Source organism: Trichomycterus rosablanca, chromosome 11 (genome assembly GCF_030014385.1).
Source record: "Trichomycterus rosablanca isolate fTriRos1 chromosome 11, fTriRos1.hap1, whole genome shotgun sequence".
Classification (NCBI taxonomy): domain Eukaryota; kingdom Metazoa; phylum Chordata; class Actinopteri; order Siluriformes; family Trichomycteridae; genus Trichomycterus; species Trichomycterus rosablanca.
Genome location: NC_085998.1, coordinates 21,349,440 through 21,601,984, shown reverse-complemented (window position 1 = coordinate 21,601,984; position 252,545 = coordinate 21,349,440). Strand labels below are relative to the sequence as shown.

Here is a 252,545-nt window from a genome sequence, read left to right as displayed (position 1 = left end):
ATTTTATGATGGTTGGCTATACACATGGATCAGCTTTCTCCAAAGCCCTATGTCTTGTGTCACCTGTAGCTTACCCCTGACAAAGCAATCTACATTGTGATGTTGTCAATCCAGCTTATTCTTGGTCTTTCTCATCTCCTGAGTCCTTCCCCAAGTCTTGCCATCACACTGCCCTCAATGTTGTCATGTGGGTGCCTCATCACATGCCCAATGTACCTTAGTAACATGGGATTTTAAGCGGTTTTCTGATGCCTGAACATGTCTACCTTCCTCTTACTTTTTTTGCTTGTCAGTTTGACCAACACCTCCATGCCCATTGTCATTTTGACTTAAGTTCACCAGCACATTCTGCAGTATTTGATACTCTACTTCCCAAATATAAGAAGTCCACTTATTCCTATTTTCTAAACCAGAAACTTGACATGCCACGTATATAGCTGTAATCGTGCTGACGTGGCAATAAATCCCAGTTATCATCATCATCATCATCCTATCTTCTATCCTCCACCATAATCTTTAATAGTTCTTTAGTGTTTGTCATCACTTCTGTCAATTGCCTTTGTGAAATCAATGAAACACATTTAAGGCATTTAGCAGATGTCTTTCTCCAAAACGACACAGTTATAACCTAACACCAGCCCTGCTTAGGGGCCCAACTGTGGCATCTTGGCATTAAGGGGATTAAACCAGCATACCTCTTCTTGGCCTAAATCCATCCTGTTCCTGGCAAATCTCATCCTAAAGGAGCTTGGTTCACATTAATTTCAGGATTACGAAAAACAGATCTTGCTACCAACTATAGTTGCTGCATTGGAGCAAATCACGGTGTAACGAAAACCGAAACCGAACAGTTCAACCGCTACGTCATCTGGACCAGGTTCCTTTCTGTAAGCCAGTTCTAGCATGACACACTTGATCTGTTTCTTAAGTGGTGGTAATTTCTTTTCTTGAACATCTACTTCATCACTGCAACATTCTTCACAGTAGTCTTTTCATCTTTGACACAACTTCTTTGGTTCAACAAATTTCTCTTCATTTTAATTCTTAATGTTTAAATCTGAAATTGTTTGGAGAGCTGCTCTACCATCTGGAACACAAGTCTGCTGTTGCTTTCCAGCTCACTACATAATGAATCCAACTCGGCTTGTTTATCTCCTCTGAGCATCTTCTGCACTTCACATCGAAGGTTTCTGTATTCATCAGGGGACTTTTTTTTAAGTCATACTTCTTTCTTATCTACTCAAAAGTATCACTGGAAATCCAGTTCTTGCATTTGTTGCAGTGATTCTGTGATCCTTAGCAGCTTTCAACATGACATCCATCATTTGCTGCCAAACTCCATCTGGTTTGTGTGGTTCCTCAAGAGTCTCTAGGTCTTCAAATCTGTTAGCAACTTTCACTTGGTATTATTGCTTAAAATGGTTATTTTTGATTTTTTTCTATGTTCAAACGCAACGACTTCCGATTTGCTTCATTTTGAATCTGTGATTCATTGTTAACATTACAATATTGAGATAAGATTCACAATCTGCACAATCTGCACTGAGGCATGTGTGTGCATTATTACCCGACTGCTTTACTGCTGAATGATCACTATGTAGAAAAATCTGTGCCTGTTTGTGTAGGCAGAACAATGTGTTGGAACTGGTGGATTTCTGTGCTGAACATATCATTTCTTGCACCATGAACATATTTCCTAAAGACTTTCTTCTGCATCTTCTTGTACTTGCAGCGACTCCCAAGCAGGGAGTGATCACCAGAGTCTACGTTCAATATCTTTGTGAATTATTCACTCTCTTCATCTTGTTTATCAGCAGTTGGTGCCTTACACTGGATAAAAGTCATACCTCTTGGCTTTGTGGCCAATGTGGCTGCTACTGACTGGGTTGTAGGGCATTAGGCAAGTATCAACGTTTCTGTGAACCCAGACAGCAACTCTGTGTTTGCAATTCAATGCCTAAGAACTGCATTTGTCCACCTAATGTCTTCAAGTGTCCAGTGCCTGACCACTTAGTTTCAGACAATCTACAAATGCTTCTCTCTCTGCTGCAAAAATAAGCCAGTATTACACTTTTCAATGCCCACCCTGTCTCTCCCAGTGGGTACCACGGACCTTTTTATCCTGGGCGACATCCACACCAGTATATCATTGTTTCTTGGACTACTCATTTGTGCTCTGTGGGATTAACTAGACTGACTGAGCATCCGAATTGCTTGTCAGCCCTACAGTGTTGTGCTAGGTTGACCCGGCATGCACCTTGTTGTCAGGAGTTTTTAAGAACTGTGATGCAACTCACAGTTCTAGTTCCTCTTGGGTGGGGTTGTGATTGATCTTTGTCTAGCACCTATTTTTTTGACATTTGACCTGACCCTGCCAGGAGCAGAGCTCTAGGCATTATTGCGCTCAGGTTCATAGGTGCACTCAAGCTTCTCCACCACAGCAAGGTAGCAATCCCAGGATAATAATAATAATAATAATAATTAATAATAATAATAATTAATAAAAATAAAAATAAAAATAAAAATAATAATAATAATAATAATAATAATAATAATAATAATAATAGATCAAGAACAATCATCAGAAGGAGGGGGCCCTCTTTACTGAAGTCATATTCTACATCACCATTCCTACCATCACCATTCAAACCCAGTGTTTTCTATGATGGTCTACAGTGTAAACTACAGTGTACATATTTAAATTCTGCTAGTTCCTCATTTTTAAAACTACCTTTTCCGACTAGGAAATGTGATGATATCAGTAACGGGAACTGCAGCTTACTGCTGTGTGATAACTGTGTGATAACAAAATGACTGCAAAATCAACAATAAAAGCATTTATATATTAGCATTTATAGTAACAGACACACTATTTATCAAGGTTGTTGGCCCAGATCCTATCACCCAGTGTATGATGCCCAAAGAAACACGGGCATCACAAACCCATTCACACATCACTCACACCTAGGAGCAATCAAAAAGAGCCAATCCAGCTTTTTACATAGAGACAACCAGCGTAAATAATCCAAGTCATGGGAAACAAAATGACAAGGACTCTACAAGCAAAGCACTCTTTGATTTTAGTAAAGCATTTTACACTATACACCTTTTAGGCTTGCTAGACCTCATTAAAATGTTGATGTACCACCATCAAAACCATTCATTAAGGTAACAACAATCATTAAGTTAGTCTTGCATTGCTTGCTCTGTCCCAAACCAGCATATTTTTCAGAACCGCACAGATCACACAGATCTTCCTCATACGTCACAAGAATGATCTAAAGTGCACGTGCACAACCAAAAGGTATGAATGAGTGACATTATTTTACATGTACTAAAACAAAAAAAAACTTTTTCTATCTTCTCACATTTAAACCAAAGAAATTAAAGATAGAAATGTAAGAAATTTAAGTAAAGAATTACCTTAAGCAAAGAGTACCTGGAGGTAAGGATCAAACCTACTTAGTGGCCTACTGCCCCACCCTGCCACACATGTGAAACACTAAAAACAATGTCAAGGCATTTTGTTTTTAAGTATTCATGGTATCTGACCACGTGTTTCAAGTTACACTAAAATTTCAAAGGGAAGAATTGTAACACAAATTTATATAATCAAGCTTTGTGTGTAGATTTTGTCATATTGTTAGAAAACTTGAAAACTTAAAAAAAAATGTGGATGTGATTCATTTAGCTATTTAGATGTTTGTCTGTCTTATTTAAGCTGTCTTTTATCAATTTCTTGGTTCCTGGATGAGTTTCCAATGCACACTTAAACTATACACTATTTTGTCAGAAAAAGTTTTAATAAACTGACTGCATCCATATTGATCACAATTAGCATGTTTAGTTAGCGCTTGTTATGAACTGTTCACTACTAGCTACTGCTTAAAATCTACATTCATAATGCTAAACTAGTTTTGCTCACTTGCTGACATGAAACCTATACATAAAACCTATGCTATAAGTTTGTCAGTTATAGGTTAACTGTCGATTGATAATGGTGGGTTATCGGGTTATTATAGATGCTTTAGGTTACACTTTAGAGAAATTACACTCATATACAGTCAAAATGTTAACACAAATTTAACAACCTATAGAGAAAAAATAGTTAGTGGTGTTTGTGATCTTAACAACACATGATTTAGGTGTAAAATGCAGTGTTTGCAGTAATATGTGCTATGCATTTTACATTTCTGAACATACAAGCTACTTGGTTTTCCTCTGTGGTGAAACTGTATTGTTAGAGCTAAGATATGCTGTGGCAGGCTAAGCTAAACATTCTATACACACATAAATAGTTTATTTTGTAATTCAGTTCCACTGTATAAAACTTGTATTGAAGTGTTACAAATACAAAAATGTTGTTACTGTTTAATGAATATGTTGGGCCATTGAGCAAGGCACTTAACTCTCTTGGCTTCAGGGACGCTATACAATGGCTGACCCTGTAATCTTTAAATAAAAAGGTCTTTTACACCAGGGCTGTGTAAGACATGCTTGAGCATTACATACACACGTTGTATGAGATTAATTCATTGGAAGTTTGCTAATATATTAGACCAATTTTCACATTACATCGTTCCATTTAAAACACCAAAGATCACAAAATCTGACAGGTACATTTTGCAACAGCAAACGGGATACCCAAGATGTGGTATTGAAAATATAATAAAAAAATTTAAGAATCAGAGAAAAAACTGAAAGGCCAGGAAACAAAACCTGATAAGAATGTTATGAATTTCTTCTTTGAGAAATGGAAAGAAGTCCATCAAGAACCTGGCTCAGCATGTGGCAGCAGCATTAGGATGCCAAGTTGACCCTTCTACAGTCCAAAAATGCTTAATTAGAAAAGGTCTTTTTGGAGGGGTAGCAGCCAAGAAACCACTTACAGAATTAGAACAGAATGAAAATTGTAAAATATGCTAAAGCTCACAAAGACTGAAGTGCAGATTATTGGAAAGCGTATTTTGGAGTGGCAAATCCAAATTTGATTTTTTTTTGGTCCAATTGTCGACAACATGTAATAACAAGAACTGGAGCGAGATAGAAGGATGATTTTTTGCAGCCTTCAGTGAAACATAGTGGAGGGTCTGTCCTGGTTTGGGGCTGCATTTCTGCCAGTGGTGGTGATGATATTGTCTGAATTGATGGGATCATGAGTACAGTACAGTACAGTACATCATGACATTCCTTTTGGAAAATGCCTGATTAAGAATGGTTTTATTTTTTAGAATGATAATGATCTCAAGCATGTACTGCTAACGCAGTGAAATCATGTTTGGAAAGAAAAACAGCAGATAAAACATTGATAGTCATGGACTGGCCTCCAGGGTGTCCAGACCTGAATATTATAGAGGCAGTATGGGATCACCTGAACAAAGAAAGCGATAAAGGAAGTGCTTAAAGGAGTCTAATACAATATACCAGAAGATTACTCCAGAAAACTTCAGAACAGTCTCCCCAAAGAATTTCAAGATGTGCTTCATGCCAAGCGAGGTCACACTAAATACTGTCTTTTGCCTATAGAAGCCACTTTGTTCTGAAAATTGAGTGTGTTTTTATTTACATATTTACTGTATTTTCAGTGTGTATCTTAATAAAAAGACCAACAATAAATATAGATTGTCAACAAAACTTTGCTAAAACAACAAAGCTAGTAACAGAAAGGTGGTAAAAGAGGTGGAACACCGCAATAAACCTTCAAAAGAAGTCATCATATGCACTACATCATTAGCTGGTAAACCTTTCTTTAACCCCTCACTTTAGATTTTTGGTTAGCTGTGGTGAGCTAAAGTGAGGTTACAAAGCCACTGCTAAGGCTCTGGGACTACAATGAACCACAGTAACCGCCAATATCCACAAAGAATAAACCTGGAATAGTGCTGACCATCCCAGCAGTGGCAAGCTCACCAAACTTTCACCAAGAATGCATTGATGACTTATCCAGGAGGTCACAAAAGAACTCATACACATATCTAAAGAACTACAGGACACACTTGCCTCAATTAAGGTCAATGTATACAATTCCACAACCCAGCCGTGTGACTGGAAACTGCTGCACGCCGGTCCCAAGCCCGGATAAATGGGGAGGGGTGGAGAAAGCAATGGCAAACTGCTCCACTATTTTTGCCGAAATACTTCATGGACCACAACGAAACGCTTTCACATATGATGCCCGATGGCAGGACCCCTGGGCCAGAAGGTACTCACCAAGCTACCAGGGAAGAGCAACGATGTTGTTCGAGTAGCTCAGGCACTTATGACGCGGGCAGGACAAATCCATCTGGACTCCAGCCTGCTGATGCAGTCTCAAGCGAAAGGACCCGTCTGCGCTTATCAAGAACTCATAATATTGGGACATGGAATGTTCGTGGTATGAGCACGGGCAAACTGGAAATTGTAAAAAACGAAATGCAACGGCTCAACGTCGACTTGTTAGGCATCAGTGAACTTCACTGGACAGGAAACGGCTATTTCAACAGCGACAACTATACCGTTTTCTATTCCGGCAATGATAAAATCAGGCGAAATGGAGTAGCATTCATCGCAAACAAGGCAGTCACCAAAGCCGTCCGGGGTTTCAATGCAGTCAACGACAGGATCATATCCATACGCATCGATGGGAAACCTTGCTCGACTACAATTTTGCAAGCTTATGCGCCCACAACTGACGCGGTGGAAAAGGACGTTGAAAACTTCTTCACTGATCTCCAACAAGCAATCGATCAGATCCCCGCTAAGGACGTCATTTTCATAACTGGTGACTTTAATGCAAAAGTCGGCTCCAGAGAAGATCTACCAGTCGTTGGCAAATTCGGCTTGGGAAAGCGGAATGATGCAGGCGACCGTCTGGTCCAATGCTGCACGGAAAACCGCTTATCGATCATGAACACATGGTTTGAACAACCGAAGCGTCGTTTATACACATGGACGGCACCAAACGGTGTGAATAGAAATCAAATCGACTACTTTCTGTGTCAACAGCGATGGAAAAGCTCAATATTGGCCATAAAAACATCTCCTGGAGCAGATTGCGGCTCCGATCACCAACTCCTGGTCGCAAAAATTAAACTCCGTTTCAGCAACATCAAAAGGCCTGCAGCAACACGTCGCCTTGATACAGATAACATTCCTCCACGTTATGCCGTTGAAGTTAAGAACAGATTCGAAGTGCTCAGCACTATTGGAAAAGACTCTGGGAGGAAATCAAAGCCATCACTCGAGATACAGCGGAACAAATCATCCCTTTTAAAAAAACAGGGAAAAGACCCCAATGGTTATCAGATGAATCCATCAGAATCGCCAACAAGCGCTGAGAAGCCAAAGCTGCTGGTAACAACATCGAATTCAGACGGCTAAATGCGAAATTTCAAAGGGAAACTAGACGAGATAAGGAAAACTACTGGAACGATCAGTGCGCTAAGCTAGAAGAAGCAAATAAGCAAGGTCATACTCGAGCTCTTTTTAGCTATGTGAAGCAGACCAGGGTACCGTTTGCACCACGCAAGGCAATGGCCATCAAAGACCAGGATGGAAAGTTATTACAAGAAGAAGAACAAATCAGGCGAAGATGGCGAGAATATACGGAAGAGCTGTACTCCGGTGATCGAACAGGCAAACCATTGGAACAAGATAATCAGGCCGAACAAGAACCGTGCATTCTTGAGGAAGAAGTCGTATGGGCACTGGAACAATTACCAAACAGGAAAGCTTCGGGCATCGACCATCTACCAGCCGAACTATTAAAACCAGTGCCAACCAAGATCCTAACCGAGCTTTGTCAAAAGATCTGGTCCACTAAATCATGGCCCAAAGACTGGACGAGATCAGTTTTCGTCACTATTCCTAAAAGAGGCGATATGCAAGAATGTTCTAACTATCGTATTATTGCCCTTATATCTCACGCGAGTAAAATCCTTCTGAAGTGTATTCAGAAACGTATCGCGCAGATTGTCGAACGGGAACTGCCGGACGTCCAAGCCGGTTTTCGCAAGGGTCGCGGCACTAGAGATCAAATCGCGAACCTGCGCTGGATCATGGAGAAGACACGGGAATACCAAAAGGACATGTACATGTGTTTCATTGACTACAGTAAAGCTTTTGACTGCGTTGAGCATGAAAAGCTATGGATGTGCCTGAAACAAATGGGCGTCCCTGAACACATCGAGCAACTCATAAGATCACTTTACAACAATCAAGAAGCAACGGTCAGGACAACCTGTGGGAACACGGAGTGGTTTGAAATTGGGAAAGGAGTTCGACAAGGATGCATTCTATCACCAGCCCTGTTCAACCTGTACGCAGAAATGATCATGAGGCAATGCAATTTGAACGAATCTGAAATTGGAGTCAAAATTGGTGGCAGAAACATCAACAACCTTCGATACGCGGACGATACAACCCTGTTAGCGGAGAGTGAGAAGGACCTCGACTACCTTGTCCGTAGAGTGCAAGAGGAAAGCGAGCGAGTGGGACTGTACTTGAACATCAAAAAAACAAAAGTTATGACCACGGCAGGCAATGGCACAGTGAAGATAAAAATCAACAACAAGGTAATCGAGCCTGTTCAAGAATTCATTTTCCTTGGAGCTAAAATCGACCGCAGCGGGGAATCGACACCCGAGATCAAGAGACGAATCACGCTTGGCAGGATCGCAATGCAGGGAATGGAAAAAATCTGGAAGAGCAGGGATATTAGCATTGAAACAAAAGGCAGACTGGTAAACGCAATCGTCTTCCCTATAATGATGTACGGTTGCGAAAGCTGGACGCTCAGGAAAGCTGAGAGGAGAAAAGTTGATGCTTTCGAATTATGGTGCTGGAGAAGAATGCTAAGAGTACCTTGGACTGCCATGATGACGAACAAGGCAGTTCTGGACCGAGTCAAACCGAAAACGTCATTAGAGGGCAAAATTACCAAACAACAACTCTCATATTTTGGCCATGTGATGCGCGCTAACTCCTTAGAAACGTCAGTGATGCTCGGAAAAGTCAGTGGAAAAAGGAGAAGAGGCCGCCAAAGAATGGCTTGACAAGATTACGACAACAATGAATATGCCAATTGCAGAATTGAAAGAAGCGGTGAAAGACAGAAAGGCGTGGAGTACAATGATCCATAAAGTGACCGAGAGTCGGATGCGACTGAACGGATGAAATGAATACAATTCCACAAGAAAGACAAGGCTAATCTTGTATTTGCCAAAAACCTCCAGATAACCGTCAAATTCTTAGGGATTATATTCTGTGGACTGATGAGTCAAAGGTGGAACCTTTAGGAAGACATGGGTCATGTTAAACCTAACACCACAGTCCACCATAAGAACCATCATACAAACAGTCAAACAAGGTGGTGGTACAGCAATAGTCTAAGCCTGTTTTGCTTCCATAGAACCTAAACAACGTATAACTGAAGTTATAATAAACAAAACCACAAATTCTGCTCTCTATCCAAAAACCATCAGTTAGAAACGTAAAGCTTAAGAGCAGTTGGGTTATGCTTTGTTTGTTTGTTTATTAGGATTTTAATGTCATGTTTTACACTTTGGTTACATTCATGACAGGAACGGTAGTTACTCATTACACAAGATTCATCAGTTCACAGGGATATAACGAACACAGTCTTGGACAATTTAGTGTCTCCAATTCGCCTCACTTGCATGTCTTTGGACAGTGGGAGGAAACCAGAGCACCCGGAGGAAACAGGGAGAACATGCAAACTCCACACAGGACCCGGACCGCCCCACCTGGGGATCGAACCCAGGACCTTCTTGCTGTGAGGCGACAGTGCTACCCAGGGTTATGCAGCAGTACAAGACTGTTATCACAAACATGTGATTCTAAAGGTGATATAAAGTTATTTGGCCTTGCAGACAGGGAAATTACTTTTACACATGGGTGCTCATTAATAAATGGAATAATCATTTAAAAGGGGCAAATACAAAAGCATGGTGTATATACACACACACATTCACACACATACACACGCAGTGTGTGTGTATGTGTGTGTGTGTGTGTGACAACATTTTTGTACATCCCAGTATTATTCTATGGGTGTATGCTCGCATGCTCACACCTGACTTTATGACTTAAAAGTTAATTATCGTCTTACAGTTTCTGTTTTTTTTGATAGTATAAAAAACAATAAAAGAAGAATGCAAACTATGTTTCAAAAGAACAAGCTGCACTTTCTTATTTTTTGTTTAAAGCATTTACATGTAAAGCTGACAGCTGTGCACAGGTACATAAATGCTCCACAACTCACTAAAGCTTAGAAACAGAACAATTACAGTAATAATGCATACATACATACATATATACATACATACATACATACATACATACATACATATAAACATAAGCAGATCTCACCAGTTTAGATTAGCAGTTAAAAACTGAAGGTAATTTCCGCATGAAAGTCATGACTGTAGTATATTATCACACTAGCTCTGAACACTGAACTGGGATCAAGTGAAGTATGAAGTTGACAGACTCATATAACCGGTTAGTTTGGGGCGTGTGGGCGGGGCTCTGCGACGCTATTTGCAGGGTTTCGGTTTGAAGTACATGATGAGTTACTGAAGTCAATTATATATAAAGTTCTTCTGTATCATCGGTTAACACCCTGGTTATAGTGGCTGGATCCTTTATGCTTTTAACAATAGAGTTTAAGGTTTGGTGTCACTTGGGAAGATGTAGTAGTAGTAGCATCAAGACATTATTATTATTATTATTATTATTATTATTATTATTATTATTATTATTATTAAATATACTGGATCCTTTATGCATTTAACAATATAGTTTAAGGTTTGGTGTCACTTGGGAAGATGTAGTAGCATCAAGACTATAATTATGATTATTATTATGATTATTATTATTATTATTATTATTATTATTATTAATAAACTGGATCCTTTATGCATTTAACAATATAGTTTAAGGTTTGGTGTCACTTGGGAAGATGTAGTAGTAGCATAAAGACTATAATAATAATAATAATAATAATAATTATTATTATTATTATTATTGTTATTATTATTATTATTATTAATATTATCATTATTAATATACTGGATCCTTTATGCATTTAACAATATAGTTTAAGGTTTGGTGTCACTTGGGAAGATGTTGTAGTAGTAGCATTAAGACCTTATTTTTATTATTATTATTATTATTATTATTAATAATAATAATAATAATAATAATAATAATAATATACTGGATCCTTTATGCATTTAACAATATAGTTTAAGGTTTGGTGTCACTTGGGAAGATGTAGTAGCAACAAGTTGTTCTTCTTATAATTATAAGTAATAATAATAATAATAATAATAATAAGCGATCTTGCACCCTTGTGTTAGAATCCTATTGTTTATATATATATATATATATATATATATATATATATATATATATATATATATATATATATATTAGGGCTGTCACACGACAAAATTTTTTAATCGAGATTAATCGCGATTAAAGAACAAAATTAATCGTGATTAATCGCGATTAAAATTTTTAATCGTGTGACAGCCCTAAATATATATGTATTCATCTCAATTAATCGCAAACTAATAATTAAGCTAAATTTGAACAGTTATGCACATTGTTATTGCAAGAACGTGTTTACCAATAAAACATTCATAAAATATGATAAAATTATTAAATCTAAATTCATTGTAGAAAGCCCATTATCTGACAAAAGTGAGGATCTTTTCCTGTTCATGACCCTGACACTGAAAACAGGTGCACCAACCATAATGTTTTGATCTAATATAAGGCATCAATAAAGCATCAAAACACAGATATGATTATTTCATAGATCTATTAAGAAAACCCTTTAATACTGTGTTTGTGCAGAAATAATACTGGGAAATACTGTTCTAAATTACCATTTAAACACCTATAAATACCTGAAACAGTCAAGTTAGCAGACATTATCTATAAGTAATTGACTGTAGCTATATAAAAAAAGTGTTAATTAAAACAGTCCATGTAAACGCTTAGTCCATATAAATATCAGATACGAATGTGTTTTTAGAAAACTACAAACATCACAAATATAAATCATGTTTATAACCATGTGATAGAATAAGCTGAATAAACTGTTGAGATGAAACATCACACAGAGTTTCACTTCTTACCGGAGGGGAAGGAGGCGGAGATATGCGGTTTTGATGGACAGCTCTAGCAGCCAATGGAAATACTCGTTACAGAGATCGCGTGGTTTTATTCATCTTTTCATCAACACGTAAAAAAAGTGAAAACCGCTAAAAGTAGTTTATCATCGGACAGTTCATGCGCTTTACATCCTAATTCATCTGAAATACAGTTAATTACCAGCGAGACACACATGTATATGCCAAATAAAAATAGTTAGATTAAAAATGTTAATCTTGATAAATTTTTTTAATCAAGCCCTAATATATATATATATATATATATATATATATATATCACAGAGCGCAATGCAAAGCGTCAGATGCTAGATGTGTTCTCTGGAGTGACGAATCACGCTTCTCCATCTGGCAATCCATTGGATGAGTCTGGGTTTGGCGGTTGCCAGGAGAACGGTACTTGTCTGACTGCATTGTGCCGAGTGTAGTGTGTCCTTGTTTTTACACTCACTGTCTTTTATCAGCTCCACTTACCACTTTGAAGTTCTACAATTACTGACTGTAGTCCATCTGTTTCTCTACATACCTTTTTAGACTGCTTTCACTCTGTTCTTCAGGACCCCCACAGAGCAGGTATTATTTAGGTGCTGGATGATACTCAGCACTGCAGTGACACTGACATGGTGGTGTGTTAGTGTGTGTTGTACTTCTGTGGGTGGATCAGACACAGCAGCGCTGCTGAAGTTTTTAAATACTGTGTCCACTTACTGTCCACTCTATTACACACTCCTACCTAGTTGGTCCACCTTGTAAATGTAATATTAGAGACGATCGCTCATCTATTGCTGCTGTTTGAGTTGGTCATCTTAATAATGTTGGTCATCATCATATATATACAGTGTATCACAAAAGTGAGTACACCCCTCACATTTCTGCAAATATTTCATTATATCTTTTCATGGGACAACACTATAGACATGAAACTTGGATATAACTTAGAGTAGTCAGTGTACAGCTTGTATAGCAGTGTAGATTTACTGTCTTCTGAAAATAACTCAACACACAGCCATTAATGTCTAAATAGCTGGCAACATAAGTGAGTACACCCCACAGTGAACATGTCCAAATTGTGCCCAAATGTGTCGTTGTCCCTCCCTGGTGTCATGTGTCAAGGTCCCAGGTGTAAATGGGGAGCAGGGCTGTTAAATTTGGTGTTTTGGGTACAATTCTCTCATACTGGCCACTGGATATTCAACATGGCACCTCATGGCAAAGAACTCTCTGAGGATGTGAGAAATAGAATTGTTGCTCTCCACAAAGATGGCCTGGGCTATAAGAAGATTGCTAACACCCTGAAACTGAGCTACAGCATGGTGGCCAAGGTCATACAGCGGTTTTCCAGGACAGGTTCCACTCGGAACAGGCTTCACCAGGGTCGACCAAAGAAGTTGAGTCCACGTGTTCGGCGTCATATCCAGAGGTTGGCTTTAAAAAATAGACACATGAGTGCTGCCAGCATTGCTGCAGAGGTTGAAGACGTGGGAGGTCAGCCTGTCAGTGCTCAGACCATACGCCGCACACTGCATCAACTCAGTCTGCATGGTCGTCATCCCAGAAGGAAGCTGACGCACAAGAAAGCCCGCAAACAGTTTGCTGAAGACAAGCAGTCCAAGAACATGGATTACTGGAATGCCCTGTGGTCTGACGAGACCAAGATAAACTTGTTTGGCTCAGATGGTGTCCAGCATGTGTGGCAGCGCCCTGGTGAGAAGTACCAAGACAACTATATCTTGCCTACAGTCAAGCATGGTGGTGGTAGCATCATGGTCTTGGGCTGCATGAGTGTTGCTGGCACTGGGGAGCTGCAGTTCATTGAGGGAAACATGAATTCCAACATGTACTGTGACATTCTGAAACAGAGCATGATTCCCTCCCTTCGAAAACTGGGCCTCATGGCAGTTTTCCAACAGGATAACGACCCCAAACACAACCTCCAAGATGACAACTGGCTTGCTGAGGAAGCTGAAGGTAAAGGTGATGGACTAAACCCAATTGAGCACCTGTGGCGCATCCTCAAGTGGAAGGTGGAGGAGTTCAAGGTGTCTAACATCCACCAGCTCCGTGATGTCATCATGGAGGGGTGGAAGAGGATTCCAGTAGCAACCTGTGCAGCTCTGGTGAATTCCATGCCCAGGAGGGTTAAGGCAGTGCTGGATAATAATGGTGGTCACACAAAATATTGACACTTTGGGCACAATTTGGACATGTTCACTGTGGGGTGTACTCACTTATGTTGCCAGCCATTTAGACATTAATGGCTGTGTGTTGAGTTATTTTCAGAAGACAGTAAATCTACACTGCTATACAAGCTGTACACTGACTACTCTAAGTTATATCCAAGTTTCATTTCTATAGTGTTGTCCCATGAAAAGATATAATAAAATATTTGCAGAAATGTGAGGGGTGTACTCACTTTTGTGATACACTGTATATATATATATATATATATATATATATATATATATATATATATATACTGTATATATATATAGTTATTTTGTATCATTGGTTAACTCCCTGGCTATAGTGGCAATCCACGTGCGTGCCTATTTTTAAGTTACTGGATCTTTTATGGTTCTAACAAAATAGTTTAATGTTTGGTGTCATTTGGGAAGATGTTGTAGTTCTTCTTCTTCTTCTACTTCTTCTTATTATTATTATTATTAATAATAATTACAATAATATGGTATCTTGCATCCCTGTGTTAAAACCCTTTTTTTTTGTTTTTTTTGTTTGTTTGTTTTTTTTCTTCTTTTTGACTCCCTCCTGCCACTCAGGCGCTCGGGCTCAGCCTGATTGGCCTGATGGTGGCGCTATAGCATAGCATCAAACTTTGAGGTCCATATCTTCAACCCCGTATGACTTAGAGACATTTTTTCCCTTGATTACTTATCTCATGCCCTACAAAAAAGCCTTAAGAACCATACAGCCCACCCACTTAGATTTTGAGTTAATTTACATAATATGCTATATCACACAAAATTTTGAGTCCAAACGTGATGTCAAAATAACCCTAAGCATGTGAACTTAAATAATTATCAAAAAATGTTGGGATTTCTATACAGTGTCAGTGCCAGATGCCAATCAAAAATATGGGTTCAGCAAGCCAAGTATAAGGCACACAGATACTGCTCTAACTCAGAAAGCATTGCACTAATTGTCCAAAACAAAGACAAAGTCAAATAGCATAGGAGGTTTGTAGGCCATGGCAAAAAAAAATGGTGTAACAGTGTAAGTGTTGCACGGTGGGGATGAGATATTATTATTTTTTTTTATTTTTTTTTATTTTTTTTTATCTATTATGCTAATTCACTTCAAACCCGGATCTCAGCAGTGCAATTTGCAGGTCAAGCGTCTACACAGACATAATTGGCTATGTCAGAGAGGGGCCACTGATGTGTCACTGATGTTAGATGAGTGCTAATTTTCAGTGTCGATGAGGTGAGTGTGATACAACACAATGCATCAAGCCCTTGTATGTGTATGAGTTTGTGTAGTTGCAGACCAGTCAAAGTGCCCATGCTGACTCATGTCCCCCATCAAATGCACCTACAATTTTTCTCTAATCTATGCAACAAATGTTGACACAATGTTTTTAAGTGCAGCCCTTCTTCATTAGGGTAACAGATTTATGTTTATATAATGCTTAATGAGACTAGAGAACACAAAACAGAGATCTGAGGCCTATGCTTGTGGACTCCCCTATTTAGCTCATCTCAAAGGTTTTCTATTGGACTTAGATCAGAGGACTGAAATGGGCATGAAAAAACCTTGATTCAGTTGACAAATACCATTTTTTTTATGTTAAATGTGCTTCTTCATCATTTGGTTTGATTCTGATTGAGGCTTTGTTTGGGCGACTTACGTACATTGGGTGGCAAAAATAATCGGTGTACAGGTAAACAGTTTAATATTTGAGTCAAACATTTTTTGGGGTGTCACTGTATTTTTGGGCACAGTAGATAGTGTGGTTGGTTTACCTGGGTTCAAGTCTTCAGTCAATGTCTTGGAAGACATGCAGAAGGTGAATTGGCTACTGTAATGTACCTTTGTAAGTGGGTGCGTGTTGGCTATGATTAGCTGGGCCACAATGGGCCGCTATTGCAGACTGCACACTTGTATAGGATAAAATATACAAATAACACAACTATAGAATTGAAGTGAGGCCAATTAAGAAGTTGAGAACAATTGCTTTATTAGAAACCCATTAAAAAACTAGAACTATTTTACTGAACACTTAAATCTGGGTCCACGTTAGTGTTGTTGTTTGAAGAAGATTGTTAGGAATGTTAGAAAATGTCTCCAGCTGCTGGACCCACGGTGCAATAGCAACTTTGCAGAAGCATTAAATGTGTTTTATTGGGTACATTTTAACATATATTTTTTAAAGTATATATAAGTCTGAATCAGTTACATGGAAAAAAAACACTATTGATACAGGGGCATATATGTCACATAATACAGACATTTCCATGTGGGTGCTCTTAATCCTTGTTTGATGTACCGCCACAGGATACTGTCGTTGATATAACAGTTTCATATGCTACCGACTTTATTATAATCCTTTCAATATCATGATTACACAGCATCTGAAATGTTTACTTTTACATTTTAATTCAGTAATGCCTGATGTTTTTATTGATGTTTTATATTTAGTAAAAACAGTCTATTTATTAGACTTGCTAGATACAACAGCAGCTGCCTCAACTGTACAGCTCTTTGTACCACTTTTTACATATAACATAAGCAGAGGTGGGAATAGTACTAAAATATTGTACTCAAGTAAAAGTACTATTACTTTAATTAATTTTTACTTAAGTACGAGTAAAGTTACTAGTCTAAAAATCTACTCAAGTAAAAAGTAACTCATTTAAAATGTACTCAGAGTAAACGTTAGTTACTTTTTTTAACAGGAGAGGGTGACAAGTGGATATAAATCTCACAATAGTTGTTTTTTATTCAAATATAATAGAAAAAACATGTTGATACAACATTTAAAACATTTAGGGATGTTTAATGTGTCATTTTAGTACAGAGCATTCCATAAAACTTTTTCAAACTGTATAACCACTAGTGATGGGTCGTTCGTGAACGACTCGATTCTATTGAACGGCTCTTTAAAATGAACGAAAGGAACCTAGTCGTTCCCTTTGGGAGTCGTTGTCTCGCTGCCTGAACAAAAGAATGAAGAGCCATTTTTTTGAACGGCTCTTTAAAAGGAACCGAGCGATTTTTTTTTTAGCGTTTATTTTACTCAGTAACGGATGTTATTTAAAATGTAGCGAATTACAATTCTTAATACAAAACATACTTAAGTAAAAGTAAAATTACTGGTTGTAAAATAAAGCAATAAGCCACGAGAGGCCGTACGTTACTGTGATTTTAGCACGGGGATGACGACTTAAAACTTCTTTCCCCGTGCTAAAATCGTAACAGTAACGTACGGTCTCGAGTGGCTTATTGCTTTTATAAAACGGCAGTCAACATAAAATATAATAAATACAACAATGTTTAATCATAAATGTATTTATTGTGTATAAACTTACAATAAAGCATTCTTCCGCGCCGCAAGGTAATCCGATTAACAGTGTTGCTAGGCAACGTGAGGGCGAAAATAACATTCTTTATGTTATGTGAAATAACTTTCTCTAGTCAGTGGCGTATTAATATGGAATGATGTGAGGTGGTCCTAGGTGTGCGTTTATCGGGGATTTTACAACGGCTTCGAACGCGGCTCAGCCAATCAGATTTTAGGACCGGAACTATCTGTTTTATAATTTTTTTTTTTTAATTTACTTTATAAAACGGATAGTTCTGGTCCTAAAATCTGATTGGCTGAGCCGCGTTCAAAGCCGTTGTAAAATCCCCGATAAACGCACACCTATGACCACCTCACATCATTCCATATTAATACGCCACTGAAAAAAAAAAAAAGTGAATGTTATGTATTGTTCGTCCTCATGTTGCCTAGCAACCCTGTTAAGGGTCGCGGAAGAATGCTTTTTGTAAGTTTTTGTAAATAAAAACATTTATAAATTGAACATTGTTGTATTTTATTATATTTTATGTTGACCGCCGTTTTATAAAAGCAATGAGCCACTCGAGACCATGCGTTACTGCTATGATTTTATCACGGGGAAAGACGTTTTAGGCACTCCGCTTCACGGAGTGATAAAATAGAGTGATAAAATCGCAGTAACGCACGGTCTCTTGTGGCTTATTGCTTTATTAAAAAGTACAAGTACACCAAAAAACTACTCAATTACAGTGACGCGAGTAAATGTAATTCGTTACTTTCCACCTCTGATCATAATGTATTCCTGTAACTTATATGAGGTTTTGTTCTTTACCATTTAAAATATGCTAGTCTTCTGCCCAGCAAATATTTTTCCATTTGTCCCAGTACAGGCTAATTATTGGCAGTGTGGACTGCCATAGTGGAATTGGGAATAATTATGGAGAAATATGTGTAAAATTTCATTTATTTCATTTTCATCAAACTCTTTGCTTGGTCAAAATCATGTTGGGCTGGAATCACAGGGCACAAGGCAGGAACACCCTGGACCAGTGGCGGCTGCTGGTCTTTCAAAGAGGGGAAGCTCATTGTCGGCTTACATCATAAAATTTGTCAATTTATTTACACATAAATTCTGCCCTCTGTTCCTTTTACAAGAAAATGGCCTGAAATGGGTTGCAGTTTGTCTTTCGACTTCACTCGCAAAATCCGCGATGGGACTGAAGCTCCTAGTGATTAAGTGACTAATGAAGTGTATTGCTTTGGCAATACGAATGTCCCTATTTGTCATGCCAATAAAGCTTCTTTTGAGTTTGAGTTTGAGAAGTGACGGTGTAGATCTCAAACTAGCTGTCAATCAAAACGGGATTCAGCCTTTCCACTGATCCTCCAATCATCTTGCAGAAGCTCCGTGTCCAGACCCGCCCACAGCCCCATTCACCCCCAGAGACGCTCAGCGTCCGGGGGCGGGACAAAATCGAGGCATTTATCCAATGACCAGTGAGTGTAGGAGCATTAAAAAAAAAAACCTCAACGCAGTCCCATAGAAGTGAAGAGACGCTCAGCTTCTGCGGGCAAATGCATTGACGCTACGGGAATGTATGAGTTAAGTTAAGAAAATCGAGTCGATTTGTGATAATTAGCTGATTCTGAACGAACTCGTCTTAGAGATGAACGTGTTCTAACGCATTTATAGTCAATGAAATGTTAACACAACTGTACATATTTGACCATTTAATTTTGGACATTTTAGGGGAAGCTGAGCTTCCCTTGCAGTCTTAGAGAAATCGCCACTGCCCTGGACATGGTGCCAATCCATTTCGGGGAGTCAGCCACCCCCTTCCATCAGACCTACTTAATCATATCTATGTTTACCCCAACAGCACAGCTGAAATTTCTCAGCAAAGGTGGGCTAGCGTAATAGACAGCTGAGCCACCTGAGCACACATGGGGAAAATTTTTAATAAATAAACAAACCAATTAAACCCATCAGAGACTGACTGTGGGCGAACACATCTAAAGCTCATAAGGGTTTAGTAGGGGCAGCCTGCAAAATGTTTGAGTGTCTTGTGGGTTATCACCAGTCTGCCCAAAGTCAGTTAGGGCTAAATGAGTGCTGCCTGTGAAGGCCAAACACTGGGAAGCTAACTGTGCTAGAGAGAAAATTCCCACTGGTCTCTTAGTTTAACCCACTGGTCAAGTGCAGACTCCTAGTCTCCTCAAAATTGGCAGCAATTATATTTTTTAAGGTCCATGAGAAGAATATTGTGTGTGATCAAAAATATAGATACGTACCCATTACTTTCAGATGTGGAATTTAGTAATCAGCTTTAGTTAAAAAAAAGCTTTTAGCATTAGCATTATTTTAGCATTTATTTTATTTATGTCAGATTAAATTTAAAATGCTTTGATGGTTTGCCCAATCCCACAACCCAGATTAAACCATATTTAATTTCGAATTCCAATTCAAATTATTAATATACTGTCTGTTTTGGGCCTTCTTGCTGTCAGGCGACAACACTACCCACTGTGCCACTGTGCCGCCCATTCCAATTGATATCAAAGCCATTCATTGGGGTTAGGGCTCTGTGCAGGCCACTGGAATTTCTTCACACTAAACTCCATGTCATTATTGTGTACAGCAGGACAGTTATTTTGGAACAGTTTCCTGAACTGTTCTTACAAACTTAAAAGCATATCATTTATTTTCATGATCATGGTGTTTTTGGTTACCACAGTACTGAACCCCTTTATATAGTTTGGTAATTTTTACACAGCTGTTAAAGATAATCATGTGTTCTACTAGAGTTTTACATTTTCTTACTGATTTTCTCAAACCAAGCTTTCAGACTGTCTAACACAACATTTCAGCTTTCTCATTTAGGTTTTAAAACCATCTCAATTTATAAAAGAAAGATGTGTATTGCATAGAAACTGTAACTATTTAAATATAGGACCAATATTTATCAAGTATTTGTTTACGTTTAATATGAGTATTTACTTGCTGGAGTGCTGGTACAGCATTTGGGCTTTCTAAGGGATTTTTTAATGTCTTGGGCACACTGTCTTGGATTATTTATTTATTTATTTTTCTTCTGGAAAAAGGTTTAGAAATGATAAAGAAGCAAAACAGATCATGTGTATGCTGAATATCTTCATTATCCGGAGAAACTGTTGTTGCTTTTGGGAGCTGTCAAGTGGCATAATATGCTCTTGTCTGTGTGGTTTTCCCTTAGGTACACCATTATGACAATTTAAGGATTGGTAAATTTTCTAAGCGGTGATCTCCGGCCGCTAGGGGTCAACAGCGAGCCGGCAATCAGGCCTAAAGCACAACACCTGTGCACAGGTCTATAAAGAGGGGAGAGAAGCAGGCAGTACTTGCTGGGTCTTTGTCTCATGTTGAGCAAACACAAACAGCCGGTATTCTGGTATTCAGCTTTCACTCTCACCCTCATTTCTCTCTTGTTTTTAGTTCCTCTCTCTTGCAAAATAAAAAATATGTATATAACTAGTTTCTTCATTCTCTCTGTTAATCTATTGTAGTTTTACTCTTCTATTGGGAAAGCCTTTTAATATAATTATATTATTGTTATAATTTCTTATTTTCCTTGTGTATCTTGAGGTGGACAGTGTTTCCCCTGGCTGTCTTTTGTTCTCAGTTTTCCCGCTCAAACATTTCCCCAAAATGGGTGGTTTTTGTATTTTCTTTTTGTACCCCTTTGAGTTTATTGGGTTTTAACACATCCGAGTTGAGATATCTTCTATTGAGCCTACTTGGCTGAGTGGTAGAGTGTTTGGTCAGTAATGCAGCAGCCTGGATTTGAGTCTCAGTCAGCAAGTCTTTGTTTTTTTAATTTAATTATCTGTTCCACAATCAGACTACTGGGCATTTGGGTCCTATTCTTAACTAGTGTGGTAGCTCACCCGATAAAGGCACTCGTGTGGTACGCAGGGGTTGTGTGTTCGAATCCACCACTGGTGAGCACCGTTACAAATTTACCATTAAGTGTGAGAGTAAGTAAATGAGTAAGTGTGTAATGCCCTGTGAAAGAATGATCAGCATGAATTCCTGTCCAGTTGCTTCCAGGATTGACTCTGCACTCTGTATGATCCTGACCAGGATGATGAGCTTGATAAATCTCCAGACCCTTGGATCTCAGACCCACCACAGTTTGCATGGCTACGGATGAATGTCCATGATGTAAAGCTAAGGACAACGCTCAGTAATTTGGCTATTAAATCTGGAACACACACATGGTCATCACAGAGAAATAGTGGATGTTATGGGCAATAAACTTGCAGTGGTGTCACTTCTAGGTGTGTGATAATATATCTACAGATTGTAAACCTCTTAAAGAGTTTCTCACTGTAATAATATTAATGCGCATAGAGTTAATGCATGTGGGTACATTGAGGCTTTTAATAAAGTGGACATTTTCTGGACGTTCTCGACTTCACAGATGGACAAAGTCTAGTCAGATTTAAAGAACTGTTCACTTTTGTTTGTACAGAAGAAGCAAGAGAACCTAGGTTTACACAGTAAAAGCCAATATCTTTACTTAAGTGAATGCAGAATACAAATTTGTACAACAATCCCTAGCATAATATCTTACTTATTCAATAAAAAGTTTACTAGAATATTTATTGTAGAATAAAGGTAAAACAACACATTCAAGGGAAATATAATGCAGATTAGCTTAAAATTTCTTTCAATTCTCTTTCTCTTTTTTTTTTAATCTAAAACATTTCATTTTATTCATGGCAACAAAGTCCAGCTTGTGCCGCCAAACGGTTTGAAACTCCAAACCGAAAACAGCTCCTTGATGTGAACTAGTAACTACAACATTTACCAAATACATAGTTCTGTTTTTTAAAAAACGCCAGAAAGCAAAGCAGTGTACTCTTGCACAGCAAAGTGAAGTAAATTCTCTTCAAAGAGTAAATTATCCTCCCAAAACCCTTCATTTCACATTCAGTTCATTTTGTGATGTCAGCAACACTCAGACCAGAATGAGTCACTTCCTCTCTTTACATTTGCTTTGTATTTTTGTGTGGTTGTTGGACAGGCAGGACTTTGTTTGAATTTAATGATTTTTTTTTATGTTGATATGAAATATCATGGTTGATTTGGCAAGTCTTTGGAATAAGGCTCTAAGTGTTTACAAGAAAACTCCCTGATTCCTAATCTAGTGTTTGTGTGTGTGTGTGTGTGTGTGTGTGTGTGTGTGTGTGTGTGTGTGTGTGTGTAGGTCAATGACATTCATTTTTAGCATCTACTTTTATCAAGTTACATCTTTTTTACATCTGTCGCAATTACATTACATCATGACTTATTCTTCTGGCTTCTCTCGTATTTAGGGGTCCCAACAGTGAATCTGATTGCTTTCCTGACTAGTGGCGTCGTAACTAGGAGCTTATGGGCCCCAGTGCAAAAAAAAATTTGGGCCCCCTCAACAAATTTCATATATATGAAAGCAATGGGTGGGGGGTTAAGTTAATGTCGTAGAGTGCATCCCCCCCCCCCCCCCCCCTCGCCATGGGCCCCAGTACACCTGCCCCCCCCAGTAGTTATGCCGCTGTTCCTGACACAATCCTTCCTATTTTTATTCGGGCATGGGAGCAGCACTGAGACCACACTGACAAGTGCACCTCCCAATGGCTAGGCAGATCCCCAAGCAGCCGATAGCACTGCTGAGATTCGAATCCTGGATCCCAGCTCTCAGCAGTAATGAGTGCTGGGACTATATTTTATTTCCCTTATTCCCCTTTAATATCTGGCGATCACAATAAAACAGAATTGTCAAATACAAATAAGTGCATGCAATAGTCACATTTTTAAGATAAGGGAAAAGCTGAACATTGTGGACAGTTAAAACCCAAACATTGTTTTTTAATTATTATTTTTTATACATATAATACAGATGCATAGGTTTAAATATTCCCATACTTCCAACATTTACCTGCTTGAACTTTGTCATTGACCCATGAGTATTTGTATATATGTGTGTATTGCAAGTGCCCTGCATATCATTAACCCTACAGTGCACTGCATGGCACTGCAATGGCATTATGGCATTATTGCTTAGCTACTCTGAAAGGCATTACTATTTAATAGACATCATCAGAAGTGATTAATAATAAGTCTTAAACTCAATCCCACTTTTAAGATTCAGTATCAAAATGGCTTTGTGTCATATGTATAATGTAGTCAGTAAAACATTGTGCCTACTTAGCACTTAAGGGCTTAAGGTTAACAGTCATTTTCTCAACTGTGCACTTACACACCATGTTCATAATGTTTTAATGGCCAGATGGATTAAAATTTTCTTAATCATTTATAATGAGAGGATGAGCCTTAATGATGGCTCTGTGTGCTGGGCTCTGTGTTAGGAGACTGCATAGGTTAACATCAGCTTATTGCCAGCTTCTATGATGCCTGTTACAGCAAAGAGGTATCTAAAAAATTACACAAGAGCACACAAAGCTTGAGAAATAGGTAGCAAATGTAAAGAGAGGAAGACTTTTTTTTTTTTTTTTTTTTTTTTTTTTTTTTTGCTGAACCCGACTGTCCAAAGATGTGCAATCCAGCAGAGAGATTTTGCATTGTATTGTCTAGCATTTGCATTTTGCTGCTGAATCAAATCCTGACGCTTCTTCCACCTGAAGGAGGGGCAGTGAGGTGCGAACCAGGCGAAAGAAGCGCCAACGAAAAAAAGCTTGGTGTGGAGATTTGTATGTTAAAACAAAGCCACATTTACACACAACAACAACAGAGCGTCTGGCGCTTCGATTGGCCTCGCTCTGGATGAAGAGGAGCAATATCTAGTGAGCCAATTTACCAAATGAAAATAGGTGAATTCTGTACATAGTATGTATGTCGTAGGATATAGTATTTACAATATGTAGATTTTAAAATGAAGTGGCTTTAATGAAGAGTTCCATCAAAGATTTTTGGATAATTTCAATCAAAGAAAAAAAAAAAATGATATTATGATCCAAGATCGACTCGGAGACAGCTTCATAAGAGACAAGGTACTGACAGTATAGCATATAACCCAATAGCTTAACCAATGCAAAGCATCCAATTTTACCCACACTCCTGGTCAAGGTTGTGGGGAGGGTCTGGATGTTAATCCAGAATTCAGTGAGTGCAGGGAGAGATACACCCTGGACAGGGCGCCAGTCCATCGCAGGGTTACACAACTGCACCGTACATCATAAATTAATGTATTTAATGGAAATGAACTGTAACAGTTGCTATATCTCCCTATATAACCAAGCCGCAGTTGCACCAGTTATGAGGACCTATGATCCGACTTTTTACCCCTAACCCTATGAACAACAGCCAATCGTTGTTCATGCAGCCGCCCAGCCCAGTCGGAAGGCAGAGCTGAGATTCGATACGATGTATTCGAAACCCCAACTCTGGTGTGCTAGCGTACTTTACCGCTGCGCCACCTGAGCAGCTGATTGTACATTTTTTTTAAATACGTCTTATTCAGGAATTACAATGCTGGTGTTTATGACGGAACTGTCGGAAGGTTTTGCACCAATGGCTTTTGAGTAACCTGTCTCCTCATTGGTTGTCTCAGATTGAAAAATAAAATAAAATCGGGAGTGTTAATAGAAGGAAGCTAAAAATGATTAAAATAATCAATAAGGCAGAAAAATAAAGTTAAGTAAGCCGAATTAGGGAAACATATGTTTCGAAAAGATGTGTGCTTGATTAGCATTCAAATGCAAAATGCCTTATAGACTGAAATGATTTTAAAAGTAGGCAGTGTGTTCAGTAGCCGTTGGCCAACCCCTCCCACAACGTGTACTGTGTACTGTAAGAGAGAAAAAAAGGCTTTTTTAACATAACATTTGTCCTCTTACAAACACGAGAAGAGAGAAAGAGACAGCGGAGTTGCATTTTCTCCATTTACAAGCACTGTTACAGTTGTAAGGACAAACATTTAGCATTATTATTGGGAAGCGACCCTTTTCAAATAAAAACACTTTGAGTATAAGTCTGATTCGAAGAAAGTACAGTATAGTTAACAAAATAGTAAATATTACCAGTGAATACTCTACTTAAAAGGATCTCGCCTTGTAAACCTGGCAGTAATCCACAAAAATATACTTTTTTGTTTCTTCTTCAATCTGGTGAAGGTACAATACATACGTACTTACACCCAATGTGATATATATTAAAGTTGCTATGTACAAAACGAAAGGAAAATAAAGTTTGGCTCAAATCATTCATTTACAAACAGAACAACAAGTGTTCATGGCTTTAGATATTGTTTCAAGATCTGCTTTGCATGTTGTTTTCATCGATTGTTAAGAAAAATATGGCAGAATTACAATGAAATGAATAGTAAAGGAAACGAAGCTTTCCAAGTCTACAGCAAAACGTTTTAACATACATGCTTTGGCTTTTTGTATCTATTGTTTCGAGCTGCATCAAATAGAGGACTCACGTCTCATCTCTGGTTCAACCGGGCGAACCCTGCACTTATTTTTCCATTATTTAAAGCTGCAGTACGGTAACTTTTTCAAGTACTTTTTTATAATAATGAGCATTATTTAGTCCGAAGATAAAACTTGGAATTTTTTACCCTGCTTTAAGTCAACTTAGAAAGCCTAAGATATTACCTCAGATGTCAAAAGTCAGAGGTGTCTGATCAGATTTGGGGACATTTTTTTTTCTCAAAGGTCACATACTGTACATCATCAGAGATTGATGCCTTTACTATAGGTAGTATTTAATTCTTAACTTCTTAACTTCCTTCTTGATCATTCTGAAAAGCTTGCCTTCAGTTACATAATTCATCCAAACAGGTCTCCAGATATCAATTATGCCAAAAGTTACTTATTGCTGTATTTAAAAAAGAAATTTTTATGAACTAATCATGACACCCGTTACATTCAGGCATTCAAAGTTTCTTGTATCATGAGCATTGTGTCCAGATAAGATTAGATTTATTTATTTCTTATCTTTTCTTCCTTTTTCTCCCGCCTTCTCTGACACGTGAGCAGTAGCCGACCTGCCCAAGGCAAGTTCATATGCAATCAGCCTTGTCCACGGAGAGACACACCCTGATCATCGCATTATTCCTCAACCATGTGCAGACACCATTAATCAGCCAGCAGAGGTCGTAATTGCGTCAGTTATGAGGTCCCTATCTGGCTCCCTCCTTGGATAAACAACAGCTGAACATTGTTCATATAGCCGTTCAGCCCAGCCGGATGGCAGGGCTGAGATTCGATACAATGTATTTGAAATCCCTGCTCTGGTGTGCTAGCGTATTTTACCGCTGCGCCACCAGATGAGATTATAAACACATGCATTTACACTTAACATACGTGTTCAGCTGCAAAAATGCAAATCAGCTCATAAAACCTAAATACAAAATTTAGTGCCGCATAAAAAAATAAAATAAATAAGTGACACATGGGTGGGTTTGACCTCACTATCACTGATGGACGGATAAAATGACTCCTGGCGCCTAAATGTGTCTCTCACCTTCGAACTTTTGTGTATAAGTTTCAATAAATCTGTGAACTGACCTCTTTTTTTTTTTTCTTTTTATGCATTTTCCCCTTCTCTGCATTTTAACATATATAATATTTATCCAGATACAATCCTCTGCTAGGGACCCCAATAGCATCCAAGGAGGGTGTATATTCGCCTGACACACACTTCGTCCGACGTGTGCACAGTCTACCAATCCCTTCTTATTCACCCATACTTCTATGGATTTGCGTGTGAGGTTGACTTCGCGTACGGAGAGCCACGCCCCGATCTCTGCGCCCCTCCACTTCATGTACAGGCATCCTGCGTTGATAACCCCACGCCAAGACGATTGGTAGCAGAGCCGAGATTTAAACCCGGGGGCTCAGAATCTCGGTGCTGGTGTGCTAGCGGATTATCCCGCTGCGCCACCTTGACGCCTGATCTGCATTTTAACGTATATAATATAATCTTTATCCAGATACAATCCTCTGCTACATATTCATGTAATGACCAAGAATAAACTCTTGAATTAATGTGGTCATAAGTGATCATGTATACCAAAGACATTTTCAGTATGGTCTTGATTCATGTTTTTAAGTGTATCTATACACATTGTATAGGATTATTAATGAAGGCAGCTTTCAGAGAGCCTAAACATGCTCTGATCGAGCTGGGAAAATGATTGTGACTGTCAGCACAAATTACCTACATTTTTTTTTTGTTTACTCTTTACGTACTGCTGCTTTAAAATGTTGACTCTAGTTGACCCTGCATACAAACTGCCCAAGTACCTGATAACACCTGTTCTAGTAAGTGAACCAGTCCAAAATCGGTTTTTCTCTCCGCTTTTTTGCACCACTTTCATTTTGATATGTCAGGACAGCGTAAATTTCCTTCTGCGCACCCACCTTTCAAAATGAAAATAAAGTTAAATAATAATAACAATAATAATAATAAAATAAAATTATGACCCAACTTTAATTCTGATATGTCAGGCTGTTGTAAATTTTCTTGTGTCAGGCCCACCTCCTTTCCAGACAAAAACAAAGTTAAATAAGAATAATATAATAATAGCAATTATGACACCCCACCCCGATCCCACCCCCCCGCCTCTGGCCTGTCGACATCTTTCACCCCCTGTGGCCTGCTCGGCCCTCCTGGAGCATTTTATGTGACCCAGGAGTCCATGCGCATGCGTTTGACGGACGGGCTGTGACGGTCGTCAGCTCCGGGTGCGAGCGCACGGCTTAGGCCTAGGATAGGGGAGTGGAATTCGGCTCGATGATCTTCGCGGTCGCTGCCGTCGTACGAAGAACATGAGGAGCTCAGGCTGTCGACGGGAGAGCGACCCATGTCGGGGCGGCTGGAGGACGGAGGCAGCTGCTGCTGCTGTTGGTGGGAGAATCCAGACGGGGTGATGCGTTCACGTGGTGGTGAAATGGGCTCTGATTTGATGTTGAGGTTCTGGTTGGTGTTGATAGACAGGTTGGAGCCCTGAGGTAAGTGACCGCTGCCCCTAAGGATAGAAAGAAGGGAAACGTTAATAAATACATGACAGTTACATTCATGACAGGACAGGTAGTTACTGGTTACACAAGATTCATCAGTTCCAGTCTTTAATATCAAACACAGTCATGGACAATTTTGTATCTCCAATTCACCTCACTTGCACGTCTTTGGACTGTGGGAGGAAACCGGAGAACAAACATGTTCAAACATGTTTCTTGTCATGTTCATTGCACAGCCAATGATGGACTATGCATCATTTTCTCCCCTAATCTAGTTATATCCAATTATCCTTATTGCGTCACGCTTCACCTCCACCGATACAACCCTCCACTGCTGACTAAGGAGCATCACAACTGACACACGCCCCCTCCGACACGTCATCAGTACCAACTGCATCTTTTCACCTGCACAAAGCAAGTTCATATGCGAACCAGCCTTGTGCATGGAGGGCCACACCCTGATCAGCATTATTTTCCAACTCTGTGCAGGCGCCATCAATCAGCCAGCAGAGGTCGTAACTGCACCAGTTATGAGGAACCCTGGCCCGACTTACCCACCCTGTGAACAACAGCCAATCGTTGTTCATGTGGCCGCCCAGCCCAGTCGGATGGCAGAGCTGAGATTCGATACGATGTATTCCAAATCCCAGCTCTGGTGTTTTAGCGTATTTTACCGCTGTGCCACCTGAGCGGCCATTTATTAGGATTTGAACGTCATGTTTTACACACTTTGGTTACATTCATGACAGAACAGGTAGTTACTGGTTACACAAGATTCATCAGTTCAAGTTTTTCAAAACTGTGTCAAACAGAGTCATGGACAATTTAGTATCTCCAATTCACCTCACTTGCATGTCTTTGGACTGTGGGAGGAAACCGGAGCTTTAGGAGGAAACCCACGCAGACACGGGGAGAACAAGCAAACTCCACACAGAAAAGACCCGGATCGCTTCACCTGGGAATCGAACCCGGGACCTTCTTGCTGTGAGGTGACAGTGCTACCCACCGAGCCACCGTGCCGCCCCATTAATAAATAATGTATGTAAAAGAATGCATCTAAACAAAAGCGAATGGTGTGAATAAATATTGTTGTGTGTGTGTGTGTGTGTGTGTGTTGTGAGCTTTTTCAGAGTTACTCACACCAGCGAGCTGAGAGCTGCCTGGCCCAGTTGATGCTGTTGCCATGCCGACATGGAGCCCAGTGAGAGCCCCGGAGAACCGAAACCTTGCAGTGAGGAGAGCTCTGCGCTGCTTAGGGAATATTCTGCAACAACACAGCATGGGTCACGTATGAGAACAACACACACCTCTGCATCCCAAAAGAACATGCATCACACATGGGCCTGCACTTCGGAGAAGCACACCTCGTACCCCTTCACACCTCACAGTACATGTGGGGTGTGCGGGGGTGTATGAGTGTGCACTACACTACACTTACTTTGTTTTATTATTACTGTATTTGACATTTGCATATGTAGCATGTGTGTATAAATATTTGTTGGACACAGAAGAGTTGAATTATGGTTAAAATTTACCCTACGTTGAACTGAGGTGTCAGGTTATGATGTTAATGTTGGGCCTCATGATGGAACTGCCCTGGTAGAGCAGATTGCCCCTGAGGCAGCATGACAGCCCTTTTCCGGAGAGGAGCCTACCCGTAAATTCATGTTATGTGCAGGGTGTGCCAGTTGGTAGGGTGGGGATGTCATTCCCTATCTTACCTTTTTCTAAGGACTTAGTTAATGCAGATGGCCGGAGTAGCCTGTCGTATTGTGACCACCAGTTATCAGTTCTGTGCTATCCCTATTCTATCCACTTTTTCCATTGAGGGCTGCAGATGTGTGTGTCTTTCATTTGTTACTTTGTTTCTATTAATGTGGCCACCTTTTTTATTTATGATTGTCCCATTTATGATTGTCCCAGTGGCTTTTACTCAAAATACTATACTACCTGGGTTAAAACATGTGCACTTGGGTTCTATTTTCATTCTTGCAGACATGTGGATACACCTTACGTTTCAGTAGCCAATTGTTACAGGTAAAGGTATGCGTGTTTGTGCGTGTACTCACCACTGTTGTAGGCGGTTGGCATGCCGGAGTAGACGAGGCCTTGTGGTGGTAGACTTGGAGTGGTGACAGACACCACGGGTGTGGCAAGAAGCTGGTTCCCTTGGGAGCTGCTTATTCTCTGGGTGTTCTGCATACACAACACCAAAATCAAGTACTTGTACTGAGTAAAGTATACAGTACGAGCAGAAACACTGCAGTTTTGGTGAAGAACAATATTACCAACAATTCAACGGTAAAAACACTGTGTCAACCTGCTGTCACTATTTTTTTTTTTGTTTAATGCATTTTCTTCCCCTTTTTCTCCCCCTTTAGCGCATCCAATTGCCCAATTGCATCATGCTTCCTCTGCGCCTATGCCGATCCCTGCTCTGACCGAGGAGATCGAAGCTAACCCACGCCCCCTCCGACACGTGGGCAGCAAGCCGAATGCATCTTATCACCCACACAATGACGAGTGTTGTGCCACCTAGCGTTGTGTACGGAGAGACACACCCTAAAAGCACTCTTTCCTCATCTCTGTGTAGGCACCTCTAATCAGCCAGCAGAGGTTGTTATTGCACCATTCTGACGGAGAGAGAGACCCATATCCGGCTTAGTCCCGCCCATCTGAACAACTGGTTGCAGCGTGTGTTTTTACCACTGTGCCACCTGAGCGGCTATTTAGTTTGTTTTAATTGAATATTCAAAGCTGACATGTGCACCATATACAGCTGAACAGTGATTGTTTACTTTTCTGTGGGCTACAGAAGCAAAGTCCTTATTAGCTTTTTAAAACTTTAAAATATTGAACTAAACCAACCAGCTTTTCAAAAATAAAATAAATATGATTTATAGTTTTTATAATTGATTAAAAACATGAAGTTAAAGACGCGCTACACCTCCAGATTACAATCACAAACTGTATTTTTAACACACTTTTGAAAATCTTGTATGATATTTTTTTCACCACGGTGAGGCGCTGTAGCTTTATCACAAATAATGAATACCGCGCTTTCGTGAACAACATGGTTTACCATCTGGTTTGCTTTAAAAAGACAAGAAGACGTCGAATTGGTGCAAATTAGAAGTTTGATTCCAGCTGGGTTATGTCATATTGTATAATGTACTTTTATTACAACACAAGCCTGTTTAATTGGTATGTACTATGTTTGGTACACACTACAAATTCACCACAGTCTGCAAATATGCTAGAGTGTAATTTCTACCTGCTCCAGTCATGCATTATTGTATATGTTTTGCACTTTCATCCACTAAATCATTGTTTCATCCATTAAATCAATCAGTTTTTTTATTTACATTCACGTAAAGGCTTTTTTTCTATGATTTTTTTTGTCTTTGTTCTGTTAAATTTCGCTGCAGGATGTTATTCAATTACAAAAAATGATTGGAACAGGCTGTCTTTTTCACTACGCACAATATTCTAAATATTATATTGCTAATAAAGATTTTCATCCTGTCCTGTTTGCGTGGTGACACAGGAGCAGCTAGATACAGTTTTGTTCAAGGACATACAGTAGTATTTAGTACAAGTGCTACCTGAAGTTCTGTGAGTTAGTGTCATTTTTAAAACTTGGCATATGAAGTGGACACACACACACACACTATATGGCCAGAAGTATGTAGATACCCCTTTTAATTATTATTGATTTCTGGTGTTTCAGCCACACTTCTTGCTAACTGGTGTATAAAAATCATTGACAATGTCTTTTATGCTTTAAACCTTGTGGCAATAGTTTGAAAAAGGCCCATTCCTGCTCCAGTTTGATCTAGCTGCTGTGCATAAAGCAAGGTCAATAGACATGTGTTGATGAGTTTGTAATGATAGAACTTTGGTGGCTTGCATTAAGCCCTGACCACAACCCTACTGAACACTTTAAGAAGAAATCAGAACAATTTTTTCAAATGCCTGACCTTAAGATGCTTCTACTTCATGGGCTCTTTAAAATGTTGTGGAAGGCCTTCTCAGAACAGGGTAGGCTGTGACATCCACAAAGTGGTGGCCAACACTATATTTATGTCCATGGTTTTAGATTGGTATGATCAACTAACTCATGGTTATGTGTTGAGGAGAGTAACTTTTTTTTTTTTTTTTACCTTAAATGTGACCTATGATCTGTACAACTGAAAAACAAACTAAAATGTCTGGGGATAAATTAAGATTCTATCTGCAGTCTATCAGCATGGCATATGTTGACTTGGCAATCTTTGCCCTCTCTTCCTTGCAAAGAGCGCTCCAAATCTTTAAGATTGTGAGGGCACCACCTGTGCACACTTCTGTTCAGGTCACCCCACCGATTTCCAACTGGATTCAGGTCTGGACTGAGCCATTTCAAAACTCTAATCCTCTTCTGATAAAGCCACTCTTTTAGTGGATTTGGAGGTATGCTTCGGGTTGTTGTTGTTGTGCTGAAAGATGACAATCCTTTTCATCTTCAGCTTTTTAGCAGATGCCTGAAGGTTATGTGCCAGAATTGACTTATATTTGGAACTGTTCATAGTTCCATCTACCTTGACAAACGCTTTAGTTTCAGTTGAGGAAACACAGCATTAAAGCAGTGAAACATGCTGCCACCACCATGCTTCACTGTGGATATAGTGTTCATTTGGTGATGTGCATTTTTTTTTTTTTTTTTTGGTAATTTATGGCTTAAAAAGACTTGTCACTGTTGGGTTATTTTTTATCCAATTCCTGATGACTGTCTTCACTGTGTTCCATGATGTATGAAATGCCTTGGAAGTTTTTTTTGCACCAATATACTGACTGATACCTTTCAACAATGAGATCTCTTTCATACTGTTTAAGCTCTTTGTGGATCATGAATTTTTCTGTAAAATGCAACTAAGTAAATGTCAGGAACATCCTACTAATACAGCTGAACTTTATATGGTGTTAATCAGAGTCACATTAATTGATCGCAGGTTTTACTGATTGGTTAATTTGGAAGATAGCAACATACCTAACTATAGACAGTGTGCACACTTCTGAAACCACATTGTTTTAGTTTAATTTTTTTCCCCTAAATGATTTTACCCATAAAAACCCCTATTTTTTTTCAACTGAATTGCAGAAATTATTATCTTAAATGATTTATCTTGGTCAGATTATTACTCTTTTTTTTATTTATAAAGAAATTTGACAATTTACCATTGGTGTGTAGACTAAAGCTTATTAGTGGGAAATTTAAACAGAATTAAGTAATATTTCAATTGATTCTGGCATCAGTTTTGGTTACAAACTAAGGATAAAGAAAGTGCATAAAATCCAACCTGACAGATCTTGTAAAATTGTTTACACTTCTTAATGTGATTCAAAGCAGTGGAAGCAATTAAATATTAACTACTATAACATTCAACAACAATAAAGTTACATGCATTTTGTTCCATTAATCCACCACAATTGCAACTCCATTCAGATCATAATATCATAATAAAGATGTGTTAATGTTTCTGAAAGTGGTACAATAGTGAAGAATCCAATCCTAAGAATGTTAGTCCTGGCCCAACATCTACTGTATATCATACAGTCTATGCAATAGCACATCTACAAACTTAATCTTATTCTATGATAAAGCATTTTTCTGAGAGAAACTTTACATTGAAAGTAAAAACTGAGTTGATTCATTTAAAACCAACCCTTTATTACTCTAAAATACCCTCAGGTACTTCTTACAGTGTCAAAACAAAACAAGGTCCAGAGAGTGTTTAAGGTAATGCAGTGACTTGTTGTGAATACATTATAGTGTGGTGACAAGCATGCAATGCAAGCATTCCATCACTTCCAGCAAGTGTTCGTGCAGTGTGCACCATAAACACACACGCACACACATACACACACACACACACACACAGCTACCTTCACTTTACAACATACGTTCAGTTTATGCTTTCTGCATTTTGTATTTTAGGATTAATTAAAGTTGTGGTCCATATGACCAAAAAGCTATGGTGTCAAAGAAAAAGGGACCGGTTGATTTGATTTTCCCCACCATTATTTCCATACTGGGTCTGCTGAATCTATTCTAAGGAATATTTCGACTCCACTTGCACTTCTCTCATCGCATGGCACTGCAACAATCTCTTTGCTAGCAGCTAGACCACCAATTTTAGAGACGATGCACTGAAATACAAATTCAGTACATCAAAACATTGAACCTGCCAACTTTATAATTTTCTTATTTTTATTTTATTGTATTATATTCTATTTACTGTACTTACACTGTACTGGAGCTGCTGTAACACTCGAATTTCCCCCATGAAGATCAATAAAGGAATCTTATCTTATGTGTACTACATTAATTCTTAACCCTTAATGAAAAAAACCTGAACAATCATATTCTAACACATTAGATTTACCTTATTTATGAGACTTTATCTGTAATGAAAAACAGTGTGCAGCGTGTGTTTTTACCGCTGCGCCACCTGAGCAGCTTCAGCAAAGTTTCCATGTCTTTAGATTTATTCTTATGTATTATTCTTTTTATTTTTACTTAGATTTTTCTTTACTTTTATTGGACAGCGCCCTTGGGTGTTACAATTTCATTTGATAATCACTTTTTATCATATTATTATTATCATAAATAAGCACATAGTCAGTAGCCAAAATCTACAAACTACAGTTTTATTTGTTGTACTGATAAAATTCCCAACTATTTACATTTTCTATGTTGTTGTTATTATTATGATAATTATTATATTTGATTGTTTCTACATAAAATAAACCTTTGCAATTTATAATGGACAACTTTTTTCTTTTTTTGTTTATGCATTTTATCCCTTTTTCTCCAGCCTTTGAGTGAACTTTTTTTGCTAGGAGGATAATATAGGTTTTAGATTTAAACTGTGGTAAAATACCATTAATACAAACATTTCAAACATATTCCTATTAAACTTTTTAATGAAGAACACACATCCATACAAGAATTATGATAAAACTTTTTATGCCTGTGAAAAATCTAGAGGCATCTCAAGCAGAACTAGTGACATTAGTTAATAATGTTCTCTTATTTAATCTTGGGGGAAAACCACAGCCTAACCATTTAGTTTCTCACCGTGGTCGGCTTCAAACTTGAGTTATACAGCATGACATCATTCTGGCTTTGAGTCTATCTCAGTGTGACATAATCTCAAATAATGTAACCAGACTTCACCCGCTACAAAAGGAGGAAAAGTCTACAGAGAACAAAAGCTGGCCGATTCATGTAAATACTAACATTATTATTAATGAAGGTGTTTTATTAGATTTATTTGAGTGATGAGAGATTTGAGTGTGTGACCGCACCAACACCAACCCACACACACACACACACACACACAAGCAAAAAACAACCATGTGCACACTTTATAGGAACTGAGACAGGCAGTGGTACTTTCAGGCAGTGGCCTGACCACCTTAAAAAAAAAACACATGCATGGTGAGTGGAAGAAACCACGCTCAAACCGGACTTCCTGTACACAGCACACTCTGTGTAAACTTGTGAACACATCCAAAGCTTAGCTCAGCCAGCCTCTGCTAGCATCCGGCTCAAGCATGTGAACTCATGTTAGTTAGTCATGTAAAGCTGTGCTTATTAAAACCTTCCTATCATCCAGACAAAACGATCCAACTCACCAACTCCATCTCCTCCTCCTCCGACTGTTCCCGACACAAAAAGAACAGAGCGTTAGATCAGTGTGGTACAGGGCACCACGTATAATACACATGTGGTCCAGCTGTTGTAAACCCCCACCATGATTTAAATCCAGTGTACACCTTTTGGCTAGACTTATTCAAATTTGGGAACTGGTGGCCAAACCAAATGCTGCTCGGGTTACCTGCGAAGGCGTCGACCAGTCAAATTAATCTGTGCTTCCCAGTCAAATGCTATTACCACAACTTTTGACACACCTCAGTGTCAACTGAAAGATGGCAAGAAAAGTGATTGCCCTCTTTTCAATAGTCATTGGTATTGCATTTGTCCTAGTAAATTATTTAACTCAGTAAACAAAACAAAAGGACAAAGACGCTTAAGTGAAAGCATATTTTGTAAGTAATTATTCAGTTAATTATAAGAGTTATCCAGCAACCATATCCCTTATGAAAATACCCATTCCACTCCTGGGTACTCAATCAACTAGCTTACAAAATTTAACTGGTAAGCCAATTCAAATTACAAAACACGGCACACATTCTTGGTACAAGGCAAGGCAGCCCTGTAAAATACATGTTCGGACATGAATGACTTCCATGCTGGCCAATTTGGACTGCAGACTAGCCCTCAGCCCTTTCTGATGTGAAGCTATTGGGGTCTTCTTTTTACCAGCCAGTGGCAGATTCCTACATAGAGCTGTAAAACACATGATGAAACACACTAGACTAAAGTATTTTTTCCAACACTTACACTATATGACCAAAAGTATTTGGACACATGACCCTGAACTTGTTGTATATACTATTTTAAAACCAAATGGTACCTCTATGTGATGTTTTCAGCTATAATGACAGGACTTCTCACAAGACTTTAAAATATATGGGCACACATTTCTACAGACATACTTCAAACAAGCTTGTGTATGGCTGATGTTCATTGAGAAAGCCTCAATTGATGTTCCAGTTTATGGGGCTGTGTTCAGAGTTCTGTGCAGGCCACAGGACAGACCTTGCTTTGTGAACAGGGGCAAAGTCATGCTGGAACATGAAAGGGCTTTCTCTAAACTGTTGCTGCACACTTGGATGCATATATTTTACTTTATACACCGATCAGGTATAACATTATGACCACCAACAGGTGAAGTGAACAACACTGATTATCTCTTCATCACAACCTGTTAGTAGGTGGGATATATTAGGCAGCAAGTGAACATTTTATCCTCAAAGTTGTTGTGTTAGAAGCAGGAAAAATGGGCAAGTGTAAGGATTTGAGCGAGTTTGACAAGGGCTAAATTGTGATGGCTAGACGACTGGGTCAGAGCATCTCCAAAACTGCAGCTCTTGCAGTGGTCAGTATCTATCAAATGTGGTCAAAGCAAGGAACAGTGGTAAACCGGCGACAGGGTCATGGGCGGCCAAGGCTCATTGATGCACGAGGGGAGTGAAGGCTGGCCGGGGTGGTCCGAACCAACAGACGAGCTACTGTAGCTCAAATAGCTGAAGAAGTTAATGCTGGTTCTGATAGAAAGTGTATCAGACAGTGTATCGCAGTTTGTTGCGTATGGGGCTGCAAAAGGGGGACCAACACAATATTAATGTTATGCCTCATCGGTGTATAACTAATTTATTACACCTGTTACCAACTGTTGTGGCTGAAACACATGAATTCAATAATCAGAGGGATGGTTCCCAATACTTTTGTCCATATAATGTATATGAAAAAGATACCCTATCTGGCCTTTTGCCCTCAGATATGACCAATATTTCTGTAGAGTGCCTCCCCCAGGCCTGCAGTAAGCTAGTGTAATAGACTTCTGCACGTGAGCATCTCTAGCTCATCTCATCAAAGGCACAGGTAGTTGAGGTACACACGTAAGATGTTAAGATGTGGTCAGTATATGTGCTGGAAAGTCTAAGAAATATGCTTTTATTTGTCATATATACATGTACAGTACAATGAAATTCTTTTTCCACATATATCAGCTTGCTTGGAAGCTAGGGTAAGGGCTCTGCTCAGGGGATCCTCAAGCCAGGATTCAAACCCACAATCTTCTGATTGATAGTCCAAAGCTCTACTCACTAGACTACCACTGCCTACTCTCGATGTGACTATATTGTGCCTTGCCCAATATCAGTAATTGTCAACACTTGTTTTTGTCTGTTTGCGCTACAATGTGTGGAGATGCTTCCAGTGTACCAGATCACATTTATTTGTATGACAAGTACTGCCAAATAATACTAATAATACTAATACTGCACTACCCTCACTCGGCGTTCTTTTTTTACTTGATGCTTGGTTGTATGATGTGATGTTTTAAGGCAGCTAGTTGGCCTCTGTTGTGCCCGGGCCGCAACCATCTTAACACTCGATCAATAAAATTAGGGAGAAGCGACAAGGGCGACAAGATATTATCTGGCTCACACTCTGGGCTTCTGATTAAGCCTTCATCCTCACTCTGTCACACCAGGGATGTGATTAATGTAATACCATTCTATCCTAATGGCAGGCTGTCTGCAGGGCTCTCTGCCTGCACCTTCCTTAGCAGGTCTCTCTGAAGCCCTCTGAAGTAGGAAGTCCTCAATCCAAACACACACACACACACACACACACACACATACACACGCTTCCACATCCATACCCTAACCTCTTAATCCACAAGGCTGCTCATATCACAGATCTGGAATATGAAATTTATTTTAACTCCTATATAAAACTCCACCACTTCCAGACGCTGCTGAGCGAAACCACACATTCACACATTTTTTTTAAAGAGAACAGCCAGAGTCGAGAAGCCTGGCTCACTTTGGCAATATTTTCCAAACAACTCTGTAAGAACTCCGTGCTGAGCGGCACGCAAGGCTGGAACAAGCTCATCACAGGCCAACTTTTTTTTTAGCTTTTTTTTTTTTTTTACCTTGCAGTGATTTATGGAGGTGACAGACTGGCGTTGCCTCAGGTGCCAAATGTGGTCTGAACTCTCAGGGTCTTAATTATAATCATTAGAGAGGCCCTCTAATTTCTATATGAATAATTAAGAGAATGTGATAGCAACTGGGCCTTGAAGATATTTCTTTCTGCTGCCTTTTTGTGCCTGGTCCATCATCTATCCAGTTTTCTCCTTATTGTGGATAATATAATATAACGTGAAATAAAAGAAATGTAGAGATTTTTGTATTAGTATCTCAATTTTCATAATCATATTTTCAGCAGCTTATTTAATTATAGTATGTAATATACTGGCACATGGGTGGCACAGTGATAAATGACACTAGCCCTTTTTCTCTGAAGTCCAGAGTTCAAATCCCCATGGTGCAACCAACCGGTTGAGCATCTGTATACAGGCTATGTCCAAAGGTAGCGAAATGGCCAAAGCCTATGACGGATAGGCCTTGTGCATTGTTCCCAGTGATTCTGTAGATGCAACCATGACCAAAAAAAGTGGTGGTAAAACATGAAAAAAAAATACTATAGTATAATACTAAGCAGACACACTTGCACAATTTAACTGTGTGACTGGGTCTGTTTGAAAACCTAGTGAGCTACCTTGCTGTCTACTGCCTACATCGGCAGCCGCCTAAGTAAAGGCGATTCCAATAAGTCATCGACTTATATGTCAGGTTATTCAGACGCGCTCCTCAACAGCGATTACGGTGATTACATCAGTTTTCACTTACTAAGCTAACACAGCCTCAGGCCATTCAAACCAACGAGATGAGGTGGCACAACCCGCTATAGCATGTCAACTAACATCTTCCTCCGTGTACCAAAAACGGGAAACTGTCGCTGACAAGCCGAATTTGCAAATATATGACACTTGTACATGTTTATATTAATTAAAAATCAATGATCATTTATTTACATTTAAAAATAACTTGTATTTGTAACATATTTGTAATTATTTTGTGAAAAAAGTTGTGCCGCACTGAATGCTGGGATTGCCTTCACCGCCAAGGAAGCATCGGATGCTCCTTCGTTAACTGTAAAATACCCTTCCAAATTAAGGTACCTCACTAGGCAGCATTTTAAAGCATTGGGAGCATGCATATGATAGCATAAAATGCTGTCTATGTAGAGAGCTCACTAGGTTTTCGAACACACCCACTATGTCCCAAACTACACACAATGACCACAGTATGTGAGATTACCAACAGTGTTTAGTACATTACCATTACATTACCAAATAGATTTTCTTAATCTGAAACTTTTGTAGTAAACAGCATGTAATTTAACCCATGCAAGCACTAGCACAATAGCATCCCAACTAGCTTACTCAGTCACAATTAATCCAATTAAAATCATTACTGTCAAAACCTTGAGAATAATGGATTACAACAGTAAAATATCACTACAGTGGACACAGATTCAACAAAACTACACAGCAGAAGATTTGAAAAACATCGACCAGTCTGGTGTGTTGAAGTTTGGTTTCTGCTGTGATAAGTAGATAGCAGGGTTGGAACTTGGCATTACAGTATGAATACATGGACTTAATGTGCCGTGTGTCAACATTTTGGCAGGAGGGGTTGGGGTAATGGTGTGTGTCATGTTTTCTTTCTATGTGAAGGCCCAATTCTACCAACCAATCATAGTTGGTAGTGCATGTACATGTGGACTGTGCTCATAAACTGTTTCCATGTACATGACAATGAGTTAAGTGTACTTTAGTCGGGTTCCTAGTTAACAGATCCAAATTTAACAGAGCGTTTTTGTGATGGGGTAGAATGAGAGATTACAAGCATGAATGTGTGGCAGCAATTATGTGATCCTATCAATGTCCATGTCAACATAGACCAAATTTTTCCAACATCATGTGGAATCCATGCCATGAATAACTGAGGCTGTTCTGTGGGCAAACTACATATCTACTACATATCTTCAGTAATTTAAGCCATTTAGTTAATAGTAGAAATATAATAATAATTGTATGTAATTAATATTCAGGACATAGGAAACAGGCTGACAACTACCAGCCAGTCTTATATTAGTTACTAGTGGAAATGTATGGACTGCATAGAGTCTTGATCTGCATTGTTGTATTTTGGTAAGGGAACAGTAAATGCCTTGAAATAAATGACCAGATGTTTAGATAAACTCAATTACAGGAGATTTAAATAGAGAAAACAAAATACCCAGAAATACTCAAAGCAGTAACAGTAATTTAATCAGCTGCTCAGGTTACAACCCAAAAGTTTTTAAGAAAAATGGGTAGCAACTACAGAAAATGAGGAGTTGCTATGACACCCATAAGAAAGCTTGAGAAAGAAGACAAGTGAAGGGACGCAAGTGAAAAAAGCGAAAGAGTCGCTACTGTTTTGGCACCCAGGTAGCGCAGCGGGATAATCCGCTAGCACACCAGCACCGAGATTCTGAACACTCTGGTTGAGTCTCAGCTCTGCTACCTGTCGACTGGGCGCCATCTTGTAGTACAATTGGCAGTGCCTGCAGCAGACACAAATTGGTCACCGTGTCTGCTGGGTTAGGGAAATGACCAGACTAAGTGGATGGGGTCTTCAAAAACACTATGCAAGGAGCCTGGTGAGCAGATAGAGGCATCTGTGCAGAGGCATGGGTGTAAAGAAGGGGTCCACTAAGACTGCGCATACATCGGAGGGGGCGTGGAGCAGGTAAATATACCCTCCTCGGATGCAATCAGGGATTCACAGCAGCGGAAGACAAATTGACTACGCTAATTCGGGAGAAAATGCATAAATTAATTTTTTTAAAAGTCGCTACTGTTTATTAACTAAGCCCTTCAAAACAAAAGCTGGCTGAGATACATAGGAAGTACAAAGACTCAAGCTAGAGCTGAGTTTAAGTACTTTTATTAAAATTGTTTCCTCGGGTATAGCAAATAAAGCTAATAAGGCGCAGGGAATGCTTTGAAGTGTCACCCTGCACTCTGCCTTAACACAGTGTGAACACGGCAGGTCAGAAAGGTACTAAGTAAGTAAAACTGTGCATAAAAACATGAAAATATACCATAAGTGTATCAGATAAGCACTTAGTTTCTCTATTAATGATGTGCGTGTTAAATGGGACTGTTTTATTAGACAGTAATGTCTCTCCTGAGGTAACATTACACTTGTTTGCATGCTGTGTCACTCGTACTTACCAGAGGTGGCATCATTCCCTTACTGGAAGGAGGTATGACCACTCTCAAGTCTGGTTTTCGGTTCCCCATGCTCATGCTTCCTCCTGGGGGCGGCGGTGATTTCGTAGGCATGATTTTCCCCAGCCCATTTCCACTAGGTGTACCCAGAAGCCCTGGTGAGCCCCTGGTGTTCACAAAGCCATTTCCTGTGGAGACACAGAGACACAGAGCATCACAAGACCATGTTCTAATCATCCGATTCTCATCAGCCGCGAGCCAAGTCTACAACACACCATTTCGCAGCTGCAGTCGTGGCACAGAGCGGCACGCAACGTTAAGCGTTCCCAACCCTCTGGGAAAGTAATAATAGACTTTTTAATTATCCCGCACATTTACGAAAATAAAACGAGCGTTTTAAAACTGATGAGCCCTCGGTTCTCACGGTGAGCGAACATATCAAAGCGAATTCCGTGCGTCCATGGATGAGGGAGGCAATTCGGTTTAACAAATGTACTGTGACGTATGATTTTTAAGATGCGAATGGCGAACTCGTTAAAACTCAGCACAACCACTTTCTGCCATAAGAGACTATTAAAGATCCATTTTGGAGAGAAAAACTTTACTAGTGTTAGTAGAATTGAAGTTATCCAAGTAATACCTTTGCTAATTGAATACCTCGTATGCTTCATATATTTTTAACGCTTCTGCTATGCTATTGTACAGTACACGTCACATAAAAGGTTGTGCTGGAGGAGCCAAGTTATCTTGCTGTTTAGCAGAAGATAAACCTATAAGATTTGAAACAAACAAGATCCATTTTTATTTCTGATAAATATTAACACATTAAAAAAGGAAATTAATTTCTGTATCAAATGTTTTTGATAAAAGAATCTTAGACACAAATTATTTCGTTGTCTGGATGATTTTGGTGCAACCTGAAAACACTGGGTGCATGGCAGGGGTATCAGGAGTCTATTTAGCCGATTTTTTTACTAGGTTTTACTTGGACCATCAGACCTAGTTGTAGTAAAATCTGGACTTCCAAGGCATTCAATGTAAGGTGGATCTTACAGTTGATAAACTTTTTACTGTACACCGATCAGACATAACATTATGACCACTTTCATAATATTGTGTTGGTCCCCTTTTGCTGCCAAAACAGCCCTGCAACTGTGATGCACTGTGTATTCTGACCCCTTTCTATCAGAACCAGCATTAACCATCACAATTTGGCCCTTGTCAAACTCGCTCAAATCCTTACGCTTGTCCATTTTTCCTGCTTCTAACACAACAACTTTGAGGATAAAATGTTCACTTGCTGCCTAATATATCCCACCCACTAACAGGTGCCGTGATGAAGAGATAATCAGTGTTATTCACTTCACCTGTCAGTGGTCATAATGTTATGCCTCGTCAGTGTATAATAACCTAGTCAAGAAAATCACATTATAAAGCCACCATATAAAATGATAAAACTACAATTACTTGGTAAAAAATAAATTAATTAAAATACACATAGCAGTACATTGTAGCTACTGTATACTGTATATAACAAACAGTGGCCCTGACTTTCAGCTAACATTCAGAATAGGAAAATGGGAGTAAACGACTTTGTGACTTGGTTCTTGTGAATTTTGTAAATGTAGCTAAAATGTAGCTTTGAATTCTAACTTAAATCAGTTATATAAAAAAAATGATTAGAAACAAAATATTGATTTAATCAAATATTAATAGGTACTAAGGCTTCATTATTTTTAGTTCAGTATTGACCTTGAGTAAACTACTCTGTGTACTTGTTACTTGTGATTTGTGTAGTTTAGGTAAAAAATGTAGCTAAAATCACATCAAGCTAGTTACTTAATTGTATTAGAAGTGGTGAGAAATACTGCTACTACTTATGACACACATTATGTTTAACTTATATATTTTTAGATAACTTTACTATAAATCTATTACCTACTAAAATATAATACTAGTTTACAAACTGCCATACATCACTGCTGTATATAATACACTACACAGCACTGTATCCTGCCAATTCATCAGTCCACTTCCCGTTAAAGAAAAGAGTCCAGTCCATTGTTAGTGTGAATTTCTGCCTGACGTCATGCCCATCCATATATTCATGGCAGAATTTTCCAGCTCCCTGTGTGAACGTTCGATCTTTACAAAGCTGCTTTCTGCCATCTGTTGGCCCACATTGTTGGAGTTTCCTTCACATGACGGCATGACTTATTCAGCAACAATCGCGGGTCATTCGGCCACACGAACATGCTCCTCACACCAGACAAACACAGGAATTACTACTGCTTCTGAAAATAACAGCAGCGAACAAAAATGGCTACTGTATAGAGTAGAAATAGAACATTGTCTTCTAGCTGGAAGCAAGTGCTTTTCACTGTTGTATGTGATTTTAGGGCTTTGCCAGCTTCGACTGAGCAACTAAACAGCATGGCGAGCTTAATAAAAAGAAAAGTTTCATGGTCACTTGCATGGCAATTAGCTATACATAATAATGTGCTATTATTCCTATAGATTTCAACATCATCCCGATCAGGCTTTGATCTTTTTGTGGGAAGATTCGGGGCTTCTTGACTAGTTTGGGTTTTATTGTGAATTAAACTGAGTTTTTAATTTATTTTCTGTACACATACAGTACTTCCTAAGCAACAGTACATGGCAAGATCATCACATATAGAAAATATGTGGGATCTTCAAAAAGTTTCAGCACTTTTGTATTTTCATTGGAAACGGTGAGGGCGGTAGGAGTAGTAATTGGTTGTGTCTGAGAGACTGAGAGAGAGCTTATAGTGCGGATTTATTGCCATCTGATTTCCACCTTTTTGGACCGCTCAAAGAAGCTTTAGGGGGAAGAAGATTTTTATGAGATGATGATGTGAAAGCAGTGTTGCAACAGTGACTATACGCTCAACCAAAAACATTTTTTGCTGATGGCATAACTGTACTAGGTGACTGTTGAAAAGTGATGTAATTTTTTGAAATTCTTAATAAATAGAGTTTAAAAAAGTGCGGAAACTTTTTGAAGAACCCTAGTATATTTTTGAAGACATATTTTAGTGTGGGAGGTTTCATGGCTAAATTGGACCAGTCTGGTGGCCAATCTTCATTAATTGCACATTGCACCAGTAAGAGCAGAGTGTGAAGGTTCAATTAGCAGGATAAGAGCACAGTTTTGCTCAAAATATTGCAATGCACACAACATTATGGGTGACATACCAGAGTTCAAAAGAGGATAAATTGTTGGTGCACGTGTTGCTGGCGCATCTGTGACCAAGACAGCAAGTCTTTGTGATGTATCAAGAGCCACGGTATCCAGGGTAATGTCAGCATACCACCAAGAAGGACAAACCACATCCAACAGGATTAACTGTGGACGCAAGAGGAAGCTGTCTGAAAGGGATGTTCGGGTGCTAACCCGGATTGTATCCAAAAAACATAAAACCACGGCTGCCCAAATCACGGCAGAATTAAATGTGCACCTCAACTCTCCTGTTTCCACCAGAACTGTCCGTCGGGAGCTCCACAGGGTCGATATACACGGCCGGGCTGCTATAGCCAAACCTTTGGTCACTCGTGCCAATGCCAAACGTCGGTTTCAATGGTGCAAGGAGCGCAAATCTTGGGCTGTGGACAATGTGAAACATGTATTGTTCTCTGATGAGTCCACCTTTACTGTTTTCCCCACATCCGGGAGAGTTACGGTGTGGAGAAGCCCCAAAGAAGCGTACCACCCAGACTGTTGCATGCCCAGAGTGAAGCATGGGGGTGGATCAGTGATGGTTTGGGCTGCCATATCATGGCATTCCCTTGGCCCAATACTTGTGCTAGATGGGCGCGTCACTGCCAAGGACTACCGAACCATTCTGGAGGACCATGTGCATCCAATGGCAGTGCCGTGTATCAGGATGACAATGCACCAATACACATAGCAAGACTGGTGAAAGATTGGTTTGATGAACATGAAAGTGAAGTTGAACATCTCCCATGGCCTGCACAGTCACCAGATCTAAATATTATTGAGCCACTTTGGGGTGTTTTGGAGAAGCGAGTCAGGAAACGTTTTCCTCCACCAGCATCACGTAGTGACCTGGCCACTATCCTGCAAGAAGAATGGCTTAAAATCCCTCTGACCACTGTGCAGGACTTGTATATGTCATTTCCAAGACGAATTGACGCTGTATTGGCCGCAAAAGGAGGCCCTACACCATACTAATAAATTATTGTGGTCTAAAACCAGGTGTTTCAGTTATTTTGTCCAACCCCTGTATATATATATATATATATATATATATATATATATATATATACATTTTGTTCATGCATTCTCTCCCCTTTTTATCCCGACTTTTTAGCGCATCCAATTTCCCGATGGCGTCATGCTGCCTCTCCACCAATGCCAACCCCCGCTCTGATTTGAGGAGAATGAAGCTAACCCACGCCCCTCCGACACGTGGGCAGCAGCCGTATGCATTTTGTTACCCACACTAGGCGAGTGCATATATGCCTATCAGCCTCGTGTACGGAGAGACACACCTCTTTCCCCACCTCTGTGGAGGCACCATCAATCAGCCAGCAGAGGTCGTGATGTATCAGTTACGAGGAGTCCCTTTCCGGCCCCCCCCATATGAATAACAGGCCAATCGTTGTTCATGTGGCCGCTTAGCCCAGCCGGATGGTAGAGATATGATTCGATATGATGTGTTCGAAATCCCAGCTCTGGTGCGCTAGCGGGTGTGTTTTACCGCTGCGCCACCTTAGCGACTGTGCTGGGACATTTTTTGACAAAACAGCTTTATAAATATTGTATAAGTAATTTTGAAATTAGTACTTTTTGTAGTAATTGTACTTTCCCTAAAGTTACATTAATAAATATTAGTAACATAAATAAATATTGTTTTAAACATGGTGAATATTTAATATTTGAAAAGTTATGATGTATCTTTCACAAAGGACATTTGACTATTTCACTCTTCAAGTTTACTGCAGGAGGAGCCTGGCACAATTCACACATTCATAATGCCAGTTAAAATTATGCTGCTGAGCTACCTCAGAGTGTTAAAAACTGTGCTGAGCCAGCCACTGCATAAAGAAAGCTGAAAATGTGTCACTGTATGCAACAAAAGAAAAAAAAAATACAAAGGAAATTAGTAATTCTAACCTCATGCCCCGTTTCCCCTTGCACACTAAAACCATGGGCATTAATATGGATTTCCCCTCACTTTTAAGCTATAACAACCTCCAGTTTTCTGGGAGGGCTTTCCACAAGATTACATTTACATTGCTTTTATCCAAAGTGACTTACAGAACTGTGACAGTATATTGTCCAAGCAATTGAGGGTTAAGGGCCTTGCTCATGGGCCCGACAGTGGCAACCTGACATTGGTGAGGCTTAGACCAGTGACCATTTGATTGATAAAGCAAAAAGATTAAAGGGTCCCTGTAGGAATTTGTGCCCATTCCTTTAAAATTTTATGTTGGATGTGTAGGCCTGACCTGCAGCTTGCAAAGGACTGAGGTAACTCTATAATTCTATTACTACTTTTTTTATCTCTCTTTTCATCTGTTACATGACTGTTTGGTTTATGCCAACAGTCGTTTTAGAAGTTAGTTGTCTAAATAATGAATTGAACAAGATTATGAAAATATGTAGAGTTGAGACACGACGCAGCAAATGTTGGACCCAACACAAAACATTTAGCAATAAGATTTAAAATTGAAAAATTGAAAGTGAATGAAATAGTTGGTGTATGTAGCGGCTGAGCAGAAAGGGGTGATGGCTAGAGGAAAAAAAGTATTTTGATACTACCGTAAAAGGAACTACAGCAGCAGTAAGTGTGTTTGATAAAGATCAAAACGGCTGCTTAAGTATCAGAGCGCTAAAACTTGGAGGTGTTGCTGTGCACACAGTAACTGAAACCTAACAGAAGAGCATCTGTTAAACCTACACTTGGGCCAGCTGCAAAATTTTATATACATCTTCTTCCCCTTAAAGCTTCTTTGAGTGGTCCAAACAGGTATAAGCTCTCTCTTAGTCTCTCAGACACGACCAATTACTAGTCCTCCCACACTTACCATTTCCAATGATATAAAATATAAAAGTGAGGAAACTTTTTTACCGACCAGGCGTAAAATTATGACCACTGACAGGTGAAATATCTCTTCATCATGGCACTTGTTAGTGGGTGGGATATATTAGGCAGCAAGTGAACATTATCCTATCCAATATCCTCAAAGTTGACGTGTTAGAAGCGGGAAAAATGGGCAGGTATAAGGATTTGAGTGAGTTTGACAAGGGCCAAATATTGATGGCTAAACGACTGGGTCAGAGCATCTCCAAAACTGCAGCTCAACTGCAGTTCAACTGCAGTTCCCAGTCTGCAGTGGTCAGTATCTATCAAAAGTGGTCCAAGGAAGGAACAGTGGTAAACCGGTGACAGGTTCATGGGCGGCCAAGGCTCACTGATGCACGTGGGGAGCGAAGGCTGGCAACAGACGAGCTACTGTAGCTCAAATTGCTCAAATTTACATCACGTGGATGGCCGGGTGCGTGTGCTTCGCTTACCTGGGGAACACAGGCAAGCCGGCAGAGGCAGTGTGATACTTTGGGCAATGTTCTGCTGGGACATCTTGGGTCCTGCCATCCATGTGAATGTTACTTTGACACGTACCACCTACCTAAGCATTGCTGCAGACCATGTACACCCTTTCATGGAAACGGTATTCCCTGATGGCTGTGGCCTCTTTCAGCAGGATAATGCATCCTGCCACAAAGCAAAAATGGTTCAGGAATGGTTCAAGGAGCACAACAATGAGTTTGAGGTGTTGACTTGGCCTCCAAATTTCCCAGATCTCAATCCAATTGAGCATCTGTGGGATGTGCTGGACAAAGAAGTCCGATCCATGGAGGCCCCACCTCACAACTTAGAGGAGTTAAAGGATCTGCTACTAACATCTTGGTGCCAGATACCACAGCACACCTTCAGGGGTCTAGTGGAGTCCATGCCTCGACATGTCAGGGCTGTTTTGGCAGCAAAAGGGGGACCAACACAATATTAGGAAGGTGGTCATAATGTTATGCTTGATCGGTGTATGTGTATTATGTATTATGTGTTTTGGGAGCAACATACAAGAACTTATGTTCATTTGTCAATGAGGAAAATCTATAATGTCATTTAACTTTGTGTTGGCCTCCTAATTCATCATTAGCAAGTATGACTGACTACAGCTGATGACTTCTCTGTGTACATATAAATATGGCCACACCCAATAACAAAGTACAAACAACAGTGGCCGAATTAAAAGCTCCTGGAACACAGGTGACACTGTTCACATTCAAGTGAGCTCTACAAGGACATGGGCTTTTTTTCTTCACTTAAGTGATCAGTAACAAACCGTCAGGCTGCTTTAGGGTACAGATGTTTGATCAGGGAAATGAAGGTATCAATACATTAACACTGACATGGATTAAACCCAGAGTGCTTAAACTGTGCAGTGATTGGCATTTGTGGAATGGCAAAAATAAGGTAACGGAGGTAAAGACCAATCACTATAATGCCTCATACCAATCTGTTTCTTTCTTCGAATGCCACGGTTTGTGTTGGGTTCACGCTGGGTCCTCCCACGTCCCATCAAATGAACTCAGCACAAAATTGGCCATAAATGAACATGAACACGGAGTAGAAGCGTTATTAGGCTGCACGTAGCCAAACAAAGCCTCTTACATTTCTGAATAATGCATGCTCCTTTGGGAACTCACTTACGTAATGACCTGGCTTTCCAAACAAAAACACTTTGTTTTCTTTTCAAAGTGAAAAAAAAACCCCAAACACAAAACGCCATTTCTGCAGAAAGCACCACAAGGTGCTAGATGAGGCCTGACTGCTACTGAGCTATCATTACCTTAAGCAACACTAACATGTTGGAAGGGGGTAAAGTATGCGTGAGTGAGAAAAGTCTAATGGGTTGCCAAAATTGAAGCTTTGCTTCTAATAGATTAAGTGGAATGGAGACCAAATTCTAATTATAGTTTTAATTAATGAGGCTGAAAAGTACCTCTTTAGAGGGTGCAGCCTTATTGTTTTGGCTCGAGAAAAGGCGCATTCGAACAATGCAAGCCTCAAAAAGAGCTCCAGCAACTCTTGCCAAGAATATTCCGTTCAGTTTATTGTGCTTGGACAGCCTTGTGGTACAGAATGAAACGTTTGTACCTCCGCTATCAGTTTCTGAAAAGGTTTAAATTTGAAGAGCTCTAAGCATGAGGTGGTAAAAGATGCAAAAATACCAAAGCCAGGGTGCATTTTCCAACAAAGGGTTCTACAGTCACACAAACAGGCCTGATAATTGTTCTGCTACAGCCTATAAATCGTCTGTACTGCTGAGGGAAACTGCACTGCTTCTAGGCATGTTCCATAACCGAGCAAATATTTCAAGCTCATGTACATTCCATCAGGCCTTTCATTGTCAATGCCAAAAAGTACATCTGTAGCACGCCACGCTTAAACGCTAAATCTGAAATTGTTTCGTAGATCGTCACATCAGCTCGCTAATTGGTGCTCATCACAACACTCATGACATTTTTGGAACAGTTACAGTGTATCACAAAAGTGAGTACACCCCTCACATTTCTGCAGATATTTAAGTATATCTTTTCATGGGACAACACTGACAAAATGACACTTTGACACAATGAAAAGTAGTCTGTGTGCAGCTTATATAAAAGTGTAAATTTAGTCTTCCCTCAAAATAACTCAATATACAGCCATTAATGTCTAAACCACCGGCAACAAAAGTGAGTACACCCCTAAGAGACTACACCCCTAAATGTCCAAATTGAGCACTGCTTGTCATTTTCCCTCCAAAATGTCATGTGATTTGTTAGTGTTACTAGGTCTCAGGTGTGCATAGGGAGCAGGTGTGTTCAATTTAGTAGTACAGCTCTCACACTCTCTCATACTGGTCACTGAAAGTTCCAACATGGCACCTCATGGCAAAGAACTCTCTGAGGATCTTAAAAGACGAATTGTTGCGCTACATGAAGATGGCCAAGGCTACAAGAAGATTGCCAACACCCTGAAACTGAGCTGCAGCACAGTGGCCAAGATCATCCAGCATTTTAAAAGAGCAGGGTCCACTCAGAACAGACCTCGCGTTGGTCGTCCAAAGAAGCTGAGTGCACGTGCTCAGCGTCACATCCAACTGCTGTCTTTGAAAGATAGGCGCAGGAGTGCTGTCAGCATTGCTGCAGAGATTGAAAAGGTGGGGGGTCAGCCTGTCAGTGCTCAGACCATACGCCGCACACTACATCAAATTGGTCTGCATGGCTGTCACCCCAGAAGGAAGCCTCTTCTGAAGTCTCTACACAAGAAAGCCTGCAAACAGTTTGCTGAAGACATGTCAACAAAGGACATGGATTACTGGAACCATGTCCTATGGTCTGATGAGACCAAGATTAATTTGTTTGGTTCAGATGGTCTCAAGCATGTGTGGCGGCAATCAGGTGAGGAGTACAAAGATAAGTGCGTCATGCCTACAGTCAAGCATGGTGGTGGGAATGCCATGGTCTGGGGCTGCATGAGTGCAGCAGGTGTTGGGGAGTTACATTTCATTGAGGGACACATGAACTCCAATATGTACTGTGAAATACTGAAGCAGAGCATGATCCCCTCCCTCCGGAAACTGGGTCGCAGGGCAGTGTTCCAGCATGATAATGACCCCAAACACACCTCTAAGACGACCACTGCTTTACTGAAGAGGCTGAGGGTAAAGGTGATGGACTGGCCAAGCATGTCTCCAGACCTAAACCCAATAGAACATCTTTGGGGCATCCTCAAGCGGAAGGTGGAGGAGCGCAAAGTCTCGAATATCCGCCAGCTCCGTGATGTCGTCATGGAGGAGTGGAAAAGCATTCCAGTGGCAACCTGTGAAGCTCTGGTAAACTCCATGCCCAGGAGAGTTAAGGCAGTTCTGGGAAATAATGGTGGCCACACAAAATATTGACACTTCAGGAACTTTCACTAAGGGGTGTACTCACTTTTGTTGCCGGTGGTTTAGACATTAATGGCTGTATATTGAGTTATTTTGAGGGAAGAATAAATTTACACTGTTATATAAGCTGCACACAGACTACTTTTCATTGTGTCAAAGTGTCATTTTGTCAGTGTTGTCCCATGAAAAGATATACTTAAATATCTGCAGAAATGTGAGGGGTGTACTCACTTTTGTGATACACTGTACATGCATGGCTGAGTCTCTGTGCACAATCACAATAGGAAGCTGACAACTTGCCTATGTGTGAACGTACAAAAGGGTGAAACATTTAAAAGCGGAAAAAAAAATGACAGAAAGTGTCCTAGACATGTGGCCATCATGAGCCTCCCAGAACCTTAGGCTTAGGCACCTTAGGCTACTCTCACATGATAAGCATTTTGCGCTTTGTTAACTGCGAGGTTGGGTGCATATTGCCGCTTTAGCCTTAAAACGCAGCAAAACCACTTAATGCTGGCCAGGCCATTAAGCACCAAGCTTGATAAACTTGCTATTAAAAATACTGATTGACAGTATTGACAGTTTATTCACTTGCAGTTTTGTATGAAATGTATTTAAGTTTATACAACAAAGCTCTGGTCATCATTCGTGGTCATTTTTCTGTTAATCTAAGAGCAAATTAAATCATATTGAAGAGGTACAAAGCCAAAACAAGTGATTCCAAGATGAATCAAAAACACAAACCAGGTCCCTAAATTTCACAGATCACTAGTCGCCATGCTGTATTTCTCTTACAATGCCTTGGTTCGAATTTAAAGTTGAACTGAACAGTGCAGGATTGTGTGAAACAGAGAATCAGTTTCTCTCCGCCATGTCTGTGCTTCGCATCTGTCTACGTCATATAAACCATTTGACAAATTGGCGGTGCTTTAAAAAAGTCAACTGCAAATGGGGTAATCAGACTGAACTTAGAGCGCAGCAACAAGCATTAAAAAATGAGCGTCAAAGCTGCAAATCTGCACAGTTAGTGACGCTCAGTGTAGCGCAGCAGCCAGCTAATCGACACCGCCTCACTCTATAGGAAACAGCACAGCAGCGCAAAAGTGGTTTTGTCGTGTATCATGTGAAAGTAGTTTAAGTCCCTGGAACTGTATTGTGGTGATAAAACATTAAACAAACCAGTAAAATCAATAAATTGTATTTGCACTGACATTGATGTTTAGGGGCAGCTTAGACTGTGTTAGTAAATGTAGTTAGTAGTGAAAGTCATGTCCATGGATATGTCTGATATAAGGACACTACAGTACCCAAACAATCCTGGCAAACACTGTAACAGAATGTTATGACAACCATGTGGAGAATAAAATAATTTAATTGGTCCTGGTATAAGTCACAGAATGTCTTATTTATAAAACTATCATAAAGTAAACAGTATCAAAACCAGTGCTGATTTAAATCAATTCATAGTTTCGGCATTTAATAGACGCCTTTATCCAAAGCAACTAACAGTAGTATGACAGTATACAGTCTGAGCAATTGAGGGTTAAGGGCCTTGATCAAGGGCTCAACAGCAGCAACCTGGCAGTGGTGGGCTTGAACCAGCGACCTTTTGATTACTAGTCCAGTACCTTAGTAACCGGTAGGCTACAACTGCCATTTGATTCATTCCTTTAGTCGTGCCCTTATCTACACAGTATTTAAATCTAAAAATGTATTCATAATTTACCATTTATAAATGAATGTTGATAACTCATGCTAAGGAGAATTATTTTGGCAGAGTAACGATTAAAAAAGTGCATTTTGATAGCATCACAAGTTGCAGTAAATAAGACACTATTGATAACCACCTTGAGAACAGCTGTCCAAACCGGTTAGATGGTAATGATGTCATGAAGGTGTATAAATGCATTTATATAGATCTTATAGATCATACAGCTTCACAAGTAAATACCTGCAGAGCCTAAAACAGGTCAAAACTGGCACGCTATCCGAGGTGTATAACTATTCTGTCTGTACCTGATGGACTCTAGATAACAAGGTGATCCTAATTGTAACTATTTTTGTTAATGAGAATTGTTTTGGTATTGAAAATGATATACAAATAAATTTATTAATTTAACAGTAAACAAGAGTTTAATAAGATTAATAAATAATGAATCTGTATGTGTACTTCAATTTTACAATCTAATTTGACATTATTTTAATTTATAAGAGCCTTTGTGCTTTGAGAAACAGAGAAATTCACTTTGGGTGCTCCGAATTTTACAAAATAACTTTTTTTTTTATTGTTTATTTATTTGTTATTATTTTTTTAAATTGCAATTTTGGGATTGGCTCAAAATGTATTTATCTACATTAAATTACATAAAGATAAACAAAACCATATTTAAAAAAATCACTGTACTGCACACTTTTACTGCACACTTCAGTCCACTCCAGCAACCGGGACAAACTGTAATGTGGCTAGACGCACCTCACTGTTGAAGAGCGAGGCAAATCAACACACCTGCAACAATGAAAACAAAACCTACGTTGCAAATGTTTAATCAAGGTGGTATAATCCTGTGGCTGAAAAGCTACTGGCAAAATAAAAAAGGTGACCAAAATAATAGAAACAAAGTAACAAATTAAAGACACAAAAACATCCGCGGAGCCCACAAATACCAAATATAAAATACCAAAGTGCATAACATAAAAAATTATTATACTATCATAATGGCATTCATTCATTCAGTGTCTGTTTTACCACTGCTTCATCTTATTCAGGGTCACGGTGGGTCCAAATCACTGGCCAAAAGGTAGGAAACATCCTGGCAGGTCGCTAGTCCATAACAGGGCAAACAAACACACACACACACACACACACACACATTCATACTACAGGGATGTTTAGTATCTCCAATTAACCTGACTGCATGTATTTAGACTGTGGGAGTACAGGGAAACACACATGAACATGCAAACTCCACACAGAAAGGACCTGGACCGCTTCACCTGGGAATCAAAACCAATTACCTTATTAATGTTAGGCGACTGTTAACTAGACTACTAGTTAAGGGTAATGCACTAGTTAACTGCATTAATTGGATGTGCTGAACTAGTTAACTTATCTGAACTAATTAAGGGTGATGCATTAGTTACACATTAATTAAGGGTGCTACACTAGTTAAGTAGGCTGTCAAAATTAAGAGTGCTGAACTAATTAAGGTAACTATACTAATCAAGGGTGCTGCACTAGTTAAGGAAGCTGTCCTAATTAAGGGTGTTGGACTAGTTAAGGTAACTGTACGACTTAAGGGTGCTTCACTAGTTAAGGTAACTGCACTAATTAAGGGTGCTGCACTAGTTGAAAAACATCACTAATGAGGGGTGCTGCATTAGTTAAGGTAACTGCACTAGTTACACCTTAATTAAAGGTGCTACACTAGTTAAGGAAGCTGTCCTAATTAAGGGTGCTGGACTAGTTAAGGTAACTATACTAATCAAGGGTGCTGCACTAGTTAAGGGTGCTGCACTAGTTAAGGGTGCTGCACTAGTTAAAAAGCATCACTAATGAGGGGTGCTGCACTAGTTAAGGTAACTGCACTAATTAAGGGTGCTGCACTAGTTACACATTAATTGAGGGTGCTACACTAGTTAAGGAAGCTGTCCTAATTAAGGGTACTGGACTAGTTAAGGAAGCTGTCCTAATTAAGGGTGCAGCACTCATTACACATTAATAAAGGGTGCTACACTAGTTAAGGAAGCTGTCCTAATCAAGGGTGCTGCACTAGTTAAGGTAACTGCACTAGTTAAGGGTGCTGCACTAGTTAAAAAGCATCACTAATGAGGGGTGTTGCACTAGTTAAGGTAACTGCACTAGTTAAAAAGTATCACTAATGATGGGTGCAGCATTAGTTAAGGTAACCACAGTAACTGCGGGTACTGTACTAGTTAACAAAGCAGCATCAGTTACATTTCTCACACTAATTAAGAGCACTGCACTAATTGAGTCAATAATCGAGAGTCAATAGTTGAGGATATTTTTAGGAAGCACATGTTAGCTCTTTACCATTCCAAACTAAGACATTGAAAGGCATTTTATGAGGAAAAGGGTGTTGTGTGAGGAAAGATTTAAGCGACTGTTAGTGTTGTATTTTCAGGCTACTGAATGCAGGCAGGTTATATGGATTAGCCTGGTGTACTAATGTATTTCTTGTAAAAAAAAACAACAACAGCAATTTATCTGTGGTTAGATTTGGAACAGTTCCAGCATGTGGATTGATTTTACAGTTTTCCGTGCAAATTTGGTTCAGCAAAAAACCCCACAAATTTGTCAGTCAACATCAGAACGTGTTTGAGATGACTGCCACGATGCCATCTGTTCCCTTCCACACATCGAAAACGAAATGCAAATAGAACTAACAGAGGCTGGAGCTTTAGCACTAAGCAGCAGCGGCTGAACTAAGATAAAAAAGTAAGCTGTTTTGTTCCAGAAATATGATGAGTCACTTATGTCCTCCAGCAACTGAGCGCCTGGTTAGGTAATGCACCGAAATTCTAATAAAAAATGCTTAAATGAGAGGGTGATGCTTCACTACTACAAAAACAACAGATTTCCTTCCACTCTGACAGAGCAACATAGAAAAGTTTTCATCTCTTTTAGAGCTGGGATTAGAGGTTGGCTTGTGACTGACTTTGGGCTTTAGAACTGATCCAAAGCATTTTCTTCTCCTGCCAGTATTAGCTGGAGCTGTTTTGAACTGATCTTTTTTCCTCACTTCTCCAGAAGTATGTGTACAATGGCCATTTTACACAAGTGTTTTTCTACAGTGCAGCATGAGACGAGTGTTTCACTAATTCAGAGTGCTGCATTAATGAAGAGTGCTACACTACTTGAGGAAGCTGCACTAAATGGGTAAGGGTGCCCCACTATTTAAGGGTGATGTACTAGTTAAAAAAAGCTGCACTAAATAAGGTGCTGGACTAGTTAAGGTGACTGAACTAATTCAGGGTGCTACACTAACTGAGGGTACGGCACTAGTTAAGGGTTTTACACTAATTAAGTTAGATGCACCGGTTAAGGGTGCTGAAGTAGTCAAGGAAACTCACTAGCCATGGTGCTGCCCTAGATAAGGTAACTGTACTACCTAAGAAAACTGCATTAGTTAAAGGTGCTAGGTAACTGCACTATATAAGGAAGCTTTACTAAATGAGGGTGATGCACAAACGGATGATGTTACACTAGTTAAAAGTGCTGCACTACTTAAAAGAGTGCTACATTAGTTAACAACATTAAATAAGGATGCTGCACTAGTTAACGGAACTAGTTTGAGTGTGCTACATTATTAAAGAAAACTACACTAGTTAGTTATATATGCATTAATTGAGGGTGTGTACTAGCTAAGGAAGTTGTACCAATTGAGGGTGCTTTACTAGTTAAAAAATATATATCTGCACTAATTACGGGTGATGCACTAGTTAACTGCATTAATTGGGGGTGCCGAACTACTTAAAGCAGCTGCACTAATTGAAGACGCTACTCTAGTTATCTGCATTAATTAAGGGTGCTGCACTAGTTAAAAAGGCTGCTCTAGCTAAGAGTGATGCATTAGTTAACTGCATTAATTAAGGCTGCTGCACTAGTTAAAAAGCATCACTAATTATGGATGATGCATTAGTTAAGGCAACCACATTAATTGAGTGTGCTGCACTAACAGTTATAATAATTAAGAGCACTACACTAGTTGAGAGTGCTACACTAGTTGAGGGTTTCACACTAAGTAAGGGTGCTGCACTAATTGAGGGTATTTTTAGGAAGCCCAAGTTAGCCCCTTACTCTTCCAAACTAAAAGATTGGAAGGCATTTTACAAGAAACATTTTTTAGCTTTAATCTTCAGCAGCCACTTTCCAAACAGTGGGCAAAGACGGGAACACAGATGTTCACTCTAAACCTAAGGTTCAACCTAAATTAGCCAAATCACATACTGGTAATTTTTAAGGTTGGAGTAAATCTAAGTATCTGATACCAACTCATGTGGGTATCAGATAACTTAAATTATACAGTAAACTAGCCACCAGTCCATCACTGACTATCCCACAGTTACCCACACACACAGGGGAAAATGCAAAGTAAGAGGTGAAGTAAGTGTTCTTCTACAGTGCTGCATAAGACGAGTGTCTCACTAATTCTACTACTTGAAGAAGCTGCACTAATTGGGTAAGGGGTGCAACACTATTTAAGGGTGCTGTAGTAGTAGTTAAGAAAGCTGCACTAGTTAAGGTAACTGAACTAATTAAGGGTGCAACACTAACTAAGGGTATGGCACTAGTTAAGGGTTTCACACTAATTGAGGGTGTTGCACTAGTTAAAGGTGCTGCAGTAGTAAAGGAAGCTTCACTAGTTAAGGTAACTCTTAACTAGTACTTAAGGGAACTGAATTAATTAAAGGTGCTGCACTAGTTAATGTAGTCTATCACTGGCCATCCCACAGTTACCCACACACAAGGGAAAATGGAAAGTAAAAAGGTGAATAGAACCCAGAGTACACAAGGAAAAGTTGTTTTTAAATGAATGAAAGGAAAACATCTGACAATTTGTAAAATAAAACCTCTAAAATCACACACACACACACACACATATACGTCATGCTGAGCTCCAGTCTGTGGATTTGTGCGTGCGTGTGTGACAATAACAGCACTGTATATTGATGTCACTTTTCATCATCACATGTGGGAGTCTGACCCTAACACACTTCATCTTATCACACATACTCAGAGACGGTTAAAACCCACCTGTCTCTGTCAGTCTTGTACAGCTAGTGCTTATGACAGCCAGTCCGATCATTGTGTACAAGGAAACTAAGAGGGATGTCATGGCACGAGTGCTTGGGCGAATGCTTGGGTTAGGCATGTCACAAGCCATGCTCGACCATATAAGGACAGCAGCAGTACCAGGAAAACAGATGCACCTGTCAGTAGTGAGAAGAAAACTAGAAATGGGAGGGTCCAACAGAAGGGGGTTTAAAATAAGACAGCTAGTTTATTTACCTGCCTGTCTAAATTAACTGTGAAAACATGGCCTATTTCTTGAGCAATTCAGACGTGACAACAAACAAAACGCTGAGCTGCTAGAACTTATAAATGGAACCCTCAGTGAAGGATGGACAGTTTAGTCTAAAACTTATTTTACCAAGTCAAACTGTTTATTTATACTTTTTAATACAACAGTTTTGTCATTACACACTTTACATTTACCAGCCAAAAACACCATCTTCAATAAATAGTTTTACATTTTAGATTCTCTAGCATTTTTGCATATGAACAGGTTTTAATTAAACTAGAGTGACCATATTTTGGTTTTCAAAAAAGAGGACACGAGGGGGGCCTGTGTATAAAGGTTTAAATATTTGACAAACACATCAATAACCATGTAACTATCTTAACAAACAGCTACTTTTTAACAGAACACACTAACAAATGTAGTTTTGTGTTTTGCTAAACTGGCACCTTTATTTCACACTCAGCTTTGCAGGTCATGCATTCTGCTTCCCAAGGATCACGACCTAGCAAAAACACGGCTTTTTTCTGTAATCTGTGAATTTTCATTTGCGTTTGGGCATTTTTTTTTTATATATACTGTATATATCTATTTTGTTTATGCATTTTTTCCCCTTTTCCTCCTGACTTTTAGCGCGTCCAATTGCCCGAATGCGCCATGCTTCCTCTCCACTCTGATTGAGGAGAACGAAGCTAACCCATGCCCCCTCCAACACGTGGGCGGCAGCTGAATGCATTTTGTCACCCATACTAGGCGAGTGCACATACGCAAATCAGCCTTGTGTATGGAGAGACACACCCTGACCCGCAATCTTTTCCCACCAGCAGAGGTCATAGTTGCATGAGTTACGAGGAGTTCCAGCTTAATACACCACCCCTATATGAACAACAGGCCAATCGTTGTTCATGTGGCCGCTCAGCCCAGACGGATGGCAGAGCTGAAATTCCAGCTCTGGTGTGCTAGCATGTGTTTTTACCCACACACAAAAACACACAAAGAATAGCGCATGCAGACTACAAAAGCCGAATCTTGGACATTTTTGGTGATTTAGAAATCCCGGCCGGACACACTGTTTTCGTCCAGAAAAGAGGACGTATGGTCACACTAATTAAACCATGTTTTGATTCTCTGGAATATATCTAAATTAACTTCTCATTTTTACATTTTTATTTCATTTTGACAATACCAGTAGCAGGCTGGCTAGATAAATGTTATCAAAATGCAATAGGACTAGTTGAGCCATGCTGCTAAATAATGGAACCAAACCCAGATGCAAGACGTTTTAACCAAGGTAGAATAATAATGTGGCCAAAAAGCCACTAACAAAAACGGGATAATCATAAATCAAAATAACAAAAACAAAGCAACAATCGAAAAACACAAAAACACCTACAATCCATTAAGGAAAAGTGGATAGAATGAGGATAAAATGATAATGACAACTCATTTCCTAGAAAGCAAAGATATGGAACCTTCAGAACCTGCTGGTTCTGACTCTTAGGGACATAAACTATGTTTATCAAAACTGAAGTGAAATATATGCAAATACAGGGCACTAAACACAGTACTGATAAGATTCTACAGTATATACGTATTTGCTGTAATATTTGTAATGGGTGGATAAACCTGTAATTTTACTATCTAGTACAAATTTATATATTTTTTTCCATACTGTCCCAACTTCTTTGACTAACAATTCTTTAAGCATTGTTTCACAAAGTTTGTCCTTTGCCAAGAGGTACTATATAATAATAATAAAAGCAGCCATGCAGCAGCCCTAACGCTGGCACAAGCAATCCTGGTATTTGTAACTGTCAGCAAAGAACAGTTGGACACATGACCTTGTACATGTCCTTCAACAGAATGTGTACACACAAGCAGCAGGGTAGGGACACTAACAGCTGCCACCACATTCTTTAACTATTCCAATGTTTACCTTCACGCTGCCTAAAACACCACTGGACAAGTGTACACACCTAACTGGCAGGTCTATTATTTAACACCCACTGGCATAATACTTACTGCCTGTTAAAATTCTTGCATAAAGATCAAATAAACGTTAGAAAATCATTTCAGTGAGGTTCAAATTAAAACTACAATTAAACATTACATTTAGGAATAAGAACTTATTTTAATGCTTTATTTAAAATTGTACAAATTTGGCTGGTGCAAAAGTAAAATACGCTAGCCCACTACAGTTAAGATTTTATTTTATTTATATAAACACGCTAGCACACCAGATCTGACATTTCGAACTCGTCGGTTCGAAACCTAGCTCTGCCATCCATCTAGGCTGGGCGGCTACATGAACAACGATTGGCTGCTGTTCACACAGGGTGGAAAGCTGGCTAGGGACCTCATAACTGGTGCAATTGTTACCTCTGCTGGCGGGTTGATGGCACCTCGACAGAGTCGAGGAAAAATGCATTGATCAGGGTGTGGTTCTCCGTACACAAAGCTGATTCGCATATGAACTCGCCTCGTGCAGGTAATAAAATGCAGTCGGCTACTGCACACGTCGGAGGGGGGAGAAGTGGAGATCAGCATCAGTAGAGAGAAAGCGTAATGCAATTGGGTACTTGGATACGACTAAATTGGGAGGAAAATTGGGAAAAAAAACAAGAATCTGTGATTTTTTTTTAACCTTTAACTTTAAAAAAGTTGGGACAGAAGGGTGTTACATCACCTTTTCTACTGGTGACACTATTAGTGTCCTTAGGTCCTGAACCATTAAATTGTTGCCTTTTTAGAATTTTTCTCCATTCTTGCTTGATACAAGACTTTAGCTGTTCAACAGTCTATGGTCACCATTGTTTGATTCTCCTTAGCTCTTTATACTGCACTAGACATTTTCACTAGGTGAGAACATGAACTTAATATCTACAAAGCCAGACTGTTGGAGCATGTGCAGATTAAGGCCTGTACTGTATTTGTCTTGCTGGAGTAACCATGGATTTCCCAGTAAAAGATGTCGCCTTGATGGTAGCATAAGTCTCTCTAAAATTCCAAAATACATCTCTGTGTGAATGGTATCTTCACACATACGCAAGTCATCACTGATGCACCACTATATTATGACAGATGTTGGCTTTTGCACCTTTCGCTGAATACTTCTTTGGCAGAAGAAACTCATTGTCCCTTTTTCCAAAAAAAACAAACTGAAATGTGGACTCATTCGACCACAGCAGTCGTTCGATCCATCTGAGATAAGCTTGGGCCCAGAGAACTTTCGGTTTTCTTAACTTCTACTTTTTGTAATGGAGATTTAGGTAGCATTTTTTATGCAGTGGTGGACTATGTTAAGTAACAATGGTTTTTCCAAGTACTCCCATGTTACTATACTTCTTACAGTAGCATGATCTTATGCTTATTATGCAATACTGTCTAAAGGCTCTCATGGACATAGAACAGAGATTTCCGGCCTTGGCCCACTAGGACTTTTTTAAAATATAATTACTGGTAGATAGTGGAATACTTAAATTATTTCCAATCTTGCATTGAGAAATGTTCTTTTTGACAGTTCTCTAATAAAGTTGGTTCAAAGTGGTGAACCACAACCATATAAGTGTGTTGCATAATAAAGGTTAAATAAAGGTTCAAAAGAATTAATACATCACAGATTCTTGTTTTTATTGCATTTTACAAAATGTCCCAACTCTTTTTGGAAATGGGAGTTTGTATATATTCTGTGCTGAGGTAATAAATAAACTGATTTCTGTCAAACTCTCAAAAACAGGGAAAAGGTAGACTGGCTATTCTAAATTGGCCCTAGGTTTGAATAATCAGCCTAACCTGGTTAGTATAAATGGATTTATAAAATATTGAAAACGAAACAACAGTAAACCACGTCACTGAATGTGACCCATGAATGAAAGCCAGTAGAACCCAGGTAGCCTCATGCAAATGAAATGCCGGTCTCTAGCCTTCATTTCTTGTTAGCCACATAATGGTGAAGTATCCCTTCCGGGTCTGCTTTGACATTAGAAAAAGAAGCATCAAAAACAATTCCACTGTGACCCTCTCCTGTTGTCCTCGTAAAGGACAAAGTCACTCCCATCAATCATAGGCTTGAGACTGTAGAGAGCACACATGACCTAAATTCTCAAATATTCGGGGGAGGACTTAAAATGCTAACACTCCTGTAGTCAATTTATCAAATGTGATGCAGACATGCAAGAAATTCACCTTTTGACTAAAAAATTTTTGTCTGGCTCCATGGTCAGAAAAGATGAAACCCATGGCTTTGACAAAATGATATGCACTACTACAGGGTTCATACATATTTTTACCAATTTTCATGACCATACTTTCTCTAAAAGGTCTAGGTAGACATGAAAAATAAATACATTCCATGTCAGCATTTATCACAATATATCTTAACTAAAATTAATGACAAGCTATGTGATTCAAAAATATATGTATAAAGAACTCCATTGTGCAGATATAATTATTATAAATGACTGGATGACTGGGAGGCAACAGTGTTCGGAAAATAAACAAGTAGATAAAAATATGAGATAAAAAGCCAGTCAAAAAGTTAAGTTAAGCAGTTGTAGCCTAGTGGTTAAGGTACTGAACTAGTTCAAACCTCACCACTGCCAGGTTGCCACTGTTGGGCCCTTGAGCAAGTCCCTTAACCCTCAATAGCTTAGACTGTAAGTCGCTTTGGATAAAAGCGTCTGCTAAATGCTGAAAATGTAAAAAGTGCATTTATATAAGCATTTGCTTGTTGTTCTGCGTGCAGCAGCAGACTGATGTTTCGCAACTTTAGCATGGTAAGCTAGTGCTCTTCCATGTTTGAAATGTCTGCATGTTTTACTACACGGTGCACATTTTGCACGTCCCAGGTTCTGGTCTTTCTCAAGCCTTGAACAAATTTGAACAGGGCGGCTATATGAACAACGATTGGCTCGTTGTTCACACAGGGTGGGAAGCCGGATAGGGAACTCATAACTGATGCAATTACGACCTTTGCTGGCTGGCTGATGGCACCTGCACAGAGTTGAGAAATAATGTGGACAGGGTGTGGCTCTCCATACACAATGCTGATCCGCACATGAACTTGCCTCGTGCAGGCCTTTAGCGCACCCTTTTTTTCCTACGCCAGTGATTCCGCTGCTGAGTTGACTCCGAGTTGAGAGTCGTTTACCCAACTGACTCAGAGTCGATACCATAATCGACTCCCTTGCAATTTTTTTTTTCTCCTTTTCTGTTCAGTTAGAATAGAAAAGAAGCATTGGGGCCACGGCTGTGTGTCGGGAGTCTGGTGGACTGAGTAGGTGGGTGACTGGCCATGGTCGTGGTTCCACCTAGCGCTCTCTTCTGATTACACTCAGTGCATTTTTGTCTACAATGGTGAGAGGTTTGTGGGGTCACCGCTTTATTGTTTTACTTTTGTTCTCACAAGCACTTTCCTTCCACTGCCCCTGCAATTGGGTCCAGCCCCTTACTGGTGAGCTTCTCCCCGATCAGGCGCACCAGTGCACCATTACACCTGTTACTTATATACAACCACTTCCACTTGATAACTTCCACTTATAGAAACCTTGTAAAAATTAAACACAGTTGGCTGAGATTGCCCAACACACTCTGAGTAGTTAAGTATGTGTGTTAATAGTGCTGATCACTGATTCTAGATCAGTGTTGAACAAAGATAAAAAATTAAGTTTAATTTCATCGAGTTACTACATGCAAATGACACCCATTCAGTGGAATGGCCCGTATACATTTTCACATAAAATTGTATTTGTGAAGCAATTTTCCATGAGTGTGAACTGCTTGCAGAGGATTTCCATAATTTGAATATGCTGCACAGAAAATGCCTCTACACAGCAGTAGGAAAAGCACACAGACATGGAGAGAACCTGGTAAACTCCATAAAAACACTGACAGAAAACAAGATTCAAACCCTCACACACTGTTGTGACACGAGGCCACTCACTAGAACACAGTGTTACATTTCTATATTAGCATGGCTTGCCTTGACGACTGTTTTATTTTTGTCTTTTTGTCATTATCTTTTAAGTGTGCAATTATTAATGTGTTATAGAAAAAAAATAGACAACATTATCATAAAGCATTAAACCCAACATACTTTGCCCCCTGTGAAATGTGCTAGAGGGCATGATAATGCATCATATGATTGTTAAAAGACTGTTGTCTGCCAGAACACCAATTGTGAGATGTACTGTAATAAAATCAATTAATAATGCATGTTTTGTATTTCTTTCTGACTCAAATAGCAATGGCAACTAATACGTTTACCCTATTTTAGGAATTAAAAATTTCCACAACCTTACCACAGCCTTACAGCTCACTTTATAATTTAGTTTTCCAATCCAGTACTACAAACTAAGAGCCAAAGGTAATAAATATTTGGCCGTTTAATTTTCATTTAGTTTTTTTGACGTGAGATTTATGTGAACAGAGAAAAAAGCTAAATTTTTAAAGTTCAGATTATTTACTATTTATTTACTCAGCTTTTTGATTTGTCTTTCCAAACCAGTGATGTGTGGCTCCGATCCTGGGCAATCTGGTGCCCTCATGTTTGTCGGATTTTCTAGCCGCTACGTGTTGACTTCTGGCTGTACATGATTTCTGACCCCTAGGATCAAAACTGCCCATCCAGACTGTGGGGTTCTAGGTCATAGAATGATGTTGGGTTGCTGTTGTTCTGCCTCTCCTGTCCAATTACTCAGGTTTGATGATGGTGGGTCCTCATGAGGGTGAAAGCCCTCATGACTGTGTTACCTGCCAGCTCTCTATGTTAGTTATGCTGTCATAATGAGGGGTGCTGGAGTCTCATGCTACCCTCTGCAAAACTGACATTTTACTCTTAATAATTTCACATTTAATTTTTTGTATGTATGATTTGTGTAAGTCTATTCATTCAAATTATTATCCAGTCCACCAAAGGAGAATGGGTTCCTGCTGAGTCTGGTTCCTCTCAAGGTTTCTTCCTGTAATTTACTAATGTAATTTAATAGTTAATAATAACTTAATAATGTTGTCATTTGTAATTGGGACAGTGGTAGCCTAGTGGGTAGGGCTTCGCATTATCAACTGAAAAGTTGAGAGTTTGAATTCCAGCTCTGAAATGCAGCCACTGTTGGGCCCTTGAGCAAGGCCCTTAACCCTCTCTGCTTCAGGGGCGCCATACAATGGCTGACCCTGCGCTTTGACCCCAGCTTCAAAACAAGCAGGGATATGCAAAGAAAGAATTTAGTTGTACTGTACATCTGTATATGTACAGTATATATGACAAATAAAGGCGTTCTTCTTCCTCTTAAGAGAGTTTTTCCTTGCCATTATCACCCTTGGTTTGCTCAACAGGGGTTTTTGGTCTGTTGGTCCTGAATTTTGTAAAGTTGCTTTGAGACAAAGTCTACAAATAAATTGACTTGACTTTACAAGTGCCTAGAACTCTACGTATATTAATGTTTTTTGCTGATCTGCATTACAGGCAGTCCTGAAGTTAAGAACCACTGAAGCAGGTACAACCATGCGAGAAACATATCAGCACTTGACTGAAGCTGTAGTCATTGCTGGTGGTTTGGCTAAAACCACCAGCTCAATATACTTCCTCCCATTCTGCACCTACAATCATGCATTCGACCCGTTCAACAAAATGATTTGCACAATCTCTCCCCTCATTAAAAATGCTTTTAAGTGATTTGTTAAGAATCCTGATAAAATTTTGCACATTTTAAACACACATTTAACGCAATCTTATACACAATATAATACATGCATAATATATTACATGCTCGCTGAGACCTATCTACCCCCCCCCCCCTTCTTTTTTCATTCTATTTAGCAGCTGAGGATCTTCTGCTATCAATCAGCGCAATTATGCACCTGTCACAGATACCACAGTTATGGAGTCGACACTAATATCCATCTGTTACTCAAGTGTCAGCATCAAAAAAGAGCGAAAGGAATGTTTTTATCTTTTATACCTTTTTCCAACTTGTCGGTTTGAAATAGCATTATTGTGTTTTAACAATAATAGCAATAAAAGTCAGTAAAATGGTCCCAGTATTTTTTTTTTTCTAGTAGCAATCTGATAAACAGATATATTGCAAAAAATACAGAGCTCATTTAATAATGGCCACCAAATTATGTTTTGTGTTAGACAGTCTAGAAGTATTATTAATTAATACACACTATAAGTCTAGGGATGTCCAAACTTCTCCTGTTGGGGGTCAGATGGAGTAAATAATTTGCAAACACCTACAATTTGCCACTTTTTTCTAATAAAAACAAATAAAAATCCACGCCTGAAATCTTCTGCATTCGCTTCACCTCGCAACTTACAGGAGTTAAAGGATCTGTTGCTAACATCTTAGTGCCAGATACCACAGCACAAATTCAGGGGTCTAGTGGAGTCCTTGCCTCGATGAGTCAGGGGACCAAAACAATATTTTATATTTTATCATAATTTTATGCCTCATCCGTGTATTTTATTCATATTTACCCCGTACAAAGAATTCAAAGAGCCAGAGAACCAGTTATAAAATCCATTACCACTGACATTGTACAACTAGAAGCATACATTTTAAAGTTTAGGCTCTACAGACCTGCGCTTCCTGTGCTGGGCGGCCTGTGAGGAGCATTGGTGGGCACCACATTTCTTTGGAGTGAGGTCTGAGGAGGGGACAGCATGGCAGCATCACTTAGTGTGGCAGCAGCTGGCAGGCCGTGGCTGCTCAGAGCAAGTCCGGGGTTGTAGGACATGTGGTTGGGGGTCGACACCGGTACCGCCACGTGCATGGAGAAATTCTGCTGTGGCAAACCTGTGGGCTGCAGGGAGGAGACCCAAACATGCAAACACACACACACACACACACACATGTACGAAGGGTGTTAGTAATACTGGATAGGAGAGGTTATCGAGTGTAAAATAAAGAACACGCCTAACCACTACAGAATAACACCCACTAATAAAATTAAGGTAGGTAATTAATGTTTACTCATTATAAATTCTGGTGTAGGTTTGTAATGGCATTCTGTGAGCAGGTACATGTCTCCAGGCCTTTATCAGGAGTGAAAGATGACTCCTGGGCTTTGGTGGTTCCAACAAACAATGGAGTAAATCAGAAGATGGATAGCACAGTGGAAAAGAGGTAATCTCAAGAGAAAGATCTCAGGATCACCTTCAGCTATCCGAAAAAAAGGAGAACAAGCTTTGCCTTGTGTAAGGAATACTGTCAGGATTTTTTTATTTACGTTTTGCAATGTGCAGAGCACGGTAGTTTGTATTAAGGGACAAGACACATGACAAGAAAGAAAACATACAAGACAAGAAAACATTTGTAAACCATTTGGATTTACCTGGATTTCTTCATCCGTCCATTAAAACTGTAGGCTGATTATGCCTGAGCTACTAGTTATTTTAGATCATCCTGGCATTTCAGCACCTTTTTTTCTATTTTATTTATGCATTTTCTCCCAATTTAAGGTAGTCGATCTGTCTTCCGCTGCTAAGGGGATCCCTGATTGCAGTTGAGGTGGGTGTATTGCTGCTCACGCCTCCTCCGACCCGCGTACAGCCCTTTGCGGAAACCTTTTTCACCTATGCACTCTGCACAGATGCCTCTCTACCTGCCAATCAGGGTCCTTACACAGCGTTTGAAGACCACACCCACATAGTCCGGTCATCCCGCCCTAGCAGAACCTGTCTGCTGCCGGCACTGCCAATTATGCCCGCTAGATGGCGCCCAGCTGACCGGTGGCAACACCAAGTTGTGAACCAAGAAGTTCAGAATCTCGGCGCTGGTGTGCTAGCGGAATATCCCGCTGTGCCATCTGGGCGCCAAGGCTTTTTTTTTTTTAAATCCTTGCCTCATCTATGCTCAGCATATTGTCTAAAAATCATCTAGAATTTGTATTATCAGTAATCACATCATTCTGATCCAAGAGCTTACGGGATACACCGTGCACAGGGCAGGAATGCACCCTGGACAGAAAGCCAGTCTTTCTAGGAACTCACAAGGACTCACATACTCATTCAGGAACTGTAGAATTTGCAGGTAATTTAGAATAGGCAATCTACATAATGTCATGTTTTAAGAGGTACTCTAAACAAACCATGTGAGAGAACATAGCAATTGTCCTCCAGAAAATGACATAACATTTGGTTGAGCTTACTTTGAGTCTAAATACTTGGGTTTAAATAAGCTGTATTTAAATAATCCGGTTTGGGCCATATCTACTCCTTGGTTGACGTGTTAAACTAAAAAATATTGGTGGATGGTTTTAAGAAAACAGCCTTTCTAACATGTGCAAGCCGTAGCCTAGTGGTTAAGGCACTGGACTAGAAAGCAGAAGGTCGCTGGTTCAAGCCCCACCACTGCCAGATTGCTGCTGTTGGGCCCTTGAGCAAGGCCTTTAAAAAAGGCTCAATTGCTCAGACTGTATACAGTAACTGTAATGTAAGTCGCTTTGGATAAAGGCGTTTGCTAAATGCCATAAATGTAAATGACTATGTCAAATCATTCTTTAAAAGTTGCATAATTTTGGTAAAGGCTTATTACAAAAATACTGTGTGCACCAGTAGAAAATATTACTTTGTTGTTAGTCCCAAGAAACTCATCAAAGGCATGTTCCTAGAACCCTGGAGCTTTGTGGAACCTGTAAACTACTTACTGTGCCATCAAAACAATAATTTTCTCCACTGTGTCCCTCCATTGGCATTATGTATAGTGGACACATTAACAAAAGCTTTACTGTCCAGATATTAGAATTGTTTTTTGTGTTTTTATTTATTTATTTTATTTTTCTCTTTTTCTGGCAATACAGTCATTCCAATTCCAGATTGCAATTACCCCACCGCATGTGCTACACCCACGCTGGCTATGTTGTGCAGCAGGATAGCACATGCCACCAACCACATCTTTACACCAGCTAACAACAGATTCCTTTAACATATACGGAGCTCTCTGTATTCCTCCGTTGGGTGTGTCGGCATTTAACACTACATAAGTAGTCGCCGTTTCCATCTGGTCTTGGCTCTCTCAGACAAGGTCAGCTGTGTATTGAGCGTCCGGCCAGGCTGAGATTTGAACTTGCGTCCACTGTGTATACCTTTAAATGGATAGGGCACCACTACAACCTTCAACCTTCAATCCTATTTTAATACATGAGACTCATTAGCTAAATTATAAGCCCAAAGGTTTACGTTCTTGTTCCAGTTTGGATTGTTAATAATTAATCAAGGTTTGATAAAGACATACACGGTACCATTCTGTGTTATTAATTTAAAAAGATTGATCCAAACTACAATTTATGTGTAATGCAAAAAATCCAGGCAATTCTAATTGGTTTGATGTTTATTTTGCTTTTATAGTTAGATACAGAGTACACAATCATAAACATGCATATTTCATTTGGACATTTTAAAACTGAGCAGTTTAGCATGGCATAAGTCAGCACTGCACTTAGTCTTGTCCGCTAAAACGAATGCACTGAAAATGTGTGTATGTATGTAATGGTATATACACACACACACACAATACGCAGCTTAAAATCCTTCAAATGATAGTGATCATGTAATTTACTTTACACACCAGATGTTTATGAAACCCAGAACAGTACACATGAGCAGTGCAGTGCTGTTTAACCACACTGTTTATCAGGTGAGTCAGTGTGAGCCGTGAGATCACTGCGTTTGCAGCACGCTACAGTGAGCCGTTAGTGATATTATTAGTGTGTTAATGGCAAAGAGGAAAAGAAGTGGTGCTTTGCTCAAGTGCAGAATGAGGAGTGGGGGTGGGTTGTCTCCTCAGCAATCTCAGGTGCACAACGCTGTGGTCATCATCCTCAATAAGATCACCATTGTACTAGATTAAAATGCTTTAATGATGTTCAATCATAAAATGATTATTTACATACACAGTCGAGTCACATTATTATGACCACCAGCTAATATCCAGAGTAACCGCCGTGTGCAGCATGGACAGGCTGGGAGAGACTCAATAAGATCCTGGTAGGTTCTCACAGGTATCTGGAGAATACAGAGGAATACAAAGAGCTCCGTATATGTTAAAGGAATCTGTTGCCGCTGTCGAAAGTAGGAAGTAGTCATAATAATGTGACTCAACTGTGTATATAATTTACACCAAAAGTTTTCATATAAGGTCGTGGAAATTGAAAGGTCATTAATTACTTAATTTATTTTGCTTTTTGATAAATTAATAATTAAAGTATAATATTTAATCCATAAAACCTTTACTGATTTAAACTCAAGCCAGCCTTATTCATACGGACATGGAGAAGTCACCGGCTGTATTCAATCATAATAACTAATGAGGAACTAGAACGGCTTTGCTTTAAAGTTATAGACTACAGCCTGTACTAATATTAGAATATAGCTTATAGGAAAACCAGATTCTGAGTCTAAGTGTTGCCACCTGCCTGGGCACTTAACAAACACAATTGGCCATGTCTGAGGGAGGAAAGGCCAGTTGAGGAATCACTTCCTTCCTACTGCAACAGCAACTCCCACTGTCTGGTCAAGGTGCTGGCAGAAATACAGAAGGAACAACGTTGTCCTTTAATACTTGTTAGGGTTCTTTGTCAGAATTTGATCCTAGCTGGTATGAGGACGAAGGGGCAACTGTAGCCTAGTGGTTAAGGTACTGGACTAGTAATCAGAAGATTGCTGGTTCAAACCCCACCACTGCCAGGTTGCCACTGTTGGGCCCTTGAGTAAGGCCCTTAACCCTCAATTGCTTGGACTGTACACCAATGAGCCATAACATTAAAACCACCTCCTTGTTTCTACACTCACTGTCCATTTTATCAGCTTCACTTACCATATAGAAGCACTTTGTAGTTCCATCTATTTCTCTGCATGCTTTGTTAGCCCTCTTTCATGCTGTTCTTCAATGGTCAGGACTCTCCCAGGACCACCACAGAGCAGGTATTATTTAGGTGATGGATCATTCTCAGCACTGCAGTGACACTGACATGGTAGCGGTGTGTTAGTGTGTGTTGTGCTGGTATGAGTGGATCAGAAACAGCAGTGCTGATGGAGTTTTTAAACACCTCACTGTCACTGCTGGACTGAGAATAGTCCACCAACCAAAAATATCCAGCCAACAGCGCCCTGTGGGCAGCGTCCTGTGACCACTGATGAAGGTCTAGAAAATGATCAACTCAAACAGCAGCAATAGATGAGCGATCATCTCTGACTTTACATCTACAAGGTGGACCAACTAGGTCGGAGTGTCTAATAGAGTGGACAGTGAGTGGACACGGTATTTAAAAACTCCAGCAGCGCTGCTGTGTCTGACCCACTCATACCAGCACAACACACACTAACAGTGCTGCAGTGCTGAGAATCATCCACCACCTAAATAATACCTGCTCTGTGGTGGTCCTGTGGGGGTCCCGACCATTGAAAAACAGGGTGAAAGCAGGTTAAAAAAAGCATGCAGAGAAACAGATGAACTACAGTCAGTAATTGTAGAACTACAAAGTGCTTCTATATGGTAAGTGGAGCTGATAATATGGACAGTGAGTGTAGAAACAAGGAGGTGGTTTTAATGTTATGGCTGATCAGTGTATACTGTAAGTTGCTTTGGATAAAAGCATCTGCTAAATGCTGAAAATGTACATGTAAGAAGTAGTTGGCAGCTTTACACCTGATACAGGAGGTGTGCAGTAGTCTGATGGCCTTCTTAGGTTGCCATGCAAGTGGCAAGGAATATATGCAATGCAATAAGGAAAAGCTAAAATGATAACGGTTAAATAAAATGAATAAATAGTGCCAATAATAAACATCATTTGTGTTTGATTAAGGCATTATAAAAACTGACTTAATATTTTACTGTTCAACAACTGTTCAAACTTTATATTTACTTTTTAAGATCTGGGTGTAAATGAGGATACTGTACTTGGGGCGATTGATGACTTGGTGGTTTTTAGATGACTAAAATGCCCAGACGAGACAAGAACAATGGGGACTTATGAGAGAATAAAAGGAACAGAGAATATTTTATCTTCTCTCTTACATGACCTAAGCAGAACGTAGCTCTAAAAAAAAAAAAGATATATTAAATTTTCAGATACTATAGTGCTGGGCTCCCAGAAGATAACTCATTAATCACCACAGCCACCAAATCTGTCAATAATCAGGCACCTACACTGAGCTAGAAAATACTTCCTAGGGAAATATATTTTAAAGCAATAAAACTATGTCTCTGGTTTGGTTAAAAAAAGTACAGAAGAAGAAAGAAAAGTTATTATTATTATAGCAGAAAACAGCTAAAATGTTCTGTTTTTAATAATAGTAAAATCAGCTCTGCGGTTGTATTTTTCTGTGGTGACACCTATCTAGTCAATGTGATCTTATTGGGGTGTGTAAAAGCAATAGATTATGAACAGAACATAAAGTGCACATCCAACTAAAAAATAAAATAAATAAGGTTAATATTTGGAAAATGCTGCATAAAATCGTGGGCAAAGGTTCAGGTGAAATATTGGGAGGGAAGTGTGGGGGTGTTAATGTAAACAAAACGCAAAGGGAGCAATCCTTTCTGCCACAAAGCCAAGCAAGAGGGTTGCATTTACTTACGATTTTATGATTTCGCATCATATTATCAAACTCCTCATTAATTTTTTTATATTTTTCTTCTGTGTGGGGGGTGAGGACATATGAGGCATCGGGGTCCGGGCTATCACAGCCTCTGTGCTCTTTCTTGTTTAGTGCCTGTAGTGAATATCAACATAGAAACAGCAATCAACCAAAAACAGCAAGAAAGAGGCAGTACTTACACCAGAGCGCTTGTATAATAAATCACTTTCTTCATTTAGTTTGCCCAAACGCTCGTCCATGAGGGGACTGTGCCCAAAACAGTCATCAGCATCAGGACTGGCACAGTCATTATGGCCTTTGGTTCTTAATTTCTGAAATGAAATTGAACATTTTACATACAACCCAGATATGAGCATACAACCACAGTAAGGCTATACAGAACAGTATGCAGGTTTACTGCTTTGATTTAATTCTAACTCATTTTAATACATTTCATTATGCATCTTTTAGGCTTAGAAGAAAAAAACAAGGTTAAACATGTACACGACAAGGCATAACATTATGACCACTGACAGGTGGAGTGAATAACACTGGTTATCTCTTCATCACGGCACCTGTTAGTGGGTGGGATATATTAGGCAGCAAGTGAACATTTTATCCTCAAAGTTGATGTGTTAGAAGCAGGAAAAATGGGGAAGCGTAAGGATTTGAGTGAGTTTGACAAGAGCCAAATTGTGATGGCTATAGACAACTGGGTCATCGGGACTGGACCACGGCACAATGGAAGAGGGTGGCCTGGTCTGATGAATCACATTTTCTTTTACATTACGTGGATGGCCGGGTGCGTGTGCACCGCTTACCTGGGGAACACATGGCACCAGGTAACACACTAACATCTTGGTGGCAGATACCACGGCACACCTTCAGGGGTCTAGTGAAGTCCATGCCTCGACAGATCAGGGCTGTTTTGGCAGCAAAAGAGGGACCAACACAATATTAGGAAGGCGGTCATAATGTTATGCCTGATCGGTGTAGATTTAACATATATGTACACTATATGTAACAACATTTATATTCCTAAGTGGTTGATTATACACGTTTTTCAGATAGGAACAAGTTCAGATGCATGAAGCAGATAGAATAATGGTTATGATTGCCTGTCCAATTAGTTTCAGTAAATGAAGTCTTGGCTTATGTACAGTGACATTCTAGAGAACTGTGTGATTCCCTTGTTAAATTTAATGCTAACAAGTGCACAGTAAGCCACATAAAGATTTAGAATAAAGTTTTGTAAAGTTTGACATGGAAAATCCTGGCATGTCTGCACTGAGCACTGACCTTAATCCCATTTAAGTCAAGTCAAGTCAAATGTATTTCAAAGCAACTTTACAGAATCCAGGACAGACAGACCAAAAACTCATGTTGAGCATGCTAAGGGCAACAGTGGCAAGAAAAAACTCCCTAAAATTACAGAAAGAAACCCTGAGAGAAACCAGACTCAGCAAGGACCCATCCTCATTGGGTGGCCTGGAGAATAATTTGAATGAATAGGATTTACACAAATCATACACACACAAAATTAAATTAAACTAAGTTATAACTAGCAAATACTACTAATAATAATGAAAGCAATTGGAGTTCTTTATTATTCAGTCTAGTCTGTGATAAAGTCTGTAGTGAGTTCTTGACATTTTTTTGGTGCAAACACGCCAGGTTCCCTTCATGACTGTGAGCAATGTTTCATTATACAACATTAGCGCCTTGCTTCAATTAATAAATGAAAGCAAATCCCAGCACCATTGAACAAAATCTAATAAAAACTTTTTCCCAGTAGAGGTGGGGTCTGTTATCCCAGCAAAGAAGGACTATCTCACTAATGATGCCCATGGTTCATGATGGGAAACAACATTTGGGTGTAAGGTGTCCACAAACATTTAGCCATTTAAGCAATAGAACATGAGAGGGAGTGTGTTATCGTGAATAACATCACAGCCGTGATGTTATTCGCGATAACACATGACCTCGAGTGTTCTATTGCTTTTATACAACAGTTTTTACAAAATAAAGAAAGAAAATAAATCAAAGAAGCCCTGAATTTCATATTAAATATGCTTTAATTTTGACAATACCTTCCGCCAAAAAGTAGTTCCACAACGAATATAAAGTTTAACACTACAAAGCAGACATCCCAAGTTGCAAAAACTCATTTCAGGGAGGTAGGAACAACAAGAAGAAGAAGGCAAGAACCTCCGAAGGGAAAAAAAGAAATAAAAAACTTCTCGCACACACCAAAGGATATGGGTGATAACAGAACTTTTATGAGCTGCTAACTGGGCTATTAAGCTAACTGTTCGCGTTACAAACACATTAATGTTCCCTACATAGTGCACTAGATTGTGTATCAGATCATGGATATGTGTTCCCTACATAGTGCACTAGATAGTGAATTAGACAATTGATTTATGTTCCCTACACAGTGCGCTAGATTGTATATCAGATAACGGATTTAAACTGCGATCGGGAAAAAAGTCTGTGTTGCCTGCGTGCGCGTTTGTGTGCATGAAGCTTGTCGTTAATGGCAAAGCGTCAGCGGAGTAATACAGTTGTGGTGTGAAAAAACCGTGCTGTTATCACAAATATCAGCACGTTTAGAACGCTTCTCAACCAATCAGATTGTAAGGTCGGAACTAACTGTTGTATAAACTAATTTGTTAAATGTGTTCACCACTTATACCAGGGCGCTTGTACCATGTACCATGACTACTGCATTACTGACTGTGGAGGAAATTCAGTTGTCAGTTTGCCGCCGACACCAAAACAAGAGTCCTCCATCCTGCTCTTTAATATATATCTCTCTTTGTCCCAAAAACACACACTTATATTCAAGTTTAGCATGTGTGTGTGTGTGTGTTGATGCATTTTTCATTATCTTTCAGTTAACATAAGCCACCCAGCTGGAAGGCCGTCTCTTATAAGGAGATCCCAGAGCGCAGTCATTTGGAAGCTGTTCTGACTTTTTTTCAGCATACTTCCATTTATGACGAAGTCAAGTGCTAAGAAAATGAATTATAATATCCATCACTGATGCTTATTTTAGCATGAAATGGGCCGATTTTGATTCGTTCAACAGCATGGAGAACATTTGTATTGATCTTGTTATAGAAAGAGCTGGTTGCTTCTTGCCTGTCTAAAATGTGAGAAATGTGTGAGCCTAAAAAATAAGGCCATCAGGATCATTTTGTAACAACATTGTTTCTAAAAAAATGTTTAAACACAATATAAAACTGTTATCATACAGTTTAATTATCATCATTATTTTTTTTTTTCATTTACTAACCGCATCATCTTTGTCAGGTTTGCGGTAGGTCTGGTACCACCTGGAGCCACTTGGTGCTAGACCAACAAAAACTCACACATTTACTCACTGTTTTCTCAAGGTTCACACAATTTGGAGCTGCCAATTTGCCTTTTTCATGTTGTTCCTGTACCTTAAAGAAACTCATCACGGGCAATGATCAAAAGCAAGGATTAAACCCAGGTCCTCAGAACCTCACTCTACCAGCTCTGCCTCAGTGACACTTTAATTCCAACTTTACTTTCAAAGAATCACCAAAGTAAAACCCATTAATGGGAAATATATAATCACAAATTGAGTGGAGCTATAAGGCCACTTTTAATGGCCTTGGTTCAAATTTTATTAATTAAATAGTTAGTTATTATGATTTTAATGTCATGTTTTACACATGACTATGGGAAAGAACCGGAGCTCTCAAAGGAAACCCACACAGACACAGAGAGAACATGCAAACTCCATACAAAAAGGACCTGGATCACTCCATCTGGTAATCAAACTCAATACCTTCTTGCTGTGAGCCCGAGTGCTACCCACCAAAATGCAAAGTCAGGCCCCATAGTTTAAATGCTAACTAAATAAACAGGCAAACCATCAGTATGTTATATATTTAACCTCATAAAATCATCAGTGGCAATGCCTGTAGATTGATTGTTTTACTTTTTTTTATCAAGAATTATGCTGTAGCTGGTTGATATGCTTTTGTGCTTCAAACTCTTTTAAGCACCATCTCTGCTTCTTTGTCTATTAAAGGTTATGCACATTTGGTGCAGCTGTTGTTGTCAGCCTTGCGAGTTATTTCTTTAATACAGTGTCTTCTAGGGAGAGAGGACATAGTAGTGATAGGGTGGAAAATGTCACACTGAAATACCCCCAGTTGTCCCCCTGAATCATACTTCTGTGGTCAGCATTTAACAGTTTACAACATGACTTATATGAAGGTGTAAGAAAAAAAATTCAAACCAGCTTCCTCTATTAGCATATTTAAGACAATGTGGTGTAAATGTTAAGCTTCACAGCCATAATCAAAATATTAAATAAAAGAGCTAAATGGGGGCAGAAATGACCAGCATTTAAACTTTGGTTCATATAAAGGCTAACATAAAAGCTCTAACTTGAGTCCTGAATGATAACGATCAATATTATAACATATTTTTTTAAGAATATTATCAGAATATGGTTTCTTATACATCTCATTAAATATTATGGACTAAAATGGCACTATTCTTGGGAAATGTAGTGTGCAAGTAATGCGGTAAGTGAGATCTAGGCTACTCCACATTTGGGTTATGCCGTATATATGTCACACTTTATCTTTTGGATCTTTTTAGTGCATCTTTTTAAATATCTTTGCACATTACCATGCTTTATTAAAAAAATACAACTGACATAAAAGACTATAACAACAGCTGTGAGCAAAGTTGATCTGCTTGCAGCATGCTATGTAAAACAATAAAATGAAAGTTTGCATTATCCACTGTGCTGCTGCAAATAATGTATTTGTCTACCGCTGTTAACTCAACGTATTATTGTCACACACACATACACACACGCAGCGTATAAAAGAATTTGAAACCACCACCACCATCACTCTGTAATGTCCACTAGCGGTTTGCAGCTAACAACTCTGAGGTGCCTATTCTGCCCCGTACAACTATTTAGGGCGGGTCGGCAAGAGTGGCTTTCGCTTGCTCTTTCCGAGCAACGCCTTTCTGAGTCATTTCCTGTTTATTGAGGCCTCTGAGCACCCAAAGGCCTGTGTTTACTTGAAAAACTATGCACTTTCGCCCCAAGAGTGCCACCATTTCCATTGGAACCTGCAAATTAAAGTCCCAACCTGCTCATTATGTGGGTAGAAGTTTGCCTAGGACCGGAGGACCATAGATGGGATTGGGATTGGGCCACAAACCTTAGTGGCACACCCAGTGTCTATGCTAGACAAAAGCCAAACAATGCAGGTTAAAAGACTCAAAGACACACCCAACAATTGAGGGACTGTTAAGACAGAGTAAATAAGCATTTAGAAATGTACAAAAGGCAAATATCACACAATGGCAAAATAAATCATTTGATAATGGTACAGAATGCCAATTCTAATTAGAGGGAAGAAGGGCTAGTGGTTAGGGGTGCTTCTCAGGACCAAAACAACAAACTTGGTTTAAATTGTTTTAGTATTAACTAAATCAGACTAGATACCATCACTGATTGAACCAAAACCTAAAAAATATCTAGAAATAATTAAGTAATCACGGTAGACCCTTGTGTGCAGTGGGCACTTTTTATTTTAGTGAAGGAAGTAAGCCTGTTTAGGGCCGTGGTCTAAATATGTAACACTAGCAAAGCAGTCTGTGTTAAAATTTACATTAGATGTTGTATGGCCAGCAACTTTTTGATTACTAGTCCACTACCTTAACCACTAGGCTACAGCTGCCTTTAACAGGTATATCAGGTAAATATGGTTAAATTTTTGAAATACTACATATAGTTCTGCTTTAATATATACAGAATATAACTATACATAAGCTATTATAAAAGATTTGACCTCATCACCTATTGCTACAGTAATAAGGACCTGAATTAATGAAATAAAATCAGCCTGTAGCTTCTTATTACAGTATACCAAAGCAAATTGTAGCAAAAGTTTAACTTTTTATATAGAGGTTGCATGTCAAGTTTAATGTCTTTTTGTATACACTTGCACAAGCTCAGTTTTATTCCCTTGTAGTGTAAGTCAGAAAACAGTTTAAAGTCATAATTAAAATAAACTATATTTTTTTTCTATTTTTTTCTATAACATAATGGATAGAAAAACTACATAAAATCAAAATGCATCAGTTATATATATTACCATATATATATATATATATATACAGTGTATCACAAAAGTGAGTACACCCCTCACATTTCTGCAGATATTTAAGTATATCTTTTCATGGGACAACACTGACAAAATGACACTTTGACACAATGAAAAGTAGTCTGTGTGCAGCTTATATAACAGTGTAAATTTATTCTTCCCTCAAAATAACTCAATATACAGCCATTAATGTCTAAACCACCGGCAACAAAAGTGAGTACACCCCTTAGTGAAAGTTCCTGAAGTGTCAATATTTTGTGTGGCCACCATTATTTCCCAGAACTGCCTTAACTCTCCTAGGCATGGAGTTTACCAGAGCTTCACAGGTTGCCACTGGAATGCTTTTCCACTCCTCCATGACGACATCACGGAGCTGGCGGATATTCGAGACTTTGCGCTCCTCCACCTTCCGCTTGAGGATGCCCCAAAGATGTTCTATTGGGTTTAGGTCTGGAGACATGCTTGGCCAGTCCATCACCTTTACCCTCAGTCTCTTCAATAAAGCAGTGGTCGTCTTAGAGGTGTGTTTGGGGTCATTATCATGCTGGAACACTGCCCTGCGACCCAGTTTCCGGAGGGAGGGGATCATGCTCTGCTTCAGTATTTCACAGTACATATTGGAGTTCATGTGTCCCTCAATGAAATTTAACTCCCCAACACCTGCTGCACTCATGCAACCCCAGACCATGGCATTCCCACCACCATGCTTGACTGTAGGCATGACACACTTATCTTTGTACTCCTCACCTGATTGCCGCCACACATGCTTGAGACCATCTGAACCAAACAAATTAATCTTGGTCTCATCAGACCATAGGACATGGTTCCAGTAATCCATGTCCTTTGTTGACATGTCTTCAGCAAACTGTTTGCAGGCTTTCTTGTGTAGAGACTTCAGAAGAGGCTTCCTTCTGGGGTGACAGCCATGCAGACCAATTTGATGTAGTGTGCGGCGTATGGTCTGAGCACTGACAGGCTGACCCCCCACCTTTTCAATCTCTGCAGCAATGCTGACAGCACTCCTGCGCCTATCTTTCAAAGACAGCAGTTGGATGTAACGCTGAGCATGTGCACTCAGCTTCTTTGGACGACCAACGCGAGGTCTGTTCTGAGTGGACCCTGCTCTTTTAAAACGCTGGATGATCTTGGCCACTGTGCTGCAGCTCAGTTTCAGGGTGTTGGCAATCTTCTTGTAGCCTTGGCCATCTTCATGTAGCGCAACAATTCGTCTTTTAAGATCCTCAGAGAGTTCTTTGCCATGAGGTGCCATGTTGGAACTTTCAGTGACCAGTATGAGAGAGTGTGAGAGCTGTACTACTAAATTGAACACACCTGCTCCCTATGCACACCTGAGACCTAGTAACACTAACAAATCACATGACATTTTGGAGGGAAAATGACAAGCAGTGCTCAATTTGGACATTTAGGGGTGTAGTCTCTTAGGGGTGTACTCACTTTTGTTGCCGGTGGTTTAGACATTAATGGCTGTATATTGAGTTATTTTGAGGGAAGAATAAATTTACACTGTTATATAAGCTGCACACAGACTACTTTTCATTGTGTCAAAGTGTCATTTTGTCAGTGTTGTCCCATGAAAAGATATACTTAAATAGCTGCAGAAATGTGAGGGGTGTACTCACTTTTGTGATACACTGTATATATATATATATATATATATATATATATATTAGGGCTGTCAAACGATTAAAAATTTTAATCGCGATTAATCTCAGAATTTCATATAGTTAATCGCGATTAATCGCATTAAATAAAATCTGTGTAAATGTTATAGAAAACAAGGTTTTTTAAGTGAAATGTGAAAAGTGGACGTTTCTACACGAAGTGAGTGTGTTTTGACCCTTTTGGGGCTTCCATAGTTCATGGACTAGCGTGCTTGACTCCGGTATTCAGTGCCGTAACAGATTAAGTTAATAAAGTGTTTTGCTCCCGACAACTTGTGAATATACCGTGTATTTATTTCTTTATTATGCAAGTGCATCCCTACGACGCTCAGTTATATTATTTTAACAAACCGCAAATGAACAACGGTGGCAAGTCCGACATTAAAACGTTGGTTCTACCAGTCAAGTCTCAACATGAACTAGAATCTGCGTTAACGGCACTATTTTTTTTAATCGCGTTAAATTGAGATTGCGTTAATGCGTTATTATCGCGTTAACTTCGACAGCCCTAATATATATATATACTGTATATATATATATATTATATGGTATTACATGCATTATATGTTATTATAATATTATAATATATATATATATATATATATCATTGTATGTTATTATATGCATTGTCTAATAGGTTCAAATGTGGACAGAAGTTTTTTACCTCTACAGTTTAATCAACTGATTTTTAGTAAGAAACTTACACAGGTATAAATAGTTATGTATGTGAGTATTGCATTCAATAAGCCATTTAAATTTTGACTGATCATTAATTGTAAATATTTTGGCTAAAATTGGTCCAATTCCAATCTACAGCTAATCCATTCATTCCACATTGACACCAATGCCCTTAAAGAGGCATATTCTCAAGCGATGACTCGGAGCGTGTTTTAGTCCAAAGTGCAGTACAGTGCATTCGTAAATCCTTCTTAAATGACTTGGCACATTTTGCCTGTCCCGCAGACTCTGCCTGCGGCTTTCAGTAAACGGATCACTAAATCAGCACATGGCCAAACAGGTGGCCCTCTCCCCAACACCTGCCAACCCGCCTTAGCACCAGGACCAGCCAATCAGGAGCATCCGCACGCTAACATCACCATAGAAGGGGATCTGAAGGTCATCAGAAGTAACCCCCGTTAAACCCTCCACAGTATCATTCCGATCCCCACACGTGTTGTCATTTGATGCCTTACTAGATACTCACATGCTAAATTCACTAGATTCCAACAGTCCAAAGTGGTGCCAAGTGTTAAAGCACTTAAAATGGTCACATTGGTCATTCCAAAGTTTTCTTAAACCAAAATATTTACACTGCTTAATACACAATTTTATGTATAGATTACTTTTACTAAGATAGTATGTCATCAGAAAGAAGCAGTATAGGATAGGTCTTATGTAAAAGAGTATGAAGAGTAAAATATATTTTTTGGATACATTATAGTAACAGGACAGCAAAACGGCCACTATTATATGTGTTTGATAAAAATAGATAAAAATACACCCTGTAATAAAGGCTACATTGATAAAGTGCAAAGCAAGAGACACATAATACAATTTGAGGACATGTACGGCTACACAAAACTGTATTAAACAGTAGTGTTCTGGTTTTTGAAAGCAGAGTAGTTTTGTATGATCATTAGATAAAGGTTGTTTAGTAACAGTAACAGTGTAGCAGCTGTACTGCTTGATATAAACACATTATGTCATTTGATTCAGAAGTGTTCTTCCTTAAAGAACACTTCTAATAACTTATACAATAACAAATACATAAAGTTACACAATATAATTTATAGCCATTGCTGGCAGTGTGGCACGCATTTCTTTTCTTTGTGGATGCCAGAGAACACAACCCGTTCAGCTATCGTGTGCCAGTAGTACAAGAAATCATTGCATGCCCATGCCTAAAAGTGCAAATCTGGCAACTGCTTCCAACTGGCTGCTGAAACTGCCCAAATTTTAGTAAATCAAACAAAATTAACACTGAGCAGCACCTTCTATCTCCACCCATTTTTGTTATGGACGTCACAATTCCAGCACAATTTGACACACTGGTTGTGTAAACTGCAAAGCACACAATATATATTTGTGCAGAACACAGCTCAATTGAGAACACATTAAGTCCAGAACACATTTTTTAAGAGATAAAAATAAAATCTGAGTGAGACACTGGAAGAGGCCATTGCCTGTTAATGTCCTGCACTTTAAGTAAAATGGCTGGACTTTGACTTACTCTGCCAGAACTCACCTTGTGACTAGGGCTTTTTAAATTTGACTTATTCATGTACTGTACTTGTATAAAAGTACACTGAGACTAAGGGACTAAAAGCCCTAAAATAAAAGAGAAATAGACCTGGGAAACATAAGTCAAGATCTGTGTGAGAGCAAGCTATATATAATATATGGCCACAAGTATGAAAACACCCACCCCCTTTACTTATTATTGAGTTAACATGTTTAAGATGTGTCCTTCCAGCTTAGGACAGTGGTAGCCTACTGAGTAGAGCTTTGGGTTATCAAGCAACGATTGTGGGTTTGAATTCAAGCTCTGTCATGCAGCCACTGTTGAGCTAGTCCCTTAACCGTACAATGGCTGACCCTGCGGTCTGACCCCAGCTTCCAAACAGGCTGGGATATATGGAAAAAGAGTTCATTGTACTGTACACATGTATACGTCTACATGACAAATAGGGGCTTTCTATTTTTTTAGGGCAACAGTTAGGAGAGGTGCTTCTGTTTCACCATTACTGTGATGCTTTGCATAAAGTGGAGTCTGCGCATAGCCTTAATCTCAAAGCAATCCCAGAAGAAATGAGGCCAATCGTCAGCTAGGCAGAGGAAACCTTTGTATAGATGTCCAATGTTTTTAAATAGGTTGTCCAACATGCTCATACCTTTGGCTACACAGTTTAAAGGTAACTGTCACATTTTGCCACTGCTGACCATAATGTTGTCATAAAAAGCTATTAGACAGTGGCTGTATCCCTGGTGCTTAATTTGGCTGGTCTTCTCCCAAAATACACTGCTGGCTACTGACTTTTCCTTATGTAAAGTGTACATTCTAAATGTTGACCAAGATTCAACAAACTTTCACTTGGTGTTCAGTCTTATGTGTTTATCACAGTGGCCCTTTGAGCATGCAACAGTGCATCGAAAAAAAGTCAGATAGGAAGCCTTTCATCTGCTGAGAAGCATTTCTGCTTCTACATAAGTTCTAAAGAGTCATGACTTTTAGTAAAATCCTGCTTCTGCTTTGTCTACCTATTTCTTTTTAAATTTCTGTCCTATATGTAGATTCACAAGTCCACCTTTGGCTCTCCTGTTTTCTCTGAAAGAGCAAAAAAAATCTAGTCAAGCCTCTGAAAATGCTTGGCAGGCACGACTGCAGAGCAGGAGGTGACTTCATGCTTGTCCTTCCTGCTGAGGCGCTATTGTCCACAATGTGTACTCACAGGAAGCTCAATCGCAGGGGCTCATTTGTGGATGTTTTGTAACTATTATCACTGTGCAGCTCCAAACTGAGATGTACTTTCATATCTCAGCTTTCCACATGTAAACATAACAGATGGATTTATGTGCACTTTGGGGGTCTTACTGATTGATCTCGGAAGACCGTGAGAAAGAGAATGCTTTGATATTGACTTAGCCATATATGGTAGATAATTACAGGCAGTTGACCACTGAGATGACGGTTCTTATGAATATGACAGACCCCTGTTAGCGGCGGAGTCGCACTGCAGGGAGCAACAGTTACCCTGCTAAGAAAGGCAGCTGCCCAGAGACAAAACACCATCAGACTCCACAAAGCTATTAGTTGCTAGAGTGAGAGAGAACAAGGTCTCAGTCAGGGGGGTATTTTGAGACATTAGAGCAGACTGGGAATTCAACTCCGAATTGAGGATGAAGGCATCTCAAAGTCATTCTATGGATAAAGTGGTGCACACAATGTGGCGTCAAAGTCTTACTCCCATCCCAGCTGGCCTCGATATCTTCTTCCCAACTGTATTGCACAATGTAACTGTACTTATTCTACTGGACTGACAACTTAAACCCTTTTGTTTTCTCATTTGTAAGCGTTGTGTTTGACTTTGTTGTCCTTTGTGAAAGCAAGTTCTAGTAATATATATATACAGTATATGCCTTTCTTTAGCACAAGGTTCCCCTGGATAAGGCAGAATATAATTAGCCATTTTTATATACTCACTGCTCTAATTATTTAGTTAATTCAAATGGAAAGTACTGTTGGTTTACTGCTGTTTTTTTTTTCTGATCAGACTTGCAGTATACAGGCACCACCTGAAAGCACCATGCTGATGGTGTAAATACACCCTGAACAGGGCTTTAGTGCTTCCCAAAGCATCACACAATCACCTATTTATTTAAAACTCCCAGCAATTTAGGGTAGCCTGTCCACATGACAAACTCCAGGGGGAGCAATTAGAAGGTAACTCTAGGTCCCTGGAGCTGTTCACCACCCATAACTTCTGCCAATCATTTCATATACTTGAAATTGTAATTCCAAACATGACTATGGGAATAATATAATTATTAATTTAATAAAACTATAATGTAATAATCAGAATCAGAAATACTTTATTGATCCCAGAGGGAAATTGCAGTTCTTAGAGTAGCACCCATTTATGTAGAAGAATAAACACTCTAATAATTTAAAACAAGAAAAAAGAAGAAACATTTGCAAATAGAAGTTAAAAAGTTATTTCACACATAATTAAATAATTAAAAATTAAATTAAAATACTTAAATTATTATTATTGCACATAAAATAAATAAAATAAATATCATCAAATAAAATATTTAGTTTATACCTTTTATTGAATGAATACAAAATACAATTTGTTAATTGTTTGAAATGACTGAAATATATATAAAATGTAATAATTTTTTTAGAGTCATGCCCATAATCCAACCCATTTCCCTAACAAACCAACGGACCCCCAAATTTATTTTTATTTTACAATTATTTTAGTAACAAATGGTAGTATATATACTATTAACAAGCAAAAAGGTGGTAAAGTTGATGCAGCACAGCAATACAGGTCCAACATGGGTTTGATTATCAGCATTGTCACTGTCTGATAAAAGTTTAGCTTTTTTTCATGTAATCACATTAAGTTTCCTTTGGGTACTACAGTTTCCTTTTATCTCCTAAACATGCAGAAGGTAGACTGGCTAATATAAATTGTTCCAGTAAGTAAATGATTAATCGTGTGAGTGTGTCATGCCCTTAAATGTATTGGTGCCTTGTCCATGGTGTATTACAAGCGTTGAGCCAGCATTTCCAGGTCTCTCTAGTCCCACCAAAAATGAGCAGAATTAATCAGTTAGTGGAAATTTGTGAGTTCATTATACTGTATATTATATTGAACAAACCAGACCAGGTTATAAATTTTAGTCAAAAGTGTTATGATATAATGTGATGCCACAGCCATATCAAACAAAATAAATGTGTTTTACATGTTATTAAAAAAGATGGTCTGTTTGACTATGGTGTACTTCTTGTTTAAACTATAGTATAATGTGTAAACTATTAAATAAAATGAATTATTTAAACAAGTTTTACTACAGATTGTACATTTTCTATCAGCACAGTATATCAGGTTTTATTAAAATTAGTGCTAATCTTCCACTACAATGATTAAGAAGCAGCATTTGATCCTGCTAGTCATCTTCATCTTCTAATAAAGACATGTGAGCAGTAACCATCTATGTATTGATGATTTTTATGTCTTTCATTACATTTTGTTACATCTCCTTTTCACTAGTTTCTTTCTATATGGATTTCTGACTGCTATCACGCTCAGCCCACAGATTGGATCATTAGCCATCAAAGCCTTGAAACCACATCTCCCCCCTCATCCTTGTTCCTGCTGGTCACTAAAATATTCATAAGGACAATTAGGAGTTCCGATAAGGCAGGACAGGGTGAGAGAGAAGAGCGGGCAGGACATGGCAGCAGTACTGCAACACTTTATATCCTGTGTGCCACAGAGAAAGTCTCATCAATATGATGAAGGGCTTTACTTTTTACTTTAAATCACACTACATAAATGCTGCATGTCTTGCTTTGTAAAGCCGGAGTGATCAGGCTGAATTTATCCAGTTAAAATAAGTCTGGTCAACCTTACAAAATAACGTAATGCTCTAAAATGACCTTGTTAGACATTATATTTAAAAAACAAATAGTATTAAAATAAAGTGAGCTCTATGTGATCAGCTAAAACAACAGCCACTCTTCTGAAAGTTTTCTTAGAAGACTTATATAGTATGTGGTTATACTATATAGTATAGTATAATAATGTAGTATGTGGGAATTTGTGGCCATTTAGTCAAAAAAGCATTTGTATGGCTGGGCATTGATGTTGGTCAAGAAAGCCTCAATTGATGTTCCAGTGTATTTCTAAGATGTTAAATGGGGCTGAGGTCAGGGCACTGTGCAGGACACTGAAGGTTCTTTCAACCAAGCTTTTCTTCATGTCTTTATGGACCCTTTATTGACCCTTAAACTGGTGCTGCAAAGTTGAAAGCATATAATGTACTTTTTGTAATATATATATATATTATATATATATATATATACAGTATATATATACAGTGTATCACAAAAGTGAGTACACCCCTCACATTTCTGCAAATATTTTATTATATCTTTTCATGGGACAACACTATAGAAATAAAACTTGGATATAACTTAGAGTAGTCAGTGTACAACTTGTATAGCAGTGTAGATTTACTGTCTTCTGAAAATAACTCAACACACAGCCATTAATGTCTAAATGGCTGGCAACATAAGTGAGTACACCCCACAGTGAACATGTCCAAATTGTGCCCAAAGTGTCAATATTTTGTGTGACCACCATTATTATCCAGCACTGCCTTAACCCTCCTGGGCATGGAATTCACCAGAGCTGCACTGGTTGCTACTGGATTCCTCTTCCACTCCTCCATGATGACATCACGGAGCTGGTGGATGTTAGACACCTTGAACTCCTCCACCTTCCACTTGAGGATGCGCCACAGGTGCTCAATTGGGTTTAGTCCATCACCTTTACCTTCAGCTTCCTCTGCAAGGCAGTTGTCATCTTGGAGGTTGTGTTTGGGGTCGTTATCCAGTTGGAAAACTGCCATGAGGCCCAGTTTTCGAAGGGAGGGGATCATGCTCTGTTTCAGAATGTCACAGTACATGTTGGAATTCATGTTTCCCTCAATGAACTGCAGCTCCCCAGTGCCAGCAACACTCATGCAGCCCAAGACCATGATGCTACCACCACCATGCTTGACTGTAGGCAAGATACAGTTGTCTTGGTACTTCTCACCAGGGCGCCGCCACACATGCTGGACACCATCTGAGCCAAACAAGTTTATCTTGGTCTCGTCAGACCACAGGGCATTCCAGTAATCCATGTTCTTGGACTGCTTGTCTTCAGCAAACTGTTTGCTGGCTTTCTTGTGCGTCAGCTTCCTTCTAGGATGACGACCATGCAGACCGAGTTGATGCAGTGTGCGGCGTATGGTCTGAGCACTGACAGGCTGACCTCCCACGTCTTCAACCTCTGCAGCAATGCTGGCAGCATTCATGTGTCTATTTTTTAAAGCCAACCTCTGGATATGACGCCGAACACGTGGACTCAACTTCTTTGGTCGACCCTGGCGAAGCCTGTTCCGAGTGGAACCTGTCCTGGAAAACCGCTGTATGACCTTGGCCACCATGCTGTAGCTCAGTTTCAGGGTGTTAGCAATCTTCTTATAGCCCAGGCCATCTTTGTGGAGAGCAACAATTCTATTTCTCACATCCTCAGAGAGTTCTTTCCCATGAGGTGCCATGTTGAATATCCAGTGGCCAGTATGAGAGAATTGTACCCAAAACACCAAATTTAACAGCCCTGCTCCCCATTTACACCTGGGACATTGACACATGACACCAGGGAGGGACAACGACACATTTGGGCACAATTTGGACATGTTCACTTTGGGGTGTACTCACTTATGTTGCCAGCTATTTAGACATTAATGGCTGTGTGTTGAGTTATTTTCAGAAGACAATAAATCTACACTGCTATACAAGCTGTACACTGACTACTCTAAGTTATATCCAAGTTTCATGTCTATAGTGTTGTCCCATGAAAAGATATAATGAAATATTTGCAGAAATGTGAGGGGTGTACTCACTTTTGTGATACACTGTATATATATATATATATATATATATATATATATATATATATATATATATATATATATATCATTTGATTATTTGTGTTCACAATGTTTTTATACACGGAAGGTTAGCAGTCTTTCTTACCTTCCTTACCTAAAATATCTGTTTGCAAGATAGTATGACCCCACGAAATTCAAAATACAACTATAAAAGACATTTACACCATCTAATCCAGCCTCATGATGGGTTGCTAACCATGTTGCTTAATTTTTATATAATAATTTGTAGTGGTGATGAAAATGTCAGGGTTTGATGAATGTAAAGGCTGCATCTTATTTTTCTGAGACTGCATCTAAAGAAGGTCGAGTCTAAATGAAGGCCAAGTAAAAATGTATTAAATTATTTGTAAGACTGAGTTTTAAATTTAAGTTGTTCTTAAATGCATTACATTTACATTTATTATTGTCGTTTAAAATTATAATTGGTCTCTTTTAAAGAATGTAAAATATCCATTTTTTAAATCTAAATTAGCTGATATGGCTGCACATAACTTATATGCTGTATATACAGTGTATATATATATATAGAGAGAGAGAGAGAGAGAGAGTGTATGTGTGTGTATATGACTTTACATCTACAAGGTGGACCAACTAGGTAAATGTGTCTAATAGAGCGGACAGTGAGTGGACACAGTATTTAAAAACTCCAGCAGCATTGCTGTGTCTGATCCACTCATACCAGCACAACACACACTAACACACCACCACCATGTCATTGTCACTGCAGTGCTGAGAATCATCCACCACCTAAATAATACCTGCTTTGTGGTGGTCCTCTGGGGGTCCTGACTATTAAAGAAAAGGGTAAAAGCAGGCTAAAAATGCATGTAAATAAATAGATGGACTACAGTCAGTAATTGTAAAACTTAAAAGTGCTTCTATATGGTAAGTGGAGCTGATAAAATGGACAGTGAGTGTAGAAACAAGGAGGTGGTTTTAATGTTATGGCTGATCAGTGTATGTATGTATGTATGTATGTATGTACAGTGTATCACAAAAGTGAGTACACCCCTCACATTTCTGCAAATATTTCATTATATCTTTTCATGGGACAACACTATAGAAATAAAACTTGGATATAACTTAGAGTAGTCAGTGTACAACTTGTATAGCAGTGTAGATTTACTGTCTTCTGAAAATAACTCAACACACAGCCATTAATGTCTAAATAGCTGGCAACATAAGTGAGTACACCCCACAGTGAACATGTCCAAATTGTGCCCAAATGTGTCGTTGTCCCTCCCTGGTGTCATGTGTCAAGGTCCCAGGTGTAAATGGGGAGCAGGGCTGTTAAATTTGGTGTTTTGGGTACAATTCTCTCATACTGGACACTGGATATTCAACATGGCACCTCATGGCAAAGAACTCTCTGAGGATGTGAGAAATAGAATTGTTGCTCTCCACAAAGATGGCCTGGGCTATAAGAAGATTGCTAACACCCTGAAACTGAGCTACAGCATGGTGGCCAAGGTCATACAGCGGTTTTCCAGGAGAGGTTCCACTCGGAACAGGCTTCGCCAGGGTCGACCAAAGAAGGTGAGTCCACGTGTTCGGCGTCATATCCAGAGGTTGGCTTTAAAAAATAGACACATGAGTGCTGCCAGCATTGCTGCAGAGGTTGAAGACGTGGGAGGTCAGCCTGTCAGTGCTCAGACCATACGCCGCACACTGCATCAACTCGGTCTGCATGGTCGTCATCCCAGAAGGAAGCTGACGCACAAGAAAGCCCGCAAACAGTTTGCTGAAGACAAGCAGTCCAAGAACATGGATTACGGGAATGCCCTGTGGTCTGACGAGACCAAGATAAACTTGTTTGGCTCAGATGGTGTCCAGCATGTGTGGCGGCGCCCTGGTGAGAAGTACCAAGACAACTGTATCTTGCCTACAGTCAAGCATGGTGGTGGTAGCATCATGGTCTTGGGCTGCATGAGTGTTGCTGGCACTGGGGAGCTGCAGTTCATTGAGGGAAACATGAATTCCAACATGTACTGTGACATTCTGAAACAGAGCATGATCCCCTCCCTTCGAAAACTGGGCCTCATGGCAGTTTTCCAACAGGATAACGACCCCAAACACAACCTCCAAGATGACAACTGCCTTGCTGAGGAAGCTGAAGGTAAAGGTGATGGACTAAACTCAATTGAGCACCTGTGGCGCATCCTCAAGTGGAAGGTGGAGGAGTTCAAGGTGTCTAACATCCACCAGCTCCGTGATGTCATCATGGAGGAGTGAAAGAGGATTCCAGTAGCAACCTGTGCAGCTCTGGTGAATTCCATGCCCAGGAGGGTTAAGGCAGTGCTGGATAATAATGGTGGTCACACAAAATATTGACACTTTGGGCACAATTTGGACATGTTCACTGTGGGGTGTACTCACTTATGTTGCCAGCCATTTAGACATTAATGGCTGTGTGTTGAGTTATTTTCAGAAGACAGTAAATCTACACTGCAATACAAGTTGTACACGGACTACTCTAAGTTATATCCAAGTTTTAGTTCTACAGTGTTGTCCCATGAAAAGATATAATGAAATATTTGCAGAAATGTGAGGGGTGTACTCACTTTTGTGATACACTGTATATATACAGACAGACAGACAGATAGATAGGCAAACATTGCAGAGCCAACATCTGTGTTTAGCCAACATCTAAATGCATCAGTGGCAACACTATGCCAGGTCTCATCCTCAGTCCAGATCTGTTTCTTATTACAAAAATGTATAGTGTACAATGTATATAAGAGACGATACTGACCATGGACTGTTGTACAGTTAAATTCTTGTTTCAAGCAAGAATGGAAAAAAAATTTCACTTGCAAACTGCAACAGTTACTGTCCTCATCTCCCAAAGCATTAAAAATTAATAGGAAAATTAATAGTCTCATTAATAGGAAAGCTAATGGAACAGGGCTAAACACGCCTCTGTCCCAACTTTTTAGGAAGACCAACGATATAGATCAATACCAAGTACAAGCTAAACTATCAAATGTATCGACTATTAACTATAAGTTTAACACAAGCCGAGACACAGTAAAACATTAGGGGAAAAGTACAAATTTACTCCCAAACTGTAAACCTATATAAAATATATGCAGCCTTCTGGCTCTGAGCAATGCTAGTCACAGTAAAAAAAAAATCTTATGACCTTGATAGCCATGGTGTGTATGACTGAGTTTGGGTTTGGGTTATATGTATTTAATTGTTGAGGTGTAGACAGACATAATACCCTTTGCAGCTATTGCACAATGCTCTATAGGATGTTAAATAAGAGCAGTTGTTTGTGAGGGTCACATGTGGCTTGGTGGTTACACTCACCTCAAGCCCACAATGTAAATTTAGGTCACATGCTGCAGGGTTGTGTAAACCACCGGGCATCGCTTTGGTAACCCTCATTCATATCCTCATGTGAACAAAGCTGCCTTGCTGTCATTAGTGATTCCAACCAAATTAGGTCAGCAAATGACATACTTCAAGTTCTGCTACACTAAAGTGCCAAAGTAACCTTGGTTAGTAAGAAAAGGCACACAATGTGGGCTAATAAAACTTTAACGTGGAACTCAGCTTCTCTGTTTTAGTAATGTAAAAACAACCTAACAAAGGTTAGGTTATCAGCATCTGCCAGAATTGCTATTCCTTTTAGGAGGAACAACAAGCGACACCCATAACACCTGTTTAATGTTGTTTAAAACATCTAGGTGATGGACGAAATAATAGAAACACCACATAAAAAGAAACTTGACTTTGAAGCAGCTAAAACACGGTTACAACCACAGCTGCATGGCAGAGCTCTATTAAGTTGTTTAATGACAACATGTATTAGCTATGAATGAGTTATAAGTTCCAATAAGGACAAATATTTGGTGTCCAAATTGAGCACAAAAATAGTAAAAGAGAGGAACACTACACTGGTCAAAATGTAAATGTTGCTGACACAACTATAAAAAACTATAAAAAATAGTTAATAGATGCACCAAAAGTACAGCAACAAACTTTAAAAGTGGAGCTCCGCAATACTGTGGCTAAAAAGCCACTAACAAAAAAATGAGACAATCGCAAATTTATAAGGTCAAAATAACAGAAACAAAGTAACAAATAACAGACACAAAAAAATCCCTAGCCCACAACAGAGAAAGTGGACAGAACAGGGATAGTGCAGAACTGAAAACTGTTTGTCACAAAATGACAGGTTGCTTTGGATGACTGTGACAACTCAGTTTTTGTTAGAAGGAATAATGTGAAACTCTCAGAACCAGACAGAACTGGTAATGCACCAGCGGCACCACAAACATCAACTGGAGCACCCTAAGCAAAACGTGGATTTACGTGCTAGGTTTGCTTTGAAAATGAGACATCAATCCACTCCACAATACACACCCAATCCAGTCTTAAAAATGCAGTGACACTGGGTGAGTTCCCAGAAAGAGATAAGTCTACTGGAATAACACACCGCAGAAAACCGGACCAGACTGAGGGCTTTAGAGAATCAGCAGGTTTGCCAACTAAAGAGCTGGCAAGTGTAAGAGAGAGAAACAGTGATATACAGGAAAAACTTCCACCGGAAGCAAATTAACATTCAAAAGATGAAGGTGACTGTCAATTCAGAGAAACTGACAAATCAATTATCTGCGCCTCTGTGCCCCCTCTGCCGGACAATAGCAACACAGAAGGACATGACTACATTCAGCAGCTAAACTGAAGTTAACATTGTCTTAGCTGCTGGTACTGTACAAGTGGTATAAAAAAATGAACACCTTTATTTGTCATATATACATATACACGTGTACAGTACATTATTTTTCCATATAACCCAGCTTGTTTTGGAAGTTGGGGTCAGAGCGCAGGGTCAGCCATTGTACGGCGCCCCTGGAGCTGAAAGGTTAAGGGTCCAACAGTGGCTGCATGGCAGAGCTTGGATTCAAACCCACAATCATTGTATGATAGCCCAAAGCTCTACCCAGTAGGCTATTGTACGCCTCCCAAGAGCAGACAGGTTTAAGGGCCTTGCTCAAGGAACCAACAGTGGCTGCATAGCAGAAGCTGGATTTGAACCGACAATCTTCCAATTGATAGCCCAAAGCTCTACCCACTAAGTCCTCTACCACTGTCCTAAAATTATATCCTAAAATATGTTACAATATTAGTCTTATAGTCTATCCAATGCAAATCCAATACCTTGTAAAACAGACCAAGTAATAATGAAAGCAACTGAAATGTGGCTAGTTACTATGTCAAACTTTAAAACCATCAGTGGCATTGCTACAAAATATTTAGTTAGTTCTATGTTTTATGTGGTTTGGCACAGCATTAAAATTCCCAAGATGGTAACATTGCCAACATTATTTATTTCCAGTGCTGGCTAAAACACTGGGTGAAAGGTAGGAATACATTCTGGACCTTTCTCTCACATCTAAGAGTTATTTAGAGTGGGCAGACCATCTTCTGCATGTTTTAAGAGAAAAATAAAGTACACAAGTTGCTGCACTACACTCACTCTACAAGCTCTGTCACAGAGATGCCATTTAGCCCATTACTAGTGTGTATAAAATCTAGTCACAAAATAAGAATTAAAGGAATTTGAAAAGAAAACCAGTGATTTAAACAACCTTGATAAGGTAAATGAGGTCAGCCCATACATGATACAATAATATTGTTGGCTACAGTATAACATACTTTTTGTTGAGTTATGAATTGTACTCCTCCAGTAAAAAGTGTCCAAACAACAGTGAGAGGTTAAAAAAACTTTAACTTTCAACTTTAAATGTATACTCACAAAAATCAGCAATTTAGTGGCCATTTAGGGGCTATTTATTGCTAAAATTTGCAAAGAGTATTTCCAAAATTAATCTAAACATATAAGAACAGATTAAACAAAAATACAGAAGGGAAAGACAGATTTATTCTTTATCTTATTGAATTACAATCAATCATATTTGACTGTATTGGTGATGCCTCCCCCCTTCCCACTGAAGTGTAATCAATAGCTCTAGAGTAAGCCTCCATTAGCCTTCCCTCTTACTGTCTGGAGACTGGTTCACAAAAGAGGACACAGAGAAGAGGAAAAAATGAAGAGCATGAGGAAGGTTTGTTAAGTTCAAGAAGGATGTCATAGAAAAGACTGTACTCTACTTTTACCATGTTTGTTTTCATAACACTGCCACACAGCATTAGGGCAGAAAAACACAGCAGCCTGAGCCTCTACTGGAGAAAGTGAAGAACGATGAAAGATCTGGGATATGAAACAAAACTCATTAACAATCACACTCAGCGATTTTAACTAGAAACTGCTGCGTGCTACCACTGCACAACAACAAAACATTACCCAGCCTTTCAGCTCTCTGCCAATTTGGTTGCATGCAAGAGCAAATTACAGCTACAAGTTGCATTTCCTGTAATATCATATTACAGCTCAGTCAGTTCACATTACAGCAAAATTGATAGGGATATTTGCCATCCCTGCAAAGAGCTTTCACAGTTTGTATTGTGATATTTTTGTTGTTTGGTGTAGGCTTGTTGAGGCTTTCTTTAGTCGGAAAGAATATGTAGGATACTATGCATGATCTCTGATAAAAATGCAATAAAAATTTGTCAATAAATGTACACCACTGGGGTATGATATAGTTTACAAAACTATATAAAAAAAATGATCAAGCCAGTTTAAAATGTCTGAAAAAATTATATTCACACACTCATTCATTGCACTAATCCATTATTAAGGGTTGATGTGCTAAACTCCTCACAATGACCGAGGACAAGAATCAAACCCAGGTCCTCAGGAATTATATTGCTATGTGGCACCCACTCTGTACTAGCTGTGCCTCTGTTAGGCCTGTCTTTACTATGTATGTTTTTTTTTTTACCATATACCATGTTAAAGAACACCATTAAGACCAGAGAATGTAATACTCATGTAAAAATAAATATTTTTAATGGATATACACTATTTATGAATTAGTTTATGTAGACATAAGGTTTATGTGTTGTCATGTTACATCGAATTTGATTCTACCAAAGGAAAATTATTTTCAACATATGCAGAACTGAAACTGAGTCAAACAATATATGCAAATTAGTACATTTGAGTGTGTGTGTGTGTGTGTTAATACACTACACACAGTTGTGTTACTATTTAAAAAGTATTTTTTACACTATAACCTTAATAATACTTAAAAAAAAATATACTTAAAATTTATTTTAAACATGTAGTAGTCATGTCACAAGACAACACAAACAATGCCAAGTACACAATTTCAAGCAAACCAGGAATAACTTTATCATCCGCAATAAGAATGCAGCATTTCTAACGTTTCCTTTGACTTTTTTTTCACTGCAGACAGTATGAACCCACGATAATTTATGTTTTGTTTGGTCAACCTAATTTCATTTGTTAACATGCATCCGTTCCTGCATTTTAGGCCTGCAACACATTTCAAAAAAGTTGAAACGGGGGCAAGTTAGGGCTAGTACTGAGGTAAAAAAATATATACATTTTAATGTGATTTTAAATTTATGATGTTAAAGGTTATTGTAAACATTACTGGATTATTGGAGTTTTCGAGAAGCAGAAAATTACTGATTTGCATATTTCTTCTTCTACAGTGCATAATATTATTAAACAACTTCAGGGATCTGGAAGAATTTCAGTGCATGAAGGGCAAGAGTGCAAGCCTAAGCTGAACACTTGTGTGTTCTCCACATCTCCAATTCTTCTAGAATTACCCTGGACCATGGATGAAAAGGGCAACCTCAACTGTTATTCGCAAAAAGCCCAAAAGCCACTCTGTCATGGTATGGGGTTGCACTCCTTAAGACGTGTTTGCAGGAAAAATGGGACAAAATGACACCTTAAACACAAAATCACTTGGTATCCTCGGTGCCAAAACATATTTTAAGTGTGATTAGAAGGAATAGCAACATTACAAAGTGGTAAATGCTTTACAGTCCCAACTTTTTTTTTTATGTGTTGCAGGCCTGCAATTCAGGAATGGACGTACAGTGGGGTCAAAAAGTATTTAGTCAGCCACTGATTGTGCAAGTTCTCCTACTTAGAAAGATGAGAGAGGTCTGTAATTTTCATCATAGGTACACTTCAACTATGAGAGACAAAATGAGAAAAAAAAATCCAGGAAATCACATTGTAGGATTTTTAAAAAATTTATTTGTAAATTATGGTGGAAAATAAGTATTTGGTCAATAACAAACAAGCAAGATTTCTGGCTCTCACAGACCTGTAACTTCTTCTTTAAGAAGCTCTTCTGTCCTCCACTCGTTACCTGTATTAATGGCACCTGTTTGACCTCGTTATCTGTATAAAAGACACCTGTCCACAGCCTCAAACAGTCAGACTCCAAACTCAACCATGGCCAAGACCAAAGAGCTGTCAAAGGACACCAGGAAGAAAACTGTAGACCTGCACCAGGCTGGGAAGAGTGAATCTACAATAGGCAAGCAGGTTGGTGTGAATAAATCAACTGTGGGAACAATTGTAAGAAAATGGAAGACATACAAGTCCATTGATAATCTCCCTTGGGGTCAAGATCTCATCCCGTGGGGTCAAAATGATCATGAGAACGGTGAGCAAAAATCCCAGAACTACACAGAGGGACCTGATGAATGACCTGCAGAGAGCTGGGACCAAAGTAACAAAGGCTACCATCAGTAACACACTACGCCGAGAGGGACTCAAATCCTGCAGTGCCAGGCGTGTCCCCCTGCTTAAGCCAGTACATGTCCAAGCCCGTCTGAAGTTTGTCAGAGAGCATATGGATGATCCAGAAGAGGATTGGGAGAATATCATGTGGTCAGATGAAACCAAAATGGAACTTTTTGGTAAAAACTCAACTCGTCGTGTTTGGAGGAAGAAGAAAAACCCAAGAACACCATACCTACTGTGAAGCATGGGGGTGGAAACATCATGCGTTGGGGCTGTTTTTCTGCAAAGGGGACAGGACGACTGATCCGTGTTAAGGGAAGAATGAACAGGGCCATGTATCGTGAGATTTTAAGCCAAAACCTCCTTCCATCAGTGAGAGCATTGAAGATGGAACGTGGCTGGGTCTTCCAGCATGACAATGATCCCAAACACACCGCTCGGGCAACGAAGGAGTGGCTCCGTAAAAAGCATTTCAAGGTCCTGGAGTGGCCTAGCCAGTCTCCAGACCTCAACCACAGAGAAAATTTGTGGAGTCCGTGTTGCCCAGCGACAGACCCAAAAAATCACTGCTCTAGAGGAGATCTGCCTGGAGGAATGGGCCAAAATACCAGCTACAGTGTGTGCAAACCTGGTGAAGACTTACAGGAAACGTTTGACCTCTGTCATTGCCAACAAAGGTTATGTTACAAAGTATTGAGTTGAACTTTTGTTATTGACCAAATATTTATTTTCCACCATAATTTACAAATAAATTCTTTAAAAATCCTACAATGTGATTTCCTGGATTTTTTTTCTAATTTTGTCTCTCATAGTTGAAGTGTACCAATGATGAAAATTACAGACCTCTCTCATCTTTCTAAGTAGGAGAACCTGCACAATCAGTGGCTGACTAAATACTTTTTGGCCCCACTGTATATTCACAGGTGAAATTTCACCAGACAAAACAAGAACTATCTTGGTTCATACTGCCTGCAATAAAATGAAAGTCAAATAAATTTTTTCAAGCATTTTATATACTGTCCCAACTTTTTTTCCGATTTGGAGTTTGTAGTATATTACATAGCCATGTGGATACCTCTTTACTAATGGTCCCAGCTGTTAAACCCACACATATTGCTAACTAGGGCTGGCTCGAAACCACTTTTTTATGTCCAATAACGATAGTGCAAATTGAGTATCTGCCGATACCGGCACCAATCCGCACCTTGTTACGGCAGTTGCCGAGTGAGCTGTTGAAACGGCACTCTGTTGGAACGTATCTTCGTGTGTTATTTGCTTTATACACAAACAATGACCTTATTTACATTGTGTTATTTACATTAAGCAACAGTATCGGATCGGATTACAGGTTTTTTTCCTTACAATGTCCGATCCAGTGATTTGGGCCGGTGTATCCAGAGTATCGGATTGGTGCCAGCTCTGCTGCTAACATGCATATAATTAGGCATATAGCCCTGAAACGTACACTGATGAACATAAGAGTCAGTGGAATGGGTGGCATTACAAAGTTTAGCGTCTAACCACATCATTTCTTTGAAATACAACTTATCCATCAAATCAGAATGTCAAAGCTGGGAGCTGTTATTATTAAACTGGTTGTTTAAGAGCAACAACTTAGAAATAGCTTAGCCCTAACTCTATGGGCCAACGTAATTTAATAATTATTAAATAATGTCAAATCAACTGTGACAACACATTAATTCCTAAGCAGCCTGTGGAACTGTTTGCTCAAGTTTAGAAAAAATCTTTATAGTCCATCGTACAATGACAAACTAAAAAATATGTGGTAACAGTCTTATAATATGTATAATACACGAACTAAGGTCTTGACTGGCATCACTGTGAGACAGGCTTGAATGAACAATCTTGGCAAAGCAAAGCAAACACAAGCAGCCATGTATCAAAATCCACTTTCTAGAAGATTGTAAACTAATATAAAATTGTACTGTCAGATACTGTATTGTTAGAAAACCCTTTTTTCCTATCACTGTCCCTACCTTTACCAAGATAATGTTTACAACTGCCTGTTCCTTCTTCATGGTATCATAAAAAACCTTCAAGCAAAAATAAGCCACTGTGTTTGTCTCAAATGGTCTAAAATAATACAGCAGAAAACCCATTCTTCCAAATTCACATGTGCTCATGATGCTTCTCTCTCATTTAATTTGCGAAAGAGTGTAAGGGTTATCGGCAACGAGTCAGCAGGACCTGCACTCAAGCACTTCAGATTAGAGGCTGCCTCATTAGCCTTATTCAAGATTAATGCTTAAAGAGGACACGACTCTGTCTGCTTATTTTATCCAGGCCTCTCAGAGAAAGGCTGGTTTTGAAATAAAATAAATATATTAAACATGAAAACAGAGAGATGGAGTGAAAGGAGATGAAAAAACTGGCCAAAAAATGAGAGTCATTGACGTCACTGAGGCATGACACTCCACTCAAGACTCTTTTGGCAGAACAAGACTCTTTTGGCAGTAACCAGGTAACAGGCCTGCACTAAGGAGGGTACGGACACTATGTAAGAGCTGAGTATGTTAGGCTTTTACACATACACCACAAACACACACACATCACTGCATTGCTAGAGGGCTTTATAAACACGCTCTATGAATGATGCGTCATAGTGCTAATGGTCAACAAAACCAAACAACAACAACAAACTAGAAAGAAAAGTGCATGCTTTATCTGTGTGTTTGTTTTGTACTCTTTATGCTCTGTTTTTTGCAATAGCTGGACTTTCTTTTAGGGACAGGAGTCTGTTTTAAGTTTTAGGCTAAATCATGTGTTTTGCATATACAAGAGACAGTAACAGAGACAAGGCAAATACGGCTTTAAACACAAGTAACTCCAAGCAAAAGTACAAAAGGTGTAAGTAAATACAAAATACATAAATTAAACACTAGCATAGAAGAAACAGTATACAGTGTATCACAAAAGTGAGTACACCCCTCACATTTCTGCAAATATTTTATTATATCTTTTCATGGGACGACACTATAGACATGAAACTTGGATATAACTTAGAGTAGTCAGTGTACAACTTGTATAGCAGTGTAGATTTACTGTCTTCTGAAAATAACTCAACACACAGCCATTAATGTCTAAATAGCTGGCAACATAAGTGAGTACACCCCACAGTGAACATGTCCAAATTGTGCCTAAAGTGTCAATATTTTGTGTGACCACCATTATTATCACTGCCTTAACCCTCCTGGGCATGGAATTCACCAGAGCTGCACAGGTTGCTACTGGAATCCTCTTCCACTCCTCCATGATGACATCACGGAGCTGGTGGATGTTAGACACCTTGAACTCCTCCACCTTCCACTTGAGGATGCGCCACAGGTGCTCAGTTGGGTTTAGTCCATCACCTTTACCTTCAGCTTCCTCAGCAAGGCAGTTGTCATCTTGGAGGTTGTGTTTGGGGTCGTTATCCTGTTGGAAAACTGCCATGAGGCCCAGTTTTCGAAGGGAGGGGATCATGCTCTGTTTCAGAATGTCACAGTACATGTTGGAATTCATGTTTCCCTCAATGAACTGCAGCTCCCCAGTGCCAGCAACACTCATGCAGCCCAAGACCATGATGCTACCACCACCATGCTTGACTGTAGGCAAGATACAGTTGTCTTGGTACTTCTCACCAGGGCGCCGCCACACATGCTGGACACCATCTGAGCCAAACAAGTTTATCTTGGTCTCGTCAGACCACAGGGCATTCCAGTAATCCATGTTCTTGGACTGCTTGTTTTCAGCAAACTGTTTGCTGGCTTTCTTGTACGTCAGCTTCCTTCTGGGATGACGACCATGCAGACCGAGTTGATGCAGTGTGCGGTGTATGGTCTGAGCACTGACAGGCTGACCTCCCACGTCTTCAACCTCTGCAGCAATGCTGGCAGCACTCATGTGTCTATTTTTTAAAGCCAACCTCTAGATATGTCGCCGAACACGTGGACTCAACTTCTTTGGTCGACCCTGGCGAAGCCTCTTCCGAGTGGAACCTGTCCTGGAAAACCGCTGTATGACCTTGGCCACCATGCTGTAGCTCAGTTTCAGGGTGTTAGCAATCTTCTTATAGCCCAGGCCATCTTTGTGGAGAGCAACAATTCTATTTCTCACATCCTCAGAGAGTTCTTTGCCATGAGGTGCCATGTTGAATATCCAGTGGCCAGTATGAGAGAATTGTACCCAAAACACCAAATTTAACAGCCCTGCTCCCCATTTACACCTGGGACCTTGACACATGACACCAGGGAGGGACAACGACACATTTGGGCACAATTTGGACATGTTCACTGTGGGGTGTACTCACTTATGTTGCCAGCTATTTAGACATTAATGGCTGTGTGTTGAGTTATTTTCAGAAGACAGTAAATCTACACTGCTATACAAGCTGTACACTGACTACTCTAAGTTATATCCAAGTTTCATGTCTATAGTGTTGTCCCATGAAAAGATATAATGAAATATTTGCAGAAATGTGAGGGGTGTACTCACTTTCGTGATACACTGTAACTGTCTCAGTGTTTGGGTAGGTTAGAGAAAGATTGTAGGCGTGGCCATGCTTAACTCCGGCACAGTTTACAGCCAAAAATCTCTGATAGTGAGGTATTCATATGTGTGGAAAAAATAATGCAATATGTCTTAATGGAAAAATGAGAAATACTGTTAATCTCTGTTGTTTTGGTTTTTGAACCTAAAGTCTCATTCTCAACACAAAAACTGGAGCTATATTGCAAATTGTGTGCATTGATGAGCACAATCATGGATTTAGACATAAACAGAAACAGAAATAGCATTCATTCTCGATAATCACACTGCTGGTACTACATGCATTACCTTAACTCTACTCTATTAAGCCTAAGCACAACTGCATAATAATTAATGCAAACAGCCGAAGGTATAATGACTTATTTAGCTTATTTAATAGGCACAGTGTTCTGCACTTTATTTGCTAGCATTACCAAGTGTGCATGAGTTTTAACACATGCAAGCCCTCAGTGAATCAGGACCTTTAGTGCAAATAAGGGATCTGTTATTCTTGCTGTCTGTTCTCTGTCTGGAAGTAAACAGGCACCAGTGTTTCCACAGCAACCTGCTCACACTTAACACATGAGAGAAAAACATTACCACGACTAAAAATCATGTATTTATCAATCACAGTCCTACATCAAAAAGCTCTTTGATAAAAGCCTGAGGAAAAATTATTTTAAAAAATGATTGTGATTCACAGAGAGAAAGACAAAAATAAGAAGGAAAAATGAGATCTTCAGAACGAGAGCTGGCCTATCCTAGTGAAAACCCAAAGGAAAGGCAGTCCTTGTCCTATAAACGGGGGCACTTTAAAAAGCAGTGGGAGGCTCGGTACAACACCATTAGTGTTCTGGCCCTCAGCATGATATATTAAAGCAGTGCTTTTTAAACCTAACACATGTACTTCACCCCAGCAGAAAAATGAATACTAGTGCTAATTCAGCTATATAGCACAATGCTTTTTCATTTGGCATTTTGAACTGCAATGATCATATGTATGACTGCAAACCAGACATTAAAGCACAAGCAAGCACTTAGAAATAACAGTACTTTTAAAACCCCACACATACTGTACAGGGTGAACTGCATATACTCTGATCTTTATTTAGCTATTTAGACATTACTCTCATTTATGTTGCCTAATCATAAGCATTGTCATCTTGCTATACCAAAATTTTCCATAAAATCTGGGGACAATTTTGTTACCAAGTCACCATCTTCAAATCCAATTCCAAATTCCAGTAAGTAACATGATACAGAGTTACATTTACAAATGCCACTTAAAACTTCACCATGCAAAAAATAAGCCTTGGTCCTTAAACATCTTATTAGAAGTAGTAGCATAGTACCTTGTAACTCAACGTCCCCTAAACTCAAAATCTTTGAAACTCAACGCCCTTCGTCCAGAAATTTGTACCCTTAAACTCAACGTTTCCCTTAAACTCAACGTGTTCAGTTTGTTTTTTGAAAATGTATTTATTTAATTTCAAATTAACAACGAACAGTCGCTTTATTCAGCCCTTGGCTTAAGCAGTGCAGTAGGACGTCATCAAAGTGCGCATATGACACAAAACTGCATTTGTGTGGAATAACCGTCAAATCCACTTTGAAAGCGTCCACATGTATCTGTGTTTGGCTGGATTTTCATCACTGTTTCACTTTTAAACTTGTGTTATAGCTTGGGTGCTGAGAAATTGTAAGAATCAGCTTTTTATTTCAGTGTTTTTATATTATATTTGCGTTATTTTTAGTGTATAAATGTCAAAAACAACCCCATTATTTTACATATGCCTAAAATATATGCAGTTCCACAGGACCATGGAACGCATTAACAGGTTTCCCAAACATCCTTATGGGAAAAAATACCTTGAAACTCAATGTCTTTAAAACTCAATGCCACTCCGAGGACCAATTGACGTTGAGTTTCAAGGTACCACTGTACTACTACTAGCAGTAGCAGTATTACTATTGTAACTATAATTATAATTATTATTATTATCAGTAGTAGTAGCAGTATTATTGTTATTGTTATTATTATTATTATTCATATTAGAATCAGTAGCAGTACTATTGTTATTATTATTATATTAATATAATAATAATATTAGTAGTCATAGTAGTAGAAGTGTAATTGAAATTTTTATTATTATTTTTAGTAGTAGTAGTAGTAGTGGTAGCATTGAACAAGGCCCTTAACCCTCTTGGCTCCAGGGGCACCGTACAATGGCTGACCCTGTACTCTGACCCCAGCTTCCAAAAATCTACATGTGTATTCTACAGTATTCTATTGTACACATGCATATATATATATATATATATATATATATATATATATATATATATATATATATATATATATATATATATATATATATATATATACAGGGTGGGCCATTTATATGGATACACCTAAATAAAATGGGAATGGTTGGTGATATTAACTTCCTGTTTGTGGCACATTAGTATATGGGAGGGGGGAAACTTTTCAAGATGGGTGGTGACCATGGCGGCCATTTTGAAGTCGGCCATTTTGGATCCAACTTTAGTTTTTTCAATGGGAAGAGGGTCATGTGACACATCAAACTTATTGAGAATTTCACAATTGGTTTTAACGTAACTTTATTCTTTCATGAGCTATTTACAAGTTTCTGACCACTTATAAAATGTGTTCAAAGTGCTGCCCATTGTGTTGGATTGTCAATGCAACCCTCTTCTCCCCCTCTTCACACACTGATAGCAACACCGCAGAAGAAATGCTAGCACAGGCTTCCAGTATCCGTAGTTTCAGGTGCTGCACATCTCGTATCTTCACAGCATAGACAATTGCCTTCAGATGACCCCAAAGATAAAAGTCTAAGGGGGTCAGATCGGGAGACCTTGGGGGCCATTCAACTGGCCCACGACGACCAATCCACTTTCCAGGAAACTGTTCATCTAGGAATGCTCGGACCTGACACCCATAATGTGGTGGTGCACCATCTTGCTGGAAAAACTCAGGGAACGTGCCAGCTTCAGTGCATAAAGAGGGAAACACATCATCATGTAGCAATTTCAAATATCCAGTGGCCTTGAGGTTTCCATTGATGAAGAATGGCCCCACTATCTTTGTACCCCATATACCACACCATACCATCAATTTTTGTGTTCCAACAGTCTTGGAGGGATCTATCCAATGTGGGTTAGTGTCAGACCAATAGCGGTGGTTTTGTTTGTTAACTTCACCATTCACATAAAAGTTTGCCTCATCACTGAACAAAATGTTCTGTGTAAACTGAGGGTCCTGTTCCAATTTTTGTTTTGCCCATTCTGCTAATTCAGTGCGCCGATCTGGGTCATCCTCGTTGAGATGCTGCAGCAGCTGGAGTTTGTAAGGGTGCCATTTGTGAGTAGCTAATATCCGCCGAAGGGATGTTCGACTGATGCCACTCTCCAGTGACATGCGGCGAGTGCTACACTGTGGGCTCTTGCTGAATGAAGCTAGGACAGCCACTGATGTTTCTTCATTAGTGACAGTTTTCATGTGTCCACATTTTGGCAAATCCAATGCTGAACCAGTTTCACGAAACTTGGCAAGCAGTTTGCTAACTGTAGCATGGGAGATGGGTGGTCTCGTAGGGTGTTTTGCCTTGAAATCTGCTGCAATGACCCGGGTACTGCGTTCACCAGACATCAACACAATTTCTATCCGCTCCTCACGTGTTAACCTCTGCGACATGTCAATGGCTGTAAACAAAGAGAAGCTTGTAAATAACTCATGAAACAATAAAGTTACGTTAAAACCAAGCACACCATTGTTTTTCTTGTGAAATTCTCAATAAGTTTGATGTGTCACATGACCCTCTTCCCATTGAAAAAACTAAAGTTGGATCAAAAATGGCCGACTTCAAAATGGCCACCATGGTCACCACCCATCTTGAAAAGTTTCCCCCCTCCCATATACTAATGTGCCACAAACAGGAAGTTAATATCACCAACCATTCCCATTTTATTTAGGTGTATCCATATAAATGGCCCACCCTGTATAAGACAAATAAAGGCATTGTACTAGTAGTAATGGTAGTAGGAGTAGTAGTTGTTGTTGTTGTACACTATCAATCTGGAGCATCTATATCTGCACTAACATTTGGCATATTTGAGTTATTTTTAGTTACTACCTGAATCAGCTTGTGCCTTAAAGCACTCTGGATTCCGTGTTTGTTTTGACTGTACAGCATGACAGAACAGGTTAAATGTGCAAGCGAGCTTTTCTTGTGTGACCGAACCACTGCACTGTTCATGAAAAAATGTAGATCCTGTATCTGATTCGGTGCCCTGTGATATAATGTAAGCAGAATGCCAACACCAGCCCGCATGTAAGTCTGACTGAAAGTCGTTTTTACTCGGATAAACATAGAAGGCATTCCCAGACAGTGACAGACTACTGTACGTCTGTAGTGTTGTGATGTGTTAGAGTAACCTGCCACTTCTATTCTGGCCTTCGCTAATTAAACACTAGACACTCCTGATGCATAGCAGAGGCAAATGAAAAGCCGTTTATAATCATGACACATCACAATATCTTCATATAAACATAATGAATGACGATAAATGCATTAATAATCACTGCATGATCTTTCTGGAAGGCATTTTATGATCTCAAAGCTGGTACCCAGTGCACTTTCTTCAGTGTGCATCCCATTAACAAGTATCATGAGACCACAAACATATAATTAATTATAATATTAGTAAATTGACACACAACTGTAACCATCTGTGCTTGGAACATATTATTAAAAATACTTTACTATGCCTGACTGGAAAAAAGAGAGAGAAAACGCTTCTTCTTGTGTCAATACGCCTGACATTTGGTTTGGCTTAATCGCTTCTTTTAATATGGAGACATCTCAATGTGAGAACGAGAAAGGGTATGAAAAGAAGCGCGTGAGGTGAAAGGAGGGGGTTAAAGACTTGTCAGGAGACGACATTAAGAAGTGAGCGCTAGGGAATAGAAGAGAGACGGAGATGAGGATCGTCAAAATGAAGCAAAATGTTACAGATCATGAGGGAAATTAGACAAGCTTTAATAACCGTTACATCAAAAAAATAGTGCCGGAGTGATATCTGAATTGTACTGACAGCTGGTAAAAAGAGGGCTGCTGTGATGGATCAAAATTCTAATGTCAGACTGCAAAAGAACAAAGACGCTTTTGTAAAAGTGGCCTCGTCTAGGAACACTAAAACTTTTAGGGCTACACCCATGCAATCAATCAGAGAGACTGGCGACCAAATGTATTAACCCGAGTGATTCTTGGGTTACACTGAAAAATATATTTTGCTGGTATAGATAGGCAACCCAGATCAGTTTCCTTCTTATGCTAGCCTTAAATAACATGTTACCATAGTGACAGATGCTTTATACACATCACATAATTTATCATACATTTATAAACACAAAACACGTTTTAAAGTTTATTGATCAAGTTGTAATCAACCCACATACAAACACCTATTGCTTATTATACATAATCTATATATTATACATAATCTATATATTATATCTCAGTGGGTCCAGCAGACGCATAATCAGAATCAGAATCACTTTATGTCGCCAGGTATGTTATAACCAGCTGATTTCACTACTGGTATTTTTTTTAAATGCATTTTCTCCCTTTTCTCCATTAAGGAGAGTAAGACTGTCACACGGCACGTGTGCAAAAGCCGACTGCTTCTTTTCACCTGCACGAGGCGAGTTCATATGGATCAGCTTTGTGTACGGAGAGACACACCAGCAGAGGTTGTAATTCACTTAGTTATGAGGTCCCTATCTGGCTTATCGTACCCTATGAACAACAGCCAATCTTTGTTCATGTAGCCGCCCAGCCGATACGATGTATTCAAAATCCCAGCTCTTGTGTGCTAGCGTGTTTTACCGCTGCAAGGCCACCACTGGTAATTTACTGCCGCACCACCCAAGCGCTTCTGCATACAAATATTTTACATGTTACAGCATTTGGGATGCTTCAAGATAAATAATCGACTGTAGCAACTCTGGGGCAATATCAAAATGTGCATTTGCAGACTGTGTCTGTATGAGTTTGCATGCATGTATGCATAACCTTACTGTGCATATTAAAAACTAGTGGTATAGAGATGTTCATTAATTTAAATATTTCATATTGTAAGCACATTCTGGTCTGACTCAGGGTGTGTCTGGAGCAACCGACGGATTGCCTCCCTGTTCGAGGTGTTCCTGCTTTGGGCCCAGAACTTTAGCAGAAACCGGACCCACTGCAACTCTGACCAGGATAAAGAGGTGGTAAACGTGAAAATGAACTAATGAAATGGAATAAAAATGCATCTTAAATTCTGCTTTTCCTATGGCAACCTAAAATGTATTGCGTGCTCAATTGAGTTGTGATTAAAAACTACTAGTCAAAAAGCTCAAACAAATAAACAACAACGACAACAAATTATGTTACTGTGCTAAAAAACTTCTTCAGATCATATAGAGAGGAAACGTAGGTCCCTGTTTCCTTCTGAGCATCACAATAGCTTTAAATAACCCTTAATCATATTTACAACTTCATTTTTTAAAATTAATTTCTGTAATTAATTAATTTCTGCATTTTCCCCTTTTTTCAATCTAGTCATATCCAATTACCCAGTAGTATCTCCACTCAATTGCTGCAGACCCCTACTCTGACCAACAAGGGCCATTCATAACACATGCACACTCCAACATGTGTGCAGTTGCCAACCGCTTCTTTTCACCTGCCAGAGACTGGTTTACACAGGGCAGTATTGTGTATGAAAAGTCAAGCACTGCTCTTTATTATTTCGCCGTCTCTGTGCAGACGGCTTTACCCAGCCAGCAGACACTGCAATTGCAGCGGTAAAGAGGAATTCCTCCAACCCTCAATCAATATCAATAGCCATCAATAGCACGGCTGGGTTTTAAACTTGGATCTCAGCGATGGTGGGCTAGCATGTCTAAAACAAGATTGTGTTTAAAACCCACCAACCAAAGTCCCAAACAACACAAACAAAAGAATTACTGTTATACCACGATCATGTAATTACGATAATGTAATTATCATGATCACGAAAGACTAAAACCATGTCAGCACAATTGGACAAAATTTTTTTTTCACAACAGTCATGGCTGCATTATTCAGTACTGTAGATTTTCCCCAAATCAAGTGCCAAACAGTGTCGCTTACCATGCGGAGCCTTGAGCCATCTTAAATGTCAAACAAGGCTTTGGCAGATCACACAGCGAGCCTGGCCCTTGGCCAGTCACAAAATCGAGCCACTGAGTTAAGCACTTACCAATTAAAATGTAATCCCTCCTCCCTTCATCTGTCGTGCTGTCATCTGTTCATATCAAACGCAAATTAAACCCCTGACCCCTTTTAGATTCGTCTTTACAGACGCAGGGAATAGCTCAAGAGTCAGTGACAGTAAGGAATTGTGTGTGTATGCATGTTCCTATATGAATGTTCCTATAAACCAATAGCAGTGACTTTCATTGTACAACACTTTATAATGCTTCTTCTCCAACCAGTCAATTTTTAAAACTAAAGAGGAAACATTTAGAAGCAATAACAGCTCAATTACAAATCAGTAGGCTGCATCATGTCTGATTACTTTGAATTAATGCCCAGACTCAGTAATGCGCTTGAAGCTGGTCACATTCTAAAACCTAGTGCAAAACCTTGCAGAAAAATAATGGACCAATGTAAACAAATTCATATTATTAACTTTAGTTGTTAAATAACTGGATCTGATGTTCAGGTGTCCACATAAAATTCCTTTACCAGAAAAGTCGATCAATGATTAGAATTTTTATATAACTGATAAAAATTTGAAGTAAATATTTCCAATGTTTTTACTGATCAGCTTCATTCAATTTTGTAAACATTAACACATCTAGAATTTGATGCCTGCAACACATTCAAAAATGTCAGTTACAGTTAGTGCTTTTATCTATTTATTTATGCATTTTCTCCCATTTTTCTCTCAATTTAGCATAGTCAATGTGTTTCACGCTGCTGGGGACCCCTGATTGCATTTAACAAGGTATATTTCCTGCTCACGCCTCCTCTGACCCGTCCGCAGCCCTTAGCGGACCCTTTCTTATTCACCCATGCTTCTGCACAGGCGCCTCTATCTGCTAATCAGGGTCCTTGGACAGCGTTTGAAGACCACATAGTCCGGCCATCCTGCCTTAGCAGACACGGTGGCCAATTAGAGTCTGCTGAAGGCACTGGCAATTATGCCTGCTTGATCGCGCCCAGACGCCGGTGGCAACGCCGAGTTTTAAACCGAGAAGTTCAGAAACTCAGCTGTGCCACCTGGTGAAAAATTCCACTGGTGAAACTGAAACAGTTAGTGTCCTCAGTTCCTGAACCATTAAAAAGTCTTATAAATAGGAATAGTGATGGAACACAGTAGTCATCAACTTTTTGGAGTGTGTTGTAGCTGTAAATTCTAAATGTGTTTATATTTACAAGTTACAATGAAGATGATCAGTGGAAACATTGGAAATCTTGTCTTCCTGCTTTTGTCAGTTAAATAAATATTCAAGAGAATTAACAAATCACAGATTTTTTTACTGCATTTTAAAAAAAATGTCCCAGGGCCTGAAAATGTTTCCTTGGTCACCTTTTATTAGAAATATACCCTGAAAAAATGAATCCCTGTTTATTTAGACTTAGGAGCCTAATGCAATTAGGGAAGGCCTGTGGAATGATGACAGACCTGGATGGTGCCAGCTCCCGCCGTCTGCAAGAGCGACTCTCCATTATTTAGTTACGTCAGGTTACAGATCTTTAGCACTCCAAGCCTGTCAGCGAAAGAGCCCAGAGAGACATCCAGACCCCTAATGTTAGAAAATGAGTTTTGCGGCTAAGACCGAATCAGCTGTGCTGTATAAATAATACCCCTATTAAGATTGCCACCCCTGCCTGCTAAAAGAGAAATGGGTTTGTAATTGCTATGGCATTAACAGCGCATGTTGTGCTTGCAGAGCACCCCAGAGCAGTCTTTGATTTAATAGCTAGAAAAATGAAGACAAATGACAGCATAGGAGACAATTAAACACATAATTATTCACTTTAAAGAACTGTTTTGAGGATTTAATAAGAAAATAAGCAAATTAAACATGTTTTTTTAGTTGATTTGACAGAATTGTTGAAATCTGTTTGTTTATGTGACTGTCAGACAATTAAGAAACTTCATTTATTTATTAGTTTAATGATACTGAGAGATCTGCAATCTGGTGCTGCAATTTACTTCATTATGTAGGATGATTTTCATTATGCTTTTGGAGCAGTTCTTTTTTCTGACCTTTATTTAAAACAAAACTTTATAAAAAAAAATAGATATAAATATGGTATTTTAATATCAACTATCAAAATATATCATATTATCTATTTAAGTACTTCTATATAGTTAGATATTCTCTAGTAGAACTAAATACACCAATCAGCCATAACATTAAAACCACCTCCTTGTTTCTGCACTCACTGTCCATTTTATCAGCTTCACTTACCATATAGAAGCACTTTGTAGTTCTACAATTACTGACTGTAATCCATCTGTTTCTCTGCATGCTTTGTCAGATCCCTTTCATGCTGTTCTTCAATGGTCAGGACCACCACAGGACCACCACAGAGCAGGTATTATTTAGGTGGTGAATCATTCTCAGCACTGCAGTGACACTGACATGGTGGTGGTGTGTTAGTGTGTGTTGTGCTGGTATGAGTGGATAAGACACAGCAATGCTGATGGAGTTTTTAAACACCTCACTGTCACTGCTGGACTGAGAATAGTCCACCAACCAAGAATATCCAGCCAACAGCGCTCCGTGGGCAGCGTCCTGTGACCACTGATGAAGATCTAGAAGATGACCAACTCAAACAGCAGCAATAGATGAGCGATCGTCTCTGACCACATCTACAAGGTGGACCAACTAGGTAGGAGTGTCTTATAGAGTGGACAGTGAGTGGACACGGTATTAAGAATATCCAGCCAACAGCGCTCCGTGGGCAGCGTCCTGTGACCACTGATGAAGATCTAGAAGATGACCAACTCAAACAGCAGCAATAGATGAGCGATCGTCTCTGACCACATCTACAAGGTGGACCAACTAGGTAGGAGTGTCTTATAGAGTGGACAGTGAGTGGACACGGTATTAAAAAAACTCCAGCAGCGCTGCTGTGTCTGATCCACTCATACCAACACAACACACACTAACACACCATGTCAGTGTCACTGCAGTGCTGAGAATCATCCACCACCTAAATAATACCTGCTCTGTGGTGGTCCTGTGGGGGTCCTGACCATTGACCATTGAAGAACAGGGTGAAAGGAGGTTAAAAAGTATGCAGAGAAACAGATGGACTACAGTCAGTAATTGTAGAACTACAAAGTGCTTCTATATGGTAAGTGGAACTGATAAAATGGACAGTGAGTGTAGAAACAAGGAGGCAGTTTTAATGTTATGGCTGATCGTTGTAGTACCGGAAAACTGTTACTAGACTCGATATCATTTAAGGTAAAAACAAAAAAACAAAAAACAAAGGGATATTCTGCTAGCACACCAGCGCCGAGCTTCTCGGTTCGAAACTAGGCCTTGCCACCGGTCGGCTGGGCACCATCTGGCAGTGCATGCAGCAGATACTAATTGGCCACCGTATCTGCTAGGGTGGGACGACCCTATGTGTGGGTAAGAACTATTTTTTAGCTTTATCTGTAGTGCCCCTAAAGCACTGCTAATAAACAACTGTGACATCATTCTACACCTACAGACTAAACAACACTGCATGGAACTTCCTAGCATTTCCTTCCAAGACATCAAAGCTATCTTAGAATCCTAATAAAGTGAATTACAAGACTACATTTCGGCAAAGCATGACCTAAATACGCTAATGAACATCAATTTACCTACATTACATTTTCAAACTGTATTTTTAATAGGTAAACTTCCCTCAGTGATATTTTATTGCTATTTTTCCTCTCTTCTTCAACACCAGGAGGAGGATAATTGATCAATCATGCTAATTGAACAGTCTGGCCAGCTAGCACACAGAAGCAGATGTGCCAATTTGCATTCATTAAGACAAATCACTGTGCCCGCTGTGATTGACAGCGCAAACAATTCTGTTTCCTTTTTTTCTCTCTCTAAACATGAAGCCCACAGCATGGTTTTACATAATTTGCTATCAGTATAATTATGAAAGTATTTAACGTAAATGAGGCAAATCTATTTTAATGCACATGGTTTTGGAGTGGGATGTCCAACATCCTCATGGCTCTTTGGCTACATACTGATGAGCCTAAATATTAGGACCAGCTACCGAATCTGCTGTCAAAACCGCACTGGCTTGCCACATCTGAGGGAGCCCTGTGATAACTGGACTCTGGATATTATGAGCTGGTCCTACAGTGCATCAAGATTTTGAAGAAAACAGGTTGCGTTAGACCAGTCGACCTTCTTATATTGTCCTGATGTCCAAAGCCTACAAGCCCAGTGCAGGAGTGCACAGGCACTGCAAGTACAGAAGGGTTTGTTGCACTTTGTGTTGTGTCACATTCACCTCATCACAAGTTTAACAAGTATCTGCAATTTGAACCACAGTAGTTCTTCTGTTGGTCTGTACCAGACGCCATAGCCTTTATGACCGGTGGGATTAGTGATTCTTGGCCACCCAAGATGTCCAACAACCTCAACAACCTCATGGTGTCCACAAATCTTTGGCTACATACATCCTGAAACATTAGGACCACCTTCCAAAGTCTTGTGGTAGCTACAAGCAGGATATTATGAGCCTGTCACGTTGTGAGGTGGATCATCCAAACATGCATCACTTCTGCAGGTAAACATTTGCCCAGCAATTTAATGTATCAAACTATCTGTAAATTGAACCACAGTAGTTCTTCTGTTGGGTCGTATTAGACGCCGTAGCCTTCGTAACTGGTAGTGATTCTTGGACGCCCAAGATGTCCAACAACCTTAATGGTGTCCACAAATCTTTGGATACATACATAAGTTTTGTGGTAGCTGAAACCAGGATATTATGAGCGGTGGCATTAGTGATTCTTGGTTGCAAAAGATGTGCAAAAACCTCATGGTGTTCACAAATCTTTGGCTACATACAGATGAGCCAAAACATTAGGACCACCATCCAAAGTCTTGTGGTAGCTACAAGCAGGATATCATAAGCCAGTCACATTGTGAGGTGGATCGTCCTACAGTGCATCTCTTCTGCCAGTAAACATTTGCCCAGCTATTTAATGTATTAAACTATCTGTAATTTGAACCACAAAAGTAATTCTGTTGGGCAGTACCAGATGCTATAGCCTTCATGACCAGTGGCATGAATGATTCTTGGCCGCCCAAGTAGACCTTGTCGATGGGTACTCAGCATGGCCGTTTTGGAGTTACTTCAACCCAGTCATCAGTCATCAAACGATTTGGCCTTTATAAAAGGCACTCAAGTCTTCATGCCACATGTGCACTATGAGTAACTACCCTGAGCTCAACATTTAATATAAACCTGACCATGAAATTAACAATGTTAACAAAGTTGCTATGGTATTGCTATGCACATTTTTGGAGAGTGGTCCTAATATTTTGGCTCATCACTGTGTATGCCCATCACCTATGCTGCACAAACTTGATTGTCTATATTTGGTGGAGGTGGCCAAAACCCTACAATGGATTGGCACCCCATTCCAGGGTATTCGTGCCCTCCGCCCAGTGTTTACCATTAAAACAAAGCCCGCCAATGAAACTGCCAATGGCTGTAGTGTAGAAGTCTGTTGCTGTATCTGAGTTACATTTTTGAAGCAAATTGGCACTCTGCAAACTACCTTTTGAAAGCTTGCCCAGCAATCAAGCATGGTTTGCAACTAACGACATGTAATGAGTGCAGAGATGACCTCATGTTTGTGTTATTTCTACAGAAAAAGAAGTAGCAGCCCGGTGCCCACTGCTCAAGCCACTGAAAAAGTCCCTCATAGCAATATGACATCAGCTACACTCCCTCTTCCCCTGAGGTTATGGTAATGAAGGAAAGTCCTTTATCAGAAATATCTCTGAAGCTCAGACACACAACTCAGCCCAGTTTCCTTCCTTTCCTCACCCTCACTCCCAGACACCCGTTCTTCTCTATCCCACAGTAACAGCTTCATCGACCAGTCCTGCTCATTGTCAATAGGACTTTATAATCTCAGAAAGCTATATAATGAATATGTATGCTACAGAAATTCAGTCGAGCTGTTGTTTGGAAGCCTTGTATGCCAGCCTGAATGTTCATCTTCAGACTCGCAGGCAAAAGGACCGTAGGGACTTTTTTGGTCCCATGCTTGATGGAAAGACAATGGTGCAATTCAGGACTGGAAACCAAGAGAAAGGGAAATAAAGAGATGGCTGGCATTTTAAAATGGTCAAGATTTACATTTTATTGTTTGGACGTTTTTAGAATTCATGAAGGGATGTTTGTTGTTCTTTTTAGTAGCTTTAAAATTCCACAACTAACAAATGAAATTAGAAATTCTAAATGATGTGTCCTGGTAAGATGTTGGTGCCAGAAAAGCATCAATCCATATTAACTTTAATACCACAGATTTACTGTACTGAAGATATGAAACACCATTCTTATAAAAGCTGTTCCTTCAGCTGGTGTTGATGATATAGACCATCTCCTATTGGTGTTCAGTTGTTTTGAGATCTGGGTTGAGATTGCACACTACAGGTCCATAGGTATGTGGACAGCTTTTCTGTGTAAGTATTTGTGATTGACACAGACATGATTAGTTACGTCTGGTGGGGAGGGTGTACTTGTTCAACATCAGTGGCTGTTCTCACAAATACAAGCTGTTGTAGCCACCACAGAGGAGTAACTCTAAAGAACGCCTTCCTTTGTCATATATATACCGACCAGGCATAACATTATGACCACTGACAGGTGAAGTGAATAACACTGATAATCTCTTCATTACGGCACCTGTTAGTGGGTGGGATATATTAGGCAGCAAGTGAACATTTAATCCTCAAAGTTGATGTGTTAGAAGCAGGAAAAATGGGCAAGCGTAAGGAATTGAGCAAGTTTGACAAGGGCCCTATTGTGATGGCTAAACGACTGGGTCAGAGCATCTCCAAAACTGCAGCTCTTGTGGTGTGTTCCCGGTCTGCAGTGGTATCTATCAGTATCTACCAAAAGCAGACCAAGGAAGGAACAGTGGTAAACCAGTGACAGGGTCATTGGCGGCCAAGGCTCATTGATGCACATGGGGAGCGAAGGCTGGCCCGTGTGGTCCGATTCAACAAATGAGCTACTGTAGATCAAATTGCTGAAGAAGTTAATGCTGGTTCTGATAGAAAGGTGTCGAATACAAGGCACAGCACAGTTGCAGGGCTGTTTTGGCAGCGAACACAATTTTAGGAAGGTGGTCATAATGGTATGCCTGATCGGTGTACATATACAGGTGTACAGTACAATAACATTCCTTTTCCGCATATCTCAGCTTGTTTGGAAGCTGGGGTCAGAGCGCAGGGTCAGCCATAGTACGGCACCCCTGGAGCAGAGAGAGTTAAGGGCCTTGCTCAAGGGCCCAACAGTGGCTGCATGGCAGAGCTGGGATTTGAACCAACAATCTTCCAATTGATAGCCTACAGTTTTACAAGCTACAACCGTCACATTACCATAGTTTTGATCAAACAGTGGACATTCAAATATTTGTAGTCAGGTTGTAAAAAGACTTTAGATTAGATTCAGTAATTCAATTTAATAAGATTGCCTCTTATTTGTTTAATTACCAGATCACCACTAGCCTACATAAAATAATAAATTAATACAGCCTTTGCTCCAGTGAAATCAAATGTAAAATTGTTGCCAGGTAAGTGCAGTGTGCAATTCAACATAATGTTCAGCTGTTAAACAGACTCCATAGTACTTTGTAATGAAACCATGATAATTCGGACAATGGTGAAGATTTACAAAACAAGGGCGCTGTATCCATGGCATTGTAGCGTGTCACAAAGAAACAAAAGACAAGGAAGGAATGCACAGATGCAAAATATGTGTGATAAGTTAATATCTGAGTTCAAAAAATGTTCTGCACACTGTGGGTCTGTGTTTGCACTGAGAGAGAGTAAGCTCCTACAGCCTCTCTGCGAAGATTTCATTACTTCCAGTCAAAGAGGAAGAAGAGGACGGATGATTGGATTATTTTAATTACCTGCAGCAGCTTTTTCATTTGCAGGGCAAATAAAATTGAATTTGAAAATTACAGGAGCAAAAACAAGAACTGCGGGGGTCTTTCGAGAGCGTGGAAACTGTAGAGTCCAACCTACGAGCTGAGTTGCATATTTATTGCTGGATTTTTTTCTGTACGAAAAATGTATTTTGTTCATTTCACTAATACAAAATGAACAAAATTAATTATAGTAATGTCTTTAAAATGATGTTGGAAACACTGCTGTAGGAATACAGTTAGGTTACATTTGAACAATCTTGTACAGTATAGCAGAAGGCATGGTGGCATTGGGATAGTTTTTACATAGTAATACTAGGCACAAGGCAGGAATGCCCTGTACAGTGTGCAAATACATTGCAAGGCTTCGGCCACCCCTCAGACAACTCCAATCATGTCACCTCTATGATTAAAACCTGGATCATGGTGTTTATGGGATTTCTGGACTTTTTATACATTTTATAATTATATAGAAAGCCTTTGTCATATATACACTGACATGGTGGTGGTGTGTTAGTGTGTGTTGTGCTGGTATGAGTAGATCAGACACAGCAGCGCTACTGTCACTGCTGGACTGAGCATAGTCCACCAACCAAAAATATATCCAGCCAACAGCGCCCCGTGGGCAGCGTCCTGTGACCACTGATGAAGGTCTAGAAGATGACCAACTCAAACAGCAGCAATAGATGAGCGATCGTCTCTGACTTTACATCTACAAGGTGGACCAACTAGGTAGGAGTGTCTAATAGAGTGGACAGTGAGTGGACACGATATTTAAAAACTCCAGCAGCATTGCTGTGTCTGATCCACTCATACCAGCACAACACACACTAACACACCACCACCATGTCAGTGTCACTGCAGTGCTGAGAACCACCTAAATAATACCTGCTCTGTGGTGGTCCTGTGGGGGTCCTGACAATTGAAGAACAGGGTGAAAGCAGGCTAAAAGTATGCAGAGAAACAGATGGACTACAGTCAGTAATGGTAGAACAACAAAGTGCTTCTATATGGTAAGTGGAGCTGATAAAATGGACAGTGAGTGTAGAAACAAGGAGGTGGTTTTAATGTTATGGCTAATCAGTGAATATGTGTCTGCCTGTCTGTCTGTCTGTGCTCGTGTGCATGTGTATAGAGCATGGTTAGGAGCTTTGCTTCATTGTGGTCTAGACTGCTTGCAATTATTGAGTTTGTATTTCATTTTACATGCTAATGTTAGCATAGAGTAGGTTCATCATCATACGTTAAGCCAGTCACTCAAAACACAACTAATTATACAAATATATAATTTGTACATGTTCTGATTATTGTTTTGACCGTATACTGTATTGTCTGTCTATTGTAGAGAGCTACCTGCCTAAAACTTTTAAACAGTACTGTACCCCTTGTAATTTTTGTGTTTTATTAGTAACATATGATTATCTGTTGTATTACAGGACCCATCTCAGGTACAACTGCCTACATTCTCTGTGACAGCCAGAAAGGTGAAAGCAAGGACAGAGTGTACCGGCGGAGACCTGATATGTTAAAGTACCTGTGCTCGTTAAAGACCCCACAAGCTTGCAGAATGGAAGCTGTAACCTCAGAGGAAACGCTCCATCAACCCTGCGCTCCTATTCAGTAAATAAAAGGGCCTGCTTCAGACCGCCAGCCTTTGAAAAGGGAGACACAGATGGGATCGTGGCCACATTTAATCAGACGGAGAAGTGGACAGGATCCACAAAGGGAGATTTCACGCAACGCTTCACCTGTCGCCCAGGGTGTTATTGAAGCTGAAATGCTGCACACTGCCCACACACACGGACACACAAAGACTCACAAACAAGCATACAGCAGAGCAGACATGGAATATTTACCCCTGTACCCCTTTCTCCAGCCCGCCTTTATCAAGATCTGATTCTAGAGCTCTAGACCCAGCAGTGAGCCAGGCCCGAGATGAAGTCGACAGCCATGCACTCTGTTATCAAACTTCGCCCCGGGCAAACATCCATCTGTGGAAAGCATGGCATCTGTTCTAGCAAGCTACAAGGCCAAGTCTTTATCTACAGATGGTGCTGGTAAGGAGGAATGTGACCTTTGATTTGACTTCTCTAGTGGAATGGGAACCATTGATGCCAGCAGTAATGGAAAATGGACAACTGAAGACACATTTTAGGGTGGTGTTTAAGAGTTTAATGTGATTGCTTAATTTAAATCATTAAGTATCTCCATGTGAAGCACAGTTCACATAGAGAGATAGAGGAGTGAGGATAAGAGAAGGTGTAGTGAGGGTTCATCCATTAAATACTCGTTCAGGGCCTTTCATATCCATTAGGATGAGCTGAGAGGATATCCAAAGCTGAGAGACTGGACTCAAAGCTTAAAGAATTGTTAAGCCCTGGAAATCACCTGGATTCCCTTAAAATGTTGTCTAACCTTTATCATAATCCTAAACAAAACACATTCTGCCTGAACTGCTAACACACAAACAATTGTAATTTTCATCATTTAAAGAATTCATATGGGTAGTCCAGCGATAAATTATGCTAGCTCAGTGCTGCTGGGGTTCAGGGTTCGAATTCCCAGCGGTGCTATCAACCAGTTGGGCATAAACATAGAGACATGATTGGCTATGTCTGGGGGAGTGGTGGCTGGTCAATGACCCACAATTGATTTGTTTTTACAGCATTATGCCCAGTGATTTTGGGGATAGATGAATGGATAGATGGCTGAATGGACGTACAGACAGATAGATGGATGGATGGACGGACGGACGGACGGACGGACGGACGGACGGACGGACGGACAGACAGACAGACAGACAGACAGACGATAGATAGATAGATAGATAGATAGATAGATAGATAGATAGATAGATAGATAGATAGATAGATAGATAGATAGATAGATAGATAGACAGATAGATAGATGTTTGGTTTGGTTTTCACAGTTTGGACACTGCTGGATAAATACCATGTTGATTGTTTATTTATGGGCACATTTAATATTGTATGTTAATTTTCTAATATGTTCCATTAAAAAATAGATATTGAGCAATAAGTGTTAATGTTATGTGTGTCTTATGTCGAGAACGTGTAGTTTAAAAATCAACAAAACACAAAATTTGACCAAGGATTTCCAGTCTTAAAAAGACTATATAACCTGCATAAACAGGTCACATCAACTCATGCCACAGCATCTTTTCTATTTTTTCTAAACTATCATGTCAATTTTGAGTATTTAGTGTGTTTTGAGTGACTGGCTTATTGAGGATACAGTTGATGGACCTACTTTATGCTGACACTAGCGTGTAAAACACAATACAAACTCAATAACTGTAAAGCAGTGTAGACCACAATGAAGCAAAGCCCCTAACCATGCTTAATACACACACACACACACACACACACACACACAGACAGACAGACAGATACTACATGGACAAAAGTATTGGGAAATTCATCTACGTTTTCATGTGTTTCCGTTAACAAATCGTATAACAAACCAATTATACAAAGGAAATATGCTTCCAATTTTATGGTAAGCCCTTGCCTGTTCCAACATGACTGTGCCCCTACCAGTCTATAAAGACATGATGAAAGGCTCAGTTTATAAAAACTCCTGACCTGTTTTCTCAGACTTGGAATGAACTGAGTAGCTTTGGAATGAACTGGAAAATCAATTGAAACTTTCTTGACCAACGTCAGTGCCCAGCCATATAAATGGTCCTACAGACATAGTTCTATGTCTTATGAGAAGCTGTCTGAGCAGAGTGGCTGTCATTATAGCTAAAGAGATCACATAGAGGAGTCACTCTATTTTAATATCATTTGTTTTTTCAATAGGTTGTCCATCAAGCTTATGATCATGAATCCTAGCCATAAAGACAACAGGATTAAATGAGATTTGTGTCTGCATCTACATTGAACAAGGATAAGACCCCCTTTGTTGGGCACCTCCATGTGCAGAGCCAGGGTCATGGAAAATACAGCATCTCATCGCCTAGCTTTTGTTCGGCTCTACTCTTTGCCATCATACTGTTCAATCTTAGATCATGGCACTTACAGAACAGAGCTGCCCCTCCAAAAAAATACCCTCCACACTCCAAAGCAGAGGAGCAATTTAATGAATCCAGCATCATGCTTTTTACATCATCTTACTCAAAAGACAGAACAAGAACAGGCATGGCACGGCGGTTATATAAGGGGGGAAAGTGTGCCCATTTATTTTTAACACTGGTGAGGGCACGCACTGTGTAAAAGGTAGGAGTGGGCAAGCATAAAGGTTCTTGATGGAAAATCAAGGCCTTTTGAATGACTGGGCATACTTTTGTGGCTCTGCCAAGCAGGAAATCGACTCGCAATGGCATCGGCATGAATTACAAAACACTACACAGAAGACTCTATTTCACTTTTAAAGCTTACATACAGACTCTTCTGCATTAAGCTATTCAACCATAGATAAAGATGGACTGAAAAGCAAAGTGTGCTTGGGCTGACCTGGGCCAGTGAAATGCACTCCAGCTGGACACAGTTTGAGCTGTTGAAATCCAAACAACAAAGGGTATTTTTTTCCCCTATAAACTCATAGTTATGTACAGCATGCTGTAAATTGTCTCCTATTTTTTTCCTGGACAACATCTGGACTACACTGAATCCATCCAGACAAAATTTCTTAAAGCATATAGTAAAATCATGGGGCTTTTTTCCAAATAACTCCCAAAACCCCCTTTTATGTGCTTTTTAATGGTTGGAGTATAATGTGTATGGGCACAGAGAAGTCACAATCTAAAGTCAATCATAATCACTGACTAGTAATTAATAAGTAATTATTAACTACATTCTCTGTTGTTTTACCCCGAGGGCATTCTGATAGAAACCTGTTTACCCGCCGAGGTTAAGGATTGAAGTCGAGACTGCCGTGACAACGATGCTGCTCCTGCTGGATGTGACGGGTCTGGAGTAATTGCACCAAGAATGACAAGAACTCACTACGGACTTTATTGAAGACTAGACCGAATAACAACTCTATTATTATTATTATTTTAATTTTTTATTTATTTATTGCCCGTTATAACTTTCAGTTCATTTAATTCTGTGTTTGTATGATTTGTGTAAATTCTATTTATTTAAAGTATCCTCCAGACCACCCCAGAAGGATGGGCCCTGCTGAGTCTGGTTCCTCTCAAGGTTTCTTCCTGTAATTTTCAGGGAGTTTTTCCTTGCCACAGTCGCCCTCGGCTTGCTCAACAGGGGTTTTTGTATCTGTTGGTCCTGGATTTTGTAAAGTTGCTTTGAGACAATGTCTATTGTAAAAAGCGCTATATAAATAAAGTTGACTTGACTTGACTTGATACTCAATTTGCAATATCGGTATCGGACATAAAAAAGTAGTATCGAGCCAGCCCTACTTTGGACCAAGAATGACCAAGAGTGAGCATAAAATGCTCCACAGCAAGAGTCATAATCTAATTATACGGTTGGTTACCCATGGACCTAATAAACCAATTGGAAGTCCCTGACATTTACCATTTGCTTACAGAAAGTAAAACATATAACCTGGTCAGTACCGTCCGAAAAGGGACAACCTCCCATGTCTAACAGGACAAACCATGAGCACCATTATGAACTTGCCACGTGCTAGTGTGAACCTAAGATTAACAGAATTAACAGATTTCACAGAGCTGTCATTTCTCTGTTTCCAAACTGTAGCTAGTCTGAATTTATCAGACTCTGCAGACATCCTGCATCCCTATCAGGACAGGGACGAGACGGAAACAGACGGTTACCCATCATCCAGACATCAATCCACCAGTAACAACCCAGTGTGAGTCCCTCATAGATACATGCGGCTTAGTAAGTAAAATATGAGCTGCACTAAATAATTAGACATGACTACATATAAATTAATTGCTGTTTTGGTGCATTATTATTATTTTTGGGTGCAAATAAAAGCAGCTTGGTGTCACTGTGGATCGGTGAACGTAATTATTAATGTGGCATTACCTAAAATACATCTTGTAAATAGCTGGCACAGTTTTTAATTTTTCTGTATCTGAATGTTTCTAAATCAAACGTTTACTCAGCCCGAGTACAGATTAACCACATCCTTAAATGTTTCCATATGTCATTTTCAGAGCTCGTTATTGGCTCAGGTATATCAGCTGATGAGATCCCACTCACCTCGACGATGTCTGAGTTCGTCCTGCTCTCATGGGGCTCGTTGTACTCTGTGTATTTCAGCAGAACTTTGTCCATGTCTGTGCTGGCATACTGAAAGAGTTTGTTGGAGCTGTTGAAGATGATGAGAGCGATCTCGCAGTCACACAGGACACTCAGTTCGTAGGCCTTCTTCATCAAGCCAAACTTCCTCTTTGTGAAGGTGACCTGTGAAGACAGAAGTGAAAATTCAGTGTATTAATATAAATGGAAAGATACTGACAGTTCACACTTTAATGGAGCTTGCATGAGAAATTAATTAGCAACTGAGTGAAAAGGGCACATGGTGAAATTGTGATTAGACCCGTCTTTACTTTACCACTGCTTCAACAGAATGTTTCCCAAAATGCCTTTGTTTTTTTACGATTTGAAGTTTGAACTCTAGACAAGTATTTCAGATTTAATTCTCCAGCCCTATTTCAACAGCTAACAGTAGTTTGTAACTTCAGTGTCACAGTCACAGTGTATTTTCAGTGGATCCCTCAGACAGCACTGCATCAAGAACCGCCACTCAACAATAGCTGATATAACCACATGGGTGAGGGATTACTTTGGCAAACCTTTGACAAGCACTACAATACGAAGTAACATGCACAAATGCCACTTAAAACTGTACTGTGCAAAAAAGAAGCCTCATGTTAACCATGTCCAGAAGCGGCGTTGACTTCTCTGGGCTCGAAGGCATCTAGGATGGACCATCACACAGTGGAAACGTGTATTGTGGTCAGATGAATCAGCACAGCATACCAGGGCTTTTTTTGGAAAGAAATGGACACTGTGTGCTTCGGACCAAAGACGAAAAGGACCATCCAGACTGTTATCAGCAACAAGTCCAAAAGCCAGGGTCTGTCATGGTATAGGGCTGGGTCAGTGCCCTTGGCAAAGGTAATAATGCTGCCCTCAAGTTGCTGCCACGTCATCTTTTCCAGGGACGTCCATGCAATTTTTAACAAGACAATGCAAAACCACATGCTGCACACATTACAAAGGCATGGCTGCAGAAGAAGAGGGTACGGAATTTTGAAACAAAAAATGTGACAACGACGACCCGGAACTGTTGCACATCTGAAGACGTGTTTGCAGGAAGAATGGGACAAAATAAAAGCTGAAACACTAAATCACCTGGTATCCTCGGTGCCAAAACGTCTTTTAAGTGTGATGAAAAGTGGGAAATGCTATTTTTTTTTATGTGTTGCAGGCCTGAAATGCAGGAATGGATGTTTATTAATAAATGAAATGAAGTTGAGCAGACAAAACATGAAATATCTCAGATCAATAAATTGCCTGTCTGCAATCAAATAAAAGTCAAAGTAAATGTAATTAACTCTGTGTTTTTTTATTATTTGCATTTTACATGCTGTCCCAACTTTTTTCAGATTTGGGGTTGTACATTTTTGTATTTAATAATTATTTTTTTATTTATTCTAAATAATAAAAACTCAAAAACATCTCTGTGCTGAGTGTTTATTATTCTTATTATTATTATTAGAAGTAGTAATAGTAGCAGTATTAGTATTATAATTTACATATCAGCATTAGAGTAAACAATGCATTTTAGTTAATAATCCAACATTCATGGTAAAATTAACCCAGCATTGGGTTAAAAAGAACCTTACAGTTGAGTTGTTATAACGACCCAGCAGAAAGGTTAAATTGCATAACCCAACAAGCTGGGTTAAAATAACCCAGTGTGTGTTCTGTCCAATATTTACCCAGCGCTGGGTTGCCAAATAACCCAGGTTGGGTTGTTTTCAGCCCAGCATTTTTTAGAGTGCAAGTGCAGTGTAACAGAATAGACTCTGTAACAGTATTGGGCCCTCCATTAGCTCATGATATGTTGCAAAGCCTCTCCCAGCCTACAGGGGGCAAAGAGGCTACTGCTTCTCCTCTAAGTCTATAAGGAAAATAATTGAAAGGCATGGGGGGGGTTGGGTTGTTTGGTGAGGCCTTCATGAATGTTGGCAATGTTTGGTGTGGAGTTTGGTTCCTAAAAGAACACCCAAGAATTTGGGATTAAAAAGCAGGAGGCCTAGCCTTATAGTCTGCATATACACCCTTTTGAGGAGCTAGTAAGCTCTCATACTCAAAGTAAGTGTATATACTTACACCTTGAATTAAACTGTTATGGTTCACACAGTTTTGTAAATAGACACAAGGGTGTTGGGGTATCTTTCATGTTTATATATCTGGATAGGGTGTTTATGAATTGTTGGAGCTTAATTATTGTTATATTTCCATTTGCAGAGGGTTCTTCATGTGCTCCTGTATGTGTTCTTGATGATTTTGACCATCAGCGTCCGTTCTTTGGACTTGGATTGGGTACACTTTCTAATCGGCTGGCTTCTCATTGCATATGGACTCTTAGTCAAAACGGACTTATGGAATAAGAGGACTTCAATCATAATTCAGGTCGGGAAATACGCCAATATAGATTATGTGTACTGCTATTTATTGTTATTTACACTGAAGGTTATGGGAGACAATGGAGAAAATAAATGATTGTGACTTGATCGGAGAGTCCTGACCCTTGAAGACCTGGTTAACCTGGTTCCTCACAAAAGAAAAGTGGGACTAGTGTTACTATTTTCTTTTTTTCATGCACAGTGAGTTAATCTGCCTCAGGTCCTTTATCAGTGCACACTTTCTGGGCTTTATAAAATACTCCTCCCAACATTTGCATTGAGTTGATTAAAATTCCCAACAACACTGCTGAACCTAATAGGCTTATACTGCACAAGTAAAACACACATTCACTTTTTTTTTTAATTATGCTAGTGCTAAGAATGGTGCACCACCAAACCATTTGGTCAGTGGAGGTCCCTTTTTATTGATAAACAGGGTACAGGGGGTGATAGTGTATAGAGAAACAGAAGGTCTACACCCAGTACTTGTATACTTACAAAGTTTATCTGTACAGTAGGGGTGGCTTATTAACTATATGACACCGATCAGGTATAACATTATGACCACCTTCTTGTTTCTACACTCACTGTCCATTTTATTAGCTCCACTTACCATATAGAAGCACTTTATAGTTCTACAATTACTGACTGTAGTCCATCTGTTTCTCTGCATACTTTTTAGGTTTTACCCTGTTCTCCAATGATCAAGACCACTACAGAGCAGGTATTATTTGGGTGGTGGGTCATTCTCAGCACTGCAGTGACACTGACATGGTGGTGGTGTGTTAGTGTGTGCTGTGCTGGTATGAGTGAAGGAGACACAGCAGCGCTGCTGGAGTTTTAAACACCTCACTGTCACTGCTGGACCAGGAATAGTCCACCAGCCAACAGCGCCCCATGAGCAGCGTCCTGTGACCACTGATGAAGGTCTAGAAGTTGACCCACTCAAACAGCAGCAATAGATGAGCGATCGTCTCTGACTTTACATCTACAAGGTGGACCAACTAGGTAGGTGTGTCTAATAGAGTGGACAGTGAGTGGACGCGTTATTTAAAAACTCCAGCAGCGCTGCTGTGTCTCTCATACCAACACCATGTCATTGTCACTGTAGTGCTGAGAATGATCCACCACCTAAATAATACCTGCTCTGTGGCGGTCCTGTGGGGGTCCTGACCATTGAAGAACAGGGTGAAAGCAGGCTAAAAAGGTATGTAGAGAAACAGATGGACTACAGTCAGTATTTGTAGAACTATAAAATGCTCCTATATGGTAAGTGGAGCTGATAAAATGGACAGTGTGTGTAGAAACCAGAAGGTGGTTTTAATGTTATGGCTGATCGGTGTGCATACAAAGTATAGGTAAAAATAGTATTATAGCTAAAAAGATACAGCAGGTATGATAAGTCAATCATCTATAAAAAGGCACTTTTCAGCTGGTGTTATACTTTGTAGCTAAAATCTATATTGGAAATTGCAAACAAAATAATTTAGTGTAATAAAACCACCACCTAACCAGTCTCAGTCTGCTCTTGGCACTTAATAAGCCCAGTCTTAGTCTCTTTTGGCCACTGGCCTGCAGATCATGCTCATATCACTGTGGGTCAGAAAGGACATCTGCTGGACTGCATCAGTGACTCGTTCCCTAACACATTTAAGGTCATCGCTCTCGCTATGCTCTTGCTCACAGCCCTGTCCTGTATCTGCTGTCTCTGTAACACGAGTCCACTACTGCAGCTCATGGATCAATTCTGGAGTAAACCGAGCCACACTGACATGATCTATTGTCAGACTTCAGGGTCTGTGAGCTGTACAGTGCTTATAAAGGTCGGGCGCTAAAGCTTCTGTGCCATGCTCTAGTTCCGTGTACAATTAGGTAAACAGCAGATTTGCGAACGTTACATGAAAGTGACATGATGCAGAAGCATGGTAATGTGCTCTCACACAGCAGGATGGCAGTGCACATTGCCAAATACACCTAGATGCCAAAGCACTGGCTTAGAAAAGCAATGCTTTGGGCTGAGCTGAGTCGTAGGAAGTGTGTGTGCATACATTTTTTGCCAATTTCACTGACCTACTAAGCAAAGCTGAGAAGATGAGCTTGCTTTGTTCAACTTTAATTGGTCACATCTTCAGGCAACCCTCATTTCCAACTGTATAATGCATTATAAACCAATGAGCTACAGTGTGTCTGTGAAAGCATACAGCCCTAGGGCCAACACCAACCGAGTAGGAGTTATGTCGCATGTTGTGTATATATACAGGTGATTACAGCTCTCAACGCCTCCAAATTGCGTCTGGTAGAACTGATTGTAATTTAAAGAGCTTACCAAACATATACACAGACTCAATGAGGCAGCAATAAAATCATAAACATTTTAAATATTAGTTACCCTTTGCACGGTCTGTTAGTAATCAAGCAATCATTTTCAGTTTGGCTCTGTGCCCAGTAATTTATACCGGGGGTTAAACATCACGGATACGCTATCATCTAAATCTTGCTCATCTAAATCTTGATACTGATACTGCCATCCTCATAGTAACAGTAACAGTGGCGACTAGGCAACAGTGGGGCTTGAAGCAGTGACCTTTCAATGAACAGTTCAGTACCTTACCTGCTGAGCTATCACTGCCAAACATGAATCCAAAAACTTGTGGACACCCAGTACTCAAAACCATAGTTGACCATCAATTACTGTTATAATAGACTGGACCTGGGTTCAATCCTCGCCTTCGGTCACTGTCAGATTGACCGGCTGCTCCAAATTGGCCCTTGGTGTGAGTGATCAAATGTATGAATGTGATGAACTGACTCTGAGAGCAAGCTGAGGGCAAGCTGGAGCCTAGTGGTTAAGGTAAGGGGCTAGTATTTAGAAGGTCGCTGGTTCAAGCCCCAACCACTGACGGGTTGCTGTTGCTGGGCCCTTGAGCAAGGCCCTTAACCCTCAATTGCTCAGACTGTATACTGTAACTGTAATGTAATTCGCTTTGGATAAAGGCGTCTGCTAAATGCCAAAAATGTAAATGACTTCCTCTGCACTGACACCAGACTTGATTCTGGCCTCCACCAATACCCCAGTCATGATGCTAAGGCCAGGGTTGTGTGCAGGTAAGGGCTTTCCAAAACTGAAGCAATTAATTCTCTGTAATGCTGTAAACATATAATGTGTTAATAGTTCCCTGTATTTAAACAAATGGGACCCAGCTTTGACTATTAAAACAGCCCCACACCCTTTACAGTTGCCAATATATTTGCCAACCATTTACATTTTCGGCTTTTAGCAGACACCTTTATCCAAAGTGACTTGCAGTACAGTACTAAGACTGTATATAATCTAAGCAATTGAGGGTTAAAGGCCTTGGTCAAGGGCCCAACAGCAGCAACCTGGTAGTAGTGGGGCTTGAACCAGCAACCTTCTGTTTACTAGTCCAGTACCTTAACTGTTAGGCTACAATGTCCCCAATGTCCCCAACTATAGCAATCTTTGGATGTTGGACTTTGGACAAAGTGAAGCTTGTGCCAAATGTAAAGGCATTGATTCGTAACACTAGATAATACATTTTGAGTTTGATGCCAGTGTGCTTTATACCAATCTTGGCATTGGTTTTCAGGCCTACAGTTTTAATAAATTAGAAAGTCGAGTATGTGCCAGGCTTCTAGTTCAACATCAGTGCTTAAATACTGTATACAAAACTGACTAATTGGGCACATACAATATATAGTTGGACAAGGGCCAAATTGTGATGGCTAGACGACTGGGTCAGAGCATCTCCAAAACTGCAGCTCTTGTGGGGTGATCCCGGTCTGCAGTGGTCAGTATCTATTAAAAGTGATCCAAGGAAAAAACAGTGGTAAACCGGTGACAGGGTCATGGGCGGCCAAGGCTCACTGATGCACGTGGGGAGTGAAGGCTGGCCCATGTTGTCCGATCCAACAGACGAGCTACTGTAGCTCAAATTGCTGAAGAAGTTAATGCTGGTTTTTGATAAAAGGTGTCAGAATACACAGTGCATCGCAGTTTCTTGCGTGTGGGGTTGCATAGCCGCAGACCAGTCAGGGTGCCCATGATAACCCCTGTCTACCACTGAAAGAGGCAACAATGGGCACGTGAGAACTGAGGTCTTAACTTGGCCTCCAAATTCCCCAGATCTCAGTCCAATGGAGCATCTGTGGGATGTGCTGGACAAACAAGTTTAATCCATGGAGGCCTCACCTCACAACCTACAGGAGTTAAAGGATCTGCTGCTAACATTTGGTGCCAGATACCACAGCACACCTTTAGTGGTCTAGTGCAGTCCATGCCTTGATGGGTCAGGGATGTTTTAGCAGCAAAAGGAGGACCAACACAATATTAGGAAGGTGGTCATAATGTAATGCATGATTGGTGTGTGTGTATATATAAATATATATACATATATACATACATGTATATAATGGTTACGGCTGACCCAGTACAGGCATACACCTGAGCAGACCTAGAAGAGCTGTAAGCTTAGAACAGCCAGACAGCAGCTTGCAGTGTTTGTCTCTTTATCCCCAAACCCAGCGAGAGCAGCGCCCTCCCAGCTGTCATTTGTCTTGCTTTCTCTCCCATCTGCTCTAAGCAAAAACACACAGCCATGGCACTGCCAACCTGAACCGCATACCACAGCACAACACCAATTTCCCTGGATCAGATCAGTGGGTGTGGACAGCCTTTATGTTGGGTTGTAAAATGTTAAATACAGTACAAACCCCTTTTCCGGAATAGTTTTGCTGTCTAGTAAAATGCAGTAAATCTGTGATCTCTGATTTGTTAATTCAGTTGGATCTTTATTAAAGTAATAAAAGTATAAAGAAAAGACTTCCACTGTTTTATCAGATCAACTAAATATTACCAAATTCAGAAATGTCTTTACAAGCAATGATGGGTCAGGGCTCATCACACTGTGCCAAAATTCATGAGAGATCTGTCAATCAGTTCAAACAGAACGTTTCTTGCACCCAGGTGGTGCAGCTGGATATTCTGCTAGTACACCAGCTCTGTGAATTCTGTGCACATGGAGATCAATGGAAGACTAATTGGCTACAATAAGTTGGGAGAAAAAGGGAGAAAATCCATAAATAAAATAGTAACAAAATATTTTAGGTCCTTTACCATCTACTGTACATAATGTTGTGATAAGATTTAGAGAATCTGTATAAACTGCATGAGAAACCACTGTAATAAATGTAGCCACATGGGCTCAGTTGTACTTCAGAAATCACTGTCACTTAAAACAGTCCCCCAAAAAAAGCAACCTGAAACTCTATTACACAAAGAGAAAGATGTACATCAGTATTTTGCAAAAACGCTGTAGAGTTCCTTAGGCCTGAGCTCATCTCAGAAAGACCAAAAGACAGTGGAAATGTGTTCTGTGGTCAGATGAGTCTATGTTTCAGGAAAAAAAAAAACTATAGTCAAGTTCTCTGTGACAAAGATAGAAAACTTCCGCCATGGTATGAGGGTGCATCAGTGCCCACGGCATGGGTGACTTGCATATTTGTGAAGCTACCATTGATGTAAACGTCTATATTGGGATTTTAGAGAGACATACAGTGGTGTTCAAAAAAATAGCAGTGATTCTAAAAAAGCGAATAAAGCACAAAATCATTATAATAACTTTTATTTCCATAAATGCAAATGCACTGAAAATACTCCACTTTCAATTCTAAATCAAAACATTAACAAAATTTAGTCAGTTTGTGTCAATCCTTTACAGAAAATTAAGAAAAATGAATATTAGGCTGTTCAAAATAACAGCAGTGCCAGCATTTTTCTTTAAAAACTCAAAAAATTTATCTATAACATGAAAAAATGTTTGAGGTTTCACTTTACTTTAAATTACTGAACTAATATTTAGTGGCAGAACAATTGTTTCCGAGATCTGTGTTGCATGGAGTCAACCAACTTCTGGCACCTCTGAACAGGTATTCCAGTCCAGGATGATTAGACTACATTCCACAATTCTTCTGCAATTTTGGGTTTTGCCTCAAAAAAACCACTCTATTACCTCAATCTTGTTTGTCTGTAACCAAGATGTTTTGGGTCATTGTCATGTTGAAACACCCATTTTAAGGACATTTCTTCTTCAACATAGGGCAACATGATCTGCTCAAGTATTCTGATATATTTAAACTGATCCATGATCCCTCGTATGTGATAAATAGACGTAACACCATGGTATGATAAACATCCCCATATCATCATTTTGTACCACCGTGCTTTACTGTCTTCACAGTGAACTTTGGCTTGAATTCAGTGCTTGGGGGTCGTCTGACATACTGTCTACGGCCACTAGACCCAAATAGAACAATTTTGCTTTCACCAGTCCACAAAATGTTGAGCCATTTCTCTTTGGACCAGTCAATGTGTTGGGTTTGTTTTGTTTTCATTACTCTACTACACTTTCAAGTCAATTTTTTGCTATGTAGAAATAGCATTTCTACTAAAAACAGTGATTTATCAGGTTAATGGTGTTGGACTGCTATTATTTTGAACACTACTGTATGCTTCTATCAAAGTGGACTTCTGCAAAGTCCAAGACAATGCCAGGTCTCATTCTGCACGCACTACAACAGTGTGGCTTCGTAGACACTGGGTGAATGTGCTTGACTGGCCCGCCTGTACATCAGATCTGTCTCCTGTTGAAATCGTATACCACAACATTAACAGTCCTTTTCAACCTTAGTCCGAAGCACAGGGCATCCATTTTCTCCAAAAAAAAAAAAAAAAAAAAAACGATATGGAAAACTGATTTGTCTGACCACAATAGACATTTCTACTGTGTGATGGTCCATCCCAGATGCCTTTGAGTCCAGAGAACTTAATGCCACTTTTGGACATGATTAACATAAGGCTTCTTTTTTGCACAGTAAAGTGATGGAGATGACAGGTTTTCAGCTTAGGCTTGCCTCCTATACGCACTGAAATTCCTCTAGATTGGTAGAATTCCCTTCATATTTTTTACTTTATTACTAGCTTTAAATTGCCACCGCCCCAACTTTTTTAGACTGTGTTGCAGGCCTGAAAAGCAGGAATGGATGTTTGTTAACAAATGAAATGAAGTTGGCCAGACAAAACATGAAATCTTGGGTTCATACTTTCTGCATTTTTTTTTTCTGATTTAAGGTTGTAAATGTGATTATATTTACAAAACACAATTACAACAATCAGTGAAAATGTTGAAAGTCTTCTTTCTACTCTTGATAGTTAAATAAATTAAAAAAATTAAACCCACTTTATGGTAGAGGTTTTAGCTAGAGCTTTAGATTCATGAATACCAGGATGAAGCTGAGAACACCACAGACAGAACAGTAAAAGTGCTGCTGTAATGAACTTGACATTGACACTGGAGTGCCTGAGCATGCACATAGCCTAAGGTTGGAGCTTTATTTCATTTTAGCTTTATTTTAGGTGACTATTGTGCTTAATTTGTACTCTGTGAATAAAGTGTAGCCTATTGGTGTGCTTTAATCAGTAAACACTCAGCTATTTATGCTTTGGTTTAATGTGTACTTGGGGACAAGTGCTTTCAGAACAACCTCTTATTTTTAAATTAATAAAGTTACTATCGCTAACAAACAGGTCGGCTTTGAACATAAAATGGATTTATTAGAATATATCTTGACCTGTCTGGCAGACGCTTATGGGTGGTATTTTCACAGCATTCTGCAAGCTGCTGAGTAGAGTCATTTACTGTTTTTACCACTTTACTGTTTAAGATGCTTTATTAGTTACTGTTTGGGTTTTAAGGAAACATGTGTATGATTGTTTAATAAAGTTTATGAGCAGCAATTGGTGATCATTAGGCCTGAGCCAGAGTGGTGGCGTCTATATTAATAGATGGGCTATATCTCTAAGATGTGTCACTAGAGACATGACACTATTTAGCTTGAAATGATGTGTGGAGAATAGCTTTATGTATTTCGTGGTGATTTTCATCTAGTATGATTTGCACTGTAGATTGGTAGTTACCCTGTTCTGGTTACCAGACCACCATAGTTGTATTATTCCCTTTTAATTCTTTATTTCCCCGAAATTCTCTGATCCTAAGACCTATCCAAATTCCACTGCTGTTTCTATTCTAATACTGTTTCTATTTGTAATAAAGCAATTCTATTTAATGTGATGTATATTATATTATAGAGCGGCACGGTGGCTAAGTGGGTAGCACTGTCGCCTCACAGCAAGAAGGTCCTGGGCTTGATCCCCAGGTGGGGCAGTCCTTTCTGTGTGGAGTTTGCATGTTCTCCCTGTGTCTGCGTGGGTTTCCTCCGGGTGCTCCGGTTTCCTTACATAGTCCAAAGACATGCAAGTGAGTTGAATTGGAAACACTAAATTGTCCAAGACTGTGTCCGATATAACCTTGATGAAACTGATGAACCTTGTGTAATGAGTAACTACCATACCTGTCATGAATGTAACCAAAAGTGTAAAACATGACGTTAAAATCCTAATAAACAAACAAACAATATTATTCTCCTACAATTCACTAGGAGAAATACAAGTTACCAGTCCATCACAGGGCAAACACACACACACATATTCATATCTGGACACTTTTAGTATCTCCTATTAATTTGACTTTAATATCTCCAATTACCCTCCAATTAACCTGATAAATAGCATGTTGTTGGACTGTGGGAGGAAACTGGAGCTCCGAGAGGAAACCTACTCAAACATTTCGGCATTTAGCAGACGCTTTTATCCAAAGCGACATACAGTACTGTGACGGTATATTGTCCAAGCAATTATGGGTTAAGGGCCTTGCTCAAGGGCCCAATAGTGGCAACCTGGGAGTGGTGGGGCTTAAACCAGTGACCTTTTGATTACTAGTCCAGTACCTTAACCGCTAGGCTACACAGACAGAACCCAGACCCAGCTTTACCTTTGATTCAAACTCAGGACCTTCTTGCTGTGAGGCAACAGTGCAACCCAATTACATTTACTTTGACTTTTGTTTGCAGACAGTTTGAACCTGAGATATTTCATGTTTTATCTGCTCAACTTCATTTCATTTATTAATAAACATCCATTCCTGCATTTCAGACCTGCAACACATTCCAAAAAAAGTTGTGATGGGAACAGTTTAGGGCTAGTAATGAGGTGAAAAAACTAAATAATGATGTGATTCCAAACAGGTGATGTCAACAGGTGATTGTAATCATGGTTTGGTACAAAAGCAGCATTCAGGAGAGGCTGAGTTTTTGATGAGCAAAGATGGCCAGAGGATCTTCAGTTTGTCAACAAATGTGAAAGAAAATGATTGAAATGTTTAAAAACAATAAACCTCAAAGAAAGATTGAAAGGAATTTGCATATTTCTCCCTCTACAGTGCAAAATATCATTAAACGATTCAAGGAATCTGGGGGAATTTGTGCGTAAAGGCCAAGACGCAAGCTTATCCTGAACGCCCGTGATCTTCCATCCCTCAGACGGCACTGCATCAAGAACCGCCACTCAACAATAGCTGATATAACCACATGGGTGAGGGATTACTTTGGCAAACCTTTGCCAAGCTCTACAATACAGAGTTACTTGCACAAATTCCACTAAAAACTTTACTGTGCAAAAAAGAAGCCTTATGTTAACCATGTCCAGAAGCAGCGTCGATTTCTCTGGGCTAGAAGGCATCTAGGATGGACCATCACACAGTGGAAATGTGTATTGTAGTCAGATGAATCAGCATTCCAGGTCTTTTTGGGAAAAAATGGATGCTGAAACACTAAATCAATTGGTATCCTCTGTGCCAAAAAGTATTTTAAGTGTGGTGAAAAGGAATGGCAACATTACAAAGTGGTAAATGCTTTACTGTCCCATTTTTTTTAAATATGTTGCAGGCCTGAAATGCAGGAATGGGTGTTTATTAATAAATGAAATGAAGTTGACCAGACAAAACATGAAAAATATCAGGTTCATACTGTCTGCAATCAAATAAAAGTCAAAGTAAATGTAAGATTTTTTTATTATTTGCATTTTCCATGCTGTCCCAACTTTTTCTGATTTGGGGTTGTATTTTATATGCTTTGTGTATGTTATATTGACTTGAGACTTGACTTAGACTGTAGCCTAAAGACTCGTAACTTGACTTGGCCTCTAGTCTAAAGACTTCTGACTTGACTTGGACTTGTATTTCATGAGTTCTAAACATTTCTGACACACACACACTCACTGACACCCTTGTGTGGCAGACCACACACAGGAAGTACATCCTCCCAAAAGAGGAAATAAAATATCACCACAAACACGACAATGAAAAAAACCTAACAGGCCTCCAAACCTACCAAACTCCACACATGTGGTTTAAACTAATCACTTTTTTGATTAGGAGATCTACGTATTGTTTTACACTTACTTCACCATGTCAAAAAATAAATAAATAAATACATTTAGATAAAGATCGCTTAATGACCCGTTAAAACAAACATTTAATAGATAATAAAAGTAGAATAGCTGTAAATGTGCTCCTAGACAACACCCTCACACTCAATAATGCTGAAAATGACAGTGGAAAACCGCAAAGCTTTCTGAAATTACGTGAGATGTTGCTTAGCTTATGTTTTCCACTTGATCACAGACTTACACACAAATCCACCCACCACATGCACACTGGTTGGATGTGGTGGGTGTTTTGGTAAAGGTTATGAATGATTTCAAAATCTGAACAGTCCAATTTAGTACATTTACTCATTTTATCTTCTCAGCCGTAATCAAGCACACATTTGAAGTTAAGAGATCACATACACTTGCAAGTGAGATGTGCACTTCATATGTACAGTACATCAGTCATAACAGTTTCTAACAGTTGTAGTTAATGATATAATGGAAACTATATGTTTCTAACTTTGCAGCAACAGTTTAGGGAGGGTCCTAGGGGACAGAGGTAGCCGAGTGGGTAGAGTGTTGGACTATCAATCAGAAAAATCAGATGACCATTGAACCCCGGCTCTGCCATGTAGCCACTGTTGGGTCATTGCGCAAGACACTTTAACCTCTTGGTTTAAGGGGTGCTGTATAATGGCTTACCCTGCACTGTGATCTCAACTTCCAAACAAGCTGGGATATGCGACAAAAATAATTTAATTGTACTATATACATCTGCATAATTATATATGACAAATAAAGGCATTCTATTCTTTTCTATTCTATTCTATACTATTCTGTACTGTTCCAGCATGATTATAGCTAGGTCTATAAAGAAATAAAGAAAATATTGGTATAAACAACCTCCAGTGGCTGTGTAATAATAACACTATGACACGCAGATACATTACATTAAACATTTTGTAAAAACTTAATTAATCAGATAATGTATGTTTTTATCCTAGATTAGATGTCTTATTTGTATTATTATTATTTTTTTTTAATTATCTATTTTTTCCCACTTTTTCCCCCAATTTTTATCCCTATTCTAGTCATGTCCAATTACCCTGATTGTGTCCTCTATACTGATTCGACCCTTTTTGCCGCTGACTGAGGACGGCAAACCTCCGGCACGCAATCAGTACAGCCTGCATTTTTCACCTGCACGAGCCGAGTTCATACACCGAGAGACACTGCGCACGGAGGGTCACACCCCCCTCAATGTTATTCCTCAGCCCTGTGCAGGCGCCGTCAGTCAACCAGCAGGGGCCGCAGTTGTACCAGTTATGAGGACCTATGCTCCGACTCTACCCCTAAGACCCTGAACAACAGCCAAACGTTGTTCATACTGCCGCCCAACCCAGTCGGAAAGGCAGAGCTGAGTTTCGATACGATGTATCTAGAAACCATTTGCTTAGACAATATGCTGTCACTACTGTCATCTGCTAAATGTAAACACATATGCAATATATATGTATATGTATAGATACATCAATCAGGCATAACATTATGACGACCTTCTTGTTTCTACACTCACTGTTCATCAGCTCCACTTACCATATAGAAGCACTTTGTAGTTCTACAATGACTGACTGTAGTCCATCTGTTTCTCTGCATGCTTTGTTGGCCCCCTTTCATGCTGTTCTTCAATAGACAGGACTCTTCCAGGACCACTACAGAGCAGGTATTATTTGGGTGGTGGGTCATTCTCAGCACTGCAGTGACAATGACATGGTGGTGGTGTGTTAGTGTGTGTTGTGCTGGTATGTGTGGATAAGACACAGCAGCGCTGCTGGAGTTTTTAAACACCTCACTGTCACTGCTGGACTGAGAATAGTCCACCAACCAAAAATATATCCAGCCAGCAGTGCCCCATGGGCAGTGTCCTGTGACCACTGATGAAGATCTAGAAGATGACCAACTCAAACAGCAACAATACATGAGCAATAATCTCTAACTTTACATCTACAAGGTGAACCAACTAGGTAGGAGTGTCTAATAGAGTGGACAGTGAGTGGACACGGTATTTAAAAACTCCAGCAGTGCTGCCACTCATACCAGCACAACTCACACTAACACACCACCACCATGTCATTGTCAGTGCAGTGCTGAGAATCATCCACCACACATCCTGTGGAGGCCCTGACCATTAAAGAACAGGGTGAAAGCAGGTAAAAAAGTATGTAGAGAAACAGATGGACTACAGTCAGTAATTGTAGAACTACAAAGTGTTTCTATATGGAAAGTGGAGCTGATAAAATGGACAGTGAGTGTAGAAACAAGGAGGTGGTTTTAATGTTATGGCTGATCGGTGTATATACATATATAAAATATAAAAGTACTGAAGATCCAAAAGTTTTTGGTCAATACTGACTTACACTGACTCCAAAGCAGAGCAGCATTTTCTGACATATTACAGCTAGTCTGTACCTAAAAGTATAGCTAAAGTTAAAAAACAAAAAAAAACAAAAAAAAAAACACTACACTTGTTTTCTTGTTCTTTTCCTACTTCTTGAAGGCTTTGATAAGGTCACTCTGATGACCTGTAATGCCAGACATGCTGTAATTATATTAGCATTTCTCATCTAATTGTATGCCAGGAATGAAAAAGCTGACCTTTTCAAAACTCCATTTTTTTTCTCAGAGTTTCAAGTGAGCAGCTTTGCATTGCTAACTAAGTTTCAGCTGCAAGTCATTTTATTATCTCCTCTCTTCTCTCTGCTGCCAGACAGCAGGACTAGCTGGAGCAATGGTTCTCAACCTTTTTATTAACTGGGCCAGACCAGAAATTAAGAGCGAGTCTCACAGACTGAATGCACACAAGAGTGTACGGTAATAATCACCACAATATATAAAATGCCAAGTCAGAGTCCATTCATGTCCCAAGTGGGCATGACCAGGCTGTGATGGGAGATTTTAGATCTAAATGGTCCACCACTGCAGCACAGTTAGGAATGTAGACTTGATGCAGCATTTTAGCTTTAGTCATTATAGCTTCACAAGTGCAAATCACCTTCCTGGAATTAATTTCTGGAACCAAATCAGGTCCTGTGTTTATAAAGAACTAATCAGCTAGATGTTTACTCTGGGATTATAATGTTACACTATTAAAATATTGCATTAGAACTGTTTAAATATATTAAATGTGAACGAAGGGAGTGGTTGGCTTAGTCCTCTCTGAATAGCCAAGGTGAAACAAAAACATGCCCGCCAGTTAGCCACTGTCTGCACGATCCAGCATTCGTTCTTGTTAAGTGACCAAGCCAACCTAAATCATTTTACCACTCATTAAGGCATTAGTCTTACTGTTTGACCATTGTTAGGGTCAGTGATTTACATTTATAGGGCTTGGCTTAAAGCTGTGAACCTAAATCTTTGCCCTTAATCATTTTACATTGGTACTTTATTAGAAGTCTGCCTTGCTTGCTAAAATCAACAATAAAAAGCACGAACAAAAAACATTTTCCAGCAATAATCAAATGTTTTAAACAGTTATTGGGTTATACTGTCAAATCTCAACTGTGTCAGTTGTATCACCAGAAAAACAAAACTACTAGGCATATTGCAGACAGGATGAACCTGAAATATTTCATGTTTTGTCTGGTCAACTTCATTTTATTTATTAATAAACATCCATTCCTGCATTTCAGGCCTGGGAGACATTTCAAGGTTGGGACAGTAAAGCATTTACCACTTTGTAACGTTGCCATTCCTTCTCACAACACTTAAAAGATGTTTTTGCACCGAGGAGACCAAGCAATTTAGTGTTTCAGCTTTTATTTCGTCCCATTCTTCCTGCAAACACGTCTTAAGATGTCTAACAGTACGGGGTCGTCGTCACATTTTTCATTTCAAAATTCTCCACACATTCTCTCTTGGGGACAGGTCAGGACTGCAGACAGGCCAGTCCAGTACCCGTACCCTCTTCTTCCACAGCCATGCCTTTGTAATGTGTGCAGCATGTGGTTTTGCATCGTCTTGTTGAAAAATGCATGAACGTCCCTGGAAAAGATGACGTCTTGAAGGCAGCATATGTTGCTCTAAGATCTCAATGTACTTTTCTGCATTAATGCTGCCATCACAGAAGTGTAAATGACCTTTGCCAAGGGCACTGACAGTTCTTGCTGATAAAAGTCTGGATGGACAGTTCATCTTTGGTTTAGAGCATACGGCATCTACTTTTTCCAAAGATCTGGACAAATTCCACTGTGTCATTCTCTATCCCAGATGCCTCAAGCCCAAACTTTACTTTTGCACAGTAAAGTTTTAAGTATAATTTGTGCATGTAACTCTGTATTGTAGTGCTTGAAAAAGGTTTGCCAAAGTAATCCCTCACCCATGTGGTTATATCAGAGACATTTGTTGACAAACTGGAGATCCTCTGCTTATATTTAATGCTCAAAAGCCTTTTGTGCATACTGCTGTTTACCAAATTATGATTACAATCAACTGTTGACATCATCATCATTTTTAATAGAGATGCAGGAATGGATGTATATTAAATTAAGTTGACCACATCTTCATAGGGCGGCACAGTGGCTCAGTGAGTAGCACTGTCACCTCACAGCAAGAAGGTCCTGGGTTTGATTCCCAGGTGGAGCGGTCTGGGTCCTTTCTGCATGGAGTTTGCATGTTCTCCCCGTGTCTGTGTGGGTTTCCTCTAGGAGCTCCGGTTTCCTCCCACAGTCCAAAGACATGCAAGTGAGGTGAATTGGAGATACAAAATTGTCTATGACTGTGTTTGACAATAAAGACTTGAATTGATGAGTAAAATAAAGATATATTCATACTGCTCATACTGTCCGCAATGAAAGTCAAAGTAAAATATCATATATCAGTATTTTCCGTAGTTACATAATGCAAAACTGATAGTGAGGACGTTTTCAACATTTTGTGAAATTTATGTCGTTAGGAAATACAGCTGTTCAAAAAGCATAAGAAGTAGAGGGGAAAGTATTTCACACTTGATAAAATGTATCAGTTTATTCGCTACATGAGTGGATATGTGTGAGCACACATTAATGCTGCACGTCTAGGTTCGTGCTTCACCTCCAAATATGAAAAAAAAAAAACTTGCCTATCAGTCAGTCACTCAATTACAAGATGTTCTTGTGGAAAACATGCCATGCTGCACCCTATGGCACTATAGTTAATCACTGTGTTTAGTATGTAATGTGAAGAGATTCAGCAGGATTTGAAAGGAATTTAACTTATCATGAAAACTACATGTCAGCTTTAGTACTTGTCAGCTTTTCCACATGTTAAAAAATACCTGCTAAAGATCAAAGTATGACCACAGGAGCGGACAGGTCTGAAAGACAATGGCCGGGGTCTCCTCTCTCTGACTGATCACCAAATGTGAACTGAAATGACAATGAAACCTGCACAGAGTTGCTACTTTTTTTTGCATTTGCCAGAGCCGCAACTTCCACCCAACAAAAGTAATTAAATTAAAATCTCGGCTATGAGCAACACCTTCTTGACATCAATGCCCGACCTCAAACAAGTTATTTTGAATAATTGGGCACGAATTTCCAGAAACGCACTTCAAAATCTTAAGAAATACCTTCCCACAGGATAAGAGGCTAGAAAACTTGGGCAGTGTAATATTATTGCCCACAGCAATTAGCTTTATTTTCTAACCTTTTTTAAATGTTATTTAATTTTCATCAACCACTTTATTTAGGTCAGGGTCAGGGCAGGTCCACTTCCACCAGTATACAATGGGTGCAAGGCAGATACACCTTGGACAGGGCACCTATCCATTGCATGGCTTTGGCCACCACCACTTTTTCAGACAGAGCCAATTATCTGGCCAGCCAACAACACAGCTCAGATTCAAACCATAAGCTCAGAGGTAGTGGGCAAGCAAAATAGACCGCTATACCACCTGAGCTATCTGAAAAAAGTCTAATTAGGATTAGCATCTATTATAGAGTGCCAATTCATTCATTTGGTTACATTCATCTTTGGTAACGACTGGTCAGAGTCCTAGTTAGACCAGACCTGAAAGTGAGGAAAAAAAGGCAGTGGGTGGTAACTACAGCACAAATCGCCAACCCTCTCAAATATGGAACGTTCCTGAGGCACTTGTTGTAGCCAGGAATTTTGGGCAGAGTGCCAGTTTATAACAGCGCATCACACATTTACTTATTCGTTCCCACCTACACCTAGAGGCAAATTGAAGCAGCTATAAGAGCATTTTTTGGGGATGTGGGAGGAAACTGGAATACCTGCCTACAGGATAAACGTGTCAAAATGGTGTCCATGGGAAAATATCAAACCTGAAACCTAAAACCTGATGCCCACAAGATACTGACCAAAAATAATTTCTATTTCTATGTCTATTTCTTCTCAAACAGAATCCATATATATAGTGAGTGAACATTCGGACAGCGGACAGTGTTTTTACGGTGTTTTCTTTATATTTTGTAAAATTCTGTATTAAAATGTCCCCAGAGAAGGTGCATTTTTTTGTATATTTACTCCTGCCAGTAGCTGTCACTGTGTATCAAACAGAGGGGACATTGAGTAAGAGAGAAGAAGAAAGTTATTCTTTCGTGAAATTACACCTACAAAATACAACGCTATTGAAATAAAGAAGGAAATAATACAGAAATATGACAGTTATTGTTGTTTCTGGTGGATACAATGTATTATGGTGTATAGTACAGCACACGTACTGTACTGAAATTTGATGTGTGTTTATGTACAGTACAGTACTAATGTGTATTGTTGTTTATTATTGTTTATTACAGGAATGTCTATTCTATAATTTAGGATTTAAGGGAAAATACACTTGTATTTATAACAAGAACAACAAAAAAGAGCATTTAAGACATTAGAAAGGTTAGGTAAGGGGGTGGTTTGGGAGGTCTGGCACGGATGAATTCTGTTTACATGATTTCTTATGAGAAAAAATAGGTTTAACTAATGAACATTTTAACTTAAGAACAGCCCTTCGGAACCAATTAAATTCATAAGTTAAAGGTCCACTGTAGTATATAGTGTTTTAATCTGTGTCTGAAAAAGAAAAACTTCTAAACTGCCGACACAGCTCATTTCTTTGCTGTTTTTGTTTATTTTTTTCACCATATTCAGTAAAAACCTCTCTCATCTGTTAACACTGTTGTGCTAAGGCTAACAGTTAACAAGTGAGCTAATCTGCACAGCACTACTCCATAGCGCTTTTAGTGGCGAACAATATCATATGATTTGCATCCTATTGAAGCTTACAGCTGTTGTATTAACTGTGCTACGGTATGGCAGTATATGAAAAATCCATACCATATGAGAAATCAAAGCTGGTATACCGAATGTACTGTGTATGTTAAAACTCAAACTTTACTATTGTTGATTTTTTAGCACAAAGAGAAGCCTACGATGGCTTAAGTTGTCAGTTTGTTCTTGCTAATGGAAAGGTGAAAGCCACAAGCATGTCGAGGCATGAAATTCATTACCACTCATTGTATGATATAATCATGATATGCAGCACTTAGATGATTTTATTCTGCTATTATAATGAATCATCACGCATCGCACGGACTCGCCGCTGAGAGTAAGCTTTAGGTCATCCCACTGCTGCTGACATCAGCCAGAAATTACACACGCAAAGAAATACACACCTACACTCTTTCCCATCACAAACCTACAAGTGTAAGCTAATGTATTTACACTAAAAACCTGTATTCGCTTCAACTAATCCAGTATCAAAGACCTTCTCGAGCTAGTGTTCTTTAAAGCCTGCCGTTTTCATCATTCTCCAGCAGTGTGCTGTTTTTCTTTTTCTCTTCAACATGTTTTAACCCATTAAAGAATAATAGGGCCAGGTCAAGAGCTTTTAGGAACTCTGAGAAAATAAAAAGGAGATTTGAAGGATGTACTTTGCTGTACATCTGATGGAAAAGAAAGAAAAAAACAAAAAACAAGAAAGTCGTGAGCATGTAAACCAAAGCTAGAGCAGGCAATTCTCCCCCCAGAAGCAAAATCGTCAAACTTTTAATGACTTGGGCAATTACCCCAAGTGAGCCTGCTTAATGGTGTACAAAGGACGTTGTTAGGCATGAGTTTCACATATGTGCACACAAAAAGTAGAGACAAAATAAAAACGAGTGATGGGTACCAAGGTTAATCCCTTGCATTCAGTCTTTTTCACTTAAACACAGTTTATTATTGGCACAACTGTGTCCCCTGAAGCCCTGTGCTTACAACAGGACTCGTAATATTATGGCCTGCCATCCACCAGAAGAGCTGTCGCTACAAAATCTGTCCCGATCAATAGTGTGGGTTCTTTCAGCAGAGGCATCCCTCATTAAACCCTATTGAATCCACTCGAGTAATTAAGGCCCTCGTGATTGCACCGACTAATTTAATAGCACATTTCAGCCCAAATATTCCACACTGTCCGGACGAGACAGGTGCACGTCATACTCAGGGCTAATAATTACAGGCTCGAGAAGTAAATCAGAGCTCAAACTGAGGGGACGAGCAGACAGGCAGGGAAGCTCGTTACAGGAATAATTCTGCCCTCCTGCACTATTATGGCAGGAATCCGCCCCTACACAGCTTTGCAATTAGCTTGTCAGGCTAAGACTTAGCAGTTTCTTTGGCTTCCTTTTTTTCCCTCCTCTCCCCATCTTCCTCCGCTAGGACGCACTTAAGGGGCAGCCAGGGAAACATTTCTGAAGGATAAGGTGGCATGCATGACATCGTCTATGCCTATTTCATTTTTAATACAGTGCGAATACAAAAAGCGGTAGAGCCAAGAAGAAAGGAATCTCTACAACCATCATCAAAAATGTGTGGTAGGGTTCTACCAAGTTTATGGCTCACTTACTCTACTGTAGTTACGGTAGTGGATTTTGATAATCACTTTTAGCAACAATTTCTAATTATTTTGGCTGATTAATTAGGATTGTTGTCTCAATAGCCAATAAGATTTAAATCTATTATAATTAAAATGTCCCAATACTGACATGAAGAAGAGAAAGGATCGGTCAGTACCTTTATACTTCAATGTGTGGATGATGTTCTTGAGATCATAAGTGCAACTCTTTTTTTTCACCAAATATGACAAGTTTAATGATTCCCAAAGTTCTACATTTGTCTTGATTTGTGTTCATTAATGTACCCAAAGTTAATACCTGAAATTATAGGAAGGTAGGAGCTAAAGAGCTTTCTTACCTTCACCCTAATTGGTACTGGTTGAATAGAATATATTCAGTAAACGACATCATCTTTTATAATAGCCAAGGTTTTGAATCTCACTGGTGCTCTTATCTGGCTGGGCGTCTACACAGACGGAATTTGCCATTTGGGAAAGGGGGTGGTTAAACAGCCAAGCCACTGAGAAGTGAATTTGTCAGTGCACTCTCTGTGCCTCCCACAGTCCAAAAACATGCAGTCAGGTTAATTGGAGACACTGAATTGCCCTATAGGTGAATGGATGTGTGTGTGTTTGCGTATGTGAGTCTGCCCTGCAATGGACTGGTGCCCCGACCCGAGGGTGTTACTGTGTGCCTTGAGCCCATTGAAAAGCTGGGATAGGCTCCAGCACCCCCCCCCCCCCCAGCGGTTAAGTCAGTGAATTTGCAGCATTAACAATACAGAACTTGACTATAGTCGTTTTGCAGTATTAACATATAGAACTTAATTTATTTCTATGCAACCTCTATGTATACATTTTAATCATATTATATTAATCAATTTTGTACTCAATTTATTGTAAATATGTACAACCCCAAATCTGAAAAGTTGGCACAGTATGGGAAATGCAGATGGACTGGATATATGCTTTGGAAGTATATAAAATAGTGGCGCTCAGGTGGCGCAGTGAGATATTCCGCTAGCACACAGGGGATTCTGAACTTTCTGTGTTAGATTCTAAGCTCTGCAATCGGTTGGCTGGGCGCCCCCTAGGAGGCACAATTAGCAGTGCTTTTAGCAGGCAAAATGGCCATTAGTCTGCTTTGTGGGAAAAGACCGGACTAAAAGCAGGACTGGGTCTTTGATGCTGTGTAAGCACCCTGTTTAGTTACCCGAGGCACCTGTACAGAAGTGGAGGAATGCAGCACAATGAAAGATCAGTGTGTGACTCTCCATGCGCACACACAAATCCACTGAAGTATGGGTGAATAAAAAGGGGTCGGTGGATTGCGCACATGTTAAAGGGAGCGTGTATCAGGCAAATATACACTTTTCAGATGCGATCAGGGTCCCCAGCAGAGGAAGACTAACTGGCTAGACCAGATTTGGAGGAAACAAGAAAAAGTATATTAAATAACAAGAACATAAGTGACTGAATACTTGTTTTCTCCCACACAATGTCTCCTTCAGGTGTTTGTGAACTTTGGATTCCAGTTGTACAATAAATCTATAAATAAAAGTTTTTTCTTCAATTGTTTAGTCAGAGCAAAACCAGCACAAGCCCTGAGGTTGTGTAATGATTTTTAATCAACAGGATTGTGTTATTTAAATAATAATGCCAATATGTGTGCAAATGAAACTATTAAGATATGCACATGTGTGAAAAAATAATTGCAAAAAGGTGAAAAACTGACAGACAGACCCCACACTGGAATAGAATGTGCTTCAGTGATGAACTGCTGTTTACTGTGTCCATGTCTTAAACTTTAGTTAAACTTTTAACAAAACTTCAGTCATCACACAAACTGCACATCAAGTTAGTACCTGATCTGGCTTTCATTATTTAAAAGATTTTGACACTACAACCCCAAATCAGAAAAAGTTGGGACCGTATGGAAAATGCAAATAAAATGCAGTGTTCCTTACATTTACTTTAATTTCATTGCAGACAGGATAAACCCGAGATAAAATTTTTTGTCTGCTCAACTTCATTTCATTTGTTAATAAACATCCATACCTGCATTTTAGGCCTGCAACACATTCCAAAACAAGTTGAGACGGGGGCAATTTATAGCTAGTAATGAGGTGAAAAAACTAAATAATGATGTGATTTCAAACAGGTGATGTCAACAGGTGATTGTAATCATGGTTTGGTACAAAAGCAGAATCCAGGAAAGCCTGAGTCTTTGATGAACAGAGATGATCAGAGGATCTCCAGTTTGTCAACAAATGTGTGAGAAAATTATTGAAATGTTTAAAAACAATGAACCTCAAAGAAATATTGGAAGGGATTTGCATATTTCTCCCTCTACAGTGCATAATATCATTAAACAATTTAAGGAATCGGGAGGAATTTCAGTGCGTAAAGCCCAAAGGCGCAAGCTTAAGCTGAACGCCCGTGATCTTCGATCCCTCAGACGGCACTGCATCAAGAACTGCCACTCAACAATAGCTGATATAACCACATGGGTGAGGGATTACTTTGGCAAACCTTTGTCAAGCACTACAATACAGAGTTACATGCACAAATACCACTTAAAACTTTACTGTGCAAAAAAGAAACCTTATGTTAACCATGTCCAGAAGCTGCGTCGACTTCTCTGGGTTTGGAGGCATCTAGGATGGACCATCACACAGTGGAAACGTGTATTGTGGTCAGATAAATCAGCATTCCAGGTCTTTTTTGGAAAAAAAGGATGCTGTGTGCTCCAGACCAAACGACCATCCAGACAAGTTCAGCAACAAGTCCAAAAGCCATGTTCTGTCATGGTATAGGCCTGTGTCAGTGCCCTTGGCAAAGGTCATTTACACTTCTGTGATGGCAGCATTAATGCAGAAAAGTACATTGAGATCTTAGAGCAACATATGCTGCCTTCAAGACGTCATCTTTTCCAGATTTTTTTTCAACAAAGTGGTAAATGCTTTACTGTCCCAACTTTTTTTGAAATGTGTTGCAGGCCTGAAATGCAGGAATGGATGTTTTTTAATAAATGAAATGAAGTTGAGCAGAGAGAACATTAAATATCTCAGGTTCATCCTGTCTGCAATTAAATAAAAGCCAAAGTAAATGTAAGAAACTCTGTGTTTTTTTTATTATTTGCATTTTCCATGCTGTCCCAACTTTCTCTGATTTGGGGTTGTATATATTTTGTCTTATGTGCCACAAACCACCTTTTATTGGTGATATAAGTTTGAGAAACTCATGATTATCCAAAGCGTAACAGAGCTAGTATAAAGACCACACTCCTGAAGGGACTTATTCCAATAACAGAACAAAACCAAACCAAAAAAAAAGAAAAGAAAAAAAGCAGACTTAAGCACTCTGTGTCCCAGCTTGCTCTTCAAGAGAATCCATTTGTTTTGATGGATTCCACAATTACAGACCTCAACACCCCTACCAGCCTTCTCCATATAAACCTCGATAGGTCACCAGATTTTACAGAACATTTCCTACAAAGACAAAACATGCAGTCTCCAGCATGAGCAGCTTATTTAATTAGCCTACTTACGGTACTGTCTCGTTTCAGAGCTGTGAACGCAGACTGGTGGCCGCGCAACACACTGATAAAGAATTTAACTCATCTTCACCATGAACGCAGAATGCTAATAACTATCTCCAGAGACAAGGATCATAATGCGTGGAGGACAACACACACACACACTTATACACACACTTGAGTGGCTAATAAGGGATTTAGAAGCATCTCTGTTAGGTCTCCAGTGAGAAGTCGAAACTAACACCACTGATAAGCACTATGCGTGATGCAGATGCTGACATCTGAAACCTGCTGGACACAATAACTATTAATTAAGAGTCAGAAAGCTTTGTGCTCAGCTCTGTGGTTCCAGGTAAAGACTGAAGCTCTGCTTAAATAATATGTTTGTATAACTAACTAAGTGGGGCATTTCAAACCGTCACCCTGTATGTTTAGCTAAATTAACCGACATTAAGTAATACTACAGTAGTGTTCCAAATCAACACTAGGAACAATGACAATTATTTAAAAATACGAGGGTTCTTCAAAAAGTTTCCGCACTTTTAAAAATCTATTTATTAAGAATTAAAAAAATTAATTACATCACTTTTCTACATAGTCACCTTCCCATGCATTTTTCCCAGCATCGTACCAACGTTTTAATGCCACCAGAAAAACATGTTTTTGGTTGAGCGCATAGCCACTGATGCACCGCTGCTTTCTCATAATCATTACATGAAAATCTTCCTCCCCTTAAAGCCCCTTTGAGCAGTCTAAAAAGATGCTAATCAGATTGCGCTAAATCCAGACTATAAACTCTTTCAGTCTCTCAGATACGACCAATAACTACTCTTCCCGCTCTCACCGTTTCCAACCAAAATATAAAAGTGTGGAAAATTTTGAAGATGCCTCATATCAGATATATTAATACATTCCACATGCCATTTCATTTCCAGTGGTGGTGCAGTGGTGGCACTACTGCTTGGATCCAGGGTTTGAATCCCTATCAGTGCTGTCAATCGATTAGGTTCCTACATACAGACAGGAATTGCTTTGTTTGGAAATGTGGCAGAGGCACCCATATTTGATTGGCGTCCTGTCCAGGGTGTGTTACCCTGTTTATTTCACATTGTCCTGGTCATGGTGCCTATTCTGGAAGCTTTATATTTATATATTTATAATAGAATATTTAGACCTGAAAGAAAGCATTTTCTATCCCTAACAAATACACTGATTAATTCAGCACTGAGCTACAAAACTCCTTTATTTTCATTTAGGATGTTTTTTTGCTGATGGTGTAGACCACGGTGCAGAGTGCAGACACTGATGATCCTCGTGGCCGTCTCTGTCTGCCTGCCTCCGTGTTTGGATCCCACCCAGCGCTGGTGTTATGCTGATAATTGGCCTGTCCTGTAAATTTGGAGTTTCTCACTCGGATGAACTGCAAGCTCCACACTTGCTGTTGGAGAGAAGGGGCTGAGCGTTAGATAGCAGGGAGAGCGGGAAAGGGGGGAGGTGGGTGCAACTGGCTGTTATGTTATCACCCTCAGGAGAGCGTGCAAAAACCTCAATTAGCTTTCCGCCAGCGCGGCAAGAAAGTTCTTTCACTGGCAAGACGGTGTGAATGGGGCGCATTCAGGGTTTGATGATGTACTGTTTTACAAACCCTGTTTCCAGAAAAGATGGGACGCTTTCTGAAAATGCAATAAAAACTAAAAACTGTAATTTGTTAAATCGCTTGAACTTTTATTTAACTGATAAAAGTACAAAGAAAAGATTTTAAGTGTTTTCACTTATACTTAGCTATACAAGTAACACTATTCTGACAAGTTCCACAATTAGCACTTTAACTGGCAACCTGTGAGGCCAAACTCTTTTATCATCTACAGTTCATAATATCATGAAAAGATTCAAGGAGTCTTGGTGCCCAAGGGCAGAACGTGCGTACTGTCTGAGAAACCAACATAGCCACATGGGCTCGGAAGTCCGACAAGTCCCAAAGTCTCTGGAGTCAAGTCATCTCAGATGGACCAAATGACAGTGTGAATGTGTTCTGTTGTCAGATGAGTCCACATTTCAGCTTGTTTTTGGGAAAAAAAGGGAACAGATTCTACATGCCAAAGAACAACTGACTGAACAATGACTGTTATCAAATAGAAGTAGAAAAACAGCATCTGTGATGGAGGTGCATGACAGCCCCCATATGTGAAGATACCACTGACGCGAAGGGTTAAATTAGTATTAGTATGCTGTCAATACACCTTTTTCCATGTCTATTTTAGCAGGACAATGCCAGGACTCATTCTACACAAGTTACAACAGCATGGCGGCATAGACATATAGAGTGTGTGTGCTTGCCTGGCCTGACTGCAGTCCAGATTTGTCTCCTATTGAAAATGTATGGTGCATCATAAAGAGGGCGAATAAGACAACGGTGACCACAAACTGCTGAGCAGCCGAAGTCTTGTATGCAGTAAGAAAGGGCAAAAAATTCAATTAAAATATACATTTGAAGAAAAAGGTGATGTGATCCAGTTTGTTTATATTTAAGAATTATCATTAAAAACACAAAAAATCTTCACTTTGCACTCTTCTATGTTGAATAAAGGTTTGGGTGATTAAAAAAATCTACAGATTTTTGTTTTATTGCATTTTTAGAAGGTGTCCCAATTGGAAATGGGGCTTTTTTGCAATTTCCCTTTTTTCAATCTAGTCAAATCTAAGTCCACAATTGTAACATCCTCTGTAACATTGTAAAGCCCACCACCCTGCCTGATGAGAGCCACAGACTGGCAAGTTCCCCCACCAACATACACAGTCACCAACCACTTCTTTTCACCTGTCAGAGAAGACTCACTCACCGCTATCCATGAATCAGCCATGATGGCACCTCAACTAACCAGCAAAGGCCACGATTGTAGCAACAATAAAGATTCACCATTCACAATTCACCATTCTCTCCCTCAAGACACAGCCAATCGTGACTGTCTGGGCACCAGCCCAATCGATAATACTGCTAAGATTCAAACTCGAAGCCTAGAGATATCAGAGGTGGTGAGCTAGTGCATTATTCTAACAGATATTCTATCAGAATCCACAGAGAATCCGAGAGGAATATTAAGATGACAAACAAACTTTGTTAAATCAAGGTTATGCAAAAGTTTAGACGCCTCTGGTAAAATTCCATGTTTTGTAGATTTTTTTCTATTAAGTAAAAGGTTGACCTACAAAAAATAAAGTAAAATAAAATAAAAATGGCATTTCCCAGCACATTATTATGCATTATTGCTGTTTATATGCCACATTTAACATAGTAGAAAAATAAAACACTTAAGATCATCTGAACTTTTGGATGTCACTTTTAAAAATGTCAAATTCAATCAACAGTTAAAATGTGCAGACTGTATATAGACTGTATTAACTTATTATTACTTGGACAATTAAAAAAACATGGACTTTGACCCAAACTATTCAAACACAAGCCTATATATATCAGTGTAGTTTTGTTTTAGAGGCCTGCCAGGACTAATGCATGTTGTGCTGTTTATACACACTTGCTGTTATAAATGAAATAACCACCTTACATTACATTTAATGTTCTGCTTTCTCCTTGAATACATTTATTTTTCACCATTACAGACAGTAGGTGAGTCTCTGGTATCAAAGAATATTTTTAACATACACAGTAACATGATCATATTAATAAAGAGGACATTAGAGGACATTACATCATGTGTGCACCTCCTGCCTAAGCACTGACTGGTTGGTAGGATAACAATAATTATGTGTTTATATTATTTTAACATTATTATTAAGGGTGTAACGAATCACAAATCTCATGGATCAGATCGTTTCATAGATTCTGAGTCACTGATTAGATCAGCATAAAAATACACAAATGTAACTTTGCTTTCTGTTCAATAATAAACTTAACTTTAGGACAACTTAACCTTAAACTTTTGCCCATGGCCTTAAGAGTGTGGCCATGCTCAACTCATGCTTTTCAAGCCACAATGCCTACATACTGTAACGATTCTGTCCACCATCCTTCTTCCACCATCAGTATATGTTACAAGAAAGCCAAAGGCTCCAATACATGTGATTTAAACAATGCGAGAGGCTTTTCAAGTTCTTTCTCTCCTCTAGCAGCTATGCCGTCGCTGCTTAGAACATGCTCCATTCACATGACACACAGCGGCTTTGTCTGTATCTTTCCACTGCATCACTGCTTAAGATTTAAAGAATTAACACTTAACTAAGTAATAATTTCATGCCTTTAACTAAGTATATTTTTAAGTTATTACTAAAACTTTATTCCACACTATTATGGTTAATCCTTGGCAATTGTGGGTGATCCATTCGGATCACGATTATCCATAGTCGTTACACCACTATTATTCACTGTTATTAGGTGTTAAGCTGGGTCTCAGTAGTGATTAGTGAAGTTTAAGACTTAGTTCCTTAGTAAACTTGGCACAATTTATCTCAGTGCACCACCTATTTACTGTGAATCACCCGTTCACTTCCTTCTTTGCACTTGGAATTTAAACCAGGCAGTTGGCTTTGTTTATGTATTTATGTGAAGGAAGAGTACCTGAAAGCCAACTTATAAGGACATAAAAAACAATCAAAATTCCACACAGACAGATTTGCATGTGAGGTTTGAACCCAGTTTCCTGAGAATGTGATATTTTGCAGCAACTACACTACTTGCTAAGCCACCGTGCCATCCTTTTTAATCTCTTTATATGTTAAATACAAAGCAGCCAGACTTTTCTTTTCTTATTCAAGAAGAAATATGAGTTTAGGTGGCACACCGGCACAGCTGGTAGAATTCATGGTGCTGCACATCATCATGGCTCTTATGTTACTGCGTTTGGTCTTCATTTCTATCACTGTTGGTGAAGAGTTTCCCTTGAGATGTTTCTTTAAGCGTTTTGGTTTTCTTTTATCTCCTAAATGCATGCAAAAGATAAATTGGCTACTCTGAAATTCACCCTAATGCCACACAACATCGTGGCTTTTATGGTGCTAGGTTCGATCCTTGTTTTTATCATTGTCTGTAAAGAGTTTTCCAAAACGACTGTGTGTTGATGCACTCCAGGTGGAAGTTCCCCTATATATTGTGGCCTCTCTCTTTCATTCTCGCCAGCTCCTTTCACACTTGCTTTTCTCTAAAGCCATTATACCATGATTTGGTCCGGTTTTCCGTAGACGTGAGATGTCAGCATTTATTTGGTTTCTAGAAACTGCCCCAGCTGTTGCAGGGTTTGGGCCTTGTGATGGAGCTGCACTGGGAGAGCGGATTGCACCAGAGGCTGCATCACATCCCTTTTCCGGGGCACTGAAAACACCAGTTGGTAGGCTAGAAGTTCATATATGGATGAGCCGGCAGGTTCTGATAGTTCCCTGTCTGTTCTGTTTGCAAGGGGTGATTTGTCGCAGATGGTCAGAGCAGCCTGCAATATTGTGAAATAAAGTTCTCCCTTCTGCGCTATACCGGTTCTATCCACTTTGTCCATTGTGGGTTGCTGACGTTTTAATGTCCTTCATTTGTTACTTTGTTACTACTAATTTGGTTGCTTATTTATTTGTCTTTTTGGCCACAGTATTGCTCTACCTTGATGAAATATTTGCAAATGGGTTCTATTTTTATTCTAGCAGGTCTGTGGAATTCGTTCTGCACTTTCTGTAGTGAGGTGTGTTCCAGCCCTGTTACACTAGCTCTGAATTTGACCCTGTGTGTGTTAGTAAATGGACACCACCAATGGATTGACACAATGTCCAGGATGTATTTCTGCCTTGCTTCCAGTTTTTTTGGGTGGCATCAGACCCAAACTAACTGTGATTAGGATTAAAGGGTTAGTTAAGATGAATAAATAAATAAACATTAATTTTTAGCCGTTACTACATGCGTTGGTGTTTGTCCAATTAAAGGTTTGGCACCATATTCAGGGAATGATTGGTGTACACTAGGCTTCCTGAATCACACAGAAACAACTATTGCTGTAGGCTACAATGTTTTACATCAGCTCAACCCAAAAAACTGATGTCTAGCAGATTCTCCTGATAAAAAAAAAAAAAAAAAACAGTGTGGAGTGGATGGCTGAGACGTCTGTGAATGGATGAGGTGTGTGTGGGAGGCAGTGGTGAGGCGGTGCAGACCGAGCTGGCTTCTGCTGTTTATATTTAGAGTGAGCAGACTAGGGTGAATTCCAGCCTGTCGTTGTGGCTGGCCAGAGTTGGCACTTTTTTTTGCAAGGTAGAGAACAGACAGGGAAAGAGACAGCACGAAGGGTGCTGTGTGTCCCGCTGACCCTCCCTGCTAATGAGAGGGTGCTGCGGTGCAGTGGCTGCTCCTAATTACTAGCAAGCAGCTGCAACCGCAGGGAGTGCGGGGCCCCCTCTGGACCTGAGCTGTCCATTGAGGCCCGAGAGAGAATCTCCAGTCAGCCCTTTTCACCTCAGTCACCTTTTGCTAGCCTCTGCTCCCGTACAGGCTGGCTAACACAGGCTTCTGCTGCCTCATCAACTTTCTTAGGACTGAAATTGTAGGGTGCGAGTCGCGTCTGTACATATCTCTGTAAACGTGTCCCATTTTAACAACTGTCTGTCTAGTAGGCTTACGCAGAGGAATGTTGGAACAGACATTTTGGCCAGTGACTTTAACTAGCCAGTAATCAACCTGCCTCTGTAACCAATTTACTTAATCTTCAGTCTATATTTTTAATCTAGTCGTTGCTATATAGAGTCATAATATACATACGTCATAATATAAGCTTAGCATTGGTATGACAGTTATTTTAGGGAGCTAGTGTGGCTGCTGGTGAAGGCAATGTCTTAGTTCCAAGGGTTCGGATCCTGTGCTAGGCTCACAAATACAAATGGTACATAGTGTAATTCAAATCTAGCCATAAATGGGTTCGAATTGGGGACACCATTAGTGCCAATCCCAAGCCTGAATAAATAGGTGGGTTGTCTCAGTAAGGGCATCTATTGTAAAAACTGTGCCAAATCAAATATGCAGACAAATGATCAGCTGTGACGACCCAACAGGAGTATCCAAAATGAATCATTTATTTATCAGTAGGACGGTTATTATGTGACCTTTTAGGAAGAACACAGCCCACCTTAAAATTCATGTAACTAACATGCTAAAAATCAATTTTATTAAAAATTACTATGCTTTCAACAAGGGCAACAGTTTGGGAAAAGCCCATTTCTGTTTACACATGACTGTGTCCTTATGTACAACGCATGGCACAGTAAAATAATTAATAATCATGGTGTAGATAAACTCCAGTGACTTTTTATTGACAATCCTTAAGATGAATCAGAACATGAATTGCCAGCCAGGTCTTCTCGCCCAGCATCACTGCCTGACCTTACATCAGACCATACCTGGGCATTGAACGGCCCCCGGGCCACATCCGAACCTTTAATCAGACGTAAATACGTTTATATCATACATGCAATACAATGGCTTTGTTTTTTATTTTAAACAAACTGCTATTTTTCAATTTATGTAAGTGTGTGAGTGTATCCAGCTTCACCGTAACGTGTTGGTTAACAGAACTCTGAGTGTGACTGATAGAGATGGTAAAGTTTTTAACAAGACATGGACTTTTAAGTATTTATTTACTGAAGTCAGATGTAAAGACGTGTTTAGTTTATGGAGAACAGACCGCTGTTTTTAATGATTACAATTTAAATTGCCATTACGGAACTAAAGCAGTGGTCACATCTAAAGCTTTGATAGCTAAAATGCAAAAGCAACACAGGCTTTTTTATTAAGTTTTATACATCCAGGAGTAGAGCGGTCCAGACCAGCTTTGTGATTTTAAAAAAGAATATAAAAACAAGGGACTGAAAAACAGCAAATGATGAAGTTAAAGAGTAAATAGATTATGCAGCATGCCTACAACCTCAAATACAAACACGTTCACAATGGATGAAGAGAAACTACTCTAATTAAAATCCTCACCTAAAATCACTAAAAACTGTGTCTTATTTAAAGCAGTAAGCTAAAAAACATATCCAGCAGTGTTTAAGATCCTCAAATCTGTCCATCTGTTCATCAGTAATACTGAGGGGGAATTTACTTTTTTACTGGGTTTATAAGTATTGCGTAACTTTGTCATAATAATTGTAATAACAAATTATAGAGATTTGTTTGTGTTTAATAATCTAAAATCATTGCAAACAAGGCTGGAACAAAATAGGATGATTCTTGAACCTGTCAGAATAAGATTTTCTAGACAGATAAATACAAAACTAACCCTTTGACACGACATGGGTCTTATTATTCCTAAAGAAAAGCAAATACAGCACTTCATAGTAAGATTTTTTTTTCAGACGTATTGAACACTTCATAGGATCTGAAGGTGAAGAGTAATTAGATTATGTAGCAGGCCTACAATCGAAAATACAAACACAAGTTCACAACGGCTGAAAAGAAATCGGATTACAATTTTGGAGTCTAATAAAATAAAATCAGGTGTGTCTGATTCAAAGCAGTGAGCTAAAATACCTATACAGAAGTGTTAAAGACCATCAGATCATCTGTCCATTAGTAACATTGAGGGAGGAATTTACTTTTTTATTGGGTTTAGAAGTGGTGAATAACTTTGTCATAATAAATGTAATACTGAATTATAGAGATTTTGTTTAATAATCTAAAATCATTGCAAACAAGCCTGGAACAAAATGGGATGATTCCTAAACCTTATTATTCTTAGAGAAAACCAAATACAGCATTTAATAGTAATATTTTTTTCCAGACGTACTGAACAATTCATTCAGTCTATGATCTGAAGTTAATGAGTAATTCGATTCTGCGGCAGGCCTAAAAAGTTTTTATTTGAAAAATGATTTAAAGTAGTGGGCTAAAATACCTATACAGCAGTGTTTTAGAACATCAGATCTTTCCATCTGTAACACTGTGGGGGAATATAATTTTGTTATAATAAATGTAACAATGAATTATAGAGATTTGTTTGTGTTTAATCATCTAAAATAATTGAGAACAAGCCTGGAACAAAATGGGATGATTCCTAAACCTGTTAGAATAAAATGTTTTTAGACAGATAAATAAAAAACTAACCCTTTGACACGACAGGGGTCTTATTATTCCTAGAGAAAAGCAAATACAGCACTTCATAGTAAAAAATTTTCCAGACGTACTAAACAATTCATCTGTCTATGATCTGAAGTTGAAGAGTAATTCAATTATGCTGCAGGCCTACAATTGAAAATACAAACACAAGTTCACAACGACTGAAGAGAAACTGAATTAAAATTTTAGAGTCTACTGTAGATAAAATTCTCACCTAAAATCACAGATATGATGAGACGTTTGTCTGATTTAAAGCAGCGAGCTAAAATACCTATACAGCAGTGTTTAAGACCATCAGCTCTGTCCATCAGTCCAACTAAAATTTACTGTTTTATTGGGTTTACAAGTATTGGATAACTTTGTCATAATGAATGTAATAATGAATTATAAAGATTTGTTTGGTTTTATACATCCATGTGTCTAATTTTAAGTAGTGGGCTAAAATACCTATACAGCAGCATTTAAGACCATCAGATCTGTCCATCGGTCCAACTAGAATTTACTGTTTTATTGGGTTTACAAGTATTGGATAACTTTGTCATAATGAATGTAATAATGAATTATAAAGATTTGTTTGGTTTTATACATCCATGTGTCTAATTTTAAGTAGTGGGCTAAAATACCTATACAGCAGTGTTTAAGACCATCAGATCTGTCCATCTGTCCATCAGTAACATTTGAGGGGGAATTGAATTTACTTTTTTACTGGGCTTAGAAGTATTGGATAACTTTGTCATAATAAATGTAATAATGAATTATAGAGATTTGTTTGTGTTTAATCATCCAAATTTATTGCAAACAAGCCTGTTACAAAATAGGATGATTCCTAAACCTGTTAGAATAAGATTTTCTTAGACGGATAAATAAAAAACTAACCCTTTGACACAACATGGGTCTTATTATTCCTAGAGAAAACCAAAATACAGCATTTCATAGTAAGATTTTTTTTTTCCAGACGTACTGAACACTTCATCTATGATCTGAAATTAAAAAGTAATTTATTTATGCAGCAGGCCTACAATCGAAAATACAAACACAAGTTCACAACAGCCGAAGAGAAATCTGATTACAATTTTGGAGTCTAATAAAATCCTCATTCAAAATCAATACAGATGTTGTGATGAGATCTAAAAAGTTTTTTATATCTGAAAACTTAGAGATGTGTCTGACTTAAAACAGTGGGCTAAAATACCTATTCAACAGTGATAAAGACCATCAGATCTGTCCATCTGTCCATCTAGAACAGGGGTGTCAAACTCACGGCCCACGGGCCAGATCTGGCCCGCCACATCATTTAATGTGGCCCGCGAGAGCTTAAACGACTGTACGATTGTTGTGATGGTTCGAGTCGTTACAGAGACGCACTTATAATTTAATAGGACACCTGCGCCTTTAAGCCTTTAACTGGTGACGTTGTAGTCATGGCAACTAACTCTGACCTTCGCTGAGAAGCCATGTGACTTTTACAGCAAAAGAACGCGGGTAGTAATGTAAACAATAATAATAAATATAAATAAATATCTTGTAATATATTACCAAAGCATCGTCTGTAAGTAGTGGCGTTTATATTCTCAGTTGTTTGTAAATGTTTAGTGAGTATATCACAGCGTTTTAGTTACAAATTTACCGTAATTAAATACAATTGTTACCGTTACTATAGCAATTAGTATCTTTACACTAAATGCTAACTCCTTACCTCTATTTTACGTTTGGTTAAATCTCATATTGTACCAGATGTAACACTTGACTACAGCTGTGTGTTTGTACTGTATTAAGTTCTTTATTGTTTTTATTGTTTGTATTTTTACTTCATTCTGGTGCACACAGTGTATCACACAGCTGGGAAGCAAATAAAACCGACTGTATTCTGAAGAGAGCTGTCTGTCTGTCTGTCTGTCTAGCTGAGCAAGGGGGATAAACTATTAGTGAGGGCAGAACAATTGTCTTAAAATACACTGTAAAAGCCTACATTAACTGCATCTCTCAAAATGCATGCTGATTTTGTGACCTGCAAAGTGACACATCCTGCCAGTAGATGATGTTAAGAAATATTTACACATAATCCCAAAAAGAAGATAAGTAAGAAAATTAAGGAGAAAATGTAATGAAAATGAAAACAAGTTTGTGCTTCAGGAATAGAAAACGGTGCGTCTCTTGTGTTATGAGGCCGTGTCTGTGGTAAAGGAGGACAATATAAATGCAGAATGTTTTTATTGAGTTTAGAAGTATTGGATAACTTTGTCTTAATAAATATTCTGATCATTTTAGAGTATTAAACAGAAGCAAATCTTTATAAGATTTTCTAGACAGATAAATAAAAAACTAACCCTTTGACATGACATGGGTCTTATTATTCCTAGAGAAAACCAAATACAGAATTTCATAGTACGATTTTTTTCCCAGATGTATTGTACACTTTGTGTCCATGATTTAAATACAAACACAAGTTCACAATGGCTGAAGAGAAATGTGAAGCCTATATAAAATCCTCACTTGAAAATAAATACAGATGTGATGAGACTTGAATAGTTTTAATATCTAAAAACTTAGAGATGTGTCTGATTTAAAGCAGTGGGCTAAAATACCTATACAGCAGTGTTTAAGACCATTAGATCATCTGTCCATTAGTAACATTGAGGAGGCATTTACTTTTAATTTTATTGGGTTTAGAAATATTGAATAACTTTGTCTTAAGTGTAATAATGAATTATAAAATGTTTTGTGAGAGATCTGTTTGTGTAATCTAAAATCATTTAGTGTAACAAATATGCAGTAATTAAGGCAGCCTGCAGAACTGTGTATTATGAGGGTGAAACTGTGTTAAACAACATATAGAAAAAGTTATGTATATTAGCACAAACAGATAGTATTAAAATATATAATATTTAATAAACTTAAACTTAAAATAACTTAATTTCTTACATAACAAGGATGACTTTTGCATGGAATTTAGCTAAATGTCTTAAGTAAGACATTATAGTTCACTGTGATCCCAGTCACATGACACCAGGCTGAAACTAGCAAGTTGAGAAGTGAGACTGACCTGACGATTTCTCTCGTCCATAATCCGTGTGATCTGGATCTTCTTCCGTCCCATCTTCGTGTCCTGGTAGGTCTCTCTGGCAGCCAGAGAAAATCGGGGAAAAAAACACTGGTGATTGTCTTCCTGCGCTCCACTAACACATCGTACACCACCTCTCTCGTTGCTCGTCTTCCTCTCCTTCTATCTTCCTTTTTTCAGTCTTTCTCTCGACGCGTCGGCACCGCTATCTGCGCGCGGAGAGGCAGAGATAGAAAGATGGGGAGAGAGAAAGAATGAGAGGAAGAGAGCAGGGGTTGGAGTTAGTGACATTTCAACTCGTAGGAAGTGCTGCGAGACAGATGAAAGGAGTCGAGCGCTCTGTGCTCTATTGGCTCAATTGGTGGAGAGGATATGAGACTGAGGCCCGTGATATTATCAGTTCTCCACACCTGCACCTCGAACAACAGCTGGAGCTCGATGCAAAGCTTCTGTCTCACAGCACTGACACAGAACACAATACAACAGATCCTGACCGGGTGGTATGGCGGTATGTAGCGTTTGCCGATAAAATACTATTATTTGTTCACCGAAAAGTGCTGCTTGAGTCAAATTGACTAGAGAGCAACTGATTTACATAATTTCCATGTAGGAAGTAAGAAACCATACAATGAAAATAAATTTAACACACATTCCCCTCGTATATTTATATTTCCGGCATTTAGCAGATGCTCTTATACAGATAGACTTACAGAAGTGCTTCCACAGTAACCATTACCTTACTCTAGTTCAAGTAGACAACAGTCCAAGGGTACAAATCTGCTGAAACCCTGTTTTTTAAATGCTATAGAAGATAAATGCATGTTATTCTTTTGTCCAAAGCAACTTACAGTACTGTAGAAGTATACTGTGGGGCTTTAACCAGTGGGGCTTGAACCAGCAACCTTTCCATTACTAGTCCAGTAACTAAACCGCTAGGCTACAACTGCCCCACAACTTTAACTGTATGTTACATTTTATAATTAAAGTTTATAATTATATAATAGTAATAATGTTAACAAACAGATCATTCCAAACACAAACCATGGGCATTGCTATGGAAGGGTTTACAATGTCCAAATTGAGCTTCCCCAAGACAAAAAGACTTGGCTTTAGGCGCCCAGGTGGTGCAGCAGGATATTCCGCTAGCACACCAGCGCCAAGATTCTGAACTCCTCGGTTCGAAACTCGGCGTTGCCACCGATCGGCTGGGCATAATTGCCAGTGCCTGCAGCAGACACGGTTCTACTAGGGCGGGACAACCAAACTATGTGGGTGGAGTCTTAAAAACTGTGTAAGGACCTTGATTGGCAGATAGAGAGGCGCCTGTGCAGGGTGCACAAGTGAAAACGGGTTCCGCAAGGTTGGAGGAGGTGTGAGCAGCAATATACCCACCTCGACTGCAATCAGGGACAAATTGACTATGCTAAATTGGGAGAAAATGCATGAATTAAATAGAAAAAGGAAAAAAAGACTTGGCTCATTTTTCCAAATAATTTCAAAGGTGTTCTGTCAGGCTAAGGTTCTATGCAGGTCACTTGTTTCTCTACAGTTCCTCTACAGTCGTCAAACATGTTTCTGGCACTTGCTTTATGCACAGGGTAACAGTTACTTTGGATCAGAAAAGGACCTTTCCAAAAGCGCTGCCATAGAGTTGGAAGCGTATGATTTTCCTACAGTATATACTTGCTTTCATACACTTGTTAGCAATGGGTGGGGCTAAAACATCCTAACTCCATAATTTAGATAGGCGTTCCATAGGTGTGGAGAGTATGACCATACATATGCAGTATGCTTTTCCTCTGTGTATAATTATTATTTTTAATTATTATTTTTAAATATATGTCTATATACAGCATACTCAACATCAAACTTTGGAATGCGCTACAGCATTGTCCAGCAACAGTGGAGACAAACCTTTATTTATTTATTTATTTATTTATTAGGATTTTACCGTCATGTTTTACACACAGGTAGTTACTGGTTACACAAGATGCATCAGTTCAGGTCTACTTAATATCAAACACAGTCATGGACAATTTTGTATCTTCAATTCACCTCACTTGCATGTATTTGGACTGTGGGAAGAAACCAGAACTCCTGGAGGAAACCCACACAGACACGGGGAGAACATGCAACTCCACCCAGACCACTCTATCTGGGAATCCAACCCAGGACCTTCTTGCTGTGAGGCGACAGTGCCACCCACAAGGTTAACAAGGTGTTTACTACTATACCACTCAACTGTAGTATGAATATAGGTATAAACTGTAATTAATATGTGACGGTTCCTTGTGTTCACAACTTCTTCTTTCAGGTTGAGTTGGCTTTTGCGTGTGATTGCCCATAGCTGACATAACAACGAAAGCCAGACTTCTGGCTACTTGATGGGCTAGCACTTAATCAAGTGGGAAGTGAGACAGTATAATCAATATGACACCAGAAAGCAGATCATATTGTCTGTCTGGTTTCATAATGTGTACAAGCCCAGTCTGGCTTCAGCTTTTATTGTGCTGTCTTTGCTATGTGTGCGTTTTTTTTTTTAGTTGTTTTTTTTCCCTGGTACTCAGTTCCTATCCTCAGTTTCCTGGTCATCTCTGTCAAAAACAAGTACCCGCACATGCCTCTCGAGATGGCCTTATTCTCCCTCTCTTGCTGCCAGCTCTTGCTCTTAAGATGATTAAGAGTGCACCCAGTCTCCGGCAGATATTAACATTAAATCCTTTGGGCCTCGGATGAGGCAATTCGCACTCTGGGCTCATGCTTCAGAGCATGCTTCGCCTTCAGACAGTGCCCCGTCTGCCCCTTCTTTCTCGCCCCCTGCTCCCAGAGCCAACCTGCTCACAAAGAGCCCTGCCACAGAGGCATTCATCATCCCTGTCCAAACAGAAAATGCCTAGGTAAACACATCTCTCATCACAGAGCCAGTGCTGAGAAAGCCGGCAAACTAACTCTCCTCCAGAGATAGAGACACGGCATGAAAAGCAGCCGTACCCTTTGTGGTTGTGGACAAGCGGAATGTGATGACCAGGAGGACTGGGACTGAGCAGAGGCACTGCGGACCAGTAATTAGCAGGTTAGGACACCATTATAGGTGTGTCCGTGATGCACTGTGTAAGCTTTAGCACTGCTAAAAAGTTTTGCAAGAGGTCATGTCCCTGGCACTTCACACTAGGAGAACTCTTACCACACAAGAACCCGATGAGAAATTTCTCTGGTTTCTATCTGAATGGGCGACTGTTGTTTATCAGTGTACCATGCCCAGCACCGCTCATGCAACCATGGTACGGCCTTGGATGCTCTTCTGTCATCTATTCAAGCTAGAAGTAGGTGAACGCTGGAGATGCAGCCAAGATCAACTTAGTTGAGACCAAGACGAATCCAAGGTTGCAAATAGACTTACATGGAGGTCCAAAACACTGAGACTGAGTCAAGTCTTGATAGAATTGAACTGGGTCCCATTAGTGTATTTGCATTTGAAACAATGTTACCATGTGTTGAGCAGTTAGCAAAATACATAACTCATGAAGGAACGCATGTTTCATGAGCTGGCTTGATGGGTATATAAGGTGTGTGATACACTGTCTGCACATATATCCCTCAGTGCTGTCATGGGTAAGAGTACCATGGGTAAAATTGTCTTCCTTGGGGCGGATGGGATCTTCCACCAAGACAATGCGACATGTCACACGGCTAGAAATGACCAAGACTTCCAAGTACTACCCTGGCCCCCTAATTCCCCAGACTTGAACTCAATTGAGCATCTGTGGGACCTCGATCGTCGTGTTTGCTCTGTGGATCCTCCCCCACGTACCCTCCAGCAGCTGTGGGATGCACTGCAGTCAGCATGGCTCCAGATATGTGTGACAACCTACCAGGACCTTACTGAGTCACTCCTAGACTGTCTAGCTGCTGTTTGTGCTGCACACACCAGTTACTCTGGATATTAGCTGGTGCTCATAATAATGTGAGTCGAATGTGTTAAATGTATAAATAGAGGTAAATTGCAATCACATGTAAATTGTGATTCAAACATCGGATCCCAGTGGGAGCGTCTCTCATATGATCACATTCATATTTTTGTTATAATTTATAACCTTTTTGTGAACGGGACAGTGGTAGCCTAGTGGGTAGAGCTTTGGGCTATCAATTGAAAGGTTAAGAGTTAGAATCCCAGCTCTGCCTTGCAGCCACTGTTGGGTCCTTGAGCAAGACCCTTGAGCAAGTCTCTCGGCTCTAGGGGCTCCGTACAATGACTGACTCTGCGCTCTGACCCCAGCTTCCAGATAAATAGTATTGTATTAGATACACACTAAATCGAGGTTACAGGGCAGTTGTAGCCTAATGGTTAAGGCACTGGACTAGCAATCCAAAGGTTGCTGGTTCAAGCCCCACCACTGCCAGGTTACCACTGTTGGGCCCTTGAGCAAGGCCCTTAGCCATCAATTGCTTAGACAATATAATGTCACAGTACTGTTAGTCGCTTTGGATAAAAGCGTCTGCTAAATGGCGAAAATGTAAATGTACACAATTCAGCTCAGTTAAGTTTGTCGTCCAGCTTAATCAAGCTGTTTGCGAATCAGACATCACCACTTTAAATGAGGGAAGCTAGGTCTAATCTAACCTTGAGCACTTTCCTCTTTGTGTCTCTGTGTTTGGATAGTGCAGGTATAGAGCAGGAAGGAGGCTGCCTTGGCCTACGCTCACATTGCCTCCTGCTTATACTCAGGATGTTGCGCTTCTGTACAGAAAATGGATTGTTTGCCAAGTTAAAGCACAGAAGTCTGAAGCGCCACCTCATTAGTGTCTCAGCACATCTAGATCCACTGAAGTTCTACTTTATAAACCAAGTCCCGTAACACATTACAGTCTGGATTGTGAGCAACGACCTGCACCAAAACTGCTGGGTTATTATCAAATAGTCAGGCATCGACCCTAAAGGTGAAACATGCAAACATAATAACCCGCTTAGCCTGATTATTATACGTAGTCTCCCATTCCCGTTCCATCACTGCCAGTAATCCCCTCCTCTTTAATCAGCGTAACTCTTGATACCTTGTGTGCAAGACACACATGCATAGTAAAACTGTTGTTCCTTCAGCACGCCAGTGTTTAGAAAGTTTGACTAATCGCAGTATGTTTGAGTTACCTGCTAAAAACACACAGAGGGAAGTGCTTAGACAATCAGCACCTTGTCAAAGGGAAACAAGGAGCCCATTGTATTTATGTTTATTTATTTGTCAGTGCATCACACCTGCCACAAAGCTAAGCATACATGATAGAAATCAAACCTGAACTTATTTAAAGAACAGCTTTCAGCATTTAGGAAAACAGACAAAATAAAGTTGTTAAACTGACAACTTTTACTATGAAGGTAGCTGGTCATAGCTGGGTTTAGAGAGTATTCATGCTGTTCTAGGGTAAAATTAAAATATTTAGCCACCTTTCAGACAGATCAATGATGCACTAAAATGGTAATGCTGGTTAACCAATTACACAAAGCCTATGGTTATGGTCAAGCAGTATGGTCAAGTTGGTAATGCTGGTCAACCTGTTTGGCTAAACCTTTTAGCCGGGGTGGCCCAGGACTGGGTTGGCGTCCTGTCTGAAGAGTGTAATTCCAGGGAGACCAGACCCAAAGAGAATGTTATTGATATTGTTGTTTTAGTAGTTACAATCATCAACATTTTTATTATTATTATTATTATTACTATTATTATTATTATTATTACCAGTTATTGTTATTGTAATATAATAATAATTATTATTATTATTAATTATTATTATTATTATTATTATTACTTATTACCAGTTATTGTTATTGTAACATAATTATTTTAATTATTATTACTATTATTATTATTATCATTATTATTATTACCAGTATTGTTATATAATTATTGTAATTATTATTACTATTATTATTATTACCAGTTATTGTTATTATAATATAATTATTTTAATTAATATTATTATTATTATTTTACTAGTTATTGTTATTGTAATATTATTATTACTATTATTTTAATTATTATTACTATTAGTTAATATTATTATTACTACTACTTTAATTATTATCATTTATTATTATTTCTATTATTATTATTATTTGTTACTGTTATGTAATATTATTATAATTATTATTAGTAGTAATTGTTATGTAGTATTATTATTACTATTATTAAATTAGATTATTAGTTATTGTAATATTATTATTATTATCATTATTATTATTGTTGTTTTGTTGTATTTATTTTATTGTTATTATTATTATGATTATGATTACTATTAATATTATGATTACTATTATTATTTCTTTTTTATTATTATTATTATTTCATTTATTATGATTATGATTATTATTATGATTGTTATTATTATTATGATTATTATTATTATTATTATGGCTTTTACATCTGTTCTTTTTATGTTTTTTTTTATAGGCTTTACAAACTCTTACTGTTATCTAGAGCTTATTCATAACCATGTTTATAGCTCACTAGGGTTGTAATTATGAGATATGGAGTTATGTTCCTATAAAATAAATTGCTGATTATGCAAAACTTACTTTGGCAGATTGTTATAAGACAGGAGGTCCGATACATAACATCTTTAGGGGGAGTAGTTTCCTAGGTGTGCCCCAGAGGTGCTCAGACCAGACCTGTTTAAGTGTTTTCGGTTTATACCCCTCCAGCAGCTCGGTAAGATGCTTAGCAAAGGTTTGTAGTGGGGCTAATCGATATGCCGGGAACATGCCTCTGTGGGACAGGCTGTCTGTATTTGAGATGAAAATCAATGAAAGAACATGCCGTAAGAAGAGTGTCCATGTTCGTGCACTGAACTGACCTTGACCTGGCTGTGCAAACACAACCAAATATCCAGCTGGTGCCCTCTAACACAAATGTTTTTTTTTGTGTGCGTGTGTGTTTTGCCAAAAAAGTAAGCTAGTAAGTTACCAATTTTTTGGTATGAAAATTTTAGCCATGCCATCCCTGTGGCACTGTTATGGGATGCCACCTTACCAAGTCAGTTAATTAAATAGTTAAACATTTAACTCATATGCTTATTTAATGATATGATAAAGAACTACGGGCGCAATACTTACTCAGCCTTAATTGTTACATTCACTACTATGTTTAAAACATCTGGCAGCAACATCAGAACCTGTTTGTCGAGGTAGCTGCACACAAGCCAAAGATCACCATGTGCAATCCCAAGCATAATCTGGCACACACTACCATGGGTAAATTGCTCTCTAGATTGATTATACCACACTTTACCTGCCTGACAGAAAAATCTTGAGTTTGTCAGATGCAAGAAGAATGCCAGTGTTGATTACCATAGTACCAGCTGCAAAGTTGCAAAGGAGGAATTATGGTTTGGGTATGTTCTTTATGGTTTGGTATGGGCCCCTACAGCAGATTCTACAGCACAAAATACCATACTGGAGAACTATATGGTTCATTGTATGAGACAAAACTTACTTGTTTCATCATAAACTAGACTGAAGAAAGCCCTGACCTCACCCTTTCCATCATCTTTGGGACTCTGCCAAATGTCAGTGCCCAAGTTCACAAATGCAGTCATGGTAATTAGTCGGTCATGATCCTAAATCTAGTGGAACACTGTTGTAGTAGTATGTCTAGTAAATATGTTTTTTGGACGTGATGCTTGGTTGTTATGTGACCAAAAACTCTTGACCATGCAGAATATGTTTTCTTATTCCGATTGGCCTGTGTTATGTGGCTGGAACTCGAGTGTCATGTATGTTTATATAAAGGCAATTGATCAGTAAAGAAAAGAAACCTTTCAGTGCCCCATGCAAGTCAATCCTCTTGTTTCTAACAGTGCTGTTGAATGTTATTGTAACCCTGTGATATAATTATTCCACAACTCAGACATTATTCCACAACTCTTTGTATGTCAAATGGACCATGTAAGAAAAAGAAACATTTCCCTCTATTCTACAGTCATTCCTTATACACTATTTAAAAATCTACAGCATAAAGTGGGTTTTGAAGGTGTATTTGAAGGTAGTGAATAAGTCGCTGATTATGTTATTATTAAAAATAAAGCATATGAATTTGTAAAAAGACACAGCTAGTCTTTGTTAATGAGGTCCTGAAATGAATTGCGTCTAGTAATTCTGGGTAAACTGGATCCACTGTGACAGACAAGAGTGGCTATGTCTTTGGGGGTCGGGGTCGGGGTCGGGGGGTGGGGGTGTATGGTTTATGCACTGTCCAGGGTATTCCTGCCTTGCGTAAAACTGTTTCCGGGCCTGCCGCGATTCCAAAAAAGTAATAATTAGGGCAGCACGGTGGTCGGTGGGCACTGTCGCCTCCCAGCAAAAAGGTCCTGAGTTCGATTCCCAATCGAGGTCGGTCCGGGTCCTTTCTGTGCGGAGTTTGCATGTTCTCCCTGTGTCCGCGTGTGTTTCCTCCGGGAGCTCCGGTTTCCTCCCACAGTCCAAAAACATGCAGGCAGGTTAATTGGAGACACTGAATTGCCCTATAGGTGAATGGGTGTTACTGTGTGCCTTGTGTCCACTGAAAAGCTGGGATAGGCTCCAGCACCCCAACCCCCACCACCATACGACCCTAATTGGATAAGCGGTTAAGAGAGTGAGTGAGTGAGCGAGTGAGTGAGTGAGTATTATCAACCCAACCATAGTCCATGTGTGTACTGTCAGTGTGTGACATATGCGTTGTGATTTTATAACTAAACACTTCTCCGTATGTATTGGTTGTTTTACTCTCTTCCCTCTTTCTTCTGGCCTCTCTGGGATACGGCAGAGTGGGAGGCCTGGAGCAGGGGTCAGGCCTTTCACACTCAATAAAACAGTCTGTGCTACCACCATAATTACCACAACTTACACATCGTGCACATGTACACACACACAGAGCATACAGTCCAAGCCCTCTGCTGACTGCCAAATCCATTATACCCAACCCCAACTTTACAACCCCTCTTCCTTCTGTAGAGGTTGAGCCTTTTCCACTATCAACTCTAGTGGTCTATAATGGGTTGCATGTAAAATTTTAATCTTAAAATCTGACATCAACTGCTTTTTTTAGAATAGGTGATGGTTCAATAGATGTACACCTAATGAAGACATTGAAACTTACTGGTAAAAGTACTTAGCATATCTGCTTTAAAAGCAAAAACAACAACTCTCTCTTAAACTACCTACACTTAGATTTACATGTATGCTATTTACCAGACACTTCTATCAAAAGTGACCATTACCATTGTGACCACATACAATGTAAGCAGTTCAGGGTTAAGGGCCACACTCATAGGCACAACAGTGGCAACCTGGTAATGGTGGAGCAAGAACCAGCAACCCTTTAATCACTATCCCAATTTATTCACTAAGCTACTACCAAAATGTGGCATAACCCTCATACACAGTTCTGGCTGGATGTGGGTTATAAAGTTACCATGCTTTTCCCAAACAGATCTATTCCAAAGCAACTTCAAAGAACCTGTGGTGAGATAAATGAGATTTAAAAGGCTTCAAAAGCAAATATGTTTGTGTCACTACTGTCACTGAGAGTATTTAGGGGTCACCAACAAGGACCTGGTAAGCATACCTGATTTTGGCTCTTTTTTTTAATACCCTTCTTGACGTAGCCTGCCCTTTTTTATCTGGCACTGACAACTGCACCTCCCAATGGCTGGCTGCAGAACATGTCAAGCAAAATTAGATTTTAAAAACCCATCTAGCGGGCACAGTTAGTAGTGCCTGCAGCAGACAAAATTGGCCATCAAGTCTGCTGGGTGGGAAAAGACCAGACTAAGTGGCTGGGATCTTCAAATGCTGTGCAAGGAACCTGGTTATCAAACTGAGGCACCTGTGCAGAAGTGGAGGAGCCTTATGTGCGAATCCACCAAGGCACGGGCAATAAAGAAGGGGTTGAGGGACTGCGCACGTGTTGGAGGGGGCGTGGAGCAGGCAAATCTACCCTACTCGAGCGCAATCGGGGATCCCCAGCGGCAGAACACTAATTGGTTACGCTAAATCGGGAGAAAATGCACAAATAAATAGAACATATGTTCAACAGCCAATTTTAAGAAAAAATACTAATTAAAATGAAGAAGAAACAAAGCAATGGAGCAATGTTTGCAGCGCATATGTCAAGTTGGCAAAATACCAGTTGGATTTTCAACTGGTTAGATACTTGGAGTTTTGGTGACAATGCACAATGCTGGGTCTTAGAGGAAAATTAGTGCACCAACACTAGTATATCTTCCAAATTGTGAAGCATAGTGGAGGGCTAAACAGTGCTCTTAACTCAAGATATCCCAGAACCGTTGCTGAAAGATATTATTAGAAATTAAATGCAGGGGTTAATACAATTGTATAAACCAATTATGACTTTCTCTCAAGAGTAAAAGTGTATAAAAACTGTGGAAACAAGAAAGGCAAATGTGCCCGGCCATCGCTTGCTGCCAACATCTCGGGCACACCCGTGAATTTAGCACTTCCTGTGGAGTTCCACACCACAGGCCATGGGCAGAGCATAGCAAACTCCTACATCCTGCTTCCCCACTTCCTGTTTTTCGGACCACTACATGTGACCACCAACAGGCAGTCATACATCAGAGAAGAGAAAAAAAAAAAAAAACAAAGCGAGAGGGGGAAGAAAAGCAAAAAGGCAGTATGCTTATGGGACAAGCATCCGCTCTGATTCTTCCCCTTGTTATCTTCCTGCCTGTAGAGTCTGAGACTAAACAACAACACCGGTCTATCTCTGGTGAATTCTCTCACCATGATTCCCTGTGTCCGACCAACACTGTTTCGTGGTATTTGTTGCCATGCTTTCACTTGTTTGGTGGAAAATAGACAAGGAAGGACTGTCCCCGTGTCAGCCTTGGCTAATAGGCAACTACAACATGTCCTGGTTTACATAACTCAAAACAGACATTCTAATACAGCCAGAGAAATCAATTGGGGATCGGTCTGGTTAGTCAAGCAACAGTAATTTACCGTTGGAATGCATGTCTGAGTACGATCAAGTAGCAAACTGATTATATCTCAATATTCCAACAGGATAAGTTTCTTTGAACCGCACATTCATAATTAAACAATTAATTGAAAAACCACAACTAGAAATCCACACAGACACAGGGACGACATGCAAATCCCACACAGAAAGGACCTTGACAACTCCACATTAGAATCGAACCCAGGACCTTCTTGCTGTGAGGCAACAGTGCTACCCACTAAGCCAATTTAATGCCCCAATTACTAATCATGTATGTATAATTAAAAATGCAGTCACGCCATTCAAATTGAACATTGCCTACTGTCACTATTACCAAGTATAATTAATAAAAGCTTTGTTCTGGCCAGTAGTCACATATGGATGCTAAGCCTGGAAACTTAAAAGGAAGAAGGACGCATTCAGGCTTTTTAGAACAAGTGCATCAGAAAATCGCCATGAGGAAGATGATCACTACTGAGTAAGTGTACAAGATGGCCAGAACAGAAAAGGAGCTACTGAACCACATAAAGTTCCACAAGTTATGTTACTTTGGGCATGTGGTGAGACACCCACATGACAACATCAAAGGCAGTGTTATGACAAGATATGTGGAAGGAGGATGAGTATGACCAAGACAACATCACAACATGGATTGCCGTATTAGGGGCTAGTCGGCTACAAGCCACAGGAGACAAAGAGCATTGGACAAAGCTGACCCATCTGTGCAGTAATGTAATGACGTAAAGTGACACCAAACCCAGGGTAAATGGCGATATAAAGCTCACTTGATTGTAGACAGTGTCACCTGTGTTCTAGTAGTACTTTGGGTCACTCACTCACTCTTACTCACTACAGCCACTTATCCTAATCAGGGTTGCAGAGGGTGCAGGAACCTATTCCAGCACTCAATGGGCGCAAGGCACACAGAAACACCCTGGAAACACAGTCCATCGCAGCGCAGACATACACACAAACACATTCACACCTTAACGCACACACATCTAAGGCCAATTTTATTATCTCCAATTAACCTGACTGCATGTCTTTGGCCCGTAGGAGGAACCTGATCACTCCACCTAGGAATCAAACCCAGGACCTTCTTGCTTGTGAGGCGACAGTGCTACCCAGCAAGCCACCATGCTGCCCTACTTTAGGTCATTAAACTCAAATCAAAATCAATGAGAGACCAAGATTGTCATGATATTAATGTCAGCAAAAACTGGGCTGTGTCCCATTCATTATCTTATAAGAAGGGACTTTTAAACCAGACGTCACTAGGCAAAATTGATCACAAGAATTAAATCATTTTTAAATTCGAAAAAAAAAATAATGGCAACAATAAGAGCAGATTTTTAGATAAATAGTTAAAAATAGGTAGTTTAAATCAAGTTTTGCTCCTGGTCTATTTCTGACAGCTGTGTACCTTTATACAGAGTGAAGGGGACACATTTACCCTCCCTCCCATGCCCCCTTATGAGTTTGACACTTATCTCGTTTTCCCAGCAGACCTGAAGCAAAGCCTGGGCTGGTGTTAATGTCTACTGATACTAATCTAACACCAGCCTGATCCAACAGGAGCCACTTTCCGCTATAGCAATCTCTCGCCCGCTCTCTCATTCCTCCCCTCATTAACTCCCGCTCGCTCTCCTCCCTTCAGTCCTCATTCCCTCACCTGTTTCCAAGGCAACTAATGAGATATAATTAATAAGATCTAGCGAATGGAGAGCGATGGCTGTGTGCAGAAATGAGTGAGAGCGAGGCTTCAAACTGAGAGTGTGAACTCAGGCAGAACCATGCAAAGTGCTTCGCCTACCCACTGCATACAGTACTGTTCACATGTTAACTCTCCAACCGAGCTGTTTACAGCAGGAATAAACAACAATACAAACACAAAGTATAGGTAAAGTGATTTACTTTAATAATAACTAGGGCTGTCAAACGATGAAAATTTTTTATCGCGATTAATCTCAGAATTTCATATAGTTAATCGCGATTAATCGCATTAAAAAAAACAACGGTGTAAATGTTATAGAAAACAAGGATTTTTAAGTGAAATGTTACAATTAAAATGGTGAACACATTTTATGCTATATGTACTTATGTTAAAAACTGCTGGGACAAGAGAAAACTGTAAGGGAGTTTTATTCACTCACATACTAGGTAGTAAATGTCAGATTGTAGGTTAAAATTTCTCCATCAGCAAACATTGTAGATCAGTGGTGCTTTAGGTGGGATAAGGCGTAGTTATTGTAACAGACTTTTCTGTGGTTGTATTGTGACAATGGTTTGATGGACGTTTCTACACGAAGTGAGTGTGTTTTGACCCTTTTGGGTTTCCATAGTTCATGGACTAACGTGCTTGACTCAGCTTTCCGGTATTTGGTACCGTAACAGAATAAGTTAAAAAAAAAGTGTTCTGCTCCCGACAACTTGTGAATATAGCGTGTATTTATTTCTTTATTAAGCAAGTGCATCCCTACAACGCTCGGTTACATTATGATAACAAACCGCAAATGAAAAACGGTGGCAAGTCCGACATTAAAACGTTTGTTCTACCAGTCAAGTCTCAACATGAACTAGAATTTGCGTTAACGGCACTATTTTTTTAAATCGCGTTAAATTGAAATCGCGTTAATGCGTTATTATCGCGTTAACTTCGACAGCCCTAATAATAACATTATGACCACCTCCTTGTTTCTACACTCACTGTCCATTTTATTAGCTCCACTTACCATATAATAGCACTTTGTAGTTCTACAATTACTGACTGTAGTCCATTTGTTTCTCTACATACTTTGTTAGCCTGCTTTCACCCTGTTTTTCAATGGTCAGCACCACCACAGAGCAGGTATTATTTAGGTGGTGGATGATTCTCAGCACTGCAGTGACAATGACATGGTGGTGGTGTGTTAGTGTGTTGTGCTGGTATGAGTGGATACGACACAGCAGCGCTTTTTAAATACCGTATCCACTCACTGTCCACTCTATTAGACACGCCTACCTAGTTGGTCCACCTTGTGGATGTAAAGTCAGAGACGATCGCTCATCTATTGCTGCTGTTTGAGTTGGTCATCTTCATTAGTGGTCACAGAACGCTGTCCACAGGGCGCTGTTGGCTGGATATTTTTGGTTGGTGGACTATTCTCAGTCCAGCAGTGACAGTAAGGTGTTTAAAAACTCCATCAGCACTGCTGTGTCTGATCCACTCATACCAGCACAACACACACTAACACACCACCACCATGTGAGTGTCAGAGCAGTGCTGAGAATGATCCACCACCCAAATAATACCTACTCTGTAGTGGTCCTGGGAGAGTCCTGACCATTGAAGAACAGCATGAAAGGGGGCTAACAAAGCATGCAGAGAAACAGATGGACTACAGTCAGTAATTGTAGAACTACAAAGTGCTTCTATATGGTAAGTGGAGCTGATAAAATGGACAGTGAGTGTAGAAACAAGGAGGTGGTTTTAATGTTATGGCTGATCAGTGTATTTGTAAAATACTGGAAACGTATTCCACAATCCATCTTAATCCATCACACTAACATCCACTTTTAGGGTCATAGAATGGCCAAAGTGACATGGTCAAAACACTCACTGGTATGTTTCTAGGGGGCAGCGAGAAACCCAGTACCCAAAGAAATCTCACAGATACACAATACATCACCAACACAACCCACGTCACAGTGCATCTAAAGAAGTAAAAATGTTTTTTGATTAATTATTAATTCATCTTGAGTAACCACTTCATCCTGCTCAGGGTCATGATGTGTCCAAAGCCTATATAAAGCCTCTCTGGAAAACACGTGCATTATAGAAAAACACACTGGATAGAAAGCCAGTCTATTGAAGGACACACTCACTCATTTATTTACACACTCACTCTCACTCAGTTAATCTAAAGGCAATTTACCAACTTATTGATAAGCAGGCTGAAATCTAGGGTTATTATATGCACAAATTCTACAGTCAACATAATTTCACATGAAAAGTTGAATATTTTTGAAGAAATATACAAGAATTTCAAAAAAGGTATTTGGTTTGACTTAGGGATGACCTAGAGATGTTAATGGTTTAAGGGTTAACCAGTAAATAAGTCATTTTCAATAAATGCTGTTGGTTAGAATGGTCATTTAAATGCATTTCCAAAAGCAGAGTAGAGCTACACATCACTAAAGCTGTACAGAAAGTTTAGATTGCTGATTTGTAAGTCTCCCTTACCCACCCTCAGTGCTCATGCGCCAGTTTTCTAAACATTTCTATTGTAAGCAAGACCTCTCCTCACAGCAAGAAGGTCCTGTGTTTGAATCACAGGTGGAGCAGTCTCCACCCTTTCTGTGTGGAGTTTCTCCCCAGGTCTGTGTGGGTTTCCTCTGGGAGCTCTGGTTTCCTCCCATAGTCTAAAGACATGCAGTCAGGTTAATTGTAGATACTACAATATGAATGTATGTGTACATGTGTTTGACCTAAGATGGACTGGTGACCAATCCAGGGTATTTCCCACCTTTCACCCAGTGAATCAGACCCACTACAATCATGAATAGGATAAAGCTGTGGTAAAACAGACAACGAATAAAAGAATGAATTATTTACATCATGAACAACACAATGAATACATATCTAAATCACATACAGGGAAGTTGTTTATCTTACGTTTGGAGTCAGACTGCATGTCAAACTCTGCACATGTAGATCTGTGTACTGAAATTATTTTATATCTTGCACATTTTGTCTTAGTATAAAGGTAAAACTCTGCTTACCATGATATGATAGATGAACTAAAGTTTTAATAACGCGTTTAATTGTAATTCACTGTTGACTCTGTACAAAATCTATAATCTGGATGCTGAACTGGTTCTGCTCACGGCGTTTTATGTTCATCTTACTGTACCACATTTCGGCCATGTTTACTATGTTACCCTGTTTTAAAAATTTTCTTCCCTAACCTAGTCGTGTCCAATTACCCTGAATGTGTCCTCTATACTGATTCGACCCTTCACCGATGACTGAGGACATCTCTCAACTGACATGCGCCCCCTCCAGCACGTACAGTCAGTACAGACTGCATTTTTCACCTAAACGAGTCGAGTTCATACACCGACGGGCACTGTGTACGGAGGGCCACACCCCCATCAGCATTATTCCTCAGCCCTGTGCAGGCGCCATCAGTCAGCCAGCAGGGGCCGCAGTTGCACCAGTTATGAGGACCTATGATCCGATTTTTTGCCCCTAACCCTATAAACAACAGCCAATCGTTGTTCATGCAGCCGCCCAGCCCAGTCGGAAGGCAGAGCTAAAATTCGATACGGTGTATTCGAAACCCCAACTTTGGTGTGCTAGCGTACTTTACCGCTGCGCCACCTGAGCGGCCTGTTTTATAATTAAAACATGAAGTTTTTTTATAAGCTTGTCAGTTAACAGTTAACCATTGACTACTGACAATCAGTTATCAGTTAAAAAAAATAGGCAAAGTTTGTCTTTAGTATGTCCATATTTATAACAGGTAAACAACTGCTACAAATGCATTAACTCATCAAGAGTGCATTAAATTCACATGCTCAAAACTTAATGCCTAGTTCACACTACACGATTTCTGCCCTCATTTTAGCTCGCCAAAAGGTTGCCTCTAGATGTGGTAGCTCGAGGGCAACTCTGCATTCGCTCTGGGATCTAAACTCAGCTCTCGATCACTGTGTGAGAATTGTTAAACGACTCGATCCGAGAGGCTCGAAGAGTGCTCACAGACTGAAGAAAAATATCTAACATGTTAAATATCTGAACCAGACAGCAAGTGCTATGTTGAACTACAGCCAATGAGAACGCAAGATACGGGGAGAGGGGAAACCCAGGGGAATAGTTGTAAAAACGTGGGACAGGGGCATAATGTGGTTTCTATCAGAATACATTGGCACACACATAAGCTTTACAGTATTTGTGATCTTATAGTCCACACCAAACCTTAAAAATATTTATTAACCTCCAGCTCACTACAGAACATGCAATCCTTGCTGGTCGCGTTGCCAAATCCACTCGGATTCATTTATTTTTCCTTCTTGCTTTTACTCTGCACATCAGCGAACAAACAACTTTGATTGCTCGCTTCTTGTTGACGTGCATTTTTGGACATGGTATCATTAAACCCTCATCAATTCTCGCGTGTGTTTTCGTGACAAAATGTAATTTGGGAGGCCAGATAGACTCATCTGCGATTCCTCCTGATGGTAGATCGTGTAGTGTGTGACCCCCTATCGCCGATCAGTCGTGTAGTGTGAAAACCACAATGACTTAAAAGACTCCCGATCACAAGAGATCCAGTTGTGTAGTGTGAACTGTACAGTGATCTGAACATCTTGAAAGTCGTGTAGTGTGAACTTGGCATAAGAGATCTAGATTTTTTTGTTCAAAGGAAACGATCCAATCCAAGTCCAATTTCACAAATGTGCTTAGCTGATTTGTAAATGAATGATTCCTTTGAACTGCTTTCATTAGAGGTCACCACAGCAGATCATTTGACCAGCATGTTTGATTTGGCACAGTTTACACACCAGATGCCCTTTCTGGCTTAACACTGTTATTTATCCGGGCTTGGGACCAGCACTAAGGGTGCACTGATGTGCTTCATTCCCTAAACGACTAAGTTCACATAACACCATGAATCTTCTGTACTTGTTAGCCTAGAACAGGATTTAAATCCCCAAAAATGAGGCACTAATTTCACCAATAGCATGACTTACTTGGTTCATCTTTTGCAGGGGTGGGCAATTAAATTTTTCAAGGGGCCACATAAGAAACTGGGACTGTTGTGGAGGGCCGGACCAATAAGGTGAACATAATTCTGCTACAGTATTAATTTGATCTCTTTATAAAAAGCAGTACATTGTACAGTTCTGATAATCTGTTACTGTTTAGATGTTACAATCAGAAGAAGTAGGCAGAGTAAAAACAACATTATTTCACTATTTAATCAACAAATTTTTCAAAAACAAATGTGAACAAAATGTGCAGGTTTTTAAACTTTACATTATTTTGTTTGGAGTCTAATTACCTCATTTGCTGTTTTTCAGTCCTTTGTTATTGTTGGATATTATTCTGGATGTGTTAAACGTACTTAATGCTTTTGCAGTTTAGTTAGTGAAGCTTCAGGTGTGACGCTCCGCATCGTTCATGTTCTTGTATTTCTCTGTTTAGTAGCGTAACAGCGATTTAAAGCCTAAATTGTGATCCTTAAACAGCTTTACACCTGACTTCAGTAAATAAATACTTCAGAAATTCATGTCTTGTTAAAAACTCGACCGTCAATCACACTCAGTTCTGTTCGCCGACACGTTACGGTGAAGCCCGATATACTCGCACACACGTAAATCCAAACTTGCGGAAATTTAAAGACATAGCGGTCCCATCAAAACAGTCCTGTTACATGGCATGTGTGATGTACATTTATTTACGTCTGATTTTTAATTGCCACGGACCTCATGCGGGCCGGTTGGGGATGTCTCCCGGCCCGCGGGCCGTACAATGACCAGGTCTGATCTTTTGCCTAGTTTAAGTTGTACAAAATTGAAGCATGGTCTCAGACTTTTGGCCTCCATCAATGTTCATAAGAATTTTATTTTTGCAGTAGTGTGTGGTACCAACCCTTCAGTGCCACTCAAGTGATATTCATTAAGTTTATTTGGTATGAAGCTTTCTAAGAACCGATTTAATTCTAGTTCCTGAAAAGCATTTCAGGGGAAGATGTGTTTTCATCTGATATTACAATTAAATCCACAATATGATTAAATGTGTTTAACAAAAAGTGTTGTATTATGTAAGATCTATACTAACTTGTGAATTCTCACACAATCTCGCAAATATGTAAAACAGTTCGCTGTCTACCAGGGCCAAGGGGAGCATTCGGAAAAGTCACCAAACAAAGAAGAAAAACTGACGATGACTATATTTGGAAGGTGGAATCCAACAGATTCTGCAAAGACATAGCATGAAGAAACCGCGGTCATTTTTTTTTCTTTCTTGCTGCTGCTGCTGCCTACGCTATTCTTGCTGCTTTTCCATCGATTGTGATTTCATGTGTGCATGAGTGTCGGAGAGGGAAAGGGGAAGGATGAGGTGTGATCCAAAATAGCTCAGTTTCAGTTCTGCAAAATGGATAGAAATAGGCACTGACAGCGTTTCCACAAGCATACGATGTGCCGACTGAGAATGTTTAAGAATTGACTAATGGTTCCATGTGGCAGTGTTTGTGTCCCTAGCTGGAGTTAACAGAGGTGTGTCCGAGTTTTAGTCTTTTTATTGTCAGGAACCCGTATCACCACACTGACAGCTACACCCGGCACACGGCTGCATTCCTAAGAATAATGTTCACACCAGGTTTAGGTCACACAAACATAACCATTATTGAGATGTGGTGAATTATGGTGGTTTGACCATATGTATATTCAGAGTTAAACGGAAGCTGGTTTGTTTTCTACACAAGCCTATCTCTCTTATCATCTCCTATCAGCAACTCTAATCTCTCACGCAGGCCTGCTAACACTGCAAAAATTTGTGTATTTTGTATTGTGGATGGAAGGTGTGCATGTGCATGTTCTGGTCTTTAGATGTAAACCTTCTGAATGTGAGTGTGTGTGAATATACACTGATCAGCCTTAACATTAAAACCACCTCGTTTCTACAATCACTGTCCATTTTATCAGCTCTACTTACCATATAGAAGCACTTTGTAGTTCTACAATTACCGACTGTTTTTTCTACTGATCTATTTTTCTACACCATGTCAGTGTCACTGCAGTGCTAAGAATGATCCACCACCCAAATAATACCTGCTGTGTAGTAGTCCTGGGAGAGTCCTGACCATTGAAGAACAGCATGAAAGGGGGCTAACAAAGCATGCAGAGAAACAGATGGACTACAGTCAGTAATTGTAGAACTACAAAGTGGTGACAGAAGTAGTCATGTTTTCACTGATCACCTTCATAGTTTATAAATAGTAACAAATTTAGAATTTAATGCCTGCAACACTGCAACAGTGGCGTGTTTAGCACTGTATTTCATCAGCTTTCCTATTAATGACACTTTTTTAATGGTTTAGAAACACTAGGACACTAATTGTTGCAGTTTTGCAAGTGGATTTTTTCTCCATTCTTGCTTGATACATCACTTTAGCTGCTCAAAAATCTGTGGTCGCCATCTCCTGAGTCTCCTCTTTATATACATTTTAATTGGAGATAGATCTGGATTGCAGGCGCAGGCCAGTCGAGCACACACAACTTTTTGGGGTTTGTTGGAGACATCAAATTCTAAATGTGTTAATACTTACAGAATACAATAAAGTTGATGAGTGAAAACATTATAAATCAAACTATTGTCAGTTAAATAAAGATTTAAAATAATTAACACTGGCGCTCAGGTGGCGCAGCGGTAAAACACGCTAGTGCATTAGAGCTGACATTTCAAACTCGTCGGTTCAAAACTCAGCTCTGCCATCCGGGTGGGCTGGGTGCCTACATGAACAACAATTGGCTGTTGTTCATACAGGGTGGGAGCCAAATAGGGACCTCATAACTGATGCAGTCATGACCTCTACTGGCCGATTGATGGCACCTGCACAGGGTTGAGGAATAATGCGATGATCAGGGTGTGACTCTCCGTACACAAAGCTGATCTGCACATGAAATCGCTTCATGTAGGTGAAAAGATGCAGTCGGCTACTGCACATGTGTTAGAGGGGGTGTGTGTGTCAGTCTCGCTCTCCTCAATCAGGGCGGGGATCGGCATCAGTAGAAAGGAAGCATAATGCAATTGGATAAGCTAAAAGTCAGGATAAAAAGGGAAGAAAATAAATAAACGAAAAAATCTATATAAAATAATTAACACTGTCGGCACTGCCAATAAACACTGCCTAGATACAAAAGAGCAAGTGGTTAATTGCAATCTTGAAAATATGTAAACCTGATTACAAGTGTCAAATGGGCATGCCAAAATAATAAAACCTAGTAATGGCTATGTTTGCAAAGTGAAGACCCAATTTTTGCATGGCATTGCATTCTAACTCAAGCTGATTGGCAATGACAGTTGTGGAGCCAGCACTGCCGCCTAACACCATCGAAATACCAAGCAGCAAGTGGTTAATCTCTGCCAGCGAGTGCCATCTCTTTGCAGCTCCCTACTGAACGCTATGTTATCCCGGGCCGGATCAATGCCGGTTCTCACAATCGCTTGGTTAGCACATAACCCTGACGAGCTACACGGCAGGGTAGAAAGCCACTTATCACCTCCAGAATGCCATCGCCACATTCAAAACTCCCAAGATGAAGAAGGTCCCACAGCTCTTCAGAGGCCTGATGATCACATGGCACAAACTCAACCCCTGCAGTAGTAAAGGAACGACGTTCAGCTGACAACATGATACAGTTTGGTTGCTTTTTTTTATGAGAAGGCCTATTCAGATTATGGAAGGGACTTGTGTGCAATCAAATGTTTAGATGCATGCTTTATACTTCATATGTCGAAAACTTCTGGGACTCACTCCAGCCTCTTTCTGTAGCATCTTACTAACAGAGCTTCAGCAGATTTGTATCCTTGGACTGTTGTCTACTTATCTAGAGTAGGGAAATGTTTACTGTGGAAGCACTTTTGTAAGTCGCTCTGTATAAGAGCGTCTGCTAAATGCCGAAAAATGTCAATGTAGACAATGCTAAAACAAAAAACATCCAGTAAGTGGCAACTCTGCAGGCAAAAACGTCTTGTTGATCAGAGAGATTGGAAAGGAATTATCATTCTGGTTCAAAATGCCTGGACTGTTGAATTCTGTATTTCTGCTACAAAATACAGATTGACAGATACAGATAGAAGAATTTGGAGTAAACAACATGAATCTATGGACCCACCCTGCTTTGCAGCAATAATTAAGACTGGTGTTGGTAATATTATAGTACAAAGAATGTTGGCACACTGGGCTACCTAATGCAACTGGAATATTGTTTGAATGTCACAAACAATCGTATACACCGATCAGGCATAACATTATGACCCGTCAAGGCATGGACTCCACTAGACCCTTGAAGGTATCTGGCACCAAGATGTTAGCAGCAGATCCTTTAACTCCTGTAAGTTGTGAGGTGGGGCCTCCATGGATCGGACTTGTTTGTCCAGCACATCCCACAGATGTTCGTTTGAATTGAGATCTGGGGAATTTGGAGGCCAAGTCAACACCTCAAACTAGTTGTTGTGCTCCTCAAACCATTCCTGAACCATTTTTGCTTTGTGGCAGGGCGCATTATCCTGCTGAAAGAGGCCACAGCCATCAGGGAATACCGTTTCCATGTAAGGGAGTACATGGTCTGCAACAATGCTTAGGTAGGTGGTACGTGTTCCATCCTTGGACCACTTCTGATAGACACTGACCACTGCAGATCGTGAACACCCCACAAGAGCTGCAGTTTTGGAGATGCTCTGACCCAGTCGTCTAACCATCACAATCTGGCTTTTGTCAAACTCGCTGAAATCCTTACCCTTGCCCATTTTTCCTGCTTCTAACACATCAACTTTGAGGATAAAATGTTCACTTGCTGCCTAATATATCCCACCCACTAACAGGTGCCGTGATGAAGAGATAATCAGTGTTATACCTGTCAGTGGTCATAATGTTATGCCTAGTTGGTCTAGTTGCTTACACGTTGTTGGGCTACTTCCAGCATCATGAGCTTTTATATCCTCTTTAGTTAGCAGATCTGAATCCAATAGCGTATGTTTTGGAACCGGCAAATCAGGAGATTTGCGATTCACGAAAACGTTCCCAAAATCAAGTGGAATTTATGCCACACTTTTCCCAATACCTTGTTCAGGGGTACAAAGCCTTGCTCAGGAGCCCAACTGTGGCAAGGATTGATCTGAAAACTTCTGATTATTAGTCCAATACCTTAACCACTGAGCCACCACTGCTACTGGCCAATGTTCTGGTGTCCTTATTAGTAATTTGGTTCCAAATGCAAAACAGTTCCTAGAAACTATCTGTTGTATGTTTCGTCTGGGCCAAAACTTTAAAAGGTCTTTATTCAAGGACGATAGACATAATCAGGATATTTACGGTCTGAATCGAGTCCTTAATAGAGAGAGAGCACAACTGGGACTGACTTTTCTAAAGCATCTACTGGCATCTTCATCTATAATGCTTGGTAAATGTCACAGCCAAAACTGGGTCTGACCTGCTACAGTCTAGTCCTAGTGTGTGTCTATCTGTACGTGCAGACATTTGCCTCAATGTGCATGGCAATAGGGACATACAATTTAAAAAAATGCAATAGAACAAACGATGTGCCACTGCTCCCCCACCCCATGGTCGTGCGCGGGAGAAGCATTGTAACATAATTACTGCGGGGACGCTCCTATTCCCAGTGATCCATTTGCGTCAGTCAGGTTTGGAAACCGAGCCGATGAATGGATTCTCGTTTTCTCAAGGATACAGCGATGACCCTCAACATACGATTAGGTCCATTTCGTGCAGACAGAGCATTCACCTGGTGCAAGTTTTGCTCAGGCAAAGAGTGATGCATCTGTGATTTTCTCTAGTCTACAATCAAAACGACTAAACAGTTTGCTTGAATCCCTTTAAAGCATACATGCATTAGTTTTAAAAGGAAATAAGATGACACAGTAACAAGTATTACCACAAATAACATCACCCACAAAGTGGGTGCTGCACAGAAACATGAGTCAAGTAAAATAAAAGCATTTTCTGTAATTGTCTGAAGTGATGTCATGTGTCCCTGGGTGTTTTTGCAAGGTTTTCCTTGAGCACAGAGAATGACAGGGAAACAGAGGTGTACCAGTTCTCTGTCATATGCCCCCTCGTGCCCCCAAACAGAGCCTGTGAGTTGTCTGAAGTGGCATAAAAGTCTCTTTGATGTTGCCCAGATCTAAACTAGAAAATGGTAAACAGTGCAGATGATTTGAGATGATCTTTCTGCTCTGGGAACAGAGCACATGAGGATATTAGAGATGCCATGCATTAATAAATTAATGTGCCTCATGTACCACTCGTACACACAGTAGTGGATCAGATACTAAACATCTCTACTAACATCATTCCTTATCTTCTTCTTCAAAAAAAGCACAACTGCATGGAAAAAAAACTTACTCGAGTATACACTATATGGCCAAAAGTATATGGATACCTAAGTATGAGCTTGTTGGACATCCAATTCCAAAACCATTAAAATCACTATCATCTTGCACCCATTCCCTGTGCATCTAGAAGATTTTTCCCCAACCTTTTGTTACATTTTATGGAATTTGTGCCCATTTAGTTAAAACAGCATTTGTTAGGCCGCTCAGGTGGCGCAGCGATAAAAACACACGCTAGAACCACAGCTGGGATCTCGAATACATCGTATCGAATCTCAGCTCTGCCTGCTGGCTAAGGCTGAGTGGCCACATGAACAACGATTGGCCTGTTGTTCAGATATGGCAGGACTAAGCCGGATGGGGTCTCTCTCCCATGACTGGTGCAATTACGTCCTCTGCTGGCTGATTGATGGTGCCTGCACAGCCAATAAGTACATCACCAGCAGTATACTGTGCTGGTGTTTAAGTGAAAGCTCCTGTGTAAAAGACAGCCACTATTTAAAAATGTATAGCCTTTTAGTCTGTACCATTACTGCTTTAGCTCTCCTGGGGCCCTGTAGTTTGGAACGAGTTTGCTGTTTTTCTATTCCTCCAACTGTGTAAGTTTACAATTGTTTGGGCAACTAGGGTAATGATAGAAGCTCAGCCAAGTGCCAAGCAAGGGCAGTTAAGCAGATAAGGGCTCAGAGAGTGAGAAACCCTTGCCAAGTAGGGTTTCCAATAAAGAACAGCTGAGATATCTGTGGCACTCACCCTTCTTCTAGTGTTTCAACTGGATCAGCAGAGCATTCCATGGAGACAGGGATTGAGTACAAAAAATATACAAAAATAAATAAGACCATAATGAAAACTGAATATCCAAAGATGGCTTGATTGCTTGGAATAGAATAATTATTTAGAGAAATCATTAAGCACAGATTAACCATGTTTTAGATACATGGTTTTTACAACCATCTACATGTCCATACTTGTCTATTTTTATGTAGCAGAAAAGCCTTTCCTCATGTAAAACACATCCATCAAGTGCACTTCTCGTTGTCAAAATCCGCTGCGCACTGATTGTGTAATTGGGCTTTTTTTCCCTACAGGGAATGGTATCATGTTTTCCTTGGCTCAGAAGCGCCAGAGCCTGTGAAGCTGATACCTCCTTGTCCTGGCTTTCATTTCTTGTCCTTACATGGACAGAGGTCAACTGCTCGGTATCGGCTGGTGAACCTTCTCATCCACCCGCCTGTATCATTCGACAGCCTCGTGACGAATAGTCATGGCTGACCCCTTCAAGTAATGATCTATGTTCGATGGGAGTTAAGTCAATGCTCGGGTTACAGCACTGAGATACCTAATACGATTGGGTGGGTTTTTAATGAGAGGAAACAAACTGCTTCTTCTCCAAAGCCAGAATCTATAACGAACTTTATACCACAAGCAGTAGGGAAACAAGGTGATTAAGTATTGAGAACTGTGATTTGAAACAGACTGTTGTTTTTGGCAGAACTAGTCAGTCATATTTAAATTACTGAAGCATTTAAATGAATATGGACCCATACAGGTTTGTCAGCAAAGCCAGGATAAAATCCTATTTCGTGTAAAGTAACTACAATCTTACTAGGGCTCCTAGTATCAGGGCTGTGCATGTCACTAGACCTTTTACGGTGATGACAAATCAATGTGGTCATATATTACAGGAATTACATCACTGTGGATTAGGGTCATGATCATTTCTCTGCAGTGTCTGTGATGATCCTGCATCAGCAAGCTTTTGACCTAATGTGGTTAAGGTTGAAGACTGACAACCTTATAGAAAAGACTTAAATTAGCATTTTATCTTATATATATTTAGTAATGCGCAGACAAACTAATAATACAACCCCAAATCAGAAAAAGTTGGGACAGTATGGAAAATGTAAATAAAATTTTTAAAAAAACAAGAGGGTATGGGTACTGGACTGGCCTGCCTGCATTCCTGACCTGTCCCCAATAGAGAATGTGTAGAGAATTTTGAAACGAAAAATGAGACGACGACTGTTGCACATTTTAAGACGTGTTTGCAGGAAGAATGGCAACATTACAAAGTGGTAAATGCTTTACTGTCCCAACTTTTTTTGGAATGTGCAGGCCTGAAATGCAGGCATGGATGTTACTTAATAAACGAAATGAAGTAGGTTCATCCTGTCTGCAATAAAATAAAAGTCAAAGTAAATGTTTTTTTTATTATATAACTTGATAACTCTGATTTGGGGTTGTACTATGTAATATGTAAGAGTTTCCTCAGGAAGTCTAGATAGTATATAAACCACCAAGACTCAATATCCTCAAGTTTTGGATAAGTTAGTAGAGCTTTGGGCAATCAGTCAGAAAATTGTTGGCTCTGTCATGTAACTCTGGCCCTTAACTGATAGGGCTTTTCCACCAAAATAACCATGGTTCTTGAACCGGTTCTGTTCAGGTTTCTTAGAACCTTGGTGTTCTGTAGAGAACAGACGTGCGTTTCCACCGGGTTTTAAGAACCAAGTCTGCGTCATCAACGGTGGGCGTTGCTTAACGAAAGTTAAGAGTAGTAATGTCATGGCGGAGCGTGTAGATTATGTGCGAGCATTTGAGCTGTTGTTACAGATGTTCAATACCACTGATAATACCACTGACAGTCATCTGTGGAATATTTAGTAGTGAGGAAATTTCACACTGGACTTGTTGCACAGGTGGCATCATATAACGGTGCCACGCTGGAATTCACTGAGCTCCTAAGAGTGACCCATGCTTTCACAAATGTTTGTAGAAGCAGTCTGCATGCCTAGGTGCTTGGTTTTATACACCTGTGGCCATGGAAGTGATTGGAACACCTAAATTCAATTATTTGGATGGGTGAGTGAATACTTTTGGCAATATAGTGTATATACAATGAAGCTGATTAAAATTCTAATTGTTTTCGTTAAATTTAAATGAATTAGGTGCATTTTACAAACCGTACCCATTTGTCTGGCAATGGGGTAACAGCTGTATGCAACAAACTATAAAACCCATCTTTTTCTCAGCTAGAGAACATCTTATAAGCTTAATCTTATTGGTCATTTTTTTTTACTATTATCATTTATCATCAAGTAATAGAATAAAGTTTGGGGCACTTTATGTCTAAGTTTACTTTCAATTAAAATGGTGATGAGGGTAATAAAAAGTCCAGGTAAAAGGGTTGGAACACAACAAGAGAACCGTGCCACTAGTCAAATATGATGTCAACAAAAGTGACACACCCAGGAGCATCGCATGGCTTGGCTTGGCCTTTTGTTCACAAAATGACAAACGTGTTTTCAGCTCAGCGTGACGTCAGCCTGCAATTGAGGAATGTCTAAGAGCTCAGTGACGTGGTTAGGGTGAGAAAACTACCAAGTGCAAATAAAATTCACACTTAGTACCACATGATGCCACAGTGCCAACCCAAAGGTGAGCTGTTTTGTTGCCATATCGAAGCTGAACCATTCAGTCCAAATATGTATGCTGTGTTTTAGAATCATGTCAGATATGAAGTGCACACTTGACAATACTGAGTTGAGTTCAGATATTCAGAACATGCAACATGTGATGCGGCGCAAAACACAGCTGCGGTTTGAAGCTACCACTGAGCGGGAGGGGGGTGTGGAGAGGGTGCTGTGGGGTGCAGAACACAGGTGCAAACTGCATCGTGCAGAGCCATCAGCCCCCTGTGTGTGTATGTTAGACTCCTGGGAGCACCTCAGAAGCCCCACTTCCTGCCTCGCACCTATTGTGATTGTATGATATGAGCTCTTTTTACTTTGTGAAATGTTAAGAGAATATATACTTTAGATTTACTAATATGTGATGTTTCATGAACTTAAAAACATAAACTAAAAAATTGCTAAGGATAAACAGTTTCAAATATAGTTCATTATAGTCATACTGCATGTAAAATGTTCTATTTTATTTACACACTTCCGTGGCTTGAGATCTACTATTTCAGTCAACAGGTCATGGCAATCTACTTTTTATGGTTGGCCTCATCATTTTTCAAATAAGCATTGAAGCTTTTTTTAATGCGCTATGTTGCCTATATTGATATTCAGCATTACAGAACAAGCGACTGAAAAACCACACTAACCTTATTCTGATGATTTACACTGAATAGTGTCAGCCAGGTTTGTGTAGTCTGGACAGTAGCTGCTGGTGCCAATTCTTAAGCAGGCTTCCAAGTGTTCATCAGTAAGCGTAAGGGCTGGCTCGATACCACCTTTTTAATGTCCAATACCAATACTGATACTGCAAATTGAGTATCTGCCGATACCGATACCAATCCAATACCGATTTCTCCTCTCAAACAACTAAGCAGTAATAATACGTCTCAATGCACCATGGTTAAAGTAGCTATCTAAATAACGATGCTAAGACTGTGAAACAAATATTGTAAAGGAGTAAATACAGAACCAACAACATCACACTTATGCAAAACTGCTGTTTTTATTTCAACTTTTACACACAAAACATTTAGCAGCATTTTTGGCTTGTTTAACAAAAGTGTCTACAATTGGAAGATGTGGATGTCAATCTTTAATTAATTAGATATTATAATAAGAATATAATGATGCATTTTTGAGCATTACAAAAATGCAATAATTTAGTATTTTAATGTGTATTTAAAGGGTGGCACGGTGGCTAAGTGGGTAACACTGTCGCCTCACAGCAAGAAAGTCCTGGGTTCGATCCTCAGGTGGGGCGGTCCGGGTCCTTTCTGTGTGGAGTTTGCATGTTCTCCCCGTGTCCGCGTGGGTTTCCTTCCACAGTCCAAAGACATGTAAGTGAGGTGAATTGGAGACAGTAAATTGTCCATGACTGTGTTTGATATAAGCTTGTGAACTGATTAATCTTGTGTAATGAGTGACTACCATTCCTGTCATGGATGTAACCAAAGTGTAAAACATGACGTTAAAATCCTAATAAACAAACTGTGTATTTAATGGCTTAACATTACCTGTTTAAGGCCACTTACGGCTTAAGAATAACTGCATTAGCACTGAATTACTCGTTCACAACATTTTTTTCAACAATATGAAAACTTATTGTGTAAGTGATAGCAGTTTTTTTCCCACTCTACCAAAGTCTACTGTAATGAAAGGATAAGGAGATGCTTCTAAAGATGTGGGTGAGTGTTGATCCCCTGAGACCTATAAAAACGTGAGAAGATATGAAACAAACATGGGCACTGCCTTTCAGCTGTGGCTCCAAAAACAACCCAATAAATCCAAATTTGACTGTCGAGGGGGGTATTATTTCCTCATACAGGAGAGACTCACAGTGCAATGAAAAGTTTTTTTGGCTAAAATATTAAACCTGGTTCGTTCTTGGCTTAGTTGGGGCAGTTCATTTAGGCCAACTCGAAAAATCCAGCTGTTGTTATTCATTAAAACAAAGCGACATGTTATCAGTTAGTCATAAGGTGAAATTTATTCATTTATTTATTTGTTGTCTGATTTACCACCACTTTATCCTATTTATAGTCACGGTGGGTACAATTTACTAGGCGAAAAATAGGAAACACCCAGATAGGTCACCAGTCCATCACAGGGCAAACACACAAACAATTTTAGTAACTTTAATTAACTTGACTGCATGTCTTTGGACTGTGGGAGGAAACCGGAGCTCCCAGAGGAAACCCACGCAGACATGGGGAGAACAGGCAAACTTTACATAAAAGGACCCAGACCGCTCAATCAGCGAATTGAAGCCAGGGCCTTCTTGCTGTGAGGCGACTATGCTACCCACCAAGCCACCATGCCGCTTATGAGGTGGAATTAGTCTGTGTAAATTACATACACAATTGTCCATGTTAGTTTATTATATTTACTGATTTTCCCTTTTAGTGTTGCTTGTTTCCATTGCCCCTCTGTCTGTTTCCACTCCTGGTGGCTGCCCCCCGTCTGTGATTTGTTCCTTTGTACACTGTTTTACCCGATGTTCATTTATTGTCCTAATTAGTGTTAGTTAGGTCTTTAGGTGGTCCCAAAAATTTCATTTTCAGAATGTTAAACTGCATTTATAGATCACAAGAACATAAACATCAAATTGCAAGTTAGCCATAGCTAAAATGTTAAGTTACAGAGTTACTGCTAACATTGCAAACATTTCCATCTCCGGGATCTTCGCCTCTGGCAAGGTCATGTTCATTTTGCAAAACAATGCAAACATTAACTTTCTAGTGAGCAGCATAAAGCAGAGCAGGTAGTGTGGGTGATGCACAGCTTAAGCATCATGGGGACCTGGATTTTAACCTTTCACCTCCAACAACTGCGAGGAGCTGTGTATGTTGTCTTCATGGCTGTTTTCTTTCTGTACTCTCATTTTCTTACTGTTTTCTTGCTACTTTACATTGCAATTAGGTAGTGAGTGAGTGAGTGAGTGAGTGAGTGAGTGAGTGAGTAAGTGAGTGAAGGGACCCAGCAATGGGTTGATCCAGAATTGCAAGCATTTTAGCAAAGAAACAAAAAGTTAACTGTAAATTATTATTGTGGAACAAAGTTCATTGTTTATCTTGTTATTATTAGTTTAAAATAGAATAACTATACTACTCACAAATTAGCTTTTTTCACTGCAACGAGATGCTGCTTCCACCTGGGGGTGATATGAGATGATAAACACCTGTGTGTTGGTAAAGGAAGCAGTGTATTCATTGCTGATTTAGCGATCTCTAATTAATTATTATTTCTGTGCGGCCCGGTAATAAATGACCCACAGACCGGTACCGGTCCGCGGCCCGGTGGTTGGGGACCACTGCCCTAAATTGTTGTTTTGAGAATGGTGGTGGAGAGCGCTGTCATGACACATCAGTTGGAATGACTGGCAAAGTCAATCATCTAAGCTGCTGCTGTTTTGTTAATATGCTAATGCACAAGAATCAAGCTTATTGAGTATCCAATTTTACTATCATTTCCATTCCTATTAACTGATGTCTTTCAAATACAGATGTAACAGTAGTCATTGTTTCTATTTAAACACTAACCATACATTCCCCAACAATGAACCTTCACTTACAGTTTTTATTACAGTCTTCTTGATCCAAACTCATGTGTCTCAGCATTTTAATATATGAGCATGGTGAGGCAGTAATTGCTTAAATATAAAACCATGTTTCTTTACCTATTTATTCCAGTTCTTTATTTATTTTAAGATCTTTTTATATAGGGCTAGATTTAAGCAGAGCTTTCCTTAGCACATTCGCACAATCACTCTACATATTTGAACTAGTACATACACATTAATAATTCCTTCATTTATTTTTTTTACTTTACTTACTGCTAATCCTTATCAGAGTTCATCCTATGTGCTCATTTACACTGAATTCAATTTAGAGTAGCAAATCCACATGTACCATGCTTTTAGATGTCGTCACAAGACTTTTACCAGAGGCTAGGTTAATACCCAAGACTCCCAGGTCTTGGAGCTATGTGTCACCACCTTTAGCTGCTGACTTAAAGTTGTTTTGAGGATCAAATTAAACATTTGCTAATAAAACTCTTGGCACAACAGTAACTGAGCTAGCCCAATACCAATAAGATCCAAGGTTTGAATATTAGGCCACTCGGGCATCTACATACAGACATGATTGGCAAGGTTTGGGGGATTCCACTGATTCTGGGAATGTCTGACCCACTGAAACAATGACCAGGATAAAGCAGTGGTAAAATGTAAAAATCTAAATGAAAAAAACTCCTAAAAAAGTTCTATTTCAACAAAAATAATTAATAATTATTAATTAAAATAAAATAATTAAAACAATTATGATAATTTAAATAATAAAATATATATTTTAAAGCTAAATTGAACAAAAGCATAATTAAGATAATTTAACCACAAGAACACTGAAATATTATTAAATTAAAATATATTTTTATTTCTTAATATCAAAATAATATCTTCTGCTCTCAATCAGAATCATTTTAATAAAAATTTAAGTAAAACAGCAGTTTTGTTAATGGTACAATTTACTGTGTACAAAAACACCAATCAAATTCATGATCCCATCATATGCTAACATGAAAATCTTCACAATATTATCACTGACATTAATGCCTAAGGTAACAAAACCCTAGCTAAAAGTGCTTACAGCAGCACAGACGGCCTCAATCGTCTAGCGCAGACCAAGTGCTGGAGTGGGAAAAATGATGTAATCCACAGTGAGTCACTCAGCGCTGGACTTGGCCAATTAGTTCCTCCATGTTTTTTATTTTATTTAGTTCATGCAGTGAGTAAAGCCCTCTCTCTCAACCCTGAGTGAACAGCATGAGGAGAAGGATCAATGCGGGGTGGAAAGAGGATTAGCTGCAGATTTGGACCACTGCTCTGGCTCTACAGCTAAACACACACCTTGTGAATACAACTTGACCCCCCAGCTTTAGGGAAGCCAGTACTGGCATGAGTACTGAAGACATAAGAATCAAGCAAGGGCTGGTCATGTATACAATGTTATTGTATTAATCAACAAAATGTTATGCAGAATAATCAACTGTAATGTTATCATGATACCATGTTGTATTTTCCCAAAGTTTTACATAACTAAATATCAGATATCCAAATGCAAACTTGCTGGTCTGTGTAAAAAGATTAAGAACACACTGGCAGTGGTACATGGACTCGCCAATAACCGCCAATCATGGTGAAGTTAGCCATTACTTTACATTCTTTTTATTCATTTAATTTTTGATCTGCAATTTTTAGCTCATTTCATTTCAATAAACCATTAATAGTAGGGTGGCACATTGGCTCAATGGATAGCACTGTTGCCTCACAGCAAGATCATGGGTGTTCAGCTTAGGTCTGTACCCTTGCCCTTTATGCACTAAAATTCCTCCAGAATTATTTAATGATACTATGCACTGTAGAGGAGATATATCTTTCTTTGAAGAACATTATTTTGAATCATTATATTAATTTGTTGGGGTGGCACGGTGGCTTGGTGAGTTGCACTGTCGCCTGGGTTCGATTCCCATGCCATGACATGTGTTTGACATTAAAGACTTTACTGATGAATCTTGAGTAACTAGTAATTACCTGTCCTGTCATGAATGTAACCAACGTGTATAAAATATGACCATTAATAGTGGTCAGTGTCAAGGCAGGTCCAGTTCCATTGGGTAACACTGGATGCAAAGCAGGAATACCCTGAACAGGACGCCAATCTAGTCTATCATAGTGCTTCAGCCACCCTCTTTAGACACAGGCAATCATGTTTGTGTAGATTTTCGCTGCCAGTAGCACCACTGATATTTAAAATTGGATTTTAGGAGTGGTGCGCAACCTGAGTGCCCTGATTTGCAAAATCACCTAGTAAATTAAATTAAAAATTAAAAATTTGTAATATAATTTTAAGCCACTACATGGAAATACAGTGGTACCTTGAAACTCGACATCAATTGGTTCTGGGAGTGGCGTCGAGTTTAAAAGGCATTGAGTTTTAAGGTATTTTTTCCCATAAGGATGTATGGGAAACCTGTTAATGTGTTCCTTTACCTGTGGAACTGCATATTTTAGGCTGATAGAAAATAATGAGGTTGTTTTTAACGTTTATACACTGAAAATAACACTAATATAATATAAAAACGCTGAAATACAATTGAAAAACCTATGTCAGAACCCCGAGCTATAACACAAGTTTAAAAGTGAAACAGGAGAAAAATCTAGCTAAACATAGACATATGTGGGGATGCACCACTGTATATGACCAAACTTCCTTGCCTGCCAAACAGTCAGTGGGCTGCAGGTGAGCTAAGCTACCGTATTTTCCGCAATATAAGGCGCACCTAAGAGCCTTAAATTTTCTCAAAAATCTGCCGTGCGCCTTATAATCCGGTGCGCCTTATGTGTGCACTGAGTTCCAAAATCTGTAAAAATTTTCTTGTGCGACTTTGGTAAGCGCTCCGCTTGATTGACTATCGGACCATTTCCCGCTGACACAGGGACGTAATACGTACACTACGTACGCTGGCAGCGATAAACCAATCAGAGAACATTACGTAATACGTACAGTACGTACGCTTACCTCCGCCACGCCTCCGGTAGGTATACTACTGGTATGCTGCAAAACAACATTTGTTTGCATGCACCTTATAATACGGTGCGCCTTATGTATGGGTTAAGTACAGAAATAGACCCCGTAATTGAGACTGCGCCTTATAATTCGGTGCGCCTTATGGTGCGGAAAATACGGTAACTTAGCATACAGTTAAAACTAGAGATAGGACGATCGATCGGCTACGAATCGGTATCGGCCGATTTTTAATCAAAATATGCTATCGGCAATCGGCCGATATTTCCTAAAAGTAGCCGATCCGATCGTGTGATATATAAAAGATCACGTTAAGTTAACAGCTCAGTGGATTGATCCAGACTTTGAGCTACAAAGCACCAACCATCGCATCAAAATTCGTCAACAATCGTACAGAAACCATCGTGAAAGCTCTTCATGACCTAAAATAACATCATTAACATTGTGCATCATACATACTATGTAATTTTGCTGATTGAAATATTTACTTTAAAAAGATAATTCAACCCGGTCACATCTGAGTCGATTCTATCAGCACGTTATATAAACTCCTGGTTCACTTTGGTAAATCGTGAGCGGTTCTTGCTTGTGATTTAGATGAGAACAGAAAACATTACAGAGCCAATCCGAGGCAAAAGTTTATTCATTACCAAATTCGTTAGTTCAGGATCATCTGCTGAACTTTTAGGATCATCAGAAAACTTTTAGACGGAATGAGTCTGACTCGGTTACAGATCTGTGGTGATAGCAGTTTAATTAAGCTTTTAAATTAAGCTTTTTAATGTAAAAGAGTCACACAAACTGTTCTGAAGTATCTGGTGTTTATTTAAAACCATGACATTTAATTAATAACAGTAAACACGGAGAGATAACCGAGAAGAAGAACTTACGCATCGCATGAAAACGAATCGACTCATGAATCACTTAGCGACACTAAACAGCTCATCTCTTAAAGGCACAAACACACACGCGCGCTGTTGCGTTTGTCTCCGGTTTATCTTCACTGTGAGGCTCTTTTTAAGTTTTTTTTTCAGCCTGAACTGGATAACATTAAACCTGCGTGTGTGTGTGTGGGCATGTTGCACCCCCCCCCCCCCCCCCCCACCCCACCCCGATCGGAATCGGCTATCGGCCGATCGCCCTGAAAGGAGATCGGAGATCGAAATCGGTGCCAAAAACCCTGATCGGTACATCTCTAGTTAAAACAATAACAAGCACAAATATAACAGCCCCCTAACTGGCTGTAAGCCAGGTTATAGATAGTTAGAAGACATCATATACACTTTAAATCTACTGTATGACACTAGGAGCAGCATGGTGGCACAGCAGGTAGAAGAGACTTGAATTTGATCTCCGTTTCATTACCATGTGTTGTATATTTTTATTTGGGTTACCTTTTGATACTCCAGTTTTCCTCACCTTCTGAAAATGACAGTTTGTGTATTGGCTAGATGTTCTAAATTGCCCAAAGGTATAACTGTATAGCTGAGTGTTATGACTGGCAATAAATTGCTAGTAAAAATCCAATAAAAAACCTTTAAAAACAGTGTAGACTTTTACAGCAACACAAGTGGAACCTACTTTACATTAATAGCCATAAATTTGGAATACATATTGTTATGTTACTAGTCATTTTATTTAACTCTTGAGCCAAATGTTTTGCTCCTAAAATATGCAACAATTTCTCAGAATTCTACAGAAACCACTTGCATGACCTCGGCTTTACTCTGATAAACAGAACTGTGCCCATGATATTGTACTTGCTAATTATCATAGTACACCACATGACCCGCTGACCAGAACACGCATAGAAGGGATGTTTCCTTCACTCCTACAGGAAGGGCAAATGGAACGAGGCGAGCGCATCGATCCCTAATCTTCTCTACTCCGCTCAGCAGTGTATGTGCTGATTGAGCTGTATGAGATGGCTTACCAGCACAGGTCAAGAGCAAGGGCAGTCGAAAGGTCAGTTGAGGCCAATTCTTTCGGCTAAGTACACCACCCATACTCTGCTAATGTTTTCGTGGATGGAGTTACATGGGGAATTAGATTTACCTGGCATTTATAAGGTACACATACAGTATCTGGTGAATACATTTGGTGATGCTTTTATTTGTGAGTAAACATTTATCGATTGTAGCCCATCTGTTGCTCTCTACAATTTGTCACACCCCATGTCAATGGTAGTGTCTGCTCTGGTATGAATGTATCATGTACAGCACGACCCCGGCTCTGATTTAAAGAGAACGAAGCTAACCCACGCCCCCTCCAACACGTGGGCAGCAGCTGTATGCATTTTGTCACCCACACTAGGCGAGTGCATATATGCGAATCAGTCTTTTGTACAGAGAGACACACCCTGATCCGCCTCTGTGCAGGCCTCTATGCAGGAGCCATCAATCAGCCAGCAGAGGTCGTAGTGCATCAGTTACGAGGAGTCCCTTTCCGGCTTAATACCCCACCCCATATGAACAACAGGCCAATCGTTGTTCATGTGGCAGCTCAGCCCAGCCGATATACAGCAGTCTTGTTGGGATTTTAAATACTGTTTACTGGCCTCTTCCTTAGGAACACAGACCCTGTTAGTACTCGTTGTAGGAGTACAGTTAGTCAGAGAGAGTCAGAGTCAGAGAGTCAGAGAGTTAGATACTAGAGTTATGCATGCACAATATGTATTAATCTTTGTCTAGTTTTTCTATCAGTAGACGCGTTCTGATCACAGGATGCTGTTGCTATTTCAGTTTTTTTGAAGTACCCTTCTCCTCTCAGCACTGACACTGAAGTGTCCCAAGAACCTGATCGCACCTAATACACTCAAACAATTACAACACACACAGTATCATGTCATTACAAAGTCATTGCAGTGCTAAGAACTGCCCAGCTGATCAGTGGGTGTCCCATGGGGGTCCTTTTCAATTGAAAAATGTGATACTAAGGGTGACATTCAAACATGCAAGTTTATCTTTTTTAAAGGTGTGACCTATAAAACAATTATAGAATGTACATATATGATATATGTACCTAATAAAACGCTCGGTGAATCTGTACTATACTATAAAAAAGTCAGTACATTTTGTAAAATGCAATGAAAAGAACGTGTGTTAACTCGCTGGAATTTAACTGATAAACATACACGTTTAGCACTGTGATCATTTTCTCCATTCACCATTTTTTTGATGCTGTGTTAAACAACAACGGTTTTCTGAAGTAGACAAATCTAAAACTATATCATTACAATCCCAGCTTCATGTAGATAACATTAGCTTATAGCTAAAGCCCTACCTAATTCACGGCCGTGAAAATCGTGTCACGGTCCGTGAAAAGAGCCGTCTCCCGTGTAATATGCAATTTGCTGTAAAATTCTAAATTTAAGGTTTGTGTTTAGCGATTTAACGTTTTTTATTTGCGTAGTGAATGAAATATGAGGCGCAATATGTAATATGAGGCGATCATACAGCAATAACATTAGTGTAACAGACTTTTCTGTGGTGTAGTGTGCTGACAATGTTTGATGTATGTGTTTACGTATTAAGTGCATATTGTTCCTTTGGGGATTTCAAGTGTGCTTCTTTACACACGTGATCATCTCTCTGTAGTTTGTGCTCAAAAGAACGAACCAGTAAAGTTTTATTCTCCCGATAGTTTGTCTATGTACAGTTATAAACTCGGCAAACTCTAAAGACACTCGCAAACAGTTAGACAAAATGTTCAAGATGTCGAAGTGTGAAGCAGATAAAAACATGACTCGGGTAAATGAGTTTGGAAAACTCCAAAGGAATGGAGGGTCAAAACACAGACGAGTATTTTGGTCTTTGAGAGGAGGCTATTAAGGTAGGCTGTGCTGTGTATTGTAGCTTCCATTGATCCTATCAGTCAGTTTATGATTGTTATTTAATGACTGCCATGAAATGTGGCACTTTTCTTTAAACATCTGTGTAATCTGTGATTATTGAAAAACGAGGTCTGTGAAATTAAGCACATTTCCCCGTAAATTTTGTAGGGCCCTAGGTATAGCTAACAGGCCAATAGCTAGAAGTCCAGACTACAAGCAATTACATTTACATTTACAGCATTTAGCAGACACTTTTATCCAAAGCGACTTACAGTTGTGACAGTATACATGCAAAGCAATTGAGGGTTAAGAGCCTTGCTCAAGGGCCCTACAGTGGCAACCTAGCAGTGGTGAGCAATTAAATTTGCATGAATCATGGGTAGAAAAAGTGAGATTTACAAATAACAATGAACCTTGCTTACACATAACCTGAAACATTACACTTTCCAACTTCTCTTTAAAAGAACACAGTCTATGTTTTGTATGGAAAAAAACATAACTTGTGGTGTGCTGACTGCTTTGCCCCAAAATTAACCGATTAAATTCATGTTTTTAAGTTCAGAGTGAATTTAAGATTGTAAACACTAGCTACATTTCAGACAGTGGCTGTTTAAATCTGTGAAGTCTTTATTCTTTTTCCCACCATAAAAATCTTAAATATAAGTCTTGCATTTAATTGGAAATTGGATACAATGGGTCTCTGCCATAATGTGACCACAACAGTTTTATGAAAATTATCACTATTCCAGCATTCATTACTGCCGACAATAGCCTGACATATAAACTATTGGTAGTTTGGCGTCTCAAGAGATTATATTTATGTGTCCCCAAAAGTCACTGCCAGTTATAGACATTTTGGGTGATCCGTTCATTAACCCAACAATCTCAACTTGTTCCAACATGTATTTCTAAAGTAAGTACTTAATAATGGAGACAAGAATAATTGCATGACTTTTCAAAAGGCTTTTCTAGGTACCAAAAAATAGAGCAATAAAAATACATTCAGCTGACACGCGTCTAGCCAGATAATTTGCCGCTGAAAGCCCCCTCACATGTTCTTGTTTAATTATAACTCCATGATTCCCCTTACAAAAATATGTGAACACTGGATATGTCAGAATTTGTGTAATATTTATACACACATGTGGTTCAGAGGCCTACGTTTGCTAATTCTGAGGGTAAATGCGTTCAAAAGTCATTACTGATACGTATTAAGGGCCACCTAATGAACTAAGAACTGTGGAGCCAGAGCCCTGATATATGGTTTTATTTGGCACATTTGAGGGAAGTCTATTTAAGGATTGTAACAAGCCCATGTTTGTGTGCAGTACGGAGGTGCGGGGAAAAGTGACAAGGAGCTAATATTTTCCTACATGTCTTAAGCAATGATCTTTCTGTTTGTCTAGCATGTTTCTCGTACCCTGGGCTAACCTTTTTAGCATCAAACATGCAACAAACTGGGAGGCAGCCGGAGGTTTCTGGTTTTGGAGCCTTCCCTCAAAGCCGACTGACCCCGCTGGGACACTGTGCGTTCCAATGGCTTTAGCTAGCCAACCCAGAACCCACAGATAACAGAGAGAAAAATCTGAGCGAGGCTAAATCACACATAAAATGTGTGCACTGGAGCCATGCATATTCATGTTGCTGCCCATTTAGGCCTCCGAGTTATTCACTGAAAGACCCTCAGAGATGTGCCTCCGAGGAAAAAAAAAACTTTGAAGTTGCCCACACAAGCAAAACTACAGCTAAAACATTATCTGCTGGGTTCAAGATTCTGCATCCTGCCTCCAGGTCTCACGGGAGAATGCTGGAATTTCAAACTCAATGATGGTGCTCCAGTAAACAATGAATCATGTTGGCCCTGAGCATGCGCAGCACAAAGAGTGAGAGGGCTGTCGAAACAAAAAGAAAACCATGTAAGGATTTACAAGGCATTAGGCAGGAGTGTCACCCGTTCCAAACAGCTGATCTGGGAAATATTTGGAGCCCAGTGGTTAAAGTGGCTTCACACTTTACTCTGAAAAAAAAGATCTGGCTTATAAAAAGAGAGTATCAGTGAGCACTGACAATAATGTGTTTAATATCAATGACTCCGCACAAAAATATGTTCAATATGCTCCATTAAAACAGTACTTATGCTAAAACTTTTACAGTGGTACCTTAAAACTCAACGTCAATTGGTTCTGGGAGTGGCATTGAGTTTAAAAGACGTTGAGTTTTAAGGTATTTTTTTCCCATAAGAATGTAAGGGAAACCTGTTAATGTGTTCCATGGTCCCGTGGATTTGCATATATTTTAGGCCAATGTAAAATAATGTGGTTTTTGAAACGTATACACTAAACATAACACAAATATAATATAAAAACACTGAAATAAAAAGCTGACTCTTACAATTTCTCAGAAACCCGAGCTATAACACAAGTTTAAAAGTGAAACAGGAGAAAAATCCAGCTAAAGCTTTAGTCATCCTCTCACTCAGACATAGCCATGTCTGTGTGGGAGCCCAGACAGTCGATAACATAGTGATGGGCTAGATTACTAGAATGTTGCACCATTCGGGAGCCCTAGTTTGGTTTTGTTTTGGAATTTATATTCTGTTTCTTGAGTTGAGAATTTGTTGTGTTGTGTTTTTTGGCTACTAGATTATCTTTATACAAATGAAGTTTATATAGCTGAAGTCACTATAGTAAATTGATCTAAACCTCTAAATAACTAGGCACAAATTTCTTTGTATGACTACATGATTATGCTGATGATTATGAAATGTACTGTGGCTAACCCTACAACTGAACCAAGCATACTTTGCCACCTGCAGCTAACACAAGTTAGACAGCTAGACGCTGTCCGGCTGTCAGAGAGTGTAGTACTCACTGCTATGTTCTTGTGAAGCTGAAACATGGCCATGAATAAGACAACTGTTTACACTAACACATTAAGTCAAAGATTTACTGAACATGCAGGATTTCATAGCTGTGCCAACATTTATTTATTATTATTATACCAGGTTCACTTCATTGCATTTAAAACACCAAGCAAGCATCAAGCTTTCACGTGGCAGCAGAAAACTTCTGTCTTTCTCAAAATACCGCAATACTGTCAAAGAAAGCAAAAGAAGTACATAAAAATAAAAACCAGGACTCACCCAATGATCAAAGTGCGGAAAATCTCTGCTCAGGCCTGAAATCCAGGCCGATCGAACGCTGCACTTGTACACACTTGCTTCCTGTCACGATACTTTGCTTCCTGCTGGTTCCTCCTCCTAAGGAAAGAAATTTTCCTGAGAGGCAGGGAAGAGAGAGAAGAGGAAAGTGTTTCACTCAGTGATTTAGAAGCGATGGTGTAAACGCCAGCCTTCTCCTTCTGACAGCCAGCGTTAATTGCAGATCAGACTCGCCCACACACACCAGCCTTACTCCCTCTCTCTCCTTCTCTCTTTTCGTTCTCTCATTCTCTCTCTCTCTCTCTCTCTCTCTCTCTTTCTCTATCTCTCTATCCTGGAAAAAGCTGAGAGCAAACTGTTAGATGAAGGAGCGCTGTAGAGAGCATGACAGGAGATGTCTGAACCCCAACATACAAACCCAGACATCCACCCACCCACCAGACCCATGGTCCACTCTTTCTCCACTGCACTGTTAACCATTTCTTTCGTAGCTTGATAATTATGCAACAGACCTATGAAAGAACTATATACAAAGTAACATTATTAACAGTTTCCAGGTAAACATAGTAATGAGTTTAGATTTTGTAGGACCAGAAGTATCTGGACAGCTGACCATGCGCTTGTTGGACATCCCATTCCAAAATTTTGTACATTTATATAAAGCCCTCCCCTTCTTTCTGGAAACATTTTCCACAAGATTTTGAGGTGTGTCTGTGGAAATTTGTGCCCATAACTGTGAAAAAACATTTGTGAAGACAGGCAGCAATCTTGGATGAGTATGTCTGACATACAATCAAGGTTTTAATACATCCAAAATATGCTCAGTAGTGTTGAAACTGATTAAGATATGTTTCACAGGAAGAAGGTCCTGGGTTCGATTCCCAGGCGGGGCGGTCCGGGTCCTTTCTGTGTGGAGTTTGCATGTTCTCCCCGTGTCTGCATGGGTTTCCTCCGGGAGCTCCGGTTTCTTCCCACAGTCCAAAAACATGCAAGTCAGATTAATTGGAGACACTAAATTGCCCTATAGGTGAATGGGTGTGTGTGTGTGTGTGTATGTGTGTCTGCCCTGCGATGGACTGGTGCCCAGTCCAGGGTCCACATGTAAGCAAAAGTGTAGCATTAAAAAAGCAGTAAACCCTTTTGGCAACTTAATTCATCAATGTAAGTGTGACAGATTAATATATACACTGAAAATGATATTCATATTTATTATCATTATTACTGCACCATGTGTGTGCATACTATGTGGGTGTTTTCTCAGCGGGCCTTTTAGATAACTGAAATTACCTCTGTAATAAAGAAAGTTTGTGTTTGGATGTGCTCTACGACGCGTCAGTGAAAATGTTTTTTCTGGTTATTACATAGGGATAAAATACATGCATGCTTGACACCAGGTTGTCAGATTTTCCTTAGGTCAAGCTCACAGGTCATTAGCTTTAAGAATGATATCTTAGCCACTCAGGTGGCGCAGGGGTAAAATACACTAGCACACCACAGCTGGGATTTCGAATACATCATATCGAATCGGGCTGGACGGCTGCATGAACAACGTTTGGCTGTTGTTCATCCAGGGAGGGAGCCGGATAGGGACCTCATAACTGATGCAATTACGACCTCTGCTGGCTGATTGATGGTGTCTGCACAGAGTCAAGGAATAATGCGATCATGGTGTGGCTTTCCGTGCACAAGGCTGATCCGCATATGAAAAGATGCAGTTGGCTACTGCACACATGTCAGATGTGTGTCAGTTCACACTCCTCAATTGGGGCGAGGGTCAGCACCAGTAGAGAGGAAGCATAACACAATTGGGTATAAATTGGATGCACTAAAAATCGGGAGAAAAAGGGAGAAAATGCATTTAAAAAAAATAATAATGATGATATCTTGCTGCCTCTTGCTGCTAAGCAGATTCAGTTCTCTTATGGTACCAAGTGCAAAAGTGCAATAATAATTTTAAGTAATAAGTACATTATTATTATTATATAATAACAATAATAAATAAGTTCTTTTTCAAAGATATAATAGACATTCTTACATAATATTTATATTAATGAAACTAAATGCTTGTGTGTTGTTGCCACAAATAACTAACCTAAAACTGTGGTAGCTCAACAAGCACATATGTTTAAACTAGTGCTCTCAACAAAATGTTTTAACCTAAACTTAACCTAAAGTTTATAATAAATTAATGTATAGTTACCAGTGAAATCTATTTCATACTGTAACATAAAATGTTTATTTAAAGTAGTCAGTAGAATCATTAGACATAAAATAATAAAAATAATAAAATAAATAATAAAAAAGTATAATAAAATAATAAAATAATAATAAAAAATAATAAAATAAATAATTACATAAATAATTAAATAAATAATAATGAAATAGAAAATGATGTTCGAGATTTTTTAAGACTAGTGTAAATGTTAAGCAATGAGCAAGAACGTAAAAATGACAAAGTGAGCGTTTCAGAGTGAATACTGCATATGAATAAAAATAATTATTTAGCTAAAACTATGAGTTACAAATGACAGCACAACACTTGTTTCTGGATAAACCCCCCTCCGTGTATAACTGTACGGGTCGTCCTTATGCCAAAACACAAACGGGTCGTCCTTATGCCAAAACACAAGTCTGCAGTCCAAAAAGCAATATAAGTAATTTTAGGATTACGTCCTCAATGCACAAGGGTCAGTCAACTCTGAATGAACCCCACAGTTGGGAAATAAAAAAATAAATTGCTCAGACTTGCTGAATCACAACTTTTGGAAAGTATAAATAATCTAAATATGCACCTACATAAAAAAATAAGAATAATGATTTTAATTATTTAGGATGTTGTATAATTTAGTTCCCATTGAGTAAGATCTATATTTAAAATAGAAAGATACTCATCACAGAATACATTGTGTTTTCCTATTAGAAAATGTTGTTGTACTGTGTGATAACTGCTTGATATTCTTTCTGGCGTGTTTATGTTAGTGTCACTGCTGTTCTAATTAAGACCGAGTAAATGCTCAAGAGCTATTATCTGCTATTTATTGCGGACCACTTTTACAAAACATAGTGCTGCATAATCTATTATCTCGTCATTTTCTTTTACTGAGGAGCTGAAAAATGCTGCATCCACAGCCAGACAAGCCAAACCACTGGACTGGGCCTTTAAAAAAGAAAAAATAGTAAGTAATAAATAAAAGGCAAACACGGCTCCTAGGGTCATTTTCAAAAAGTGTGTGTTGAACCTGATTTTCTGCGCCTTGTAATTATGAGTTTATTTAGAACAAGGCAGTGCACTTTAAAGAGACATAACAGTAGAACATTTAGAAAATCATTTTAATAGAATTTTATTTTGTTCACTACAGATGAAAATATATTGAATATTAGAATGAATAAAGTTATGAACATTAAGTTACATTGACCATAAATAACCTGAGAATTATTTATCATTTTAATTTCATGTTTGTGTTTATTGGTTTACCAGTTTAGGCTTTACACAACATGGCAAAAACCTTATCAGGGTGCCCAGGTGGCGCAGCGGGATATTCCACTAGCACACCAGCGCCGAGATTCAGAACTCCTCGGTTCGAAACTCAGCTTTGCCACCGGTCAGCTGGGCGCCATCTAGCAGGCAGAATTGGCTGTGCCTGCAGCAGACTCTAATCGGCTACCATGTCTGCTAGGGCGGGATGACCGGACTATGTGGGTGGGGTCTTTAAACGATGTGTAAGGACCCTGGTTTGCAGATAGAGGCGCCTGTGCAGAAACATGAGTGAATAAGAGAGGGGCTGCTAAGGACTGCGCATGGCTCGGAGGAGGCTTGAGCAGGAAATATACCTTTCTGGAATGTGACCAGGGATCCCCAGCAGTGGAAGACAAATTGACTACGCTAAATCAGGAAAAAAATGGGAGAAAATGTATAAATAAATAGAAAAAAAAACCCTTATCAAGGCCAAGTCACATTGATTTTTACTTTTTTACTGCCAAACCTTTCAAATCTAATTCAAATAGCTACTTTAATTAATAAACTCTAATTATAGGGAGGAAACACATTTTTTACAGTGGCTAAATCTTTCAAAATAAAATTTATATAATTTATTCCATTTAATTTATACGAGTTATAATAGTGTTATTATCCATACGTATTCTGTAAATCCAGGTTTTACAGAATACTGAACAAAATCATAGTCAGTACTGCAAGCAAACCAGTTTAAATACATTTTAATGCAGCATTATTTTAGCGTAAAGCATTTTTGTTTACTGCATTATTAATTGCATTAATTGTTTATTGTATTCTCATTTTACTGTGTTAATGTATGAATTGAATTGAATTGAATTGAATTCCATGTGTCCTGATCTTACTTTCACTTAAAACTACTAATAATCACCCACTTTATGAACTCTGATCCAGACATTTATGAAACAAAATAACTGTACTCTAGTGGTAACCCTCTGGCTGTGGAGGAAGTGCTGTGCAAAATGAGACGGACCTCTCGCCACTGCTAACAAGCTGGCATGACATTATGAAAAACATTAAATCATATCAGAAATGAATATGTTATTGCTGTATAATTGATGGCATCAATTAACACCACCCTCAAAGAGATGCTGGCTTGCTCACTAGTGTACAGTGCACCAAGTTTTCCAGCAAACTGTGCCAATTGAGCAACGGGACACAATGTGCCAGCTCGCTGGAATACATAGCAACTGACCACGCAGCAAAATGCCCTATAAATCCATCTGGATGCTAACGGATGCTGGAGGTGCTAATTCAATACAGAAGAAGTTTATTTTTTAATTCTGCTCTATGAGACGTAATTCACAATTATAAAATAAGCTCATTTAGCAATCTAACTATTGGAACTGTAGAATATAATAATGTTTAATTGATAAAGCAATATATTAACATTATTATTTAGTTTTTCTATAAGCTGAGTATGTACATAGGTTATACTAATTGTTTTATCTATACTTATTGTTCTAGTTAAACTATTTACATTTGGTGAATATTTATCCAGTGGATTTAACAACTCTACAAACCCCTGTTAAAATGCCAGACTATTCTGATGTGAAAATATCAGACCAAGATAAATATTGATTTATTTTCACCTTTAATCTAGAATCTGTTCATCAATTAATTGAAAAACAAACTCAACTGAAATTGAAAAAAAAACTCATTCTAAATTAACCAATCGACTCAATCAAACTCATGTTAAATAGTAGTCAGTGACACCTGCCATCAATTGCATTACATTACATTACTTTACATACACCATTGAACAGATTATAAATATGGCACAACAGTGACATTACCAAGAACTGCACATCCCTCCAAAATTAATAAAAAGACAAGGAGAAAACTGGTCTTGGAGGCTGTCGAGAGGCCTTCAGCAACATTAAAAAAGTTTTTGGCAAGTACTGGTTGTTTACTACATGTGACACAATCCCTTGTATTCTTCATATGTCTGGGCTAAGGGATAGGGTGGCAAGAATAACATCCAAGTCTGACTATATTTTGCAAAAACCTTAATCAAGACTGCCAATGGATAGGAGGTAAAGTTCTGAAATTATTCATATTGGTGTGTAGAGTTTTTTATTCACTGTACATATTGTGCTTAGGTACTATAAGTGTTTTAGCCCTATTGACCACTACTATTATTTACTATTATTGCTCATTTAACACATTCAGAACTAATTTAAAATGTATTTAATGTTGTGTTAATTTAACACACTTATTTTATCACTGCAAGGTATGTTTTCATTTCATTTTCATTTTCAGCATTTAGCAGACGCTTTTATCCAAAGCGACTTACACAATGAGCAATTGAGGGTTAAGGGCCTTGCTCAGGGACCCAACAGTGGCAACTTGGTGGTGGCGGGGCTTGAACCGGCAACCTTCTGTTTACTAGTCCAGTACCTTAACCACTGAGCTATCACATGTTTTAACACCAAGATACTTCAACAGGATACTTACAGTTGAATAGTCACTGCATGTTCTAACAAATTACAGACAATATAGAACTTTATTTGATAATGTAAGTGTTACTTGGACATTAGCTAACCGAATACTGTACGAGTTGTCAACATTTTTTAATAAATTACCACTATCAAGGTTCAATTAACACTTGTTTTATTCAGTGTTATATGCAGTAATACAACACTCCATGCCATATACTAATTAAACACTGTGCCTTTCTTTATGAGTAAACCTGCCTTTCTTTAACACAGTAAAAGCTCATGTTACACCAAGTATATTCAGTTGTGTTGTGAGTTCACTGAAATCTGCAAGTATTAACTAAACACTGTATGCGCCTTTTTAACATTATTGTAATTGAACAAAATAATTTAACACTGTAAATTTATATTGTGTATGTAAGCTCACCATTGTACTTGTTAAACACTAATTAAACACAGAGTTTACTCAACACTGCAGAATTTATTTACGGATGCATGTTTATTTTACACAGTTCATTAAATACTGTAGAAGTAAACGGCACATTGTATTAATCTGACAGAGTATGTTTAACACTGATTTAAAACTAAGCATGTTTAACACTGACTTAAGTTTTATATAGTACATGGCATGTTTTATCTAACTGCAAACTGAGTTGATTTAAGACTTAGTTCATTCAATACTGATTTTAAAAATTAAATACTGCATTTCTTAGCCTTATTAAACATTGTTAAAAATTAAGTTTGACATTTAGATTTAATTTAATTGCATATATTCACTAAACATTTGCAACCTTTAACACTATGGAAAATATTTATTACTTAGTTTATTTATTGATGTAGGTTTATTAAACACTTGAGGTGTATATGAACCCTGAAATGATATACTTAACAAAACATTAATTACATGCTGTAGGAATTCACATATTATTTAAGAAACCAATACATATCTAATGAGATTAAATAGTTAGTGAGCAGTAAATGTAAAATAAGTTTAGCTGTCTATCAAGTTTATATAGCTGACTTTAAAAGTAAATGTAAAATTAATTTAACACTGTACATGTGGTATACTTTGTGTGAATGTCCAATTGCACATGTGAGTTTACTCCAGGCTATAGAGACTAATCCAACTGTAAGAGTTAATTCAATACCAAAATAATATATGGTTGTTGTAGTTAATTAAACACATTAGGTTTATTTGAATGCTGAAAAGGTTTATTTAAAATATAAGTATACAAATCGGGAACATTTTTAAACCAAGTTTACTTAATACTGTTAATTTATTGAACTCTGCATGTTTTAACTCAACAATTCAATAGTATGGATATAAACAACACTATGAGTTATTCAGTTGTCAGATGGACTTATTTAGTTTAAACATTGATATAATTTATTTAAACATTGTAATTGTTTATTAGGCACATTTGACACCTGGCTTTGCACTGTGCATTATTCCAGATAAGTACAAGAGACAAGCACAAGCAGACCCAGCTAGTCACTAGTCTAGTTTTTAATGTTAATTATTAATAATTAATGAGTCTGTTTACAGAAGAAAGAAAGTCGAGTGGATTTACACGGGTACGGGGTGGGAAAAAGAACAACTTGAGCAAGGTAGCGATTCCTGAAGTTGTAATGCTCTTCCCAAATGGAAAACACGCACTGATTCTATTCAGTTTGCGCCATTAGGTAGAAATTATTACTACTGTTTATAAAGCAAAGTCGAGAAGATCGATTTAGTAATGTTATGCTTAATACTAATTCTAGTGCGCATGATTAGTGTACATTATAGATATTCTCATGTGTAATATTTACAGATCTACAGAAGTATAAACACCGCGATCTGATTAGAGGACACTTTCCGCTATGTTAAAACCCCCTGATAGAAATACATCCCGATTTGAAAGTTTATAACTTAGTAAACACTCAAATCAATCAGTTCCCACATGTACGATCAATCATATTTATCCTGATGTGAAGGTTGAAAATAAAGTGTAGTGTAAACTGTATACAGTATGTATATTACATGCTCTCCAGATTCACTCCACAACTCCCTCTTGCGCTTAATCTCCCCCATACGCTTACATATACACACACACACACTAAAGTCTCAGTGTAACATTGTTGCTATTTATTGCTACTCACCGCTCTTTAATGCGCACTCCCGGGCTGGATATAGAAACGCTGGATCAGTGAGTGCGGATGGACAGAAATGGATTTTCAGTCACATTGACACAGCGCTGATTTCTATTTTCGGGACGCGAACAAACTCCGGAGAAGCAGGGCTCTTGTCAAATGTAAGCCACGCCCCCTGTCTGTGACGCAAAGCGGACGGATACAGTGAAGCCCCGCCTCTCCTCCTGTTCGCGTCTCAATTAACAACTAATAGGGGAACTTATGGAGGAGCGACTTTTTTATAGAAGACCAAAGATGTTCATCTATTCATATTCCACTAAAAGCTTATTTTCGGTCAGGGTTGCAGACAGGTGTGTTGTATGCATATTATTGACCTAGCAGATAGATTTTGTCGTGTTTTTAGAAAGTCTACAATAAACGTATAAAAATAAGTTGGGGCAGTTGTATCCTAGTGGTTAAGGTACTGGACTAGTAATCGAAAGGTCACTGGTTTAAGCCCCACCACTACCAGGTTGCCGCTGTTGGGCCCTTGAGCAAGGTCCAAAGTTTCATGAATCACTGATTCAAGACTGTTATGACCCACATTTCTTAGAATTTAATGTTTGTTTGTTTATTAGGATTTTAACGTCATGTTTTACACACTTTGGTTACATTCATGACAGGAATGGTAGTTACTCATTACACAAGGTTCATCAGTACACAAGGATATATCAAACACAGTAATGGACAATTTTGTATTTCCAATTCACCACACAACGACGAGGTCGTTAAACTGAATCAACAACTCAAACATACATTTGTATTGCCACTTTACATATTCCGTACTTACATTCTTCGTTTTCATACCTGTATATATATATCGGTTATAATTTTATAATTTTATCTACATACATTGCTACTATTATTATCTGTATGTTACCACCACTATTCTCATCCATACCTATGTCCGACATATTTTAAATCTGATACACAATCTCTATTCATATTCTATTTTATAAACATATATATATATATATACACATAAATGATACATTGTAGATATTTATAACTATAACAACATCCTTATCTACATATTTATTCCTACATATCTGTATATATTGTTTATAAGAATAGTTACAATACTGCTATTATCACATGTACCAGATGCACAATTTGCACATGCTGTTATTCTGTTGCATACCATATGCTGTATTAATGCACCTTATTTACTTACTTACCTTATTTTGTATTTGTAACTTACCCTATTTTGTATTTGTATTAAGTTTTCTCTTTTTTGTTAAACTACTGGAGACCAATAATTTCCTTCGGGATAAATAAGGTATCTATCTAGCTAGCTATCTACTTGCATGTCTTTGGACTGTGGGAGTAAACCCACGCGGACAACATGCAAACTCCACACAGAAAGGACCCGGACCGCCTCACCTAGGGATCGAACCCAGGACCTTCTTGTTGTGAGGCGACAGTGCTACCCACTTTTCCACCAGAATTTAATTTTAAACCTTTGACTAAAGTGTATGTTCGTGTATGTAGAGCTGCACGGTGGCTCGGTGGGTAGCACTGTTGCCTCACAGCAAGAAGGTCCTAAGTTTGATTCCCAGGTGGAGCAGTCTAGGTCCTTTCTGTGTGAAGTTTGTATGTTCTCCTTGTGTCTGTGTTTCCTGTTTCCTCCCACAGCCCAAAGACATGCAGTCAGGGTAACTGGAGATATTAAAGTAATCCTAGGTGTGTGTGTGTGCGTGCATGTTTGCCCTGTAATGGACTGACGACCCTATTTGGGGTGTTTCCTGCCTATCGCTCAGTGAATTGTGCCCACTGCAACCCTAAAAAGGATAAAGCGGTGGTAAAACAGACAACAAATGTAAATGTATTAGCATAAGTTAAAAAAGTACATTATTTAATAAAAAATAACGTGTTTACCACCCCTATTGTTACTATTGACAATTCAGAAGCAACCTAAAATCATTAGCCAAAGGTAGAATTTTGCTGCACCTGTATTTTAGGGGTCACCACACTGGATCATTCTGATCCACATACCACATTTTTTTTCACGTGTTCCTGGCGCAACACAACTATTTTTATTCAGGCTTAGGACCAGCACTGAGAGCACACTGTCAGGTGCATCTTCTGTGACTAGCCTGTTTGGGCCATCCCTGCACCCATGGACATTTGTAAAGAAAAATCTAATTGTTTTAATTGGTTGCAATTTTTATATATAGTGTATAGATAGACCTATATATATATTAGGATTTCAATGTCATTTTTTACACACTTTGGTTACATTCATGACAGAAATGGTAGTTATTCATTAGACAAAATTATTTAGTTCACAAGTTCTAATGTCAAACACAGTCATGTACAATTTTGTATCTCCAGTTCACCTCACTTGCATGTGTTTGGACTGTGGGAGGAAACCGGCGCCCCCGGAGGAAACCCACACAGACACAGGGAGAACATGCAAACTCTACACAGAAAGGACCCGGACTGCCCCACCTGGGGATCAAACCCAGGACCTTCTTGCTGTGAGGTGACAGTGCTACCCACTGAGCCATCACAAAGCAGTATACAAAGCAATAATGTTCAAACAACTTTACACAAACACTCTTATAGGCAATTTACAGGGGCCAATAAACCTAGGTTTTGGGGAAGTGGGAGGCAAATGGAGTACCCTGAGGTAAACCACTCAGTTAAGAGGAGAACATGCAAAATTCCTCACATACAGTGCCCAAAGGTGAGACTTAAACCCTGTTTACCTGGACCCATGTGGTCATCAAGCCACCCCTGTTTAAAACAGATAATACAAACTCACGCAAGAGTAAAGTTACAGTCTGCGTGGTCACAAAATCTGCAAGAGGTGCACAAATTTAAAAAGGTGCATTTATGAGCGGAAGAAATGTAATAAAATAAAATAAAATACACACATAAGAGTTCGAATGAGGTGAACAATGATTGTGGTTTGTTGTGCGTTACACGCGCTACATAACGCACTTCAATATTTATTGTAGCGCAGCCCAGAGCGGTAGAGAGAACAGAGTGGCGACACTCCCATAGGGAACCGTTGGAAAGGGGGCGGGACATATTTTCTGTGCAGCTTCCGGGTTGTGGAGCTCTGTATAGTTCCAAACATCCCATAGAGCCCCATTCATTTCCACTACTTATCAAGCATTTTTAGCTGTTTGTTGCTTTGTTTTAAAAAAAATAATGAATTTGATGTCATTAATATACGTAATACTGTTATTATTTAGCATTTGCTCAGCACTAAATGTTACATGTTTATCTTAATTAATAGGTATAACTGAATTTAGCTTAGTCAGCTAAGCTAAATTATTGACACTAGAGTCTTTTCACCTAAAATTGATTAATTAAAAGTTGATTAATCAAGAGTCTTGTTACAGAAATGATAATAAAACATCAGAGCCATAATAAATCATTATACTTTTACTTTCATTCTTAAGTACATTTGAAGGTAAATTTAGTTTAGTACTTTAGTGGAGGTAAAGAGTATTTTTACTTTTACTACTACTTTTACTGGAGTAATATGTTACCTTGGATATCTCTACTTCAACTCAACTACATGGTTTGTGTACCTTGTCCACCACTTACATTAGACAAAATGAACTAGTGCATATTAATTATGAATTAATTCATGTATTACATGTAGGAATAAATTATTACTTACTCATGAAATAAGACATGAATTAATGCTATTTCATGTACCTGCACTATAATGTTAAAGGTATTGGTACGGTAGTGTGTTTATGAATCTGTTCATTCAGTGCAGGTAAACCTTATGAATCCAGCCACATGGCTTAGTGTTTAACCAAAATGATTATTATTATGAATCCTCAGGAAAGTGAAGGGAGATTAGTTTATGTAAAAAACAAAACATAAAAAACTGTCTAATCTCTGTACTGTATATTGTCTCTACTACTTAATGATATCGCATTATGTAATGTATGCTAATATAATGTACTGTGTGTTAACAAGAACGACCTATTAAGTCATTATAAACATCAATCTTCCACTTCATATACCAAATTGATATTAAAGCAGATGCAGTAAATGTAAACGCAGTTGAAAATACCCAGAAATTGTACAAATGTTTATTATTTACTGTTTAATATTTCACTCACTGCTGCCTGTCCCATTTGAGAACATGACAGCGCCGGGTTTGTTTGGAACTATTGGAGGGTTACATGAACCACGTGACCGCGTAGCGGCGAGATCAAGGAGTGTCGCAACTCTCTCTATCTACGGCTCTGGCGCAGCCTAGAAACCATTGACGTCATTCCCACCCCACAACAGCAACAATAGGATAATGCGCTATCAAACTGACACTCCTCTCGACGAATAGCATTGCGTTTCTGTTTTACAGTGACCAATCAGAGAAAAGAGACACGTTCCGTTCGTGATGCATGTGGCAGAGTCACGTGTAGCATTGCAGGATTTAAGGAAGAGGTGTGGTGTTCAACAACACGAGTTGTTTTTACCAGGATTTAAAGAAACATCGTCCTTAAAAGCGATCAAATCTGCACAAATACAGTACATACATTTCTGTCGATCACTTCTTTACTCTTAGTGTGAAAAATCGTCATATACACATTAATTATACAAATTATTTGAACCAATTTACTTTGTAAATATGAAACTGAATATATATACACCGATCAACCATAACATTAAAACCACCTCATTGTTTCTACTCACTGTCTATTTTATCAGCTCCACTAGTTCTACAATTACTGACTGTAGTCCATCTGTTTCTCTACATGTTTTGTTAGCCCCCTTTCATGCTGTTCTTCAATGATCAGGACCCCCACAGGACCACTACAGCGTAGGTATTATTTAGATGGTGGATGATTCTCAGCACTGCAGTGACACTGACATGGTGGTGGTGTGTTAGTGTGTGTTGTGCTGGTATGAGTGGATAAGACAGCAGCGCTGATGGAGTTTTTAAACACCTCACTGTCACTGCTGGACTGAGAATAGTCCACCAACCAAAAATATCCAGCCAACAGCGCCTCATGTGCAGCGTCCTTTGACCACTGATGAAGGTCTAGAAGATGACCAACTCAAACAGCAGCAATACATGACCGATCGTCTCTGACTTTACATCTATCTATAAGGTGGACCAACTAGGTAGGCATGCCTAATAGAGTGGACAGTGAGTGGACACGGTATTTAAAAACTCCAGCAGCGCTGCTGTGTCTGATCCACTCATACCAGCACAACACACACTAACACACCACCATCATGTCATTGTCACTGCAGTGCTGAGAATCATCCACCACCTAAATAATACCTGCTCTGTGGTGGTCCTGTGGGGGTCCTGACCATTGAAAAACAGGGTGAAAGCAGGTTAAAAAGGTATGTGGATAAACAGATGGACTACAGTCAGTTATTATAGAACTACAAAGTGCTTCTATATGGTAAGTGGAGCTGATAAAATAGACATTGTGTTTAGAAACCAGGAGGTGGTTTTAATGGTATGGCTGATATATCATTTTACATTTACATTTTTGGCATTTATCCAAAGCGACTTACACTACTGTGACAGAATATTGTCTGAGCAATTGAGGGTTAAGGGCCTTGCTTATGGGCCAAACAGTGGCAAGGTAAACTTTTTGATTACCAGTCCAGTACCTGAGTATATTGAGAAAAAATGACTTTCCTTTACAAATCTTTCTCACCGACGATGACAAGATAAATCATGTCTTGGAGTTATTCAAAAATTAATTAAAGATCAAAAGCTTAAATCTTTCATTTACAAAAGTTGTGAAAACTGTTTGTCCAATATCAGGATGGCACAGTGGTGCAGTGGGTAGCGCTGTCGCCTCACAGCAAGTAGAGCCTGGGGTTGATTCCCCAGCCTGGCAGCCAGGGTCCTGGAATTTGTGTGTTCTTTCTATGTCAAAAACATGCAGTCATGCCAACTGGAGCAACTAAAAATTACTAAATGTGTGTGTGTGTGTGTGTGTGTGTGTGTGTGTCTTTCCTGACTTTCACCCAGGATAAAGAAGATGTAAAACAGATAGTGAATAAATGAATGAATTAATGAAGACTTATTCCCTTCTACAGCAGTTACAGCTGTAAGTCTTCTTGGCTACGTCTTTATAAGCATTGCACACCATTCTTTATGGCAGATCCTTTCAAGTTCTGTCCAATTGTATGGTGAGCATCTGTGAACTGCCATCTTCAGACCTCTCCACACACGAATAATGTGACTGAAGTCTTAGCTTTGTTTGGGCTACTCAAGGACATTTAGATACTTGTCCCAAAGCTACTTTAATGTTGTTTTTGCTGTTTCAAGCATGTTCCTGTATTTGACTACATTTGTCTATCACTCAGTTCTTACCCATCTCCCTGTGCTGGCAGCCGAAAATCACCCCCATGATGCTGCCACCACCATGTGTTACCATGGGGATGTTGTTAGCCAGGTGCAATGCCTGTTTTTGCCAGACGTAATGCTTGCTGTTCTGCCCAAAAAGCTATTGGGTATTTGTATTTAGCTCATCAGACTAGAGAATCTTTTTTCCTTTACATTCCATCTAGCCTACTCTAAGCAATGTGTCTTAAGAGGGCACATACCATGTTAAAGGCCTGATTTATGAAGATGGTTGTCCATCCAACATGTTCTCTAATCTCTGCACAGGATCTTTGGCGTGCTTTTGAGTTCTATACACACTCTAGACTCAGTTGTAGACGTGTGTGTGTGTGTGTGTGTGTCTTAAAGATACTACCTTTTCCAAAATGGTTTTGTTGGCTTGCTTTATCTTTGAATGTTTGAGTAGCAGTAGAAGAAGAATGCTTTTATTATGATATATACATAAATACTCGTGCAGTATAATGACATTCTTTCTGTTTGTTTAAAAGCTGGAATTAGAGCATAGGATAAGTCACCACTGGATCCAAAAAGGTTAACATGCCTTTGCTCAGGGGCTCAACAGTGGCTGCTTTTGTAGAGCAGGGATTCGAACCATTAAGCTTTAGACTGATGGCCCACAGCTCTAATCACAGGTCTACCACTGTTCTAACCATCTATCATTCACTGTAATAAAGATAACTTACAAATGTTTATATTTATATAACCATAATCTAAATCTAAAAAATCCATTTCTAAATAAGCATTATTAAGAAACCCTTAACAGTCCAGCATATAGAGGTCATTCAGCAAACTGAAGCTGGCACATAAACATACATTAAACAGATATTTGTGTAAATTCAATCTTCCTGTTTAAAAGTGCTGCTTATACATGTAAAATAACTTTACATCCTCTATATGGAACACATTAAACATTTTATGTTTTATTTTTTTATTTTTTTATGCATTTTCTCCCCATTTTTCTCGATTTAGCTCACTCAATTTTGTCTTCCGCTGCTACCAGAGATACCAGATTGCATCCGAGGAGAGCACGTCGCTGTACACGCCTCTACCGACACGTGTACAGCCCTCCTCTTCTCGCCCAGCAGCGCTGCTGTGTCTGATCCACTCATACCAGCACAACACACACTAACACCACCACCATGTCAGTGTCACTGCAGTGCTGAGAATGATCCACCACCCAAATAATACCTACTCTTTGGTGGTCCTGTGGAGGTCCTGACCATTGAAGAACAGAGTGAAAGCAGGCTAAAAAAGTATGTAGAGAAGCAGATGGACTACAGTCAGTAATTGTACTGTAGAACTACAAAGTGCTTCTATATGGAAAGTGGAGCCGATAAAATGGGCAGCGAGTGTAGAAACAAGGAGGTGGTTTTAATGCTATGGCTGATCGGTGTGTGTATATATCAGTGGCGATTTCTCTAAGACTGCAAGGGAAGCTCAGCTTCCCCTAAAATGTAAAAAATTAAATGGTCAAATATGTTCAGTTGTGTTAACATTTCATTGACTACAAATGCGTTAGAACACGTTCATCTCGAAGACGAGTTCGTTCAGAATCAGCTACTTATCACAAATCGACTCGATTTTGTTAACTTAACTCATACATTCCCGGAGCGTCAATGCATTTACCCGCAGAAGCTGAGCGTCTCTTTGCTTCTATGGGGCTGCATGGGCGGGACTTCGAAGCTCGCCGGTCATTGGATAAATGCCACGATTTTGTCCCGCCCCCAGACGCTGAGCGTCTCTGGGGGTGAATGGGGCTGTGGGCGGGTCTGGACGCTGAGCTTCTGCAAGATGATTGGAGGATCAGTCGAAAGGCTGAATCCCGTTTTGATTGACAGCTGTCGCTGGGAGCTTCAGTACCATCGCGGATTTTGCGAGTGAAGTCGGAAGACAAACTGCAACCCATTTCATGCCATTTTCTTGAAAACTAACAAAGGGGAGAATTTATACATTTATATATAAATAAATTGACAAATTTTATGATGTAAGCCGACAATGAGCTTCCCCTCTTTGAAAGACCAGCAGCCGCCACTGGTATATATATATACAGTATATATATATGCTACCATCTGTAAATGTAACGCCAGATCTGGGCACATATAGGCCACACTCGTTCACACCAGAGACTTTGCCAACTGAACTAACTCCAAGCACCTGTGCTCCTGAGATTAGTGGGAGCCAACAGTACATATTTCTGTGTGCCCTCATCCAACATGTTTTGAAATCTCATCTCTCACTGATTACTTGAAATCTACAAAAATTGTTTCACTGTTATCACCTGATTATAGCGAAAGGCAACTGTTGTCAAGTTCATGTACAGTGTTATACTTATCAAACTTTATCAATAGTATTTAAGCAGGGGATGCACAATATTTTACATTAAATTGGTTATTAAAATGGTCCAGATAAACTTTAAAGCATATAGCTTTAATGAGCCAAACAGGATCTGTGACATCATTAGAATTCATGTGTAGTTATGAGTCTTACTAGCACATCAACAATTTTACAGATTGTGTAAAATCAATCGTTATAAGATTTCTGGATTTATTATTATATTAATTTTATTATTATATGAATGAAACCATGTAAAGTATTTTGCCCTAACACACTTTAAGCATGAAGATTAAAGCCAGCATGTGCATGTTTTCCTTTTTAAAAAAAATCATCAGATGCCAGGTTTTTTTGGTTTAAACAGAATAGGACAGCTTTTAAAGTAATGTAATGAACATTTATATTTATTTATTAGGATTTTAACGTCATGTTTTACACTTTGGTTACATTCATGACAAATTGTAGTTACTCATTACACAAAATTAATCAGTTCCCAAGTTTAATGTCAAACACAGTCATGGACAATTTTGTATCTCCAATTCACCTCACTTGCATGTCTTTGGACTGTGGGAGGAAACCGGAGCTCCTGGAGGAAACCCATGCAGACACAGGGAGAACATGTAAACTCCACACAGAAAGGACCCAGACCGCCTACCTGGGGATCAGGCAGGACCTTCTTGCTGTGAGGCGACAGTGCTACCCACTGAGCCACTGTACCGCCCAAATGTAATAAATAAAAAAAGTTGTGCTGTGTAATCAAACACAATACAGTAAACACACTGTATAATAATGTTATTATGTATCTGAGTGATGTAATTTGTTCACCAAGAGTAAATTAGAGAACAATTAATTAAAAGTAATTTCTTAAAAGCTACTCATTAAATAATGTTTTCACATTGCATATCCACAATAATAAGGAGTTTATACAATTTTAACAATAATATTCTTGATCTGTAATTAAAAGTAGTATTAAAAGTTACAGAGAACTAGTTTGTGTAGCACTTCTGATGAAGCAAGTGTTTTTTTCTTTTTTCTTCCTTAAACTTTTATTTTTTTTAATTGTTTTTTAAATGTTCAATTTTCATTTAATAAACAACATCTTAACGATCTTCTCCCCCACCTTTTTCTTTCATCTTTTCTTTGCATTTGTGCATTTGACTTTACACTACATACTACACACACATAAATATATAGAAATACAAAGATGTATATATACATATATACTGTGTGTGTATACATGTATATATAGTGTCTTCACTACATACTACACACATATAAATACATATAAATAAATATATATATATATATATATATGTGTGTGTGTGTGTATATGTTATATATATATATATATATATATATATATATATATATATATATATATATATATATATATATATATGGTATGTGTGTATATATGTACAGTGTATCACAAAAGTGAGTACACCCCTCACATTTCTGCAGATATTTAAGTATATCTTTTCATGGGACAACACTGACAAAATGACACTTTGACACAATGAAAAGTAGTCTGTGTGCAGCTTATATAACAGTGTAAATTTATTCTTCCCTCAAAATAACTCAATATACAGCCATTAATGTCTAAACCACCGGCAACAAAAGTGAGTACACCCCTAAGAGACTACACCCCTAAATGTCCAAATTGAGCACTGCTTGTCATTTTCCCTCCAAAATGTCATGTGATTTGTTAGTGTTACTAGGTCTCAGGTGTGCATAGGGAGCAGGTGTGTTCAATTTAGTAGTACAGCTCTCACACTCTCTCATACTGGTCACTGAAAGTTCCAACATGGCACCTCATGGCAAAGAACTCTCTGAGGATCTTAAAAGACGAATTATTGCGCTACATGAAGATGGCCAAGGCCACAAGAAGATTGCCAACACCCTGAAACTGAGCTGCAGCACAGTGGCCAAGATCATCCAGCGTTTTAAAAGAGCAGGGTCCACTCAGAACAGACCTCGCGTTGGTCGTCCAAAGAAGCTGAGTGCACGTGCTCAGCGTCACATCCAACTGCTGTCTTTGAAAGATAGGCGCAGGAGTGCTGTCAGCATTGCTGCAGAGATTGAAAAGGTGGGTGGTCAGCCTGTCAGTGCTCAGACCATACGCCGCACACTACATCAAATTGGTCTGCATGGCTGTCACCCCAGAAGGAAGCCTCTTCTGAAGTCTCTACACAAGAAAGCCCGCAAACAGTTTGCTGAAGACATGTCAACAAAGGACATGGATTACTGGAACCATGTCCTATGGTCTGATGAGACCAAGATTAATTTGTTTGGTTCATATGGTCTCAAGCATGTGTGGCGGCAATCAGGTGAGGAGTACAAAGATAAGTGTGTCATGCCTACAGTCAAGCATGGTGGTGGGAATGCCATGGTCTGGGGCTGCATGAGTGCAGCAGGTGTTGGGGAGTTACATTTCATTGAGGGACACATGAACTCCAATATGTACTGTCAAATACTGAAGCAGAGCATGATCCCCTCCCTCCGGAAACTGGGTCGCAGGGCAGTGTTCCAGCATGATAATGACCCCAAACACACCTCTAAGACGACCACTGCTTTATTGAAGAGGCTGAGGGTAAAGGTGATGGACTGGCCAAGCATGTATCCAGACCTAAACCCAATAGAACATCTTTGGGGCATCCTCAAGCGGAAGGTGGAGGAGCGCAAAGTCTCGAATATCCGCCAGCTCCGTGATGTCGTCATGGAGGAGTGGAAAAGCATTCCAGTGGCAACCTGTGAAGCTCTGGTAAACTCCATGCCCAGGAGAGTTAAGGCAGTTCTGGGAAATAATGGTGGCCACACAAAATATTGACACTTCAGGAACTTTCACTAAGGGGTGTACTCGCTTTTGTTGCCGATGGTTTAGACATTAATGGCTGTATATTGAGTTATTTTGAGGGAAGAATAAATTGACACTATTATATAAGCTGCACACAGACTACTTTTCATTGTGTCAAAGTGTCATTTTGTCAGTGTTGTCCCATGAAAAGATATACTTAAATATCTGCAGAAATGTGAGGGGTGTACTCACTTTTGTGATACACTGTATATATACAGGGGTTGGACAATGAAACTGAAACACCTGGTTTTAGACCACAATAATTTATTAGTATGGTGTAGGGCCTCCTTTTGCGGCCAATACAGCGTCAATTCGTCTTGGAAATGACATATACACGTCCTGCACAGTGGTCAGAGGGATTTTAAGCCATTCTTCTTGCAGGATAGTGGCCAGGTCACTACGTGATGCTGGTGGAGGAAAACGTTTCCTGACTCGCTTCTCCAAAACACCCCAAAGTGGCTCAATAATATTTAGATCTGGTGACTGTGCAGGCCATGGGAGATGTTTAACTTCACTTTCATGTTCATCAAACCAATCTTTCACCAGTCTTGCTGTGTGTATTGGTGCATTGTCATCCTGATACACGGCACCGCCATTGGATGCACATGGTCCTCCAGAATGGTTCGGTAGTCCTTGGCAGTGACGCGCCCATCTAGCACAAGTATTGGGCCAAGGGAATGCCATGATATGGCAGCCCAAACCATCACTGATCCACCCCCATGCTTCACTCTGGGCATGCAACAGTCTGGGTGGTACGCTTCTTTGGGGCTTCTCCACACCGTAACTCTCCCGGATGTGGGGAAAACAGTAAAGGTGGACTCATCAGAGAACAATACATGTTTCACATTGTCCACAGCCCAAGATTTGCGCTCCTTGCACCATTGAAACCGACGCTTGGCATTGGCACGAGTGACCAAAGGTTTGGCTATAGCAGCCCGGCCGTGTATATTGACCCTGTGGAGCTCCCGACGGACAGTTCTGGTGGAAACAGGAGAGTTGAGGTGCACATTTAATTCTGCCGTGATTTGGGCAGCCGTGGTTTTATGTTTTTTGGATACAATCCGGGTTAGCACCCGAACATCCCTTTCAGACAGCTTCCTCTTGCGTCCACAGTTAATCCTGTTGGATGTGGTTTGTCCTTCTTGGTGGTATGCTGACATTACCCTGGATACCGTGGCTCTTGATACATCACAAAGACTTGCTGTCTTGGTCACAGATGCGCCAGCAAGACGTGCACCAACAATTTGTCCTCTTTTGAACTCTGGTATGTCACCCATAATGTTGTGTGCATTGCAATATTTTGAGCAAAACTGTGCTCTTACCCTGCTAATTGAACCTTCACACTCTGCTCTTACTGGTGCAATGTGCAATTAATGAAGATTGGCCACCAGACTGGTCCAATTTAGCCATGAAACCTCCCACACTAAAATGACAGGTGTTTCAGTTTCATTGTCCAACCCCTGTAGTGTCTTCCTGTATAGTTGTAACTGTCACTGCTGTATTTACTTATATATATATACACTGTATATATATATATATATATATATATGTGTGTGTGTGTGTGTGTGTATATGTTATATATATATATATATATATATATATATATATATACAGTATATATATATATATATATATATATATATACTGTATATATATATGGTATGTGTGTATATATATGTATATATAGTGTCTTCCTGTATAGTTGTAACTGTCACTGCTGTATTTACTCTGCGCAGCTGTAACACTCAAGTTTCCCCCATAGGGCTCAATAAAGGAATCTTATCTATCTTATTTTGATTTGTTTTGTTATTTTTATTTAACTAAATTACTGTACATGTATAAGGTATCAATTAACTACATTAAAAATCATTTTCCACCCATAATAAAGACAGTAAAGCAGTAGTAGTATCGGAATAGTAATGGTATTCATTTATCATTTGTTTGCCTGTCTGTTCCATAATGTCCAAAGTTTAGTTTAGTATTTCTATATTCATTTGTAATTAAATTTTAGTTTTTTATCCTAATTTCCTAAATGGCATTTTTGTAATATTAGTTTTGGTCTTACTTTTAACTAGAGTAAATATGTGCTGCATCCATATACATTTCAAATCACATGCCATCTTTCATTTTCTCAATACGCATTTCTGACTGGAATTAAATTTGACGTGATTTTTTATTAATCAAATACTATACTCAACCAGGATTATTATTTAATTTTACATAATCTGATGCATTGCATGGGTCACTGAACACACTAATCAGCATTTGACTTTGTCCACAAACCCCATGCTATATCTCACCTGAATCCACTTCGCTACTGCTGCCTTCACAGAACCTGCTGTAAAGGCCTTCTCTGCATGTATCTCTCTTCACTTCAGCTGTAAAAATCTCTTCCTTTCACAAACTTTCTTTAACCCTAATGCTTTATTCTTACTTTGTCTTTCTGTCTTTCTTTTCCTCCAATATTTCCTGTTGAATCTCTCAAAGCCAGACCAGCTGGCTTTGGACAGCTTTCTCCTCACCCCTGTGAGGCTTTCCTTCACACACTTTGCCTCCTCTTGTCCCCCGATCTATCTGCTGGGAGGGAGCCTGGTGACAACAGTTTGAAGCCTAGGATTGCAGATGGACACACACACACACACACACACACACACACACACACACACACACACACATACACACACACACACTGGGCATGACTGTGTATGTGACATGGCTTGGCTCTGGGGCATGCTTCTGACCAGCCACAGCTGTCACTCACTCTTACCAAGAGTGCTGGGTGCTTTTTGTTTTGATAACTGATGTGAAAAATTAACCTAATAAAAAGAAAACATTATGTGACTCTAAATTAGAAATTCGGAATCTGTTGTATTCATTTAATCTTTTATTTTTAAAAACTGCAAGAGGCAGCAACTCACCCTAGACAAGGACATCACAAACTCACTCGCACTTACGGCTAATTTAAAATAGTCATTCCGGCTACTGGCATTATTTTGGGATACTTAAAAAGTTCCTCGAAGAGAAAAAAAAAAAAACACAGAAATGAAGAGAAAATTTGCTTCATGCAGACAGTCATGTAGGCGAGGCTCAGATCTGGGTTGCTGGAGCTGTGTGGCACCAATACTACCTGCCAAGACACTGTGCTGCCAGTAACAATAAATATACAGAAACTGTGTATATTACCATTTTATTCATTTGTACACCACATGGACAAAAGTTTACACTCCTTCTAACTAGTAGTAACTAGTAACTATTTTAGCCACACCTGTTGCTAACATGTACAATTACAATCAAGTATACAGCTATTCAATTTCTATAGACAAAAATGACCAGTGATTATTGCTAGAGCTGCAAATGCTTTTGAAAAATGATAAGACGATCAAAAAGCATCAACAGCTTAGGTTATAACATTAGGCCATACAAGCCAACAGGACAAGATCATTAAAGACAGTAATGTTTACATTTCATCTTCTTTAAACTAAACCTCTTATTACTGCATTCTAAACTGCTTTTGAAAGTGAAAAATCAATATATGAACTATGGGGGCGTTCTATAACTGAAGAACCACTCACAAGCCTAAGATCATTATGCCAAATTCCAAGCATTTGTTGGAGTTGTGTAAAGCACACAGCCTTTTGACTCTCGAACAGTGGAAACATTCTCTGCATTTTTTCCTCCCATTTCTCCCAATTTAGCGTAGTCAATTTGTCTTCCGCTGCTGGGGGATCCCTGATTGCAGTCGAGGTGTGTATATTGCTGCTCACGCCTCCTCCGACCCGTGCACAGCCCTTAGCAGAACCCTTTTCCACCCATGCATTCTGCACAGGCACCTCTCTATCTGCCAATCAGGGTCCTTACACAGCGTTTGAAAACCCCATCCACATAGTCCGGTCATTCCTCCCTGCAGGCACTGCCAATTATGCCCGGTAGATGGCACCCAGCCGACCGGAGGCAACGTTGAGTTTCGAACCGAGGAGTTCAGAATCTCGGCGCTGGTGTGCCAGCGGAATATCCAGCTGTGCCACCTGGGTGCCTGAAACATTCTCTGAACTAAATTCATTTAGTTCTGGTGAATAAAAGAGATCTAGAAAATTATACATGTTCTGACAGGAGACAGCTGGCATTTACAAGATTCTATCACACCACAAATAGCGTCCGACTACAGAGCCACCAATTAGAAGAAGATAGCCCTTACACAATAAAACCCTAGGATTTACTGTACACTCTCTAAAAGAGCAGGGCATTTCATCCTTTCATTTCTGAACGACAGAGTGGCGTGAATTCTGAAGGTCACAGTTTGGGCTGCAAATCTTGCATCATGCATCATTATCTTTTTCCTAATTAGATGGAACAGTCTCAAATCCCAAAATGTCTTTCATGGGCCGCCATGGTCTCAGTCTGTCTCAGTGGTGAGCTGTCTTGTTTCATCAGCCATCAAAACAGTTTTATGGAAATGTTGGAACTAAGTTTAATTCATTTATGTGGCATTTACTGGCAATAAATGAGGGAACACAGGGTTGGTTGTCACATTTTTTTTATATTGGTTGTCATATATCTCAAAGCGAATAACTGGGTTTCGCAATCACACAGTATGGGGTTGGTTTGTCGTAATTATCATACCTTGTGGAAAACCTACAAAGAATGTGTAGGTGAAACAATCATTGCATATAAAAAAATCACATTTCATCCAAATATTTGTGAAAAAACTATTCATACATTTAAGAGTTAATGAGAGAACTGAGAATTGGTGGTAATCATATTTATTACCACTAAAACACAGAAAGCAAAACAAAAAATGGTTTGTTAACTATGTTAACACAAAACCTTCAGTACCTTATTCATACATTTAAATTTAAAGTACAGTGGTACCTTGTAACTCAACGTCCCCTAGACTCAAAATCTTTGAAACTCGCTGCCTTTCGTCGAGAAATGTGTACCCTTAAATTCAACGTTTCCCTTAAACTCGACATGTGCGCCTGCTGCTTTGCTAAGCGCTTGGCTTGAGTGGTGCACCACGACACGAATTTGCATTTGTGTGAAATAACCGTCAAATCCACTCTGAAAGCTCCACATGTATCTGTGTTTAGCTGGATTTCAGCTATTAAACTTGTGTTATAGCTCGAGGTTCTGAGAAATTGTGAGTATCACAATCAGCTTTTCTGAGAGTCTACAATGCTTATCATTAAAAAAAGCTTAATGTCACTTAATGTATTAAGATAATGACATAGAAACACTAAACCTCTCTTAATTATTACTGCTCATAGGTTCTCTCTAATGAAATTCCTCGATCATTTTTTTAGTACAATAAGTCATGTTAAGCGCCGCCACACTGCATAGGAAATAATGGCACAGCCAGCGCAAAAGCATTTTTGCCGCTTCTTATGTAAATGCGCCCTTACTGAACGGAATACGGTATTCCAAGATCAAGCATCTCCACTATTAAGAAGCATTAGAAAACAATAAAGAAGTAACAGTAAAGTGCAGGTTTTATTGTATTTTTTATTGTATTTCAGTGTTTTTATATTATATTTGTGTTATTTTCAGTGTACAAGTGTCAAAAACAACCCCATTATTTTACATTAGCCTAAAATATATGCAGTTTCAAACGACCATGGAACGTTTTAACAGGTTTCCCATACATCCTTATGGAAAAAAATACCTTAAAACTCAACGCCTTTTGAACTCAACACCACTCCCAGAACCAACTGATGTTGAGTTTCAAGGTACCACTTGATGGGTGAAAGCGTCACATCAGTTGGTGTTTGTGAGAGTGATAGACTGGCCACATGATGTATTCCTTCCTAGGTACAGAACCCACTGTGACCCTCTCCAAAATAGGCAAAAAAAATAACTAATATTAAAAGTCTAATTAAAGTGTTTGTACAACCTTGATTCTTTTAGTCCCTCATACAAACTAACAGTGTGCAGCTGTTCGTAATTGTAATTTAGTCACTTTAAAGTCAAGCTCCTGTTTCAAGTGTTTTTGTTCCCTTTTGTCATGAAAACTAGTCTCATTCTGCTTTACTGGTCTGGGTACTTAGTTTATAAAAGCATGCTGGTGAAGTGGGTGTGACACAGTAATAATCCTTGCCTCCGGTTACTGTCTGTGAAGAGTTTTACACATTTTCTTGTTTCTGCCTGGTCTTGTTAACCTCGCCTTTAGTCACTGTCTGTGAAAAGTTTAGCTTGATCTCCATGTGTCTGTCTAGGATTTCCCTAGCTAGTTTGGAAAGTGATTACTAAAAATAAATGAATAAAGGAATGATTTAATTATTATGCTGAGGAAAATGAATCAACTTTAAGTTCATGAACTTGTCTGTTTGGTGGTGTGTAAAGACATGCCAATTTTACTGCACATGGCTTGTCATCATACTCACAGGTAAGGATATAAAACCATGTGAAAAGTAGATCTGGTGTTAAAGCGTGGTGCTGTGTGTCAGTACAGATGTTGGCTGTGCATTAGATAACTATGGAGGGGCTCTAAAAATATCCTGTGTCTTGCAGTCTGGTTCAGCTCTCTCATTACTGCCTGTAATTAACACCGAACATGCCATGCCAGCTCCTTGCACAGCACAGCACACAACCAGCAGTGAAAGATTTGGCTGTTTTAGACTAGTTTTTCTACTTGAACTTTCAAAGTTACTGTATGACGTGGACCTTATATCAGTTTTTCACTAGCTATAGTATATATATATATACTGTATATATATATATAAATCATATATATATATATATATATATATATATATATATATATATATATATATATAGCCAGTGAAAAACTGATAAAAGGTCCACGTCATATATATATATATATATATATATATGTATATATATATATATATATATATATATATATATATATATATATATATATATATATATATATATATATATATATATATATATATATATACAGTATATACAGTGTATCACAAAAGTGAGTACACCCCTCACATTTCTGCAAATATTTTATTATATCTTTTCATGGGACAACACTATAGAAATAAAACTTGGATATAACTTAGAGTAGTCAGTGTACAACTTGTATAGCAGTGTAGATTTACTGTCTTCTGAAAATAACTCAACACACAGCCATTAATGTCTAAATGGCTGGCAACATAAGTGAGTACACCCCACAGTGAACATGTCCAAATTGTGCCCAAAGTGTCAATATTTTGTTTGACCACCATTATTATCCAGCAATGCCTTAACCCTCCTGGGCATGGAATTCACCAGAGCTGCACAGGTTGCTACTGGAATCCTCTTCCACTGCTCCATGATGACATCACGGAGCTGGTGGATGTTAGACACCTTGAACTCCTCCACCTTCCACTTGAGGATGCGCCACAGGTGCTCAATTGGGTTTAGTCCATCACCTTTACCTTCAGCTTCCTCAGCAAGGCAGTTGTCATCTTGGAGGCTGTGTTTGGGGTCGTTCTCCTGTTGGAAAACTGCCATGTTTTCGAAGGGAGGGGATCATGCTCTGTTTCAGAATGTCACAGTACATGTTGGAATTCATGTTTCCCTCAATGAACTGCAGCTCCCCAGTGCAAGCAACACTCATGCAGCCCAAGACCATGATGCTACCACCACCATGCTTGACTGTAGGCAAGATACAGTTGTCTTGGTACTTCTCACCAGGGCGCCGCCACACATGCTGGACACCATCTGAGCCAAACAAGTTTATCTTGGTCTCGTCAGACCACAGGGCATTCCAGTAATTCATGTTCTTGGACTGCTTGTCATCAGCAAACTGTTTGCGGGCTTTCTTGTGCCTCAGCTTCCTTCTGGGATGACGACCATGCAGACCGAGTTGATGCAGTGTGCGGCGTATGGTCTGAGCACTGACAGGCTGACCTCCCACGTCTTCAACCTCTGCAGCAATGCTGGCAGCACACATGTGTCTATTTCTTAAAGCCAACCTCTGGATATGACGCCGAACACGTGGACTCAACTTCTTTGGTCGACCCTGGCGAAGCCTGTTCTGAGTGGAACCTGTCCTGGAAAACCGCTGTATGACCTTGGCCACCATGCTGTAGCTCAGTTTCAGGGTGTTAGCAATCTTCTTATAGCCCAGGCCATCTTTGTGGAGAGCAAAAATTCTATTTCTCACATCCTCAGAGAGTTCTTTGCCATGAGGTGCCATGTTGAATATCCAGTGGCCAGTATGAGAGAATTGTACCCAAAACACCAAATTTAACAGCCCTGCTCCCCATTTACACCTGGGACCTTGACACATGACACCAGGGAGGGACAACGACACATTTGGGCACAATTTGGACATGTTCACTGTGGGGTGTACTCACTTATGTTGCCAGCTATTTAGACATTAATGGCTGTGTGTTGAGTTATTTTCAGAAGACAGTAAAATACACTGACTACTCTAAGTTATATCCAAGTTTCATGTCTATAGTGTTGTCCCATGAAAAGATATAATGAAATATTTGCAGAAATGTGAGGGGTGTACTCACTTTTGTGATACACTGTATATATATACAGTATATATATATATATATATATATATATATATACACACATACACCGGTCAGCCGTAACAATAAAACCACCTTCTTGTTTTTACACACACTGTCCATTTTATCAGCTCCACTTACTATGTAGAAGCACTTTGTAGTTCTACAATTACTGACTGTAGTCCATCTGTTTCTCTACATACTTTTTAACCTGCTTTCACCCTGTTTTTCAATGGTCAGGACTCTCTCAGGACCACTACAGAGCAGGTATTATTTGGGTGATGGATCATTCTCAGCACTGCAGTGACATGACATGGTGGTGGTCTGTTAGTGTGTGTTGTGTCCACTTACTGTCCACTCTATTAGACACTCCTATCTAGTTGGTCCAACTTGTAGATGTAAAGTAAGAGATGATCGCTCATCTATTGCTGCTGTTTGAGTTGGTCATCTTCTAGACCTTCATCAGTGGTCACAGGACGCTGCCCACAGGGCACTGTTGGCTGGATATTTTTGGTTGGTAGACTATTCTCAGTCCAGCAGGGACAGTGAGGTGTTTAAAAATCCATCAGCATTGCTGTGTCTGATCCACTCATACCAGCACAACACACAATAACACACCACCACCATGTCATTGTCGCTGCAGTGCTGCGAATCATCCACTACACAAATAATACCTGCTCTGTATTGGTCTTGGGAGAGTCCTGACCATTGAAGAACAGCACGAAAGGGGGCTAACAAAGCATGCAGAGAAACAGATGGACTACAGTCAGTAATTGTAGAACTACAAAGTGCTTCGGGCGGCACGGTGGTTACGTGGGTAGCACTGTCGCCTCACAGCAAGAAGGTCCTGGGTTTGATCCCCAGGTGGGGCGGTCCGGGTCCTTTCTGTGTGGAGTTTGCATGTTTTCCCCGTGTCTGTGTGGGTTTACTCCGGGAGCTCCGGTTTCCTCCCACAGTCCAAAGACATGCAAGTGAGGTGAATTGGAGATACTAAATTTTCCATGACTGTGTTCGATATAACATTGTGAACAGATGAACCTTGTGTAACGAGTAACTACTGTTATATATACTGTACATATATACTGTATATATATCAGTGGCGGCTGCTGGTCTTTCAAAGAGGGGAAGCTCATTGTCGGCTTACATCATAAAATTTGTCAATTTATTTACACATAAATTCTGCCCTCTGTTCCTTTTACAAGAAAATGGCCTGAAATGGGTTGCAGTTGGTCTTTCGACTTCACTCGCAAAATCCGCGATGGGACTGAAGCTCCCAGTGATTAAGTGACTAATGAAGTGTATTGCTTTGGCAATACGAATGTCCCTATTTGTCATGCCAATAAAGCTTCTTTTGAGTTTGAGTTTGAGAAGTGACGGTGTAGCGCTCAAACTAGCTGTCAATCAAAACGGGATTCAGCCTTTCCACTGATCCTCCAATCATCTTGCAGAAGCTCCAAGTGAAACTTGTATATTATATTCATTCATTACACACAGACTGATATATTTCAAATGTTTATTTCTTTTAATGTTGATGATTATAACTGACAACTAATGAAAACCCCAAATTCAGTATCTCAGAAAATTAGAATATTACTTAAGACCAATACAAAAAAAGGATTTTTAGAAATGTTGGCCAACTGAAAAGTATGAAGATGAAAAGTATGAGCATGTACAGAACTCAATACTTAGTTGGGGCTCCTTTTGCCTGAATTACTGCAGCAATGCAGCGTGGCATGGAGTCCATCAGTCTGTGGCACTGCTCAGGTGTTATGAGAGCCCAGGTTGCTCTGATAGTGGCCTTCAGCTCTTCTGAATTGTTGGGTCTGGCGTGTCGCATCTTCCTCTTCACAATACCCATAGATTTTCTATGGGGTTAAGGTCAGGCAAGTTTGCTGGCCAATTAAGAACAGGGATACCATGGTCCTTAAACCAGGTACTGGTAGCTTTGGCATTGTGTGCAGGTGCCAAGTCCTGTTGGAAAATGAAATCTGTATCTCCATAAAGTTGGTCAGCAGCAGGAAGCATGAAGTGCTCTAAAACTTCCTGGTAGACGGCTGCGTTGACCTTGGACCTCAGAAAACACAGTGGACCAACACCAGCAGATGACATGGCACTCCAAACCATCACTGACTGTGGAAACTTTACACTGGACCTCAAGCAACATGGATTCTGTGCCGCTCCTCTCTTCCTCCAGACTCTGGGACCTTGATTTCCAAAGGTAATGCAAAATTTACTTTCATCAGAGAACATAACTTTGTACCACTCAGCAGTCCTTTTTGTCTTTAGCCCAGGCGAGACGTTTCTGACGCTGTCTCTTGTTCAAGAGTGGCTTGACACAAGGAATGCGACAGCTGAAACCCGTGCCTTGCATATGTCTGTGCGTGGTGGTTCTTGAAGCACTGACTCCAGCTGCAGTCCACTCTTTGTGAATCTACCCCACATTTTTGAATGGGTTTTGTTTCACAATCCTCTCCAGGGTGCGGTTATCCCTATTGCTTGTACACTTTTTTCTACCACATCTTTTCCTTCCCTTCGCCTCTCTATTAATGTGCTTGGACACAGAGCTCTGTGAACAGCCAGCCTCTTTAGCAATGACCTTTTGTGTCTTGCCCTCCTTGTGCAAGGTGTCAATGGTCGTCTTTTGGACAACTGTCAAGTCAGCAGTCTTCCCCATGATTGTGTAGCCTACAGAACTAGACTGAGAGACAATTTAAAGGCCTTTGCAGGTGTTTTGAGTTAATTAGCTGATTAGAGTGTGGCACCAGGTGTCTTCAATATTGTACCTTGCCACAATATTCTAATTTTCTGAGATACTGAATTTGGGGTTTTCATTAGTTGTGAGTTATAATCATCAACATTAAAAGAAATAAACATTTGAAATATATCAGTCTGTGTGTAATGAATGAATATATATACAAGTTTCACTTTTTGAATGGAATTACTGAAATAAATCAACTTTTTCATGATATTCCAATTTTATGACCAGCACCTGTATGTGTATATATATATACAGTATATATATATATATATATATATATATATATATATATATATATACAGTATATACTGTATATACGTATATATACAGTGGGGGAAATAAGTGTTTGATCCCCTGCTGATTTTGTAAGTTTACCCCCTTACAAAGACTTGAACAGTCTATGATTTTTATGGAAGGTTTATTTGAACAGAGAGAGACAGAATATCAACAAAAAATCCAGAAAAAAAACATTAAATAAAAGTTATAAATTAATTTGTATTTAATTAAGGGAAATAAGTATTTGATCCCCTACCAACCAGCAAGAATTCTGACCCCCACAGACCGGTTATGTGCCCATGAGGCACACAAATTAGTCCTGTCCCTGTATTAAAGACTCCTGTCACAGAATCAGTTTCTTCCGTTCAAATCTCTCGACCACCATGGGCAAGACCAAAGAGCTATCAAAGGACGTCAGGGACAAGATTGTAGACCTGCACAAGGCTGGAATGGGCTACAAGACCATCAGCAAGAAGCTTGGTGAGAAAGAGACCACTGTTGGTGCGATAATTCGAAAATGGAAGAAATACAAGATCACAGTCAATCACCCTCACTCTGGAGCTCCATGCAAGATCTCACCTGGTGGGGTAAGAATGATTCTGAGAAAGGTGAGGTCAGTCCAGAATTACACGGGAGGAGCTTGTCAATGATCTCAAGGGAGCTGGGAGCAGAGAAATGCTGGATATGACCCCAAGAACACCATCCCCACCGGGCATTTCTTTGCCTCCAAACACGGCGAGTGGAGTTGATGCCAAAGAGCTCAATTTTGGTCTCATCTGACCATATCACATTCTCCCAAGCTTTCTCTGAAACATTCAGGTGTTCATTGGCAAACTTCAGACGGGCCTGTTCATGAGCCTTCTTGAGCAAAGGGACTTTGCGAGCACTGCAGGATCTCAATCCATTACGGCGAAGTGTGTTACTAATGGTTTTCTTGGTAACTGTGCTCCCAGCTCCCTTGAGATCATTGACAAGCTCCTCCCGTGTAATTCTGGACTGACCTCACCTTTCTCAGAATCATTCTTACCCCACCAGGTGAGATCTTGCATGGAGCTCCAGAGTGAGGGTGATTGACTGTGATCTTGTGTTTCTTCCATTTTCAAATGATCGCACCAACAGTGGTCTCAGCAGGGAATCAAATACTTATTTCCCCCACTGTATATACAGTATATACCATATATATATATGATCTCAAGGGAGCTGGAAGCACAGTCACCAAGAAAACCATTAGTAACACACTTCGCCGTAATGGATTGAGATCCTGCAGTGCCCGCAAAGTCCCTCTGCTCAAAAAAAGGCTCATGTACAGGCCCGTCTGAAGTTTGCCAATGAACACCTGAATGATTCAGAGAAAGCTTGGGAGAATGTGATATGGTCAGATGAGACCAAAATTGAGCTCTTTGGCATCAACTCCACTCGCCGTGTTTGGAGGCAAAGAAATGCCCGGTGGGGATGGTGTTCTTGGGGTCATATCCAGCATTTCTCTGCTCCCAGCTCCCTTGAGATCATTGACAAGCTCCTCCCGTGTAATTCTGGACTGACCTCACCTTTCTCAGAATCATTCTTACCCAACCAGGTGAGATCTTGCATGGAGCTCCAGAGTGAGGGTGATTGACTGTGATCTTGTGTTTCTTCCATTTTCAAATGATCGCACCAACAGTGGTCTCAGCAGGGAATCAAATACTTATTTCCCCCACTGTATATACAGTATATACCATATATATATATGATCTCAAGGGAGCTGGAAGCACAGTCACCAAGAAAACCATTAGTAACACACTTCGCCGTAATGGATTGAGATCCTGCAGTGCCCGCAAAGTCCCTCTGCTCAAAAAAAGGCTCATGTACAGGCCCGTCTGAAGTTTGCCAATGAACACCTGAATGATTCAGAGAAAGCTTGGGAGAATGTGATATGGTCAGATGAGACAAAAATTGAGCTCTTTGGCATCAACTCCACTCGCCGTGTTTGGAGGCAGAGAAATGCCCAGTGGGGATGGTGTTCTTGGGGTCATATCCAGCATTTCTCTGCTCCCAGCTCCCTTGAGATCATTGAAAAGCTCCTCCCGTGTAATTCTGGACTGACCTCACCTTTCTCAGAATCATTCTTACCCAACCAGGTGAGATCTTGCATGGAGCTCCAGAGCGAGGGCGATTGACTGTGATCTTGTGTTTCTTCCATTTTCAAATGATCGCACCAACAGTGGTCTCTTTCTCACCAAGCTTCTTGCTGATGGTCTTGTAGCCCATTCCAGTCTTGTGCAGGTCTACAATCTTGTCCCTGACATCCTTTGATAGCTCTTTGGTCTTGCCCATGGTGGTCAAGAGATTTGAATGGAAGAAACTGATTCTGTGACAGGTGTCTTTTATACAGGGACAGGACTAATTTGTGTGCCTCATGGGCACATAACCGGTCTGTGGGGGTCAGAATTCTTGCTGGTTGGTAGTGGATCAAATACTTATTTCCCTTAATTAAATACAAATTAATTTATAACTTTTATTTAATGTTTTTTTCTGGATTTTTTGTTGATATTCTGTCTCTCTCTGTTAAAATAAACCTTGCATAAAAATTATAGACTGTTCAAGTCTTTGTAAGGGGATCAAATACTTATTTTCCCCACTGACAGTGGTGAGCCTTGAACCAGCAACTTTTTTTACTACTAGTCCAGTACCTTAACTGCTGGCTACAACTGCCCAGCAGTGCAGAAAACAGTGTTACTGATGCACAGATCCACTGACCTTGGTTCAGTCCTCACCCACAGTTACTGTCTTGATAAAGTGGTGTACTTATTGCATAGGTCTTCACTGGGTTTACTTACCACCCAAACTTATATCAGTTGGTGGACTGGCTGCTTTAAACTGCCCCTTGGTGTGAATTAGAAAGTGTGTATAATGTCCTGTGATAAACTGCAACCATTGTTCCCAGGATGTCCTCCAGATTCCCACGACCCTGATCAGGATAAATGAGAATAAATGAATGAAAGAATAAAAATCAGAAATTCAGAATTAATATTAATCAAAAAATGTTCTATTGTTGTAAAGATGTTGATATTCTATTTTACACCAGTAAATGGTAATGAGGAGAAATCCCATTAGATCCCAATACCTAGCGCTTAAGCTTTGAAATGTTTTTATGTTATGCTCTATTCTTAAATTTCATGAACTGCTTTACTATTATTTCCAAAAATGGTAGAAGCTCTGTAATTATCTCACCATTTGGCAAAGCTACTGTCTAAAGCCATTTATTTAAAACAGGGCCAGCCATTCTGCATTAACTGCACCGAGTTCATTAAAAATTGAACAAGGTCAGAAAATGAAACTCCTCTTTCCTGTTTTTCATTTTGCTCCAAATTTCATTAATCTAGTGACATGGCAGTGGAATAATTCAGCTTGACAAGCTGTTGTCAGGTAGTATTAGCAAAATTTGATTTGATTAACAAAGTCATAGAACAACAGGCTTACACCAATTCATCATGTTGGCATACTTTTTAAACTAAAATGTATAGTTTTTTTTTCTTTATAAGAATAGTTCACCTGTTCTTTACTGTAACTGATTCATGAAACTGGTTGACATGAATTATATTATTGGTCAACTATAGAATTCCTGCATTTATGCTCTGCTTAAAAATACATTACAAACTTCCACTGTGTAATGTTGCCATTCCTTTTCACCACACTTAAAAGACATTCTGGCACAGAGGATACCAAGTGATTTAGTGTTTCAGCTTTTATTTTGTCCCATTCTTCCTGCAAATAAGTCTTAAGATGTGCAACAGTACGGGGTCGTTGTTGTTGCATTTTTCATTTCAAAATTCTCTATTAAGGCCAGTTCAGTACCCGTTCCCTGGCGCAGCCATGCCTTTGTAATGTGTGCAGCATGTGGTTTTGCATTGTCTTGTTGAAAAATGCATGAACGTCCCTGGAAAAGATGACGTCTTGAAGGCAGCATATGTTGCTCTAAGATCTCAAGGTATTTTTCTGCATTAATGCTGCCATCACAGAAGTGTAAATTACCTTTGGCAAGGGCACTGACACGACCCCATACCATGACAGACCCTGGCTTTTGGACTTGTTGCTGTCTGGATGGTCCTTTTCCTATTTGGTCTGGAGCACATGGGGTCCATTTTGTTCCAAAAAAGACCTGGAATGCTAATTCATCTGACCACAATACATGTTTCCACTGTGTAATGGTCCGTCCTGGATGCCACTGAGCCCAGAGAAGTCAACGCTGCTTCTGGACATGGTTACCATAAGGCTTCTTTTTTGCACAGTAAAGTTTTAAGTGGCATAGTGCATGACAAAGGTTTGCCAAAGTAATCCCTTGCCCATGTGTTTATACCAGCTTTTGTTGAGTGGTGGTTCTTGATGCAGGATCGAAGATCACGAGCGTAAAGCTTAAGCTTGCACCCTTAAGCTGGCCTTTACACTACAAATTGTGGTCAGGTGCTGCCTGTTTGCTTTAATTATACTTGAGATTTGTCTAAAACCTAAATGTGAGGCATTTACCAAGAGTTGCAAGATGGAAGTCAAATTTAAGTTGGAGCATGATAAATGGCTTTTTAAGGCAACATGAGAAATTTTTTTTTTAATCTGACTACAATTGAACTGAATGTGATTATCATCCAATATGACAGACCCTGAGAGGATCTATCTTAAAGAATAAGATAAACGGCTTAAATCAAGGTGTGCAAAACTTGTAGAGGTGTTTCCTAAAAGACTTGTAGCTGAATTGCTGCCAAAAGGGCTTCTACAAAGTATTAAAGTTACTAAATACTTCTGTGAGTAAAAGATCTCAGTTTCTGCTTTAAAATTCATTTTTAGAAGTGCTTGGTTGGCACAGCTTGAAGTGGTGCTATCAGCTGACCAGGCATCTGAATCAAATAAAAAAATAAATAAAAATAAAAAACGTAAAAATTAAAAATGGCAATGAAGACACAACTTGATAAATTACACAGAATGTCCAGGGGTCTGATTATATACTAAATCCATTGTACATACAGCAACGTAGATCATCAACCGAAAATTCTATACTGTTATGGCCATCTAATTCCTTGTTCGTGATTGTGATGACTACAGTAGGACTAGTCTGAGTGCATCCATTACAAAGTACATGAAACAATGATTGACGCTGGTCACCCATGTTAGATCAGCTTTAAATTGATGACAGACCTGGTTCTTGTTCTTGTATTACAGTTGACAGTTTGAAGATGACAGTTTGAGTTTTCTTCAAATGATTAAGAAGTGTAGTTAATAGGAAAGGTGATGTAACACAGCAGTACACATGCCATTGTCCCAACTTTGTGTTTCAGGCATCAAATTCTAAATTTGTTTATAATTGCAAAACACAATAAGCAGTCTAAAAACTTGTACAAAAGCCTTTGCTACTTGTATTATTGCTGATTTACAAATTGTGTGTACTGGTGAATAATTTAGGAGATTTTGTACATTTTATTTCTAATTTACCTATTAGGATTTTAACGTCATGTTTTACACTTGGTTACATTCATGACAGGAACGGTAGTTACTCATTACACAAGATTCATCAGTTCACAAGTTTATATCAAACACAGTCATGGACAATTTTTGGACAATCTTTGGACTGTGGGAGGAAACCGGAGCACCCGGATTAAACCCATGCAGACACGGGGAGAACATGCAAACTACACACAGAAAGGACCCGGACCGTCCCACCTGGGGATCGAACCCAGGACCTTCTTGCTGTGCGGCGACAGTGCTACCCACTTAGCCACCTTGCCGCCCTATAAAATGTATTTTGTACATTTTAATACTATGTGGTACTTATTTTGGGGGTCTGAGTCTAAATTCTTGTGAGTCTGAGTCACAGCAACACCTGCTCCAGTTTAGAACCTTTGTATATCTGAAAATGAACAGAAGCAATCAGATTAACAGATGCTTATTCTTGGTCTTATTCATGTAGTAGCCCACCTATTATTGTTTTTACATATAAGGCCCATGTAAATTGCATATATTATAAACGTGTTAAATATATTAATTATATAACATAAATTGTAAGCTTCTAAAGTTGTGGCAACAGTTTGGACTTCTTCCTGTTCCAGTAGGACTATAGCCCTGTGCACAAAGCAACCTTTATAATAAAATAATTTAATGAGTTTAACTCCAGTGGCCTGCACAGAACCCTAACATTAACCCCACTAAACAGCTTTGGGGTGAGTTGGAACATCATTTGAAAGCCAGGCCTGTTGGAATATTTATTGGAAGATGGATTACACAGAACTTTTTTTTAATTAAAGATGGTCATGAAAAATATGCAGATTATCAAAGCGCAGCTCCAGGGTCCGGAGTGTAACCCTTGTTTAATGTGTGTAAAGTTTGACATGCTTCTCCAATCCTACAATTTTCTCCCACATCCAAACTAAAATGTGAAATGCTAAGATGTCATCAATGCTCCTCTTCATTGTTCCTATAGGTGTAAGATAGTTTGAATAAGTAAGGGTGTGAGCGTGGCACCCTGTAATTGATGTGCCTTGCACCAAATGTTCTTGGAAAATGATATGGATTAACTGTGACCCTGATCAGTATAGTTACAAATGATTGTTACTTAATGATGATGTTATTACTTAAAGTGGACAGGAAATAATAGATGTAGTTAGCATAAAAATACAAGATGGATTTTCACTCTAAAAATCTTTAGAATTCTCAAGAAGCTGACATTGAAAACTTGTCATTTCGAATCTCAGCTCTGGTATTCGACAGGCTGGGCACCTACTGAACAATAATTGGCTGTTGTTCATACAGGGCGGGAGCCGGACGGGAATTCCTCATAACTGATGCAATTACGACCTCTGTTGGCTGATTGATGGCACCTGCACAGAGACGAGAAATAATGCGTTGATCAGGGAGTGTCTCTCCATACACAAAGCTGATCCACATATGAACTTGCCTTGTGCAGGTGAAAAGATGCAGTCGGCTACTGCACACGTGTCGGAGGAGGCGTGTGTCAGTCTCGGCTTTCCTCAACCAGGGTGGAGATCAACATCACTAGAGAGGAAGCATAATGCAATTGGATAACTGGATACACTCAAGTCGGGAGAAAAAGGGGAGAAAATGCGTAAACAAAATAATAAAAAAAAAAAAAACGTCATGAGGAGGGGTGTCTTGGAAAACCCTTATTAGTTTACATTAGCTAGTTAACTGTTAGCTTTCATTAGCACAATTTCATGTACCAAAAATCAATTCAAGGGGGTCACCCTTGCATTGCTCCTGGATGCAGCAATGAATTATAGAGTAAAAAAAACAGAGAAAGATTGCCTGCTTTCATACTTTGTGTCCTAAGTGGCAAGCAGTTCTTAGTCATTGGCTAGCTGCACTAAAACAAGAGAATCCTTGAGTTAGCCAGGATGCTAGGGTTTGTACTGAGCATTTTGTACATGAGGACTATGTGGAGTCTATGCAAACTGTCTGTATGCAGTTAAGCTAAACTATTTTTTCTTCTCACATAACATATATTATACACTCCATAAACAGGGTACTTTACTTGCATCAATTTTTTGTAAAGCAGAGTGTACGTATAATATTATGCCATCTTAAACTTATGCTTTCCAGTCTCATACTTTAAATATGTGTGGCTCAAACTAGACCTTTTACTAAGCTTATATTGTTTTTAGCCCTGGTACGTGACCCCACCATCTTTTCTGCCCACTATAGCTAGTAAATGGGTAATATTGCAAGCATGCTAAATAACTAGTGGGCCTTCTGGCTGCCAAACTTATGAACTGCTTGTATTAGCCAGACTGTGACTTAAAGATATTACTGTCAACTTAACTTAGTAACTAAGTGAAAGCAGATGAACATAATTTACATTGGTGGTTTAAACAGTACGCTGTGTCCTTTTACATGCTATAGCAATCGTAAGCTAAGTTACAATACCTGCTGTTGATGGTCTCTGCACAAACTTCTCATTTGAAGAGCATAGACACCTCCAAGACGTCCCACTCACTCACAGCAGAGCATCTGGCAACTGAAATGCCTCCTGACAGTAGATCAACTCACTTGCGGTTGGCATTTCAGTGCAGTTACCACATTTGCACCAGCTGGTGTTGCCCACCCTTTCCACACACTGGGAAACCGATGGCTGCTCCTCTGCACAGACTTGAGTTTGTACAGTTACCCATCACTGGCTTGAATGCATAAGCCATTGGATTTCTTTGAATCTCTTCAAAACACTGTTCAGTTTCGTTTCCTGCCATAATGTGCAGCAACAATCTGACAAGCAACAACACTTTTCTCTCAAATTACTGCGACTGCTGTACAACTAACAAACCTTGTGACTTAATAACTGACACAATGGCTATATGGCGGCAAGCATAATTCAGTACAAAACATAAATCTTTTAAAATTTAATGTTTCCCCTTTTTAAAATAAATTCTAAAGCACTTCATTCTGTACAAAACTTCAAAACATTTCATGTCCACTTTAATGCTGGTAAAGTACAAAGAGGAACAATCTTGTACGTGTTGATAAAGTCTCTAAATGTGCTGCAAAATAAATTTTTTGCAAACATTTTCTGAAAGGAGTGATGGATGATGCAGGACTTTCTCAATTAAAAAGGCCAGAGAATTAAAAAGCCAGCCTGAAGAATATGCATGCTATCAAAAGTAAAGGTCAATGGGCTAGTAATGAATGTGCTTGTTTAAGTGTTTTGGCCCATGAGTGTGTGCATGAAAGCCTTTGATTACATTTCTTTGTATGACTTGTTGAGTGGAATAGATTTCTGCATTTATTACTTATGGTCTGATCATCATCCAAGTCATATTCATAAGTGAACACATTTATTTTGAAATAGCATGCAATAAAACACTAATCATTGGCTAAATATTCGCACTTCAGGCTGTACATGGGTAGTTACACAAGAGCTTGAATCTGTTTTTCCAACTAAATATTGGAGGGGTCCCTACCACTTTATGATGAATGAGCACACCAGGTCTGATTATGATTCTTTATTTAAAGCAGCACTGGTAAATTAGTGTGAATACTAAATATAAACAGATATTCTTTGCAGATAAGACAATAAACACATCTAAAGCATGGTGAAAGAAGAATTATGGTTTGGGTTGCCTTTTCAACTCTTGGCTCGGAGGATTGCAATCACTGATGGACGCCTGAATTTAAAATTGCATTGAAAAATCGTACAAACTTTTCTGGAGAATATGGGATATTTTAATAAAAAACAAAACAAAAAACAAGAATCTGTGATTTATTAATTTTCTTGAATCTTTATTTAACTGGCAGAAATATTTAAAAAATATTGTTTTGGATGACCAATTGATTGCATTTCGAAAACATAAAAATTTGGAACATAGGCAAAATATTAATGAAAAGTTTATTAAATATTTAAGCTACACAGTTTTAAAATATTTCACAATAAACAGGTCAATTGGTAACAGGAGAGAGTATCATGATTGGGTATAAAATGAAGAACCACCAATTCAAAAAGAACATAAAATAATGTCAGACTACAAATAATTTAAGTCTTTTACCATCTTCCATACATAATATTGTCAAAAGATGCAGAGAAATCCAGAGAATTTTATGTAGAGCAAAGTCAGAAAGCACTGTTGAATGTGGAGCCTTGGAGCCCTCAGACAGCAGTGCATGAGTAACTATTATACTACTGTAATAAACATAGCATAATGGACTTAGGAGTACTTTGAGAAACTGTTGGCACTTAACAGTGACCACTGCTGCATCACAAAACTTAACCTGATTTGTATTTTGCAAAAAGAGAGCCTTTTGGATTCTACAAAAACATAGCATGGAGAGCATCAGTAACCATTTAAAATATGGGTGACTTGAATATGTTTGAAGGTGCCTTTCTTAGAGAATTATTCTGGGATTCTAGAAAGACATATTGTGCCATCAAGGCAACATCTTTCCCGTATCATTCATGGTTATTTCTGTAAGATAATGCCAGGCCTCATTCTGCATGCACTACAACAGTCTGGCTTCATAGACACAAAGTGCATGCGATTGACTAGTCTGCCTGCAGTCCAGACCTCTTCCCTACTGAAAATGTATGGCACATCATGAATTTTGTCACAGCTTTTGCAGGCATCAAATTACAAAATACAACCAACACTGGAAATGAAAACAGTGGAAATATTTACTTTAATTTTTGTCTGTTAAATTAAGGCTTAAAAAACAGATTCTTGTTTTTATTGCAATGTATAAATTTCCCCAACTTTTCTGGAAATGGGGTTTGTACAGGCTTCATTTCAGGTTGACACTTCACTTCCAGAATCACTTAAATATTATTAAAAAATAAAATGACCAAGCCACAGTCCAGATTTTATTCCAGAGGGTACAAATCTTTAGTCCTAGAGGGCCAGAGACCTTTAAAGTCTGGTGATTCACCTGCTGAAGCATCCAGAAAAGTAAGGAAATTACTAAACCCTGTCTTAATTTATTTAAAACGCAAATGAAGGTGACAATGGAGAGGCAACAGCAAGACAACCCCCAAAAGGGGAATGGTTTTGCAGGTAGTGGCCACAGACAAATACTCTCTCCTTATCCTTCCTGACAGATTATTCTCTAGTTTTGCATTTTGCTAGTGTCCTTGTCACTACTGCTAATTACACAATTTATATCAGTAAAGATTTTCAACTTGAATCTTTCGTTCATCAAGATCCGATGTGTGATTTGAGTGTTGCCTTATTTTTTTGAGCAGTGTATAGATAGATAGATAGATAGATTTAAATTTAACTATAATTTAATCAAAGCAGCTAAGAATTAAAATTATATTTTGTACATTTATTTGGCTTCAGTCCATTCACAGAGAATCAGGGGTTTGAATAAGTAAATAAATCTCCACGTGATATTTCAAGGTGAATTATGTGAGCTGAAGCTCCAGTCTGCTGTCTGTGTATTCCCTTAAAATATTTTTTGCCCAGAGCTTTTTTTTCCTGAAAACAACTCTGGCTCATAATTACACTACACTGTATATTCATTTACTGGTATGCCATTGCTATAGAGATCAACTGGTGCTGTCATGTTGAATTCTTAACAAAGAAAAAGTAAATAAATAACAAGTAGCAACACATGCTTGATCAGCTTACCAAAACTAAAAAAATGTGAGGTTGGGATTGGTTTATTATCTAAAATTATAATTTTAATACATCATTTTATTTACTCTTGGTAAAACAACCAAGAGTGGTAGGCAACTTAAGAAAAATTAGTAAGAGTAGTTTTGCTGAACAAGCAATGTCTGCAGCAGAATCATTAGTCTCGCAAAACAATGCTAAGGAAGCTTTTCAGTTCAGGTATCTAGCAATGGCTGCTGATGGTGGCTGAATCTACACAGTAATATCTGTTAACAATAGGGATGTAACGATGCACCACCATAACATGTATAATGAATCGATATTCACTTTAAACAACAGAGGGCACTTGCGCTATTCACCTCATCTGGTTGACATCACTACAGGGTTGCCAGGTTTGGAATTTTCCAGCCAAATTTATTTATGTGAGGATACTTTCTTTATTTGTATTATTCATTTATTTATTTAATGTGGGATTTATTTCATTTCAGTTTTTACACAAAAAGGGAAATGTGCAGCATTGTTCTGCATAGTTTGTACCTACCTCAAAAATAAAAGGTAAGCAATAAAAAGAGAAACAATAAAAGGAAACTTTGTCATAATTTGTCTTCAATTTCATTTTGTTTAAAAAATTGGGCCGCTCAGGTAGCGCAGCGGTAAAACACATGCTGTTCATCAGAGCTGAGATCTCGAATACATCGCATTCTGAGGCTGAGCGGCCACATGAACAACGATTGGCCTGGGGCGGGATTAAGCCGGATGGGGACTCTCTCTCAGACTAGTGCGATTACGACCTCTGCTGGCTGGTTGGTGGCGCCTGCACGGAGATGGGAAAGGAGAGCGGTACAGGGTGTGGCTCTCCGTACACAGTGATGAACTGCACTGCACTCGTCAAGTGTAGGTGATAATATGTTCGATTGCTGTGCACGTGTCGGAGGGGGCGTGGAGCAGCCTCGTCCTCCCCAATCAGGAGCAGGGACCAGCATTAGTGAGAGGATGATTGACGGGCAGAAATTGGATGCGCTAAAGTGGGAGAAAAAGGGAAAATAAAAATTGGGAAAAAATCAATCAATGTCATGAACCCAGTATTGTGAATCGCATCGCATCAGGGGTAGAGTGTATCGTTACATCTCTAGTTAACAATATACCATTAATAATGATGGAAATGAACAAGGCTGCATTCCACTGTGAGGAATCTTATTGTGGCTGGGTTTGCCTCCAACATCCTTCTTGTAACCCGTCTGGTTTAAGTGCGGGGGGGGGGACAGCCTTGATATTGTTTGTTTTGAAGCAAAACATTTAAGAACATGCACGTACATTTGTATTATTAAAAAGAAAAATCCCATGAAGAACCTCCTTTATATCAAAATCTTACACTTAATAGATAATTTGCATAAAATATGCTTTTGAATGTTGAGAAACTAAGTGTTAAATGGTACCTTGGTTGGCTTTTTTGTAAATATTTAGTTTAGTTCTTTATCTAAACTTCATTATCTTAACTTCAAGAAATATTTTTAATGCTCTCACTGGCCTTTTTTTGGAAGATGATACTAAATGATGCATTTTTGTAAGTGAATCTTTTGCCCACTTTTGCTTTAAAAACCTCAACAGCATATACAGTGGGGGAAATAAGTATTTGATCCCCTGCTGATTTTGTAAGTTTACCCCCTTACAAAGACTTGAACAGTCTATAATTTTTATGGAAGGTTTATTTTAACAGAGAGAGACAGAATATCAACAAAAAATCCAGAAAAAAAACATTAAATTAAGGTTATAAATTAATTTGTATTTAATTAAGGGAAATAAGTATTTGATCCCCTACCAACCAGCAAGAATTATGACCCCCACAGACCGGTTATGTGCCCATGAGGCACACAAATTAGTCCTGTCCCTGGTGCGATAATTCGAAAATGGAAGAAATACAAGATCACAGTCAATCGCCCTCACTCTGTAGCTCCATGCAAGATCTCACCTGGTGGGGTAAGAATGATTCTGAGAAAGGTGAGGTCAGTCCAGAATTACATGGGAGGAGCTTGTCAATGATCTCAAGGGAGCTGGGAGCACAGTCACCAAGAAAACCATTAGTAACACACTTCGCTGTAATGGATTGAGATCCTGCAGTGCCCGCAAAGTCCCTTTGCTCAAGAAGGCTCATGTACAGGCCCATCTGAAGTTTGGCAATGAACACCTGAATGATTCAGAGAAAGCTTGGGAGAATGTGATATGGTCAGATGAGACCAAAATTGAGCTCTTTGGCATCAACTCCACTCGCCGTGTTTGGAGGCAAAGAAATGCCCGGTGGGGATGGTGTTCCTGGGGTCATATCCAGCATTTCTCTGCTCCCAGCTCCCTTGAGATCATTGACAAGCTCCTCCTATGTAATTCTGGACTGACCTCACCTTTCTCAGAATCATTCTTACCCCACCAGGTGAGATCTTGCATGGAGCTCCAGAGTGAGGGTGATTGACTGTGATCTTGTATTTCTTCCATTTTCGAATTATCGCACCAACAGTGGTCTCTTTCTCACCAAGCTTCTTGCTGATGGTCTTGTAGCCCATTCCAGCCTTGTGCAGGTCTACAATCTTGTCCCTGACGTCCTTTGATAGCTCTTTGGTCTTGCCCATGGTGGTCGAGAGATTTGAACGGAAGAAACTGATTCTGTGACAGGAGTCTTTTATACAGGGACAGGACTAATTTGTGTGCCTCGTGGGCACATAACCGGTCTGTGGGGGTCAGAATTCTTGCTGGTTGGTAGGGGATCAAATACTTATTTCTCTTAATTAAATACAAATTAATTTATAACTTTTATTTAATGTTTTTTTTCTGGATTTTTTGTTGATATTCTGTCTCTCTCTGTTAAAATAAACCTTCCATAAAAATTATAGACTGTTCAAGTCTTTGTAAGGGGGTAAACTTACAAAATCAGCAGGGGATCAAATACTTATTTCCCCCACTGTACATAATCAATACGATACAGATCTGGACTTCAGGCAGGTCAGTTAAGCACATGTACTCTGTGCTTACAAAGCTGTGCTGTTGTAGCTTGTGCAGAATGAGCCCTGTATTTAGTGACAATGGTTTTCTGAGGCACTTCAAAATATAGGCTATGGATCACAGTAGCATGACAGTTGTTTGTGTACTCTGAGGACTCAACGGTCACACATATTAGGGAAACATCCTTTTTTTTTGCCAAATCCTCATTCTATGATTGCTATAACTGCAAGGCTTTATAGTGACAGTGTGCATGTGCTTAACTGGCCTGTTTGCAGTCCAGTAATTATAAAAATGTAATTATTTACCAAGATAGTAAGATTTTTTGTTACTGTGTCATGGAAATACACATGGATTGTGCATTTAGATTGTACAGGTGTGGCCTGAGGGCTGTATAATGGCCAGGTCTGCTATAGACGGAATACTTTCTTAGCCAAACTAATCTACACCTGAGCAAGGAAACCTAAATTCATTGTGCCAATGCAGTAGTGCAGAAGCAAGCACATTTGCAGCCATTCAAATAAATCAGCCTTTTAAATGCTTTTGTGAAACACTGAACCAACATGAGCTGCCATTCCTTCTGCATTTAAATAAGTGTTACTTAAGTTTGTAATGTATTTAAGAGTACCTTAATTTTGCTTTTAACTCTATTCTCCTTGGAGGTGCCTCTGCAGTATTAGCAGTGTTAATAAATGTTTGTGTCAGGCCTGCACATCACTGATTAAGCGTGTTTTGTTTAGTACAGTGGGTGATTTGTTAGGTTGATGTGCTTGGCAGAGATGAGCTGAGGTTTTTGGTGATGGTGCTAGGGAAGCAGAAGAGGCACAGAAGAGGTGGGAGGGAGAAGAAGGTGGGGCAGGTGTCAGGTCTGTACTAGATGATGACTGATCTTTAGCTACTTGGTCGATGCCCGCCCCAACACATACCGTTTCCATTAATCACGTTCATTCTTTTGTGGCACAGAAACCTAAGTCTATCCTGACCTTCCCACCCCTGTTTTCTTTGACAATGTATGTTAAAGTAACTCTAAACAGGTCACTTAAACTATTATGGTAGTAAATACATTTTTAATTTAGTTTAACATTTTAATTTTATTGTGTCATTTCTTAGTAATGCATTTAATAGATTTAGATTTTTTCCAAGCTAATAAACACTCATAAAAATGGGCCAAACAATAAATGGCAAGACTTATATTAACATTTCTTATTATATATTTCCTAGTAGCAGTTATGCCAGCAAGCTGTTTGACAATAGTAGATATAGTTCTTCTATTTGTGCACACTTAAATACAGGTATTTCAGATCATCATCCTTCTTTTAATATGCAAAGAAATAATTTGTTGTACTGTAAATTTGTATGTGTATATGACAGATAAAGGGGTGGTACGGTGGCTAACTGGGTAGCACTGTTGCCTCACAGCAAGAAGGTCCTGGGTTCAATCCCCAGGTGGGGCGGTCTGGGTCCTTTCTGTGTGGAGTTTGCATGTTCTCCCCGTGTCTGCGGTCTGCGTGGGTTTCCTCCGGGTGCTCCGGTTTCCTCCCACAATCCAAAGACATGCAAGTGAGGTGAATTGGATATACTAAATTGTCCATGACTGTGTTTGATAACCTTCGTAACCTTGTCAATTGAGGAATCTTATGTAACGAGTAACTAACGTGTCTGTTATGAATGGAACCAAAGAATGTAAAACATGACGTTAAAATCCAAATAAACAAATAAACAAACAAGCAAATTAAGACATTCTATTCTGTTCTACATTACCAATAAACAGCAAAGGCTTTAAAACATATCTTGCAGACAGAAAACCTACATAATGCAACCTTCTGGAAATCGTCGTCCTGACAGAGTCCTGTTTTCTGGAGGTCTGAATTCTAAATTTCAGACAGTGGTCAATCCTGCATAACATGGCTTTTGACATTTCATGTTTCATGCCAACACATTGTTTTTAAACGTTGTCTTACCTATCATAACATTTTATTACCTATCACACCTATTCTTTTTTATGTACAAGGGGACTATGTGCTATCTGCAACCCTAAGCAAGTCACTGTAGCAAAAGTAAGGAAGCAAATAGTGGTAAAGAGTGATCAGTCAACCCTTACATGCAACTGTACCAAACAATATGTAAAGTAATTACATTAGCAACAATGCTGTTACTCTTCTGACACACTAAACAGTGAACTGTATGCGTTTTGAACAGAGCCTTTTGTTCATTACTAGCCTGCTCCTTATCAGTTCTACAAGCTAACTGATTATTTGCATTATCAGACTGTATATTCTGCTATTTATTTAGTAGCCAAACCTGTCAAAATATATTTTGATAACCACAATGTAACACTACATTAGCTTACTGTAACGTTAGCATGCTGCTAACTGACTAACTGATAATTATTTCACTTAACTTGGCCACAAAATGGTGCCGCAATTTGCATTATTATATTCCTTATTATTTATTACTCGTAGCAGTTATGCCAGCTAGCTGTTTGACAACAGTAAATATAGTTCTGTGAAAAAGTCTTTATCTCTTCCCAATTTCTTCTATTTGTGCATGTCACACTTAAATATTTCAGATTATCATGCTACTTTTAATTTTAGATGACGATAACCCAAGTAAACACAAATTGCTTTTTTAATAATGATCTTATTTATTTATGTATTTATTGTGCAATCTTCCCCCAATTTTCTCCTTAATCTAGTCGTATCCAATCACCCTGATTGCGTTACGCTTACCCTCTACCGATACCACCCTCCACTGCTGACTAAGGGGCACCGCAACTGACACATGCCCCCTCCGACACGTGTACAGTACCAACTGCATTTTTTCACCTGCACAAGGCAAGTTTATATGCAGATCAGCTGTGTGTACGGAGAGCCTGAACCTGATCCACGCATTATTTCTCGTCTCTTTGCAGGCGCCATCAATCAGTCAATAGAGGCCATAATTACATCAGTTATGAGGAGTCCCTGGTCTGTCTTCCAACCCTGTATGAACAACAGCCAATCACTGTTTATGTAGGTGCCCAGCCTGCCGGATGGCAGAGCTAAGATTTGAAACTACGTGTTCGAAATCTCAGCTCTATGTTTTACCGCTGTGCCACCTGAGCACAGATGATTTTATTTATTGAAAGAAAAAATGCTGATTAGTCCTACCTGGTCCCAATTGCCCCCTTAGCTATTAAATTAACTCATTAACCAAATGTAATGGACAATTTGGTTCAGTTTTACAAGCCACACCCAGGCATGATTATTGCCAGACCTGTTGAATTTAACCATTTCAGAATTTGTCTGATGTGAATCAGGATAGAAGCTTCTTAAAAGCAGCACACAATGTTCTAATATTTTATGTTCTAAAGATATTTAAAACAAATGTGAAACAAAGTCAGTGAAAAGGGTTACAAAGCTATTACTAAGACTTTGGGACTCTAGCTAACCACAGTGTGAGCCATTATTCACGAATAGAGAAAACATGGAACAGTGGTGAAACTATTCAGGAATGAGCGGCCTTCCAAAATTTCACCAAAAACTTCGAAGGTTTGTCCAAGAAGTTGCAAAAGAACCCAGACATACATCTTAGGAACTACAGGCTTTATTTAAAGTCAATGTACATGATTTCACAATAAGAAAGACACTGGGGAAAAAATGGCATCAAAAAGGTGCAAACCACTGTTGACCCAAAAGAAGGCTTGTCTCACATTTGCTAAAGAACATCTAGACTTTTGGGATTAGATTCTGTGGACTGATGGGTCCCTTTAACTCTGGCATAAAGCTAACACTTTACAACACCATAAGAACATCATATCATGTCAACCATGGTGGTGGTAGTGTAATGGTCTGGGGCTGCTTTGCTTCTGCAGGACCTGTATCAGAAAATCAACTCTCTATCACTCTGCCCATCAACTTGTGACCTGAACCTTATGTGCAGTGAGGTAATGCAGCAGGACAATGATCCAAAGCACACAAGCAAGTCTAGCTCTGAATGGCTTAGAAGAAACAAAAGATTTGGACTGGTCAAGTCAAAGTCCTGACTTGATTTCCATTAAATTGGGTAAGGGGCAAATACTTTTTC

At 39.3% G+C, this 252,545-nt stretch overlaps 2 protein-coding genes across 9 annotated transcripts; one reads left to right on the top strand and one right to left on the bottom strand.

Annotated features, from left to right (window-relative positions):
• The first annotated feature begins 6,141 nt into the window (after positions 1-6,141).
• On the top strand, positions 6,142-7,359 carry LOC134323549 (craniofacial development protein 2-like). Its single transcript, XM_063005090.1, has one exon. The coding sequence runs from the start codon at positions 6,142-6,144 to the stop codon at positions 7,357-7,359; it is 1,218 nt and encodes a 405-aa protein (XP_062861160.1).
• A 20,950-nt stretch (positions 7,360-28,309) lies between these two features.
• mef2aa (myocyte enhancer factor 2aa) lies at positions 28,310-225,470 on the bottom strand. 8 transcript variants are annotated; one of them, XM_063005291.1, is made up of 12 exons: positions 225,210-225,470; positions 203,246-203,380; positions 162,098-162,324; positions 124,780-124,983; positions 74,348-74,449; positions 74,118-74,252; positions 68,119-68,341; positions 42,516-42,700; positions 36,385-36,408; positions 30,777-30,903; positions 29,848-29,971; positions 28,310-28,715 (listed from the first exon to the last, which is right to left on the bottom strand). In XM_063005291.1, exons 3-12 carry the CDS (start codon positions 162,149-162,151, stop codon positions 28,367-28,369), a joined length of 1,527 nt encoding a protein of 508 aa, XP_062861361.1. In that variant the 5' UTR covers positions 162,152-162,324; positions 203,246-203,380; positions 225,210-225,470; the 3' UTR covers positions 28,310-28,366. The 8 variants fall into 8 exon arrangements, with proteins under 8 accessions (XP_062861361.1, XP_062861363.1, XP_062861364.1 ...); XM_063005293.1 differs by having other exon boundaries at positions 203,246-203,362; XM_063005294.1 differs by having other exon boundaries at positions 225,344-225,470.
• Between the last annotated feature and the right edge of the window lie 27,075 nt (positions 225,471-252,545).

Coding starts and splice junctions, on each gene's coding strand:
- LOC134323549 (XM_063005090.1), top strand. CDS start 6,142: ATGGACCACAACGAAACGCTTTCACATATGATGCCCGATGGCAGGACC.
- mef2aa (XM_063005291.1), bottom strand. CDS start 162,151: ATGGGACGGAAGAAGATCCAGATCACACGGATTATGGACGAGAGAAAT. Junction 74,450..124,779: donor CGAACTCAGACATCGTCGAG/GTGAGTGGGATC, acceptor ATTTCATTTCAG/AAATTAAGAACCAAAGGCCA. Junction 68,342..74,117: donor TGATGCGAAATCATAAAATC/GTAAGTAAATGC, acceptor TCCTCCCTGCAG/CCCACAGGTTTGCCACAGCA.